A 284,970-nucleotide genomic window follows, 5' to 3' on the forward strand; every position below is an offset into this window, starting at 1 on the left:
TTCTGTGTAAATCAAAATATTAGCCCTCTACAGCTGTTACACATCTTGAATACCTTTTGGGCGTAACACAAAACCAAAGAAGATCGTTTGACTAACTAAAAACGACGTTGAATCTTTGCTCAACATTAATTTCTAAACTATACGTGCTGCTGGTGCAGAGCCCTGCCACTCTGTCAACAAGTGAGCCAGTGCGGTCGGTATTTCTCGGCTATTCGATAACGAAAGCTCACGAGAGAGCACAACTGTTCGCTCATTCTCTCTCTCTCTCGCGCTCTCTGGGTGTTGCATGTGTCTCTCGCATCTGATCTCTCTTTCTCGCCCACCGGAAACTCACTGGAATGTGAAAGTAGCCTCCGAGGAGTGCTTTGGCCGAACCGCTGATAGTGTGCCGGCAGGATGTGGCACGCACCAGTTTTTCCAGGGCTGTCAACCGAGCTGGCTGGTCTGCTGACACGATCCACCAATAGCGCCACACGCTGTGAGTGTTTTTGGTTGCGGTTGGGTGCTTGCTGAACGGATAGTAAGCGAAGAAAATTACTACAGCATCGAAGGGATGGGGCACACTTCCTGGAACGCTCGTCAATATACGTACGTGTCGTGGACGCGCACAGATCGAGGACCTAGCGATAGAGAGCGCTTCTATTGTTCCAGCCGACGCACTAACGGTTGTGCGCAATGAGAGTGTGGGTGCGTGTGTTTGTGTGGCTGTAAATAAGTGCATTTGTTTTTTGGTTTGATAAGGACACAGAAGCGCAAGATTCAGCTCAGTGTGGGTGTTTTGTGGTGGCGGTTTTACACTCTCCCCGCCTGTGCATCGTAGTGCGTGGTGCGTGGTACGCCTTCAACCACACGGGTCCGATCGTATTCGCAGTGACGCGATTAACTGTGACGCTTCGGGGCAATTCTTAACCTCAATCTCATAACCGTGGACCGCCTTTTTTTCTCGCCCGCCTGCGGGTGCCTGCGGCGTGTGCAGGATGTTACAACCACTTCCCGGAAACCGTGCGCTCTGTGTGCGGGAATAAAACGAACTTCCACTCTTGGACGAGGCATATACGCAGCAAAAAGCTTCGTCACGGGCAGTCGTTTTTTTGTTATAAAATGTATTTTAGGACAGCTTTGAAAGACAGCTTTCTGATATAAAAATCTATTTCAGTTTTGTTTTATTTGCACTTTCTGTCGCTCGCATCGTATTTAAAAAGATAGGGATGGCAGACGGTCTGAAAACCTTTTGTGGTAGCCGTAGTGAGTTATTGGCAGAGCATAAATCATTATCTGGTTTGACGAGCGGGTATAGCCTCCCGGCACCTAGTACAAAGGGTACAAACCCGGGGTACGAAAGCCAACATAAAAGGGAAATCCCCAAAATCAATCCATTTTATTGTACCGGTATTGAAGAGCCCGCAAACAAGTCAACCCAGCCACGAGATCAATGTGACAATCTTGGATTGGATCTCACTTTTTTTTGCTGTTGTTTGGCTGCTAAACCCCGTTTTGCAAAAGTTTCTCGCATCTGTCTTGGGACGGGACAAAAAAAAACTGGGAGGATTGAAAAGAAATTAGTTTTTACGCACCAGCACCATTCAGAAGGCGGCGGCTAAGAAAGCCACCGAAGGGTGGCCAAGTGTGTGATAAATGCGAAAGGAAAGTGAATTTTAATAACGTGCGGGTGCGCGAGCTTTGGCGTTTTCCGCCACTTTTTTTGCCTTCTGCAGCTGGCGTTAACAGATGGAGGTGGTGTGTCCCAGCTGCAGGATGAAGGATCGGATGGGATAAGGTTTCGTTTTTCTGCTGTTCGTTTCTTGTTCTTGGCAAGCGTGTTCTTGTTGGTTGGTGGCCATTTTCTTGAAGTCAAACAAATGCTATCTTTAGCTAGCTGGGAAGGGGACAATTTATTTCTGACGAGAAATTACAGCATAATTGTATCCTTTTTCGTTGCGTTCAAGCTTAGGAAGAGTAGCGCCTACAAGTATGCAAAACGGTGATCGTTGCTAGTCGTTTGCATTTGCAGCGCCTACAAGTATGCTAATAGGATGTCTGTTCTTTTCACGGGGTTTCGTTTTAAAAGGTTTCTATTACTTTACTTTTACTGATGGTTTGTTTGCTTCATGTTTTAAAAGTTTTTTTTTACAGACATCCATGTTTTTTTCTTTTTAAATTTGTTTAATAAATCTTAAAAAAAAACTAGAATGAGGGAAGTTGTACGGTCATGTCGTACTTTTTGGTTTGAGCATTAGCTATTGATATCGAAACAATCGAACACACTTGTAAGTACGGCCTGCAGCATGAGGTGCCAAAAGCAGGGGACGAAAATCGTTATTAACTTTCGCTCAAAACCTTCGTCTACAAGCGTTAAGATTTATTCGTTTACTTCTAAAACGTTCGTCTAAAGCACGGAAGTATCAAACACAGCATGTCCTTTTCACACCCGCAAACCAGCCCCGGCGGCAGGGCGATTCGTCATTAACCAGTTGTACAGGTTCTCATAAAGCAAGTGATGGACCGGAGGCACAAAGCCGGACGTTCCGTTTCCACTTGTTTGGAGAGAAGAAAGTTTTCCGCTTCCCCATCCAGCTGACGGCGCGGCATGGAAATGGAAATGTTTCCTATGAGTATGTTTTAAGACGCAATTGTTGGACACTCTCCCGTCCGCCAGTTTGAGGGAGGAGTAGGGAATTGGGAGGGGACCAACTTTGCCGAACAACAAAGTACCGAGTGCCGCGCGGAGACACAAAAAGAGACCGGTTCGTGGGCTGTGTGCCGTGCCTTGGGGGTCATCTGGTGGGTTGCTAGCGACCTCATTTCCTCACGTAATTTCCGCGTCTAAATGTGTGTGTGTGTGTTTGTGTGTATTGGTGTGCATAGTTTGCTGTGATGAATTTCAACCAGTGCTGGTGATTTGTGCGTGATTATCAAAAGTGGGCAAAAGCGGCAAAATCTGAAGCACCGCAGAATCCGAGTACCGGGGAAGGACCAAGTTTTGGTGTGTCCATTGTGCGAGTATATCTTCACGGTTCCCTGCAACCGTTCGTCGGTTGCCGCAAAGAGTGTTGACGAACACTTCCCTCGAGCAACGATCAAGGGCTGAAGACTGTGGTGTTTCATCCGGGTACGATAGCTTGCACGGAAAGGTAAGTTGAACGAAATCCACGTGGAAAGCACTGGGGCAACAGGGATAACGAAGAGTGGAAAATAATTAGTTTTGCGCTTTCGTGCATAGAATTTATAAAGGAAGGTCGGGTGGGCTTCTTTCATTTTCGGTGGACACTTGTAGCGCCAGGCAGGACGCTCTGTTTGATGAGCGTGTTTGAAGGTGAAATTTAGATGACGCTTTCATTGTATAAAATCAATCTCCGTTACGGTGGAGCGGATCGGACGGGGCAGGGAGAATGTTTCCGTGCTAGACATACCGTAATGCTTGTTAAAATGTAATGCATAATGGGGAAGGTGATTTAATCGCGGCGAGAATATGAATTGGGATTGGATTATCAGGCAGAATAGTATGTAGTAGATGTTTAAAAGCTCTACATTTACTGCATGGTAGTTAGATGTTTTATTAATATACGGGTTATCTGGATCTCTAAGAGCTGAAAAAGCCGCCATAGTGCAATAAATAACATTGAGGTGGAAGGAATCCTCCATAAACCATGAACGGTCAAGCCTATTTCTTTACGAGGATTGCATCTGTATAGTAAAATACCTCATATGGATATAATTGCACATTTCACCTATCAAATCTGAAACCTTATTTTACAAAAGGTTCCAAAATAGAAAGTACTGCGTTCAGGATGTCCTAGATCTTAGTAGAAATGAAAAATTGCATGTAGCTTCTAGAAAAGATTTTATTTTCAGTAGATTTCGTTCAAAAAAGCAAGAAATCTAGGCACTTTTAGAACCCAAAACCTTTGTTTTCATTTTAGTATAAAAAGTAATTAGAACGACTAGCTTCTTTTATGCCGTTACTTGATAACTAGCTTGTTTTAACTGGTTATTTTCATTAGTTACTATTACCTTTTAAGTCGGATTTCCGCGTAAGTCGAATACAGTCGAATGCCGATCATACAGACTCCTTTTATCCAGTTGATTCTCAGAACAAATATCGTAACGAAGAGCGATACGGCGCTCCACTGTAATACGGTTTTCAGCCAAAATACATTGTATAAATAGGATTTTTTGATGAAATTAAGTACTTTGCCACAACTCGTTATTTATTTAATACGTTTTGTGCAGCAAATAAGTTTATTTCACACTGTTAAGCGATTTCAGTTTTTCGGGAAAGCAAAGCAATTTATTTTGCATTTGACAATTCTAGGAGCAACTTGTACCGATTTGACACAGGGACTTTCAGTAAACCGTGCATCTATGAATCCGTTTAAGACTGAGAACCGCGTAACCTGGGAACAGGTTCTAGTTACATATAATTCAAAAATGATAGAAATGTAGCTCATTACATCAAACCATTAACTCCAAATCAATATATTGTACGGAATACATTGTACTGTACTGGATCACGAAAAGAGCTATTGTATGAGAGAGTGCAAACAGTAATAATGGAGCCCTTTCTGTTTTAAGTTCGTAGGCTGAAATTTCAGCCTGTCAGCTGTTTTCATTGTACAGGCGTCCCCCGAGTTACGACCCCCTCGAGTTAAGACGATTCGCAGATACGACGATTTTGATTTTGACAGTTAATAGTTATTATTGAGACGAAATTGATATATATTTTTTTAAATATCTGTGCAGTTAACCGTTACAAACATATTTCCTCAGATTCCACAACTCTCCGTTCTTGAATATTTATATCGTGTAAACGGCTTTTGGAGGAAAATGTATACATTATCGTACATTATTTTAAATAAAATGCACGCTTTCATAGATTCCGTCTCTTCAATATCAGCTATTTACTTAATATTCACAGATATTCGACGTACAACTATTTCGACTTACGCCTTCCTTTGGGACATTTTTTCGGTCCCAAATACAGTCGTATCTCGGGGGACACCTGTATAGCAGTTTTCGAGCAGCTGTCAAGGAGGGTATAGTATACAGGTGGGCTTATCCCAAGGTGTATGAATTTAGAAGGCTGTTTTTTATCGCTTCTGCTTCTGAATGAAGATTTTAAGAGTGTTTTGAGTATTCGTAAAGCGTTCAGATAGCTTGTTTGAACAAAAGTTTTAACCCATCCTGTCAAAAAGTGATATTCAAATTTAATTATAAAAACAAGCTATGAGACCCGATCTGTTTAATGCACCTTGAGATAAATATAAACATCACCTCGTTTTGCCATTTTTCGAGCAGGTACTCGAATCTAATTCTAGCTTTGAGGATAGAAAAATTTAGACTGAAAATTGCAGGCTAGTTTTTTGTGTCGTTTGGTATGGTGTGTTTACATGATTTCAGCCTCCAACTGTCAAACTCTATACAAAAAACTGACTAGAATCGCGAAGGGTCCCAATATCAGTAAAGTCAAGAACTACAACATCAGTAATTTCCACGATAGGCGTCTTAATGTCTGAACACTTTTTTAACTTAATTTAAAAAAGAAGGGACGACCCAGTGATTCATTCTATACCTAGACCGATACTTTAAAGTTCAAACAAGATCACTTCCAGTCTGGTTGGTTCATCCGTAACAAGACTTGAATATCTGATTGCGTGGTAGAATAAGTACAGGAAATGAAGAAAATAATTTTTTTTCTACAATTTATTTTCATATTTTGAGATGTTTGTTCCTACACATGTCCGTTGAAAATGAATTCATTTGCAAACAGCAAACCAATCCAATAACTGTCTAGGATTTTGTAGATCTAAAAAGTTGATAAATGGTGTAAATTATCCTTAGAAGCCCAACTTTTAAGCTCTGGTGTTACCTTTACTTCCGTAACCTCCTCGTAATTGCATTATCATGCTGTATTAAATTGCGAAATTATGTTATGTGCAAATATTATATCTAGTCAAGGTGAACATATTAATATCTAAAATAGCTAATTTATAATATAAATTCCTATCATCAGCGAATATCCACTACGTGAGATTTACCATAATTCCATAGACCTTGACCACGACAATGCAACGTCATTTGTGAGTAGCTTTCTGAACCACACCCATCTTCCCAGCCCGGGGAAAACGGAGTTAGACATTAAGCTGCCAATAAGTTAAAGTCTCATAACCTAATCCAATGTTGCGACCCGCAAAATGGAAACTAGCGTCCGGGCGTTGGAAGCTGGAGCAATGGAAGTATGCTCCATTTGTGAGGAGTGAGCATTTCTCGGAATGATAACGAGGAAACAAACAAGTCAAAGACCGTTTAATCATCGCAACCTACGAGAAACGGTACGCAAGCGTCCGATAATAATCCTTGCGAGCTTCTAGGAATTCAATGCGATGCATTTGACCAGTCCGCTGGACACTGGCTAACGACGTTGCTTGTCAGCAACATGGATAGAGCTTCGAGCATACCTATGCAAGTGGTGTGTGTGTGTGTGTGTTTGTGACGAATGCAGGTTCTATTCTGAGACTATTACTCGGTTGCTCTATTCATATTGTGCAATTCTCAGAAAATTGAAAAAGAGTTTATTGTAATATGGAGCGTTGCAGCTCAGATCAAAAGCCTTCGGACGGGAGCATTAGCATTTAAATTTGTTTCTAACACACACACACACACACACACACACACACACACACACACACACACACACACACACACACACACACACACACACACACACACACACACACACACACACACACACACACACACACACACACACACACACACAATCACACACACACACACACACAATCACACACACACACACACACACACACACACACACACACACACACACACACACACAATCACACACACACACACACACACACACACACACACACACACACACACACACACACACACACACAAAACACTTGCTGCTAGTTCCAGTTCAATATGCGTAGTAAACGAAATGTTTTAAAATTTCCCACAGACAATTTTATGTTGATGATGCGTGAAAGAAGAGTTACATTCGCTCGGCCCTGGCAGATAAAGCGTACGCTACACGCGAACGTGCAGTACACACCGTGGACAAGGACGATAATCAGCACACTACACTGTGCACCGTAAGCACATATAAGCTTCGCGGTACCATACAGCCCGGCATCGCCGGCAACGGCAACTGCCAGGCGACGCGATCTTAATGCGAAAAGAACTAATTCCGCGCAAGCATACATCGTCATCGTTGTTGTGGCGCCGTTGTTACTGCTTGCTACATGCCGGGTGCTGCTGGTGCCCACCGTATTTCCCGCCGGGCTGTTGCTGCAGGCGCTAACAGTGAGTAATAGACCGGATGCAGTCCCGTGTTTGCTGCGCACAAGTGTGTTTGTTTGCCGCAGCCCGCAACCCGAGTACATAAAACATAATCATCGCAAAGAAAAGCCAAATTTAATGCTTCCGACCTAGCCAGTGGAGGAGTGAGTGTGGGCAGGAGGATCATAAAACTGAAATGCCTGAAAGGTGGACCAGGTGGACAGATAGGTGTTTGGGGGGGGGGGGGGCAACGGTGGCAGCATTGGGCGCACGGTAGCCCGCATAACGGGCGGGCGTGTTCTCTTTCTGCTTTCTACTTTTCGCAACCCTCGCGGCAACACCACCATTTTCTTTCACCACAATGCTGCTCTATTTGCATTCACCGCATTGTTGCATTCATCAAGTGTGTGTGTTTGTGGGTGTCGGAAACGGAGAGCGTGCACTTTTGTGGTTAGCCGTAGCTGAAAGTGTTCTTTCTCGCCAGCCAGCAACGCCCAGAACGGGGAAAACAAGCAACAAGCGCGCCACACGATATGGTCAACGCTCGGTTCGCTCTGGTATGCAATTCACTATTAGATAGGAATATCTTGCTCTCTCTCTCCTGCTTTCCCATCATCCAACTTGGCTTGGAAAGGGAGGTACTGGTGCAAGTGACACGTTGACTGGTAAGAAAGCATGACATTTATTTATTATGAACTTCGGGGGCTGCCGGGCTTCTTGGCCATTGCGTGCCGCGTACCGAGCCATTGTTCATTCATTTCCGTCCGTTTGTCAAATGCAGCAGCAACTGTGGTATGGTGCCACTCCTACTCGCCTCCCCCCCCCCATTCTTAAACCCCCTGAAGGCAATGCGCATCGTTTGTTCCTACTCACGGTAAGAGAGCCGGCACTTGTTCTGTGGCATAGTCCCGCTGTTGCAAGAGTTTTCAATGTTTGAGGATTTTTGTTTTTGTTGCTTCCTTTCTATCATTCTATAATGTACCGCAGCCATCGTTTGTCTGTATTCGGCCGACCTTTGCCATCCCATCTAGCCCACTCACTGCTCCACACCCTCTCCCTCCGCTTGCCCTTCCCCTCCGGAGGGACTTTGCATTGCTGAATGTGTTACGGTCGGATGGCTTAAAATGCAATCAACAAGGAAGAAAATAAGATGTTCCGAAGCGACTTTTCGACAGTGAGTCATTGAGGCTGTCAGAAAGTGAGAAATGCTAAATGATATTGGCTATCGTATAGAAACAAAAAGCGGGAAACACTTCTAGCGAAGGCACATTTCGGTGATGGTTGTTACAAGATGCTAAGCGTCGATCATCGTGGGTAAAATGGTGCTAAGCAATTGTGAACCTCATATTGCATCTTGTTCACCAAAATGATGTTTGTTTGATGAAAGAGTTGAAGTTGAATTTCAAGACGATAACTGTCCACAATAATTTATTTCATATTTTAGCTTTTCTCAACGAGTTTAGTAAAGCTGTCATGTTTTTTTTTTCAAAAACAACCCTAAATTTGGTAACATTTTTTGCTTTTTCTTTCTGTCATTGGAGCAATATTCTTCATCCGGGTTGTATCCATTTGGCAATTACCTTCCCCCAAATTGACTTTCATGAGCTAACCTGATCGCGGCTGCATCGAATCGGCAGTTGTTTACTTAGATTTTATGCTGAAATAATCTAAGCTGAAAATTATGGTGCTGATTTTCACACGATTTCTGTCGCTAAGTGTCAAACACCTTAGAAAACATCTGGTTCGTATCGTAGAATCCCTCAAAAATAGTAAAATATTAAGCTATGATATTGCACATTTTAACACGGAACAAATCGCAAAGCTCAAACAAAATTTGCATACAATTAGGCACTCCTCATCCCCTACTTTCTGGCACACTCTAAACTGGCCTCAGTATACCAAACTGTTAGTTTTTTTTATCAAAACCCAAAGCTATGAATGTAAAAAGAGCTCGATGTTATTGCCCATGGATAGAAAAAAGTCTAATTTACAAAAACACCGAATCTTGGCGCTTTTAACACACCCCAAGTGACATTTGTTCCAAATTTTTAACCATGATCTGCTCGAATGGTTCTCGAATAATAAAAAAAATGTGGATTTGTGTATGATAAACCATGTAGAAAGTGTCAAAATTTCGTTTGAGCGTGCGAATGACCTTTTTCTATTGAATGAAGATGGTGTCCAATTCGTTTTAGATTAATTTGATTTAATATTTGGCGATAAAAGAAGGTGCATTTCGTTCAACGTTATTTGGTGAAAATTCGATGGTTTGTTTAATAAAATGAGTATACGACTAGTAATAAGTATTGGAAACGTTATTTCCCAAAGGATAGAGAAGAAAACAGCGAAAAATACACTTCACAGTCGATTTTCAAGGGCTTGTTCTAAAAGTCCCTTAAACTGGTGCAGTTTAAGGGAAATTTAAGGTGCCAGTTTAAGGGAAATCGCACGAAAGCCCGAATATGTCAATTGGGACTTGAACACACACAAATCCACAATTTTAGGTGTATCGAGTACTAATCGAGTAGGGAAGCACTATTTCGTGAAAATGTCACTTGGGTTGGGTAGTAAATATTATAAAACATCATTGCATACATTTAGGCGCTTGTGAATGGGTAATTATTTAATTTGCCAAAAATTAAAACAAGTTTTTATTCTGCACTAGAAGATAAGTTAGTATATTCAAGTATTTCGTAGACCAGTCTTAAAGTAATGTTTATTAGAACCGAAAATCGATCAACAATAATAGATAGGTAAATATAAATATAAAATAAATTTTACTCTTGAAAAGTCAATCCAAATACAAAACAATCCTTGTGTTCATTGAACATAGCGAACAAGGATGTATATGAATAATGATTGATCATGGTATTTTTACAACTATCATTATAACTTATATCACATGCAGAAAATGCTCCCAAAACAAAACAAGTAAATGTAAAATGTGTTGAAAATATGGTCGAAGTCGAATTCTGCTTAATATAAGAAAATATACAAATGATTAAAAAACAGTGATATCTTTTCCGCCAACTGATTTCGTTCAGAAAATAGAAAGCGTAAAATCAACAAGGGTATGATTAAACTAGAAAAATAAAACATTGAGATCGTTTTTATTTCCCAGATGATGAAAATCAAAACACTGCGGTATGAATATTTTCTCCTCGCAATCGTACCACGATTCATCTTTCCTCCAGATGATTAATGAAAGAATGATTTATGATGAATTTGGCATCGCAGAAATATGATACTGCTTTCTCTCGCATGCTAGCGCAGCAACAACAGCAAAAAATACATCTTCCGGCGCAAGGATCTCCATTTATTTATCTCTTTCTGTGTATACATCGATTCCGACACAGGCGCTGAGTCACAGGGGGGAAAGCGTGAAGGTGATTCAGTTCCGGTGATTCGTTTTGCACCTTTCTTTCCCCCGGATTGGCTCAATCATTTTGCGATACAAAAGAAAGCGTACGCAATCATTGATGAATTAATTTCATTAATCATTGCCAAAGTACGCACGCTAGATTCGCCAGAAGGCGGACAAATGGTAGCAATTGTATGGCAATGAGATGGGAGAGAACGAGTGAGAGAGCAGGAGCAATTGAATGGCGGGACGAAGGCAGGAAACCGATCCAGCACTGGAGGTGGAAAATGAAGTGATCGTTTACCAATTATCGTCGTCGTCACGTTTCGTGCACCATCAAAGAAAAGCTCACCTTTGTGTTGCGCGGTCGGTAGGCGTGCGTTCATCCCGCATCCTGGCGCGAACGGAACGGAGAGGCATGCTTATGTGTTTTTTCCCCTCTTGTTGACATAGGACAAGTATTAATTACCGGCTGTGGCGGAAAAGCGATGCCTTGCGCTGCGTGCCTGCGTAGGACGACATGTTGTTGCTGCGTTACTCCGTCAGACAACGCTCTTTGCGGACTGTGAGGGCTGTTTCGTGCGTGGGCCCACCGAATGTGTTTGGCAATGATGCTTCTTAATGAAGTGTTATCTTACGCGAGCACGAAGTACGCCACAACGGAAGGTAAAGTTGTGGGCCAGTTTTGAAAGGTTTGCAACATAGAATTCGGTTTGCTGCTGCCGCTTATCACTTTGGAGTGTGTTTTGTTTTAATCGAAAGTTTGATAAAGTAACAATTGTCTTGCGCAGTAATGGAAAAAGTTTTCTGTTCACGTCGTGTAGTCTAAATTTAAACAGAAACACGAGAAACGATACAGCTTTTGTAGATGCAGTGGAGGTATTGTTTATTCTGACGAGCTTTAGCACGTATTTGAGTGTAAATTACAGTCGATGCCTTTATACGTTGCCTCTAAGCTCAAAGGTTCAAATTTTTGACAGTGAGTCCCAATATTAGCATCGTTATCAAGTTTGTCAAATCATCAAGAGTGTATATAACGAGTACTAGCTTTCGTTGAATGTTTGATGGTTTGGTGATCATTAGACTAATGATTGAATTATTTTTGTTTTTAATTTATCATTTTATGTTAAATTTAAACTTGAAAGTTGTTGTATTTATGTGTTTCAAAGAGAACATTGCATCATATTAGCAAAAACTACTACTAAAAGGTCTCTGTTTGTTTTGTTGAGCTGGGAAAAAACAATGTGGATGACATGAATTACCCAACTATACAGGATTTTTCCCAGGAGTTCTCATAGCTGTTAGACACTTTATTGAGTCTTTCTTACAAGAAATGAACTTAAGGTAATTGGACTCTAGTATCCTTGTTGGACAAATCCAATAGGATTTTCCAAGGCGGCTGTCCAACAAGGGTGCCATAGAGTCCAATTTCCAGCATTTGAAGTTCACTTTCCATAAGAAAGAGTCAAGCAAGTGTCCCACACCTATTAGAAACTCTGGAAAACCCTGTAATTCTGCAAATTCTCCCGAATTATGAACATTTTAGTAAATAGAAAAATATTTAAACACGAATGCACTTCAAACGGAACTGGAGCAGTGAGCTTTTAGCTTCAAATTGAAGTCAATCTGTTATTTAAAATGGACTACTGAGCAATAAAAAAAAACAAATATGTCCATTTCACATTACACAGCATTTGGTAGGAGTGCGCAAGAGATTCCAGAGAAAATTGTGAAAATTGATTTATTTAGATTCCATCTTGCTGCGATTTTTCGGCGCTATTTTCTTTCACGAGCGATATGCAAATGGTGAGGACCCTTTACCAGGAAAGGCCCCGAATCGCTCCAACAGCTTAATGGTGTGGAAAGTTTATCTGTGATAAAGTAAACCTACGCCCGGTTTGCATCTGGCGGTATGTTTGTGTTAGCAGCAAAAGCTTTCTACACTGATAAAACTGCTGTGTTTCTAAAAAAAATGTTTTATTATACCGGGTGATACTATTTTCTTTATAAAGTACATCCTCTCTTTTCGGCGAAATGAAAAATAAAGGCCAAGTAAATGATTTGGCATTTCAGAACGGGTTTGGTGCATTAACCTGTGGTGCTCCTGCTTGCATCCTACTCATGCTGCTAGCTGCAAAGGACACCAATCCTTTTCGAACCACGAACCGACGAGCGGCAAACGGGGCTAATATCATACATGTATGCACTTTTTGCCGGTTGCCAGAATTGCTAAAGGTCAGAGTATTTCCGCCTGACTGGGTACACTGTTTGCCGGGCTAACGGAAAGCATTTCCAATAAGCGGCGGTTGTTTATCCTGAGACGGTAAGAACTTACGCGTAGCGGTGTGTGTGTGTGTGTGTGTGTGTGTGTGTGGTGGGGGAGAAGAATCAATGACCTAATGCCATTCCATGTCAGTTGTTCGGTGACAACTTTCGCCGTAATGCGGAATGCTATTGGCATTTTCATAACATTTTGTGACAGTTTTTTACCCCTCTCCTGTGCTGTGTCCACATCTCCTTTCGGTCGTTATTTTTGTGGATCAAACGGTGAGTAGAGAGAGAGAGACAACAACCGAAGGGGTTAGAAGCATTTGTTCACGGCGGGATAAAGTAAGTAGCTTTACTGTAAGAGGATCCCCCGCTGGACAAAGCTGACGGGTGGTCAGCGGGAGCCAATTATTTTGTGATTCTTTTTGCCCACCTTTACGTTTCCCCGCGTTAGTATAATGATGTAGTATGCGTTATGTAGTTAAATGATATGAAAAAATGGAACACATTTATTAAACACTGTTTGTTTATTTGTGTTGTATCGTATTGCCCATGGCATTGCCAGTTCCAATCCAATTTGGCCGCTGTTGTTTTTGTTTGCTGTTTTTGGTGGACGGTCACTTTCTACCCGTGTCGTTGACACCCGTGCGTTGACAGCTGGATGAAGCTCACTGTCGGTGTCCATTCGTTACGGAACACTGGCCATACACAGGGCCATGTGCACACTGTCCACTGCTAATGCATGCTGGAAAATTGGGCAAAGAGAGATAGAGAGAGAGCAGTGGAGAACAAAAGCAAAAAACAACAGAGCAACAAAGCGAGCGAACTTTCAAGCATCCTTGACCAGGCCCAGAAAAACTAACCCTCCCCATCTTGCCCGCCCATCCCATATACACTTTCGATGGGCAGCCGTGTGTCGAGCTCGGTGGCCAACCCGTCGAAACCCGAACTAGTGCGACAACTGATGTCAAATGAAATTTTGCTCCGATCAGCCTCTGTAATCTTCTCGCTGATTGGGGCGTCACTGCTCGTTTTCGCACATACACATTTTCCACACGCACACGCACACACATGTACACACTTTTCGTTTACCATTTTGAGGCACCATCAGAACGCAACGGATCGCGCACGGTTCGAGTGTTGTTTTTGCCAAGCACTCACGCGCTTCTTTGCCATAAAACCGTGGCCGTGGCCGACCCGTTTTGGTAGACCTGTTGCGTAAACTTGGCCCAGCGCCGACGGACTCGCTGTATTAACGCCTGCTGGCGAGCTCTGCTGCAGGTTATAAATCCAGACGCACACACACACACACACACACACAGTGGTGTCGATGGAGGGTAGAAAGCTGACTGGCGGAACAGTAAAACCATTTCTGCTTGATAACCGGATTTGGGGCTGGCATCCTTTGCGGTGGTCGACCAAATCGACGGCGACAGACAGACACAGACGGACCGGGCTGACGCATGATCGGCACTAATCGGTCCGGTGCCTTGCGTGATGCAGCGTGTACGTGTGAATTATTTATTTTGTGATGAGCTTTTCACGAGAATACCAGGAAATTTGTACATAGTTTTGCGCAACAAGCAAAGGGATGGAGGAGATTTTCATAGAAAAACGTAGTTGGAAGTTTTATGGTAGTAATAAATTGCGAAAATAATCAAAGATTTTTGTGACTTAGAAAATGATCATAGCTTTAAAAACACTTTGAAAACACAAGTTTTTTTTTAAATCGTCTGAAAAAAAAAACAAAAAAACATGCTTTAGAAAAGTTACACAGAAATAATTTTGTTGGAGAATTTTAATGTTTTTTTTCATGCCTTTTTTAAAGGTTTTATTAACTGTTTTATTAACAAAAGCGACTCAAAAACCTCAACAACGAATGTTGGATTTTGAGATAGGCAGAACACACCCGTAAGTTAGGCAATGAAATAACAACGCCCATGCATAGGCAACACGCATTACATGTATTTTCCCATTAGACAGAAATCCCATTTAAATTAGTTCAAACAGAATCCAGTGGGAATATTGCCAACTTAACAAGAATTAAACAAGAAAAAGTATGTATCGCTAACGGAGCACGTAGACTCCTGATAAGAACACTCCAGAAATCACAAATAAATTGAGTTCGAATGCCAGTGCTAATACTTAGTTCTTTCTCCTAGTTTTTAGTATACATTGCTCTTCTTGGGAAATTCGATTCTAATTAGGAGTGGCAAGACCTCTTTGGCAAAACCTGTTGTTAGATAGACGGAAGTTTGCATCAGGGTGCAAGCCTTTTTTAAGGCTTTGACTTGGGAGTACTGCTCCCCACTTCATACAGTCCACAAGACGGAGTAGGCCGTAGAAACCTACAACGAATTTTTAGCAAAACCCAAACGTTTGTTATTAATACACACATAGGGTAAACGTACCTAGAGTGATGCTATTGCACCACCAAAAGTGGTGGTATTGCACTAAAATGTCTTATGAGACACAAATTAACAGTGGTTAAGTTATTTGTGTGAAATGTTCTATGGCCTTTTTATAAAGGGTTTAAAAGTTAAATGGGGTCATTCCGTTACATAGTGTCCGAAAAATCCATTATTTTGTAAAATGTGCCAACATTTAAAAAAAATCCTTAGGATTTCATAACGACATTCATATATTTGTTAACATTGTAAATGACCACATAACAACGCAATTATTAGTTTTTTTTTAACATTATTGTGATCAAATGATATTGCTTTATTAAAATTTATTGGCTTTTGGCCATATTTACGTATTTTTTAAGCGTTTTTACGATAGTGCCATTCTAGGTACACAAAATAGGCATGTTCCTTTAGTGGTCTTAGTTATAAAATGAATAAAAATATGACATTTTAGATTTTTTCGACGATATTTTTGACACGTCATACAGTTTTTATTAAAATAAGCAACATAAATGAGTTTTCTGTAAGTAATTTACCAAACAAAGGCGAAAATTTGCTTATCTGGCTGAGTGAAAAATCGACTTCAAATCAAGCTTTCTCTTCCGGGTGTGGGTTGACGATAGGTTCGTTGTACTTTAGTCAATATTTTCATCAACGAAATTAATACATTTTTTACGATCAAATTATGTAAGAAATCGAAATTATGGCAGTAATCCTTGCTATTCATACAAAAACAGCTTCAAAGCTATGTTCCATTGATATTATACACTGATTTTGAGGCATCTTTACCACCACTATAGGAACACAATATGTTGGCTATAGGAACCATACCACCATTATAGGTACAACGAAGCAGTCATAACAATATGTATTTTTTCGTAACATTGATGTGTTTTATGGTAAAAATGGTTGTGATTGCAAAGATGAAACATATTCCAATTGCTATGTGTTAAATTATTCATGAATTTACCTTTCTGACACTTGAAATCAATTAAAACACATCTGTACCGCTACAAATTGCACCACTATTAGTACATTTATCCTAGTTAGGGAATTTAATCATAGCCTGACTTTTTTCCTAAAACCACCCACTTCATCATCGATGTTCTTTTAGACCACTGCAAAGGCTAAGCTAGGAATTTAAATAAGGGCATCGAAGGATAAGTCCTTGCATTTGTCTTTATGTACATCAACATTTTATAATATTTTTTTATTTTTATATATTTCAATGAATTGTCAAATGAAATGTATTTACATCAACATTTTATTATAATTTCATATGTATTTCAATGAAGTGTCGAAATCATTTTTCTATGTTGAAAATTGCTTGTTTTACAGTCTGTACTGAGTGTGATCAGAATCTTTCTAATAGGAATAGGTCTTTACTAACGTGATTGAAGATGCAAAACAAACCAAATCTATGCAGGCAATTTATGCACGACTACGATTGAATGAGTTTTAATATTCTTTTGAAATAAATTATTTTAGGAACTAATTGGCTTTTTTCCAAATTCTAAATCTAATGTGAGCTTTTTATGGTGATTCCTTCCTTCCTTTTTGGCTCAACAACCGATGTCGGTCAAGGCCTGCCTGTACCCACTTGGGGGCTTGGCTTTCAGTGACTATTTGATTTCCCCCCATAGCAGGATAGTCAGTCCTACGTATGGCGGCGCGGTCTATTTGGGGATTGAACCCATGACGGGCATGTTGTTAAGTCGTACGAGTTGACGACTGTACTACGAGACCGGCCAAATTTAGGGTGATTATTTAGGGAAAATCCATTTTTTGTGCTATTTTTAATGGCATGATTGCACACAACTTTAAACACAACTCAACCACTTCGCCACTGTACATGATAGTGGCATGATTTATTTTCACGGACTGACTTCACCGCACCCTGCACGGAGTGATCATAATCGCTCAACAATAGGCAAAATCACGACTCACGGGCCACAGAAGCGTGATACATTGGTGGTGGTTGACATACGCAGATAGAAATAGAGAGAAAAAAAGGACGAAAAGGAAAGGGGAAGAAAACAACACCGTCGACAATGATGACGTGCAGCCGGCGTAATCTGCACCCTGGGACGGGATGGTGAATTGTGTTGATAGGGCGCCCGGGTGTTGATTACGTGCCGATGTTGTATTTTTCTAGCGTCGTGTGATTGCGTCGGTTCGGGGTACAACGTACGCATAAATTCTGCTGTTTCTCACAGCTGGTGCACCGAAGACGGTTAGGCGAGCACCGTAAAAGCACGAGCACGATGAATAGAAGGATTAGAGTAGTGGCGGTGTGGTGCAAAGGTGAAGGCCGAGGAAGGCGAAATCGGGCAGAAATCCCATTTTTTCACGGCACGGGAATGGCTGATACATTCGCAACCGAGAGGATTATCTACATTCGTTTCGGAGAGCGATCGAGCTGGGGACTTTGGGGGGTGAGATGGGTTTTTTTTGTTCATTTCTGCTTCTTCTGTGCGCTCGTATAGCTCTGTCTCGCCTTTGTTCCGTTTTGCCGTGGCAGCGCACGTACAAAAGCATGATGATTAGTTCCATTAAATGTCAATGGATAATCTTACCGCTGCCGAGTGTTGTTGATCCGGAATGAAGGATGCCTTCTTTTGATATTGTTCAAATCAGTGTGAAGCTTTAGAAAGTGGGGACATGCTTTGTAACTGCATGGTTGAGTAATTATGATGATTTTTCACGTACAAACTAGCTTATAGCTAATATGTAAACATGCAGTGCGTTCTACTGTACTGCAGCATATAAATCTGCAACTTTTGGACCAGCTGGTTTCGCTTCATAAAACTTCCTAATCGGTGTTTGAAACTGTTGAAACTTTTGCCAAAATTGAGGAAAGAATAGCTCAAGCATACTTTGGAAACAATCGTTTCCAGCCATGCCTGGGGATGAAAGTTTCGTCCCCACTGTTTCGTGCCCGCTGTGTGTGTGCTTTTTCCTTTTTTCACTCGCTCAAACTCAAAGCTCAAAGCGACTTTTCGCTTCCCCTTCTCGGCTGATAGCCATCAAAAGAAACGGGTGTTTTGAATTGCCACTTAAACAACGTGAAGTGTTATTTGCAAACACTCCGCCTGCCCGGATCGCTTCGATGGTAGCCCATTTTTGTCTGTCCTTGTTGCCACAAACATCGGAAAGAATGTAACCAAAAAACAAAAATGAGAAAAGAAAAAAAAAAGACTTCTTGAACGACTGTATGAACGCTGGATCATACAAAAAAAGGTAAATGTAAATGACCCTCGACTGTGGCAGCGTGAAGTTGATATGACACAGACACGTTTGAGCTTTGTGTGTTTCCCCCTGGCTTCTCGCTTGCCATCGGCAGGGCGGACAAATTTGCCACAGATATTGGGAATGCTCTTGGACGTCTGTCCCTGTGCTTGACAGCAAGAGCATTTCCCTTAAACGGCAAATTAACAAACAACGGCCTGCGATGCGCGGTGACTTTGAACTTTTACGCGACAGCGTAATTTGTACAATGGTGATGAAAGCATTATCAACACGCTTGAAGTGAAGTGCAGGATGAAGACGATGCAAACGATGCAGACACACAAAGACGTGGCAAACCTAGCGTCGCTGCTGACTTGCGCCCTTGGTACTCTTCCTGTGCTGCAAAGTGCGATGGAGAAGCCTGGTGCTCCACGTGCCTGGCCTGGTGGAGGAGGCGCATGGTGCTTTGTGCGAAGGTGCTGTGCATAATTTGCACATCACCGTGTGCACACCCATCGAGCGTGGGAATTTTGCCGGGCCTGTTTTTGTTCACCCAGCGCGCAGGCATAAGGCAAAACAAAAAGGCCTGGAAAACGGTGTATGTGTGTGTGTGTGCCTGGCTTTGTAGAGTGTGATTGAGAAAAACGACCGACCGACCGAAGGCTGAGTGCACACACCTGTTTGTTGAGTGAGTGCTGTGGCGTCTGGCGTCGATAGATGCCGTAGAGCGAAGCAGCACATTTGAATACACCAAAACATCGATTGTTTTTCATACCAGTAATAGCATGGGGAATTGCATATGCTTGTTTCCCTTGCTGCAATAGAAAAGACAATCTTCCGATAGGAGGGGGGGGGGGGGTTGTTTGATATGTGGCGGAGAGTGTTAGTGATATTGGCGTGGGTGTGCGTCTGTGTTCCCTTTGCAAACACAGGCAAGGAAGAATTTATTCATGAAAATAAAGCTATCGTACATTCACAGCTTTGCATATCGGTTTATTGACACGGTCGGGCTGTGGCATTCATTGTGCATTCATGTGCATACATTCTATGGTGTTCCATTTGCTTTTTTTAATGTTTGAACAGCGAAGTTATTCTTTCTTGGCGTACACGCTGTACCTGTACGCTGTACCTGTACGCTGTACCACTGTGTATGTTTATTTTTGTACCGAGATGCAAAATAAATCATATGAATGTACGTAGTTTGCAATGCAGAGGATAGTTTGTATTTCATTCTGACAAAATATTCTCGAAAAACATTCTACTTGGGTGAAAAAGGTACATGTGCGAATTGTTAGTTGCGAGAAAGCTCTTGCGCCAAACTATAGAAGTGAAATGATCATTAAACCACAAACGCTTCATGCTGCTTCTCAGCCACATAGCACAGGGTTGGGAGCTTTCCAGCAACCATTTCTTCTTAAATCCTGCTAAATTAATGTGGTTTTGGAGGAATTGGATTACTTTTACAAACACAACCGCTTCAACAACAGTGCTCGCAAGCGGCACACTAACAGCACTAACCGCATACCCAGCCCACGTATCGAGTTCTAATGCTTGTCGACCTCCTTTGGTCAAGTGGCAATAAATTCACTATTATTCGTGTTGAATAAATCTTCATAATAAAGCGAGAAAGGTTGTGTGCGTGTGTGTGAGAGTGAGAGAGAAAGAGCAGGCATATGAAAGGGATCATGGATAAGGGGTAAGGGGATGTTTTGCACAGTGTGCGTGGGCACACTATAGCTAAATAGAGCGGTTTTAAGAGAGCTCCCCCGTTCTATCTACAGGCAGACGCACGCACACCGAAACATTGCTTGCAAGCTTTTACCATCCACGCACTTTTGCGTACGGTGGTTTGTGGCATCGCCGTGGGAAGTGAGCGAATCATCGAGCGTAACCCGACCCAGAGGCAGGCCCACGCCTCGATCGAAAGTGAACCAATCCTCTTCTGCTGCTGCTGCTGCTGCTGCTCCTTGACGCTTGTTCTCCACAATACACCTACGTGTCTGCCAACCTTACCACCAATCGGCCAGGTCACCGATCGCACGGTGAGCCGTTCAGAAAACGGATATCGTTTACATCGGGGTAAGCTTCATGAGCTTCCACTGCTCGGGGCGCTGGAAAATGTGAAAAGTGCAAGCGTTTAGGTGTTTTCCAGCACGGTTTTTGCAGGTGTAGGCGTCACGTTACACGACGGGGTTCGAACGAGAGGGCAAGCAAAATGGGGGAAAAAAATATGGGTAAAGAAAACACCAAGGCACCAAGGTCACAACGGCGCCACTCCCAGCACACACACACACACAAAATCAAGCCACAAAAGGAACAGCAGAAGAGCGAAAACGAAAGAAAGGATTTGCGGTGCCGCCTGAGTAATATCAAGGGGCAACACAATCGAGCCCAATGTTTATCCTATTTGAACCGGAATCGACTTTCCCACCACACCTTACGATTTGGTACGATTTTTATCATCTGCTTACGAATGCCGAGGTACTGCCAGTGGTGAGGAAGGAGCCGGGTGTGAGTGCCTCTAGGGGGAACATTGAGAAGGAGCGAGCGAGTAGGAGAGTGATTGCCTGTAACTCGCCGTGTCCCAAAGTAAGGGGGTGGCCTGACTCGCCCGCAGCAATATGGCAAAACGGGTTGGCATTAACTGAGCTCAGGGTAGTGGTGGGTGTGTGTGTTTTTTGTTGCTTGCACCACTTCCATGTCCGATTACAATGTGCGCCGGGTTAGGATGGAAGCGTACCCGAAGCCTTACTCCTTTTTTTTGTGTTTGCTGTTGCTGTTTCTCATCAATGCGAAACATTGTACGATGCAGCGTTCCAGCCCGGAGCAAACAGTACAGAGTACGGATGAAAGTTTGCTTTTCTGTTGTTCTCGCTTTGGAGCTCATTTTTCTGTCGTTGTAATGTAAAACACATTCACAACTTACAATCATCTCCCAATTGATGGGCAAAGAGCTGGGGCTTTCCGCAATTGAATGCATTGATTTTCACTTTGTCTGGGTGCTGGTACTAGCGGAAGGTGGATTAGAGTTTGGATTGAAACGGCAAGGCGAGTGATTGGTGTTTATGTTGAGAATTTCGGCAGCAAGGGAGTATGCAAGCTGGGAAAAAGATGGGAAGGTGCCGCTATGCTGAGCAGTGAACGTTTATGGCAATTGATTGGGTATCGCTTAATCACCGATCGTAGGTAAATGATAGGGTTGAAAGGTAAGTGTTTGAAATGACTGTTACGAAGCTGTTACTGGCAGATTGAATAAAGTGTTATGGAAGTGGTTTGCTGTATAACTTGATTGCTCATTCGCTAATAACCACAGAGGGCGGAGGACTTTAGCAACAAAGGCTTTTAGCATTTGACTAATGATTTTCAAACTCGATTTTTGTTTTGCTTACGTGGATGTTGGTGGAATGTCACGGCCAAATGAAGACGGCATGTTGATATTCGATGACATAAAAGCTTTTCGTTAAGCTACCATTAATCCAGCTTTTAAAGAGACGCAGCTATGCATCAGGGTTTAAATCAAATTGTTAAAGCCATATGATAGGAAGTTTGAATGGTTCAACGACCTATCGACATCAACGTTCGGAATACGTGAGGGATGCAAAGAGATGGGGAAAAGAGCGAAAAGTTGCAAGGAAATTGGATTAAAAAACTCGTAAGACGAACCGAAAAGTTTATGCACAAACAAACTGGCGGAATAAAAAGACGAAAATCGCTACCAAAGTACAACAAAATACTCTTAACGTTGTTATTTTTATTACGTACTTTTCTTCATGTTGCGCCACAAATATAAAATGGATGCTTTACATATTTTAGTACATTACACGGATGTCTAGAAACTAATTACATTTTGTACAATTGCAATCGTACTGATTCCTATTTAATGCAGCAGCTTTTACCAATTATCTATTGACTTGACTTGAGGCTGACTATCAGTTTTTTTGATAACCCGAACCAGTCAGTCCTACGTAGTACGAAAGGGGCCCTACAGAGGGCATGAAACTAGGGTTGGGTTTCATGAATTTTTCGTTGAGATTCATACACATGAATCTTCAGTAATGGGTGCTTCGAATCTTGAATCGACTCTTTGAAGATCCTTGAATCTCAAAAAACTCATGAATCTTCAAGGATTCATGAATCTCGAAAGATTAATGAATCCATTTAAATTCACATATCGCCAGGGATTCATGATTCCTTAGAGTTTGAATATTGAGTTTGCGCGATCCCACCTAACATGCCAGTCGTGGGTTCAAGCCTCGCATGAACCGTCTCCCCGTAGCAAAACTAACTATACGGCTGCGTGTTACTCCCCAAGAAGGCTCGAAAACATGTGCAGGCTGGCATGATCACGTAGGTTGTTACGTCAAGAAAAATAATAATAAGAAGCTCAAGCTCGATGAATATTTGGAGATTTATGAATCCCTTGACATTCGTCTATCTATTGAGATTCATGATTCTTTCGAGATTCATGATTTTTTGTAGATTCATGAATCTTACCAACAGAGATTCAGATTCATTGAATCTTTTCAAAGGTTCATTCAAATTAATGAATCTGAATCAGATTCACTCAACTCTACAATGAATCATTAAGGAAAAAACAAATTAAAAACATCAACAGAATAAATAAATAGTCTTGAGAGAATTTTTACAAGACACAACTCAGTCACATTGTATGCCATTAGATAAACTGAACTTAAGTTAGATCATTGTAACTTGCTGCATAATACTCATTCCTCAGTATGAAGTAAAGCTTCCTCGTTTCTTCTTGTCGTGTATGGCATGTTAAGTCAATGTTCTCTATCGAATAAACCGTCAAGTTTATAAATCTATTTCTGTTTCATCAGCTTCATTTTCTGAAACTGCGTGGAATGAATATCATTTGAAGTCAGTAACTATACAATTGATCAAAATTATTTCTTTATTTAGAAGAAACTTAAGGCAGCTGCTCAAAAGCTGCTTCTAAGATAAATAAAAATAATATTTACCACTAGCGATTTTTAAAAACTTTGGATATGCCTAGAAACACCCGCTTCCGAAGGCATACGTTCCGTTTTGATTTAAATAAATTCCCCGAATTTTCCCAAAAGTAAATACCAACTCGCAACAAAACAGACCAGCCTTGAGCCTGTAAATTGAGTTGTCAAGTGCTTCTTCAATCCTGTAGATAAACACCATCCCATCGGTCGTCTGCCCTTGTCGTCTGCCCAACTGTCCCAATCGTTGAGTGTTCCAGAAAGGTAGGGACAGAAATCGGTTATCAAATCTTCACGGGTCAAAAAGGAAACATGCTGTTTGGGAAAAATGAATTGTTTGTCAAACAACCCAGAAGCTGCGCAAAAAAAACAAGAACAAAAAAATGACGATGAGAAATGAGGGAAAACTAGATAGAAAGTAGATAAAACATGTGAATAAAAAAAGGGACGACCAGCTATCAAAATCAGCCATTTCAAGCAACTGCGGAACCAACTTTTTCCGAATACGGTTGATGGCCGGTTCGGGACCGAGTTTTGGGGACCTTTGCACGCTTTATCCTCTTGCCGTGTGAGGGCTTTGAAGTAGTGATCTTACTCAAAAGCAAGAATTCATACGGTGTACCTTTAGTGTAACCTTTAAGCAGCATTTTATTTGGTGGAAATGTTTCAAAATAGAAGTTGTGTGGGGAGAAAAAACCTCCCAGCCAAACCAAAAGGACACCGCCATGGCAATGGAAAGCTTCAACCAAATCGTTGGTTAGAGGTGAGTATGTTCCGGTTGGTTACAATTAAATTTAGCCTTTCCAGCAGAACCATCGGTCACGATTGAGCTCCAATAAAATGGCGAATAAAAAGCGAAATAGCATGTCGAAACAAATTCTCTATCTCTAGCGTCCAGCAAAAGGTGAACGATGACCACCAGCGTGGAATGTTTTACACTCCCACGCACTGGCTGGCTGGGTTCGCGTGCTCTCATTGATAAGTGTGGTAGCGGTGGGATTAAATGGACGGGACGGGAGGCATATGGTACGGTTTACATTATCCTGGGCAGCTTATTCGAATTGCAAAACGTACGTGCGTGGGCACTGTTGAATGAAGCAACTAGAGCGCGGTCGGTTGACTGAATCATTCAGACGTGTGTGGTAAAACTCGGTATTTGTTCAGCTGGAAAAACATATAAACCACCTATTATTCAAATATGTACACGTACCTGCATGCGTGTATATGGGCGAAGGTTTCTCGAGTAAAAAGTTGTCCCCATCATGTAAAACAATAAAACCAAACAAACTAGATCAAATTACAGCGAGCGTTTGGCTCGGGGGATGCACGGCAAAAGTATGTCATACCATTATCAACGTACAGCCTGTGAACGCCCACCTTGGGCACGAGGCAGGAAAAGAGTGGGAGCAAAACTAAAAAAAGTTAAAAATCGAATTACAACAAAAAATCTCATCTACCACATCCAGCGTCCTGCATGCATGTACGTACGCTTGGTACGAAAGACAGGAGGAAATGAGAAACTTTTCCTCCTCACATGTTTTCCTGTCCTGATTTTTATCGACGCCGGCCAGCGCCAGTGATATGCACGTGTACTGGGCACTGAGCAGTGGGCCGTACTGTCCGCCTCGATGGATGGGAACGGGCGGAGGAACAATTTATTAACTGCTGATAAGGTAAAATCATCGACATTTACGACGAACCCTTGTTCGGGTTCGGGGCAAAGTTGGTGTGTCCGTACGGGCGAGCTTTAGTAACAGGATAATTGAATGATATTACCCCCGCTGTGGCAGCTGCGTGACAGCTGCGTGTGTGGAGAGCGCGATGGACGAAGGTTAAAATAATTTACATTATAAGCCAATTCCGTTTTTAAATTCGTTTTATTTCGTCAAAGGGAAACCCCAGGCTGCAAGCGGAACGTGATGGCATAAAGGGAAACATGTTAACATTACTTTTCAGCAAGATGAGATTTTACAGTAATTGCCCTTTAGGAAAAAGCTAAAGTTTATTCATTGCAGAGAATTTCAATTGACTGATGCCAATATATACAAGATTTTTTTGACACATAAGTAAACGTAACACCTTGATGGCCTCAGTATTCGCCTAAAGGTATGCAAGCTGATAACATTGCAATATCTTTTTAAGCTTGTTATGATACAAAGCAAATTGGATGTTTGAAAATTACATTTCATTTCTCAAATGTGAAACTTTTGTTTAACGTTTGGTTATTGCAAACAGGTATTTGTACAAATAATAAAATAACTATTGCTCTTCTGTAAGATATTGTTTTCTTTTTCATTTATCTAAAAGAACAAGTCAGTAGAATATTTAAATAAATATCAGTTATGAAATCTTAAATATGTTGCTGTTTTCAGAATAAAAAAAGAGTATTGATAGGTGACTGTATCGCCTGAATTACAAATGGATAAAAAATGTATACATTTAGGCGTTTTGGTGTTTATCCCTACTGCCACATGGACCGAACTTCTCATACTAATATGGGCATATCATTCAGTCATAGATAGCCAAATACTTTAGTGGCTGAGACAGGCATATGAAAAGAACGATTGTTGTGCAAATTAAGAAGATGTTTTAACTATCACTTTCACGAGTGTCTTTGTTCTGCGATCTGGGAGAAACTTATCTTTTGCAGTTGCCATGGTGAGCACGTTAGATAGTATGAGTTGTAAACTGATTATTAAGTACATCGCGTTAGCGAGCACAGAATTAGTTAAAAGGAAAGTAAGGAAAATTAATGGATAAGATAAGCAACATAACCGGTTTCCGACAAACAGTTTTATACTCCTGCTTACTTGAGCACAAAAGCGTAACCTTCAGTGCGTTGTTTGGAGGAGCTTCATTTCTCCCAGCATAACCAAACCACCAGCTGCGATATGTGCATATAGTTTAGTCGTTTGTGGTAAACTGCAGAAGGTTGCTGCAGGCAAAAATGAAATGACGTGTGGTTTCTGCACACACACACACCCATACACACGCGCAACCGTATACTCTCCCCCTTTTCAAACGTATGAAAGCATGAAGTTGGCCGTCACTTGGGCGCTCGCTTTGCCGCTCCTTTTGGCACAAGATCTTAGATCAGCACCGATAGGAAACGTGAAACGCTCCATTAGGAGCGCACAGCCCAGTAATGCTCACAGGTTGTCGACATTTATTATGCTCGCCAAGAGCTAAACTTACCTCGAAGGCTCGTCATCGTGTGTGTGTGATAAGTTTTATGGTATCAGGTACGGTGGAGCTGGTACAGGGAATACTTTTATGAGCTGCTAAAAACTAATCTTTATCCGAACGAAGGACGGCACCGATTCGAAGAGGAAGCAAGGGTACGAACGACGATGCGGTTTATTAAATTATTCGCCATGTACCGGGTAAATGGAGTAGGCGAATGGTTTCCCCTTGAACGGTTTGACGGAGTGTAAACTTGTTAGAAAAGTTATTTTTAGCATGGATTAAGCCAAGACGTCGAACGCTGCTCAATGAGAAGCCAATGTATGAAGCAGCAGGTCCGGCAGGTTTAAAAAGACGGTTTAAACATATCTGTAAGTTAAATAGTTAAACTTTGAATTTCGGACAGTTTGTTGGAATAATATTACCATATTATACGAGCAAACGTACACCAAACGTATCTCGTAACAAAACACTGGACTAGAGGTTACGTTCTACAGAGAAATATAAAGTATTCGACAAATAGGAGCAGACAGTTTCAACCAAATACTAGGAATGCTGGATGTTGATGATAAACGATGAAAAGCTTGACCTGTACAAAATTCCACAACACACTTCATGACAGGAAATTTCTTCAGAAAGATGGCCTTTTCCTTCAAAAAAAAAAAAAAAAAAAAATCCCAATGTTTCCCAATGCATTGCTGCCTGCGCTACTACATACCTTTTTGATGGATGTTCTGTATCTCAACAGGAAAAGCACCTTCCAATCCTGCACACACGCGCACACGTTGCTGTTCAGAAAATGATAAAACATTTCAGCTTTCTCAGAATAGTAGTCTTTAAATACATCATCACTTACGAGTCGCCAGTAAACGAGTATTCCTGAGAAAGCTCTCCATCCAGTTCTACCGGTGCGGATGATGTTGTCTTATCGTTTTATCGTGAAAAACTGTACATTACACTATTTTTATGTTCACTTTTACGGACCTGTTTTACGGGCGATAGTGTATTAAAAGCTAACGTCTTGCATGTTTAACTAGCTACAGTGGTAAAAGTTCTCGCCGAGGGGAGCTCCAGAACGTCGAAACGCGGCAAGTTTGATGAGCAACGCTTTCGCCAGAAACCCATTAGCGCTAATGGTGCCATCTTGGCATTCCGGCAATTGCACACATGCGATTGGATAATTGTCGCAGTGGAATAAAAGAAGGAAGCACATAAAAGTTTTTGCAGGGCAGCTTTAGCTTCAGCGGATCCAGCGAAAGGGTAGAAGTTTTTAGTTCACATCTCATAAAGCTAAATAGGAACTGGCGTGTAATGTCAATCGCTGTACGAAAATCTGTCACGTTTTGGTGATCTTTTATGAAGGCCAAAAGTAGTTTATTTGGAAATCGTTATGATACCTAATCTGGAATTGATATTAGTATTAGTGATTTTTTAAAGGTTAAAGCACACCTCATGGTTGATACTCATCGTTTGAGTAGTTCGTTTATAGTATGATTAATAGTTTGTTTAATAGGTAATTAAATAAGCTTAATAAGCTTAAAGTATACTTTTAGGCGCTTAAAGGAGTCTAGATAGGTATATATGTTAGCTTAAAAACCTCAAAGTATACCTTTAGGCGCTTAAGCGAGCTGATACCCTGATTATAAGGCAACACATGTTGGCACATCTAAAACAAAACAAAAATCTTTATCTTAAACTTTAGCAATGGTCTATACTTTGACCAATATTCAGAATACATTATGATAAATCACTGTTAGCCTGTAATGCTTACGTTTGTTGGACGAAATTTACTTCTTCGGTCCTTCTATGCAGTTATTTTGTTTAATTCTGAATGCTTTTAAATCAATTTATGCGTCTGAATCTTTGAATCATGTGTAATATGTTCTATATTTTCATTTCACAATGTAATCAAACAGTCCCAACTGTGGCTGTCTAATTTTTTTTGCTTAAGGGTCGGTCGGCGAGAGCCAAGTTCATTAGTTTCTCTGGTAGGCTTATAACAACAATGGTTGTAGAACCGATTAAGATGATAATTATTTTGATTATTGAGCTTTTTTATCATTCTGTTATTCTTGCTGTGTGATTATAAACTCAATTTATAGCATAAAATAGTTTCTTCAAGGAAAGCATTCAAACGGATTGTGCACCTTTACAATTTAAGTACTTGTGGTGCTTTTCCACGATTTTTTAGGATTAGTGATTATCAAGACTTCAAGAACCAAACTTCTAAAATGCCTTTATTTTAAAGAGTTAAATTGCAAGGTTCTTAAACACTTCCATTAAATGCTTCACTTATTGCACATCGTTGCGAAAGCTCATCTAAAGGCAAAGATCGAATCAGGTTTGATGATATTCGGGTTTACTTTACGCCAGCATAACGGCCACTGTTATGACAGCGGAAACCTGTTGAAACATTTTTGCAGAAAAAAAAAGAATGATGCTAGATCCCGCAGCGCACCGAAGCGATCGCCGAGGCACCGTATTAATATGCATGAGCATGATTCCCTTTACACGGGATGAAACAAACACACGCCCCACACGTATGTGTGTACCCTTCTGGTTCCCTAAAATGCGCGCGCTCGTACGTGTGTGTGTTGTGTGGCTCTTTGAAACCACTCCGGTATCATCTATCCCCTATGGCGAGGGTCTAACTACATGCTACTGCTGCTGCTGCTGCTGCTTCTTAAGCTCCAATTCGTATGCGATGCAAAACAAAATGAAAAACAGAAGAACCCTTTTCCTAAACTCAGCCAGGGAAAGACAGCGCTCCTAGCGTTACGAAGGTACACCGTGCGTGTACAGAACGTTAAATGCAGCTGGTTGTGGAGGTGGTTGGTTGGTTGGTTGTTGTTGTTTTTGTTGTTGGGAGGAATATCAAACTCACAAATTACCAGCTTTTTAACTTGGCACTATCACGAAGGCAAGGGCAACCGACCGCATTCGGTTCAGTTTCGGTGGCAGTGCAGTAAAAAAGTATAGCCTGCACGCTGGATCGCTATAATTGAGCGGGTATCTCCTCCGCAGCAAACGACTTTCGGGGTGGGTTGGCACTGGAAAACAGCAGCAAAACAAAACCTCCCTACCATTGAGGTTAATGGGGAAGCTCCGAGCGTAAGTTGTAAGTAGTGGGGCGTTAGGAAGGCCTGAGGAAGTTACCGTTGTTGCGGGGGTTGAAAAACTCCGCTGAGGATGGAAGTTTTCGCTCGACAACTGGAGTGTTGTTTAGTTCACCCACGGCACATCCCGGGTGTTGTGACATCGCGCTGCCGGGTGCACGGTTTTACGAGAAAAGCACTTCGAGACGTGTGGAAATAGTTTAAATAGGTATGCTCACGTTACGCTCTGATGAGAATTGGGATCGAAATGCATGTGCATGTCTGTCTGTTTGTGTGTACATCTGGGTTGGCGTCAACTTGATCCCCTGCTCAGTCCTGGAGAATGGGAAGCCATCGAAAGTCGAAGTACGCTTCGGATGCAAATGGGAATTGTGATGGCAGTTTGTGTATGACTGTTTATTTTTTAGGTTGGTTCGTGCTATTTTGCCCAAATAATAACTACAACCAACTACCGTTGACAATTTCCCTACGCCCGTGAGCCCGGTGTGCATTTCGGGTGACACACTGCTCAAAAGGGATTGCTGTGTGAAAAATAAAACCAGCCCAAGGTCACCACCGGCATGGAGCGCACCGAAGCTGGAAACTGATAAATGGCAACCCATTGCGCGTTGCAAGTTCCAGTTTTGCTTAACGCAGAAGAGTGATTGTAACGTATTTTTCATGTCAACCCATCGCTGACATGGTTGCCGGCCGCGCGAGGGAAGTGAGGGTTTGGTGGAAATAGCATTAGCTATGGAGAAGCGAAAAAAAAAACTGGCAGCAGAGGCAGATTCTTGGAGAATGGAGTTTGGAGGAAAAAAACGCTTTAGAAAACCCGAGGAAAATGGGATTCCGCATATTCCGGGTAAAGTTTAACTCATCATCCATCTGGTGTCTAGCGAGAGCCAGCATCGTTATACGCATCTGGTTCGGAATTGAAATGACAAAAATCTCATACACATACACACAAACACACATTTGTTACGCACGTTACACACGCTACGCTTTGGAACAATATGGCACTTTAGGATCCCAAAAAAAAGCTAAAGCAGGACCATTCTCTATGACCGTTGTCGTACGTGCGTATTACGAGCTTTTCTCTCCAGCTCTTTTCGAATCGTATGTGATGACGATAGCTTTCCGGTGGCCGTAATGGTGTCAGTTAGCGGGCAGGATATATGGGATATATGGACCCATGGACTGAAACCACATTTAAAATGGCACGGTTTGAACTTTAATGTCGTTTGGCGTATAAGTAAAGCGATCTGACTTACTGCGGGGATGCTGGGCCACGAAGAAGAAATGGGCGCCGCGTAGCAAACGATCCGAACACCCCCCCGGGTTGCGTATTTGGAGGAAGTTGCGATTGGAGCAGGGATCGTGTTTCGGTTTGTAATTTATGGATACCCCGGTGTCCGGTGCGGTCTGGTCGGGTGGTTTTTTTTTTGCATTGCGCGACAGATTTTCCGAACCGGAATGTAAAGAACATGGGAAGAAAAGAATGAAGGAATGTATTCATTTTTCATGTTTTAACGTCGCTGTGTATGTTGTTCGAAAAAATAACCGGTTTCAATGTGGTAGGATAGTAAATCCAATAAATCTTTTTATTAAAAATAATATGTTTGATAATATTTTTATATTTAAAGTTTTCATTTTAAAAGATTTACAATCTTAAACATACTGCAAAAATATTACTGTTCTAAATGTATTAAAATCTGCATTGGAGTGTTAAAGAAAATGAAAGATTCAACAGCTGGGTACACTTTTAGATACCTCCGGTATTAATATTGGGGCCCTTCACGATTGTAGTCAGTTTTTTGTATGGAGTTTGACAGTTGGAGGCTGAAATCATGTAAACACTCCATACAAAACCACACACAAAACTAGCCTGCAAATTTCAGTCTAGATTATTCTAGCCTTAAAGTTAGAATTAGATTCGAGTACCTGCTCGAAAAAAATGGCTAAACACGGTGTTGTTTACATCCCGCTGCGCAAATTCGAGCAGTTTCCAGCGCAGAAAATGTACCAAATTCTGCGCTGGCCAGCGCAGATTTTGGCTGGTCTCCCGCGCTGTTCTTCAGCGATTCCTGCGCTGGGTCGCGCAGTTCGGGCAGTTCGGACAGTTCGGACAGTTCGGGCGGCGGCGGAGCAAAAAAAAAAACGGTCAAAAAATTTAAAAAAATAATGGCGCTCATTTTTTCGTCCGCTTCTTCCTCTCCTCTCCCTCCTTCACCCTGGCTTGCCTTACTTGAGCTTCAGCCCGTGCCTTCCGCCGCCAGCTGATTGGGTGTTGTGGTGGTGTATGCGTTGATACTTATATGTGCATTGCGGTTATGTATTGTTATTGGTGGGTGTTAGCATTTATTAATTTGTGTGTGACCTTGAGACGCTGTGGGAGAAGCTGGATTGGGATTCAAAGTGTTATCGGTGTATTGATGGTTTATTGAATTGAATTGAATCGTTCCCTCGTTCCCTCGTTCCCTCGTTCCCTCGTTCCCTCGTTCCCTCGTTCCCTCGTTCCCTCGTTCCCTCGTTCCCTCGTTCCCTCGTTCCCTCGTTCCCTCGTTCCCTCGTTCCCTCGTTCCCTCGTTCCCTCGTTCCCTCGTTCCCTCGTTCCCTCGTTCCCTCGTTCCCTCGTTCCCTCGTTCCCTCGTTCCCTCGTTCCCTCGTTCCCTCGTTCCCTCTTTCCCTCGATCCCTCGTTCCCTCTTTCCCTCTTTCCCTCGTTCCCTCGTTCCCTCGTTCCCTCGTTCCCTCGTTCCCTCGTTCCCTCTTTCCCTCGATCCCTCGTTCCCTCTTTCCCTCGTTCCCTCGTTCCCTCGTTCCCTCGTTCCTCGTTCCTCTTTCACTCGTTCCCTCGTTCCCTCGTTCCCTCGTTCCCTCTTTCGCTCGTTTCCCTCGTTCCCTCGTTCCCTCGTTCCCTCTTTCCCTCGTTCCCTCGTTCCTCGTTCCTCGTTCCTCGTTCCTCGTTCCTCGTTCCTCGTTCCCTCGTTCCCTCGTTCCCTCGTTCCCTCTTTCACTCGTTCCCTCTTTCCCTCGTTCCCTCGTTCCCTCCTTCCCTCGTTCCCTCCTTCCCACCATTCCCTCGCTAATCCTTGTAGACATACGGCATATCAAAGACTAGAGATCATCGGTGACCGCCTAGTCCGCCTACCGTTAGATCCACCGCTGGTTCATGACGGTGTTTTTTTATGGTGGAGGTGCATCCCCTGCCTGCTGCGTATGCACCGGGCAGGGGACAGTGTGGCAGTATGCAAGTTGCACACTGGATAGGAGCGGGCCCGCGGCACCGCCATCATTCCGCACATCTGCATGCCCGTCGTGGGTCGCGTATGAACCATCCGCCGTAGCAAGGGGTTAGTCACCGGCTCCGGCTACGTGGTACCCAAGTCCTGAAAAGGCCGGCATGATCGCGTTGGCTATTACGCCAATAATAATAACAAGAACTTAGCATAGCAGTCCACACCCGGGTAAGAGTTTGTCTTGACTTTGTTGCTGCCGGGCTACCGCTGTAACGCGACAAATGCACGGAATGCACTCGACCAAAACATGAACCTACCGATCCGAACCCATTCCAAGGCAGTGCCGGTCGCACGGCGTCATGATACCGACTCAAAACCAACAAGCCACCAGATTCTGGACGGACAGGTGCAGTATCATACGCGCACCGTAATAAACCAAACCAGAATTCTCTTTTGTATGAATTCAATTCAAGTTTTGTTTCCACTTGCGTCCGCTAGCGGAATTGGAAAGAAATGTGTAACATATCACATGCACGTTTGCTTCGATCGTGTGTCTTTTTAATACCCCCAACAGCAGAACTGGTCGCAAAGATGGTGGTGCCAATTAAATGGTTGTATTGTCTCCTAGGTAGCGAGATCGAAAATGCATGGACTTTGTAGCCGCAGTGGATGAAAATGTACGCATCAGAATCAAATAGTTTTGGGGTTTAAAAACGCACGCACACATACAAACACGCGCGCAAACTCTCACACACACACACACACACACACGCGCGCGCGCGCTAAGGCACCTACGAACGCGCGCACGCGAGAACGCACCTACGAAAGCGCGCATGCAAGCACGCACCCCCCACCAAACCCCCCTCCGCTTCCGCTATCATCAGCTATCATATAGCGCATCATCATCCAAAGCGCCGGGCGGGGTGGGGGATCGCGGCATGATAGAGTGAATGGTCACTTTCCCCGCGCTGTGTGCGTGTGTGTCGAGACACAAAAACTCGAGAAAGATTTCGGCACATTAAAAAAAAAAAATTATATAGTCAATATACACTGTGCTTCATTATGCTTAGAAGGTCGTTGAAGCATGAAACATGTTTAAATTAAAAAATATTAGATTAGTGTTAGACGTTCTCCTACGCTTGTTTTAAATAGGCTTCTTCACCCTCAATTGGCAGGGGCATCGAATGGTCTCATCAGCAGCGGCACGAAATAAAATAAACCATCAATACACCGATAACACTTTGAATCCCAATCCAGCTTCTCCCACAGCGTCTCAAGGTCACACACAAATTAATAAATGCTAACACCCACCAATAACAATACATAACCGCAATGCACATATAAGTATCAACGCATACACCACCACAACACCCAATCAGCTGGCGGCGGAAGGCACGGGCTGAAGCTCAAGTAAGGCAAGCCAGGGTGAAGGAGGGAGAGGAGAGGAAGAAGCGGACGAAAAAATGAGCGCCATTATTTTTTTAAATTTTTTGACCGTTTTTTTTTGCTCCGCCGCCGCCCGAACTGTCCGAACTGTCCGAACTGCCCGAACTGCGCGACCCAGCGCAGGAATCGCTGAAGAACAGCGCGGGAGACCAGCCAAAATCTGCGCTGGCCAGCGCAGAATTTGGTACATTTTCTGCGCTGGAAACTGCTCGAATTTGCGCAGCGGGATTTATCCCAAGGTGCATTAAAGAGATCAGGTGATCGAATCTGGAATCAAAGTGTATGTAGTCCAGGTGGTCTCATAGCATTTTCTTATAACCAAATTTGAATATCACTTTTTGACAGGATGGTTGAAAACTTTTGTTCAAACAAGCTTTCTGGAGGCTTGACGAATACTCAAACCACTCTTAAAATCTTCATTCAGACACATAAGCGATAAAAATCAGCCTTCTAAATTCTGCTTATCCCAAGGTGATATGATCAGTCATATCACCTTGGGATAAGCCCACCTGTATATTATACCAACATAGATAGCTGCTCGAAACGGAAAGGACCCTATTATAGCTATAAGCAGTGAAAACATATAATTAGTCAAAAGTTAACAAGACCATAAGCTGGTCAAATATAAGCAAACAATGCGTTATAGTTTGAAGAACATTTCAAATTACGAACGTTCTTGTTAATAAACAAACGTTCTCCAACCATTAATATTGAGTCATTAACCATTAATAATGACCTGTTACCAAGAGAAGATACTGGCATTTATATTTTTAAAGAAAATTTTGTTGGGGAGTTATACAGTATTTTATTATTGCTTATTGTTACATAGTAGCTCAATTCAAAGGTAAACTTGTACTGTATTTCAAAAGCTGGAGCTTTACAATAGGAGTGCTCTATAGGATTCCTGTTATTTCTCATCTTAGAACTTCTACTAGTAGCACGCCCAATACTGCCTATAGAAGCTAATTCTGAGCTAAAAGCTGAGTAATTCCAGAATGCTTCATATTGCGAGACATTCGTTGTGGACAGACGATGCTATGAAACAATTCCTGGTCAAGAGATGTTTTTTTTTTATTTTCCAGTGAAAATAAGTTGCAAAGTACAAAGGCCATCGCCCAGTTTCCATGAAATAGTATCCTTGATCGTGCTGGCAAGGTTCAACATCACGAGAATCATACCTTGCTAACTACGCGTCCATGGTTGACTGTTTCTTCGCAATAAGCTCCCACGTGACTGCTTGTGGCGTATTTACTACGAGTTGTGCGGAACGAGATCGAGCGAGCTGCAGTTTGCCCCACAATTCCAAGAAACCCCACTAAACCAACGGTATTGATTACAGCACACCCACTGCACTCTACCGATGATTTATGGTTACCGTTTGATAAAGATGATGTTGCAGTTGCGCCCGATTGCGTTGCTTGTTCCGTCAGTGACCGGTAGTAGTTGCACCCGATGCCATTCTACTCGATCGGTTGTATCGATCAGCTTAGCGTCAGAATAGTTCGGATACAGTTGGTAGGCAAGTGTTGGTTGTTTTTGATGGATCACAACACGGGATGGATGAATTGTGGTACAGTTTTTGCTCCTCTCTCTCTCTCTCTCTCTCGTTCACATCGTTCACACAACCAACCATCGATTTGTGGTGCACACAAGACGAATGGTAGCACACAAATGGGTACAGACGGGTCGCTTCACGCCAAAGCCCGGGGGCTTGGGGGCTGGCTTGGTCGATGCAGTAGTGGTAGCCACCGCTAATGGTTGTAAATGACTTTGGCTATCATATTTTATTGCTGATATCGGGTTTCCGACACCTTGATTCAGCGCTATCGGTTATTGCTGCGCCACCATTATTAATACCTCCCATCATTTATGTTGCATTTTTTTCCCAGGAATAGCAACCGACAGCTGGTGAAAACGTTTCTGAAAAGAAAAAACCTAGAAGGTAAGCGCTAAATAAAGGCTAAAATTTGAATCGCAAGGCTTAAATAGACAAAATTGTATAATAATTTGAATTGTAAGCAATAGGAAAAGGAACGTTCACATAATGTTAGCAGATTCAAATTTCCATTATCATTTTTAAAATGCTTCGACTTATAGCTTATTGTCAAATAATTTAGTAAAATTTATATCCTAAATCAATCATTAATTAGCTCTGAAACGCACTTCTAGATTGTGCAATTTTTGCACCGAAATATCCAACCAACGCGTCCTGGTCAATGGTATGCCGGAACTAATAACCATCGCTTAGTTCCAATAATGCTCCATCGGGTATTAATTATGACATTCATTACTCATCAACTAGCTTCCCACTAATTGGAGAATTCTAGTCCATACTAAAGCACACCGAATCAGCTAATGTATCCATTCGGAATCATAACTCATGTACACGAACCGTGACTGAGATTGTACGGATATGAATGGGGGTTTTGTTGATTATCTTCGTCCCTGGTCGATCGAGAGGGTAGTGGGGGGGGGCAACTCATCCCTTTCATTCAGCAGCATATTTGTCGAGATTTGTTCGCAACGAGAAATTCCACCGAGGATTGCTTCATTTGGATCGGGCTTGATTTTGATGAGAAATATCTTCGCAGCAGCTTTTGTTGTTTGTGCAGAAGAAGCTGTTTGTGACGAAATGATCCATTGGGTATAAATATTTCATGTCCATTCTTATCGAAGTGGCTTTCTGTGAAGAGGGAATTCTGTGGATTACTTAAAGCAGCATCTGAGCGTTTTTGACGAGCAGTACGCATTGAAAATTATATGTTTTTAGCTTTTAGGTATGGGGCATAGTATATGGGAGCGCATAAATTTATGCAAGAAGTACACAAATGGACGTGGAACGAAAAGCAAACAGAACACGCTTAATTCTAACTAGAAATGCTAGAAATAGAACTTTCAAGACGTTTCTCAATGGCTCTACTTACTCTAAGAAATAATTTCTTCTAAAGTGGTTCTTCATTAAAGAATAGAAGGAAAACATGTTGAAAGCAGCCTTTTTTTTTAAATTCCTATGCAGGAAATTTAAAAAATTAAGTTCATCGCATTCTAGTACAAATTACTAACCATTAAAGGGCTAAGCAAAGAGTGGCCGCTGCCCCGGATGCAAGCAGAAGCCGGCGTTTGTCTTTTTTGTGTGTAAGATATTACAAAACTTTGCGAATTATCCCGCACACAACAAACGCTTGGTTAATGACCGGGAAACCAACATCCTTCGGCTGGCGTGAAACTTTACCTATTTTCCAAACCAAGTGCACCTCCGGTACTGGTCCCCTGCCCACGAAATCTTCGCCTACTGCAACAACTGTTTAGACTAAGGGCGCTAATTAATGCTGTAACTCTTGCGCCAGCTACCAGCTGCTTTAGCAGGTCGTGTGAAGCTTGTAGTGGTAGCTTGCGTACCATTTGCCAGCAAGCACCGAGAGCTTTACGATCGTGAATGGAAGAGAGAGAGGCTGAGAGGAATGAAAATGAACAACAGAGAGCGTGGTAGATTATTGGGGAAATAAATGTTGCTTCTTTTTTGGAATAGCACTCCCGCAAGATGATGATATCATCAGTACCTCCCAAGCTCACCATGAGGATGCTAACTTAAATTCGTTAAAGTCATTCCTTATCCTTCAGCTGAAAGTGTGTAATATATACCTCTCCACCTTCACCGCCTCCGTGTGTTTCACCCTGTTTTCTAAGACGCCGTTGTAAAAAAAAAGAATGTGTTCTGATAAGCCCGATACGCTACCACTAGTGATAACGATTTACTACGACCGCCGGCATGTGGCGTGTGCAGAAAAAACAGGCGATTTATTATGGCTACATTTTTGATTGCGCTTTGCCGTGCTATCCTCCTTCTGGCGGTGATGCCGCTGCCGACATCAAGGCGCGCATACGCGAGTGCCGATGATTGGTGAAAGTGTTCGTGTCACGATATTAAAACGGGCTGCCGAAGGGGTGCTGAATCATAAGCGGAAAATAAATAACGTTTTCCGCTGCGATGAAATGTATATTGCAAGGGAAGTAGCATGGAAAGGAATACAAGGAGAGTGGACTGGGGAACAACATTTCAAACCATCTGTCTGCCGGAGGGAAGTGTGATATCGTAGAAAATCATATTGCACCAGCATTGATTGGCCCATAAATTTGGCCCCGGGAACAGGGATTATTCGCTAGCAGAGAGAGCAGGGTTTTGAGTCGAGTCATCAAAATGATGGACTTTTGTTTCCCTCTTGGCAGGATGCGTGTACGTGTAGAGAGCGTTGTTTGCAAGGGAGCGAAAATAGGAAATCAATAAAGATAGTTTATTAATCATTAGGTTTTGATGAGCCAGTCGTCTTTCCTGAGTGGACACGTTTTAATGCGGTGCGTTTTTGCTGCGATGATTAAATGAAATGTGATGATCCTATAAGCTTTAGACGGGAATATAAAGAGTGGATGAATTCTAGTTGGAAAATGTCATGAAATAAACTATGACGATTACTTTATACAAAGTGGAGCAATATTTTTGAAATTATTCATCTATAAACAGACCATAAACAGCCTGTTGACATTAGTGCGTCCTTTATCGGTCGCTTTTCAATATAATGTTTTGTTTGCATATAATTACAATAATTGTAAGAATATACAGCTTCATTTTTTACTCGTTTTATGGAGACAATTTTTAACAGAATAATAGTATTTTACAGATTTTCAAGTGTTCATCATCATCATTATCATCAATTTTCCCATAGTAATGTTTACCCATACTTTACCTAAAATGAGCGTTCTCTTGTAAGTATTGAAAAAAACCTACAATTATTTAAAAGTTACTCATTACCAATTTGTTTAAATTCTTTCACATATTTTACTGCAAGCATAACAAACCATCTCCAAGCAAAGTGAAATTTTTCTTGTCATATAAATGCATATGTGACTGTTCTATGTTTCAAATCACTAGAGACATCACGCTTTAAATTAGAAATTTTACTTGATATACTTGGTCTGGGTCTAATTCATTTAGTCTCGAATGAATCAGAGCCAGATTTAGTTATTTGGTTTACGCATGCCAATAGGTTCAGCACAACGATTCCAACAGTGGGTTCAGTCCACTCGAGATTTGGAACCATGGTGGACAAGTTTTTAAGTCGTACGGTTGAACGATTGTATCAAGGGACCAATTCTCGAAACTAAATTAATCTTCGAAGACTGAATATTAAACCAACGACATTATGAATGGATTAATAACATCAAGGTCAGACTTATCGAGTTCATGTCATGAAAAGGTATCTCAAAGACTTAGGGGTGTCTTAAGAACACTCCTACGGGGCTATGAACAAAAAAGAAAAAGTATTTTTTACTGGAGCATATTCTTCTTCTTCTTTGGCTCAACAACCGATGTCGGTCAAGGCCTGCCTGTACCCACTAGTGGCCTTGGCTTTCAATGACTAATTGATTCCCCCCCATAGCAGGATAGTCAGTCCTACGTATGGCGGCGCGGTCTATTTGGGGATTGAACCCATGACGGGCATGTTGTTAAGTCGTACGAGTTGACGACTGTACTACGAGACCGGCTACTGGAGCATATTAGCAAAATGATATTAGTTATGCGAGTTATATGTAATTTTCCTACTTTTAATGATCATGCAAATCAATTCCTACGATACATTGATAGCAAATTATGAATATTCGCATTTTCGCAAACCTAACCCCTGCCTAATCAAACTGTTCGCTTTTGTTTACGACGCTTATCCAATAGCAACGTCCTGTAGCAAAGTGCTCTCCCCCCCCCCTCAAGATTTATCATAAAACGCTAAATTATGCTTCTTATCGTAATTATCGCTACGGCTGGAGCATCCCTAATGAAATCCCCGCTCACAATAGTACAGCTGATAGCGCAATTAGCGTTTTAATGATCTACGACCGGATCTGACCATCCTGTCAGGAGTGGCTGGCGGGAGGTGAATAATTTTCGGCACCCGCACATCACCTCCGTTTGCAACTGTTCGTAAACAGTTTCAGCACAGATCGGTGAAGATTACCGAGACAATTAATATAAAGTACCGTGTGCGTCTTACCGGTCGGCACGGCGTCCTGCCCCCGTGAAAACCCCGTTTGGCGTGATGTTACGTGTACAATTATCTACCTTTAGCTCGGGTGTTTCGCTTTCCTGTGGTACCGCGTCTACCGTACCCAGAACGAACGTTTACGATCGCATCCGCTACCGGTCCGAAGTCCCGTCCGGTGGTAGAATCGGGTTGGGAATAATTTATGAATCTGCTCTCGGGTGGCTATCGGGTTTTTGGGGAATGGCTGAGTCCTCCAAATTGACTGGCGCTATTTGTTTGCCTGGAAATGGAAAGGAGCAACACTGCGCGAGCGTTCCGAGAGGGAGATGGAGTGGTTGCCTGTACACTTAATTTCCATTGAAGGATGAGAATAACGTGGTACTGTCAATCGGTTCGTTTATTGTAGCGGTTGATGTGGCGTTTGAAAGAAGAACATTACCTGTTATTACAAGAAATTACCTTTTTTGTTACAATTTTACCAACTCACAATGAGCATTTTAGAAGAAATGCTGTGACAAAATCTTCGTTCTTATATACTTAGGGTTTTCTTGTGAATTGTTGTACTAATTTTGCTGGTGTAGATTATTGAACAAATAATTATTATTAGTAATTCTGAGTAATATGGGATCCCATCTAGACTTCGTGTATTTGATTAGGTTTTAATTAGCTGGTTATTTGCTAGATATTTCAACAATGGAGCCGCCCAGTACATCATAGTAAAACAATATAAATATTTTTTTTTATTTTTGTAGAATTAATTTTTAAACAAAATATATCAAATGTCCTTTTCATATGTACATCCTTATTCAAAATATCTACAGTACTTTAAATGAAAAATGTAATAAGAATGCACGTTTTTTAATTTCAAATTTTAATTCTGATAGTTTTGTCCCGCGTTCTATCCATTGTGCAATGATTATACTGAAGTGTAATCATTTCACTTGTCACTTGGTTCACAGTGAACATGTTGCAACAGGAGATGCAACAGTCGCACCGGTAAGTGGGCCAGGAAAAGGAAAAACTATTTTCAACCCAGTTTGTTCACCCAGTCCAATAATCTGCTTACGATCGATCGGTTTTGTTTGTCTTGGATGTTCAGTAACAACAGCGTACCGACCTTTCCATACAATGAAACGAAGGTAGCAATAGGGTTCGTGTTTATCCGTGTAGTGGTTTTCATCCACGCCGCTCGTCCGTCCGTGCAGCAGCCTGGAAGAGAAAAGTATCTGGTTCAGCGTAATAGCAGCCAGCAAAGAAAGTGCACACCGTACCGGGAAGGATTACTTGCACTCAGAAACCCCGAACACACCACCATTCGGGTAGGTCACACAGTAAAGGGTAGGCGGCAGACCAAAACGAAGCGCGACTATGTATTGACGGATCCTTCACGCGCGGTCGGTGAAGTTTTACGGTTATCTTGCAGCGCTTGATTAAAATTCAAACTATGAGCTCGATATTTAATCAACGCTCAAGTGCAGCCCGCACTGCAAGCAGCGTGGCTGGCAAAAGAGCACTGGTGTGAACCGTGCCCGAAGGATGGTACCGGTGGTAAATCCTTCAAGATTGGGTGGCGTGGAAGTTTGGCGTAATTTAATTTGAAACTTACCACCCCAACCGACGGCGGTTTCGCTAGTTGCGGACTCATCTCACTTTTTGTGTGTTTTGCTTAAGCAAACGGTGAAGGGGAGGGGGAGGTAAAAAGTTTTAAATACACAAATTAATACGAAAGATAAGCGTAAAGATTGTGAAGGCGTTTATAGGAAAAGAAGACTTAGCACATAACTAATAGCATTTGTGGATTATGAAAATTACATAAGCGTCTTTTTGACGAAAGAGTCAAGGTGTTTTTTCAGATTTCAAGCTTACCTATGTACATGCCCGTCACGAGTTTATGCTCCATGCTCCGGACATAATATCTCAAACACTAACTGATTAAGTGTAGCAATCAAATGGCCAGGAAAAACTATCAAATAAGAGGCCAGAACCAATTTATTTTGTTGTAGTAAACTAAAAGTAAGATGATGAACAGGACTTGAAAAGTATTTACTATAACGACACCTGTGTAAAATTGTTTAAAAAAAGAGTCAGCTATGTGATATTTGTTCTACATTTTTATTAAATGTATGGATTAGTATTGCTCAAAACACTAGAACTTGTGTATGGGTGTGTTATTATGTGAGTCGAAACGATTTTTAAAGGATTTTTTTCTCAAAATCCCTTAACATGAAGCACTATAAGGCATGTTCAAGGTTCCACTTAAATGGAATTAGACCGAAAGTCCGATTTTTGAGCTTAAAAATTGTCAAGTGAGTTGTTAACAATGGATACCGCCTAAATGTATGCAAATGATTATGAAGGTGAGTTTTAATTGCGTGCTTAAGATAAGGCAAAAAAAGATATTATTTTTCTTGCTAAATCCGAGTGAAAATGGGGCCCAAAAGAAAAAAAAAGTCAACTTAAAAAATATATTTTTAGAAATTTATTAAATATATCGTCTGCAAAAAAAATAAAATATTGCATAGCTCTAGGCGCCCCACTCTATCGATTGCACGATGTTTAGTTTAAAGTTGACTAATCTTTTCGAACAATTTTACCTCATTTAAAAAAACGTTATTCAAGCTTTATGGAGTCAGAATTGCTCGATACTTTCACATCGCGACATTCCTCTGCATCCGCTCAATTCGTTTTATGAATCTCCAGTAAAGTTTCGCTGTGTACCTTAACCGAGTAATTCCATCGCTGCTATTTTCATTACGCCTTTGTCAGTCAATTTGAAATGTCGCATCCGTCGCACATGCAGGTAACAGTTTCATCTGACATGTCTTCCTCTCGGGCTTCGTCGTAAAACGTGTGTGTGTGTTTTTTTTTTGTGTAACGACAGCAGCAAGCAATATTCATATTTTCCACTCCGTGCTGCATACCGCCTGCGTAGGCGGAACACACCGGCAACGATTCTGGCCTCGTTTGAGTGACATTGTACCGACGCCGATGACAGCTGCCTCCGAAGAACGTTACACGCATGCACTCACGCAAGATCAAAGGCTGCGGAGGGGGACGGATTATGGTCGAGCCTGCCCGTACGATATAACGTCTGCTGCCCACCATTTACAGACAAGCTGACTGTGTATAGACGTACAGTTATTTTCATTACCGTTCTAATTCATTCGCTACTTTGCAAGCACACACACACAGAAACACTCACACAGTGGTGAGTTGATTGCGGCTGCTGCTGGCAGTCGTCGTGCTGCTGCTAACGTACAGCCAGGTGCAGGTGGCATGGAACAAAACCGGAGAACCATCAAGAGCATCGTACCACCGGGAAACCACTGCCGGCGGTGACGAGCCGTCCCGTGTTTTCCGATACACCTGGGGCCTGTTTCGGGATTGAAGTGTTCTTTCCTCCCGTGAGATGGCTGCGCTCATACGCCAAAAAGGGAAGAGAACAAGAGAGTGTGTGTGTGTGTATGGCGATGTGATTGAATAAGTCAGTCCGTACAGTTTGTTCTGCGTGTTCTGGCACTTACGTACAGCAAACACCTGGATTAAAAGCAACCGTAGTTTGTGAGAGGCAGCGAGGCACATTAGTTCCTAGACAGCTTTCTAGTGACAGGATGGCGCATGGATGGCGTGCGAGCTCGTCCTCATACGTGCGGGAATGTGTAGGATGCTGACGCTGTTGTGCTTACCTTCAGCACGATTTGTACACGAAACGTACGGCTGAGCGCGTTTAATTATAGTTAGCATCATTTCAGAAAGTCAAAGGACAGCTCAATGTCAGAGGGGTATTCTCAATTGAGCGAGCCATAACGTGCGCTGGTGTTCACAATAACAGCTTATAAGTGTTTGTATGGTATTTGTTTATAAGCGTCAATATTTACCTAACGGCTGCTTCTCACTTGCTTTAAATAAGTACCATTTGTTTAAAATACACTGCATCAAAAATACAATAATGTAACATGTCTGGTTTTTGGCTCTTCTATTGCACTTTTGTAAGACAAATTGCATACTTTAAGGCGTTTATTTTGAATTATTTGCAACATTGGGTTTGTTACTTTAAAACGCCAAAAGTTATGCAATTCAATATTCCTGTTTTATTTGTATACAACAGCAAGCTGCTGATCTGAAGGTTTCCCTTAGAAGAAACTTTTCATTGCACTATCTTATTACAGAACTTTGGAATTAAAATACAACACAAATCGTTGCAGCTTTCCAAACATGCTGGTCACATCGTTTGGAAGCTAAAGAGGAAAGCAAAATCTGACCTTAAAACTGATGCTAATACGATCAAAAACCTGATTCATTGAGGCACTACGCTTTAGGATGCCTTTCATGCATTGTGTTAGTTTTAGCCCATCTTCAATCAAACTCTCAAAAAGCCGAACCCTTTACCCTCTACCTCACTAATAGTAAAATAGTTTTCCAGCAGTTTGGCATTGTTCCGGGATCCGCCTGGGCAATGGAGCTAGCATTTACAATTAGCATCATACGGCGGCAAGGGCTCGAGCCAAAAGCACACTGGCGAAATACCGAAGCAGCAGCGTGCCGCTGGTCATCCACAGCGGGGCGACAGCTGCAAAAGCAAGGCAGCAAAAGCAAGGAATGCTTGCTTATGCACGGCACGGTTGCGGAACCTGAAGATTCCGCACTGTTTAGAAAGCGCAAGGAAAACAATGCCTTCTCTTTCTCCCTCTTGCTCGCCCGCTCTTTCTGTTTGTGTTGCTGCATCCTGATGACCCGTAAGTGCACTTGTGTAATTTGCATGATTGCATTATGGTTTGTAATTGCAATGGGCTGCTAATGGGCTTCGGGCGTCTTTGTTGTTTTGTTGCGGGAGGTTGAGTTTTGGTGTGGGTTGCGGGGTAAGGTTTGGCTTAGGGATGGTTCACCTCGGAAGGATGCGCAGTAGATGTTCACTTTTTGTTTGTTTTCATGTTATGCGAGGAAGCCTTTAAGCAATAACGCTCAAGATATGAATATGCAAGTGAATGTTTGAAGAAACCCCAACTTGAGTAATACAAAATGTTACCAAAAATTGTTTCTTCACAGTTACTTGTGCATTAGATTGCAATTTTTTTTTTCACAGGTAAAATTATAATTTCACTATACAGTATATTCCAAAGTTTTGCGGTTCTCAATTCGGAGACTAACCGCATGTAGCAATTCGGTACAATTGTGCTCCTACGATGAGTATTAGATCACTAAGAAAATGATTTAATGGAAAGAGGTATTTCATTTTATCAATAATATGTATTTATCACATGTATTTAGGACTCAAAAGTCTAATATTTGAGTCATGGTGATGTTTTCGGAACGTATCAACAGAATACTTTGGAAATGAACTGTAACATCTAAATAAACTAAAATGTTGTATTGAGGGGAAATTGAGACGGAAATGTTGTAAAAAGTGTAGAAGCACACATCAATCATACGTATTAGGCAATTTATAACGTCAAAAAAGTCTGGATGTTTCTGCGCGGATGTTACGGAATAAAAGATTAATCAAAGTCACTTTTTTAATGGCGATTTTACGTACATTAAATTACGTATTTTTAAAAGCTTTGTGGTCCTGCGCTGTCTTGTTTTACATGGTTACAATCACAAAATATAGACTTAGATACTGCTGACTGTAAGAATTCACATGACATATAGGGATGTACCAATCATGTACATGACAAGTTTCCAAATGCCAGCATCATCAATCGATGATTTCCACTTTGGCACCCTGAAGCAAAACAAATGTACTAAGAAATGCAAAGGCTATCATCAATTACACATAATTAGGCTCTTTAAAACGAGGTTTCTACAGATTAATTTGTTTTATCTTAAAACAAAAAAAAACCTTCAAACAAATAGTGATGAATGGGTTCAATGTATTTAAGGAAAAATAAATAATCTCGTGAAACAACATGAACTTAAACAATAATTTAAACTGCGCGCTAGACAGCTGCAATCAAGGCAAATACCATTCTCAACCAACACCACCGCACAGCTCCCCTCCCCCCTGTGCTGTGTGAAAATGTAATTAATTCTGCAGTAGCAAAAATCGGCCGGTATGCCCGTTGCGTCGGATGAGCATCGCAAATGAAATGCTAATTTATTACTATTATTAGGATGAAATATTTAGCACCGGGACCTCAGGAATGAATGCGAAGCGGAAATCATTTCGCTATCGGTTGGGGCTAAAACGAACCAGGCTACCATTGTTTGATTTATTGCATTTAATTAGTAAAGAATGTTTATTTAAAAAGAGCAGCTTATTTTTGCTTCTCGTGCGGGGGGTTTGTGAAGTGTGATTTTTTGCTTTATTTTTCTAGCACAGGTGTAAAAACCATAAAGCTGCAACCAGCAACGGCATGCGCTTCGTAGAAGTAGGTCATGAATTATAAAACCCATCTGCCGGGAAATGTGCTTCAAACGCTCCCAACCCACACCTTCCCAACTTACACCCGAGCAAAAAGAAGCTTTCTTACACCGCCACTGCTGCTGATCGTTTTCAATAATACACGATAATTCAATTTGTATCAAGGTAATGAGAGAGTATTCACCAAACAAAACAAAAAAAGTGAGTATACGGGCGGGTCCCAGCGCACAAAATTCGGCGAAAGTCGGCACCAGCACCTTGGTTGCTTGGTTGGTGTGGTCGCCTCGTTGACAGCAACATCCCTATTCACCACAAGGGAGCGTAAGGCAAGCAGCCAGAAGCACGGAAAGCACGAACCTCCAGCGGTACCACCACAGGTTTGTCTAATAGATTAAATTAAGCCACTCGGCGACTGCCAACTTCCCAAAACAGCGCCACGACAATGTCGCCCCATGACACGACGAACTTGATGATCGTGAGCCACGGTGGGATGGAGGTGCAACGAGGGTCGGGCAAAACAAAACATCAGCGTGGTGCTTGCTCCCAGGAGAAGAGAACACAAAAAAGCACAGCTACATTCGACCACAACTCAACACGACCGTATAAATTGGAAGCACCTACACACATATATACGGCAACCATACGAACGAGCTTCCCGGAGTAAGGAGTGAAAAGAAAAACAGATTTCTCCAAAAACTGAAAAAGCAATCTTACCGGTTACACCTTGCTCTGGCACACTCTGGTATGGGATTACGGGACAGAAGTGTTTCTTGGAGTTTGCTCACTTTTTGGTCGGGTTGGAAAATTTGGCACCATTTCGGGAGAAAGGGTGTTTCGTTTTGTGCTTCTTTGTCGAAGGGAGGCACCATGATCCGGGAAATGTTTATTTTTCCGGATCCTTCTACCCAAACACGCCAACGCGTAATGATGAGATTAAAGGGCGGCACCATGTACGGTGCTGATCATGGCGGTGCTGTCAACAGTAGCCGGTTGGAGATGAAGTGTTTTTAACGAACAGCAGGTACACCTTTGAAGTGGTTACTGTATGGGTGCGTGAGCGTCATTGCTTACTGCATCGAAATTTATCATCGGTGTTGATTGATGGCCTTTTGTTAGGTGAGGTTATTCAATTAAATTAAATATTTTGTGTTTTTTCCTTTATTCCATAAAAGTTAGAATGATGTTTAGTGTGAAAATGAATTACTTTAATAACCTGTTAGAGTGAAAGGGATTTACTAAAAATCCTACATGAAAAGTAAAATAAAATATTACAATTTCCTGGGATTAGATCTCATTTTCAGCGTAGCTGTCGTTGGCTTTGGTGGCCCATGTGGTTTTATCCCGGAAACGCATTGAAACGGCGCAATAGAATGCTTTAAAAACTCACCCTCTATTCTGCCCTCTACCACATCACCAAAAAGCTGCTTTTTGAGCGGCTTTCAAAACAAATATTTGTGCTGGTTAGTCTCCTCTCCCCCCCCCCCAAATGTATGGCCCTAACTTCTTCCAACCACCTTCTATGCCAGCCATTGTTAAAGCAAACATCGTTGCTTATGGAGATTGGTGTAAAGTTTTCCCTTTTAAGATAATGTTATTTACTTGGCCCAAACGGCCGACGTACGCGTTTTCCCGAATCAAACAAGCTTTCCTGCAGTAAACGATGGCAGCATCCACATTCGGGTTTGAGGTTCGAAGGAATAAGAAGGGGGGGGGGGGCATAAGGAGCTAGGAAAGGAAAATATTACCTGTTGAAAACAGTTTTTTAATCAGTTTGAGCCTTATTGCACGTAATTTCATTTGATCCGATTGTTGGCTCTAAAATTAGAAGGTTATACATTTACTGCTGCTTACAGTTCGCTTAAAAAGTTTGCGCATTAAGCTATTTGATCTGCCTTTATCTGTGGGATAAAGTATTCCACTCATTGGATTTTAAGCACGCGATGAAAAAGAAAATTATCTTCTTCACATTGTTTCATATCGTTTTTATTCTTCTCAGGAGTGAGTTAAAACTGTTAAACATCGTGAAATTACGCACATCTGAGCTGGTTGTTTCATTTTATTTCAAAATTGCTTTGTGTCTGTGTTTGAAGATCACATAAATGAAGTATGATGTTGGTTTTGGAAGAATTTCAAGAACTCCATTTGTACGCTAATGTGCATAGATTGATTGATTGATTAGCTTAGAACTTAGCTCTATAGCTAATGCGGAGTTTACTGACCTGCACGAACTGAACTTCAAGCTACTCTGGATTGGAAACAGACGCTGAGTGAATGCCAGTGTTTGAGTTTATACCGATAACTGATTCAAGAATTGAATCCACATTCACACAAGTCTTCCAACTATTTGAACAACATTTTTAGTTCCAAAAGTCACACCCAATACTAAGTCCTATTCAGAAATTACTCAAACAGGTATATCGGCAAAGAAACTAATTCCATACCAATACTGGAACATATTTTGTACCTTTAAAGGTCCAACAACTGAGACCAATCACAGAAAAGGAGAGTGAACAAAGCTGTGATTCCAAACCGAGCCACACAGCGCCCAGAGTGTTAAACTGCTGATAACCGTTTTCTTGAAACTAATTCCGAACATTAGATAAGTCCTATGTCTACCTATGTCCAAACATTAACTCCATCACAGTTCGTAGAACTGTTGATGAGCTTATTCCGATGTGAAAATTGAATTTTATATCATAACTGGCTGCAGCATTTTTGGCAGTAAATAAATAGAAGCGTAGATAATCCGATCTGGAGATATCCACAATGAAAAGTATGGCAAATTTACTTAGAAAAAGAAGTGACATTCTGTACAAACATTTCCTAAGAATCGGTATGACGCAGTAGCTGCAACCTTAGCAAACTGTTGTAAAATATTCTCCATTTTTAATGCTACGTCTTTCGATATCCAAGCCTGTGGTAGTTTTGTTCAATCTTCCTAAACAGACGTAGAGTGGAATGGTGAGATGGTTTTTATTCGTTATTTTTTTGGAGAAAAAAAAAACTTTCGACAACCTCATTACACCAAACACAAGACTTCAGAAATTATTAGAGATAATGCAAGTGTTGAAGGCGATGTACCGATGAGTTGGATTAATAATTTTGTTCATCTTGGAACGCTAATGGCGAATTTCATTCGTTTTTTTAAGGAATCCTAGAAATTGCTGCGCTAATCGAATGAAACTTCTATGCAGACACATACTATCAAGATTTTTCCTTATTGTATTCTAGTTATCTCGAAAGTGTCAACCGGGCATAGTCACATTCACCTATACCAACCTCTAGCAGCTAAGAATAGGAAAAAAATTGAAACAGAAGATGTACTTTAGATTAATAAGGTGCTACACTAAGTTGCTTCGATACAATCATGAATTTTACTCTATTTTGGATAATTTGAATTGAAGTTTGAACAATGAACAAAACAATGATATTACTGAAGGTCTGAAGGTTTGCTCAAGATTGGAGCTATGGTTTTGTTTTCAAAATCTTGACAGGTGAAAACAATAAATTAATGCATTCACTGTTGTTATCACTCAAAACATTCTTCTTGGAGAGAGTATCTCCCCCATTCGAGATAAACATCAATGAACTTTGAATGGCTACTAAAATGCGGATTTAGCTTTGCTATTCTTGCTGTTCTTGCTATTGACTATTCACTAACCAACTCGCCTGTTGCATATCAATACATCTTTTTCTAGACGGTATTATCTGACATTAAAATTAAATTGCCAAAACCTTGTCCAACCGATTACAGTTTATTTCGTTTAATTTCATGACGTCAGCATGGCCATGCTGTTAATCTGAGCAGCCGTAAGGCAGCCGCGAATGGAATGATAACGTGAACACGTTTTAGACAACGCACTGCGCCTTTTCCTAACAATTGGTTTGGCGATAAATTCGCGTGTCTTTCAGCAGGCGACAAAAAAAAACCAAACAAACAAACCTTCAACTCACACCCGTAGGATGACCAGCAGGAACGTGTTCAGGGATAGATTGGTTCGTGATCAGTGATTATCAGAGCCAATCAGGTAGCTGTGTATGTGTATGTAAGCTGAATAGGGGTAATATAACAGGAATGTCTAAAATTGCCTGGACCACCAGTCGACTGCAGGCCGTCGAGTATAGTACCGGAGTAGTGCGGAATCATACGCGCCCCAAAATGCGTACAGCAGTGCGAAGTCTTTGCGTTATTCTATTGCTTAATTTCGTAGCGTCAGCCTCGCTGAACGATGGTAAGGAAGACTGTCCAGAGAGTTGAACGTTTAACACTTTTGCATCAAAATAACTGTAATGCATAATTACAAAATCTCAATCCTAAAGATTATGACAGTGATAAACGATATCACCCAAGGCTGCTGGACGAAGCGGAACCGATCAAGGCGGCAAGAAACGTCGAACAGGAGCAAACGATCGAGTACTGGCGCAATCAGGCAAAGGCAACCGTGGAGAAGCATGTAAAGCGAAAGGAAAACACCAACATCGCCAAGAACGTCATCATGTTTTTGGGCGATGGAATGTCGATCGCCACTGTTGCGCTGGCCCGAATCCATGCGGGCGGTGAGGAGAAGCCACTGTACTTCGAAGAGTTCCCGTACGTTGGCATGGCGAAGACGTACTGCGTAGACTACCAGGTACCGGACTCGGCCTGTACGGCTACCGCCTATTTGACTGGTGTGAAGGGCAATATGGATACGATTGGCGTGAATGCGCACGTGCAGGTCGCTGACTGTGTGGCTGGCTTGAATCGATCCACGCACACATCCTCGATCGGCCAGTGGGCCATTGACGCTGGAAAGGACGCGGGTATAGTGACGACGGCACGTGTTACACACGCATCACCGGCCGGTATGTATGCGCATACGGCGTTCCGCGATTGGGAGAATGACAAGTACGTAAAGGATGATGGATGTGATCCGGCCCTCGTGGACGACATCGCGGAGCAGCTGGTGTACGGTGAGACGGCACCGAAATTGAGAGTGATTCTGGGCGGTGGGCGTCGCGAGTTTATGGATCAAAATCTGGACCAAGATTACGAGACGGGCAAGGGAGGATATCGCTCGGACGGTAGGAACTTGATCAATGAGTGGCTTCGGAATGGACCTGTTGGAGAGAACCGTACATTCGTTTGGAAACGGTCGGACCTGATGGCGGTGGATCCGCACCGAACGGACCGGTTGCTTGGCATGTTCGAGCCCGGACATTGTGCCTACAACTTGGACAAGGTGGAGAAACAATTGGACGAAGAACCAACGCTCGCGGAGATGGTGGATAAGGCGACGGACATTCTTAGCACAAATCCAGATGGGTTCTTCCTGTTTGTGGAGGGAGGTCGCATCGATCACGCTCACCACGACAACCGTGCAAAGTATGCGCTGGACGAAACGGTAGAGTTTGCGAAGGCGATCGAGCTGGCGCGGAAGAAGTTCAGCGAAGAAGATACGCTGATTGTGGTGACATCGGACCATTCGCACAGTGTCAGCTTTGCAGGATATGCGGTAAGATAGCAAAGGATTTTAAGTGTGATAGAAGCATGTGTTTAATGTACTATCCTCTTTTTGTGACCTGTCAATAGAGCCGCGGTAAGGACGTCTACAGTACGGCCGGCACGGGCAAAGATGGTCTCCCTTACATGACGATCAGCTACGCCAATGGACCGGGCTACAAGAAGCATGTGGATACCGATGCCGGTGTTAGGCTGGATGTGCGGCAGATGGACACTTCCAAGTCGAACTTTGTCTTCCCGGCCATGCTGCCGAAGGACTCGGAGACGCACGGTGGCGAAGATGTGGCCGTGTACGCGTCCGGTCCGTGGTCTCATCTGTTCACGGGATCTTACGAGCAGAACGTTCTACCGCACATGATGGCGTACGCATCGTGCATCGGTCGTGGCATGAAGGCATGCGATTGAGCGGCAGAGTGTGCTGAGTTGTGAAATGTATATAGTTTACTTGCTACAGCTAATGTTCGAATAGTTTCGCCAGGAAACAATGCAAGAAATACTCTTAATGTAATGAGTATTATTATCGTTTGCTGCACGTGCGAAGGCTTCGTTTGCGGAAGCGTTGCAACCCAGCAGCACGTGTTGAAGTGTTCCACGCGGTCGCTTTATTCTACCGACCCAGTACAATAGTGATTGTTTGTGCTGGAATATCACCAAAAAAGCAAAAAGTAGAATAATCTCTAACCAAATTTTTTATCATCCCTTGTTACAAGCAATAAAAATCAAAATGTTTATCAATACCAGTGTCTGGGGCGAGATGCGTCAGGGCGAGAAGGTAGATGAGATAATGTCAGCTTGTTCATGTGATTGCAAGCTGGGGCGCGCACGGTTCCTATTATCACGCCATCACGGGTACATCACGATCAGCTGAACGGCTCCATTATCTTAAAACCATCCAATAGCGCTGTTCAAGTACACTCAAGAGCGGCTCAAGTCGCTGGGTAACGTTTGGTTGACGAATATAGCTCGCGCCAGTTGCTCGCGAACAGTCAGACAGTGTTCAAGATGTACCGAACCGTGGGAATTGTGCTGATAGTAACCCTTGCGCTCAGCGTTGCGCACCCATCGTTAAGTGATGGTAATAAATTAGTTTTATCGAATAAATTTGATCATTGCAAGTGATCTTAGACGAATCTTTTGATATTATTATTATTGGTGATCTATTCTTTTTTCGTTTAGAAAACGACAACGACAAAGTACAGCATCCTCGATTGCCAGATGGTAATAGTTGCAGAATTTTTAATTATGTTTGTTCATTAATATAATAATTCTTTTGTGTGGTGATCTTGCTTAGACTACGACAGTGACAAACGGCATCATCCTCGATTGCCGGATGAAAACAAACCGGGCCTTCCGAAGAGCAAAAATGCCGAACAGGAGCAAACGATCGAATACTGGCGCAATCAGGCAAAGGCAACAGTCGAAAAGTTGCTAGCAAAGAAGGAAAACACCAACGTTGCGAAGAATGTGATCATGTTCCTTGGGGACGGGATGTCCATCTCCACCGTGGCGATGGCGCGAGTCTATGCGGGCGGTGAAGAGAAACCACTCTCCTTCGAAGAGTTCCCGTACGTTGGCATGTCGAAGACGTACTGCGTGAACTATCAGGTGGCCGATTCGGCCTGCACAGCCACCGCCTATCTGACCGGTGTGAAGGGCAATTACGAAACGATCGGTGTGAATGCGCACGTGCCGGTGCGTGACTGTAATGCGGCCCGGAACCGTACCACGCACACGTCCTCGATTGGGCAGTGGGCGATGGATGCGGGCAAGGATGCGGGCATCGTGACGACGACCCGTGTCACGCATGCATCCCCGTCCGGCATGTACGCACACATTGCGTTCCGCGACTGGGAGGACGACTATTGGGTCCAGATGGACGGCTGCAGCCCGAACGAGGTGGACGACATTGCGGAGCAGCTGGTGTACGGTGAGACGGCACCACGGTTGAGGGTTATTTTGGGCGGTGGACGTCGCGAGTTTATGGACCGCGAGATACACCAGGACTACGAGACGGGTCGGGGCGGGTATCGCTCGGACGGTAGACATTTGATCAACGAGTGGTTGAAGAATGGACCCGTTGGACAGAACCGTACGTTTGTGTGGAAACGATCGGACCTGATGGCGGTGGATCCGCACCGAACGGACCGATTGCTGGGAATGTTTGAGCCTAGCCATTGTGTGTACAATCTGGACCGCGTGCATAAGAACCTTGACGAGGAGCCGACGCTGTCCGAGATGGTGGATAAGGCGACGGACATTCTTAGCACAAATCCGGAAGGTTTCTTCCTGTTTGTCGAGGGAGGACGTATAGATCATGGACATCATGACAATCAGGCCCGGTATGCGATCGACGAAACGGTGGAGTTTGCGAAAGCGATCGAGCTGGCGCGGAAGAAGTTCAGCGAAGAAGATACGCTGATTGTGGTGACATCGGACCATTCGCACAGTGTCAGCTTTTCGGGTTATCCGGTAAGAAGATGGACAGCAACAAATGGAAAGGGTATGATTTTCTCATCGTAATGTTTTATCTTGTTAACAGAGCCGAGGACAGGATATTTTCGGCCCAGCAGGCACCGGAAAGGATGGCATACCGTACATGACGATCAGCTACGCCAATGGGCTTGGGTTCTACAAACACGTGGACGAAGCGAAGGGAACCCGTGCAAATGTGCGGGAAATGGAAGATGCCGGCGCGGATAACTTCCCCTTTCCGGCCATGCTGCCGGTTGAGCTGGAAACGCACGGTGGCGAAGATGTGGCTGTCTATGCTTCGGGACCTTGGGCGCATCTATTTACCGGGTCGTACGAGCAGAACGTCATACCGCACATGATGGCGTACGCCGCCTGCATCGGCAACGGATTAAAAGCATGTCCAGAGAATTAGGATCGTTACTTAATAAAGTATTGTAGTATGTAAATTGGACTTCATTTCGGTGCTTTACAATGACGCAGGAAAGTAAATCCATTGCAGAGTGTACCTCAACTCGGCAGGAGGTCGTTCGCCATTAATCGATCACTTAAAGCTGACAGCGGGCATGCGCGGCGTATTGATTTATGTATTCTGTTTTCGTGAATGACGAAAGTACGACGTAGTATCGTAAAAATGTCAGCAAGATTTACCCGAGATCGGTAGATTGCACTAAAATCGCTGTAAACAACAAGCGATAAGTGAACAATGAATACTCCACGACGGAGTGATGCCGTACTTTGTTTGGGTTTTGGGATTTGGATTGTTAAAAAAGGTGGTAAGGTGTGAGAAGCCGGATTTACTCATTGCGGGGTAAACAGGGTACTAATGCAACAACCCAATCGAACAAGCAAACGATCTGATAACACCTGGTAAGACATTCGCTACGATTAAGGGTATCAATAACTGATATATATTTATTCACTTCATCAAGAGCCTTGAGGCACGCGGTACACCTACGCCTAGACAACTATTTACAATTAAAAACCCCAACACTTCTGATAAGCCGGTGGTCCCCCTTATCGGGCGTAATCTAAAAGAATTCCCCCAATGGTCGAACGCTTCTGTGCGGGCGCTACGTTACGTCGTTGTATTACATCGATCAAATGGTAGCTCCCCCTCGTTGACAGATGGCCGATCATTGTTACCAATAGGACAGGAGGATTAATTATCGCCTCATTAGCGCGGCAATGGAACAGCCTAGAAGGAGTGACAGGCACACGGCTAATGGTTGGCCGGCGCCAGAGTCGAACTCTTCGTAATAGTCACCGATCTGGGCGATGTACGAGATCAGGTACGGGATGGTGTTCTGTTCGTAAACGCCCCGGAATAGGTGAGACATTGGGCCCGACGCCCAGACCCCAACATCATCGCCACCGTGCGTTTCCGCGTCCATTGGTACCATTGCCATGTAGCGCATATCCGTCTGCTTGTAATCGTAGTTTGAAGGATCCGCTCGGATGGCATGATTTTCCTCGGTGTAGGTCGTGTAGTACGACAGCCCATTGGCGTAGCTGAGGGTGGTGTAGGGGAGCAAGTCCTCATCACTGATGTCACCAAGTCCGAGGATGTCATTACCACGTTTCTAAAGGAGTAAAAAAGAGGGCGATTATTACTGATTGATCCTTGTGTCTTATGCAAACTGTTCGACCTACCGGATATCCATTGTACGTCATCGTGTGGGAATGATCCGAGCTAACGACGATCAACGTATCCTGCTCGCTGGTCATTTTGCGCGCCGTATCGATAGCCTTCGCCATTTCGGCCGTTTCGTCCAGCGCCAACCGAGCCCAGGTTTCGTGATGAGCCACATCGATCAGTCCTCCTTCCACGAACAGCACGTACCCATTCTTGTTCCGCTGCAGCAGCTCGATCGCCTTCCGCGTCATATCCTCCAGGGTCGGTTCCATTCGGCTCGCCTCACTATTATCCTTCAGCTCGAGATTGTACTTCATGTGACCGCTCTCGAACAGCCCGAGCAAATAGTCCGTGTTGGCTGTGTCGACCGACATCAGCTGCTCCCGGTTCCACACGTACTGGGAGCGTCCCATCGTCTCGTGCGTTTGTTTCCACTGTTCGATCAAGTTCTTACCATCTTCGCGGTACCCAGGCTTACCTTCCTCATCCATCGTTTCCTTCGGAAGAAGATTACCTCGACCACCTCCCAGCACCACGTTGAACCGCTGTGCAACCTCCTTATCCACCAGCTGCTCGGCAATGTCGTCCACACGGGACGGATCACAATCGGACGATGCTACCTCGACGTCATTCTCCCAGTACCTGTTGGCACTGCTCGCGTACGCTCCGGCCGGTGTTGCGTGTGTAATCTTCGTGGTCGTGACGATGCCCGTACTCTTGCCCGCATCCTGTGCCCACTTGAGCAGTCCCTCGAAATCGGACGCATTGCGATCGTACTCGCAGGCGTACCGGTCCACGGAGGCCGCAATATTTACCATGCCGTAGTTGATCTTCACCCCGGATAGGTAGGCGGTCGCAGTACAGGACGAATCTGACACCTGTCGATTTACGCAATACGTGCGAACCGAGCCGAGGTCCTTGAAGTTCTCGAACGATAGGAAGTTGGCCTCGTTGCCAAGGTACATGCGCGTGGCGGCCACCGTTTGCGAAGACATACCGTCGCCGATGAAGAAGATCACGTTCTTGGCGTGGTCTGTGTTGTGCGGGGTGGCCAATTTCTGGGCGAGCGTTTGTTGAGCCTGCTCGAGCCAATAGTCGGTTTCAAGTTCACGTTCCTGGAAACCTTGCACCTGGGGGGTTTGCGAGCGGGAAGAAGCCGCACCGGACTTGAACGAACCATCCTTTCCGCGTCTAGAGTGACCATCAGGCTCACGAGCTTCAAAGATGTAAAATAAAAGCGAAAAAAGTTTGTCACCGGTGCAGATTTAAGCAACCGATTGAAGCCACTTACCTCCAGGAACAGTTAAAAGTTCACCAGCGGTGAGCGCCAATGCCAGAAAACATACAAAGTACCGCGCAAAGTCCCGCATCGTGTGTGAATCTCTGGTCTACGACCCTACTCTCTGCACAATCAACCGTCAACTGAATGAAACACACAAGCACTAAATATTCGTTTAGCTGTCCTCTCATAAAGCGATTGGTTTATTTCAAAAGAACGCAAGCGTTATCAAGCTCAAACTGTCAGAGATAAATGCCACACTCGGGCAGAGGATCAGATACAGTCTATGGTGTAGGCGATTACATTCTCGATGGGCCTCATCGGAATAGAGAATCGCGCAGAATTAAAAAAAACACACAAACCCTAAATTGTTTGATAATACAATAAGCGACCCTGGGCCTGCGAGCAATAAACACACCAGGAAGACTGCCGTCAAGATCCGATTTCATTGTTAGTACGACCTTTGGAGTGCACCGCCCGTCAGGTGGTGCGGAATAATGATAAACCCAGCTACTCCAGCACCACCCGGTACAGCTGCCGAGCGAATGCACAAACCACCGCCAGACACATGGGCAGAAGCTGAGACATCGACTGCAGGCTGGCAGCATTGTCATCGTCCGGTACGGTGCTCGTCACCCACCCGAACTCATCGCCAATGTTGGCGACGTACGCTATCAGCAGCGGTATCACGTTTTGTTCCGTGCTGCCACCGAACAGATGGGCACCGGGGCCGCTAGCATACACCCCGACGTCTTCGCCACCGTGCGTCTCCGATGATAGTGGCACGGTGGCCAGATAGCGCTGTCGATAGTCGCTAAAGTCGTACCCGGTTACGTCGAGCCGTTTGGACGGGTTGCCATCGGCGTACGTCTGGTAGAACCCTTCACCGTTGGCGTAGCTGAGCGTGGTGTACGGTAGACCATCCTTATCGCTGATGTCCCCAATGCCCAGTATGTCGTTGCCACGGGTCTGCAGAATGGAAATGGTTAGAACATGTGGGAGATTTGTATTAGTACACGATCACGTATCAGGTTGCTAGGTAATACGAGTGGGGAATTGTTTTCTGCAGTCGCATTCCAGTTATTGAACTATGCGAAAGATCATAAAACAGACTGCATTGGTTATAAAACACTTATCGGTGCACTTTACAATGTTGCCTGGGTACTGATACACCCAGCAATCGTCCCAATCGATAGGCTAATAAATCATCACCCCCAGGCTGATGTATCTGCCCTTGGAGATATTGTTGTCAACAAACCGGTTCCCACAAGGTCATTGTACCCACCCCGTGCGCTCTCAAAAATTCCCACACAATACCTACCGGATATCCATTGTACATCAGCGTGTGGCTATGGTCCGACGACACCACGATCAGCGTATCCTCCTCGCTCGTTCGAGTGCGGGCCAGTTCGATCGCTTTGTGAAACTCTATCGTTTCCTCCAGCGAAAGACGCGGTCGGTTCGAGTGATGCGCCGTATCGATCAGTCCACCTTCCACAAACAGTACGTAGCCTTGCTCGCTGTCCTCCAGCATGGACAGTGCCGCGTCTACCATATCCGTCAGCTTCGGTTTCACATCACCCAGCTTCTGATCGTCGATCTCCAGATTGTACAAACAGTGGCTGCTGTCGAACAGTCCGAGCAGATAGTCCAGCTTCTTGCTCTTGACCGCCTCCAGCAGACTCTTTTTGTCCGACACGTACTGTGCTTCACCCATGTCGGCATGCACCTCCTTCCACGCCTCGATCAGGTTCACACCATCGGAGCGCTTGCCCGCCTTACCGTCCTCATCCTTCACGTCGGCAGGAATAAAATGCCGACGTCCACAACCGAGCGCCACTTTGAGGTTCTTTCCGACGCTACCATACACGAGCTGGGTAGCAATATCGACCGGTTTGTCCTCCTGCCGTGTCGTCGGACAATCGTTATTCACCTCGGTATCATCTTCCCAGTCACGATCAGCGCTGCTAGCGTACGTACCGCCCGGGGTGGCATGCGTTATGCGGGTTGTCGTTACGATTCCCGTCGCTTTGCCCGCCTGCTGTGCCCACTCGAGCAGACCCTTAAACTCGGTCGCATTGCGATCGTACTCGCAGCTGGACCGTTTCACGCTGGCCGCCACATTCAGCATACCGTAGTTGATCTTCACCCCCGAAAGGTAGGCGGTGGCGGTACAGGCCGAATCGGCCACCTGGCGATTGACGCAGTACGTCTTGGCGAGTCCAAAGTACGGGAACTTTTCGAACGAAAGGTACATGTTTTCGTTGCCCAGATACATCCTGGCGGCGGCGACCGTCGACAGCCCCATGCCGTCACCGATGAAGTACACCACATTCTTTGCTTTGCGTTCGCTCCTCGGATGTGCTGCCTGATGCTGCAACGAACGCTGTGCTACGGTGCGCCAGTATTCCGATTCCTCCTCTTGCTTATCGTATATTGGGACGCTCTGGAAGACTCGCCGATCGGAACGGGGATGCTGTTGGCCTGGCTCCCTTGGAGTGCTCTCTCCCCTTGCGGAGAGGCTGGTTGCACTCAGCGCTATTAACAAAAACACTGCACATCTCTCCGAGCTGACCATTTTTACGACTGAAAATGTGATTAAAGACAGCAGCTATAAAACAGTGCCGCGATTTACGCCACCGATATGAACTCTAGGGCGTGCGGTGGTGCACTGGGTTCAGTTTTCAAAACGGTCACTCCTATCAATAACCTCAATCGGCTGCAGCTGAACAAGCTTATCAAAGGGTTATCGATCGGTAATTGTTCAAAGGTTATCCACTTACAATTAAATGTAAGGGTTTTAAAAGAATATACCCATTGTTAACTAGCTAACCATGGAGTACTTCCATTGCCCCCCTTACATACCTATTTACCCGCTCCATTCTACAATGTGCAACATCAATCAAATGGCAGCAATTTTGCTAATCTTGATTTCACCCGTGCAGCTGTCCTTTTGACTGCTTCTTGTGCTCAAATTTGCTCGACCATCGACTATTGCACATCCATCGACGTGATTACCACGTGTGGGTTTTTGCTACGCAAAACGTGCTGCCTATCGGTGTGTACATAGGCTTGTGTGTCTAGCTTCCGCGACTCGTCCAAGATACCGGCAGACGATCACACAAAACGCACCATGTGCAGGCATCCGAACGGTGATTAGGTTCACGTGAGAATCGTTCAAGTGGCGTTTAGTGGAACCAAACGCCACAGTTCGATTAGAAGTTTGTCACGCTCTGCAGTGTGATTGTGCACGGAAGTGACAAGCTCATGCTGACTACTGGCGATACGTGTCGATTAATTATCTTTTATCGCCAAAATCGAAGCTATTCCACTGGGAATCCTAATTGTCTCGGCACAATGGCGCCAGGATATTGCTGAAATAGACATGTGTGTACAGAAGAATGTGGTGCTTGTCTTATCTATTTGTAGCTCCAGTTTTCTGTGATTAGGTGCGTGTGTAGGGAAATAAAAATAAAAATCAGACCAATGCATTAGGAAAAAAAGCAATGCTCTACTCCGATCACATCACAGCAGCACAACGTTCGTTCAAAGTTTAGAACCCTTCGCATGATGTCAGCTGACAATGATTTCCGGTGGATTTCCGAAAGTCGAAAAGCTCCCATTCAGGGCCGATAACACCATCAACAACCGTTCATTAATCGCACAGACCGTTACTGACAGCTAGTTGAAAAATGGTAGGATCGTGTTCCTGCTGAAAACCCTTTCATGGAAAACCACCACCACAGCCAACAGCAGCTCCAGTCCTTTGGTCACATCTAACGTTCCGTTCTAACGCCCAGCGACAGCGAAGGGTATCTTAGGGATAAACTTTCAAAAAGCGACCCCCCTCCGGCGCCCTTTGCTCCTGCCTTACCTTTACCCCAATCTTCTCGCTTGCAAACACCACCAAAACCACAATGGCACTGTAGATATCTTAATCATCTTCCATCGGGTGAAAGTTTTCTATTTTTCCCCGGTACCACGGGCACGACGGTTGGAACCATTGTTGCCTTTTGTTGGGCCGAATGGGAAGGAAAAATGAGATGCTTCCCCCTTCCCCAAAGCCTAAGCTTGACTTCTTGCGGTTAGTTTGCGGGCTGCAGCGTGCAGCCCGACCGATTGACTGGTCCGGACGGTCGGAGGGTGCTTAACCCCATTCTATGTTGGGAGTGCTGCAGCTACTGCTGCTGCTATTGGTGGATCCTTTGTTAAGATGGCGGAAGCCTTACGCTTAGTATGATAATTTGGTTGGTCGGTATCGGTTAAGATTTTACGAACACGGTTTACAATGATCGGAACCGAAGGAACTGTGCCTGGAAGGGTGATGAGACTAATTTCTATCTTCAGCGTACTATCCGCACATCTGGGTTAGGAGGGACAGTTTGGAAGTATGAAGATGCTAATTAAAGAACGGAAGTGAACAAATTACTTACAACGCAATCAACAAAGCGCTTAATTACGCTACTTAATGCTGGAATGATTAAATATATTTGGTGTGAATATTGTTTGTAATCTTCTGTTCAAGAAATCTTTTTAAGTAGAATTTTGTTGCTCTAATGTTGTGGTAAATGTACGCATCTGCTGTCTATTCTGCTATCCGAGAAATTGCTCCTGACTGAAGCACAACTACATTCAATGTCGAGAACCATATAAATTATACAGATTGTTATTCTAAGAGAACGATATTCCAAGAGTATGGGAATATAGGATCAAAAACTACTACGAATGTATTTGTTGGCTCATGGACCATTTATATTTATGGTATTTGTATGATTTTAATCTGAACACACCGTTTTATCTAGCTCAATACATCACTGATCGATTCCAAACAACAACATTGCATGATGTATGCGTGGCGTGTGTGAGTCCTCTAGTCCCTCATCACAGGATCGGAACAACGAAGATGTGTACATATGAGCAATAAAATTGTAACTACGTGGGCTGAGGTGGAATGAAAAACTTTAAACGATTGCCATATCTTAACTAAAAGAGATAGTTAAAACATTACGGCTTCACGTTCAGTGTTCGTTACCTTTTAATTAATACCGTTTAATGTTGTTGAATATGTTCCTTGTTATTTCATGATCTTGGGCTTGGCGATTGGTGACTCCGTTTTAGTCTTTGCGTTATTGGAGCAGTATCCAAGATATAACGTGAAGTGTGTCTTGCCCACTATGGTCATAACATCTAATGACAAGCGTTGAAAAGGTTTTTTAGTGATTTGTTAACTATTACTATGAATGAACCTAAAGTGATTTTGAAACAATAATTTAATTTTGACCCGTTAAAAAGTGAAAGTGTTAACGTTCAATCGGGATTAAAAGACCTGATCATTATTCGATTCCAAACTCCGTTTGTTGCGCCTGGGTGTCGGTAATACTTGGAGTCTGTATTTGGAGCGTGATGGACCGTTTAACAGGATTAATTATCCTCTAAATTCCTGAGAGAAAGCTGTGCTCAGACTTGTAGACCATACTTGTAATGTACCCTTGAAGTTTGGTTTTAACTTCCGACTTACTTATTTATCGGGCACTACAAACTGCTTTTCAGCCTTGATCTAGTAGAGGTGTGTCCGAATCCACTGACGCTTTTGTGCCTTCGCCTGCCAATTCATGAACCGAGCCTTAATGGTGAACACCTTGGGCCAGTCACCTCCTCTATCTGTTCTTGTAGGCAGTGTACCTAAGAAAAGTAGGATATAACCCCAACTTCATCTGACGCGACATGTTCTTTGAGCTGATCTACTTCCTCAGGCTATAAAATGATCAGTCCTTGCGCGCAACTCAGTTTCCGTGCTCTTGTCGGTGCTGACCTTTGACCCGAGATTTTGTTCTTACTATTCTAAACAGTTGGACCAAGATGCTAGGATGGGTATTGTATTACAATGTTCACGATGGATAATTTAACAGGAACAACAATTTTAGCAATTTAGTTTTAAAGTCAATAACAATTCAATTGCGTCTAATTGCTTTATTGACATTGTTTGTTTAAAATCTGTCCATTTGAATAAATAACCTTTTCTTCTACTTTCCAAAAATAGTCGATCGTTTCATCCTTTACTGAATCTCGTTCGAACAACAATGCAACTCAAACTGAAACAATTTAAAACACGCAAACAACCTTGCTAAACTGTCATTGAGTTTTCTGGTTATAAATAGCGTTCACGATAATAAGTGAAATGCCTCCGCCTTTATTTACCGTGTGCTACTGTGTCCGCCTTATTAGCGTGGTCCGTGCAGTCTGGGAAGAGACGCGCTCCACCCGCACCACCTGATCCACCACTAACCGGTGGAATCAAACGACAGCATCATAAATTAATTATTACGAAATTCCTTCAACTGTCCGTTCGATTCTGATTCGTGAAGCCCGTCCAGCCGTCCATTGCCAAGCGAGCCGATACGGGTCCCCCTCTCGTTGTCATCCGCTGACGGCGGTAGTGGCGAAAAATTCCCAACCCCAACTCATCATCAGTCGGCCCTTTTGACGGTGCTGCTAATTAAAATTCAGCAAATAATTCATTTCTTGCCTCCGGCACCACATCGCCGCCCCATTACCTTAGCGAACGGGCGTGTTTTTTTTTTGTTCTCTCGCTGTATCTTCTCGTGAATCGTCTGTTTGAGAAGATGTCCTTTATGGCGCGCAGTTGAAAGGTCACCCGTCTGTAGGTAGGTTGGCTGGTGGTTTTCGATTTTCTTTCCAAACCAGTTGGTTTTTTTTTTGCTACTCAGCAATAGAATGATGGCGAAAGATCCAGGAAGAAAAAAATCAATTATCGACAGGAAATTGATATTCGGGGTGCGGCAGGTTTCTTCATTTTTTTTTTTGCGATGCCCTTGCGGTGGAAATTGCTTCGCGGGCCCGTTCATCACAGGATTGTTATCGTCTCGATAGAATCGATCGTCTCGGTAGAAGGGTGTGCAATTGTACGATTTGATTGCGGTTTGCAAGAAAACCCCCGACCCGTGTCACTGAGGGTTTCGGAAACCATACGGCAGCAAATGGGATGTCGGCTTTCATGTTCAAGACCACGGGGGCCACGTTGTCATGCTAGCGTGTCTAGGAATGTAAATGGAATGGTAAATTCTGCAGCTGAAACGAGACGAAAAAGAATACTCATTGTGCAATGCACTTACAACGCGCTGCTGCTGTAATCTGTGTGACATTTGCTACATACCAGCATGATGTTTCGCAAATGCTTTATGCATGCGTGGTACCGTGATGGATGCGCAAGACGCGCTGCTTTGCACGGATGCGCGTGTGACGGTATCGGGTGGAATGCTAATTTGAAAATGAGCGCACATCCACCGGAATGCGGAATGCCAGTGATGAGAATTTAATAGCGTGCATAATTGAAAGCCAGAGAAAGTGTCCTGTCCTGAGTCGGGAGTATTTCTTTTTTTCTACATCTCCATCCTGACATCCTTTGAGCAAATGGTACGATACCACGCACAACCCAGCCCAGGACGGTAGCGATCGAAGTTGTAATGAAATTTCCCCACCCATCCACCCACTCCAGCGGGCCTGCATGCAACGCACAACACCATGGAATGAGCAATATTACTTACAATTAATGTACGACAGCTTGATGAACTCGATTAGCGTGGAGGTGGGTGAAGGAAAGGGCTGGGGAGGCTGGAGCATCGTTTCGTACAAATTGAGGCTCACGCGCAACAAATCACTTTCTGATTGGATGGCAGTGGGTGGATGCAGGGGTACCGTGGATGTTTGTTGCAGGAATGTTTTGTCTAACCGCGGTACACGAATGCATTTCACGCAATTGCATGTAAGCGTTGGACTGGTGTGAGGGCTTATCACACTTTGCATGTAATCTCGCTGCAGCACGTTGTTATGCGTTTAGTTATGCAACAGGAGTGGTTGCATTGCAAACAGTGCACGAGCTACATTTGTGGATACATTTCAAGAATAATTGTTTGTTCGTAGTAATTAATTTTGCAACACTTACTTTGTATTATGTGAACAGGAAAGACTATTACATAAGAGAGAGATAGAAAGAGAGGGAGAGAGAGAGAGGAACTAGCTTCATTAATTTCAATTAAACAATTATTATAATTATGAGAAGAAAATATTAACAAACAGTAGGAGTTACACCAAATGGAATGCTTCAATGTATAAATGCAACCGTTCATTCGGTCCCTTAAAAGCTCCGCTACAATGTTGCACCCAATCTAGGCAATTACAGAAAGGATGTGCTACAATGGCCCTCCACCGTATTAGGCTAGCTAAGCCAGTAATTGTTCGTAGTAAATTAAATTCACTAAATGATCTCCATGTTCGTTCCAAACAGTTGCATTGAACGTCAATCAAGCACTCAAGAATTTAAACGTGAAGAGTGCGTTTATTGGGCACATTGGGTAGGTGTTAAAGTTAATGGAGATAATTGGGCAACAGGCATACAATGGATCCATGGAACAGTATAATTATAATTACATCAAACTGTTTCTAGTATTAAAATAATTGACCTAAAAGAGCATTTTACAATACGTTGTAGCATATCTGCTATACATAACGATCATACAAAATACATCTGATTGCCATATAATGTAAACACATCGTTGGGGATCATGTTGCTGTTGCTCGAAAACTATAAGAAGCGTAAGAAATTAACATAAAATCAACGATACATACAAATCATGATAAATAAAACAGCCTTTTTAGGATCCTCGAATTAAAGTAAATATTAAAAGAATCGTACCATGTACCGGATATGTAATACGTACTAACAATCGCCTCGCGTTCTTGGCCTGCTGCATCCAGGATCATTCATCTGACTATCCTGGTCCAAAGCAACAAAAGAACTTGAATTGAAAAGTTAATTTTATTTAATCCGAACCTTCTGTACATAAATATAAGAATAGAAAAATTGAATGACTCCACTCAATAAAATAAGGCAAATGTATTGGCACCTTTATTTAATTATTGATTTTAGTGATAGAATACTGGTATTCCAAAAAGATCATCTTTATTCCCCATGTAAAAACGATCCAGCTCAACGGTTAAGCTAGGCAAAGAACCTAACCTTTCGTAACCTTTGCGTATCCTTATTCGCCACTACACTAATCAACCAACGCCTGAACTTTAAGCTACGAACACTTTAATTTCTATCGCATTAATCACATTAAATCGTTCTACATTCTTAAGCGTACCGATTCCAACGCTGTTTCCCAAACGACGGTGCGGCAGATTAGTAATTAGTTTCCCATCAACTTTCGCACTCCAGTGGTCGAAACAGACTGAACTGACCCCGCACCATGACCTGCCGAAGCTCGGAAGAAGTCATTTGATAAACATTATTCCGCGGTGCGAACCCCAAGACGTAGACGTGCAATGAATATTAACGTTTTCGCTAGCGTACGATGGGCAGAACGTAAAGGTCGTTGGTATTTTATTCTAGCAACTTGTGTCTTAAGTCTTATTGCATTAGTTAGTTTTTAGTTTACTTTTTACAGACGCTCTAGATAAATTCTCTGTTTCTTAATCCTGCTTCTATGTTTCCTATGACATTTCAGGTTATTTCAGGACAAGTTATCAAGTTAGAAGCTGCAAAGCGGCGGGGTGTAGAATATCCATCGGCATCTGGTTTGACTAAAGCCCACCATGAAAGGTAGACATCTTCGGCGGCGGTTCAGCCTACAGCCGTCGTTTATGAAGGATGACTCGACTGAAGAGCGACCAAAGAGAGAAAAGTAAGTACAAGAATCTTTTGTCACGCTACTGCACTGTACCGTTTCCCGTCTTTCAGCCAGCCCGCACTTGACTCGGGCAATCAATGTAAATCGTTGGAGCTGTAGTTCTAGTTTGCAATAAATCAGGGTCAAGTCATCTTTCCTTTCAGTACTTATCCCTGTCGGTCCTAAAGAGACAAATTTTGGAAATGTGGAAACAGAGGGAATATGAATCTTTCCAAAAACAAGAACCAATCCCCGAAAGCTTTGTGCGGAAAGGGATAAAAATGATCTAGATGGATGGCCTGTGCTAGCAAAATGTCTATGCTTGAATACAAGGAGCGAAAAAACACGCAACCCAAAGAATCCAAAATTACCAACCAACTCTAGACACGAAGCATAATGATTGCAGAGTAGGAAGGAAGGAAGGATAAAAAAACATTCCAAACATGAATCATTGCCTAGATTATCGTCGGAAAAGTTTCACAATTTATAGCACTTTTTCAATGTTTCAATGCTGGGAATATAATGAGGATGAGGGCGACTGGGTGGTGAGACTTATCAGATCACTGACATTTAATGCGACATCTAGCAGAGAGACAGAGAGAAAGAGAGAGAGAGAGAGATAGAGAGAGAAAGAGAGAAAGAAGGATTTAGCCATCAGGTCGAAAGTTTGTATGGGTTCGGCATTCTTCTCCTGCCGATCTGCGGTGATCTGGTGGCGCTGCAAAGATTAACAGATGGGGGAGGGACGAGTTACAGCAGAAGATTAAACTGAGTCGTTGGTACATTTGTCCTTAAAGAGCGTGAGGCCATATGGATGAGTTCGGATGCTGGCTTTGGAGGTATTAAAATTACCCAAAGTAATAAATCTTCTTTGCCGACCGTACCTCTCTCGTGTTGGGTGCTAGCTTAAAAAATGGACCCCAATTAAAGGTCATAATGCTGAACAGAAATTGAAGCAAAGGCATGCTAATTTTGTTGCTCTTTTTTCTTACTGTAAGGGACTGTTGCCATCATTTCTCGGCATTTATGAGTCCTACACCGACCGCTTCTTGTAGGCACAATTCAACCTTAACAAATCAAAGGAATTGCTTTAAATAACCTCAGCAGTTGAAGTCGCACAAGCTTCATTAGAGCTCTTTTAATATCCGCTCTTGCGTACTCGTGCAACTTGAAGTGGATTTTCGAAACTGAAGTGTAAATATCATAGGACTCAAACATTGTTGCCTTTAAACAGACACAGTAGATATTGCTTTATTTGAAGCACTCACTAATACGTATCTATTACCTATTATCCTGATTGTCTTCTAACGATCTCTTGCGGTAACGCCTACCTTCTCAGGTATCTCGATTGTTTATAGTGGCGATGTTTACCGTCCTTGCTGTCATCGGACGGTAGTGGTTAAAGTGATGTTGGTTGAAAATTGTTCTCCATGAGAATGATCTTCTTTACTCATTAGTTTTCCTTTTTTACAAACACCATGGAGGAATGGTTGGAGGTGCCATCATGTCATAAGTAGGCAACTGCTAGACGACCCGATAATGATGGACCTTGTTATGGATTCACCAATTAGTCACAGATAAGTGTCTTAGATGTGCTTTGATGAGCTATAGTCATTCCGCTAAATGAGAAGAGTATGAAAAAAGAATCTGCACGCACTTTTATAAACGCTGATCACAAGAAGAGCTTCTTATTTTGATGCTTCCAAAGATCATTTTTGAAGATTATGATTCTCCAATCAATTCTAAAATAACACTAGGGAATGGTTTTTATTACTTTTCTCCATTACACCCTTGAACCTTAACAGATCTTTATTTAAAAATAAAACTCTTTCAATATGCTTTCCTTCAATCCACCGACCAACCAAATAATTTAAACAATTTCTAACCAAAAGAACCCACTTCTTCTCCAGTCATTTTGTTCCTTTTCTGCTTCCGATTCCAGATCAATATGATTGCGTCCGAAAAAAAAAAACCATAGCCGTGTGTATGCGTCTCCCGCAAGCAATTTATGAAAGAATTTGGTTTCCACTTTGCTTTGATTGCCATTAGAGTGATTTTTATTACCGCACAATGACAAACTGGAGCAGCGCCAGGAATGCTACTGCCCTGGGGATGATTGCGTACAGCCGCGTGCTGCAATGTTGCTGCTGCCTTGGGAAGAAAAGCGAGCCGGGAGATATAGATACGCTAAATGCGAAGAAAGCACTTCGTATCCGCTCTCCCCACCCGCGATTCCGTGGCCTTTCGAGGAATTTCTGTTGGGAAGAGAGATGAAAAATCGCTTCGTCATTCGCGCTGCCCTTGGACGCTGGTGGACGTTCGAAACATTCGCGCGAAACTTGCGCTGGTTGCCGCAGGGTTTAGGAAGGATGCCGTAGAGGGAACGTGTTTTCGTGGGCAACAACTGCGAACAAAAAAGCGAACCTCGAGGCACTTGATGCAGTCATCCGGAGCAGTTTCATCTCTCTCGCTCTCTCTCTCCCTGTCTCTCGCTCTCTCCAGAGAAAGCAGCCAATGGCCAGGTGATGGGAAGGTATTTCTTATTGACATTTTCCTTCCCCAATGGGCCGTTTCTTGTCCAGGGATTCATTTACTCTTCGTAAATTAATCTTCCCATCCGCACGGGCGCAAGATGCTCTGGTACCGGTACCGGAGTGCTTTCCACCCCCCCTCATCCCTCAAAAATACCATCATCCGTGCGAAGCGAATCGAAATTTATTTATTCTTCCTTAGAAAACGATTCGATTTTTTTACGTTTTCTTTGCGTGTGCGTGTGTTTTTGGGAACGGTTTTTATTATGGTGTTTGGTGCGGTGGCATACCAACACCGCAAATGGTGTCGAACCGGAGGAAAGAAGTAAGAATATCACTCAAGCTTTTATTTATGCTAATCGGTCGAGCGGAACGTATGGCGTTAACGGTGATTCGCTTTTTTTGCTTGTTTTGACACTCGTTTGATGGGGATGTGTTTGAAGGTTGTTTTTCAAGGTTATTTTTATGAGCTTTTTTGTCACACTGCGAAACTCTGGCAGAGCTTGCTGAAACACACAATAAGATTTATTAGCTAAAGCTGCGCTCCGTATGGCAAAACGCCTAGAAGGTATGCAGTATTCATGACAAATTGACTATTTTTGCCACGCTTAAAAACTATGTTGAACCTATAAGTTGACATGAAACATTCATCTCAGCCAAGTACTTGATTCCAGCATGTACAAAATGAAACTGTTGCGCAAAACACTTGTCGTGAGATGAAACATGTGCAACACAGTGCATGTTCCGCATAACAACGTACTTTTGTGCAGCATAAGTGGAAACATACATAATTGACTCCCACGCTACCATGCTGGTAAACACTTCAAACGCACCACTTTATCCTAGCATCACGTGTTACATGGGCATACTTCAAAGTCAAAGTTCTTTAGAAAATTAATCGAAATTACTATGACTCTAAACAATAACGATCTCTTGATTGGCAGTTAATAAATTATTCATCATACCAAACGAATTGATTAAATACATTGTTTGCTATTTTTCCGAAGCAGTAGTTGCCTCCGAGTTCAATGAGGTGAAGCTTTTGTATGCGGCTGATGAAATACTCAGTACTGTTTACATACGCAGCACAACTGCTTTAGCTTCTGTTCTTAACGAGCATTCACAGCAGTTCAAGAAAAGTTAACACTTCTTAAATCTTCATAGCCTTCTACCTAGCAGTTCAAGAGATATCAACCTGCTTTCTTTACTTTGCTTTATCAATGAGTCCCTGTTTTCTATCAATTGTCAGCTAACATATATAGATTGTATTTACACCAACTTCTGTGCAGACTTTGCATCTGTGAATTATTTAAAGTTGCATATTCAATTCTTCTAACTGTCATGAGATGAAGCAACCTCTATACCAGCTACAGATCTTATTGACTATTTAACTCTTCTAAACTGCTTTTAATAATTCAAATAATGATTCAAATAACGAACTGTATGTTTATCAATATTATAGATTGTCCAAAACACGTGTTGTGAGTAAAATTATTATAATTATGTTTTTATCATTTCCCTCCATCCAATTTGAACATTTGCAGAGATTTATTGAAATTTTTGATAACTTTCTTAAGATCTACTATTAAAACCTATTTGCTCAAAAATTTTCCACCCTTTCAGGCCACTCAAAAACGATGAAAACTCTATAAACTCCAACGTTCGGCACAAGATCGTCATGATGGGCGCGGCCAAGGTGGGCAAAAGCTCACTCATCACGCAGTTCCTGTACAGCAGCTTTTCGCCCAAGTACAAACGCACGGTTGAGGAGATGCACCATGGACACTTCTCGGTCGGTGGCGTAAATCTGACGCTCGACATACTGGACACTTCTGGATCGTACGAGGTAGGTGCGCTGCATGCTCAAGAGCACACCCAAGTGTTATGCAAATATGTAAAGCTTAACACACACACACACACACACACATACATACACAAACTCACTCAATCACACTTCCTGGACATCGCACGAACGGCAATCAGTGCTTTCCTCGGTCCGGATCAACCATTCGTTGAACGGATGGATTTCCCTCGAGTGCGTGTCCCTTTTAGATGCTTTTGATGTTTGACTAATGCCAACATTGATAGCATACGGAGCCATTTTTTTTGCTATCAAGTTGTCGAGACTGATACTAGGGAAGCCATCGAAACGGTAAACGAAATTGAGAGTCACGGTTTATGAAGCTTCATTAAAATAAATTCCCGAGACAAGGGCCCCGAAGGAAATAATTATTTTCTGCTACGCTCCACTTTGTGCTTGAAATGATGCTTCGCAATTAAAATATTGATTAGTTGTACTTCACTCTTGAATTTAGTAAAATGTTGTTTTATTAGTCTAAGTAATGAAGTAGCTATTTCTAAATTGCAGACATAATAAAGAACGCACAGTGAACGGAAGGCAGTAAATAATAAAATTTGTTTATCCTTATCTCTACTCACTCGTATCCACATGGTCAAGCGCCTGACATTTGACCCAGCCGCTAAAATCAAACGCCTTTCGGTGGTTGAACGAAAAATGCCTACTCAAGGGCCCACCTACATACTCCATATATTAATTACATTATACTGACTTCGACAACCAGAATAGACCATTAAGGACACATCAGCTTAACAAACTATGGGATGTTTCAAATGAATCAAAAATGCTCAAACTGCGGCCCAAAAATGACACTTAGGAGTATATAATGAGATCTACGAGATTGGTGGCTAGCTTGTTGATGAAAGAGACCGTTTATTCTTTTTCGCCTCGTAACTTAATTCTAAATTCTAATTTTAACTTCTTAATTGGTTCCAATTTTCATTAGCTTTAGATAAGTCACGCATTTGATAGGCTTTTCTCGCTGGTTCATTTGTGGTCTCATCTGAGTATCTACAACTTTAAAAAAATATTATTTAAAAATCGGTAATGAAATACAGCAATCTCAAAATTTACTAGTCAAACTTTCCTTTTAGTACCTTTCTGACAAGAATTTCAATGTTGACACCGTGTAAACTGATGACTCCCTAAAAAAAGGTATAACTAAGTTTTTTGGAAAAGCAGCTGTAAGCAACATGTCAAATGTTCACACGTCCAGAAAAAAAAACCAAACCCCTTGTGGAAAGACGAAAACACACAAACTAAGTAAATTTCGCAAGCATGAGTGATTGTCGTACACGTCAAAAGGTCCTAACCATGGGTCCAGCGATACAGTGTGCTCCAGTATGCTAACGAACAACGGTGCACTGTCCTTCCATCGAGCTAACGAACCTACCAAACCTACGATCAGCAAAGGAAGAGCAGCAGTAACAGCGCAAAAAAGCGTCCGTTGCCAGAAAACTCGCCCAGAATAGCAACAAACCAATATTTGTACATCCAACTCTCTCGGGTGCGACCTTGGGTGGGTGGGTTTATGTGTGCCTGGTCCTGGTCCGACAAGAGGTGACGGTTCGCGATGGAGTGATGAACTTTCCTTTTCCGGTTTGATGCCTTTGCCAGTTTTGATGTCCTGCCGACTGACCCTGCAGTGTTTGACCAACTTACACAGTGTCTCACGCTTTTCATGTTTTATGTACAGCTTTACCTCTTTTTTTAGCATAGCACGTCAAAACGTGTTCCTAGACATAGTGAAGTTATCAGCGCTGTTCCGCGGCTTTCTTGTCAACGAACTCGAAAGCATAGATACATAACCCCATGCCTTTAAAGCTCAACTTGTGATCCCTGTTAGGTTTGTCTTTGTGTGTGCGTTTGTGTGAGTGGCAAAGCACCAAAAAGCACCAAAGCCAAGCTCGGTCTAATCAAACGCCATGCCCAAAGCCCCATCTGCCTGCAAACAAAGCAAAAAAGGAGAATAAAAAAACACAGAGAAAGACTAAAGACGCCTGCAGCTAAGGGAACGAGCAGCTAAATGAGTCGTTCACTATCCCTACGATCCTTTCATAACAAATCGCTCACAGAATAGCTAATAAGGGTGGCAAAAAGGTGTGATGTAATTTGCGAAACCCAAATTATGTCTCCAAACAAAGGACGTATCGTTTGGGACGCACCGTGTGACGCCAAACACTGCCCAGCCTGGCCTGGGCGGTTGTTTAGGACATCATCATCCAAGACCATTTGTGCTCGTTTTGCTGGTTTTTGGGAAAGCCATTAAAAATTTAACTTTAATCTAACCCACCTTAATCGTTTGTTGATCGTGTTTCGTATACACGTGCGTCTATCATGTGTTGGGGAAGAAATTAAGGGACGTCTCATCCTGCCGAAGCTGGAAGCCACGTAGGTCCACCTGTTGGACCGGAAAGTGACTGTGTGTCCTGTTTCATCCAGTTAGTATGTTTGCTTCACTGCCATATCGGATGCAGCCGTCTAGTTTGTTCGCCATGAAGAAGGCTAAGAGTTGGACATGGACAGACATACATTTAAGCTTAGAGAGATGTTTCAGCTTTATTTTAACAAAGAATAATGAAAGTAGATTAAAATCCCAACCCTTCTTAACACAATACTTTAACACGCTTAGCAAAGAAGAGTATCGTAATGTTCACGTTTGTTATATAGTAAATTGCATAAATTTAGGCGTCAAATAACTGGGCACTCTTACAACCACATACAAACGATGATTGCATAAATTTAGGCGTCAAATAACTGAACTCTTTCAATCACATACAAATGATGATAAAACAGTCTCCAAACTTTTTAGCTCAGGTTTTCTATACAGTGTTCGAATTTGCTGTATTTGGAGTACTTAAATACTACAAAAAATCTATGCTCGGAGGATTATTCAAGTGTTACATTCAGCGTTGTAAAAACTATGAACCTGTCAATTATGATTTGACACGGCAGGATATATAAAACAACAGGAAAATGCTAATTAATTCAAACTACACACATGATTAAATTTAGAATGTTAACTCAGTCCTGCCACAACCTCCCTTCATTGCTTTTTTTGTCGCTGTAATTTATGAAAGTGCAGTTTGCTCAACAATCCAGCGCATCTAACTCCATTACACTGCAAGTGACGCACGCAAAGGGAAGATTAATCAATCCATATGCGCCAAAGTTGAAATCCAATTACGCGTGAAACTTTCCCACTCTCTGTCTGCTCACCGATGCAACTGCTGCAAAAGCTGCTGCCGCGCGTAACCTCGTTAGCTATTTTTGTCCTTAGTTAGTGCCTGCGAGCCTTTTCAGAATCCTTCCCGTGCGAGTGCTCGTGTGTCTATGCGCAATCGTTAACATATCGGACCAGATGCATTGGAAGTACACTTCCGCTTTTTCTCATATTTTTTTTGTTCCTCTTCATTTTTTCGTAGTTCCCAGCAATGCGGGCCCTTTCCATCTCGTCGGCGGATGCATTCATCCTGGTGTACGACGTCACGGACAGTATCACGTTCGAGGAAGTGAAAGCGATACGCGAGCAAATCCACGAGATTAAATCTACGACCGCGGTACCGATTGTGGTCGTCGGCAACAAGACGGACCTGAGCGATGAGGACGAAGATCTGCGGCAGGTACGTGTACCGGTCCTATTGACATCGATGTCTATTTATAGCTCCGGGCGCTTGAAATGATTGAATGAAGCTGGTGTAAAATAAGGCTGCAAAACGTTAATTTTACGGGGATTTACAGCTACAGAGCCATCTACAACGGGTGAATGGGTTAAAAATAGAGGAAAATAGAGCCCAGTCCTATACTGGCTATCAGTGTGACCAAATTTGCTTTTCCCTTGCAATGGATATGTTCACTTCGCGCTTGACGCGGAATCGCGCGGTTCACTTTTCGACTTGTGGAATGCAGAAGGAATTTCGAGGAAAACAATATTGAACCATTTCTGTTCCTCCAAACCGTCTTATCGTACGCGCCGATAGTTTACATCTCACTATCATGCTATGAACGAATTGAGCGCGTAGGACAAGCCGCGGCGTTCGCACGATGATTCGCCAAAACAATGGCAATGGAATGCGAAAACAAACGAGGAAGACTTACCGCATAAAGGAATCGGGTATGCAGCGCTTTGATTAAGTGCCATGAATGCACACGATTACGATTACGAATGAGCGGCGTTTTGCATAAAGTGGCTGTAAGCGAAATCTCTCTTCTTCTTCTCTTGTGCTTCTGTAAGCGAAATACTCAATTAAATTCACCAGTGGATGTGAAGTATCGTATAGAGGCTTAGTGAACATAACAGATAGCGAGACGATGTTGAGATTAGTCGTCATGTTTGGGTGCTTGTGTACTGATGTTGAGGATATTTTTATGAAAAATGAATGATAAAAAAACAATGATTACTCAAATCTACAAATGAATAACCAGTCTGGTGGTACAGTCGTCAACTCGTAAGACTTAAGAACATGCCCGTCATGGGTTCAAGCCCCAAATAGACCGTGCCCCCATACGTAGGACTGACTATCCTGCTATGGTAATAAATAAGTCACTGAAAGCCAAGCTCATTTCACTAAGTGGGTACAGGCAGGCCTTGACCAACAGCGGTTGTTGTGCCAAAGAAGAAGAAGACAAATGAATAATCCCAAAAACAAAGAGCATGTACACTAACAGCTGCGGAAACGGATTGACACTCTGTGAAATTGTAATAAATCACACACTTTGTGCTTCACCTTCACATACTTTCCGCAACACTATTAAAAGTCACTCAATTATGATGCGTAAATTTAGTCACGCAAACGATTTGTACTACAATCTAGCGCTATTATGTGGCTAATGCTGCTCCCATTACCCAACTGCTTAGCAAACTTGAACATGACTCGCATTAATACCGTATGAGCATGTGCACCTTCGTGCTATGCGTCACCTTCTTTCCCGCCTCACGATGGACATGACTTTTATCCTGCACACAGTGAGTGTAAGTGTCCGTTCACAGGCGGGCTGTTTCCGAGCTTCCTGTCTCTTTACAGCGGACACATCCGTCGTGTATGATAGAAAAGTTTTAAGCGAAAAACTTTCCACAAGCTGTCTGTGTGTGTATGTGTGTGTGGGAGTACATGGTTGTAGAAGATTTTCATTTTCCTAACAACGTTCATTCTAGCTCATCCAGTGGTACATTATTGAAAGATAAAGAATTTATTTGCTAACCAAGTTCTCATTTACTTTACTGCACGGGGCATAGTGCTATAGTGATTTTGTAATAAAGCTGCATGTTAAATAACATTTTCGATCGTTTTAGACACTTTTTTATGTTCGGTGCTGATCTATGGTTGAATGTTTGCGGATAACAACTTAATTCAGATTCATACTATCCAAACATGTCTTCAACATCACATTTGCTATGAGGGAGACATGATAAGCTCTTATTTTGGGACAAATAACATTACACAGCTTAACAGCCAGTCATGCGTAAGAGAGTGATAGCGTAAGCAGAGTACTTGCGCCAACAGATATTTTGTTGTGATAATATGTTTTCTAAGGATAAGAGTGTTGCAAAAAAAGTGTAAGGGAAGTAAAAGACATGAAATACATAAAGCAGAATTAAAATCAATTTAGTTTATTACAAACAATTTGTTACAAGCTTTGTCACAATACAAGATAAAAAATGAAACATAAAATAGTGAAATATATATTTGTTGCTTTTTGTGTAGGACGCAGGTGCTTTGAAAATGTTTTTAAAATATTGAACAAAAACATTAAAAAAACGATACAGGGTTTTCCAGGAGTTCTCATAGCTATGGGACATTTTATTGAGTCCTTCTTACGTGAAATGAATTTAATATAATGGGAATTGGACCTCATAGCATCCTTGGTCCAAATCCAATAGGAATTGCCAAGGCGCCTGTCTAAAAGGGGTGCAACAGAGTCCAATTTCCAACATATTAAATTCACTTCCCATAAGACAGAGTCAACGAAGTGTCCCACAACTATGAGAACCCCTGGAGATGGAAACGACTTCCATTATCTGGTTAGCGTTACGGAGGCGTTACGTTCCCGCAACGAAACCAAAATAAACCGTTGCAACATTTCAGCGTGAAATATTTCATCGTTCAAATGTTTGCTTTCTTCCATTCAACAGGTAGCACGTGACACAACCGAATCGATGGTAACGGTAGATTGGGAGAATGGTTTCGTCGAAGCATCAGCCAAGCTGAACCGCAATGTTACACAGGTATTAAACAAACTAATCATATTCGCTTGGTCAATTACTATTTTCAGTTATTTTCCTTCCTCCATTTGCAGATATTTAAAGAGCTTCTAGTGCAGGCCAAAATAACCTACAACCTTAGCCCGGCCCTGCGACGGCGAAGGCGCCAGTCGTTGCCGCAGCAGGCCAGCACGGGCAGTACCGGTGCACCAGCCACCCCGCAAGCATCGCCCAGCGTTCACGTTCCATCCGTTGCGCAGCTGCAGCACCTACAGCAGATACAGGACAAAAGTCTCGGCGGCAAACGCAACTCGTGCATTCTTTCCTAATGCGGTATTACGCCAGCCTTGCCATCACGTTTTCTCTACTCCATGTCTGCTACATCATCTACCCTACCTGTGACCGTGCTATGGGCACATTAATGGACATTTATATATATTCTTCGTTACCCGTACGGCTTGATGGAAAATTATGGAATGGCGGGGGTTTTGTAGCGATCTATTAAACGGTAAGGAATCGAGACCCCGCTAAAGAGCATTGTTCTCGAAACGTTGGATGTGTATTGGCGTGTAAAATATGAATATTTAAACGTGTTTCAAACATACCCCCTTACTCGATCGTCAGTGAAATATTTTCACCAATCAATGCCCCATTTCAATTCACTCTTCATGACCAGGCTCGACCCAGGCACACTCTATCAAATCAGTGTACTTACTTAGTAAAGGATTTTGTGATGTTAATAAGTTTAAACCGGTGTCGGTTTCGTTCGTAAATAAAAAGACAACACTGTGTAAAGTATCGAAGTGGAAAAATACGGGTAATAAAAAGGAAACGGTTGATGAAGGGTTTTCAGTAGTAGAGCGCGGTACGAGCAAGCAAGGCATCTCACATGCGGTAGAACGAAACAATACGTTGGCGCCCATATGCATACATTGCACGGAGTAACACTTAAAAGTGACAGGATGCTTCAGCACACAAATGCTGCAAGACATTAGATAAGTTACGCAGGTGTAGGTTACACCGTTGTTTTGGTTTGTAGATCATTAAATTCCACATACTGGAATGTAGAACCATTTTCATACCGTTCGATACCCACCAAGTAACAGTAACAAGATTGGCAAGGTGGCGCTCATACCGATTATCGTACCAAAACTCATCGAGTCCATTTCATGTGCGTGAGTGTTAATGTGTACGTATGTATGTATGTGTGTGTGTATTAGTGTTTTGATAATAAATACGAAAGAAAACCAATCTACTCACTTCGCGGAAACTTCTTCACCGCTCGCAATCTGGCCAATGCTTCAAGTATCACTCCCTCAGTCTATCACGAACGATTTCATCGCCTTCACGATCTCACTAATAGAATAATTCAAATATATTCAATGATTCACTCTCTGGCAGTCACACTATCCCTTTGTTTTATTTACCCTAAATTTGAAACAAAACCAAATACCAAAATTGACGTTACTGTTACATTTACCCTAGAACACGCTACACATAAATCGCCAAAATAATTTGCTAACAGGTGTATAAAACTTGAAGATGACATAATCTGTATGTAATTGCAAAGGAAAAGCATAAGAAACAAACAGTGGAAGGAATAAGAGTCCTGGAGACGAATAGATTAGCTTACCGCAAACAAACAGAGGAGAACAAGAAACAGCAAACAAAGTAGTATTACAGTGTGTAGTTATACGAAAACAAATCAAACCATTGATACACTGGAAGCAGCTGAACTTTGAAGCGAAGATCGCCTGTGTGCAGGAATATATTGCTAGAATTATTCAAGTTGAAAGTAAATAAATTTAACCCTGGTAACTGGTAAAGTGTAACAAGCTGGGTCAATGTAATTCTTAATAATGCTTGAGAAAAAATTGAGACTTTTTATTGCATTGCAAAACATATTTAGAAATCTGGAACTAATAGCTTGTAAAAACAATATAATTTATAATAAATCGTTCCCATTTGATTCGCCTCCCACCACCATTTCGCCATCGAAAAAGTAACAGAGCATGTCGCAAACGTGCTCCGGTCGCGTTACCGCACTAACCAGGTATGTAAATATTGTTTGATCAACTATAATGGGAATTATTGAATTCGCTTCGTTACTTCGCTACTTACTGTGGTGTTGAAAGACTTTTCTCTTTTTAGACCGTACAACCCTTCAGTGCCTAGATATCACATAGAACCATAGAAGTATATTTATCAAACATAATTAGCTTTACAATATTAATTACAAATAATTACACATATGCTGATTCATTTACTGAAAAGTCGGAACTGCTTGTCCAACAAAAAGCCACTGATATTAAACGTCAAGGGTTAATTGTACTAACCTAAATCCTTCATTTGCTGCTGATGATAGGGTACGAAGAAAGTTAGCAAAAATGCCTTACGGTCGGCAAACCGACCGGCAATAGTTGTGCTGTGTCTATTCCCCTATGAACACATCCACACTTCATGATTGGGAGCAAGTGGTTTGTTTATGTTTACGCGTTGCCAGGTACGTTTGCACGCCACGCGGTGTAATGTGGTGCGTGGCCGGTCGTCCTAGCAACGGTCGCTAGCGTGCTTCATTCTGTGTGTGACCGCTGTCAGCGACACGGCAGGACGAACGTGTGCTCGCTCCAGTGACGGTCGGGTGTGATTTTGGTGAAAAAAAGTGATTTTTTGTACATTTATAGGGTTTTGTTCCATAGAATGAGCATTTTTTGTGTGTTTTAAACATATTAAAACGTATTCTTATGCAATAAATTGTAGTGTAAGTGTGGGGAAAAGCCTATAAATTGAGCTTCAATGACATCTTCAAGTGACACGTGTCCTCTTGTGATGAGTGATTTCTTAGCCAAGGCTGAGTGACAGTCCCAATAATCTACTTTACCTGCTAGAAATATAAATAGAAGTGCAATCAACATGGCTTCAGCGATGCCGGGAAAAAAGGTTAGTTCAATATTCTCTTCAAACAGTTCGGTGTGAAGTGTGCAGTCACTGGCCGAAGGGCGGCTGAAGGCCACTGCTAGGAAGAAACCTCCCTTATCATCATCGTAGCCTCCTTCAATCCCTGAAGGTCGTCCCGGAAGCCGAACCAGTTCATTGTCGCATTGTGCGGATCGGACCGGCGATAGAGCCCGTTCAGATTACTAAAACGAAGGTGTGTCCGTGTTAAAAAAGAAACACAAAAACTGGTTCCACTTTGATGAACTTTGATGAAGCATACTTACGCGTTCATACAGTTCCGATACCACCAGCCACTAGCGTAGTACGACGCGCAGCACCCCGGATGTTCATCATTATCCCGATCCGGTGTCGAAAACTTCATCCCCGCGCTAGCCCGCAGCGAATCTTTGGCCGCACCTTCCACAAACGGCCCAAGATGCAACCGATACCCGGTACTTTCGTTACCGATCTCGAACTCATCGTACAGCGCCGTCTTGACCGTGCCGTCGTAGTCCTTCAGATGTACCAGCAGCTGGAAGTAGTCCGAGCTGGTGATGCGATGCATCTTCTCGAGCCCCAGCCAGTACTCGCCCTCGGGCGATCCGAACCCATCCCGGTAGTCGATCCAGTCACGGGTGAAGTTGAGCGAACCGTCAAACCGGCGGCTGAGCACTATCCAGCCACCCTTGCGGTAGCCCTGCTCGCAGTACACACGAAACGGTGCTACGCTCGAGGCGGGTGGTTTGATCGTGTACACGTCGCTTAGCATGGCCGGTGCTTCGTGGCAGGAACCGTAGTAGGTGCCGACTGCAAAACCAAAGGGAAATGATTTAGCTAGTGAGCAGTGGCGTGTGGCAAGATTTACCATTTTGACGTATTGTTTTGTTGATGCGCTCGAGCTTATCTGTAAAGTAAAGCACACGCACGGGTAAGTCAGTGGAACTGTACGACCTCGAACTGGGTTAGGAGTTGGGCGGGGGATTTTTTTGTTCTTTACCACTGATTCCTTCGAGTTTGTCCGTGATGATTGCGGTGGCGACGTGATGATTGCTCTGTATCCTTGTTTTTTTGGAGGAATTAAAACCGATAAATAAACGCGGCGTGTTTGTTGTAATGGCGAGTTTCACCTACCTTCGCTCCAGATGGCTTATGCGCTGATCAATCTCGTCCAACCGTTTCAGCACCCTTGTACGAATGGGAATAAATTATTGGCCATAATTTATGTTGGCGTGTTGGGGTTCGGCGTTCGCAGGACCTTCTACTTACTGGAACATGAGGTTTGTTTTCAACCCCTGGAAGGGTTCTGTTTCGCTTGCCGTGTCGTTCGCACGGACGGGCGAACAGCACAGCACAAGGTGACAGCATATGAGGGTTAGCACTGCTCCGATCATCGTTACACAAGCGTCTGGCTTGGTTTGGCACACGATCGTGTGGCGCTAGCAGTGATGATTACGACCGGACTGTGTAGACAAGAGGGAGTAGGCGCCGCTTGCACACATACCAAGGAAGCCTTTTCATTTTGCGACTGTGTGTTTATAAGCTCTGACGGGATCAACGTCTACAACGCACGAGTTCTTCTTGCATACCACTGACTTTTAATCTGTACATCAATTTAGGCGCTAACATTATGAGATGGCATTTGAAGTGTACTGATGTTATTCAAATTATTTGCATAGGTGCATTTAATAATTTATTGATTAGCATGTAACTGTTGTTTAAGTTCTTCATATAGGCTAGTGATGTGCAGAAATATTAAATGTGTTCGTAAGCTATTGAGGAAATGTTGTTGTACTGCTCTGCTTATTCCGTCTGATATTCCATTTCCACGAGTACATGTATTACCAGGAATTGAGCAGAAGGTGACTTGGGGTGAATTTGTTATATTGCTAAGCAGGTGAATGTTCGGGTCACGGATGGTTCCAAGATTCAAGTACCTCAAGGATACATTGAAGATCACGTCGAATGTCCGGTGTAGACCTTTGTCGATTGCGATAACCAAAGCTATTGCTCATACGGGGATGATTTAGGTGTGGTTTGTTAGTCTAATGGAACTCCTATCGATACTAGAGTAGATTCCATAGCAAAAAGGTACCACTTTTTGTACTGATCCGTCGGTGTAGATCAGACTGAGGTTTTGATATTTTTGCTGAACAAGTGGAAACAGCAAAACGACCGTTACCGATAAGACTATTACAACCAGCTCGAAGCTAATTTTTTATGCTCCAATTTATTTGTGGTGAGTGACACTACCAGAGCTTTAGTTCTTGGTGATGATGATTAGTCTTACCTCTTTCCCCAACATAGGTTTTTTTTTTTGGTGGCATCGCAAAACTCTCAGAGGAACTGTCCGAGTCATACATACACCCAAGATGACCAACATAGTTTCATCAAGAAAAATAGGGTCATACTCCATCGAATACATTGATATTCCCTAGCATCCTTTACGTAGCCGGCCAAGAACCAATAAATGGATCTAGCGCAGCACTTATCAGGACAGAACTGCGACATGCATATGGCCAGTTCCACTAGTGCCAACCGCTGACTCCAGGGTCTCTGGCACCAATGGCAGGCTCCAGGGCACTACCTTTCGAAGCAGGAGAATTTAATGTATCCCTTACGTAGCTCGCCAAGAACCAACTAGTGGATCCGGCGCACTACTTATCAGAACACAACTGCAACATGCATATGTCCAGTTCCACTAGTGTCAATCGTTGGCTCTAGGGCACTACCTTCCGAAGCAGGTGAACCTAATGTATCTTTATTTAATGTATGAATTAGCCACTTACAATCATCAATGAGTAAATCCTGTTGTGACCTCCCAGACCGTGTGCCCTAAATTCCCCCAAATAGATCCCGAATTTCGACTTGTACGCGCACGTGTCTGAAACCTATGTTGACTCTTTCATATATATTTTTTTCTAATTTTTATTACCATATATAAAGAAAAATCTTATCATCATCATGAGGATCAAGATGACAACTGCAGTTACACATTTAATAATGACATGGGACATCTACACATATTTCACAGCATACAGTTTGTTTGACATATATGGCAACAGGTCCTTTAACATTTTAAATATATTAGTCATGGTCTGGTACACAATCAGCTGCTCTACCGACATCCATTGAAGAATATCTAGCATAACCGCAGACGGCGTACGTCAACCGCACTCCAGAATTAACCTCATAATACGGTTTTGCAACCTTTGAAGTCTTTTAATTTGACCTTTGTTGCCAAGAAACAAAATGGATGAGCAGAAGGCAAAGTGCGGCGAGATCAATGATTTGTAGAGATGAACTTTCGCAAAAAAATCGAGATCCTTCGCCAATCTACTTATCACTCCACAGTTCTTTGCCACTTTAGCGATGACCCAATCAATTAGAGCGTGGAAGTTCAACCTGTCGTCTAAGATAATTTCCAGCTCTAGCTCTTTCGATTAATTCCGAATTTAGTACGATAGATGGAGGTTCTTCCAATACACCCGCAGACATCACCGTGGTGGAAAATCTATAGGTCTTCTTCTGTGTAATAATACGATTCATTAATATGGTTTATGTTTGTCGTAATTTCAAATTTAAAATTTTCATGCAATTTGTCCTTGAGCACCATCTATCGTCCAGTAGCACAAGTTGTACACTACCACATATTGCCAGCGAAACAGCGCATCCGCAAGTGATGCAGGGTATTTGGGATTATGTTTTGACGGAATAATATATTGTCAAATTGAAAGACTTTTTAAAATTTGTAGCACCCAGTTCAGAATGCGAGGTTAGTAATGGCATTAGTACGAATTCACCAAAGCTTGATTGCAAAACATGAATGTCAGTTAATTCTGAAATGCCTCGCGTTGTGTTATCGCAACATGGTACCAAAATATGGCCAGGAAATCCCTGCAAGGAAAAGCAAATGTTCGATTGTACATAACAAAAGTGTCTCTCAGCAGGAGTTTTCTCAGCAACTCACTCTGTCCATTACGCTTTGGATATGTAAGGAACAGTAGGAGCCTCCAAAGGTTCACGCTCTCTTTCTCTCTCTCTTTTCCTGTATCATTATATATCTCTTGTGGGAGGAGTGCGGATCAAAACATTACTACGTGCGAACAACCAGAGCCTGAGTTACATCAGTCTCCAGTATGAGTCGGACCGCACGAGCAACTGGCAGGCAGTCGCTGTCTATTAGCGCACACGTTTCCAGTGGAAAAGCTTGTTAGTGTGTAGCTTTTTCCCTTTCCTGCACACTGTGCAAGTGTACTATTCTTCCCCTTCCCAGCTCTGGATAAGGTACAGGAGGGGATATTAATTCAACCGTGAATGAAAAAGGTGTATTGCGTTGTAATGTGTCCGGGGAAAGATTAAATTCCTCTTCCAAGTCCTGTAGATGTTTGCATGAGTGTGTATGTGGTTTTGGTGTGCTGAAATTTGAGCAAAGTGCATTCCGAATAACAGGTGCTTGTGAGATGCTCTTTATGGTCGTGTTGGTGCTGCAGGCGTAGAATAGAGCGCAGTTCATTATCTACCGTAATGACCATTCCACCATTTTCGCGATCGCTTTCGTCCTCTGGGACAATTAATTCAATTAGCTGTTAATCCACGAGCTGTTTATGGATTGAGAAGACCTACAGAGAGAGAGAGAGAGAGAGAGAGAGAGAGAGAGAGAGAGAGAGAGAGAGAGAGAGAGAGAGAGAAAGAGGGCACGTGTGAGAGTGAGTGAGAAAGTGTGCTTGTGATTGAATGTAAAGCAAAGCTCCAAGCTACTGGAACTACAGGTGGTATGGTGGCCCTTTGGAGCAATAATTAGCTCGTACAAAGACAGCCAGCTTAGTGTTCGCGTTTGTCTGTGCGTCGGGAGATGACTCAGATGTACTGAAATGTCACACGCCCCCACGCCAGCTGGCCAGATGCACATTGTTGAACTTCACTCCATCCCATCAGAACACGGCCGCAGGCGCAAACGCAGCGAACTAGACGACTGAAACCAAACCAAATTATTAGTTCACCAGCAGTTCGTTTGCATCGCAAAATGAACATTGCTCGAATCGTTGTGGCTGTGCTGTGCTGACCGAGAAGCGAGCTTCATCTATCATTGCACCACAAGCTCCATTCGCGCGTGCAAGAGAGTAGTTCCTGGGCAGCGACATCGCCAATGCATGGTTGCGCTTTTCGTTCTACCGAGAGGGCATCAGTGTAGCAGGATTCAACGAACATCAGTGCGACTGGCAGCAACGGGAGTTTATGCTACGCAATGTAAGTGATGTGTGGGTGGGTGGGGGAGCAGGGGAAGGAGAAAGTAAGGTCAAACCCATTATTATGATTGATTGTTGTTGTCCAGGTCCGGGTCATTTGCCCACCGGAACATGCGGAAAGCTTTCCCGACCCGACGGGGTTGGAAATGCAAACGAAGCAATTTGATGTCGTGTTGAATGCGTTGTACCAACATGACAGTAAACATGGGTCCACGTCGTTGTTTGTCGATGAAATTGTAACAGCATGCATTGATTAAGATTTGTTGATTTTTTACCTATTTGACCATAAAAAAAAAACATTATTTTATATCATGTTCAAATCACTTCAAACAACATTTTTTCACTTGGAATTTGAAAATTCCTTGTAAGTGGTTCACAGCTTAATACATTATTTTTACCAATTAGTTGATGTTTGATCAGCTCAATGAAGTTATCTTTTTGATGACGTTTGAAACAAAACTCGTCATAGTAGCAGAAAAAAAATAAAAAAGTTTAAAATTCCTTTCAAAATCAAGCAAAATATATGCTGAATAAGATACACCTAAAGCCCAATCGGAACTTTATTATAGAATAATTTAAGCATGATCTCTAAATGATACACAAATAATTTAAAATCTTCGAATTTTCCGTGCTGAATGCATTCACAAGGATTTAATTGAAAACTAATATTTATCTCGATCGGCTCTCGCCAGCTGAAATCACAAACCCGTAATGGTTTGACACGTAGCAATGATTAATCAATGCTGATAGTTGCGATAACACACTATGCGCATTGAATTTTCCACTGCCTCGCTGCCAGTGTCCCATTAACATCGGGTTTTCACTAGACGGAACAAGCTTATTCTACATTCGTCGTAAGTACAACGGCCACGGACGGGCACGTTCCGCATCCGGTGTGTTAGTAGCCCTATGTTGCACTTTCTCCCCACCCCGTGAGAGGTCGTTATTTATAGCTTGATTGAAAGCGACCGTGCCACCACGACCGTACCTGCTGGCCCCATCCTCCTAAGTGCTTGTCGTGGAACCGTTTCCTTCACGGCGTTCCACTCCACCGATGCTTTGTTACTATTTTCGTTCTGTTCCATCCGTCTGTGACTTTGAAGCGAAACATATACGCAGTTGGTCGACACACACACACATCCACTCATACACGTGTGTCGAGAAGCGTCGACAGTCTGCGGGGAATTATATCTTAAGCCCGGTGCTGTCTTTGCACCAGTGCCCCGTGGCTGACCTTTGCCACATCGTTGAACGATGAAACGGTGCAACGTTGCCTTATTGATCTTTGGTCGAAGGAATTGCATCCCGGCTGATTGTGGTCAAAGAGGAAGTGGGTGATAAGCGCTCGCTCGGTGTGCGAATGGGGAAGCTTTTAATTTGTGGTTGTTTGGAGCATGCGTGTGTGTGTGTGTGTGTGTGTGTGTGTGTGTGTGTGTGTGTGTGGGTGAATGATACTGAGAGCTCTAGGTGTAGTGTCAAGGTTACACGCAATTTTCTGGATTATTGATTCAAGCAAAGAGCATTTCTTTCAAAGGCGAGGATATTTCATAGATAAATTTCATTTGTAATATTTTTTACTCTGACACATTTTTTACCGCCCAGTGACGCTCCGCAACGACGATAGGCTTTGAATTAATCATGAGTTTTTTTTTTGTTGCTGTTTGAGGCAGCTTCTTATGTTTTGATTGACACATTTAGAATCTTTCGGAATGGTTTAGCTGGCTGTGCAGTTCACCGTTCAAATCTGTTTACCATAACCTATTGTTTACATAGCATTTGCATTACAAATCTTTCTTTACGCCAATCCGTTTCTGTTTTTTTCGTAACAAATCCGTTTGTTTGACAAAAAAACGTAAATTCAGCGAGTATTACTTACAAGGAATTATGTTCTCCTTAAATGTTGAAATTAACATTATTTGTTCATGATGCAATAAGCAATTCTATTTTTGCTACATTTTTTTAATAGAATCGTCTTTGCATCCCATTAATGACAGCTTCAAATAGTTTTTGTTGATTTATGGCAATTTATGGCAGTATTGGAAAAAGTTGCAAAACATGTACACGTTTGGTATGTTCAACAACACGAATTGCCTTGACATAAACAACAAAAATATAAAGAAAAGTCTTTAAAAAAAATACCTAAAAAGAAAGTGTTTCGAAACGATAGCCAAGGTGAGGCTTTCCATCAAAATCCGGCACAAATAAAATTGAATTAAATTAAATTTAAATATAAATTCAATAACAAATCTTGGAATTTCATAGCCTCAGGGAAGGTTTAACTAAAACGACCACATACTCAGATGAATTGTCAGTAAATTTGTCTCTCTAAGCAATACCATTTCATGTAGGTTTGGGCAGTACATATGCCACAGCTCATTCACACTATTTCCACAAAGTTATTAGGACTCGCTTGAAGTTTGAGGTGATTCCAATTAGGTTTGGTTTGGTGGAGTTTACTTCGGACTAAACATTGCTACGAAGTTGTTCCAACGTCGCCTGCAAAACAGACACTTTTAAAGCATGTGATTATCTTATGTTAATAAATTACATAAGTTTTGTACAATTATGGGTCTAGTCGTATCTACGGAATAAAAAATATGTACTATACGTTGAGTTACAGTTTCTAGAGTAAGAAAACTATACTTATGTTTTAACTAACAGCATCTTACAGTTTCTTTCGTACAAGTAAAAGAGCAATAAATTAATGAGACTTCTGACTTTTGGTATAGCTATTTAGTAGCAGGAATCATAGAGCTGCCGACTCTCGTGGGAGCTGCACATAAAGCACTTACCAAACTTGCCAAATATTTAATGAACGACGTGCATAGTTTGTGTATGTGTCGCTAAGAGTATGTGTGTATGTGAAAAAGGGTCTGAAGCGCTGCAGCAACGGTTTGATGGTAGCACGATAACTTATTCATCCCTTTCAGCACCATCTTTTGTTTAAGCATATGAAGAAGATGTTGCCGACTGCTGTTTGACTTTCGTTTGATGGCAGTTTTCGGGATAGATTCGACAGGTTTGAACAGCTCTGTGCTAATGGGCTCCGTGTCAGTTGATTCCATTAAATTGGTTGTGCAAATTTTATTTGAAATGTTATCAGCATACTATTCAGATTATTATAATTATAAGGTACATTTTAATAATGACATTTCTTAAAATACATCATGACATTTATATTGACCCACCAGTTAACAGGAATGGTTGTATTCAATGGCAATTCTTGCAATAATGAATCAACAAATGGGCTATAGGTTCTCATGAACACAATCATCAATCAATATTTTCTGCCTAAACGAGTAAATTTTCGATCGATGGGATGCTGCACAGAAACATATTGAAGACTCATACCGTGGAGGGAGTATGACATCAGCTCTCTATTTCCATTAAAAATATTTCAATTCTAACCAAACATTTCTAAGCACTCCTTCACATGAGTTATACAGTGAGCTTTTCCATCCCATCCGGACACATACACAATGAGCCGAGTTGTCGTTGCCCCAGCCAGATACTACTCTGCATCAAATCAAGAGCCCTCTCGACCGCAACCCAACGAAGTCTTTCGCCTAGTAATTATGTAAGAAAATCAGTTTGCAACGGGGCATACTTGACAACGTGGCTAAATCATCATTTCTCTGGAACTTATTGCGTTTCCACCAAATGTGGTCGTTTTAATTGAAGCAGCAACGACTTGTGTGCGTTGCCAGTCGGTCTTCTGCCAAACAAAAGTGGAATACTTCTACAAGAGAGCGGTTGGAGCAACAAAATACAACAAAAAAAAGCCTTACGTTCCCCGGCAAAGTTGTTGATGGGGCAAACAGCTCCAGTGCAGAATAGAGATATGAGCTCGTTCATTCATATCGGTGCACGGTTCGGGTTGGTTTTGCTGTGCGTTTTTTTTTTTGTTGCCTTTCTGTCCAACCACATTCATACCGCGAAATCCAAAGTTGGAACATTGCCCAGCGTAGGATTCTCAGTCTGTTGAAAGAAAACAAATCCGTGCTCTATGGCCCGTACGGTTTATTCTGCAAATGGAGAAACTTTGTTTTCATGTTGTATATAATCCGACGCGGATCATCACACACGGCGCCGGATGGATGATGAACGCAACTTCTGTTTAAGGTATTTGTATGTATTTGCAAAAGTGTCAAAACAAGTTTAAGAATTACAGCGTTATAGGAGACATCTTAACGTATTCCAAGGTTATTTTTTTCGTGTGCTATTAATATACTGCAAAGCTTTTATCGATTTGCTTTATTGGCAGTCAATGCTAACGGGCATTAACACGCGAACAAACTGTCCTCATAAATATCCGTAACAAAACCCAAGCCATGCGTATAGATCTGCTGCAGTTCGCATAAAGCACAACACGTCACGGATTCTCTCATCTTCGTAAAACTGTGCATTATAGCTTTACTGCGTCTGTATTCTTCAGTGTAAAAAGTAGCATAAAATCACACTCACTATTACTACCACTACACACACAGATGGATGGATCATTTATTGTGAAAAATCCTTGCTCACAAAGTACACTAGTTTTATTGGGTTAAGGACTCCACCATGAGAAGCAATTATAGCGAAGGATGCTCGTGTGGAACCTCGAAAGTTTTGCGCTCCGTTCAAACCAAGTGGGGCGTATGGAAAAAAAAACCACCCAGGGGGGAAATACCAGTTTGCTAAAAGGTAAGCCCACAGGAAGCAGCAATGTTATTAGATGGATGATTAAAAGTTCCCAACCCCGGAACCAAGCCCGGTGTAAAATCATCATATCACATCGTTGGTTGTGTATATTGTGGGACCTTCAAAACTATGCACAAAATGTAGCGACCCCGCGACCTTTACCCGCCAATAATTATTGCACACAAAACTTGCACACTTTCAATACGACCACGCAGCAATCGAAACCCGGTGAAACTTTATCCATTATTTAAATGAGTCTTTTCCACGGCGAGAAACGTGTTACGGTCATTGGTTTGAATGTGGAAATGGTGAATCTCTTTCGTGCTGAACTTACCACCCACCGCTAACGACGTGTGCTGGGCAATTGCATTGTAAACGAAACTAATTGGACGAAGCGTTACTGGCCGTGTGAAAAAAAGGTTATTTTAAATAAAACCTTACACACAAAGCACTGAACTTTGCAATTCCCTTTTCGGTATCTATAGTGACGGAGTTACACCGCAGTCGACAGGATACACGAATCGAAATGGTAATGTTGGTGGTCTCTGTTAGGGAATCCGTAGGAATATGTACAAAAAAAATCCTACTGAGCACCTTGTATCGCCGCTTTGACGCTTTTGTATCGAACACACAGCGCATTACAGGATTGTGCAGTGTAGAGCTTTTAAACCAATTTTGTCGCTAAGCGATGTGGTGTATCGTTTGCGAAGGCGAACCGGAATGTGCGAGTCTTGCGCAGTAGAACAAACATTCAATGAATGGCTGAACCATTTCATGTTTTTCGCACATGGACATGGGTGCCTTTATAACAGACGCCATAAATTACCATTCGCAGACGGTGGTAGCAAATGATCTTCGCTTTTGCTCGTTACGTTGCTACAGCGGTGATTTGTTCATCGCAAGTGGAAAGATTTCACAATTTGTTGTCGTATTGGCATTTATTTAACATTTAGGACCTTGCAAAATCTATTTTGTTTAGTGCAAAATATTTTACAATTTTATCAGCTGTTGCAATAACTGTTGTTGAGGAATTAAAACCGCAAAGTGATACTAAGTCATATCAAACTAAACCTTCTGCATATTTAGGAAATAGCTCAATATCTTGGAAGGAAAATTATTTTAGCGATTATTCATAATATTTGGTACACTTTTATGGAGCTCTTCAGGTATATCTGGAAACAATTAAAGAAATACAATGTTCAGTATTCATATATTGCTCAGATACTACAACTAGAGAAATGCTACAGATGATTCAGGAATGTAAATAATGAGCATGACTAAACTGTTGAGCACTGCAGATTGTCAGACTATTTGATGAACCTACTCTCTATACTGACTCCAGTTTTTTCGTCCAAACTACTGAATGAGAAGTCAAAGTCACAAAATCGAGTCATATTAATAGCTTAAAGGAATATTGCATCACAAAGGTATTTGGAATTTCACATGATGGACTATTGATTGTCTATCACAGGTTTGAAGAGGTCAGGAAATGTAAGATAATGTGTCAAATTTGGTGTCAAGGTTATTTAAGTTTGGAATTTCTTTTCTTCGTCCCAGCTGGTGATTGTCAGTGGTAGAGCTATAAGTTACAAAACTCTTTTTATAATTGAAGTTGTGTTAAGCTATAAGAACTAAGACGCACACCAATTGCTAAAGGCATTGTATGTATCTTACATTGCATGGGAGTCATCAACACTTTTTCACGCGATAAAGATTTTAATTTAGTCAGCAAACATAAGCAGACTTAGGACTGGGATTTCATCTATTTGCAAGGCGTATCTGCGGTAATAATGAAATAGTTCTAGCCACTGTATAACTTCCACTTTAATATCAACCTATATGTCAACGGCTAAGAGCATTAGGTAACTAACAGAATCACACGATGCTTTCAGATCCACCTGGATGATAACCCTATACATTCATCTCAATCAAACAGAAATTTTACAACATTTATCGCCAAATTGCGCTTCAGCATGAATCCATACTGTATTACGGATATACAGATCTTACTCCAAGACAGAAGTGTGTCATAAAGAATCATTTCTTAATGTATTGCATCAAAGACCAGATCTGAATTCTGGTTTTCATCTATTTTGGAACATTGTTCTGTAAGTACGTCATGACGACATGCAACTCTTGGAACTGTAACTTGCCGCAATTCTTTTGAAACAAGTTGAGCACAGGACACAATGCTCTTTCTTATATTCACAGAATATCTAACAGATACTTTCTTGTAACTGCAAACAGAACGCTTAATGTAGTCCTAACTAACCTCCAAGGCCGTGTACCGTAAGAAGATTGTAAAATATGAATTCCTCAGTTTGAGCTGATGATAAGGGAAATCTATTGGAACAATTGCCATGCATTAATATATTCTCAAGCAGCAGCCAATTTGGTCAGTTTATCTACTTCTTATCGTTCATCGTTTATTTTTCAATTATCCGACTAATACCGCCTCATCCTCTGGAGTCTACATTTCACTACCTTTCGCAAGTGACACTGCAAGAGCCTAGCAGATCTTTAACATCCATTATGCCACTCTCATTAATGCGCCTTTTATGCTTCTCTTTTTTCCTCACCCCCTCCCACCACAGCATTCATCAGTGCGGCCGTCATGAATAAATCATTGCAACGACTTACCTGCCCCCTGCGAGCGACATCCGAGCGCCCAGATGGAGCGTACCGGCCGCCAACAGTATGGCCGGGTCGCGTACTGCCCGTACAGTGATTCCAGCTCGTCGGAGCTACAGTCCTACGTCCGTCCGTTCGACACGGTACGGGCGCTGCACGAAACGGTCGTCTCGCTGCGTACCGCGCTCGAGGAATCACGCCGCGAAGTGGATCAGCTGCGGCAGCAGATAAGCGTTCGGGAAACGGTAGAGCAGGGCAGAACCGTCAGTGCCGGTGGGTTGAAGGGTGCTGAGGTTGCGGACGGCCCACGGAAGCAGCAAACGAGCGGAAGCACCGAAGTCCCGTCCACATCGGGCTACCAGGCCAGGCATCTGCCGGCACGTGAATCATGCGAAGACGTCCCGAGTACGTTGGAGGATAAAAAGTGCAAAAAGCTAAAGAAACGAAAAGTAAAAACCCAACCGACGGAGCACGAGAGCTGCTCCAGTCCGGTGACGGTGGGTCGGGAGGAGAGCAAGGCGGAAGTAGAAGACTCCATTAGGACGAAAAAGACGCCTATTAAAGATGGTACCAGTTCGGCACATCAGAAAGTGTCCGTAGTGCCCGACATACAGATAGTTTCACATCCAGGGGTTGGCCCACACTCCGCTATGGCATCACGGATTGACGTAAAGATTAAGGTATCTTCCAACATCAATATGGACGGGAGCAGTTCTGAGGCGGAGAGTTCCGAATGTCCGAAGGAAGAACCACAGACTCCCGAGGACCCAGCAGCACCAGAATCTGCACCAGTGGAGGAGGAAGATGAAGAGGAGAAAACGATTGGCGAACCGGAAGAGCGTGGAGTGGACGATGAGATGACGGTACGCGAGCAAGTCCTCAAGTCGGACGGTGTGGAGAGCTTGCGCGTCAGTGTGGTGAACGAGGAGAAGCTGAGCGTGAGCAAGAGCTCGGAGGCGATCAGCATAAAGCAGGTCTCGTCGGAGAACTTGCACGTCGACGCGGATCGACAATCGAACGCTTCCATCTCGGAGGGAGACAACTCAGTGTTTGCGGAGGATACGCCCGGCCAGGCGGAGGGCGAACTGCACGGCACGGGACCGATTACCGGCAGCTACACCCTGTCCGGTGATCCCCGCCGGCGGATGAAGAAGAGCGAGTCGGAAACGCAGGAAGAGGTGGACGACATCGAGCTGATCTTTTCGTCCGACGACAATGCGAAGGATATTACGCAGGAGGATCTGGTGTCGATATCGGACTACGAGCCGTGGCACGAGACGGGGCAGTCCGGCACGCCCGTGCTGGTGAGCTTCACCAATTTGGCGTCGGATCAGGAAAAGCTGAGCTCGCTGGAGCGCAGTGACAGCGAGGTGGCGGACGGGTACGAGCTGGAGAAGGGCAAGAGCCTCGAGAGCCAGGACTCGCTGAGCCTGGACAACATGAAGAAAAGCCTGGACTTTAGCACAAAGTCGTCCAGCCTGGAGAAGGAGTCGAGCGTGGAGTACGGTGCGTCCGGCAATTCCCTAGTCGCGTGCGGGGTGGCCCGTACCGCCCGCAGCCAGGGCGACGAGGAGGGCAAGCAGCAGGGCGACAGTTTCGATGTGGCCGGCACGAATCCGCTGGCGGCGGCCGGTGCACTCGGGCGCCGCTGGACCAACTACAACGTGCTGATCGAGACGGACATCTCCAAGTGTGGCATCACGGAGGAGAACATTCTGGAGATGGGACGGCGCAATACCTGCCCCAACCCTCCCGCCTACCGGTAAGACCGCGCCCCATCGCCGGGGATGCGCGATGCTGATTAATCCCTTTTTGAACTGAAATTAAGTTTATCCCTTTTTGCTTTGCCCGTTTCTTTGTGCCCAAGACCCATCATTCACCCGGGCAGCCGTATGGCGGCGGGAGCTGGCGGCACCAATCGGAGCCCGCTGGCGGTGAAGTTTTCCCGCTCGCCGCGCACCTACTCACCGCACCAGTATCTGCCGCCGGGGAAAACGCTGCGCACCGTGATAGCGGCGGAAAGCGGCGTCCGGGGCGCGACCGGCGACGAGGTAAAGCGTTCCCGGGCGGCACAGACCGACATCTCCGCTCTGGCCCAGCAGTGGCGCTCCGAGACGCATCTGACCGGGGCGGAGTACGTGCCGGGGCTGTACACACTGCCCTCGAAGTTCGTACCACCGCCAACCGGTGGGAAAGGTAAATTCCCACTCAGGTAAGCGAAACACCAGGCGAGAGAGCCGCATTGCTTATTAGATTTGATGCCTTTGAAAACACACGGAACAACACGACACAAACAACTAACAAACACCCGAACACATTCCCATACGCATAAAACTCTATTGGAAATATTGCTATTTGATACCATTCCGCCGTATGTAGCAACGATTGCCTATCTCACAGGCGCCTAAACCCGTAGCGTCTTGTAAATTAGTAGTAGGCCATATTCAAGCTTTTACCGTCATTAGGCGGACGCCTGTCGCTCTCCCGGGCTGTGGCTTCGTGCCTGTCATTACCGTCAAAACCATTTACCATCTCCCTGGTCGTATGGAGGGGATATTCACGTTGATGCTGACTTATCGATACGTATTATTTCGTCCGTATCGAATCGATCCACGGCCGTAGTGGCACGGGTGGGTTTGCAAGGGTGGGCGACAGCCGCTGTGACCTCCGCCTTCGCTGCGGTCTTGGCGCGGAAGCGTGGGAAGCGGAAATTGCCTGCTGCTTATTAACGAACGGAGCAAAAGGGCTGGGAGATGGCTGTTTTTTCGCTGTCGCTTTTTTTTGCTTGCCTATCTCGCCCGAGTGTGCATCGGGAAAACCAATCCATCCCTGCTTTCCAAGCGACTTACGTAAGCTGCCACGTGCAGGCGATGCGTTGGGAGGATGCTGCTTGAAATCGATCGATTGTGGAAGGATGGTGGGTTTTACAAGAAACATGAACATCTACGCCTGGCAAATGGGCGATGCTTTGATGGTAAATGTTATTCTGTTGTGCGTCAGCAAAACTTTAAAATATTGTTTAGTGGTGAGTTTGAAGAACTGTTTTCCCATATTTAATGATTTCTATACAAATCTCCAGTCTTTTTATTAAAGTTCAGTTCAATTTGTTTAGCAAATGTACGGTTGGCCAAGAAATCATGTGGCCTTGATTATCATTCAATTAATATTCTACTGATAATTCTACTATCATCCAGAAGTTCCACTATCAGAAAAATTGAATGTATTTAATTACTATAATGGAGGTTTCAAATATCCTTCTGCACTCTCCTCCTCCCACTTTTAACAAATCGGAATGCTGGAAGCAACTCTTGCCCAGTAAGTGAGCGTTACGTAATATATGAATGACCCTTTATGTGTATCTATAAGAAAAACTACACACTGACTGCCAGATTTCTAACAGGCGAAAACATACGCCCCATTGAGCGTGGAAGAATTCAAATATATCAATCCATTTTGACGACACTAAACGACAACAGTGTAATCTGTTGATACTTCGAAGAAGGATACTTACAGTCAGTGGCCATGCTTTAATTGCAGCTCACTTTCAAGATCGAAGAAAGCTCACTGCCGTTCTAGAAATTGGATACATTTTTCCTCCTTCTTGCAATTTTGTTTGCATGCACTGATTCGTAAGGTTGTTTGTGTGTCTCTCATGTTGGAAAGCAAGAGGGGCAAAGCAAACTTTTCAGCTCTGACAGGAAATTGATATCGCTTTATCTGCTGCCCACGATGCCCGCTGTCGGGGAGTATTGATCGCTGGCAAACGTTATCCACATCTAGCCGTCGTACACGATCGCGTGGCGAAAACAGTGACAAATAATAGAGATCAGTCTATCAGGAAGCTGTTTTTTTATTCCATATACTGAAAAAAGACAAGAGTAGTAGAAACGCACGTACGAGCGGATAATATATTTAAATGATGTCGAACATCGCTACAAAATCCGACTATACACTGTAGCACTTTCGCTCGTGTCTTCGTAGAAACGAAGGTTTTTTTTGCTCCCCGTTGTTGAATTTCTTCATCAAACGAAATTGCAAGGATTGAGATATTGGAATTGCTAGGTTTCCGAACAGCATATTTTCCCCTATCTCCTCTCCTCTCTTTCACTTACCGCTTCTGCAAAGCTCACGGTTAGCAATTTTCGAAGATTTGGATGGAGCAGATGCGAAGATTTGGATGGAGCGCTATGGAGCGTGCAAGTTGTTCATGAAAATTGATATGATTCGAAGAAAAGGATACATTTTCATCACGGTGCGGCAGGATTTGTAGTGTGTAAATATCGCTGCGAAAAGAAAATGTGATACGTGCTGAGGGGGGGGGGGGGAGGGGGTGGTTTTCGCATGCAAGAATGCTGGCACGGGAAAGCTCTTTTTTTTGCAGGCGTGTGGATAAATCGTTCCACCGTTTCCAATTTTATGAATGATATTTTATTGCTAATATAAAGCGTTTGTAGTTTTTGTTTAAAAAGCTATATTCTTCTAGTTGCCAACAGATGATGCTTAAAGCATTCTTTTAATTAGATGAAAAAGTTTTTATTCCATCAGGCACAGTCAACATTGAGCCGTACGGCTAACTGCATTAGGTTTTTTATTTAATAGACCATCCTACCCAATAATTTCTTGAGAGCCTTGGGCAGCTTCCAATCTGCTCTACCGTTACTAATTATCATTTTCTTCGTCGATTCGATTAGGACCCACCTCAAAACAGGATAAGCAGTAATCGGATAATAGAGACTCTCGATGTTCGTCTCTATTCGAAGATTTTGGGTTTCTTTTTTGTGTATTTTTTCTTCATACTGAATCGATTGAATGATTTCTTCATGGTTTACCAGTTGATAACGTTATCGATTACTTTAAGTATGAACGTTATTATAATAAGGTTGGTTCATAGATTTTAGCATGCATTTCATTATGTATTTTAGATTTTAATATTTAATTGTTTAAATCATTTCCCCTAAGGTATTCTATTTATAATATCAAAATTATTGCCGAAGATAGTTTCATTTCCTTTTTCAAAAATAATAAAACTTTGATCGATAAACATGGATATCAACTTGACCCAGCGCCATGCCGCCACCTGTTGCTCCTGTTGCAGCGCCCCAAAAGCTTCAGAAGGTCAGAAAGGCTTGATAATGTTAAGTACGGTTCACGTTTTTAATACGACACTCCAATCAAGCTGGGTAATCGAATGGATAACGAGCATTTTTCCTACCTAGGATGAAATTTCAATGTCCTATTTGCCCTTCCATGTAATAGAATTTGCTACTCGCAAATGTTGCCATGCCGCAAAGGTTTTGTTGCTGTGCTGTGTGTGTAAACGGTTACCGATACCAACTTCAACAGAAGTATCAGAAAGAGTTGTTTCATGCGTGGGTTTTAGAGAACGTTTTGTAGCTCCAACATCCCTGGAACCACTTAGTTTTCTGAGGAACAAACAAAACCCACTAGGATTAGTGGAATATGGGGTTCTTTTTTTTCGGGGGATAATTGAGTTTGGTTCAAAAGGATAGAAAAGAACAACAAACAGTGTGGGTAAACGATTAAGACGAAGCCCACTGCTTCCGAATAATCATTTTCCAGTGCGCCTAGTGTTCCCTGTCCAACTCAAATCCGTATGTTTGATTCATGTGAAAAGTTCCTTCCTACCACTTAACAGATGCGCCGACCATGCGACATGGCTGATTAAAATCCCCTTCAAAACGACAAGAAAATCCCACGACTACAGTCGACCGACACAGACACACATTTAACGTTCACCTTCCCCACAAGGCCACAAGGTCATGGTGGCTGTAGCTGAATGCCTTTGGGGGGGCAAACCCCCGCGTAAACCGTTCAGCCGGTTGTTGACTGGCCGGGGGGATGCTGTTTGTTTGATGGAAAAGCAAGGACCTCATTGTATACCTTCAAGTCCGCCCGGCAGTCGGATGGACAAAGGGGATAGTGGTAACACTGTGTGCCAAATTTTATTTATTACGTCCGCCACACAACTCACACAAAGCGCGACGAGCGTCCCTTTGCTGTCTGTCGGCCAGCGTTTTGCAGTTGAATCGCCCGCAGCTTTGTTTGCCCGACGAAATAGTTGTTTTGCTAGCGTGCAGAGCGAGGTGACGCGATCCGAATACGAAAGTGGTTTATTTGATGCGTTTACATTGTGTGGGAAAAACTGTACAATTGGTTTTCGGTTCGCCGAACGCGGCGACGGGAAATTGTATCGGGAAACGAGTAAGTTCGCTTAAAAAACAGACTAGAAAGACACCATCATGTAAGCCAAAGTGGTTCACAGAACGTTTTTGGTAGCTTTTTGGCTTTAAAGGTTGTTTTTTTATCACTATGTCATGGCTTGAGGATGTCGTGAAGAAGCATTATGCGAAGCATCCGAAATGAATTAAACATACATACCAGAAGGATGTATAATCCATCACATTAAGTCTATATGAAACATTAAGCCCTTTTTTCTAAAGCATATTGCAAAGGTTTTCTTCGTTGAAATTCTGCCGTTCTATCATTGAACGGTCACGGTTGGATATGAAAATACACAGTTTAGGATCTTAATTAAATGGCAATACCAAGTTAGTGCATCACTAGAATCAAGTGGATCGGCACCCTGAATATTATAAATATTTCTATTCATTTCTCAGTAGCACTGAGGCTACATAGATGAAAATATTCTAACTTGCATATCTTTAGGCGCCAATGGAAACGCCAGGGAGCAATTGTACATGACGAAAATTATAAGTTTTGATACGACAATGTACAACTCGAGCGTCATTGCATACCTTTAGGCGCTCGATAAAAAAAAACAAAAATAAGATATGTTTTTTTTTATCATACTTAATTTAAACTCCCACAAATAAATTATAAAGAATCTGATGTATTGATGATTCTAATCAATCAATTTATATCCAAACAATTTAAACAACTTAAGAAATATTTTTTGATGATGGTGGTATTTTGTAGTATGAGATTATGTCTTCAAATATGTTGAAATGCAATGAAATACAAATGAAATTAGCAAAACTGTTACAAATTTTTGAAAATAATGGTTGTTTACCCTATAGATTGAACATACACAGATAACCCATACAAACAAATTGCAGACAAATACACTGAAGCGTGCGAAGCGAAGGATGTAGAGCAAGCGAGCTATTTCTAAAAGAATCCTATTGGAACAGCCCGACCATTATTGCATTGCGCATTGCTCAGGCAAAACTATGAAAACCCGTTCCCCTTGCACGAGCACTGCTCAGACAACACTGGGAAGGGGTTAAAGCTTTTGAAAAGAATGTTTACCTCAAATGCACACTTTCGTTGCAGTAAGTTTACTGAGCTTCTGGAGATGTTTCTGTTTTATTTTAGAGACTAGTCCTTTTAAAGAGAGAAAAAAAATCAGGAGGAATGACCGTATTGCTTGAAACTAGTGTAGAAAATCGTTATTTTATAACGCATAAAATAATCAATCATATGCATGATCAAATTTATAAGACTGTGGTGGATTGCTTATAGCAATGTCTTAGTTGTAATCAAGTAGCCATTGGTTACAGCAACCGTGGTTACACTGAATATCGAATAAATGTAGTTAGTCTTAGTTCACTCTTAGAACGGTTTACATCGTCTTTTAATCGCTCCCACATTGGTGACCCCGACGTGATCTCCGGATTGTTATTAGTTCTCCTAATTTGAAAATTTGTGAACGAACATGTCTACCGAAAACGTTTCTAACGAAGAAACTTCCCCTGCTACTGCAGCCGTTTCGGTTAAACTTCCGGAATTCTGGAAGAACGATCCATCGTTGTGGTTTTCGCAAGCTGAAATTCAGTTTTTGTTGGCCGGCGTTCATAAGGATGAAACAAAATTTTATCATATTGTCGCCAAACTCGAACAATCCGTGCTTTGTCATATCGCCGATTATGTAAAACAGCCTCCTGCGACAGGAAAATATGAAGCCGTTAAGCAGCGCCTCATATCTCGATTCGAGCTCACGGAACAAGCCAAAATGGATCAGCTACTTGGATCGTACGATTTTGGAGACCTTCGTCCTACGCATCTTTTAACGAAGATGCAGGAACTTGCTGCCGGATTGAATGTGAATGATTCGTTGTTAAAAAGACTATTCCTGCAAAAACTTCCAGCTAATATACGTGCAATACTTAGCATCCACGATGGAAGTCTTTCGAAGCTAGCGGAGATGGCAGATAAAATGATAGAAATGGCTCCTCAAACATCAGTTATCCATGCTTCTGTGCAAAAAGAAACGACGGAAAATTTAGCAGAAGAAGTTGCTGCCATGAAAGTAGAGCTACGCCAAATGAAAGCACGGCAACCTGAGCGCGGTCGATTGCGTTCCACTTCTCAAAATCGTTCCAATGAAAACATCTGTTGGTATCATCGGAAGTATGGAAATCGAGCTACGCGATGTCGAAGCCCTTGCCAGTATCATCAGTCAAAAAACTAGATTTCCGCCCATCCGAAATCGGCGAGGTGGGCGGATTAAGAATCAGTCGCCGTCTGCAAATCTTCGACAAATCTTCTGGTATTCGGTTCTTAATCGACACGGGATCGGATGTATCGCTCCCACAAGACCAAAAACTCGTTAAAATGCATACCTTTAGGCGCAAAGCTTTGTTCTCACAATCCAACCCAGACTGGAAGAAAAAAGCTCAATAATTCAATATAAACCAACAAAGCTTTTTAGAAATGAGATTAACATTCTTAGAAATGTATTTACATTATTCGATACCACAGCTGTACGATACATTATTATTATCGATAATTTTATTCTAAAATCTTCTCAACATCTTTTTGTATGGCTCATTTCTCCGTAAATATGCCGTTTTCTGCTTCATAACGTAAGGAGCGACACAGCCAGACCAGACGCTTCCACACATGAATTTACAGCCTCTACCAAAGTGGCTAACAGGTCCTTCTGCTCTTGTTATGGCATGTTTTGCTCCCGCCAGCCCCACCACAATGCACCATGCCCTTGCCCTGCCAGCCAAACAACGGGAAGCTGACGGAACAGCCACACTTTCCGAGCACTTTTAGCGTTCTATTCCGGTGAAAGGATTATCACCGACATCAGCACTTTTCAATTGTCATTCCATGCAATGGTGCTTGGTTCGCCCCGCTCGTTGGTGGCTTTCGTGCAGACGAACAACGAGTGTATGAGTATGTTGCTCTTTCTGTCGGCATTCCTGCTGCGTTGGCTGTACTGGTACGAGCGTCTTTGGTCGACTGGGCTGTATGCTACCGTTAGAGAGGAGGCTCGACGACTTGGCGTGACTTTAGCACATTTCGCAAACACCATCTTCCACCCCGGGATGTCGAAAATATCCGCTCCCGCTTTGCAGCCCGACAATCGAGCGTGTACGAAACGTCCTGGCTGGCACCGTTCACTATCTTGCATTTGACTTTAAAATCTTAATTGTTTGCTGTGAAACGCTCCTAGCGCCTTCTTACGCTCTCTCCCAAGGACACCGGCCGCACAACAGCAAATGTGCGGTAGAAAACTCTATCAAAACCTCCACCACCCTGGACTTCACCCTGGGTGGCCGCATAATGTCTTTATCTCGTTCGTGGTAAATACAATAAACGTGTGTGTGTTTGCTCTTATGTTTACGGGGCTTTTTTTCCTTTTAAGGGTGATGTTTCTTTTCACGCCAGTTAGTAGCTTCCTGCCAATTAAAGTGTCGCCCGTTGGCACACACAAAGGCACACAAGCACACGCTAACGCCGAAAGCGTCATGCGGAAGGATGAAGTTAACGTAGGGAAACTATCCTTCCCAGCAAACACGCTGACGGGGCTGACAAACAAAAGCCACATAATCAGTCTAAACCACACGTTCCATCCTCTAACGCGGGCCCACAGACACGTCGGGTGTGCACACGTTACAAATGGCGCAGCAGCTTCCTCTACGCCATGCGTTACGTTCTGATGGGCCCGGTACAATTCATGGGGCAGGGTTTTAATGGTTCATTTTTCAGCAAGCTTTTTAGGGATTAAATTTTTTTTGTATCATCAAAAAAGTAACATTTCTTATTACTAATTAAACCTATTTTTGAGAAAAATTTGTCGTATCAATCAAGAAATTAACATTTTCGTGAATATCGTTCATACTTTCGCGCCTAGATGTATGCAATTGTGAGTTTGCGTAGAAATATGCAAAATCAAAAGGTTTTATTTTATTTAAATGAAATTTTAAGAATAATATTCACTATAGATAAATCGAGATTAGCATACAAGGCACAATTTACACAGCACAAACGAAATTCAATACTCAACACATAGCTCTACCACAAAAACATACCTCCATTTTCCTAATTACACTCTCACAAATAAACACAAACAATTAGATTAAAATTCAACAAAAGCTTTAATCCCTTTCCTCGGTTGAATTAATCACCAGAAAGCCCCTGCCGAACCATTTCAGCATCACGAGACGAGTAGCAAGAAGGTAATCGTGATGTATCTTTTGATCTTTCGTTCGTTTTTTTCCCACCTTCCCGCTGCACGCACGCCCGATGCTCGTGGAAATTGGCGTCGTCTACCCCATGGTACCAGACCGTCGGATAAGACGCAGGAAGCCCGCCGGGTGCTGCTGAGCGATATTAACTTTACCAGCATGGTCCCGGAGCTGTCCCGTTCGGCCGATCACCTCTGCCAGCATCAGCAGGACGAGAACGGCGACCCGAACCGGTCGCCCAACTACTGCAAGGGAAACCTGCTAAGAACACCGGAAGCCACCAAAGGGTACGGAAAAGCGCACAGCAAGAGGAGCTACCTCTTCTGCTTTGTTGGTTAATCTCATAGAGTGTAGTAAAGCCGTTGGTCAAACCCTGGCCCCGTACTGGCGACGACAAAAACAAGCCTCCCCGTCTTCACAGCTTATCCCCAGCAGCGACCGAAGCATCTTGTTGAGCGGTTGCACTAGTTGAGTCGAGATTGAATACGCACTAAAAAAAAAACTGTCTCCTGGCTGGCTGGCTAGACACGCGCTGGTAATGGAGCCGCACCAGTCGCGATTGTTTTAAGGCGCAGAATGTTGTTTTGTTTTATTGTTGTTTGCTTCGTCTGGCGTTATGTTATGATGCAGTTGAGCTTTTAATAGCATGTTCGATAAATCTGGCTTTTATTCTCTTTGTTCATTTGTTTTTTATCTTTCTGGTTGGTGTCTGGGTGAACGAATTCGTCTGAAAGTCAGTTAAAAGTCATCACCAAGCTTTTTTTTTTCTCGATGATTATCATTTTATTATCTGCTTCTATAATTCAAAGCGTTTGAATGTGTCTACGAAACTTTTGGCATAATTTGTACATTTTTATTAATATCATAATTATCATCGACAATTGATTGCAAAATGTTTTAAGAAATGTTGTGATGATCGTTAAGTTAAACTTATAAGAATTCATTGTTTTTTTTCATTTATTTGCATTTTAGTTTAAATTGCTTTCCAAACGTAAAATGCACTTTAGACGATAGCACTTTAAATAGCAATACAAAACGTAACGCCGAATTGTAACCCCTAAATTTATGTAATTTTGATAACGCTCCTTCTCCGATCCAATCAATAGCAGTGCATTGATAGCAGAAAGAATGTTTTGTGTAAACACACAAAACACAAACAAAAACACTCTTTTTAATTGTTAAATTAAAAATGCGTTCTGATCGGTTGCGTTGCTATTGATGGAACACAAATCGGAGAAGCGTTATCAAATTACATAAATTTAGGAGTTACAATTCGGCGTTACTTATTGCATTGCTGATTGCGTTGATTCAGTCTTAAGGGCCCTTAAGAATAAGTTGGTAGCTAACAAATCGGAGCAAAATATTGTCACTTTATTTGAATAATTTTCGTCAAAACTCAGGCTTGCTTTGAAACAGAAAACCTTTGTTAAGTGTAAGAAAAAAATAAGATGTATCTGTCACTTTGATGCCCTTTTGTCTTATTTACTATTTTGCTGAGTATTGTCGTGAAGATGTATACAGTGCCTCAATCGGAAAACCGGACAAAACTTCATTGAACTGAAGCTAGATTTGTCCAGATTTCCGATTGAGGCATTTTATGTCATTTTTGTTGTTTTGGTTATTGTTTAAGTGTTTAATTGTTTAGTACAAAAAGTATCTTAGTTACCCGTTACTATCTTTTCATCTGTTAGTTACTAAGATAGCACCATCTACTGGAAACGCTCGGAACTAATCGAATTATTTAGGATGAGCATTTGTCTTCACTCTAGCAATAAGGTCATTTTTTAAGTTTTTATACACATTATTGCATGTTTGAATTTTATGATATTTTGATTGGTTATTATGGATATGTTAATATGTTAATAGTATCATTTTCGCTTTCATACAGCTTTGCTATGAAATATCAGACACAAATATCTGCCCGTTAAAAATAGCGATCGATATTTCCATACCAAGCCAGTAGTAATACATCTAAATGACCACAAAATGACTACTAAAAAGAGATCTACAAAAAACGATATTTCCGAGGTTGCTTGAAAAGCTAAGTCACGTGTGCAGTTACATTGGCTATGATGTTTTCGTCAACGTCCTTTCACTCCTTTGAACTCTTCGGCAATCGTCGTCCATGCGTCCAGTTTGAACTTTGCGCAACGAAAATTAATTAGCTATGCGAAGCGTGTACTTTCTACAGCTCGATTTCCACGCGACGCCCAAACCAGAACAAACTTTGCAGCGTGCGATAGTAGAGAAACTCATTCCAACCGACCTCACCTTATTTCTCGAACCACCTCCCCGGTCCAGAGTTCCGGGCATGATTTATTGTTGTCCCGGGTGTACCATCCCACGGACAGTCGGCCCTTCCGTTCTATAATCCCACGGCTGCTAGCTAATTAGTAATGTGAGCTTTTTCTTCTATTCTGTTTTCCACGGCTCCCTCCTCGTGACATCCCCGCGAAACAAACCCACACCAATGAACCAATGGCAGCATCCCGCCGAGCTTTAGCATGACCTCGCCCGGCGTTTCCCAGTGGACGGTCAACGAGAGCAGCATCGCCACGCAAACCACCCAAACGGACGCGCTCTGGACGAACCGGGGCGATTCGTTCGACTCGTCGAAAAGCTACTCGGCCGGGTCGCGCTACTCCACGCTCAGCAAGCACCACCGTTCGCGCAGCGTGCCCTCGATGCGCTGTGCCATCTGCCGGCAGACGCACCAGAACACGGCGCTCAGACCGTCGGAAAGCATGCACTACACGCCGCGCGTCACCTTCCAGGAGCAGCCGGTGCACAAGATTCGCGGTTCGCTGCCCGACCTGCGGCACGATTGCAACTGTCCGCGGCGGTACGGTGGCCCATCGCTCTACCGCATCCATGGCGATTCGGGCGGCTCCACCGACAGCTTGCTCGAGGAGGCGGAAGAGTTTCTGCGCCGCTCGCTCGAGGGAGGCAACATGCTCGGGATGGAGGATTCGCTCGGACAGCTTGACGTCGGTGTGCCACCGCCGGCCACCGCTGGTCTGGTGCCGCACGTGACCTTTCACGGACATGTTGGTGGTGGGCACGCTGGTGCCCATCCGCCGGTGCATCATCCCACGGCCAAGCACCGCCGCTGCTCGGAGAATGACATTCAGCGAGGTAAGTTGAACGAACGAGCGAAGCAATAGGGATAAGGGCTACCAATTATAGCTTACTTGTGCATAAAGCAAGTTGCCGTGCATGTCAAGTGGATGTGTATTGGGAGGATTTGTGTTCGGTAATGAGATCGTCTTTAATATTTATGATACCACTTGCAGTACATTCGCTCGGAAAGTTTTTCATTGCGAATCATTGGAATAATCTCTATCTTGAATCTAATTAGTTTTTGGACATGGATATTAAAAAGATGGATATGTCATCCATCGAAGCCTAGCGAAAGCCAAGCCTAGTTTCACCAATATTTTTTTTGAATAGGAATAGGACAATTGCTATTCCACAAACATGAGCCAGTATTCTGAAAGAAGCTGTGCTTTGTTTTTTTATGTAACGACAATTCGTGGAGAACAGGGCTCCAAACTTTTCAGCTCGCGGGCCGCATTGCTTCAAAAATAATTATGTTGAGGGCCATTTGACGCTACCGCTAAGAAAAGTAAAAAAAAAAAAATTAATTTTAAAAATTCATAATCACGTAATATTTATATTAACACTGGCAAAGACATCGTGGGCCGCATTATAAGCTCTTGAGGGCCGCATGCGGCCCGCGGGCCGTAGTTTGGAGACCCCTGGTGTAGAATATTGGGACTTTATTTAATAAATCAGATGGTAGTGCTGATATAACTCTTAGGACCTCATGGCACTGCTGGTATTGATTGGAGTTATATTAAGAAACCAAATTTCCAAATTTCAAACCAGCAATTAACTGTAGCATTTTTTAACGTAATAATTTTTAATTTCAACTTCTGGATGCAGTTGCATCTCATATAACGGAAACTTAGTACCGATGGAAACGTAAGCTTCACGTTGGATACATGTAAATTAGGCAGATTTATTTCCTTGCACTAGACCATAATGGGAGTACCGGAAACTATAAAATGCACAGGAAATTTAGTTTTGCGAGACAAAACAAACAGTTATCCCTAATAGAACGTAAACCGTTTCATTCGAGTTTCATCGAAATCGATCTGGCTTCCTGGAGTTGGGTCACGGTCATTCTGTCGTCAAAACAAAAGCGAAAAGTATCGCAAGTATGGCAAGCAAACAGGCCAGCAGGTAAAGGATCCACCAAACCATTAAATGAGCTAATAACTGCGTGCCTTTCATACCGGTGCGAGAATGAAGGAGCATTTCTCATGAGACACGGTTGTTAATATGAATAAAGGATTGTACGACACCTCCTTTCTCCGTTGCGGAGAAGCTTTCAAGTTAATAAAAGCGAAGCTGTGCCGAAGCCATTAAACATCCAGCAGCACCTTTGAAGCTCGCAATGATCCTCTGCCCAAAATATAATTTATCATCCTTATCGTTGCTTCACTTTCACTCCTTTAACTGTCACCAAAAGGCTATGCCACACTGAGTCCTAAACGATTCTTTCCTACTCTCTCTTTGTGTCTCCATTCCAGACTACATTCCCTCCAAGCAGGCGCTGCCATTTTTGCCAAAAACCCCCAAATGTCTTAAGCCGGGCCACCTGGCAAAGGTCATCTCGCCGAACGGGCGCGTCATCGTTGGCCGGGTGCGGTACATTGGACCGGTGGCCGGCACGGAAGCTGCCGAGGACACTACCTTCGTCGGGCTGCAGTTGCCGAACAATTTGGGCGACTGTGACGGTACCATCGATGGGAAGCGATTCTTCGACTGGTATGTGTACCGGGTGGGGTGGGTGGGGGGTGGCGGGCACTGGAAACCAATTTAAATTTTTGCTCTCTTCTCTCCCGGCGCGAACAAACACAGCGAACCACTGCACGGCGTCTTCGTGCCGTTCAAGAAGGTCGTCATGGCATGGAACTCATAAAAAAACGGTCGCCGGCAGGTTGAGGGATGAGTGATCTGCAAGGTCAAGGAAAGCTAGCTACGAGAGGCACAAGCACGGAGATGAAGCTTCAACTGGATGAAATTGTGCAAAGACGAATCAAACAGCGCCAGGGCAGTGGGCAAACGGAGCCAAGGTAAAGCTTAGCCCGTTGTGATACAGGGAAAACGAGTGATTGATTATTACACACGCGAACGACGGGTCGATGACGACAAATCAGTGTAATGGCGGGTGTCATGGTGGAAAATGTGCTTCAGAAAGGATTGCTGTTTAGCCGATGGAAAAAGGGGGAGAGTCCGATAAGGAAGACAAATGAAACGGTGAGATGAGAAAACGAAACTCAACTAATATAAGCAACACCGGTCACACGCAGCAAGAGCAACCACGTTGCAGAAGAATTGAAACGCCTCTAGAACCGACTGTATTTCCGCAAAACCGATGCGAAAAAAACACAAATAATTGTTGTAGTGTAGTGTGTATTACATTTTGTGTGTAATTCCTTCAAATCCTCCAAAACAAAAAACAAAAACACTCTAGTCACCTTGTTGAACGTACTAGAAACGTCTGCTAGAAACTCCACTGGTCATGGACGGAGACTCTATCGTCTGCACTGTGTTTTCGATTAGAACCGTACAACAGCCGTGTCCTATTTTTGATATCGATGTTTGCAGTAAGCCCTTTTATCCCATTCAACCCCGCACACGAGCACACGAGTGCGCGTGCCGACTGTCTCTGCGAAGCCTCCCCTCCACCAACCAAGAGCATTGTTGTTGATCCCCGTTTTTAGGTGTACGTTTCATGTGTGTTGCGCGCGCAATGTTTGAAATCGGAACCGGAGGAGCGCATAAGTAGGCATAAGGAAAGAAGGTAAAAATCGAATCGGTTTCGATCAGAGGTCAGGGTCAGTTCTAATCACCCTTGTTGGTTGGGAGGAGAGTTTTGGGAGGGGGGAAAAAGTGTTTGAATATTTACAAAGGGGCTTAGAACGAGCAGAGCTAGTCCGAGGTACTGCTGCTTATCACTCATATAAAGAATATATAGATGTGAATCAGTGTACATGTTACTATGTTACAGAGTTTTCCAGGTCATTTTCGAATTCGAAAACATTGTTTTTAACCGCGTGCAATATGTTGTTCCTCATCACTCTGATATTGCATTTCCATCATAATATTTTTTTTTAATTCTTCAGCATGATTTTCAACACTTCAACGGGTGATGATATCATGCTTGAAACCCCGGTGAAAAAACGATGGAAATATACCCATGAAATGTTGAAAATCATGCTGAAGGAAATAAAAAAAAATATTACAGGGTTTGCCCAATTAGTTTCGAATGTGAACTTCATTATTCACCGCCTTCAAGAAGTTTCTCAACAGCTGTCAAAAGTTGTATTTGCATCACAATAAAGTTTCAGTTCGTCCACATGATCGTCTCAAACTAGATTGAGTTTGACAGTTCTTTGTTATGTGTTGAAACTGAAATTTCATTTTGAAACAAATAAATCATTTGACAGCTGTTGAAAAACATCTTGGATGCGGTGAATAATAATGTTTACATTCGAAACTGGCTTGGAACATTCTGTAAAATACAGGGTTTTCCAAGTCACTTTCGAATGTGAACTTCATTATTCACCACCTCCAAGAATTTTTACAACGGCTGTCAAATGTTGCATTTGCATCACAATAAAGTCTCAGTTCTTCCACATGATTTTCAACACGTCTCAAGTTGGATTGATAGTTTGACAGTTCTTTGTGATGTGTTGAAAATCATATGTAAGAACTTAAATTTTATTGTAATGCCAAAACAATAAGTGATGGCTGTTGATGTTTATCTTGCAGGCGGGGAATAATGATGCCCACATTTGAATGTGAATTGGAAAACCCTGTATTACATGGTTTCCAAGTCAGTTTCGAATGTAAACATTGTTATTCACCGCATGCAAAATGTTGTTCCACATCGATCTGACATTTCATTTCCTTCATCATAATTTTTAAAATCTACCGCGTTTTTTTCAAAACGTCTCAAACTGGATTGAGTTTGAAAGCTCTTTGTTATGTGTTGAAAATCATGTGTTAAAACTGAAATTTCATTTTGAAACAAATAAACCATTTTACAGCTGTTGAAAAACATATTGGAGGCGGTGAATAATTATGTGCACATTCGAAACTGACTTGGAAAACCCTTTATTATGATGGAAATGAAATATCAGAGTGATGTGAAATATTTTTTTGCACGGTGTTGAAAAACAATGTTTACATTCAAAAGTGACTTGCAAAACCCTGTATAACCAGTTATCAAAGATTTGAAGATTAATTGAGCATTATGTTTTTTTTTAAACGCAACCAGTATTTTACGCTTATAAAAGGGTTTTTCTGCTTATATTCCAACCACAAACGATAGAAATAATTTGTAGAAATATTTGACGAGAAAAGAATGGCGATTTGATGAGTATTGTTTTTTTTTTTGACAAAACTGGAATTAAATTTTTGACAACTATTTCATTATTTTTATAAATGAAAATAAAGTTACAAGGATACACAAAAACTTTATACAATAACACCTGTGCAAACTATATATAAACCATTCGTGTGCAATCCATGCCATCACGGGGGCCGATAAGCGATAACCAAAAGGCGCTCTCTAGTCAGCTCTGTTCAACTGTTGTTCTAAAATAAAGGAAAACTAGTCTAATAAAGGAAAGGTGTCTGGGAAGGAAAATCCTTCACATATTCTAAATAACTAAGACAAGAGAGAGGAAACCCCATTGTAACAATGCTTTTGTTGGACAAAAATGTAACAGAACAATATAAAAATTCAATGCAAACTACAAAACAACACACACACGTACGCTGTACTGCAGAGTTTCGAGATAATAGGGAGATAATGGGTTAGTGAAAACCCGTTTTAAAAAGAAACCTACTTAAACGCACTGAAACGGTATTGTGTAGTATGATTGTTGAATGTGTTACTTCCCCCAAACCGGGGCAAAAAAAAAGAGATACAAACATATAAAAATGGCCGTGTTACAGCAGCGCTACTACTAGCATTGTTCCCTAACGCCTTGTTTGGTAGAAATACAGCAGCAGAGCGCGTAACAGAAAAATACAGAAAATATAGAAAAAAACGTATTATATATTTACGTGTGCGAAAGCAAAACTCTCAAACTCACCATTACAGACACAGCGCCTTCAAATGCAGACTTATAGGAAAGCAACCCCGGGCTCCACCACTTCCTTCCCAACTATTTAAAAAGCTGTACCCTCCCCTCGTATATTGTGTAATAACAAACTACAAAAAAGATAGTGCAACCAATAAAGAACAAATGCAACAAGTTATTTACAGCATTGTACGCGCGCGTTGTACAATATTATTTTCGTTTTTCTTTCCGCAACGAGCATATCCAGCTGCAATGGCCGAACGTGTCTCCATTATACTATTGTAACAAAATATGTCATCATCTTTATTTACGTTTCTTGTGTTTCTTTTTGTCCATAGTCATAAGAGTAGGGAAGAAGGCGGCCGCTGTTTAGCGCTTTTTAAAAAATACCGCCCCGTTTCTCCTTTTTTACCATCGCTCACTACTTTAGTCACATCATTAGCCGCTAAGTATACTCTACTAATTTGACAATCATTATTTCACCTAATGCGTAAAGCAACATAATTGTGTGTGCATGTCCTTTTTCCTTTTCTCACTTCATAGTCACGACAATCAACGCTATCCTTAAAACACTGTTATTACTTTTTCTTTTTTGTTGCGTATAATGGTTCAAGAAACGCTTGCCTTTGCCTCTCCTTACTTAAGCTTAAGTACGGAAACCTTGCTTAAACATTAATACTTCCACATTGATTCTGTGTCACGGTGACTGTCCATGTTATTTGTTGTACTAAAAGCACAAACGTCATAGGTGTGACGCATTTTGTTCCCCCCTACACACCCTGACAACTAAATTGAAATAAAAAGTTGGTGATAGAAAGTTCATCTTCTACGACCATTTCTGCTTTTGTTTTTTTACAGGACAATGGTAGCTCTGTGCAGTTGTAAAAGCTATAGAAATAAATATCTCTTAAGGAACCCCTGTACTCCTGGATAGCTCAGTGAAGCAGTGTACGATCGTGCCGTTTCCACCTTGTCACGATTGTAGCTTCTACTTCTACAAAACAAAACATGATAGATACCTTCTTACACATGAAATGAACGAAAAATTAGCTACATATAGAGAGAGACAGGGAAGATGTGTTGTTGTGGTAATGAAAATTGTCAAAAAAACATAAAATAATCTAAACTCAAAATAAACAAATTAACTAAGCATAACAAAAATCAATCCCGCCCTCGTAACGCGCACTTACTAGCAAGCGTCGCTATGAAGCTTCCTCTACCGGCTTGTCATTATATCTTCATGCCCGTGTCGAGCTTAAGCGCTTGCTTCAGAACCTCGTAGGTCGAGAAGGACACGGCCACCATCGGTATGGCGCGCAGATAGTTGATCGACATCCCCCGGTAAAGGCCCCGCATGATGCCGTTTTCGTTGTAGATAATCGATAGCGTTTTCCACATGCCCATGCTAAAGGTAAAAAAGAGGGTGAATGGGGAAAAGGGGGGGAAGAAGGGAGGAAAATATTAGAAATTGGTCAGAATTTTTGAGACGCACATTACACACAAAAGAAATCACAAACTAAACGGTTCACTAAATGCTCTACATATCCATTGATAAACATTAGTGTTACGAGCTCGTAATGAACTAAATACATTATCTAAAATTATGGTTTTAATTTTCAAAAATTAATGATTCATATAATTTGTTTTCAAATAAAACTAAATTTAACTTAAACCGCTTCAACGATTAATTTTCATACAAATGCATGCGGACCCTCACGACGTTCCACTATATTGTGAAATGATGGGCATTAGCATTAGTCTTAATTTACTTCGCGCGCTTAATTTATGGAAGCTATCACTGAAAAGCGTCTGAATTGAATCGTTTTACATCATCAGCATCGCCCTCTCATCATTTGGGGTCGATCGAATTCCAGCAAGACGAATGACCTCAATGGGAATGACCACCAGAGCTTTATCAAGCCGGTTTTACTGCCCTCTAAAGTTCAACCGCATTACCTTTGATCTGGCACAGATAGGCGGACCGCAAGCCGAACCCCCCCCCCCCTGCTAGGCAGATGATCTTTCGGTGTTGGGTATTTTCTTTAATATTGTTATCAATGTATTTGAGGTAGAGATGTTATAAGTTTAGATAAGAAATAAATTGGTTTATATTTTAAATTAAACGAGCTTCTACTCATTATCACATGATCAATCGATAGAAAATGGAAATTGAACGCGGAACAAATAAATGTAAAGCACAGAATTATCATAAGATCAATTGAAAATCACACACACACATACACATTATAAGCTACACACAGGATGGGAAAAGGTCTAAAAGCCCTTGAACAATTGGCAACAAGACTACAGGTTTTATTTGATATTAAAAATTAAAATTCTTTTAATGTAACATTAAGCTACAAGGCCGAATTTGATGTAAAGCGAATCAATATTCCTGTCGTTTCTACAGCTCGTGCAAAAATACTACATATATACACGTTGCTACAAACAAAATATTACTTAATAATGCGACATCCATCGCTTCACTAGCCGTATCTACAGCTTAAGAACCCATCAGCGTCAACTGTTGGGAACATGATCGCATGATCACTAGACAGCACACAGCAAAGACGGAAACGGACAAACGCGGAAGACGAACACAAACAAACAAACACATGCAAAGCGGGAAAACGGTTGCAGCACGCAAGTATATATACCCACCTCCTGTGTTATGTTGCCGTACCGCAGAGCGTTTGTGTCGACGCGTTGTTGTTAGTAGACGCATTGGTTTGGACGATCGGTTTGTTAATCGATCCACAGTTGCACCCAAGTCAGAACGCGGTGAGAAACGGAGAGGAGGGCGGCACAATTGAGTTATTAAACAGAGTTTGCCACCGCGCACCGAACCCATGAACATCGTACCGGGCGGGCGGAGGGCGTAATGTAATTCAATTAGAAATAACCCCCATAAAAAACGATAAGCCAGGTACCAGGTAGTTTTATCGCTCACGAGGAAAAGTTATGCAGCGGACGACGATCCCAAAAAAAGACCCCATAAATCGAGGTAACAAACGGCAGTAGCCAATCGCATATCGCACGTGGAATGCCGCGGGAGAAAGTAGTACCGAATGCGCGCGTGCGGTAATTAACGTTGCACAGCCACAGTTAGTGCAGTCGACGTTGTTAAACGACGGACAGGAGGAGGTTTTTTTGTTTTCGCATTTTTTCCATCGATACAGCATCGTGCCGTTATTGTACAATCGACCAAATAAGTGTCAGTGTGAGATGAAGAAGCGCAACAGTAACAGAATCGTACGAAGAGAAGTAATCGTGTCCATCACCAGAGCGTGTCATCGGTAGCGCGAGTAAGGAAAAATAGATAAAGTAGAATTAGTAAGTAGATCGAAAGTGAATTGTGTATGGTGACGAAACGTGGAGCAAACAGAAATGAAATCCAAAAGAAAGAAAAACCCCCCACAATGACCATTGCATAAGCAGCACTTTTCGCTCTGTAAGGGAGGATGATGGAAACCGAACACTAATGAGCGTTTTGCTTTTTGTGCTGGCCCATTGGGCCCAAGCTTTAATTATTGTACAACGATTAAGAAACAGATTAGTGCTGAAAAGCTGTGGCTGATGTTGTTGGATGAACCTTCCGCGCAGGGATGTTTCGCTGTGTGATGGATGATGCGATGAGCAGCGCAAAGGAAAATCACCCGAAGCGAATTGCGTCATTAGTCTCGTTCTATACCTTGCGAGACAGTTTTGTTCCTCCCACTATCCATCGGTTGTGGAATGACGTGCAGGTTTGCGTAAATTAAGCCTGGGAAAATTCAATTCCAAATCAACAAGTCCCCCGCGAGTTAACTCGAAATGTTCGGCATGATTTAAAAGACATGCGTAAGAAGTTTTTTTTCAATGAAGCTAGAATAAGCTGCCTGCGCTATCAGCAATAACTAATCGATAGCATCAACCAATTAACACGCTTCTTTTAATTATACGAAACGATCGTGAATTAGTAAAGCTCAGAACGATCATAAAAATCAAGTTAATTGCCCCTAAAAGTGCTAACGTTCGTTTAATCCTCACCTTTTCTGTAAAAGTTACTTCATCAGCATCGTTTATGTACAAAAAAAATATATATATCAACCACCTGCACACTCCACCGCGGTGTGAAGTAAGAGAGAAAGATAATACACCATCCAACCTGTTTGGCTGTACTCATTCCTTCGTCTGCGTCTACCCTTCATTCTTCAATTTAAAGCAACCGGCAGCAAATAATGCCAGGCCGAAATTCCTTCCGTCTTTTGCGTCGTTTTGCACCAAAAAAAAAAACCCAAAAACCCCAAACAAGTTATCAACGGAGCGGCTAAAACGATCGGCCAGTAAACCCCCGCTGCCGATCGACGGCTTTTGGAAGGGTAAAGAGTCGTAAATGGAGAAATAATGATATCTACACATCCGGACGGGCATACTGTTTTAGCCATGTGTACACCTCGGCACCGAAATCGATCGTTTGCAAAAGCTCCAAACATCCATTAGCTGCCGCGTTTTGGGTTCGGGAAAGAGCTGTACTATTTCGTACACACCTGGGCTGCTGCGGCACCGTAGTGAATGGAAGGGGGGGGATTCTCCTCTTTGTGGAATTCGTAAAATCTGCCTTTTAAAATTGGCATTGCGTAATCGTCTGCCTAAAGCTGCCTTCGTATAACGCTCCCCGAATGCCTTTCGAATGAATGTCACGATGGGTGACACATCCGCATCGTCCACAACACGGCCGATCGGATGGACCTCGGCTGCGTGTCTGCAGGTGAACTAATATGGGTCAGGGATGTCGGCGGCGTTTAGCAAAAATTTAATATATTTTTAAATTAATAATAATGAATGTGTAAAAAGCAAACCAAAATTAATAAATGAAATCGTTATTATACGTTCTTCTATAGTTATGGGAGCGATTCTGCCAATAGTGAATTAAAACAAGACATCCCATTTATATACAAATGAACAGAACTGATTGCAAAAGAAAAGTTAATGCTCAAAGCCCTTTGGAGTTTGACAACACTGTCTTAAATGAATGCTCACACGATTGGAAACCGGTACAGGAGGTTGGACACACGGGGCCAGCAGCCTGCTCCAATCACACCCGCTGCTATATTGTCAAACGACAGCGCTTCCCTTTTGCCTGAGACCGCGTGGCACTTGTTGGCATGATTGGTGAGAAAGTTGTGTCCGCCAGCAGTGTGTGTGTGAGTGTGTCATCGCACGTGTCACCGCAAAACGAGAAACAAAACCCGTTTCACGATACCGGCTCACCTCGCAACACCCGAAGTGTGAAGCGTTATACATTTTCGGTCTCAATTCCTCCTTTAGAAGTCAGCGATAATCGATAAGTGATACAAAAACCTCCAAGCAACTTTCCTTGAAGAGGAAGATCCTCTTCTTGGGGAGATTTGTGGTCAACGGCAAGCATCATTTGTTATGCAATTGCAAATATGCAAATATGCGGCACGGTGCGCGCTCTCTCTCCCTCTATACACGCTGCCACAACGGAAAGGAACGATTGTTCGACGCTATCGCACACCCTGGACGACCCATCATCCACCAAAGCTGGTCCCTTTAGAGGTCAACACTTCGACACCGATGTACAAAGTACCACCACCACACACCATTAGCTAACAGCGTGCAACATGAATGAAGCAATGGTAAGCGATGGAAGGCGATGGAAGGCGATGGAATGCAGAAGATATCGCTCATTGTCAACTGCAGCATTATTACAATCTACGCGTACAGGATGGTGGTGCGAGATTTCTTACCCAAATTTAGCCGTTTCCGGGTTCATCATTGCCAGCTGCATCCGCCTTCGGGTGACGTCCAGCGGGTAGGAGAACGATTGTGCGACCGCACCAGCAAATCCACCGCACAGTAACTTTGCCGGCACGCAAAGTACTAGCCCGCCTGGAGAGACAACGAGAGTTAGGCAAACAAAGCAGTACAAAAGCGTTAGTTGTGTTGTTATCCTCCATTTATTTATGAATAAGCCTGTCGCCCGCTTACCGGTGTTTCTGTCGCACTTTTTACACGTAATGCCCGGTGCGTACTTCATGCAGACAAACTTAAGCATCTCGAAGCAGTAGAACGAAAAGCCAGCGTACGGTACCATGCCCATCAGTGTCGGCACGAAACCACGGTAAAGGGCGCGCAGTCCTCCTTCCTGGGTTTGCGGAAATGTTGAAAAAACAAAAAAATTGAAACATACTTGCATTAATCATTTATAATAAATAAGAATTAATAATTTAGTGATGATAAAATGATTTTAATTTCGTATTATGAATCATCATCTAGTTCAAGCGCTCTATATGCAATTGTAAGGCTGAATCAATGTTAAGCTTGTTAATGATTCTTTTCTTACCAGTTACTTTATGTTTTACGTTAAATTTATGTATGTTTGGTGATTTTTCAAATCATTTTCTCATTCTTTTTAATTCGAATTATTTCATTTTTAATTTTTCATTTCGACTGTCATTTTGTAGTCAATGCTAATATTGTATTTCTTTTTTTGTCAAATTTAATGTCAAATTTTACCTCATTAATGCTATTTTTATAGTTCAGTTATAACCTTCTAAAGGGATTTACTTTATTTTTTTTATATTATTTATTTTATTTTATATTCAGGGGTTCTCATAACTGCGGGATACTAGTTTGACTTTTTCTTATTTGAAATGAACTTTGTAAGAAGGGAATTGGATTCGATAATACCCTGTTTAGATAGGCTCCTTAGAATTTCCTATTAGATTTGTCCAAAAACGGTGCCATAAAGTCCAATTCCTTTCGGATAAAGTTAATTTGGTGTAAAAAAGAATCATAAATGTATGCCACAAGTATTTGCACCTCTGAAAAAACCCTGTAAGAGGTACCGCGGATCTCGGGGAACACGGTAGATATATTAAATGGTTGTTAAATAATACTTTTGGTTGATTTTTTTTTATCATTTTCTCATTCTTTTTCAAATTTCATTTTTTCATTTCGATTGTTACTTTTTCATCTTGCTTTTTAATGCTACTATTGTTGTTCCTTTATACTATCAAATTCAATGTTTAATTTTGACTTAAACATTGATTGATATTATGTTTAGAGTTCAGTTATTATAACATTCGAAAAGGATTTATTTAATGTTTGTGTTTATTTTTCAATCATTTTTTTTATTTTTCTAGGTTTGAAGTAGCTTCACACGTAGCTTTTCAAGATTTCTAAGCTTTTTTTTAAATATTTTTTATTAAATATTCGTCTAATATTCGTTTTTTAAATGACTTCTGTGAGTGCATTTTACCATACTTACCGTCCGAAAGATGCTCACGGCCGTATGCACAATACCGTTGTACCGATGCTCGCCGGTAACCTGGAAGGCAAGCCGCGCTCTGATCGTGTCCAGTGGATACGTCAAGGTGACTGCCGTCACGCCTGCGGCCGCACCGGCAATGAATTTGTCCGCGTGCTTGATCGGCAGGTTCGTGCCTAACGCTTTGCCCAGATACTGTTTGCAATAAGGGAAGTGTAATATGCGATTACAACAAATGAAGTGTGCGCGTTCATCCCCCGGTGTTTCATCTCGACTCACCTTTTTGTACACCTCGAATGCGGTGAACTGGGTGGCGGCGTACGGAAATATCCGTACCATCTGGGCCCCGTTGCCCTTGTACAGGGCGAAGAACGACTCCTTCTTGACGATGTGCTTCAGCCCGCTAAACACGCCGAGATGCTTGTAGTGGATCGAGTGGGCCTGCAGCAGGATCTTGATGCGATCGAGTGGCGCGACGGCCGTCTTCGAGCACATGCCGGCCACACCTGAAACGGCCGAGAAGCGGGGAGGGTGGACATGTTTGCATGATTAGACTTTAAACGACTGTCTGGTTTCGCTGGTGGATGAAGATGCTACGGAATGCTAATCATGCTGTGTGACACATAGCTAAACATAACACAGCCATTTTACACCTTCAAAGTTTGATAAATTCCAATGGTGTAGTAACGAAATAAATGAATCTCATTCCACTAGTTGGTAAATCTCATTCAAGCATTTTAAAATGAATTTCAAAATTGAGCTACAATTGAGGAGTGAAATCCACAGCATCGCACGCTTAAGCAGACTGACCAAGACCGGGGCACACACTTCGCGGCACGGCCGAACAATTACAGCGTGCAAAGTACACGCAGCGATTTGGTCAAGAAAACCCGTTTACAGCCAATAAAACACAGATGAGTAAACAGCAGCAGCCACAGCCAAATCCCGACAAAACGACAAATTAAAACGTCGAAATGGAAAGTGACAAGGTTGTAAATGCATGCAACAGTACAAACGTTCCTTCGTGTGAAGGAAAAGGTAAGAGGAGGAAGGGAACAAAATAGCTAAGAAAAAAAAAAACAAAGATTCGTGTACAAAGTAAGGTCACGCTGGAAGAAGATGTGTGAAAAGATGAAATCAAAGTTGGCTGTGTTGTTTGGCAATGGTGGGTTTAGTAGTAGGGACACACAAACACACACATCGGGAAAGAAACGATTGTTAATATGACGGCCCTACTCCTCCCCTCCCTTCCTTTCTTTGGCGTTATTATTACCTGCTGGCGCGTTGTTGCAAGCAGGCTTAAGCGCTTTGCTGCAGCTACACCCCAAAAATCGCACCGACGAGGTCAAGCAAAATTACTATAAACTTTTGTGCGTTTCCAAATTTCATATTAATAGAATTCAACGTTTAAAGCCATTTTATGGACAAATCATTTACTATTACATGAGACAATGGTTAAATGGCAGTCAATTTTTCAAAGTGAATCTTGTATCCAATTTTTAATTCATTTTTTGTTTCATCTGCGATAGATAGCTGTAATAATTTTCATTACAGGGTGTCCAGGAGTTCTCGTAACTGTGGGACATTTTATTGACTCTTCTTCGGTAAAATGAACTTGATGTAATGGGAAAATTCCTATTGGATAGCAACGTTCATGAATAAATCCAATAGGAATAGTGCCGAAGTCCATTTCCCCACAAGAAAGAGTCAAGGAAGGGTCCCACAACTCTGAAAACCCCTGGAAAATCCCTTCTTCTTTTTCTTCTTTTTCTTCTTCTTTTTGGCGTAACGTCCTACGCGGACCTGCCGGCCCATACATGCTTTCGAGACCTGGAAAACCCTGTGTTTGATAAATATGGTTATCATAAACCATTTGTTAGGTTGTATTTTTATTTTATTATTCTTTAATCTTCTTTATCCTCTGTTTGCTATGGGCCAAAGTTTTAATTTTTCATAAATTAATGACAGAAGAAAACAAAGATATTACATTAATATATTATGACTTTTATCAGAGGTTGTAAATAAAAACAATTAAAACAACAAACAAATAAAAGCAAATGTCAAAATGCTTAAAAAAAAGGCTAAAAAAGACTAATAAAAATGAAATATTAAATTAAGTTTACAACCCGAAACTAGATTGTATTACCGTTTTTAGTACCGGCAAAATAAGGAGCAATTTTTGCAATGAAAACTTTGCATAAAATTGTAAGCGTTTATTGTTCTTTTCTCGTAAATTTGAAACAGCATTTTTTAATTTGTTCCAATTGATGTCCGGGATTGAAATATTATTTGTTTTAAAATATTGAAATAAATGTTGTTATGTTAATTGGCTTTGAATTATTGTAATATATTATATAACTGTACCGAATGTCAAAATCGAAAATAATTTAAAAAAAAGACTAAGGGTATAAGACCTATAAAACACAACGGTCTCCTCGGACTAGAATATGGTGTAACAGAGATACCCAAAAGCGATTAAATTGTTTACAAGCAATCAAAAATGTTATTGAACAACTGACAAAACCAATATCTAAAACCATTGCATGCATTTCAAGCTGTAATTTTGTTATTTCTTACTGTTTAGATTTCCTCTTTTGTGCAAATATTTCCAAAAACTTTAACAATTGTTTTATTTGCTTTACTTTGTTAAGTTTTACTTCCACAGAACAATTTAATAAATTTGTTTTAATAAATGTTTGTTTATCATGAATGTAACTAAAATTTTAGCAATCTGATATTGATTATCATTTATAAGTCTGCTCTCTAATTTCTGATGATTATTTTGATTTTTTTATAAAACAATATTTTATATTATTAATTATTACTATCTTTAAAAAAACTGGCGTACAAAATTAACCAAATTATCATCAGAAAAATCCACAAAAAAACGAAAAATATATTAAATTATAATGTAGTGAAATGTTAAACTAGAATAGGTAAGCAATTATACAATTGATGAAACAAAAACGTGCTTAAAAATGTATAAATGATAAATAAGTACATTTAAGAGTGTTGTATAAAGGAAACGAGCTTAGATTCAAAGATAAAATAGGAAATAATATAAAAAAAAAACAAAAAAAAACAAAAAAAACATGAGCCGCACTTAAAAGCTCTTACTTACCTCCAGCTAGAAGATTTTTGAAGATAAACTCAACATTCTTCCTGGACTGCTCGGTCGCTGTTACTGAGGCCATGATGGTGGTGGTTGATGCTGAAAGCTGTGTGTGTGTTTTTTTTCACTTTTTTCTATAAAAATCACTTTTCAATTTTCCACTCCCCACAAAAGGCACACTTTTTCTCGGCTGGAAACTGCGCTAAGAAGGGGGAGAAAAACACACACACAAGCAAACACATTGAAAACACACAAATTAATGCATCTTCACACACCCACACATAGATGCACACAAACAACACGCCTCTCTGTTTATGATTGTTTGCTAACACCGTGTCGGTGTCGTGTGCAGATATATGGGGAGAGAAGGCTTAGCGGAACTGCACCGGAACAAAACATAAGCCACGATATCGCACACGATTGTACTCGTACAGGCACACAAACACACGAACCACGGGTGAAAAGAGGGAAACAACAAATTGATGTAGCGCGTATTTATGCGTAGCCCCACGGCACCAGTAGGCTACGGAATGTTTTTTCTACCGTTTTGCACGAAACGAAATAAGAAAGAAGCACACCGAATGCGCTTCTTCATCGGATACTTTCTCTTATCAATGCATGCATTCACACGCCCGCAGGTTCCTAACTGTACGAACGAATCGCTGAAACAAATAACGGTCAAATGATGAGCAAATTGCCAAAGCAGGGCAAAGCGGGAAACTGGCAAACTGGCACACAAATCAGGACAAACGCGCGCACGATCGATCGATCAATCGAACTGTAGCAGAACTCGTGGTGCTGCTGCTGCTGCTGGTGGAGATGGTGCGGAGGTTGTACATTGAACCCCGGCGGCTACGACCACCACCGCCGTGATTACACCACGGGGAGCGAAACAATACCACGACGACGCACCACTTATCACGCACGCGGGCAGTCTGCCGTAACCTCCCCAGCGCATCTGCGTCACCAAAATGACCCGGCCGTCGGGTCGAGAGCGCGCGGACACGTCGCAAAAATACGCAAAAGCACACCCGTCGGAGCCGGTTTTTCGGAATTTTTGTCCAACAAAGCTTCTTCCCCAGCGAAAACAGGGGATGAACAACGAATTTCATCCCCACCGAAACCAAAAAAGGGGGGAGGGGGTGAAAAATAAATGATCAATGAAACTCACTGAATGTTGCACCACAACAGATTATTCATACACACACACTAGCGCGCCCACGAGAGATTTTCACACAGAGAGGAGAAAGTTTGTTTAAACCGCGCACCACCCGGACACACACACACCCCACCCCTCCCCAACCTTGATTCCGATCTCTGTGTGTGGCTGGATTCTTTCACCTTGACGCACACACGACTGCGGCCCGCTTTCGACGATTCCCCTGGTGTGCCACTGGAGCCCGGCTGCAGTGGATGGTAGAAAGGCGGCGGCGGCGGCGGGGGGTCGATTGGTTCGAATTCCAATGTAGGTAGGCCGCGTCACACGCACTACGAAGGGGGGTAGGATCGAATCGCACAACTGACCGCAACCGGGCGCGTGTCACTACTCGGCGAGCTGCTGGCAACAAATAGTGGCCGATTGGGATTGGACCGTCCACGTTCCGGTCGTAAACAGGTCTTTTTTTCTGCGGGCGCAAGCGGTGGGAGTAGAATGTAAACAACGGCCGCTGAGGGAATGACAGCTGGTACTGTCAGGTACGCGGATACAGTTCCGGCCAAAAAAGTAGCAGAAGGTGGTGTTATTTTGGATGATATTTGGACTAATTTTGAAACCAAGGTCGGATTTGGTGTTGATGAGAAAAGGCTCTAAAATATTATTTGTAGAACCGATACTGAACATATCCAATTTTAAATCCTTATACAAGCATTTTCTGGGGGAGATCTGGTGGACTATCTAACATAGTGATGGGTCATACGATTCCACCAATGGATGGATCTGGAGTCGGGTGCAGCTAGGATGGAATCGATTCCGGCGAGTTTAGTAGGTTCAGCAAAGCATATACAATTTCGACCCGTGGGTGCAACTAGTTCAATTGATTCATACGAGTTCAGTAGGTTCATAGCAGTTCAACAGGTTCATGCGAGTTCATTAGGCTCATACAAGTTCAATAGGTTCATACAAGTTCAATAGGTTCACACGAGTTTTTTAGGTGTGTACGAGTTCAATAGGTTCAGTAGGTTCAGTGGATGCATACGTATTTAGTAGCCTTAACCGTAGAATTGACAATCAAATTTACACAAGTAAGTTGGCAAATTACACAAGTAAGCGCCACAGATTAAGCTTAAACGACTGGAAAATTGAATATCCATAGAAAAAAAATGAAAGCTCCACAGCTTCATTGGTTTGATCAATAGATGGCGTATTAAAACTGATTATTATATTGCTATCCTTTTCTTGCAATGTGTTTCGACAAGTTTTATCTTATCATGACCTATATAGTCGTCTAACTTTCTGAGCAAAAATCTATATGAATGGTCGTGTGGTCAGATACGTGGGTATCAACACCAGCGACCATTGCTCAAATCTCACTTGCTTCAGTGCTGGTGGTTTCCATTGGAGTTTAGTATTTAAACAATCGTATCACCGTTCTAGTTCTAGCGATGCATAACTTCAATGCGGAACCATACAACAGTACAGAGGAAATGAGAAAGCTCTCCTCCAAGCGATGAAGCTCAACTGGTTGGGATATCCCACCAACAGAGAGCGCCACCAACTTTTTCGCTATTTTTAGAATGCATGAGTCGTTTGCCGTCTGCTAAACGAAGTCTTTCTATATTCCGTTTAGGTAGAGTGCTTGAGTCGTTTAGAAGCCGTTTAGTGTTATACGTTTCGCATGCGATTTTATCGGACGCCCTGTCAAATTTTTGTATGGGATTTGACAGATAACGTCGGACGACGAAATCGCACGTCCGACGTTATCTGTCAAATCCCATACAAATCACGTCCGATAAAATCGCATCCGATGAGCGTTGCCACCGCCCTTAGTGGATTTGTGGTGTTGTGGACAGACCGCTGCCTCATCCTGAGGGCTCACTGTTGACAGCAAGGCTGTCATCCTGTGACGTCCTCAGTGAGGATCGCGGCGCGAGCAGGACCAGTCGTCCTCTCCCCGCATTGCGTGTGTGTGTGCGTTTTATTTATATACGTGTTTATTTATTACCATACCAAAGAGTAGAATAAATCACATATTCTGTTTGTGCCGTACAACCATCTACGTCTCATTTGTGCGGACACAACAGTGGCGACAAGGATGGGATCATCCTCGCGTAGGGGGGGATCTCAGCAAAAAGAACCCACGGCCGCCATCGCGATTGGAAACTGTGTCCTGCTGCATCATCCAAGGGAGACGCCGTCGCGATCGCAATTGCAAAAACAATGCTGTGGAATTTCGGGCCGGTGCCGCCCCAACAACCGACGTTCCGACTGCCGTCCCATCACGGGGACCGTTTCGGAAGCAGTTACACACACACTCTCCACGCAGGCTGTAGCTTCCAGTCCGGCGCGATCACTTTCCGCCGCTACTGCAGCCCCGTGTAAGCGACGTCAAAGTCGCCCGCTGCAGCTTCCAGTCCAGCGCGATCACATTCGGCCGCTACTGGAACCTCGTGTAAGCGACGTCAAAGTCGCCCGTTGCAGCCTCCAGTCAGGCGTGATCTCATTCCGCCGCTACTGCAACCCCGTGTAAGCGACGTCAAAGTCGTCCGTTGCAGCCTCTAGTCAGGCGCGATCACATACCGCCGCTGCTGCAGCCCCACATCAGCGTCGTCAAAGACGCCCACTGCAGCCTCGTATTCAGCCTGCTGCAGTTTCCTATCCAGCAGAATCGAGTTCTGCCGCTGCTTCAAACCCGGGTACAGCGACATCATGGTCGCCGACTGCAGCTCCCCCTCGACACGGACGCAATTAGTTCACCGCTGCAGTTCTTCTATCAGGGGCAGCTGCAATCTGCATTTCGCTAACGCTGCAGCTTACATTTGGACAGCTACGTTTCGCCATCGCTGCAGATCCCATCAAGCGAATCATATGCCGCCTAGAGTACCAGTTTCGTCAGGCGATGTTACGCGCCACCACCTTCCACCGCACCGTATCATCGATGGAAGCCGATGGGACCATCAAGCACCATCGCCACCCACACATCTCTGGACACCCCGCAACGCACGTAAATTTGGTCGGAGGGTGTCGCCACGCCGATATTCCCCAATGGAATATCCCGCGTTGGCAGGACCCCTCCGGATAAATTAAAAAGGGGAGATGTTGTGGATGATAGGCGACCCCTGTTCTCACCGCGACAGTCGTCCTGTCGATGGTGGAGTCCCAGGGAGGATGCCAGTGTGCGCACGCACACTCCGGCGCATCCATAAGCACCGCACGATCAGAGTGTGTGGAACAGCCGATAGAGCAGGAGCTCTCGGCAGGGTACGCGGCCCGTTTTACTGTGATTTGTATATTGTTTTATCTGTAGATATAAAACGTTCTGTTTGTGCCGTGTAATACTTCAATACTGTGTATTATCTCATTTGCTCGGACACAACATGTGGCACTTGGGATACTCAGGTATATCTTGTTTTTTCCCCCTTGTCAAATCGTTTTTTACCACTGAAAGCCAAGCGCACATCATTAGTGAGTAAAGATAGGCTTTGAAAGACAACGGTTGTTGAGCCGAAGAAGAAGCAGAAGAAGAAGAAGAAGAAGAAGAAGAAGAAGAAGAAGAAGAAGAAGAAGAAGAAGAAGAAGAAGAAGAAGAAGAAGAAGAGGAAGAAGAAGATTCTCTTTCGCTATCTGTAAAACAACTCAACGTATTGAACTTCTATGCACCTACCGAACTCGTATGCACCCTACTGGAACCTACTAGAACCAAAATTACTGAGCGCTACATGAGCGCTCCGAGTCGCGTTTGGATGGCTCCGACCAGGTAGGTTCGGATCGACCCGTCCATCACTAACCTGACACCTACAAGGCCAAACATCAATGGATTTCAATCGGAGTCTCGCTCTATATGAACGAGTAGTTTTTTTTAAAGCTTTCAATCAAAAAAAAACCACAAAAATGCCGTTTTGTTAAATTTAATTATCTCTAGCGCGCTTGGTTTGGCAACTACTGTATGCCATGCTGAAACGTCAAACAATTACAAAACGTGACGTCTGTCAAGCCGAGCCGATCCGTCATCGTATTTGTACGACGAGCCGCGTGTTGCGGTGTCTGTTTTTATTTGCGTCGTGTAAATTACCAACTTTTCGTCGCGGTTTTTTCGGCACCGTAGTGGTTTTCCCTCCCCTCAGTTTTTCACACAGACCCGAAAAACTGTGAGCCAACATGCCGAAAGTGAGCTCCCGGCCGGGGCCGCCCCGGAAGATGTCGATGAACAAGTCGACCCACTCGATGAACCCGGACCGGTCGACCGAGGGCCTGAAGGGGGTTGCCAAGCCGCGCACGAAGGCCACCATAAAGCGGCTGCAGATGTACCGGAACTTTAAGGCGAAGCGGGACCGCCGGGGTAAGATCGTCACGCCCGCCCCGTTCCAGGGGTGGGTCAGCAGCGGTACGGTGGCGCGTGTCGAACCGTCCCCCAAGTGGTTCGCCAACTCGCGCGTCATCTCGCAAAAGTCGCTGCAAAAGTTCCAGGAAGAGATGGGCAAGGCGGTGAAGGACCCGTACAAGGTGATCATGAAGCCGACCAACCTGCCGATCACGCTGCTGAACGAGTCGGCCCGCTACCAGCGGGTCCATCTGCTCGACACGGAAAGCTACGACACGACGTTCGGCAAGAAGAAGCTGCGCAAGCGGCCGACGCTGAAGGTGCGCGATCTGGAGGACCTGACGCGCACGGCGGAAGAGTCGGCGGAGCAGTACGACGAGTCGAAGGATCACGACATCGAGCGGGACGACGGCGGGGTGAAGGATGCGGTGCGGGAGTACATTTTCGCCGCCGGCGGCAGCAAGCGCATCTGGAACGAGCTGCACAAGGTGGTGGACTCGGCGGACGTGCTGCTGCAGGTGCTGGATGCGCGCGACCCGATGGGCACGCGCTCGAAGTACATCGAGACGTTCCTGCGCAAGGAAAAGCCGCACAAGCATCTGTTCTTCGTGCTGAACAAGGTCGACCTGGTGCCGATCTGGGTGACGCAGCGCTGGGTCGCGATACTGAGCAAGGAGTATCCGACGATCGCGTTCCACGCCTCGCTCACGCACCCGTTCGGCAAGGGTGCGCTGATCAATCTGCTGCGCCAGATCGGCAAGCTGCACGTGGACAAGAAGCAAATCAGCGTCGGCTTCATCGGCTACCCGAACGTGGGCAAGTCGTCCGTCATCAACGCGCTGCGCAGCAAGAAGGTGTGCAAGGTGGCCCCGATCGCGGGCGAAACGAAGGTGTGGCAGTACATCACGCTGATGAAGCGCATCTTCCTGATCGACTGCCCGGGCGTCGTCTACCCGACCGCGGAAACCGACACGGAGAAGGTGCTGAAGGCGGTGGTGCGGGTCGAGCTGGTCAACAATCCGGAGGACTACATCGAGGAGGTGCTGAAGCGCATCCGCAAGGAGTACGTGGTGAAGACGTACGGCGTGACCGAGTGGGCGGACCATATCGATTTCCTCGAGCAGATTGCGCGCAAGACGGGCAAGCTGCTGAAGAAGGGCGAGCCGGACGTGCAGACGGTGGCGAAGATGATACTGAACGACTGGCAGCGCGGCCGGCTCCCGTTCTACGTGGCACCGGAAGGGTTCGAGGTGCCGAAATCGTTCCACGAGCAGCAGCAGCAGCAGGAAGCCGTTGTCGACGAGGAGGCGGACGCGCTGAACCGCACGCTTCAGCCGGACGAGGACCAGAAGAGCACGTACTCGGGCGTGACGGCAACGCCGACCATCCCGGACACGGTCAAGAAGGGTCGCGAGCTGTTCCAGATACAGGACTTCCGCAAGATCAAGGTCAACCTGGAGTTTGAAAGCGAGGATGTGCGCGAAATCGACAAAATCGATCTGGAGCTGCTGGAGAAGCTGAAGGAGGAGAAGAAGGCGGAGGCGAAGGCCAAGCGAGCGAACCGCAAGAAGGCGGCGAAGGAGGCCGGCGAGGAGGATGAAGATTCGTCCGGCATTAGCGATTTCTACTCGGAGGATGAGTACGACGAGCAGCAGGGCAGGGTGGTGCATCGCAGCGCCAAGGAGAAGGGTGAGCTTACGAAGAGGAAACAGAAGCCGGCGGAAGATGCCGCGCCAGCCAAGCAGCAGACGGAGGAGCAGCCGGAAACGAGCGGCAAGAAGGCGGCCAAGCTTACCTCCAAGCAGAAGCGGGCGATCGAGCGGGCCGGCAAGCGGAAAAAGATTGGCAGCAACTTCTACGAAACACACAACGTCAAGAACCGCAACCGGAACAAGAAGGCAAAGATGGACGATTGAGGTGGTTCTTACTGTTAATTTTCTTCCCAAACTCAACCCGCGCGATTGATAATAAAAGTTTAGTTTAAAGTGAACACATGTACACACATATTTTACATTTTATATAAATTCAGAAGAAAAACGCGCTTCTATCTGCTCTTATCATCTACCTCTTCGATGGTACAACGTTCGACTGACCTGGGACAGGCTGAGGTCACTAACCGCCGGTATCGGATCTTTGCTTCGCAGCGTCGGCAAGTACTCCGGATCTTTCCGCAGCAAACACTGACCCTCGTACGGGCAGTCGCAAAAGTTGGCCACACGCACCGTGCGCTGCGTTTCCACCGCTCCCTGCCGCGTGCTGTGCTTTGCGCAGTGCCGCCTCACGTTCCACCCCCGTTCGAGCGGTGTTTCCACCCGCTGCTGGCAGCACAACCCGTCCGGAAAGCGGAACTCGCAGCGCACGATACTGTTGCCGTCCGCTACGGTCGTCCGCTCGTCCACGTCCGGCATCATGGCGAGCCCGAGCGAAGGGTAGACGAGAAACGCAAACAGCGTCACGGCGACCAGGGCAAGGATCGGCACGAAGAGCGCAAAGTATTTGTCCGGCAGGTAGGTCAGCCCAAGCCGGTCGAACCAGACGGTCGGCACGAACGCCCACAGCACGTACAGCAGGAAGAGCGTCTGGAAGAGCAGATAGAGCGCGAAGCCGTAGATCGCCCGGCCCGGCGTCGGTGCGGGCGTGTGTTCCGGCATGGTCCGGTCTCTAGTAATGTTCGTACCGGTCCGACTTGGGCGGACCGAACTGGTCGAGCGTTTCGCAGCACAGGAGCAGCAGCTCGCAGAAGGAGGTGACGCCGACGCGCACGTTTTTCGCCTGCTCGCCACCCAGCCGCAGCAGCAGATGGTTCTCCTCCAGGGTTATCGTTTTGTGGACGAAACTACGCTTCGGCTCGCTGTCTACCCGCAGCACATCGTACGCGATTTCCGCCTCGCGCTTCGTGGGAAAAGGAATCTTGATGGAGCTGAAATCGCACACTTGGGTGAGTGATTATGATTATTTGAATTTTGATGAAATAAATCCTTACACTTCAATATTTGCAGCAGCACACATGTTTCGAGGGGGGACTTTTTCGCTTCGGAGCCGTGATCGTGATAACCGTGCAGGAACACATGAACCGGGGTGCAGTTTGTTTACATTCTGTCAAGCACACATCAGCCAAACGAAGAATCCGCCCTTTTGCTGAATGGTGGCAGGAATTTTAAGTTTGTTTGTGAAGCTATTTGAAGGGAATTATTATTTTGTTCATTTCACGTGATTTAAGTGTGTTTTTGAGGGGTTTTTAGTGTGTATTTTACCTCGCAACTATTGTTTATCCTAAGTATATCTTGCACACTGTGCTTGTATCGTGCTTCATGTCCGCGTGCGCAAAACTCCAGCTGTTTACATCCGTTATTTCGAAGTTTGTAAAAGGAATGATAGTAAAAAATACAATTTTTGTACGAAATGAATAAATTTTAAACTTATTAAAATTAGCAAAAAACAGGTTAAAATTAGAACCAAATATGTTCCCCATAAAATGTCATTGCACATGACCTTGCGGGTTCGCCCACTGTGATTCATCACTCAACATCGTCGTGCAACTTGCTGCGGGCTCTCGCCTGTGTCTGTTCTGCAAACGCTTGTGGGTTGGTCGTGGAAGCGGAATAAAATCGGCAGCTTTTTCCTCGGGAAAGGGCCCGCTGTGTGTGTTTGTTTGTGTGTTTCCCGGCGTACCCCATTGAAGCGGTGAATCAGCCGTGTGAAGGAATTTTAAAAGTAATTGTTAAGCTACATCGATCCAAACAGTTGTGCGAAGTGAAGCTGGAACAACAAGAGAAGAACGTCACCATCTCGGTGTGATGATGGTGATGATGATGATGGTGATGCGCCCAAGAATTACCCCTGCCCCGCTGTCTGCTGTGTGTACGTGTGTGCAAGTCGTGCAGTAAGACGCGATGTTTAGACAAGTTTTTTCACGGCAAAGAAAGCAATCGAAAGTCGAAGAAAGAAGTGCGGGAAGAAGAAGCAGTAGCTGGCTCTTTGTTGCGTTCTATGCGCTCTAATCAAGTCCATAGTGCATCATCGCTCCTTCCTTGTGTGTGTGTGTGTTCAGCAACTGAGCATCGTCATCAACATCATCAACGGGGGAAGAATGACAGCATCCTTCCCTTGCGGGTAAAGTCGAAGTGTGTGTGTTGTGTCTATTCTCTTACCTGCACCGATGATTGCACCTTCGCCCTACACCTCGTTCTTGGTGCATTTCCCTACAGGGCAGCTTACACACGCACACAACCACACACACACACAACCACTGATGCTCATTGTGTGTGTCTGTTCCTGGTCGCGCACTGAAAGAAAAGAAGAAAGCAGCGGAGGAAGACGGGGTTCGGGCCAAGAGTTCATGGCTGATATTGGGTGTTGTGTGCGGTAATCGGATCATCGCCATCATCACCATCATCAATCGTCAGTCTTCGCGACCTTCACACACAGAGAAAGGAGAAAAAAGAAGGGTGCGAGCGAGCGAGCGAGCTATAGAAAAAGAACGAAAGAGCGTGCGAGAAGTGTGAAAAACACAACGTGTAAAATCTCCCTCTGTGTGTGTGTGTGTGTTTGTGTGTGTCGGTGTTAGACAGTATTCTTGGAGGAGGAAGAAAACACACTGCTCAAACACACCACACACACGGGTTTGGCACACGGGACAGCTGCTGCGCTGGACAGGGAGTTGCTGAAGGGTAGCTTTTTTCTTTTGCTTCATCCCACTAATAGAGTCACCGTGACGTGTGACACACACGCGAAAGTTTAGTTGATCCCTGGCATCACAGTGTCTGTTCGCGTGAGGAGCACTTTACCGTAAAACCATCTGCCAGGATAAATACATAAAAGTGAAGCTACGAACCGCCGATCGATTGCTGGCGAGAAGAACACTGGGATTACTCAACACACGCCACTGAAGTTTGACGGGATCAAAGTAACCAAGTAAACGCCCAAGCCTTTAACCGTCCGCAACGACAATCCGCTGGTGTGCTTGGTGGGTGGTGGAGCTGCTGCTCTCGGGGCGACGGTAGGGCTTTCCCCCCCGGTTTTTTTTCGTGACACGGTAAAAACGGGCGGTGGCTGTGTGGCACTCCACACAGTCTCCATCCGTACAGCGCACGGCGGCACACTGGGCACCCGGGTACGGCTCTGTCGGCAAACGATGGCGGAGGTGGGCACCAGCTCGAGCGGCGACGGCGAGTCGGCCGCACCGGACAAACCGAAGGGTTCGGTCAAGTTCACCGAGGCCGACCTGGCCGCCATCAAGCAGACGAGCGATACGCTGAAGGTGAGTTGACAGGGGTGGTTGAGTAAAAGGGACACGGGGTAGCACTTCCTCAGGGAAGCGGAAAGATTGAAATTTTGATAAATCGCTTTAATTTCTTGCTGTAACACATGTGGTCCATCCGGCGCATGCAAGAACCATGTAAGAAAAGATTCGAATATGCGCGGTTTTCCAAATTTTGATAATTTGTGGAGCATACTGGTAGTTCATCGTATTATATAATTAATTTCGTGCCCCAAAACAACACACATGTACATTAGAAGTATTTTGTTTGAAAGCCGCGACATACGCGTACTCTCCGCGGTCCCTTGCACGAATAGTGTCGTCGCTCAGGGAAAACAGCCTGTACTGGAAAAATCAATATTTGCGCCCCATCGCCTTTACGCCTCGCTCCACACCATCATCCAAGAGTGCGTGGTGTGGTACGCGCGCTAGAAAGAGAGGCCAGCACAAACGGAGAAATGGTTGAAGTTTGCCAAAGTGTGCCCAGCGAGCGTGCAACTGTCCTCGTCCTGCACACACACGCACTTACACACCCGGAATATGGGGTGGGAGAGAAGGCACCACAGACATGCTGAGCGAAAATCATCATCATCATCATTCCCTTTGCCCCGAAAGGGAAGGGAAGGTGATGGCGTGCGGGCGGTGCTAGAACAAGAATGACATGCGATATGTGCCCGTGTTGCTTGCCGAGGACGAAGTGCAGGCGCATGGGGGAGAGGGTGGAATCGACGGACGGATGTTTGCCGACCGACACGATGGTGTGATTGACCCGTTGCCCTTTTTGGTGGTTTTTCCAGTTACCGGTGGAGCTTTTTTTTGTCTCATGAAATGCTCAAAATATCCGTTTTATTGGATTTTATTGGAGAGAAGGCTGCCAAGAACAGATGAAGATGATTGTCCAACAGAAAAATCAAGACATTCTGCAAACTAACGAAACGTCCAGGTGACGACCTCTCTTTACTTTTGTCCTCCATTATCGTCCTTTATGCCTTACTTATTCTATTTTTCTCGTTGTTTTCCATTTGTGTTTGTTTTTTTTAGCGCAACCCGAAGATGGACTTTAGCAAAGCGGACCTGCTGAAGCTGCTCAGCTATCTCGAGGGCGAGCTGCAGGCACGCGACGTCGTGATTGCCGTGCTCAAGACGGAAAAGATCAAACAGCTGCTAACGGCGCCGCGGTACAGCAAGCCGCCGAACCTGAACGATCCGCACGCGGCACTGTTTCGCGATCAGCTTGCGGCAAGCGGCAACATCGCAAGCCGCCAGTCCTCATTTCAGGCGGCCCATTCCGAGCACGAGATGCGGCTGATGAGCGACCAGCGGACGGGGGTGCGCGAGCAGATGGATTCGCTGGCCGCGCTCGTGATGCAGCAGCGCCAGGCGCAGGCCAAGATGATCGAGGCGCTGAAGGACGCGGAGGAGCGACACAAGCGCGTCGTGCAGGAGCTGTACGACGAGCGGCGCAAGCACGAGCACACGACCGCCCAGGGCGACGACATTACGTACGGGCTGGAGATCGAGCGGTCGCGCCTCAAGCAGGAGCTGGACCACGAGAAGGACCAGCACAAGGTGCTGGAGATCGAGCTGAAGAAGGTGCAGGAGCAGTTCGAGGCGGAGAAGAACCGGCAGAAGCAGATCGTGCTGCTGCTGCTGGCGGAGCGCAAGAAGATCATCATCAAGTACATCGAGGAGCGGAAGCGGAGCGAAGACCTGGCGCAAATACTGTCCGAGGAGAAGCAGCGAGTCGATACGATCGCGGAGGGGCTGGAGGAGGAGAGCAAAAAGTCGCTCCGGATGGAGGCGGAGCTGGAGAAGCAGGCGCAGCAGTTCGAGCTGGAGCGGAAGCTGCTGCACCAAAGCCTGGCCAAGGAGGAGAAACGGTATGTGGGCAAAGGTTTCTTTTTTTGTTTTTGTTTTCCTGGTGAAGGGTTCATCCTCATATGTTGCGGCGAGCGGCTTGAGCACACATTGTGCGCACATTGGGCATCATGTTTTGCGAACACAGATAGAATCCAGTGTGGAAGCTGTCAAGAACGTTTGTCCATGATCGCCTGTGCGTGTTCTGATCGTTGCATACAAGAGGGCGCCAGGGTGCAGCTTGTCATTTAGCAAGGGACGCCTCTCCGTTTCCCGCGTGTAGCTGTCATTGACATTCCTCGCAGTTCCTTCGATACAGTGCTGTTGTGCCGTGGTGGTTGTTCTTTCGTCAATTTACTTAAATAATGTTGCTGCATCGCTGGTGATAATGTTCAGTTCTCTGCATGCTTATCAGGAACACGCGGAACGTGTGTGTCTGTGATAAGAGTTTGTGTAGAGATAAAAGAGATTCTACTGACCTTGCTGGAGATGATGGCTTGGAGGGGCGTCCGCACTGTTCGCACGTGCACACCTCTTATCGAGGGTTTTAAACGCTTCAAACAAACTCTTAACTATAGGTTAACAATTGTGTTATTGTATTGTAGTTCCATTTTCAATTCTATATCGTGCTTTTCCGCTCTTCTCTTCTCGCAGGGTAAAGGAACAGGAGGTAGAAATACAGCAGCTAAAGGCGGAAATTGAATTGCTCCGCAAGCAAACCGGTATACGGCATCCGCTTGTAGCACCGCAGCTACCTACCAAACCGGGCGGGCTCGTACCATCGCGGCCATCGATCGCTGGCGCTGGACCGGGTGGCGTACCCTCCGTCGGTGCTGCGGGAAGTCCATCCTCGCTGGGAGCGACTGGTAAGTTTCTTGAAGAGGGGATTCTTACTAGTGATGGGAAAAATGAAGTATTCGTCGGAATCGATTACGGGCAGTTCCGAAGTTTTCTGGAATCGATTCCGGATAGTAGGTCCAGAATCAGTTTCCGAAATCGGATTTTGCTCCGGAATTGGAATCGGTTCCGGAATTGGAATCGGTTCCGGAATTGGAATCGGTTCCGGAATTGGAATCGGTTCCGGAATTGGAATCGGTTCCGGAATCGGAATCGGTTACGTAATCGGAATCGGATCCGGAATCGGAATCGTTTCCAAAGTCAGAATTGGCTTTGAAATTAGAATTGAATTCGAAATCAAAGTCGGTATTGGCATCTCCATAAGAATAGGCGTTTGGGTCCACTGTTACAATGCATAGATAGCCGCATAGAATTCTAATGTACTCCTTTCGCTTCTAAAAGTTCTTATTTAATCTCAAGAACTGATTGTCATTTGCGGAGCTCATTTGAATTCTGGGGTCAATTCTGATTGCGTTTCCGGAGTCGATTCCGATTCCGGAGTCGATTCCGATTCCGGAGCCAATTCCGATTCCTGAATCGATTCCGGATTCGGAGTCGACTCCGATTCTGATCAACTTTCGGAATCGGTTCCGGATTCGGTACCGGATTCGGGTCTGGTATTAGTTCCGGAATCGGCTCCGAATTTGATTCCGAGCACCCACCACTTATTCTTACAACTATTCTTGAGTAGGAGGCATTTGTCTTTTTGAATTTTTAGAAATAAAAAATGCGATACTGTTGCTCATATTCTTCGAATCGTTTTAAGTGTTTTTGGAAATATTGTAATTTAAAAAAAAAACTATCCGGTCCTGTTCTATGCTCTTTCACAGTCACTTCAGGATCGATAGGTATACCAGGGCAAATGATTAGTAGCATGGCGACGAAAGTTGTCCAGCCGACCGCAACCGTATCGAGCGTTCCGGTTACCGCACCAAGTAAAGTGTTTTCACTACTGCCAATGTTTTTCTGTTTGTTAGTTTGTCTGTGTGTGTGTTTTTTTTTAATGGCGAAGCTTAATTTTGTGGCTTATTTGCGGAGATTGTATTTTCTGAATTAATATCATTTTATTTTGTATTTTTGCTTGTGTGTGTTTCTTCCATATGTCTTGCCAAATGTTTTAGCTTGTTTAACTTAGTATAGTTGCGAATTGTGACGCATGCGGTATGCTGACGACTACAACATTACTGACAATCTTTTTTTTTTGCCCTTCGCTTTCTTTTTAGCAACCGGAATCGCTCGCTCGGTCTCGCCGGGGCAACTAATCCGACAGACGGCCATTTCGCAACTTTCCGTCACCTCGCCCCCCTTGGTCGGTGCAGCTGCTCCGGCAGCTGGTGGAGCCGGTGCAGCGGCAGGAGCAATTGGCACCACGCCTCCCGTGCCAGCCGGCGCGTCACCGGACACCTACGCCAACACACCGGCCGGAAAGGTAAGTCATCGTACTGCCTGCGCGAAGTAGCTCGCACGCACAACGCTGCGTTTTCATACCGCCACACAGTGTATATGTAACCTTATTCCCCGATCAAAACAATCAATCATGTTCTCACCGTACAATTTGTGCCTGTATTAGATATGAGTTTTTTCCCCTGTTTTGTTTTGTTTTGTTTTTGTGTGTTTGTTTTCTTTTTTCTGGTTTGGTTTTGGGTTTTCATTGTTTTTCATCATTGCATCGCGAAAATAAAGGAGGGGAAAATGATTTGTTGAGTGATTCCGTTTTGCCAAACGCATGTGAGCTAAGTTGATGCAATCAATAGGTATTTTCCCTCTTTTTGCTTTGCGCTCGCCGCTTCATGTTTATGCTTTGTTTGATCGAACTTAGTTTGTTGTGTTTTGGTTTTCACATTGGCTTCAAAGACACTAATCTTATTTATCCCTTTCGTTGGCTTATTGAATTACCAATAGCATTTTAAAGAAGAATCATAGGTTTTTATTGCTTATAGGTTTTTGTTTTATAATTTAACTATTTTTTTTCATGCGCCATCATTTCATAGTTTGAACAGTACAGTTTTTATTTTTTTATACACCTCTGATTTAGTTTCTCTCCTCATGTAGCTACTAAGTATACGATCATTATTACTGATAGCGAAACGCACAAAACAGGCGTTTAACCCCTTTTCTAATTAGCTAATTTTATTTTTCTCATTTTGTTTTCCTTCCTATATATTAAACAAAATTCAACTCCACTCCAATGCAAAATCAAACGTTAATTGTTAATTGTGTCAAAAAAAAAACAAACAATTCGCGGAGTGAAAATTCCTGTTTGCTGCAACAAATGCGTTCCAAATGCAAATAATGCTTTTACCTGCTTTGCGCGCGGCCAATACTAATCGCTGCAGTGAATTGAACGGGGGAATTTGTTATTGTTTGCAATTTGAGTTTTCATGTTAGTTTTTTTTTTTCAACACAAAATGTTTAATAAATGATATGCTACAGATTGTATTTAATTTTACTGTAAAAAAAAACAAATTTCCTTCACCATTTTGTGCTGTTTGTACAGTGTAAAAATGTTCTTCTAAAATCAGTTAAATGTTTTCACAACAAAAAAAATACCCACGGTGAAAGTGTACATAGAAAGACTAACGAAAGGAATGTCGTGCCTACCATGCGCGTAATAGAGTAATAAATATTGGATGATGTGTGTTAATTAGAAGTGACGATATAAATTGCGATAAAACAAGGGAACACGTTGCTTTAGTTGATATTGATCTTACACTAGAATTTTATAGTTTTGTTGGGGTTCCCCCTCTTATTGTACATGTTTAGTTTAGCGCGTTGTACCGCACTGTAGGTGGTTGTTTTTGGGGTAGCGTTTATTGTTTTATGTTCAAATGAAAAGCAATAGCCATTTAGCTAACATTAGGGAGGATTGTTTTTACATGGGTACCAAACTGTTCCCGCTGTAACGGGCAGCAAACGACACACAGGCGATGTGTAATGCGACCGACTAACCTTGCCGAATGTAATTTCAAGCAAACAACAACACACTTACACCATCCACCCTCCCTTTTTTAACACACGAAACGAAACAAAACCAAACCGGAATTGAAAAAAAAAGTAAAAATTTCACCAACGAACTTGTTTTCTGCACATCCACCTTTATAACGTTCGAACCAAACTCTTCTGCCCATCCATGGAACCATCCCCGGCTCCGGCAACAGATGGCGGCGTGTGCGGCGGGCGTGCGTAAGGCGGCCACAACGGCGATCGGCGGTGGATCAGCAGCAACAGCAGCGGCAGGAAGTCCAATGTCCGGCTCGACGGCAACCATCAAGAAGACAATAATACTGCCGGTCGGGGGGCGCGGCGTACCGCCACCGATCCCGCCCAACAAGCCGCAGATACCGCCGAAGCTGTCCGGCGTGTCGGCGGTCGCTGCCGTGGCAGCCGGTGCCGTCTCATCCCGCATACCCTTTCTCAGCAATAGTGGCGGCAGCAGCAGCAGTAGCAGCAGCAGCAGTGGTAGTAGCACCGGTTCGATCAACAGCAGCACCACTACCCCTGTTAGTCCCGTCAGCAGTAGTATCGGCGGCAGTAACGCACTCAGTAGCAGCACCGCCTGTAACAGCAGCAGCAGCAGCAGCAGCAGCAACAGCTCGTCCGCCACCAGTAGTAGTAACAGTGTAGCAAGCAGCAGCGGCAGCATTATTAACAGCAACACTAGTGCGCAACAGCCATGTCCACCATCCCACAACACCACCACTGGCACAGCTATCACTACCGCCATGAACATAAACACTACCAACACCACCACCACCCCTCCCAGCAGCACCAATAATAGTAATAATGCCGCCAGTGCGCCAAACGCCTTACTGCAGCAGCAACAGCAACATCATACTCATCCCGTACCGCCGCTCTACACGCATCATCCGCATCACGTTTCCCATCTTGCTCATGGTTCGTTCGGTGTTTTGCACACCAGCACGGGACGGCGGCAGTAGCAGCTGCTGCCTCGTCTCGCGCAGGGGAGGGAAGGGAAGCACACCAATCACTAATGCTTGTTCGCTTTTTCCTCCTCCTCCCCACCTACAGTTGCCGGTACCGGTGGGGCCTCCACCAACGCCCCAGCAGCGGCCACAGCCGCCACCGCCACAGCAACCGGTGGCGGCGCTACCCAACAGCAGCAAGGTTTTGCGACGGCAGCCGCATCTGCCCCATCCGTACCATCAGCCGCCACCGGTGGGCCATCCGAAGTATTGACCACCACCAACCTCGGTTGCGAGGGTGGGATAGTGTAAGACGGCCAATCGGGGTGGTGTGGCCGTCCTGTTCAACGACTACATTGATCCGCCTACAGCCGTGGGACACACAGCAACGGTAAAGATATTGTATCGTGCCATATACATACACACGCGCTGGTACGTAGGATGTTGCTCTAGCTATTGTTAAGGAGTAACGTGCAAGCGCACGTCTTGTACGCGGCCACATCACACATACTACTAACCCACAAAACCCATGCATCTAGCGAATGTTTGTGATGTGATTTTTATTCTATTTGCCTTTTAAAAGTGGTGCTTTTGATTTGTAATGTTAGTCCCTTACACTGTACCTTCTACCAGTACCGTGCGTTTTTATCAGTAGCACATCTATTTTGACAATGTTTTTGTTTTATAACAAAAAAGGATTCTATTAGTAGCATCACTTCGTTTTTATCTTTGGACATTGTAACATGGCTGTATAGTGTGTGGCTATTCTTATTTATTGATTATTTAATTATATTTTTTAATTGCTATTACATCACACGATAATTTTGATTTAACACATTCGCTGGTGCATTTGACCAATAATCAAACAATACACAACTCAAAGTCATAAATAAGTATATAAGATTCCTATCCAAGAACACAGTACTACTATGTGTACTGTTTTACCTACATTCACTCTAAAGGACCAGTTAAAATGCGTTGACCCAGTTGAGTATTTATTGTTACGAGCTACTACTATTTACTTACTTATCTTTCGGGTGCTACAACCGGTTTGCTTCGTATCATCGTATCGTATCAATTTCACAGTTATTACTGTGGTTGCACAGTAATACTGAACAATGATTGCACGGGTATGGAACCCGTTTTATCCATTATCTAAAAAGGGGGAAACTGGTAAAGGTTTCGTCCTGCAGACTTGAGCAATCTTCCAGAAAGTATTGGAGCGTGATTCAAGTTTTTCCAGATGATCTTCGAAGACTATATCTTATTTATCTGATCTGCTGGAACTGCTGTGTGCAGACGACGGCATTCTAGAAAGTGGTGGTACAATGTCTTTGGCTTTACCAGTAGACGGGTTATTTTTGCGGTTTTGTTGATTTGCAAGTATGCGTATTTGCTGATATTTGTTGCGTTTGAGGGTAGGACATATCACGCGCAGGATGCTTTTCACCACTGAGTAAGGCTACCGATCCCTCCGCTGTGCAGTTATATCCCCTAGAATGACATCTGGTCTCTTCCTGGGGGTATCTTCTTTTTGGGCTACCGCTGCCGCACAAAATTGAAATTTCAATGGGACGAAAACTTTGTTGGAAGTGATATTTACATCGCGCTGAATCACATAGACAACTTTCATTATTAATAATCATAATTCATAATTCCTAACTTTCTTAACGAGCATAGGGTTATGAACTGTTTAACTATGAATATGCGTAATATAAATGTGAGGATTGAGAATGATGTAAACACGGAAGATGTTAAACACTGAGTGCTATACTCTACTGCACTTTGTTATATCAGCCAGATTAAGGATGAAAATGCGGTTAATCGTGTAGAAAATTCTGCTCGAAGGCGCTGTATTCTTTTCTACTATCGGATTACGTTTCTAAAACAGGCAGAGTGCACAATCCTTCTAGTACTTCTCTTCCTTAAATTTTAAATTAAATAGGACTTTATGCATGGCGCTCCAGTTAGTTGTGACGTCTTGTTATAATCGTTTCTATTTCAAGGGGTCAGTTTGTCACACACATCATAAACCCTCTAAAATCTTGTGATTCTTCGATGATTGTTTCATCGAGAACTTTACGCATGACGCCACAGTTAGTTGTGACGTCTTGCTACTGTTCGACATGTAGTCGTATCATCGGATTTCGTATCACCACTGTGGACAGAGCTAACAAAAGAGACGTCGCCACAGGAGTACTATGCAGTAGTACATGTACTGGGACTCTGGGACTCTCCTCTTGAAGGTAGTGTCCTTTTTGATAGCTGCAGCGTGAGACGCTGTCGGAAGTTGGATAAATTCGGAATAGTTATTCCTTAAACGGTTCCATCGCTTCCTTCGGCCCAGATTCTACGACCTCGGTGCCCGAATAGGATTAAAACGATTATTATAAGTCCCAGTGACTGTTTCATCGAGAACTTTATGCATGACGCCACAGTTAGTTGTGACGTCTTGCTCCTGTTCGACATTTAGTTGTAGATAGATTTCGTATCATCACCATCGACAGAGCTAACAAAAGAGACGTCGTCACAGGAGTACTATGCAGTAGTACATGTACTGGGACTCTGAGACACTCCTCTCGAAGGTAGTGTCCTTTTTGATAGCTGCATCGTAAGACGCTGTCGGAAGTTGGATAAATTCGGAATAGTTAGTTGTCACGTCTTGGTACGATCGTCCCTATTACTAGGTGACATTTATTCTTGCTGTGTGGAAAATTGTAAACCAATGTTTCGTACCATACTCGTTGTAACTCGATTGTATGAATCATTTATGTGCGAATCAATCATGTGGAGCTTCTTAATCATGCCTATCAATCCGTAACTGTTTTGATCTCTTTAGGTTCCGTTGATTAATGCCTAGTAATACGATAGAAATGTTGAGCGAATTCAATAAATCATGACCTTTAATAATTGGACATGCAATTTTGGGTAATATAATAAAAGAATGTCGAATGGAATGATTGTTCAACCGGATAACGCAATCAATTGTTCTCCGAGAATAAAGTGGTCCTCGGACCATCATACAATATTCAGAAACAGACAGAGGTCTTAACAGCTTGGCTGATAGGACTTCAGTATTGCTTACAGGGCTTACTGTATCAAGAAGAGAACGGTCGCGAGGGAGGGTGGTACGCTTAGCAGAAGGGTGTGAAAACGTCTAACTTTACATATTTGTCTGAGAGACGAGTCACCTAATAGAATCTGCACATTCTTTCTTCATCGGGGTTATGTTGAATAACGCCTCCACGATGGATTTAACGATAAGGTACACTTAACTTAACTTAACTTAACTTAACTTAACTTAACACTGAACTGTTCGCGATGTGTGCTTTGAGTCGTTATCATGCTGAAAAATGTAATGCTTTCGCTTCCGAATGTTTCTCGAGAGTATGGCAACATCTTACGACGAAGTATTTTTCTGTACCCTTCCGAGTTCAGTGTCCCGTTGATACGGAACAAAGGACCCGTGCACTTTATTCCAGCAGCCGCTATCCTTTGAATAATCAGGCTCTGATACTCGGTACAATGTTTACCTCGACCCATTGTTTCACGTAGCGACTAACGCGCACATCCTGGTTTACCAAATAACACTTATCTGTTCGCGATGTGTGCTTTGAGTCGTTATCATGCTGAAAGATGTAATGCTCTTCGCTTCCGAATATTTCTCGAGCTTATGGTAACATCTTACGACTAAGTATTTTTCTGTACCCTTCCGGGTTCAGTGTCCCGTAGATACGGAACAAAGGATTATTATTAATAAGGTTACTGATACATGATTTTTGTTCTAAACGAAATTTTGCTCGATCGATCCATGACAAATTGGATCGTCTTTCGCATTCGTTTGGATAATCACGCTCTGATACTCGGTACAATGTTTACCTCGACCTATTGTTTCACGTAGCGACTAAGGAAGTGAGAAGCTCACGGTGCATGAGATCAAGCTCCTTGATGCCATGCTTAACTTCATCAAGCGTTGTGAGTAGTGGAGCCTCAGGGTAGTTGCGTTCCATTGAGTGAGAAGCAGTAAGTGAGTCGATGATATCTTTCACGGAACGAATTGACGATGCTGATTTCTGTTTCATCAAAGCTATCTCGTTTCTAAAACAATCCAGTGAAGAGGAACAGTGACAGAACGACAGTCACAGAACGTGAGGTATCGCGGAAATCGGACTGCAACGATTCCAACAGGTAGGCAGCGTCACTAGAAAGGTCCAATGCACTTATCGTGGTAGTAGTGTTCACATAGACCGAAGCACGGAATTGGATCGTTGCTAATAGCACCTTCACATTTCTTACAGATCACAGTCGCCATCGCAAAATAGCCCAAAGTTCAACTGCACAGTGAGGGGTCACAACAACCGCAGGCGGAGTACAATGTTTATATGTTGATGCTATGAGTGACAAGTGACATGTGGGGTGTGGGGTTAGATGTGATATGCACTTTTAATTGTCCGAACACTGTATATGTTTGTAAGATGTTGTTAATTTACAAGTTTATTTCACTTTGGAACTGATTGGTCAGAACGCGACTTTTTGTGTCAGAGGTCAAAACGCGACTTGTTGGTTTGGGGATCAGAACGCTACTGTTCGGATCAGAGTTCAGAACGCGACTGTTTGGTATGGGGATCAGAACGCTACTGATCGGGTCAGAGTTCAGAACGCGACTGATTAAGCTGATAAGAATTCTCTCGGTCAGAGAATACAATCAGAGCTGATAAGAATTCTTCATACAATCATCGCTAGACGTCGTTACGTTCGCACCCTCCGCGTCACACACTTTCCTGACTTTGTACCGCCCATTTCGATTCACCTGAACTACCTCATAAGGTCCGATATATTCACTCGCAAGTTTCCGTCCCGCCACAAATTGAGTCCTACGGATAGCTACTAAGTCCCCTACACTATAACCCCTTTCCGGTTTGCGCTTTTTATCATATTGTCTTTTGTACTGTTGTTGAGCTTTCGCGTTTTTGGCCTCGAGTCTCTTTTTTTCCTATCTTCATCAAATTCCTCATATAACTCATCATTTAACAATTCTATTAATTGATCACTCGCCTTACTCCTCATTTGTATCCCAAACATCAGCTGAAATGGTGATCGTCCCGTTGACGCGTGACTATGTGCGTTAATAGCCTGTTGAACTTTATTTATATTTTTAAACCATTTCGCGGGATCGTCAGATGAAAGCTTTGACAAAATCGTTAGTACAATTCGGTTAACCCTCTCCGCTTGCCCGTTGCCTCTTGGCACCCCAGTAGTACTCACGACATGATCGATACCATTTTTCTTCAGATGCTCGCTGAATATCTGCGATGTAAATGCCGAACCCCGATCACTGATGACGCGCGCCGGGTTGCCGAAGATCGATGACCATACCTCCAGCTTCCGCAACGTTTCCTCTCCGCTGGTCGTCTTTGTAGGGAAGAGCCAAACGAATTTCGAAAATCCGTCCACTACCGTTAGCACGTACTTATACTGCTTCGCTGTCGCGTCCATTGGTCCGACGTAATTCATATGCAGGGTATGCAGTGGTGTATCTCCTTTGTCGATGCAGTTCAGAAAGCCCTCTTTGTGACCAAGCTTCTTGTTGAACATAATGCACTTCACACAACTATTCACTACTTGCGCCACCTTTCGTTCGAGATGAAGTATCCAATACTTCTGTTTGATGGCATGTGTCGTACCTTTCACGGAGAAATGACCATCATTATGCGCGTCGTGAATAATCTCTTTCTCCATACTTCGTGGAACTACAAGTAGTTCATTTCCATCACACACTTTGTAAAGCACTCCACTTTTCAATATAAAATCATCGTATGGTCCTTTAGAAAGCATTTCCACGATGGCTCTAAGCCCACAATCGCGCTGTTGAGCAGTTTTAATACGATAGATCGCTTCACTCACAATATGTAACACTTCATTCGGGTATCTGCTCAAACAATCTACGTGTTGCAGATTACGCCCTGGACGATGCTCGGCTACGTAAGAAAAGTCCTGCAGAAACATGACCCAAGCCGACACTTCACGAGGGACATCCCTTTTCTGCAATGTTTGCTTAAAAGCAATACAATCTGTTACCAACTTAAATTGTATTCCCAAAAGATAATGCCTAAACTTTTTCACTGCCAGATACACTGCTTTTGCTTCCAATATATAACTGTGAAGCTTCGATTCTCCCTCCGTGGTCTTCTTGCTCCAAAAGAAAACTGGATGCATTTTTCCACTAAATTGCTGAAGTAGCACAGCTCCGAACCCGTTCTTGGACGCATCCGTATGCAGCTCTGTATAAGCTTCCCTATTGTACAACACTAGGATCGGTTCCTTCACCAACACTTCCTTCAACGCTCTAAATGCACTAACTTCAGACTCACCCGTTTCAAATTTCACATCTTTACGTAACAAGTCGGTCAACGGTCTCGCTACCACAGAATATTGTTTAATAAACTTTCGAAAAAATCCTGTCAACCCTAGAAATGATTGCACCGCCTTGACATCAGAAGGTTCTTTAAATTTCGTTATCGCTGCCACTTTCTCTTGCCCGGGTGATATGGTTCCATTTTCCACAAAATGACCAAGAAACGAGATGGAAGTTTGTACAAACTGACACTTCTTCCATTTAATGTGTAATCCATACTCCACCACTTTTTCAAACACTTTCTTCATTTTCTCAAGGCATTCTTCGGCTGTAACACCATGCACTATAATATCATCCATATAGAGGTTCATCACATCACTATTCAAAAGCGGTTGAAACACATAGTTCACATAACGTATGAAAACAGCTGGCGAATTGCAAAAACCAAACGGTGCACGTAAAAATTCATACAGCCCTGTTTTCGTGACAAACGCTGTGAATTTACGGCTACTGGGCTCGATAGGAACATGAAAGAGCAGCTTCTTATAAAGAGTGCTTAAATAAAGAGTGCTTCTTTTAGCATAGCAATGTTTTGAGATGCATAAAACAATGCACGCTGATTTTCATCTTCCGTGAACCCATCCGCAATGTACTCGATCAAACTTGCTTCGTCCAACTTTATTTGGTTTGCCAATTCCTGCATCGAGTAAACAAACTCTAAAGCAGACTCTTCTTTTTTCTTACGTCGTGTTGACAACAACCGATGGACATCACTCGCCCGCATTTTACGTCCAAACTCGTTGATCAGTGCTTGGCGCAGCTTTTGGAACGTCGTCATACCCACAAGAGTTCCTAGGAAACTACGAGCCACACCCGTAAGCTTCTTGCGACACATTATAAGTTTTTGTTCAGCACTCCAGCCTGCCATCGTACTAATTTCCTGCACTGAACACCTCAATCCCTTCTTCGATGTCCCTGAAGGAATATGGCTGTGCTGCCGGCTGTTCCCTTTCTGGTATTGTTTCCGCATCGGCATAAGCTGCGGCATCAGTTCGATTAAGTGTTTCATCTTGTGTTTGTTCATCGTATTCGACAATACGAGTGGCCAGTTCTTTTTTGTTTCCACCTTTAGCTATTCCCCGTTCCTCACACTGTTTCACCAACCCCAGTTGGGTGTATTCCTCGACCAAAGCCGCAACGGCTGCCTCAGTGTCGTTTTCCGTCGACATTTTCGCGGTATTTCGCTCAACGCAAGAAACCTTTGTTTGCACTGCACCGACCACACACGTTTTGTTTCGGCTATTGTTCGCTCTTCTCCACCCACAAACACACTTGTTATTTCGTCGGTTGCGCTCCCGTCTGAACCCGTCGCACACACACAATCACGCGTTTTCAAATTTGGTTGATCTGCGCTTGTTCTAACGCACAACACACGCACACACGCACACACGCAAACACACGTCTTTAAGTTTTCGGTTGCGCCCGTTTCATCCTTTAACACAGACACATACCCAAACGCGCGACTTTCTTGTTTGCCGATTGCGCGACCGTCTCAACGAGTACACACAAGCGAACACACGACTTCAAATTGGCCCGATGCGCACACACAAGCAAACACACGTCTTCGCGTATACCGGTTGCGCATCCGCCCCAGAACGCAGCACACAAGCAAAAACACGTCTTCCTGATTTTGGTTGCGCGCTCGTCTCAACACTCACGCACACACACACACACACACACACACACACACACACACACACACACACACACACACACACACACGTCGTCAAGTTTTACGCTCTTCACACAGCATAGCACACAACACACGTCTTCCAGTCGTATACACCTTTTTTATTTTCTTATCCGCGCTCATCCGTGCACATCCGTGCTCATCCCACTTCTGACACCAAATGTAAAGTTCTCTTTATTTACGTGAAATCTATTGTTAATGATGAAGAGGAAGTTTGGTAATGATGAAGACACGATGTTGTTGCTTTGAACTCTGGAACTTGACTAAATTTATTCAGGAAAAACACTTGCATAAGCATATATAAATACTGCAGAATTCGGGAATTCGAGCTGCACTTGCGGGAATTCGAGCTGCACGATACGAATCTACAGCAGTTTGCACTGCGTAATATATTTATGATTAAGTAAAATTTACACGTAGGTAAATTTCTTGAAAGCGCCCTCTACCTTACGCTAGGCGTACCAAGGGTGACGCGTTACCATTACGCTTGCCGTAACATACTCCCCCGCGTTGAATTATCTAATTCAACTAGGATGAACTGGATGGCTCGTTGGTGGGAAGAACGCAGATTTTAGAGATGGCACGCTTGAAGTCTCCATCTTTTGTTTTTGACGATGACCACTCGGATGTTGTCGTCAGCTCCCTTGATGATCTGCGTGACGCGGCCAAGACACCATTTCGATGGAGGTAGACCGTCCTCCTTCAGCAGCACCATGGTATTCAGCTTCACGTTGTCCTTCTGCTTGGTCCACTTAGTTCTCTGCTGTAGTCCGGACAAGTAGTCTATTGACCAATGTTTCCATAGCCGACGGACAAACTCCTGCACCTTTTGCCAGCGATCGAGACGGTTGAACGGCAGCTTTTCCAGCGATGGTTCGGCCAGGGATACGATGGGGCGATGAATGAGGAAGTGACCTGGGGTCAGCACTTCCAGATCAGATGGGTCATTGGAGAGTGGTGTAAGTGGTCTAGAGTTGAGGCATCCTTCAATCTGGATCAGTAGCGTGTTGAGTTCGTCGCTCGTGAGGATGGCGTTCCCAACGGTTGGCTTGAAGTGTGTTTTGAAAGACTTCACTGCCGCCTCCCAAAGACCTCCAAAGTTGGGTGAGCGAGGTGGGATGAACTTGAACTGGATGCCATCGTCGATGCAGGAATCACTGATGTTTGCCACTGATGGTTGAATTGCTTGGACAAGGAGGCAATTTTTCGGGAGGCGCCCAAGAAATTCCTAGCGATGTCGCATTCGATGAGAGCCGGTTTCCCGCGTCGTCCGATGAATCGTCGAAGTGCCGCAAGGAATGCGTTGGTAGACAGGTCCGCGACCAATTCGATGTGGACAGCCTTCACTGCCATACAAACGAAAATCGCTACGTAGCCCTTGATGAGTTGCGCCTTCCGAGATGTGTGTCGATAGTGTATCGGTCCACACAAGTCGACTCCGGTGTGTAGAAAAGTTGTTGTTGGGGTAACTTTCTCTGCTGGAAGGTCACACATGAGTTGCTGCGCAGGTGTGGGGCGGCAACGATAGCATTTGTAGCAAGAGTGGACGATTCTTCTGGCCAGGTTTTTTGCTCGCAGTGGCCAAAATCGTTCTCGCATGCTCGCTATCAGTAGTTGGGGATTCGCATGTTGATAGGTCCGATGATACAGGGTTGCAATCTGATTCGTCAGCGGATGGTTGGCGGGTAAGTTGTACGGATGCTTTCGGTCGAACGGGATTGGTGCATGTCGCAATCTTCCGCCCACTCGTAGCAGGCCATCTTGTAGAAACGGTGCTAGTAGTTTTAAAGGTGAGTTGTTGCCGACCGAATCGCCTTTCGATAGATGTTTGATGTCTTCTGGGAATGATTCAGCTTGAGCGAGGCGAACTAGACACAGTGTAGATTCGGCAAGTTCCTCCAAGCTGAGATGGTGATCCAATCTCCGTTGTTGATGATTAGCAGGATTCGTGTTGTGTCGGAATCTTCTTAGCCACGCAACCAGACGTTGCAGTCCGGTGAACGTTGATCAGAGGCCAAAAAGTTCGTTCGGAGCCACGGATTGGGTTGCCATGCAGATTGGTCGCTCCTCCAATTCGTCCGTGGTAAATTCTTCCGGTCTAGGTTGATGAGTGGTTGGCCATCCAGCTGGTCCGCATCCATTCCTCGGGAGATGATGTCCGCAGAATTGTCCGTTCCGGGTACGTGTCTCCACTCCTTGCCGTGAGTGATGTGTTGGATCTCGGACACCCGGTTAGCGATGAAGGTTTTCCAGCGTGACGGAGTTGCAGACAACCAATGCAGGACGATGGTTGAGTCAGACCAAAAGATGGTCTCGACCTGTAGCTTCAAGGCGTCTGACACCTTCTCGTACGAGTGTGCCAGTAGCAGTGCTGCAGAAAGCTCCAGACGGGGTAAGCAAACACGCTTTTGCTTACGGGAATCTGCTAGTGGTGCCACCTTGGATTTTGCAGTGATGAGGTTGGTTGTCACACTTCCATCGGTGTTGATCGAACGCAAGTAAATCGCCGCTCCGTACGCCTTCTCGGATGCATCACAAAAGCAATGCATTTGTAGCTTCGTTGCTCGTTGGTCGGTTAAGAGCCAGCGTGGAATGTGGATCGTTTGCAGCATGGCCAACTTCTCGCGAAAAAGGAGCCATCGGTGTTGTAGTGCTGATGTTAACGGCTCGTCCCAGGCGATCTGACATTTCCACAGCTCTTGAAGGAACAGCTTGGCTTGGATGACAACTGGTCCAACCAGTCCGATTGGGTCGAACAGTTTCGCGACATCCGAAAGCGCGTTTCGTTTGGTTATGATGTTGTCTGCGTTCCAACGCGGGATGTTGAACACAAAAGCGTCGGTGGAAACGTTCCACTTCAGTCCGAGTGTCTTGATGATCGGTGACTTCGCATCCAAGTTGAGAATCGTCCTTTCATCTTGCAGATGCTGGGGCAGATGTTCGAAGATCTGCCTGTTGTTGGTGGCCCATTTTCGCAAGCAGAATCCACCAGACGCCAGGAGATCGATGAGTTGCTGACATACTCGTTGACCCTCGGGAATGCTGTTTACGCCAGTCAGCATGTCGTCCATGTAGAAGTCTCGTCCGAGGATGGTTGCCGCTTCGGGATGGGTGCTAGCTCCGACCTGAGATAGCACTTGCAGGGTTTTGGTGGCCAAATACGGTGCACATGATGTGCCGTAGGTGACGGTGTTGAGCTGGAACGTTCGTTTCGGCTCGGTTGGAGAATTTCGCCACAGGATTCGTTGCAGCGGACGATCGATGGAAGCTATGTTGATTTGCCGGTACATCTTCTCGATGTCTGCTACCAGGGCAAATTTCGACATTCTAAACCGCAATAGAATGGACATCAGGTCGTCTTGGATAGTGGGTCCGATCATCAGTGCATCGTTTAAAGATGTTCCGCTGTCTGATGCACACGAAGCGTCGAACACCACTCGGAGTTTAGTGGTGGTACTATCTGGTCGCACGATGCAGTGATGTGGAAGATAGTGTAATAACTCGGACCTTTGTGATATTATGCTCAACACTGAACAGAACCTTCTTGTTTGTTTCTTAGTTCATCACTGTCCTAGTTCCGGACACGATGCGTTCTATTTATTAATTTCATTAGTTTCACGTCAGGCGAGATACCTGAAGCCGTTTTGCCAAAGTTGCATTTTGTTGTGGGAATCGAAATTGTCATCGGTTCCCTGTTATTTTGTAAGGTGGCAAAATGTGGGAACCATCCGATAAAGTCGCGGACACGCGTCTCTTATTGCATACTGCAGCCGCAGTCCGTTTTGGCGTTAGCTATTCCGGTACTGGGCAGTGCGTGCGCGTATCGAAATTAGACCTGTCTAGACGGTGTGGAATGTTCGTCACACCTCACCCCTTTTTAAAGACGAATTTTTGATTTTTGAAAATTTGGCTTCAGATACCTTTCCTTGTTTCTGGAATTTATACTTAAGTATATGTGTACATTATATTGTTATGTTTATTTTATAGTTTTCTTATCTCTTAACTAGTCTAGATATGTGTACTACTTGTTCTTTGCTATTTTTATCTTTTATAGTGGCGTTAGCTTGATTTATTTTTGTTACTATGTAGGGTCCACTATAGACTGGTTCTAATTTATGTCTATTTTCTATCTTAAGATATACTATATCGTTTATCTCTACGCTTATGTTCCTTTCATCTAGTAGGCTGTTTAATAGTATTGTTCTTTTTATTTTTTCTTGTTCTAAAGTTTTTCTTACTGTATCATGGGCAATTTGAAGGCGATATTTCAACTCTTTTTCATATGCATCTATGTTGTATAATGGTTCCGTTTTGTTAATATTGCAGAATTCAAATGCATTCAGCTTTTTCCCGAAAACAAGTTCAAATGGCGTATAATCGTGTAGGTTATTTGGTGTGGTATTATAGCAAAAACAGTAAAAAGATAGCCACTCATCCCAATCGTTACTACGCTCGTTTCCAAAATTTCTTAAATACTCATTAAGGCACTTGTGGTTTCGCTCTAAGGCTCCCATCGTTTGGGGGTGGTAAGCTGTTGAACATTTGCGATCAATTTTAAGCAATTTACAAACCTCGTCAAAAACACCTTTATATTCTGTTCCTTGATCAGTTTTAATACATTTCATGGGTCCGTATATAAGTATGCATTTATTCACAATTTCTTTAGCGATTGTAGAAGCTGATTTGTCTGGTACTGGAAAAGCCATAACATATTTTGAAAGATCGCATTGCAGGGTAATAGCGTAGCGATTTCCTGATTCTGTTATAGGAAAAGGTCCTATAGTGTCTATAGATACTACATCGAATGGTTTATTTGGCGTTGTTGTAACGATTGCAGGGGTTCTCAATGGTATGGCATGTTTGTTTATTTTGCAGCTTAAACATTGTTTAACATAGTCTGTAATTGTTTTTTTCATGTTCGGCCATGAATAAATCGATTTTATTTTTTTATATAGTTTGTTGATTCCGACGTGACCTCCCATAGGCATGTCGTGGTATCTTTTAATCAACATGTCAATATCAGTTTTCTTATAAACCTCGACGGGTTTGTCATAGATTATTACGGCAGTGTTCTTAAGAACAGCGTTGCCAATGTTTTTAAAATCTTCTTTACTAACGTATTTAAAAATGTCATCATTAGCTTGTATTGCGGCATATGTTTTACCTCTCGAAGGGTTATCTTTTTCATTATTCTTGCATCTTTCAGCAATTTTATTTTTTTGGGCAGGCCTGCCATCAATGATTTTTAATACCCTTTCTAATTCTTCGTTCATGTTCGTATTTATTGCGAGTACTTCCTCTTCGGCAAGTCTCTTACGAAATCTTTTATCGTAGATATTCAAAAATAGGGTTTTTCTATTTTTGTCCAGGTGAAACGTTAGTTTAGGTAGATCGAATGCTTCTAAACTATTTGTTGCATCATATACATGGAGTTGATCAGGCTCCTTGATGTGAATTAACTCAGTTTCTTGTTTCTTTTGTTTCATAGCATTGGTAACTTTGTGCATAGCGTTCAATCTTTCCGATGTGACCGGAATTCTTGATAAAGCATCTGATACAACGTTTGATTTACCCGGGACGTATTCAACTTCGTAATCGTACTCCTCTAGACCCCATCTCATTCGTGTCAGTTTTGTTGGTTTGGGGCTTCAACTGGCCTTGATTCTTGTAGGTAAGCGTTGAACTGTGGTCTGTTATTCAGACTCGTACCTCTATAGCCCTGATTTCTTTGGAATCTCTGGCTTTGATACTGGCCGTTGTTTTGGTATTGGTTTCTTTGGGAATTTCCTCGAAAATTTCCGCGATAATTTCCTCGAAAATTTCCTCTATTATTGTTTCCTCTTCCGTTGTATCGGCTGTTATACCTGCCTCTCTGCTGAAAGTTTTGGTTGAAGTATTGTGGCTTTGCGTAGAGCACCTGCGCTGGTGTGTAATTAATCTCATTTTCCTGAAATTTTGTTACTGCTTCGCTTAGCTTCGAGAAGGATCCTGCTTTTAGGATTATTTTTGTTTCATTGTTTCTTGATTTATTTATTAAAGTTTCTATCCCTGCTTTTGTGGCCATTCGATTTGCAGTCTCTACAGGAATGTTTTCGGTGATATATAGGGATCGTAGTTGGTTTGTTATTTTGCTAATATTGTCGCAAAGTTCGGCTACGTTCCCTTTTGACTGTATTGATTTAAGGTTGGAAATTAATTGGTCAGTTGTGACCGTAGATACGCAATGTTGCTTGAGTGTTGTTATAATTTCTGAGAGATTTTGGTTATCGTTTACTATTTGTCTAACCGTACCCGAGAGTCGTGTCTTGACTAAACGCGAAATTATATTTTCTGCCATATTTTTTTGTTCCTGGGTAGCTGATGCAAATTCATCGTTAGTGATAGAATTGAATAGTTCAATTGCGTCGATGAAGGAATGCAGTGTTTCTGGGGACCCATCATACATCGGTATGAGGGTTGTTCCTAATTTAATGTCTACTTTAGCCATTTTGGTATTGATTTTCGCCTTTAATTTTGATGTAAATTTTAATGCATACACAATAGCTGGTAAACTAATTTTATGTGCATATGCTTGTTCTAATTTTGTTGCTATGATTGTATGGATCTCTCCAAAAATATTCCTTGAGCAGTTTAGGAAGAATTTTATTTCCTCGCTTGAAATTGTATGCTCCAAACTAGCCAAATTATCTGTTATATTTTTATACATTGATTTAGTCTGCTCTAATTTGTTAAGCAGTGTATCCTTTTTATATCTCCTATTTGGGGCCTTTTTTAAATTTCTTAAGACATTATTAAGGTTCTTGATATATAATTCTATTTCTTCTCTTATTACTGATGCTGACATTTCCCAGTCATTTTTTTTGATGACGGTTGAGTACGTTTGCGACTCATTTTAGTATTACTTATTATTGATATGTCATTATTACTAACAATATATTGTTATATTGTCATTAACCTGTATATATTACTCTACTGTTTTTATACATTTGTTGTTATACTGTATATTAGTGTATATTTGTATTTATATATTTTATAGTAAATATTGTTCACTTACAGTACCTTTATTATGCATCGATGTATTCAGCAATGCTTCTTAGTCAGGAAAAAAAAATTTTTGCACTTCCGTTGCAGTCAGGAATGGTTTAGAACTTCCGTTGCAGTCAGGAATGGTTTAAAACTTCCGTTGCAGTCGGGAATGGTTTAAAATTTCCGTTGCAGTCGGGAATGGTTTGAAACTTCCGTTGCAGTCGGGAATTGTTTCATCATATTTGTCACTCATTACAACTTTGACACTTTTCATCACATCACTTTTCGCTTTAAATGTTTAAATGTTTTGCGTACTTGTTCTTAGGTTCACTGCACGTATTGCTTGCCTTCTCATTGCTGTCTTGTACTCTTTCCAGAGTATTATTACGAGCTTAACAACAACGAGTGCAAGTATTAGCCAGAGCTTCCAATCATGCTCTTCGTGATCATGGCTATGTTTTTCAAGCGTGTTAATTACGTTAACTTGGGCTTCACCTGTAACGGCGGTGTGCCTGTTATATGACCGACACATTTTAAACGTCAGGGAACCGTTTTCTGACACGATCACTGTTTTTGATTTCATCCCCTTCACAGATAACTATTTTTCACGGTTTTCAACATTGTTTTTTAAGATAACTATTTTTCACAAATTTTCCACATCGAAATAAAAGTTTATCGTCATACTTATTTCTTGGATGACGTCCGTAGTGGCTTCTTCTATATCAAAGTCTGATAAGTACTGTCGCCACCGCTCTTTTTCACTCGCGTCACTAATTTCTTGGATTCTTACCAATATTTCGTTCAATTGGTTCTCCATTTCTGCGCGCGTCATTTTCATTCACTAAGTTTTTACACGTCTTTTTATTCACATCTATATTGTTTTTTTTTGTTTTTAATTATAATCACTATTCTTCCATTGACATGTTCTTAGCGTTACCATTTATCAATTTCACAACACTTGACCACAGTAAATGTGCTCGCACTAGCTGGTGTTGCACTTCTTCTAGTGGCAAGTTATTATCCATGCAGCTTACCAATATTGAAATTGCGGTTTCGTGGAGCTCATCTTTAACCTCCTCTTCGAGCTCAGATTTATCGATTCTATTCTTTACTATGTGAAGTAACCAATTGATACTTTTGACTAAATCTGACTCGATAGAGTCACTCATTATGTATGGGTTTTTTTTTGCACTTTTCCCCTATACTCAGATTTAAATCTGCGAATAACATATATTCAACTCAGCTATGCTATAAAATTTTCGATTATTGAGGAGAGCACATTGCGTACTGTTTCACTGTGTTTCAAACGTAACACTTTTCACTGTAATCACTGTCACGGTCGCCATGTAATAACTCGGACCTTTGTGATATTATGCTCAACACTGAACAGAACCTTCTTGTTTGTTTCTTAGTTCATCACTGTCCTACTTCCGGACACGATGCGTTCTATTTATTAATTTCATTAGTTTCACGTCAGGCGAGATACCTGAAGCCGTTTTGCCAAAGTTGCATTTTGTTGTGGGAACCGAAATTGTCATCGGTTCCCTGTTATTTTGTAAGGTGGCAAAATGTGGGAACCATCCGATAAAGTCGCGGACACGCGTCTCTTATTGCATACTGCAGCCGCAGTCCGTTTTGGCGTTAGCTATTCCGGTACTGGGCAGTGCGTGTGCGTATCGAAATTAGACCTGTCTAGACGGTGTGGAATGTTCGTCACAATAGTATGATGGTGATGAAGTTGTAGCATTGCTCTCGGGTACTTCTGTCATGTGCTGAAGCTCTGCGTACTCCTCGATGAATTGTGTGTAAGCTGTCTTCAATGAGGCATTCGAGGATAGCCGACGTTCCAAGGCAAGGAACCGGCGTGTGGCTATCCCTTTCGAATCCCCAAGAAGAGCCAGCTTCTCCTCTCGCTTTGGTAGCTGCACGATGAATCGACCGTCGGTGTCTCTGGTGGTGGTGGCTGCGAACTGTTTCTCACAGTTGCTCTCCTCGACGGATAATGTGCTGGTAGCTCGGCATGACTCCAGCTCCCAGAATTTGCTCAGCTGCTCTTCGATGCTCGTACTGCAGACGTGTCCAACGATGGATGAAGGTGGTGGTGGTGCATGAACATTAACTCTGCCTGCTATCACCCAACCAAAAGCAGTGTTTTGGAGTGTCACTCTTTCGTGGGATAGCTTGACGAGTCCTTCCTTAACGACGTCGTAGTACAGCTCTGCTCCGATGATGAGGTCGATCGGGCCAGGACTGTGAAACGAAGGATCGACCAGCTGAACTTGACGAGGTATCTGCCAGCTGCTTGTGTTGATACGGCTTGATGGGAGCTCACGAGTGAGCTTGCTGAGTACGTGGAACTTTCCGGACGCTGCGTATTCGCTGTCTAAAGAATGGATCCTTAACACAGCCGAATGTTGTGACGTCACGGAAACTTCTCCGATTCCTCCGATGCGATGATTCTCACGCCGTTTCGCCACACCCAGCCGTTGAGTAAGGCGCTCGGTAACGATGTTGAGTTGTGCTCCGGAATCCAGCAAGGCACGTGCTAGATGACATCGTCCGTGATTGTCCTCTACCTGGACCAGCACGGTTTGCAGCAACACAACACTGTTTTCGATCTGGATGGAACAGTGGGTAAGGGACTGAGGAGGACAGGTAGAACTCGTGGATGGAGCATCCGACGCCTCAGTTGCTGGCGCTGCTTCGTGCAGCTAGGTATGATGCCGTTGTTGGCAGATCTTGCATCCGCTTGATGTACACTGTCGTAACCGATGAGCTGGAGAGTCGTAACCGAAGAGCGAGTCGTACCATTGTTTGTAGTCCAAAGCAAGCACCTTCACTCGGTCTGATATGGTTTTCAGCGAGTGAACGTCGGTGCTGTGTTTGACGAACATCTGTTCTAGACGGTCAAGCTGCCACTCCAGGTGAGTGCGTTGACGGTTCAATTTGGTGACGTCTGGAACGGAGCCAAATTCTCTGACGGTGGAACTTTGGCTTTCCTCCATGTCGTTGGCCGCTGGAACCACTTCTTTGACGGGAGAATGGTCAACGGGCATAGTTTCACTTTCTAACACAAACTTTACTTTTCACAAACTTCCCTAAACGCGAACTAACGATCCACAACTTGCACACTAATCCGGTTTCCGAAGGACCAAATGTTAATGATGAAGAGGAAGTTTGGTAATGATGAAGACACGATGTTGTTGCTTTGAACTCTGGAACTTGACTAAATTTATTCAGGAAAAACACTTGCATAAGCATATATAAATACTGCAGAATTCGGGAATTCGAGCTGCACTTGCGGGAATTCGAGCTGCACGATACGAATCTACAGCAGTTTGCACTGCGTAATAGATTTATGATTAAGTAAAATTTACACGTAAGTAAATTTCTTGAAAGCGCCCTCTACCTTACGCTAGGCGTACCAAGGGTGACGCGTTACCATTACGCTTGCCGTAACATCTATTCTACAAAGGTTGTACATCGACTGAGCTTTGCTTCCCGAATTCTCTCGTTTTTATAGTTCATCATACCATCAGGGTTGTCTAACCCATTTTTCAATTCACATGTATGTAAAGTTTTTTATTCGATTTAAGACAAATAACACTTTATTGATCAGTTCAGTTCACAACATGTTACTCGCTTTGCGGTCCGAATACAACTCCCCCAAGCTCCCGATTTTAACGCTACGCGTTCTCTCTCTCGCCACTTTTTTCTTAGTTCGCTCTCGTTCTCCTGATCTCGCTACCGTTATTTCTCTCTCCCTACCACTAGCGCTTTTCCTTTCTTACATGTGTTAAAATTTCATTAGCTTCTCCTCGTTGAAAATTATTCCATTTGGTGTAATCTACGTGGACCTCTTTAATAGTTATTCCACTTCGTGTTGTCAACGTGGTTAGCTACGGATATATTTTAACAGTTAGAAGAACTGTGATCCTCGGATGTATTTTATATTTTGCTGTGTGGAAATCATCCAACTCAAATGCTTGCAATCCGAGAGGCACATTCTTACAATGAATTAAAATGTCATTAGCTTCTCCTCGTTGGAAATTGTTCCATTTGGTATAATCTACGTGGACCTCTTTGAAAGTTATTCCACGTCGTGTAGTCAACGTGGTTAGCTACGGATATATGTGAGAATCAGTTTAACACCAAAAGAAGAAGATGGGTGGCTTTCGTTCAGTTCACTTTATTTTTCTTCAATTCGCACGTCCTTCACCTTCGACATTTCGCGTTCAACTGACCTCCCGACCTAGCAGGGCGCGCCGCTCAAATTCCCTCCTTCGCTCAATCGGCGCTCGCCACGATATCCCTATCTCTTTTCCCTACTTCACACGGCCTTTCCTCGACCGATCCTTTCGCCCCGAAGGATCCCCACCGCACTAAAACCGATAGGGTTTCATATGTGACGAAGCCGTCGACGTCACTTTTGGCATTTTTCTGATCGCTTCTATCATAGGGTCGCTTTTCACAATCATCACCGGTGCCCTGCTCAACGCATCCACATGCTTCATCGATGAACCTGGCCTATGCACCACTTCATATTCATACTCTTCGAGCATCAAAGCCCATCTCGCGATTCTAGCCGACAGTTCTTTCGATTTTAAAGTATGCCCAAACGCTGCACAATCTGTAACGATCTTAAACTTGATGCCTAAGAGATACACACGAAACTTCTCAACAGCGCGAACCACCGCTAGCACTTCCAAATGATACGCACTATAATTCTTCTCCGCGTTTGATGTTTGTTGACTCATGAAGGCAACAGGATGAAACTTGTCGTCATCGCTCTTCCGCATAAGCACAGCACCATAGCCGTACTTCGACGCGTCTGTATGGAGTTCGGTTTCAGCACTTTCGTCGTAGATCTGTAACACCGGATCGGTCACCAAACACCGTTTCAACTCATCAAAACTCGAACGCTGCTCTTCACCAAACACAAACTCAACACCTTTCTGAAGCAAACTTGTCAAAGGCTTCGAAATTGTCGCGTAACCAGCAATACATTTTCGGAAGTAACTCGTAAGTCCCAAAAATCTTTGCAGCTGCTTCACATTTTTCGGTTCCGCAACTTACTCGGCGCTATGCGATAACACCCGCCGCGAATCACATACCCGAGATACTCCACTTCATCCTTTAAAAATTGCGATTTTTTCCAATTGAACTGCACACCGTTCTCACTCGCGACATTCAACAATTCCTTCAACGTTTGAAAATTACTTTCCTCATCTAATGAAGGAATTATTAAATCATCCACATACACCAACACACGCTCACTCTTGATGAATTCCCGAAACACATCCGCTACAAACCGGCTGAAACTCGCTGGACTATTGACCAACCCGAAAGGCGTTCTTAGAAACTCGTACTGGCCTGTGTGGGTAACAAAGCCTGTGTACCGCTGGCTCGACTTTTCCACAGGAACATGAAAAACGAATTTTTCAAGTCAGGCGGGTAAAAACTCTGGCTGACTTCAAGCGATCGATTTGATCTTCTATGTTCCTCATGGGAAAACAATCCTTAACCATTTTTCGATTAAGTTCGCGATAATCAACACAAACGCGTAAGGAACCGTCCTTTTTTCTCGCTAACGTTACCGGACTCGCATAATCACTCTCACTTTCTCGAATTATTCCCGCGGCTAACCACTCGTCGATTGTTTTCTCCAGCACCGCCTTTTCACCCGGAGCAAAACGCCTTGGCGACGAACGCACAGGCGTCTCGTTATGCAAAATAATTTTCGTCTCAACACGACTATTCACGTTTCCTCCGAAATAACCGCCTTTACTCTTTCCGAAAATCGAGGAGACACATCCAAATTGTCTTCATTGTCACACACGATAGAAAACATTTCATCCGTTGAACCATATGGCCTGACTTTGACACCCGCCGTTGTCATCGTAACTTCAAAATAGTTCAATGAATCTCTGCCCAATACTGCATCGTAAGACATGCTTTCATTTGGCACCACAAAAAATCGCACACCACTAAAAACGTTATCATCCACCGTGAACATGCCGATCGCCTTTGTTCTCATGCCACCAAAGCCCTGGAACCACATCGAAGTATCGATCAGCGGTGATCCCTCGATTCTTTTGTAACAACCTATTGTCACCAAGTTTTGGTTGCTTCCACTGTCAAACAATGCCTTGACCGATGTTTTGTTCAACACGACATCAACCATTCCCACCGATTCTTCCGTCACGTTGATTTTCGCAGGAACGACGCTTTTGTTCCGCGCACACTCGCTCGCCTTATGACCGTACTCACGACACGAGAAACATTTCGGACCACCCTGTTTCTGCGCGCACGCGCGAGCTTGGTGTCCTTTGTTTCCGCAATTGTAGCATCGCTGCTCCGCCCGTTTGTCGACGCGGCTACTGGATGACAAAACTCGTTTGTTTTCTTCTTTATCTGTCGTTTTCTTCTTTCGAGCCATGCGCACATTTTCAAAGTTGAGCAACTTTTCTTTTAACACTCGAATTGTTTGCGCCTCGTACAGCAATGATTTGAAAAAATCATCGTCGGTCACACCGTTCACGATGTACTCACACAAGCTTGGTTCGTCCAAATCGATTTGGGCAGCAATGCGTTGCATTTCGTAAACGTACTCTCGCATCGTCTCGGCCGTTTCCTTCTTCCGATTTGCGAGAATCCGATGCACATCACTCGACCTCACAAATGGAGCAAATTCCGCGATCAGCTCTTTTTTCAATCTCGCATAAGTTTGCACATTACGCAAAGACGACACGAACTTTCTTGCGATTCCCGTCATCTTTTTACGTAACATGATTAGCTTCACAAACCTCACTGATTCGCACGGATTGCTACGAAAGCCTCACTGATCCGCACGCGTTGCTACATAAGCCTCACTGTTCTTTTCTTTCACAAAACGTCTCACCATTTGCCTTGATAAAAAAGCCGCTCAGTTTTTGCTATTTAATCACAAAATAGCCTCACGAAACATCATCGAAACACAATTTCGCACCGATTGCTTTCATCGCAAAAGCCTCACTCGTTTGGGAAAAAAGAATCCCGGTTGAGCCCCCATGTGAGAATCAGTTTAACACCAAAAGAAGAAGATGGGTGGCTTTCGTTCAGTTCACTTTATTTTTCTCCAATTCGCACGTCCTTCACCTTCGACATTTCGCGTTCAACTGACCTCCCGACCTAGCAGCGCGCGCCGCTTAAATTCCCTCCTTCGCTCAATCGGCGCTCGCCACGATATCGCTATCTCTTTTCCCTACTTCACATATATTTTAACAGTTGGAAGAACTGTGATCCTCGGATGTATTTTATATTTTGCTGTTTGTAAGTCATCCAACTCAAATGCTTGCAATCCGAGAGGCACATTCTTACAATGAATTAAAATGTCATTAGCTTCTCCTCGTTGGAAATTGTTCCATTTGGTATAATCTACATGGAACTCTTTTAAAGTTATTCCACTTCGTGTAGTCAACATGGTTAGCTACGGATAATATGCCTGATCTGATTGTGCCAGACTTTCTTCCAGTAGCCTTAATGCGGAAACATTTGCATGACGCGTTTGAGTATGCACAGTCTTGGATGGCATGCAAGTGGTCTCGTTCGAGGAAGACGTAAAGCAGCCTAATGTCTCGATTCGCTTTTTCGAGGCAACCAAAAAGTTCTTCAGGTCTTGCCATAGTATCAAATCTCCAAACACCGGCATGGTAATACCGATATTTGGAATCAAATCTTGTAGAAATGATTTCAAGTGCTCCTTTGAGGTGGACGGACTCTCCCGAAAGCTCATCTCGGATGTTATCATCCCCACTATTATCCAGTGATGTTGAAGGTTCTCTGGAACTTACACTATCGAACTCAGCTTTGGAGTTGAACTCACTATCTCCAGATCCTCCGATTCCTGATCCTCCTGCGATGTCTGACCGAACGCGATAAAATAATGTTACAAAAAGAGAGGGATCGCAACCGATCATTGATATTTTATCATTTTTTAACTCAGATAACTGAGAACGCGCTTCTTCCGTGCCACGTGCCGAACGTTAATGTAGAGATACGCTATTGGTCGGGCGGAATCGTGGGAGTTACGCTGTTTCGAAGGTCGCGCTAATCCGAAGATCGACTCGTCGATTCGGCCAGGCTATCTTCGAATAGACGGTTGTGTTGACAACCAGCCTCTTTTGAGCACTAGCAACATGTCGCCATTTTGAGTCCTGCGCACCTTGTCAACTTGATCGACGACTGCTTTGAGAGATTAATCATGAGTTAACTTCTTGAGTACTTTTGCTAGATCAATTTGTTTTCCTGCTTTCGAGCTTCCTTCGGAGCCCGACCCTTCCGTGTTTGAGGCACAAACCAGAGCCTCTTCTGCTGGCTCAAATTTGTGTGCCGTTTGAACTTTAAAATCTCGGGTTTTTCGCTGTTTGAATTGATTTTTCAGCTCACACCCATCTCCTTTTACATGGCTTCCATAAACTCCACCATTTGAGCAATCACTCCCCCATGCAAGACTTTAATCGCCAGATTATTTGCATAGTGTTTGAAACGCTCGAGTTGGGTTTTGTGCGTCGCTTTTGGAGGTTCTCCATCCTCCTGCGCTTTTGAGCTCTTTTTGAAGTTTTTTTTTGAGCTTGGCGATGCACTCATCTATGAGTCGCTCATGTTCTTCGTCTTCCTTGTTCTTCTTGGACTTTGGTTTGATTCTGTCTTCCATTTCTATTGGGTCCAAACACCAATCCATTATCCACGCTTGCCACCATAGTCCCCTTGTTAATGCCCCATGGTTGACTTTGAATCAGGGAGTTCTACGCGAGGGTTGGCTTACTACCCTTATGTGGTAATGAGCTCAGAGCCAGGCAGGGCTAAGCAGGGCCGAAGCTCACCTGCACCTATAGTTGTCGGTTGGATAGTCGGTTGGATAGAACATCAGCCTGAATCAAGAAGAGAGCTAAGACGAAAAACAAGAAGGGTACTCCTGTTCTTCGTTTTTTCTCCCTCACTTTGCAACAGGCGGAGATTTCGTTCGAATTCGTTGATAATACTGTTGAGCGTTTCGACACACTCCTTTTTTGAGGCGGGAATCTCGAACAGCGCATCGCAATATGCTTTAATAAGCAGGTATTTGTTTTAATATCGTTCGGTAAGAAGTTTCCAGGCAATGGCGTAGTTCGCGGGTGTGATAGGAATGTTTTCCATTGTACGCTTGGCTTCTTTTGTTACGGTGGTCTGCAAATATGTTAGTTTGTCGCTATCGGATAACTGGTCTGATGTATCGATCATGGAACAAAATGCGTCACGAAAAGTTGGCCAATCTTGAATGGTTCTTTGGCTATCAGAATAAACGGTAGACCATTTTTTATTTGATTGCCAAGATTTATTTTAACTTTGTCGATGGTTTACAAAATGTGATACGTCTTTGAGAAGAGAATAAAGTGAAAGAGATCGCGTGTAGTGTTCGCAGGGTTTTTGGGTTTCTGGCCGAGATGGAAGTGTCTTGCGCTGCCTTGTGGTTTATGTCAAGTTGACATATTCGCTTAACCCGTGCGCGGTGTATGTCACACTGACGTTTTATGGTTAATCCGTGTGCGGTCTATACAATCGGAGGTCAGCTCCGAACAGTGGTACGACACCGTGGTCGCCACAGTTCCATCAAAACAGGGCAATTTTAGTTCAGGAAGTTTTACACGGTTGGGTTTCACGCATGGATATCGGGTTTTTCTCGATCGGGATCACTTTTTGTTATTAGAAGATTAGGAGTAAGAGCCAACATACCTTGTTCTATGTTTACATTCAGCTCAAAAATCCTGTCATCGAAACTGCTATAGCGCTCTTTTGCCAGCTTGTACTTAGTTTCATTAGTTTCTTCAAATAACACAGAAAACACGGCTGCTGCTTCGGAAGAAAGTTCGTTTAATCTTAACGCAATCAGCTTGAGTGCTGCAACGTCCGTTTTCCTCTGATTATAGTTGGCCTTCATGCGATCCAATTGTCGATATAGGGGGATCAATTGGCGATCAGCCCTTGCGATGTCATTGAGGATAGGGAACACATCTGAAACGATGTCCTCGTTCTGGTTCGCTCCGTTCGCGTCGTGTGCTCGCATTGGGTGCTCGAATTAGAGTGCTCGAATAAGGGTGCTCGAGGGATTTCAATTGGCGGTTGATGTGAGCTCCGACCTGTGGTAAGGCCATGACGTGATCGCCACACACTTTTTGTTCCGTGTGACTTTTGTGTACCGGAATGGCGAAGCGTTCTTGTTGTTTGTACCAATACCCGGTCGGTTTGTTCTTGTATGAAGCACACCTTGTGTAACACGGCCTTTTTTCGTCCGGACCATGAATGACTTCTTGATTATCGCAGGTCTGCATCCTCTACCAAAGTTCTGCTCGAGACGCACTTTCACTTGTTACGTGTCGTCTCATACATGCCCTGCATGAAGATTACATGCAATCTCTTTGGTTTATGATAAGTTATACCCTGCAAATTGGTTGTAGCACCCAAATCAGTAAGTAAGTAAGTGAGTTAGTAAGTAAGTAAGTAAATGAAATCAAAACTAAAGGAAAACACGCAAAACTGTAATACAACAAAACCGGTGTACACACGAACTCCATATGAAACATTGCTTCTTCTTCGCCGTGGCACATGCGCGCGTGCGGCTAGAATACTCCGCCTATATAACGCAATGAGCAATGTAACATGTAGTAGTTAATTGTACTAAGCGCATTACTGTAGTGTAGCGAATGCGGGGTAGCGTTTTGCGATGCGACAGAAACGAACATTGTGCAATAGGATTTGAGAAGGAAGAGGGTAGGTGGTGGCCTCCCCCGAGGCCTGGTACACAAGTATTACTTACAGAACAGTTTAACAGTAGTGGCAGTATATCAATGCGTGTGCATCATTAAAAAACCCCCCATATTATCCATAACAAAGCTAGTGTCCTGGTAAAAAAATATCTAAAAGCAATACTAAAATCGTTATATAAATATGTGACATAGCGAAATGAACTAACAACAGGTCCATGCATCATACAAAAAGAAAAAGGAACAGTAACAATTCGAATCCCAAGCGCAGTGAATAATGCAATGCAAATAGCGATCTCATGGCATGATATGAGGTATGAGAATGGCAATTATAAATCAAAGAGTTTTGTAGGATGAATGAGGCAGCTGCTGTACACGATAAAGGAGGGCAGCGTTAGGGAGATGTGTCAGGCACACGGAAAAATGGTGGACGCGCTTCCATTTAGTATAGATGCGTTATGGGGATAATCCTATCCATGAATAGATTGAAACGAATGTTCTGCAGGAAACAATAGGAAAAGAAGAAAACGATGCAACAAATACAAATCTTCTTCATAATACACAAAAGTGAGTGTGTACGGTATAGAGAAATGTATTCTATCGCCTTGTAGACGGGGTGTAGAAATCATAATAACAAACTCTCTTCTCCCCCCCTTTTACGCTTAACTCACCTGGATTGACTCACCACGAAAGTTTCTGTGCTCTGACGATGTTAAAATTTGAGAGAACAATAGTGAATTGCTGTGATTATTGAAAATTTGTAAAAATATTCTTTTTTTTTTTAAACAAACAAAACCTTACCCCTTACATGAATCAAAGCTTAAGTTAATGAATTTCGCTGACTGTGTATAAATGCTCCCAGTGTATGTAAAAGTAAAGGCTTTATACTAGTATGCGTACTCTCTAAATCTTGTCATTATCCTGCGCCAACTTGTCAACATCACGAATCGATTATTACCAAATCGGGTTTAGCTTATTTAATAATGTATTATAGTTGAGTTTCTTGCTACATTTTCTCTAGCAACGATAACAACTACACAACCGCCATAACACAGGTAGTACGCTCATCGAGAGCAGGGAGAGAGAGCAATTACTTAAACGGGTCAGAATTGATTAGGACGGCAACTTATGTGCGAATAAAACGTGTAAAGACTTAATTTCACAACAAAAAATAAGGATTTCGTCGTGAAATATAAAGAATTAATTATGAATTGTGTATGAATCTGCATGAGCATCCCAACGGTTACGGGTAGTGGATGAACATAGGATGGTTTCTTATGCACCTGCAAAAGATAAAATGGATAAAATCAAGGTGCATAACAAGTAATAAATAGCAGCACGAAATGGAATTTAGTCTTACAAAAAACAGTTAATTCAAACACAACACCCAATCTGCAGTCCACGTTAAGTGTATCTTATCCATCGTGCACACACGGCCGCTAAAACACTGGTTACTCACTGATCCCGTACTAATGAGACATGTTAAATGTTAGCTGAAGCAGGTGAAGAGACATCCAAACGGTTGCCTGATATTTTGTAAATTGTGTTTTTTCCCTTTTTAATTTTGCAAAGTATGGTTGCATGTAGAAGGAGAGGCATATTCTCAATCCCTTAGGGCAAGTGTGTAAAGTAAACAGTAAAACCGAGACATCACTGATCATTAATCAATAACTTACGTAGAGAAGCAACCCCCAAAACTCTCTGCAAAGCGATGTGTAATAGACTACCAACTTAAACTACCGCAAAATAAAACTTATATATTCTATAAAGTTCATACCTTTTTTTCTTCTAAACTTATCAAACTTCGTCTTTTACTTCGTTGCTGGCGTTTAAACAAGCGCTTGGTTCATCATCCTACTCCAACGATGGTATGGTAACGATGGTTTGGTGAATATCCACTGGAGGTTTAGGCGTGGTGTTCAAAAAGGAGCATCAGGCTTATTTTTGTGTACGATATATCACATATTTCAGGGAATGCTCATATGTCCCATGCAGCAGACGTCGGTACTTCTTGACCCCTTCTTTTAGATTTCATTTCATTTCATCAGTTCAATTCGTGGTCCTAATCTTCTCCATAATCCCAGTAATGATACTGATGCTCATCCCACCAACCAATAAACTGGAGTTTTCGTCACGATATCGTTTCTCAGATGATTGTTGAAGTCCGCGCAACGTTCAAACACATTCCAGGGTGATATTGCATCAGGTCGTCAACCAATCTTAGATAGCAGCAGCCAGTTTCAGGCTTCCCACTCAACATTCAAGAAAAGCGGTTCTTCTGGTTCCTCTGATTGGTTGACACCCTACTGATGCTCAATCTCTCCTGTTCCGGTTTCCTGCTTCCAGGATATCTCATGCTGGGGATCCTCTTAAAGTAGACTGGAAAAAAGAAGTCGCGTCTAGTTCGACCAGAGACACAATTAAAACTGATTTATGCTCACTCCATCACCAGACTGCTATGATGAACATTGAGCTGCTTCGATCTGTTATCAGACATCTCCACTGCAAGAGAGGGCAACAAATTGAACCGAATTGAGATTTGGGCTGGTATTATTGAATCCGTTCGTAGCGGGAACGTACGGCGCTCACATGAAATTCTAGGGATGGCAACACATTTCTTGAACCCATCTAGTACGTAGCAACCATCTAGTACGTTAGGAAAATGAGTGTCGGGACGTACGCCGCCGCTACATACGAATTCAATAATACCAGCCTTGGTTTCCCATTTCAACGGAGTTTCAACGTGGTACGGCTTGCTGTCTATCCTCAGTACCTCATCCATACAGGGACACTTCGTCGTCTGGGGCTGTCACTACTGCAGTCCTTCGTTTCTGCTTGAAGCTACAGCTGTCTTTCTATGTAGCGTTTCCTACTGTTTTTGACCTTTTGCTCTTTCTGTTAGAAGGGTTTCTGTTTTTGCATCCAAGCTTCTCCGATATTATCCTCTAGTAGCTGTTCTTCCTTCTTTAAACCCCCTTTTCGGCCTTTTTTGTCCTGAAGGTCGGTAGTACAGTAGTACTGTAGTAATGGAGCTGTATCCTAGTCGTATTCTTCAGTAGTTTTTCCATATTCTAGCGAGTCTCTTGTACTTGTACTATGCGAGCACGTATTCAAGAGCTGGGTTCAGCATCAATCCCGAAACCGGTATGGGTACAGTAATAGTTCCATGAGCAGGTTCAACGATCGGTGTTGCGACGATCGCTTTTGCAAAGGGGTTTATTTAATAATATAATCACGAAAACCAAGCTTTTTGTAGCGAGACTTGTTTATTTGTGTTAAGCTTAAAAAACGTCTTGGCTTCTCCTTTGCGAATGAACTCGTTAAGTGTTTTTAGCGCGCTTAAATCGGTTTGACCTCTCTGACCTTAGCCGCGATTTTGTCCCTTTTTTGGAGAGCTGGTTGGTTTCTTCTAACTGATTTCCCTCTCTTTTCCACGATCTATTCCCTTTTCCACGATCTATTCTATACGCCATCTAGTGGGCATTGATGGCACCTATCATTATTCGAAATTATTGATCAATATTCGAAATCATTCGAACATCAACAATCCGCTGTCAGTTTAAAGCCGTCCCAACAACAATATCCGTTCCAACATTCCCCACCGCGTGAACACATCTGCCTGCACGTTGTTGCTGTTCACTCATATCCTACCAGCTTTCAGTGGTATTTTCGGCTTATTTTGCTCGTCTATGTTTTCCCCATCTTTCACTTCAACATCGATCAACGCTAGTTTTACTGCTGGACGTTTTAGTTCCTTCCCCGTAGTTGTACGTACCAGTGCTTGCCTTACTGTGCCATCCGTGCCCGGGTATGTTTCCAGTACGATTGCTCTCGGCCATTCCTTCCTTGCACCCTCTGTGATGAAAACCAGGTCTCCTGGTTTTAGTGTTTTACATGGCTCTAACCATTTACTGCGGCGGTTTAGGGTCGGTATATATTCTTTCAGCCATCGATCCCACATGGCCTCTGCTAGGACAATCGCTCGTTGGTAGCTACTTCTTAGCGCGTTCGCTAGTTCTGGTGTTGTGCGAAGTGTTTGTTTTCTTCCTGCCGAGTTGCCTAGAAGGAAATGGTTAGGGGTTAGTGCTTCCCTATCCGATGAAGTTTGTGGCATATAAGTTAGTGGCCGAGAATTGATCAGGTATTCCACGTCTGTCAACACGGTAACGAGTATTTCGTCATTCAACTTTCTGCCATCATTCAACCCGTTTAATCCTTCTTTAACGCTTCGGACCAGTCGTTCCCAAACTCCACCCATGTGTGGCGCGGAAGGGGGGTTGAAGATCCACTTCGTGTGAGTGTCTGTAAAGGTGGCTGCACAGGTAAGGTTCAGTTCTTTCATCTGTCTTTTCAGTTCGTTGCTGGCGCCTTGAAAATTGGTTCCATTGTCGGAGTAAATCTCCGCCGGTGGCCCTCTGCGACAGACAAATCTTTTGATGGCCATTATGCAGGACTCGGTAGAGAGGCTGTAAGCGACCTCGAGATGGACTGCTCGTGTCACGAGGCAAGTGAAAACGGCCACATATCGTTTCTCGTGCCGTCGCGCATTTATGATGTCTATTGGCCCCAAATAGTCAATTCCTACGTTTGTGAATGGGCGCAAGAAGGGGGTAAGTCGTTGCTCCGGTAGCGGAGCCATTCGAGGATTTTGTGACTTACACTTTTTTATTTTGCAGTATTGGCATGTTTTCCTCACTCTATCAACCACTGCTCTTAAGGATGGAATATAGTACCGCTGTCGGACTTCATTCACCACGGTTTCCCGATTCGCATGCCCATATTGCCCGTGGTAGTGTCGCAGGAGCAGTTCTGTCGTGCGGTGCGAGGAGGGTAAAATGATTGGGAACCTTGTGTCGTAGGGAATATTGCTTGCATTCGCGGTTCGCCCATCTACACGTAGAATCCCGTTTTCGTCTACAAACGAGTCAATGCTGTACAGAGGGCTTGATTTTTCGACCATTTGTTTGTTTTCGGCCCCTGCTTCTTTCTGGAGGACTTCGAGCTCTTTTCTAAAGCAATCGTTCTGTGCTAGCTGTATCAGAAGCTTTTCAGCGCGTTGAAGTTCTTCGGATTGTAGTGGTTCTAACTCATGTTGCATTTTGCATTTAATGATCTGAGCCTGTTTCTCGGTAGCTTCGAGCGTCTTTATGGGTTTACCAATCAGTTTCAGTTTACAATTTGTTATAAACCTGCAGACTTTAGCTACAGTGCGTAATAGTACATTCCATTTCGAGATTCGGCTGATATCAATGAGCGGTAGATCCGAAGGCGTAATGGAATGTGAAAGTAGGGGGACCCTTCTTTCTATTGTTGTTGTGCGAATTGGTTTTTGTTCAGGCCAACACTCTTTAGGATGGTAGAGGAATGAAGGACCGTTGAGCCATCGCCCTTCCGCTCCTATTTCCGTGTCTTTATTCCATTTCGTCAGACAATCTGCTGGATTCTCTTTAGAGGGGACGTATCTCCAGTTAGCTGTGTCTGTCAAGGTTCGAATCTCTCCGACTCGGTGTGCTATGTATTGTTTATATTCCCTAGGGGGTGATCGAATCCAGGCAAGAACGACTTCAGAGTCAGTATGTATATACTTTTCTGTTATATTTATGTCATGATTTTCACTGACAGTTTTCATTAGTCTTGATCCTAGAAGGGCTGCTTGCAGTTCAAGCCTGGGTACGGAAAAATGTTTAAGGGGTGCCACTTTGCTTCTGGACATCACCAATGCACAGCGAATAGACTTGCTTTCTGCCAATCTAAGATACGCCACGCATCCGTTAGCCTGCTCGCTTGCATCCGTAAATACATGCAATTGCACTGCTTCTTGTGTAGTCGGGCATGCACCTTTGAAGTACCAACGCGGTATTTTTACTTTGTAAATACTGGGAAGTATGGCTATCCAGTTTCTCTATTTAGTCAGTTCTTCGTCGCCCACTTGCTCGTCCCAGTCGATTCGGCTTCGCCACAGATCTTGCATCAGCAAGCGTCCGTGAATCAGAGTGGGGGCTAGTACTCCAAGAGGGTCGAAAATGCTCATTATCGCTCTCAACGCAATTCGTTTCGTGGGTCTTTTTTCTTCAACCACATAAGGAATTAGTTCTTTATGCCAGGATGAGGAAAATTGGAAAACATCACTGATTGGATCCCAAACCATTCCAAGTACTCTTGTTTCGCTATCGTTATCAGCGGGTTTGAAGGTTATTAGAGTTTGGCTGTTTTGGTTTTCTTGCAAGTGCTCTACAAGAGTGTGGTCGTTGCTCACCCAGTTTCGCATATTCAGTCCTGCTTGGGCGTGAATGTACTTTACTTGTTCAGCGCGCTCGATTGCTTCTTCTTTCGTATCGCAGCTGTCGAAGTAATCGTCCATGTAGGTGGAACGTTTTATGGCAGCTGCCGCAATCGGGTATTCCTTCGCATGTTCATCGGCATTACGGTGCATGATATATTGGGCCGAGCATGGAGAGCACGTTGCCCCAAATGTAGCTACGTCCATGAGATAGACGTCTGGGTCTTGGTTTTTCTCGAATCGGAATAAGAATCTTTGACTTTGTGTGTCTTCTATCCGTATTCGAATTTGATGGAACATTTTTTCGATGTATCCACCAAAGGCAATTCGTCGTTGCCTAAATATGCTCAATACTCCTGGCAATTCGACTAGTAGATCTGGGCCTTTTAGTAGTTGCGAATTCAAAGACACTCCTTCTACTTCTGCGGCGGCGTCCCAAATCAGTCGTTTTTTAGTGGGTTTCTTGGGATGGGACACGACATTCAAGGGGAGATACCACACTCTGTCTTGATTTGCTAGTCCCAATTCCTGGGGTGTGGCAACATGAGCAAATCCCTTTTTTACGTAGTCTCGGATTTGATTATGGACTTCTATTTTGAATTCGGGATCTTTATCCAGTTTCCTTTCCAAGGCGAGCAGTCGCTTGAAGGCCATGGGCTTACTATCTGGAAACCGAAATTCATCGCTCTTCCATAGTAGTCGAGTAGTGAATCTACCGTTTGTTTTGAATGACGTGTTTTGCAAGATGGTTTTCGCTCTTGCCACGTCAGTGGGTTCTGGAATCGGTCCGGCATAAGTCCCTACATCATCTAGCACAAATAACTGTCGCAGTAGCTCGTTGAGCTCCCTATCTGCAATCGCTCTATAATTTCCCTCTTCGCGAGGTTTAACGCGGGAAAAGTTATCTACTGCTAATTGTAGTGCTATTTGATTATGTGGTTCGCTCACCGATTGTTGTGGTACGGCAACGTCCTCCAGCACGCCCTCACGCGCTCCCTCATCGCGGTGGGTTTCGCGGGAGTTCGAGTGGGGCTTTTCAGTTGGTGTGTCGTTGCTCGTTCCTTCATCGCGAATGTCTTTGCAGAAGCTCTCCTCCTGCTGTCGAGGTGTTTGGTGTACTCCTAGGATCATCTTTTCAGCACACGCGTCGGTTGGTCCGTAGATAGCCCAGCCGAGGGCACTCCTTACTGCGACGGGCTCATGGGGTAGGCCAAACCGTGTTTCGAGCGGTCGCATCAACTGCATGTCTCGTAGTCCGATCAGAATGGTCGGCTTCGCGTTAGCCAGGGACGTCATCGGAAGGTGCTGTAAGTGTGTAAAGGAACTTATCAGTGCGTCGTATTTAATGTTGTTAGACGGCAAACTTAGCTCTTTGACGGTGCGGGCGGCCGCTATGTCGTAGCGCCGCCCCTCTCCTCTCGCAGATATCTGGAAACTGACGCGGCGGGACTCTTCTTCCTTCCGGGTTACGTTGGCTGTCCAGCAGAGCTCTAGTGGTTCTACCTCTCCGTCAAGTCCCAAATTCGAGGCCAATTCGGCTTCCACCAGGGTGATGGCTGATCCCTCATCAAGAAAGGCGACGGTGTCGATGGCGCGCCGGCCGTGGTACACCGTAACTGGCACGATGCGGAAAATCGCCGGCTGCTTGATGTAGTGATGTGCTTGGTAGTGCACACCCTTAGGTGGTTCTCTGTCTCGGTGTAGCAGAGTGTGGTGTCTTTCGCCGCATCCTGGCACCCGACATGTGAATCGTGATCGACACGGTTTCGTACCATGTCTGTTCAGGCACGTCGAGCAAAGTTGTAATTGCGTTACACTTTCCAACCGTTCGTCCACGGTCATTCTCCTGAGCGTTTCGCAATGCTTGGCGGCATGTCCCGGCGTAGCGCATACCAGGCATTTTATAATGACTTGTCGCGAAGTGTGTGACGTATGTGCAGGCGGTTCTGGGTCGGAGTGTTGCACGTGCAAGTGGGAGTGGAAGCTTCTTGATCTCGTTTGATCTGCTCTAGGAGGAACGTAAGTGGTGACGTCGCATGCATCGTCTACCAGCGTCTCTATGAATTCGCCGAACTCCTTTAGCGTTGGTTCGGAATATTTGTTTTTGTACCTAGACCACTCAAGTTTCCTTGTTGCAGGTAATTTATCCACCAAATCCGCCAAAAGTTCCGGGTTGTTAAAATAGCCAGTCAGGTTGCTCAGAGTCAGGTGATCGCACAAGTTAATGACTTCCAAGCCGAACGTAATAAGGTTGTTCAACTGCTCTGGCTTGGGGGGGGGTCCAATCTGCGAACACGTTCCGTGAGTTGTCGCACGAGCTGGGCTGGTTTTCCGAACAGCTTTTCCAACCGTTTAATTATGAGCGGAGCGGCATTTGGCAACCTTAGTTTGGACTGCACGGCATCTCGAGCGGGGCCCCTTAAACACTCAGTTAATCTGATGGTATTTTCGCCATCAGTATACCCGCAGGTTTTGGTCGACTCTTGGTAGCAGTTGAGAAAGATGGACCATTCATTTGCACACCCTGAAAATATGGGTAGTTTTTTGGGGTACATTTCGCGTGCGATACTTAATTCGGCCGTTCGTGAGTGTGTCGCGACTGGGGTGGACATTATTGCTGGCAAAATGGGTTGCGATGGAGGCTCGGTTCTTCGGCTCTGTTCGGGGGTGGCTTCTATGACTTGCCGATTTTGGTGCTTGACCCACTCGGCTGTCCTATTTGTTTTGGAGTCTTCCGAGTAGGTCGACAGATTCTCTATCTCGTCTTTCAATGCATTAAGTTGCGTTTCGTGTTGTAGCTCCATTTCGGCCATCTTCGCACGAATTCCCGCTTCCATTTTTTCCTTTTCAGCCAGCAAGATCTGTTTCTGCAGCTCCTGCTCCTTCTCTAAGCGTTTCAGCGCCAACTGTGCCGATAGTCGGGAGGAAGCGACACTTCCTTGCCTGGTTGGAGTGGGGTTTTCCGGATGGCTCTTTGCAGTGTTCGGGCTAGGAAGAGGCTTAGCGGGCAGTTCCTTGCTAATACCAGGCGTCGCTTCCGATTGTTGCTTCCCCTCCGGGAGATCGGGCTGCTGGCTTGCCTTTGCAACCGCCATCGCTTTTTCGCTCTTAGGGCGCCGTGTCTTCATTGACGTTTTTGGCCCTTGTTCCGCGCACTTGTCGCACACCCAGAAAGCTTCTGAGACGCTTTCTCCCACTCCAGCACAATTGAAGTGACACCATTTCTTACACTCCTGGCACTGCACCATATCATCGATATCGTTGGGTAAACTGCACTTCACACAATCACTCTTAGTCGCGGGCATCTTGTCACTTAACTTAACTTAACTCGTGGGCACTTTACGCGTAGACTTTGAACTTTCAAGAAGTTTTTTAAGAATGTTGCGACGATCGCTTTTGCAAAGGGGTTTATTTAATAATATAATCACGAAAACCAAGCTTTTTGTAGCGAGACTTGTTTATTTGTGTTAAGCTTAAAAAACGTCTTGGCTTCTCCTTTGCGAATGAACTCGTTAAGTGTTTTTAGCGCGCTTAAATCGGTTTGACCTCTCTGACCTTAGCCGCGATTTTGTCCCTTTTTTGGAGAGCTGGTTGGTTTCTTCTAACTGATTTCCCTCTCTTTTCCACGATCTATTCCCTTTTCCACGATCTATTCTATACGCCATCTAGTGGGCATTGATGGCACCTATCATTATTCGAAATTATTGATCAATATTCGAAATCATTCGAACATCAACAATCCGCTGTCAGTTTAAAGCCGTCCCAACAACAATATCCGTTCCAACAATCGGTATGGGTTCAGTATTAGTTCCCGGACCGATATGGGTGCTTGAGATCTTAAAGCCGGCGTGCATTGTCCGTACTCGCTAGTGTAATTTCGATTTTCACTAGCGCATCTGACGGCGGCTGGTGGAAGCTTGTTTTGGTTTACATGGTTTACAATGGTCGTGCCGGATCTCAAATTTAAGTAGTATTTCCATCGTTTTTGGATGCAAAATTTGATGAAATACTTGCAAAACATATTAATACATCAATTACAAAACTTTTCCAGTCTTGTCAACGTAAAAAAACATCAGAAAAAACATATTTTCTGAAGCGGCTGCAAACTGTTTGGTAAAAAGCTTCGGTCAGACGCCGCCAGATGCGCTTACGAAAATCGAAATTACACTGCACGAGTACGGTCGATGTACCCCGGCCTTTACATCGGCATGGCTTTAGTACCAGCTCCAGGACCGGTATGGGTGCAGTATCAGTTCCGTATGGGTTCTCGACCGTTTTCAGTACCGAACTCGGTTAGTTCAAGGACCGACATGAGCTCGTGATTCAGTGATTGGTACCAGAGTAAGGGTCCGGATTCGGTTACAGGTCAACTCATGATTCGTCATAAGTTCTTAACTTGTATTGGGTTAAGAAGCTGTGTAATTTTATGTACATCTCAGAGTAAAAAGACTCTCTAAAATTTTGTTATATTTATCCATATAGTGATGGTAATTGCGCCGGTCTCGTAGTACAGTCGTCAACTCGTACGACTTAACAACATGCCCGTCATGGGTTCAATCCCCAAATAGACTGCGCCGCCATACGTAGGACTGACTATCCTGCTATGGGGGGGGGGGGGGGAATCAATTAGTCACTGAAAACCAAGCCCACAAGTGGGTACAGGCAGGCCTTGACCGACATCGGTTGTTGAGCCAAAGAAGAAGAAGAAGTGATGGTAAAAATGAAGATTTTGTTGGAATCGATACCGGCTAGTTCCGAAGTTTTCTGGAATCGATTCCGGATAGAAGGTCCAGAATCGGCTTCGGAATTGGTTCCGGAATCGGCTCCGGAAAAGGCTTCGGAATTGGTTACGGAATCGGCTCCGGAATCGGCTCCGAAGTCGGCTCCAGAATCGGTATCGGCTCCAGAATCGAAATCGGCTCCAGCATCGGAATCGGCTCCGGAATCAAAATCAGCTCCGTAATCGGAATTGGTACCGGAATAGGCTCTGAAATTGGTTCCGGAATCGGCTTCGGAATTGGTTCCGGAATTGATTCCGGAATCAGATTCGGAATAGGTTCCGGAATCGGCTTTGGAATTGGTTGCGGAATAGACTTCGGAATTGGTGCCGGAATCGGCTCCGGAATTAGAATCGGCTCCGGAATTGGAATCGGCTGCAGAATCAGAATCGGCTCCGGAATTGGCTCCGGAATCAAAATCGGCTCCGACATCGGAGTTGACTTTGAAATCAGAATTGGCTTCGAAACGGAGTCGGTTTCGGTATCTTTATAGGAATAGACTTCCCACAATTCTTATTTCAATTCAAAAATTAATTCTCATTCCGGAGCTAACTTCATTTCTGGAATCAAGCCTGATTCCGTTACCGGAGCAAATTTTGATTTCCAGGCCGATTTCGATTCCGGAGTCGATTCTGATTCCGGAGCCGATTCCGATTCTGGAATCGATTCTGGAGTCGACTCTGGAATCGGATCCTGATTCAAATCCGGAATCGGCTCTGGAATCAACTCCGGAATTGACTCCGAAATCGACTTCCAGCATCGGAATCGGCTCCGGGATTGATTCCGAACACGGAATCGGATTCTGGTAGGTCCGATTTCGAGCTCTCATCACTAGTTCCATAATCAGGTTTAATTAACATTAAATAATTATTTTTTAAAGTATTTAATTTAAAATCTCCGCTGCTCCATCAGGGTTAAATTGCAATCAAGTTGCAACTTGTCTACAAGCAAGCGCACACCCCACATTGCACACAAACCACAGCTTGTATGCGAGGCGAGCGCCGATGCGAGAAACAACACCACGCGCGCGTTTGTTCACCCATTTTTGCAGCCGCGTTACCATGGTGAGGATGGAAAACCAAAACTAAATATTTTCACACACCACTAAGGAGCTACAAGACAAAAGGAGGGGAAGAAGGTGTGTAAAAGTATGCGCACCACTCCGCGCCCCGTCATGGCCTGCTGTGTTTATTTGTTATCGTTCGCGTATCGCATCAGGGTGTGCAGGTGTGCGCGTGTAGAAGCCGTAGTACGGTCGGTCCCCGGTGTGGTGTAGTCCATCTGTGCCCTGCTGTGTGTTCTGCTGTAGGATTAAGGATTGTAAAGTGCAGAAAAAAGGAGTCTTGTGTGCACCTTCTGCTGCACAGCTGTGCGATTTTTTTGGGTATAGATATATAAATAAACCAACGAAGCGTGTTGTTCGCTTAAGACACGGAAAAGAAGACCCTTTGGCACAAACCAAAGACAGGGCGTGTGATTGTGTGTGTGTGTGTTTGTATTTCGCGTGTGTCCTTGCGCGTGGCTTTAAATAACCACCTCGGTACGGCCAACAAGCAACAAAACAAAAAAACGAAAAACCCAAAATCAGAATGGCAAAATCTGCATCCTTCCTGTTTGAGGTCCGGCCGCTGTCGGGCTCGGTTAAGGCGAAACCCGTCCGCAGTGTCAAGAGTGCCTCGGCTGCAATGCGACCCGTTCCGGCATTTTCGATCGAATCGCTCCAGAAGAACACCTACGTAATGGGGCCACCGAAGGCACAGAAGCGTAAGTCGCAGCGTGCTTTCCCCTTCTGTCGTGATGGTGCTAATTTTCTCTCTCTCTTTCTCTCTCTTTTTGTTCTTTTTTTTTAACGCCCCACCCAGAACGGTACATGATACAGCCGAAGGCGACATCGTTTCGGATGTACTACGAGCGGGGCGATCTGCCGATCAAGATGGAGTATCTGACCGGTGGCGATAAGATCGCCTGGACGGTCGACATCGACAAGCTGGACTACGGCCTGTATCTGCCCCTGTTCTTTGACGGGCTGTCGGAAACGCGCCACCCGTACAAAACGTACGCCCGGCAGGGTGTGCAGGATCTGCTGTCGCACGGCGGCGACAAGATCTATCCCGTCATTCCGCAGCTAATTATACCGATTAAGAGTGAGTGCTGAGGCGCTGCCTCGTGTCGGCGATGATTAGTTTAATTGCAATCGATCTTTCTCCAATTGGAAAATGTATGGTGGTCCCATCATCCCTCTTCATCCAATTGCAAACAGCTCCAATTAGTATTCTGGGGGGCATATTCATACCGTGCTGGTGTGCTGGTTTTTTTTTAATTGCTTCCCCTTTCTCTTCCTGCCATTCTCCCCCATCACAGATGCGCTCAACACGCGCAACGTGGAGGTGATGTGTGTTACGCTGAAAATTATTCAACAGCTCGTCATGTCGTCCGATCTCATAGGGCCCGCGCTCGTGCCGTTCTACCGCCAGCTGCTGCCAATGTTTAACGCCTACAAGGTGAAAAACAGTAAGTAGACTTCGTTTTCATGGCTTATCCATGGGTGTTTTTGGTAGCGGTGGTAATGGTGGTGGTCTGACCAAACGACATCCAATGGGTGTCACTGTGTGCGTGTGTGTGTGTTTGTGAGTGCTATCGGAGCTAATTTATCGCACAAATTCATATTGATGTGACATTAATGGATTTCCATCGTGTTTGCCACTAACGCGAGAGGATGAATTTTCCATCAGAATAAGCTGAAAACGAAACACAAACGAGCAAGACGCAATGTTCGGCTTTAAAAGTCATGTTGATCCGGGGGCTTTGGCCATCATGATGGAACCTTGAAGCTGACGCGGTTCAAGGTGTTTGCTGTAAATGAGTGATAGAGAAAGAGAGGGAGGAAAATGGTGGGAAAGATAATTTCTTTCACTTACATTTTTCAACCATTTACACGACATTCTCTTCTCTAGCCTCTGTCGGTGTCGATGGATAGAATTCCCCGTTTTTTTTGTTCGTGCAATCGTTTTGTCCTTGTTTTTGCCGGTCACTTAATGCACTAATGCGCACCTGACGTGTTGATTGCTTTGGTGTGGGAGTGCGAGAGCCTGACCCCCGTACTGACCTATCTATCCTTTATTCGTCTTCATTCTTTTCGTTTCGTGTCTGTTCACGTTGGTCGTTGTGGAAAAGAACGTTTATTTTATTTGTTTCTTTTTTTTACAAAAAAAGGAAATAAAATAAAATAAAATGCATTCAATTTAGCATTCCAAGGCCAAGGTTGTACTGTTTTTATGCCGCTGGAATCCGATTATAACTTCCGCACTTTATCGATTTGCTGGTGTGTGCAATGGAGGTGCCCAGTACTTTGTAAATAAATAATTAAATTCTCATTTTTTTTTATGGAATTCAAGACGATTGTTAGCAACATGGCTGTTTTATTGCCCCGGGAATATATAATAAAACTAGTCTTAGTGATGTTGTCAGAAGATAATTAAAATTGCATAGAATTGAATACTTTTTGTTTTAAATTTAATAGCGTTTTTTGTGGTTTAAAGAATAAATTCCAATAAGTTTTTTGAAACAAATATTTTAGTACTTTTATTATCATTATTATTATTTTCGTTATTTTTATTTATATTAATTTCACTAATATTTCTAATCTTGTTTTTTTCTATTTTTTTATTAATATTTTATTAATATTTTATTATTATTGTTATTGTTCTTATTGTTAGGTTTATTATTGTTATGTTGAATATTATTGTTAGTTTTATTACTGTCATTATTGATGTTAGTTTTATTATTATTAGTTTTGTTATTATTATTATTATTATTATTATTATTATTATTATTATTATTATTTTTATTATTATTATTTTTATTACTATAAGCATCATATATTTATATTCTTATAGGTAATTTTAATAGCTATTTCGAAAGGCGTCTAGCTTGGACTAAAGACAAGCGTTGATAGACATTTGGCAAAGATTAATGTTCTATTTTTGAAAATGTTAACAGTTTTGATCCACTTCCACTCATATTTTGCATTTTTATGCTTCTTTGTTCTTTGGTAAAGATGTCTTTTTGGAGGACCTAATACCATACCTTGAGGGGATGGATCAATAAATCACCCCCGTTTTACGAATCAAACACATTCGGGGCGGTTCCGTGGTACAGTGGTCCACTCGTACGACTTAAATACATGCCCATTATGGGTTCAAACCTTATATGATCCCAGTAGCAAGGACTGAGCATCCGTCTGCGTGGTTCTACTACTGCAAATTAGGTCTCAAAAGGCCGGCATGACTTCATAGGTCGTTACGCCCAATAGAAGAAGTGTACGACCAGGTTTTGATATAGTAGCCTTATAGTCTAGTGACTTATTATCCAAAGATAGTGAAACGTATGCCGTTGAAAGATACGGTTCAGGTTCAGAAATATAGGGTCGGCATTCTATGGAACTTGAATGACATTGTCCGAAAAGTGGAATGACTTTGTGTTGTTCATGTTTATCATAATAACTTCATAATCATAATAACAACTCATTAAGTTGGATTGGTCTGACGTGTACGGGTATAATGATAGATGTTATTGTGCAAAGAATGATGATTTAAAGGAGTACCTTTTATTATTATTAGCAGTCGATTGTATGATCTTTTTCGAAAGATGCCGTGTTTAACAATGGACTACTACCCTTTTACTCCGCAATTAAAACATTCACTCAATTTGCCTAATGCAAGCAGTAAACAATGGCATTAAACACGATATTGATACTGGACAGTTAATTATACAACCGACTTAAAAGCCAGTCCTGAATGCATCACATTACGGTTCAGTTTAATTTCCCGCTAACCAAACCCATTGGCAGCAATCCTCCTTCATCCTTCTCACGGAGTTCCTGTAAAACTTATCAACTATTAATGACAGCCATTTTGTATCATTAATTCTACCGATTTCTGTCTTTCTCTCTCTCGCGGCTCCTTTCAGTCAACTCGGGCGATGCCATCGACTACGGGCAAAAGAACAACATGAACGTGGGCGATCTAATTGACGAGACGCTGCAGGTGCTGGAGCGGCACGGCGGCGAGGACGCGTTCATCAACATTAAGTACATGGTACCGACGTACGAGTCATGCTATCTGAATTAACCACACACCACCTTGACCACCACCACCACCCATCGATCGATCGGGGTGGTATCGCGGAGAGAAAAAGAGGCGAGAGTGACCGATTTATAGTTGAATTCGCTGCCTGTCTGCCTGTTTGCCTGTCCACTATTAATGGTAGTGGATCGATTCGTAGAGAAATAGCAGCATGGCGTAGTGGAGTGCGGGTGTGAGTGTGTGTGTGTGTGTTTGTGTGGTAAGATGGATGGAACAGTGTTGTGTGTGTGGCTTAATGACTTCGATTTCGATATTGCAGGACATTCTCACGAAAGGCGATCAGCGGAGTCGTTTGTCAAGTGTCAACCTGTTTACGCTGAATGATGGTGGAGGCGCGTGCTAGGTGGTTTGGAGTTGAGGTGTGCTCACACACACAGACACACATACGTACAGAACGTAGCATATTGTGCCAAAATTAGAGTAATGAAAATATCGATTCCCGTTGGACGCCGTAAGTCTTATAAGTACACACAGGACGCAGCGACGACCTGCGGCATTTTCTTACTGCACAGGGAAATTCGAAGAGAAAGAGAGAAAGAGAAAAAAGAGAATGATTTGTAGGGGAAACTAATGACCCGGAAATCGTCACCGGATAGGATGGCGGTGTAGCCAGTAGGTAATACAATGTGTTCTTTTAGGTTAAACAAAGTTAGCGACTGGAGAGTTAATACTGTTTTCGAAGCTACACAATTACTATCACACACTAGCAATGATTACACTACATTACCACTATTGAAGATTACAAGTTACCACATTGCACAACAGGCAACGAAGCAGCTCACACATCTTTTCATGCAGAAGTAAGAGAAAGGTTGTCTGATGGGATCACCAAGGTCGCTAGAGATAGAGGGGTACATGGGTTTGATTATGGTCGCCATGATGGATTTCTATGAAGACGGACGGACCGATCTGTAGTAATTTATAAACCTTGGGGTGAATAGTAAAATGGTGTAATGTTTACAGTCTCGTAATCCTTTTAGTTTTATCGGAAATGCAAAGCCACCCTAATTCTATTCCAATTTGATTACGTTTAACAATCCTCACAAGGTATTTTACATGTATTGTTTCTATAATTTACCTTACTCAATGTTTTGGAAGGTTTCCATTTATTTGGTTGATTGTAAGGTTGCTAGATAGACTACAGGAGGGTCGTTAGTAGTGATGTGCTTTCTGGAGCGCACACCGGTCCGACTCCAACCACAAAATGGAACCACTAGATCCGCCCGGAGTAGGAGTCGCCCGGAATCGTCGGGAGTCGTTTGGAGTCGTCCGGAGTCGTTCGGAGTCGTTCGTAGTCGGAGTCGTCTGGAGTGGTTTGAAGGCGTCTGGAGTTGTCGGAGTCGTTCGGAGTTGGAGTCGTTCGGAGCCCAATGACTCTTGAAGGTCCGGACGACTCCGAAAGACTCTGGACGATTCCGAATGACTCTGGACGACTCCAAACGACTCCAGACGACTCCGACTTGATGCCATGATGACTGGAGAATTCTATGGAGATTAGCAGATAGGGAGTTATGGTTGCTAAGGACTTTGTATGAGTTGTTAAGTAACTTTGGACTCCCTAGAATGAAGATTTGTCAAAATACACTGTAGGCGGACCGACCTGTAGTAATTTATGAACCTACAGGTATGTTGGTATAAACCCAAATGAGCTTGAAAGTGCATCTAAATGACAGAAAGATAATGTAAAAAGATACAAATGTCTACTTTTTGTTATGCTTACAATAACGTTATTTTCTTCTAAATAAAACAAAAACTCGGCTGCTTATAGCAGGGCTTCAATCTCTGTTACTAGTCACAGATCCATGACAAAATTGATCCATACGAGCATACAACCCATGAGCGGTATGTTGTTAGGTCCTGCAGGGCCTTACGAATAGAACAACGAACGGATAGATAAATCAATCTATATTAACAAGTTAGTTTAATACTCTGTTGTCGATCCTCTCATGTTCAATACCCGAGAGAGCTTTAAGACATGTGTTTGATACTTTATTAATTTACTTTAAATAAAAAAAAAATGACAACGAATGCATTGCTTTTTAAAAATTAGTTTAAATTACAACAGAATAAAAAAATCTAAAAAATATAAAGTTAATGTAGAACGCAGAAAACAAATTTACAAAACATTGTGGCTTTTTCCTTTGATAAAATCCTGCCTACGGTAACAGACGGAATTACTTTGTAACGGAAACCTTCTGGTAAATATGTAATAAAAGCAGTCGTTGCAGTTTGTTTGAGTCGATTTTATCTGAAATGAAAAACCCCCATTTGTACGAAAAGAGAATTTCTCATTATCTCTCTTAACTCATTGCTAAATACAATTTTTACTTTGAAAATAGACATCTCGCTGGATCGATTTTATTAGTAGTGTATTACATTATCCTATACATTTATCCTTTGTTTTCAACCTTCCCCATTCTCTTTCCCACTAAAAAAAGGACAAAAAACGGGGTAAAAATAAAGAACATTTTCATTCCTCACGGGACAACAAATAGCGTCAACTACTCGCACACATACATATACATATACATTTTTTCGCAAATACTTGCATTTTTTAATATTAACATGGCTAAAAAGGATAACAAGTCAGTACCTTTTTTGTAGCGTGTGTGTGTATGAGTGCCTGTTTCACTTTAAGGAGGATATGCGTACAAAAATAATGGCTTTTTTCATTTCTTTGTTCTTGTGTTTACCCTTTTCCATTGTTAACAGTTAAGAGCGATGTTGAAATGAACACATTTTACATTGATTATAACATATTGTTCTAAATAAATAACATCCTGTGCTATACCCCCAGTTGCTGCATCTGTTCTAGGTCCAGTGGCGACACGTTCTACTCCTGTTTGACAACAAAACACGGAATCTTCTGCCTCTACTTTATCACCTTTATCAAGGAGCTTCTCTGCTTGAATCTGCTTTCTTCAAGAAAATTGTTTAGAAAATGAAAATTATTTAGCAAACGAAAGGCCAAGGAAACGAAGCTGCACCTATTGAGTTAATTTCGTGCCACTAAAAATGTCGTTTTGTGGTTTATAAATATTCTTCTCTAAACAGCATCTCTACATGGTGGTGCTCGCGTGACTCGCGTGGGTGCATTTACATTTTGCTACACAATTTCTGTTCTAGTTTAACAACGGCTTTTTTTTGACTGGGGGTGCACTTTGTGCTAAAACCTCTATCTGATCGGTGAAGTGATTAATGCGTCGTGTACTAAAACGTCTCTGCTATTTGTGTTTTGCTCTCTCCTTTTTTGGAAAGATTTTTGCTTGTGTTTGCTGTTGCTTGTGATGTATTTTGTGTGTGTGCAGTGTAGCAATGGTTCTATCACAATGTCGTCATAACACGCCTTTTCTCCCCCTTCTTTCCATCATCATCTAACCCTGAAAGCAGTGCAGATGCTTTGGATTGTGGTCGGGCATCTGCTGGAAGTACTGCTGGCACAGTTCGTTGAACGGTTTCGGACCGCACAGACAGCAGTAGCTGGCGTACAGCGGTGAATCCTTTGTCGTCAGCTGACGGATGATGTCCGGCGTCACTCGCCCGTGGACAAGGGTTGAACGGTTTCCCTCACTGTCAGTAGCAGCAGCAGCAGCAGCAGCAGCAGGTGCGGTTGGTTCCGGTAGTTCCACTTCCGATAAGTAATGCTTCAGGGTGAATCTGGAGAAGATAGAGAGGAACGGTGGTGTGAAAACGATTTTATTAAGTTATATCAGATTGGATTCGGTTGACAGAGAGAAAAAGAATTTGTAGGGGAAGAAGGGGAAAGGTTTTTGTTTTCCATTCAACGCTGCTAAACGTTCCTATTTGAAGAGCGTTTTTAGTTTGAAAAATGTTTTTTTTTTTGCTTAGATTCAAACCTGCAGACAGCAATAACCTTTTGACTGATATGGAGGTGTGTGGGGAAGAAATTTCCCATTTCAGTGCTTCTTAGTACGGTTTAGCAGATGCCGCTGGAACAGTAGATTTTTTTTAAAAATAATTTGCGCAGATATTTCAAGTGTTTTTTTTCTGATGTTTTCGGGCAGGATTTTCATCTAGACAGCAATTCTCTTATAAATTCATTTCTAAAATTTTCGTCGCTCTCTGGGCTTCTAACTCATAATAACTACTTTGAAATCAGGCAATGACCATTTCCATTACAAGGTTTCGAATCATATAAGGCAGGGGTCTCCAAACTTTTTAGTTCGCGGGCCGCATTGCTTCATAATCAACCTTGTTATGGGCCATTTTGACGCTACTTTTAGAATGAGTGGAAGTTCAAATCTCGTTTTAATAAGAAAATACTATTGAAATATATCAAATTTCTTCAGCTTTCTTTAATGGAATCTTGATAATTTAATCTTTCAGAAGTAAAAAAAATAATCTGTTAGAAAAGATAGCTATTTAATTTAACCTTAACTCACCCCTCGCGGGCCGCATTAAAGGCGCTTGAGGGCCGCATGCGGCCCGCGGGCCGTAGTTTGGAGACCCCTGATATAAGGGAATAGTTCATTCACTTAGGGGAATGTTGCAAATCAGTAGTGGAATATTGCATGCAAGCTGTGGATGTTTGCAATCACTTAGGGGAGTGTTGCAATCGATTAGGGGAATTTTGCAAGCGTACTGTGGAGCTGTCATCAGACTGTGGGTGCCGCTGTAAATACCTCAACACATTTTCGTTGATTTAACTACCTCATCATGTTTAATTATGGCTCCACAGCAGGATTTATTTAGCTTATCATGTGTACAGTTGAATGCCACACGAAAACAACTCCAAATGATGTTTTTTAGAAAACATCATCGGTATCAATTCGATGCTTTTTACACCGGCACACACCGTCTGATGACAGCTAAACAGGATGCTTGTAAAATTCCCCTAATGGATTGCAACACTCTCCTATATGATTACAAACTTCCACAGCTTGCATGCAACATTCCCCTACCGATTTGCAACATTCCCCTAACCGATTGAACTAATACTTATATGATTCTTATACGATTCGAAACCCTGTATGTTTAGTTTGTTAAAGACAAACAAGAACACGATATAAATTATCTATCTTAGGGTTAAGGTAGGTAACTGCCTTGTCATAGCTAGGAACGGTTCGCTGTATCCAGCGCCTGATCTCATCAATATGTCAGTTGCGATAGCGAAGAAGTATCGAAGGCGTGTAGATGTTGATCCTTTCTAATGAACTAGGAACGAAACGAATTCGTTTTTTGTGTTTTTTAGCAACAAATACACATTGATTTATCCTTAGAACTATGTTCCCAAGTCATCGGTCAGTCCCAAAGCCTAGTCTGTAGGCCAAGTAGAAGGCAACGCGAGCGATAATTTGGCAGTCCTCTAAATTGATCGCATTTTAAAGTAAAGGCTCTTAAGCTTTCGTTTTTTCGTTGCCTCTATCTTGTTTATTATTTATCTTAGTAGGAATAGTTCGGGAATCGTAATACCGAGCAGTACACTCCACGCATGAGCGCACAAGACAAGTAAGTAACGACTAAAGACATTAGACATCACCTGCATTCACGGAATTGTTTAAAGATAAATCCTATAATCTTATAAGCCTTGCCAAGAGTGTTGTTAATATGTAAACGGAAATTCAAACTATAGTCGCGTGTAACGCCTAGATCACAATCTTCCTGACAATGTTCTAACACACTACCTAACAACGGATACCATTTGAGGAAATTAAGTTTGAAAACGGGGATATTTAGTCTTGACCATACTGTTGAATCATTTCCATTGAACAACTACATAAGCTGTAATAGGGTCTTGTGCCTTCTGTTCTTGTGGATGCGTATGCGTTTAACATCGATACCGGAGCCTGGCAACGCTGATACGCTGCACAACAGTGGAATCACCATACAATTCGTATATCTCGTCGTAGCTTAATAGCATAATAAAAAAAACTAATTTAAAAAAAGAGCTCCTCATATATTCTCCATTAAATTCAACTGCAATAAATTTTTTTCTTAATATCATGTAAATTTCATGTTTTAAAAGCGGCCCAAAAACTAAAACAGCTTTTCCTTCTCGACAACACTATTCAGATGCAAATTCCCTTCCAAACCGGAAAAAAGGAAGCAAATTTTATACAGCTCCCAACGAAGCTCTACCTCGACCACCACCACACCAGACAGCAGTAGCCGCATGTTTTAACTCGTTGCTGGAACCATTTCCCAACAGGCTGACAGATAGCAAGACACGGGGACACAGAGGCTGCAGATGATATGTTAATTTAATTTCTAGCACTGACTTAAAATAGAAACTTTCATCCGGCCCTACCCCAGACGACCCATGTCCGGTCCAGATTTCACTCAATTCGATACGCCACCACACACCGAGCCACCCGAGAGCGGTGGCTTTCCACGGGAGTTGCCGGCTCCGAAGGAAGTACGCTCAAGTTAGATTAAACGTACTTGCCTTGCAACGCTGAAGAGCGTCGTAATTGTCCTCGGCTACCCACAAGCTCCGCTTTGCTCTGTAATGGAGTTTGTTACCCAGTCTTCGACTTCGGCCGGGGACCGACCGTGCCACCACCAACCAACGTTGCTTCATCATCTGATCGATCGTTGGGCACCGCGCACAGAGTGCAAGAAACGAGGGATCTCGCTCTTCCTCGCTTGCCGTGAATGCTAGTCACTCGATGATGATGCAGCAAGCGGTATTACTGTACGGTAGTGCAGCGTCATCAGTGCGCTACAGGAACGTAGTGCAGTGGACGGGGTACGTTGGGTGGGCAGGCAAGAGCGGAAAACCCGTTTCGTGGTGGTGGAAGTTTCATAAACAATTTCGTTCCCATAAAGCAAGCAACTAATTAATGCGAGCCAGCAAGTTCAGCATCTCACGGAGTCGCGGAGTAGTGCACGGGGGGAGGAGGGTGGCATTTCCTGTTGGGATGCTCTGCGTCTATGCTGCTATGGAGCAGAAACTGTACAAAAATCGATGGATCGTTCTCACAAAACTGTACATATGCAGCATGTATGCAGGTGGAATAATGAATGAGTAGTCACAAATGACTTTTACATGAAAGTATAATTATCAAAATTCTCTTTTAAACTGATCATTTTCTCTTGGCTGTCAAGCTACAGAATTTTAGCATCAATTCTGCTGCAAAAATACGCAAAATTTCACATTGTTTTTATGAAAGTCTTCTTCCTCTTAATGGCTTTAGTTAATTTTAGTTAATTTTCAACCATTATAACTTCATCGACTGCATTATTGTTTTATGGTTTTAATTTGGGAGAGTAAAAACCATTTAGACAGTTCTTTCTTCATTCTTTCAGGATGTTATTGAAATGACCAACATTTCATTTGCTCTACATTGTTTCCATTTACTACGATAATTTGTTTACACTTGTTTATGAGTTGAGTTTATGTTTGAGCGTATTTAGTACTATAAATATTGGGGTCCTTTCCGTTTTAAGTTCGTAGGCTGAAATTTCAGCCTGTCAGCTGTTTGCATTGTATAGCAGTTTTCGAGCAGCTATCTAAGTGGGTATAACATCCAGGTGGGCTTATCCCAAGGTGTATGAATTTAGAAGGGTGGTTTTTATCGCTTCTGTTTTTGAATGAATATTTTAAGAGTTTTTTTTATGTATTTGTCAAGCTTCCAGAAGGCTTGTTTGAGCAAAAAATTTCACCCATCCTGTCAAAAAGTGATATTCAAATTTGGTTGTAAAAAACATGCTTTGAGACCATCTGGACTACATACACTTTGATTCTGGATTCCATCACCAGATCTCTTTACTGCACCTTGGGATAAATGTAAACATCACCTTGTTTTGCTATTTTTCGAGCAGGTACTCGAATCTAATTCTAGCTTTGAGGCTAGAATAATCTAGACTAAAAATTGCAGGCTAGTTTTGTGTGTGTGGTTTTGTATGCAGTGTTTACATGATTTCAGCCCCCAACTGTCAAACTCCATACAAAAAACTGACTAGAATCGTGAAGGGCTCCAACGGGTTAATTATTGGTATTTCCACCAAATTTCGACCAAGATTTTGTTTAGTTTGAGCGGGTCTGTTGGAATTTTCTCAGTTTAAGATAATTGTTTACGATATTCAATTATGCTATTGTAGCGTCGAAAATACGATTAATACTGAATATTATTTAGGTGCAATTCAATTAGATTTCACAGGATGGGTGTAATATATTTTGGTTGTAAAAAGAAAACAGGTAATTTCCAATATGATCATTTCATGGCAATGGCATGGAAATGAAATTATATTCTGTTTTTTCTGCGATCAAATCAGATGTTGGGGAAACGTATTACATTTTAATCCAATTTGTTTTTAAACAATTTGTTTAAATTTATTCAATATAATTTTTTATTAAGTTTAATCAAAATAATTATTGCTCCATTTGTTTACATATATTGCATGTGTTGTTCAAAATATTCTTTAGCACCTGTTTTGGGAGATAATACGTTAAGTAATTTAATCAAATTACCAGATACAATAAATGTCAATTTTATTTCAATATCACAAATGCTTTTTGGTCAGCCGAATAGATGTTCCATGCGAAAACTGAAAGCAGGACGGGAAAGATACAAAGCACAAGTTACGAGAGACTCATCTGGCCCGGTGGCAGCTTAGTTGATATCTCTGACAGAGTGAGCCAGCAATAAATAATCGTGCAAAGTTGGTAGCAATATTTTAGCTTTTTTATTTACCCTCTTTTAGACACTTTATATCAGTTTTTTGATAAATATTTACTCAGCAAGAACATGAAGTATTACTGTCGGTGTTCAATTGACATTGGCACATTGTCTATAATTGGGCAAGGGATTTGTCGAAAGCAATGGATAGTTCATACATTGATCGCTACTCTCTCGGCAATTATCTTTCCTAAATGCCTCACTACCGGGTTCAGATTATCAAAGTTTATCAAAGTTTATGGAAGCACACGACACACAGCAAAGTTTTTTTTTCCAATTGCCCCCCGGAACGATAATGTTGTTATCGGAGGTAAGTTCCGTTCGTAACTTATGTACATTTATCCGCACTTTAGGGCAAGAGCAGTAGTAACCCTCCCGCCGGGAATTGGCATGTTATGAAATCGGCTGTCAAAACACGAACGCTGCAAAAGCTCTCGGGAGTGCTCGTTGCTTTCCACGCAGTAATGTCGGACGTATTGCACGTATGTGCGGATATGTGTGCCCAAGAGCCCGCAGGGGGAGAGTTTGTGAGGAAAGTTGTTTGATGTTATTATGGGTACGTTCTGAGTGAATTCGGAGTGTAAATACAAACTGGATGGTTATGGGAAGGATATTTGTAGATTGAATAAAGGGAATAAAATGTTATGGGTTACTTGTTTCAATGGATAAGTTTATATAAATAAGTTGGGTAAAGGAATAGTATTGGGTTTAGAATCAGTTCTTGAAACGATGTCGATTTGAAATCGGTTCCAGGATCGTTATGGGTTCTTTATAAGATCTAGAACAATGCAGGATTAGTTCCAGGATCGGTATGAGTTGCAAAACTAGTATTGTTTTAGAATCAGTATAGGACAGGATAGGATATAAGTATGTTTTAAGGATCAGTTCCATGACTTATATAGATTTGGAATCAATGACAGGTCCAATGCATTTCCAGGAGTTCCAAGATTGATATAGGTTAAAGATCAAGTTCAAGATCGTTAAGAAATCAGGAAAAGTTACCGAGCTATTAATAATTGTTAATCAGTTCCAGGGTTCATATGGGACCGGATTAGTACCTGAACTGATAACGGTAGGATATCATTTCCAGGAGCAGCAAGAATTCTAAAACTCTGTTCCCAAAAAGGTATAGATTACCTATTTCATTGATTTGGATTCAGTTACAGGACCAACGCGCGTCTAGTATCAGTTCCAAGACCGCTATTGTTTCAAGATCAGGTTCAAAATCGATATGAGATCATTAGATATCAGATCAGTTACAGAACTACTAATAACTTTGGAATAACTCCAGGGCAATAAAGGACCAGATCAGTATCTGAACCGATATGGGTTCGGTATCAATAACTGAAATTTGGTATCATTTCCAGTAGCATTATGAACTGGGATGCAGTTCCAGGAATGGTATGGATTATGGATCAATTTCATGTCCTACATGGTTATCAGTTAGATTACTATTGCTGCTTCTGGTTTAGTTCCAGAATCGGAATTCTGAGTCCTGGTAAAACCATTAATTTGACTAAAACCAATCTGAGAATGCTGGTTGGAGGGAAACGCATACAATGGTATGCTTTTGACGATAACCATTATTTTACTTATTCAATGTCAATAGTGCTTGATTAGAAGCTGAAATATGCTTCAATTTTTCAAACATAATGTCGAAGAACATCCATAATTAATGGATGAATAAGTAACATATATAAATCTCGCTTTAATGAGCTTTAATATTCTCTCTAAACCAAGTTTCTTTAACATTGTTGATTGAGAGCCTGGTCCTGTTTTTTTGTTGCGTATTATTTCTTATCCAACTCTCCATCAAATGTAAAATTATTCATGCTCGTTTAGTTTCATTGCAAAAACGGTAAACCAAACCCGTGGTTCAGATTTACAGAAAAAGCAAGAATGTCAATTATTCCAAACACTTCCAAAAGTGTTCCGAATTGTATCCACTTTGATTATGCCTATTAGGTATAAGGCGTTATGCGTTATTAGGTAAGGCAAATCAAATCCCTTTTGCAAGTCAATTAGAACTCTCACGGCAAAATGTTTCTGGTATATTCCGAACCATATCGTAACAGAAAAAAACACACACACAACGAAAACTGCCACCAATATTTACCCATTGCATCATTGAGAGTGTTTTGCCTTCGTTATGCGTTCAGTTGAGCAATGATTGGAATAGGTTCCACGTTCGATCGTAGAAACCTTCGCTGTACTGTTTTTTGTGTTCTTTCTCTCCCTTGCAAAAGCGAAATGGTGGTAACAATCATGAATAATTCAGCTCGAAACGTTCACGTGCAACGTGGTGTTACCGGTGCTCGCCAAAACCATGGCGTGGATTGTCGTCCACATCCGGAAAGGGTTTGAAGTGCGTTGTGATAAGAAACCACCCCATCTATAGACAGCAAATGACGCTTGTGTCCATGAATTTGGCAGCGAGTTCATATATTTGTGTCTCCTCTTGCATTCGCTTTAAGTGGATTTGGGTTTTTTTTTGTTTTTGCATCCATGCGTCCAGGAACTGTTACTGTACTGGTAGTGAACCACTCGAACGATCAAGCACACTGAGTACGACGCACATACGGTCAAACATACATACACACACACACACAGCTAAAACGGAAACCGCCCGAACACCGTGTGCTGGTGCTCTTCGGATTGTCAGGATAATAAATTACCTTTTGTCCTTTTTGCATAAATTTTCCAGCATCTCTCGGCACCAGATATCCGCCTCGGTTTTGTTGAAGTACAGCAGACAGATGTGCTCACTGTGAATGGTGATCGAAAGAGGAAAACAAAAATGAAACAAAAATTGAGTTACGTCAATGGTTTCAGGTGGGAACTATACGTTAAGCGTAACAATTGGGCTTTACTCTTTTTTTCTCTCGTTTGCTTTTCAGTTGGGTTCTAGATTTTTTGTTTTTTTTTTTTGTTGTTGAATATATGTGTGTTCAGTACACGGCTGTGTTGTTACAGCCTATGTAAATGGGGTTGAAAATGGAACCATTTATTGGACGCATTTCGCATCCCACATACCATCATTCCCCCCTTCGCTTTGCCTTCCGGGAAAATGGGCAGCAATATTTTTCCACGTACAATGGATTGAGGGAGATTCTAACGTAAGGCAATTGAATTATGGATTTTTTATGTGTTCAACACGCTTCAACACACGGGCTGCGCTTTCGGGGGGTGAAGGATTACGCACGCCAGACTTTTCAGTATTAAACCTCTACTACTACCCCTGGGTGTTAATTTCAATGCAATGCTCAATGTGCAAAATTAAATTCGTTCATATACCCAATTTCCAATTACGCTGTGGAAAGTAAATTTCACAATCACAATCCATTTGCGGTTATACACGGTTTTCGGGTTGGCGTTTGTGGACTCATTTTAATGATGCGCGTGAGCATCATCGTCGTCACTGTCGTCCTTAACCGCTGGACCACAGTTTTGGAGAGCTGGCAAACCAACCGAGCTTATTTTCCAATTAGTTTGCAACCGAGCGGAGCGTGGTTAGAGTCAACGGAAAATTCCACTCCACTCCAATCCCAATCACAGCCGAGCAGTTACCGCGCAAAAAAGGGTTTCGGTACGCTATTTGTCTGGTTGCTGGCGTACCCGAAGCAGAGCAAGCGAAGCGAAGAGTTTAGTTTGGCTTTGTTTGTTGTGGCTTGGTAGATTGGTTCTCGAAAAAGGGAAATGTAAATTGATTGATATAAATCTCAATCCCCACTCTCTGTTGGAGTCGTTGCGGTCCGTTATTAATCAAATTATGTTTTGTGCAAAACTGGTGAACTTTTGGGAAAGAGTTTCAAACTAATTACTTAGGCTAACTGCAACCGTTGCTACCCTTTGCCTGAACCTCCGCGCTAGCGTTTAGCGGACATTTTAGGCACTTGTTGGTGACGAAACCAGTTAACTCCAGGTTCATGAACGTGAATTATTGTTGAAAGTGAATTTTTGAGTGTGCGTCTCTCCAATTATTCATTAATATTCGTTTTTGTTTCAAAGTTTTCAAAGATGTTTGTATCTTTCAAGATGAATAGTTTACAGGGTTCTGTAGGAGTTCTCATAGCTGTGGGACATTTTATTGACTCTTTCTTATGCGACATAAACCTATTGTAATGGGAATTGGACTCTAGCGCACCCTTGTTGAACAAATCTAACTGGAATTTCTAAAGAGACCGTTCGAAACGGGTGCCATAGAGTCCAATTCCCACAATATGAAGTTCACTTCCCATAATAAGAGTCAAAGAAGTGCCACATAACTATGAGAAGCCATGGAAAACCCTGTAATGAATCAGTATCTTAAGATTTGTCCTGCTTTGCCGCTGCAATGTGCACGGTTGAATGAAACGGTTGAAATCGAATTTGTTCTAATTAGTACCACAGTTTGTTTCCGCTGTACGTTTTTTGTGTACTTTATTGAAACTATGATTAAGGCATTAAGGCAGATCAATGCTTGTTGATTTGCCCACACGTCCGAAGATCACATCAAGAAGTGTAATCAATGCTGCAAACGATAACGCTTAAGATATTTATGAATCTTTAGAGATTTAAGCTTGTTTAGAGGTCCATGATTCTGTTAGGTTGTGTTAGGTTCACGACTTTCGAGATTAGAAAGCTCATGGCCAATGAGGCATCCAGCCTAGATAAACCAAACATAATCTCGAGACGCCCCACATACTCACATACGATTGCTGTTCCGTTCGAGCAGATAGTGCAGTAAGGCCAGCATCGGCGTCAGTCCACTGCCGGCGGCCAGCAGTGCAAAGCGATTGTGATGCCGCAGCTTGCTCAGCGCAAAGTTCCCGCTCGGCTGGGACACCTGCAGCGACGTGCCGAGCGGTACCGGGCGGGTCAGATGCTTCGACAGGCACCCGTCCTGGTACGATTTCACCAGCAGCGGTATGAAAGTGCCCGGACAGTCCGTACTGACGCAGCTGGCCGGCACGGGTGTGTAGCTCCGGGACACGTACTCGCCGTCGATCGAAGCCGACACCGACACGTGATGCCCGACGGGTGTCACCTGCAGCAGGCTGTTGTTTTTCGGCCGCAACAGCAGCGCACAGGAATCGTGCGTAATTTCAACGCGCGTTGCCACGTCGTACTCGTGCAGCTGTAGCTCACAGTTTTCCCGCCGCTCGTACGTCATCTGCCCGTAGCTGGTCCACAGGGCGGGGCAGAGCTTGTTAAACATTAGCTCGATTTTGCCCGATTCGAGCGACGTACGGACGGTACACGGCCACCGGACGTTGTTGGCGAGATGGAACCGGTACCGGTGCTGGACGCTCGACTCGAGCAGTATGTTTACCGTCACCTCGAGATGGTCGACGCACTCCACCATCACGCCCGGGTTGGCAAGCGAGCGGGTGTAGAAGATGAGCGTCAGTTCGGCAGTCTTCTGGATCCAGTCAAACCGTGGCACGATCGGTATGGACAGCTTCAGCGAATCGTCACTGGCCGAGCTGACGATCGATGGCGGTGGGGGCGTGGTGGACGCCGTATCAGTCGTATCCTTGGTGGGCGTTGGTGGCGACGTTGGTGTGGCAGTGACGCTCAGCTTGGACGCTTGGGCAAACGAGGGCGGTGGCGGTGGTAGCTTACTGTTCGGGTTGGTGCTGCTGTCCGCCAGATTGATGGTAATCGTGTTGCGCAGTGGACCGATGTAGCACTTTGCCAGCAGGGATTCGTAGTTCACCCAGGCGTGCACCTCCTCGAACAGTCTTGTTGCATCCTTGCCGGCACCACGCATCAGCTCATCGGCTCCTGGAAGGGAAATGAAATAATTAGTAAATCCGGATCAAGCGACATTGGGTCGAGCTTTCAAAAAGATATTCTTGCACTTATGAAGACAGTATAAATAGTGTTTAAAGATTGAAGAGCCCCAAATTCTAATTCTAGTTTACCCGAATATTAGGATGTTTAGTTCGCATCGTTTATTTTTTCCTAAAACAATTAGATGTCATTCATCAATTACGTAATGCTAAATTGCGAATTTCTGATCCCATTACCCCTAGTGTCACTCAAATTGTGACCCCATCCTCATCTATATTTTTGCTTTTTTTTTTAAAAAAAAACCGTGCGACAGTCGCAAAAACATCTGAGAAAATCGCAAAAAATAAGTTGCGTTTGTCACAAAATAACAAAATAACTCAAATATTTTGCAATTGTTCTAAACATATCTGCGATTATTGCAAAACAAAAAAATCTACCATTGTCGCATAAACAATTTGCCATAGTCGCAAAACAATCTGCGAATGATGATGATAAGTCCCACCTCTTTCCCCAACATAGGCTTGAGAATCCAACTAATGATCCAGCGCACTACTTATCAGAACACAACTGCAACATGCATATGGCCAGTTCCACTAGTGCCAATCGTTGGCTCTAGGGCACTACCTTCCAAAGCAGGTGAACCTAATGTATCTGGAATTGGCCACTTACAATCATCAATAAGTGAATCCTGATGTGACCTGGATTGCAAACCGTAAATTCCCCCAAATAGATCCCGAATATCGACTTGTACGCGCGCGTGTCTCAAACCTATGTTGACTCTTTCATACATATATATTTTTAATTTTCATTATGATATATAAAGAAAAATCTTATCATCATCACGAAGATCAAGATGACAACTGCAGTTAAACATTTAATGGGACATCTACACATATTTCACATCATATAGTTTGTTTGACATATATGACGCACTTACGTTTGAAATCCGACAAGCTTCTCGCATTCTTAATTTCACCGGGTAAACTGTTGTACCGTTGAATACCTTTGTAAAACAAAGAGTTTCTGGCACTTAGGGAATGCAAGTTAGGTACCCTGGGCTCATTTGCCCTGCATGTATGGTGCCAATGTACATGCTCTCCCCCAGATACCCAGACAACAGGCCTTTTAACATTTTAAATATAAAAGTCATGGTCTGGTACACAATCCGCTGCTCTACTGACATCCATTCAAGAATATCTAGCATAACCGCAGACGGCGTACGTCGATCGCACCCCATAATTAACCTCATGATACGGTTTTGCAACCTTTGAAGTCTTTTAATTTTACCTTTGTTGCCAAGAAACAAAATGGATGAGCAGAAGGCAAAGTGCGGCGAGATCAATGATTTGTAGAGATGAACTTTCCCAAAAAAATCGAGATCCTTCGCCAATATACTTATCACTCCACAGTTCTTTGCCACTTTAGCGATGACCCAGTGAATGTGAGCGTGGAACTTCAACCTGTCGTCTAGGATAACTCCCAGGTATTTAGCCTGTCTAACTCTTTCGATTAGTTCCGAATTTAGTACGATAGATGGAGGTTCTTCCAATTTTTTGCATTGTCGTTAAAATGTTTTGAACTTGCTGTAAAAATATCTGCGACCGTCGCAAACAAATATTACAATTGCGATATTTTTGCGACAATCGAAACATATTTTTGCGACAGGTGTTTTTTTTTATGCGACAATCGCATAATATTTTTACGACATTCTCAGACTTTTTTGCGACAATAGTTTATACCGTTGTAATGCTACGTAATCGATTCTTATAAAGACATTCGTGTCCCATCATATTTTCCTGAAAACTGCTTTGATATTAAGATCTGAGATCATCCCTTACATCCACTATCAAGCAGACAGATATTTTTATTAAATATAAATACCCGTTAATAACTTTATCCTTGTAATCAAACGAGGGGGCCTTTGCTTTTAAATAATTATGCCAAAGCCAATCCTTAACCCTCCTCTGAAAGGACAGTTTATTAATAGGGTTTCCATCATTCAAACCCATCTAAAACATCGTCATCCAGCATCATCACTCACCGCTCTGGTACCTAATTAACTGTAGCAAATTAAAGAAGAAAACAAAAAAAAACAACGACTTACCTCCGGGATGAAAGTTCATGTATCGCGTCACGTTGTACACCTTCCCCCGTATTGCCATCCAGGCGTCTTCCGCCCGATCGTGCTTGGCAAGCTCCGCATGGCTGACGGGTACGATGCGGCCCCCGGTGCCGGTCAGATCGGTGCCCGAGTTGCCCAGCCGGATCCAGTCCATCAGCGAATGGCCCGGCTTCAGTGCGGTTTTGTTCCGAGGGTTGCCTGCGGAAATTAATCGAAGAAAGCCACAAAGACACACACAGACACACACATTTTATTAACAAAATCCGTTTTCATCGTGTTTCTAATGATAGGTCGGTATAAATTGCTCAACATGCAGAAGAGCAGAACTACAGAAGGAGAAAGCGAAAGATTCTTCAGAGAAAAAAGTAGAGCGAGAGCTTCATCGTCACGCCATCCGGAAGACTCCACTGAAAAACCCTCACCATACCAACGAACACAGCAGAACACAGAACTAACGACAGCAGAGGGTAAACTCGGCAAGCGGTTTGAATCATAAATTATGAATATCCGGGCTCTGTCACGCGAAACGTGCTCCCGTTCATCGTAATGTCCCTCCCAAGGCCTGGGGGCGTTAGCCCTTTGGGCAAGATTTTCGATGGTTTAACACAAACATAAACTGAGAACCCTCTCCCCTCTGCAGTCGCCACCACAAAATGGAGGAATTCTTGGGTGCTAACTGCTCCACCCCCTCCCGTGCGAACGGCACACGATCGAACGCATCCGGTGTGTTTTATTTGAACTCGAATGAATGTGTAATCTATTATTCAGGGCACCGAGAAACCAATCTTCATCGTTCACACGAAACAGCAAGTATAATGTAGAGCTACAACCACAACAAAAAACACACTCTGGTGAGAATAACTGACAAATGATAGGAAGTACGAAAGTAGTCCTGGCCATTGAAAAGGGTGGGTTGTTTGATGGGACCCGGTTAGGATCGCAAAAAAGAGCGGAATAAGCATCCCAGCGATTATAGGTAATGGCCATTGGGTTGCGCTAGCGGCATTCATGGGATCTAAAGCGGATGTGTGGTGGTATAGGTGGAGATTATGGAATGCGAAATGGATGCAAAATATGCTTCACCTATGGACAGCGTGTGGCCGCAAAACGTGATGGACCAGTCATTCCTACCGATGAGTCTGCATCCATCGTTTTCAGGACGTTCGCAGCAAGGGCAAACCGAGTTGACGCATTCCACATTTTGACGTGTTGGCAATATCGAAGCATCGAAGGTGGGAGTTGACGAGTGTTTTTTATGCATACATTTTTACCTCCTTTACGTGTACGTGACATTTTTCCTGTATTGAGTGATGTAAGGTAAATGTGAAAGGTGTCGGTACATCTAAGCGGAGTTTAAGAGAGTTGTGTGCTTAAATTCAGATCCATTTTGCAATACGTAGGTTTTATTTTCAAATATAAAAATAAGTTCCAACTATTGAAGATATAATCTTCCATTTTCGTGGTCACGAGGAAGTAATAGTTCTGAAGTATCCAAATATTAGGATTATCAATAATACGTTAGTAGCGTTTTTGATGTCAGGCAACATGGCAAAATTTTGAAGTATCATCTTTATACTTTCGTTTACACTACTTGTAATTTCGCTACAGTTAATATAACATTGTTTTTGCAAGCTCCAAACATGGCCAGTCATCGTATGTTATTGGAAGTTTATGGTACTCATGATTTATCTGAATCAAGCTATCGGCAATGGTTTTCCAGGTGAAAAATTGTAGTTATGGTGATACTCAGAAAGGTTGATGTGTCCAATACATGCTTGGTAACATATTAGCAATCAACGCTTGGTCAGTCATTTTGTCATGACTTTTTTTTTGCTGTGATCAGTTTTGCAAAATGTCACTGACATAGCCATGACAAATTCCGACAGAAACAAAATCATGTCATCGTGATGATACTATGATGATCATAGGCGAGCCTCAAACAGTTGGTGCGACCATCACATGCTTGGTGTCATTGTGAGCAACCAACTCTTGGTCAGTAGTCACTTGGTCGCGACATTTTCAGTCGGTGATCATCGCGATGGTCACTGGAGATATGCGGTGCGTGCGAGTGATTCCAAGAAACAAAATGAGCATGTTTTCTCGATCTTTTTGAGCCGACTGATAATCAAAACAGATAGAGGGAGAAAGCATGCTCATTTTGTTGCTAGAGCCCACGCGCCAAGTATATTCCAAGAATGTCGCGATTATCGTCGACAATAATGTCGTGACCAAGTGAGTGATCAAAAGTTGGGTGCTAAACTAAATGTCACCAAGCATGTGATTGATTCTCCAACTGTTTGAGTATTGTCACTGATCATCTCAGTTGTGTACGTGATCTGATGTGAGCTTCGTTTCAGTCATGAGTGTTGATGACTGAAACAGTGGCATTTGGCAGCACTGTTCACAGCCAGAAAAAAATCATGATTATGCTTGTGCCGGCATTAAGCTAAGCTTGTCAGTCAGAATATCGCGGGGACTCAAAAATTCACATGTCGTTTTCAGCAGGTCATGACGCACTATTATTATTGACAATCAGCAATGAGCATCAAGCTACCACAGATATGTTCATTGTTTTCGTTTGTGAAAATCTCGTGATACTCATGACATTTTGCAGCACTGACTGCAAGTCATATCCGATTGGATACAAAATTTAACTTAAAGATGTAAAAAAGCTGCAGAAAAGAACGTTCCTTTTCCAGCTTTTGTCCCTTTTATTATATTTAATCCCAGAATCGCTTCATGTTTCGGCCATGTGTCTTAATTTGATGTTGTTGTAAAGGCAGCATTGAAACTGGCAGCCCTTGCTCTCTAGCTGCGGTCTTAATCTTCTCTCACCGTTCTTCTCCTTGATGCTATTTCGCTTTGGGCCAAAACATAGGACTTGTTTTTTGTGTTTTTTTTTTGTTTTGTGTTACAACAGCACATTACAACACAAATGATTTGAGGGAATGACGGAAAATTAAGATAAAACCCCGTCCCATCATAAACCAACACAAAAATCGCAATTTAAATAACTGTTGGGAAATATAGCCACTGTTTATGAACGAAAGCACACAAGGTTTTGTCAGAAGTCTACCATTTTGTATCACTTTCCCATCGAGTCTATCTGCCTTTATAGATACACCAGTGTCTAGATTAAGTTGTACAGGAAACCCTAGTTTTTCTTTTGTTTCTGTTTTGTTTCTCTTCTTTTTTTGTTGTGTGATCGTTTCTCAAACGAACTCTTCATGCAGTGCAGTCTTTTCCTATGTCAAAAAATCATGTGCCCAACTGCCTTTTCCTACTGGATCCCTGGACAGATGTGATAAGACCATTCTCAGAAGCAAGTGAGCAGCAGCAAAAAATCGCCACTCTCTTATTGAGTTCTGGTCCATCTGGTTAGCTTCGTTAGCTCCCAAAGCCCCCTCATCGTTTTGATGCTTGAAGAGGCAATCGAGTGTACACCAACCAGGCACGCAGAAGCACTTTTTCTGGGAACAGGTCAACCAAATAAAAAGGGAAAAGCAAGCTGATGTTTCTATCTGTGACTTGACAAAGATTTGCTTTATTGTGCTTCCAGGTCAAAGCCTTGTTGAAAGATTATAGGAAACCATTTGAAGGCATGCTGTGCGCATACTTTGCCTACCCATGATTGCATTGCTCAACTTAAACTGGGTTCAAAATGTTTTGTGATAAAAACATGTAGACCAGACGAAATAATTTCTCTTCATATGCACCACACATCGTCACAGAGAAGCTAATCCCTGCTCAAATCGATTATTCCAGGCTAATCCGTGTTAAAACAGTTCATCATCAAATATTGATCCACACCGGTTGCCATCTTACGGGCAGCACAACCTCGCATAAAACCCCTCTTTTTAAGTTATGTGTTTGTGTGTTTAATCTCAGCTTTCGTCGCAAAACGCAACACGATGTTTGGATAGGGCTACTTTCACGGTTGTGTTCCTTTGCTGCTTGTTTGTTTCTTTTTTTTTTTGCTCCTTTTGGTTCACTAAATTCCACCATTCAATTCCAATCACGGCTAGCACACGAAAGGAAGGAAAGGAATAAAATGTTGGCCAATAATAATGGATGCTACACAACTACATCCCATTAGGATCAGTTTCACCCGACCGTATCATAGCCACAGTTCGGAGGTTCGAAACAAACCCGAGACGGGATTGGATGGGCGTTGCAAAGGGGGGGGGGGGGGAGATCGAAGTCGAACCCTGGCGGTATCCACCGTGTACACGCCACACAACACGCCAATCGCTGAGCAAGATTGAGTAGACGCGGCAATAGACAGGCCGGGCAAATGGTAACGAACATACTAACGAATGTGTTTTTTTCCCACACGCACACACATGTGGAGCGTTTTTCTTATTTCCATTGAACGGTACCACACAGCAGGTTGTTCTTTTTTGCTTCTTTTTATTCGCATTTGTGGACGTGAACGGGTTTGAAATAGGAAAATATTTCCCGATGGCGGAAAAAATGGCCCAAGAAGCAAAGGCTTACCTTGCACCCTTCGCGTCGTCCCACACTCGAGTAATGGAAAATGAACCCATGCTGACACACACACACACACACAGCACTGGGAAATCTATTATCGTCTGATTTGGGGTGCTTCAGGGCGACAACACACAGCTCAAAAAAAGGAAGGAAAAAAAACAGCTTCCCGATGGCTTCTTAGGCGTGGGAAACTCTCCTTGTACCTTCAATCCACCACAGACGGCACAACGCGTACGTGTGTGTGTATGTTTGTGTCACGAAAGCTGATTTCTGCCCATCGCTTCCCACAGTGGGAGGATACATGCAAGGGCGCACACGTCTGACTTTAACGTTCCTTTACGGGGGTGGCGGCGGGCACGTCTTTCGTTCCGCTTGTTGGAGAAAGAATACTATGGAGCGCGAATGTATGTACGTGTGTGTGTGTCAAGCTATGGGCGAAGAACATAAAAGCGTACAGAAGCTTCCCGCCCTGCACAATACCTTATTACGCGGTGTAATAAACTTCCGCTTGCTCGGCTCGCATAAAGGATCGGCTTGCAAAAAGGGAATCTTAATCATCTTTACCGTCGACACAATTTTCCAATCCAGTAGACACGGGCCACCACAAAGGGGGTACCGTTTTGTGCAGCGATGAGTCGACGGGAACTGCACTGATCGTTTGGTTGCTTTGATTGCGACTTTACTTGCTGCCGGCAGCTTAGCTGTCATTGTCGACCGATTTCGTTGTTTACCCGCGTGCGTTAATGAGCGTGCAGAAGCTTATTTTTATACGACCGAGGGCCTGGGGTGTGTTGGGGGAGCAATAATGATCTCAAAAGCTTAGCACTAACCCTAGACGGGTTGGATGGACGGTTCGGCTTGATTTGTGGCGTGCAGCACCATCGTTCTTGGGTGGTAAATGAGGAGAGCGTTTTTTATGGCTTTATAACGGTCAGCGTAATCGATTGGTTTGCCGCTGGCCCTTGAACGGTTATTGCTGCAGCTGAACGACCACAGCCCCCATTAAACGGACAATTTAAACTCGAAATCAAGCGTACAGTTGCTGATTGGCTGAGAGGTTAATTAACACAGCAATCAGTGAGTGAGTGGTTATGGCTGTGAGCTTGTAGGTGTTTAAAAATATACTCAAAGTGATCAGAAAAGTTTTTTAATCTAATAGGAAAAAAGCCGTTTTTGTAATGCATTATTCTGCTTTTTTACAAATATAAAGTAACAAATTCGAGCTTATCTTTAGAAGAAAAAAAAAACATTGTTTTTTTCTAGCCAAAGAAAACGACTGTTCGTGTCGACATTTTCCGGGAATGAGACACACAATTGAACATGTCAAGCATTGCCCTTACTGAGCCTAACGTTATCTTTCTTCGGAAACCATTATCATTTTCCCCGTAAGCTGTACAATCAGGAATTCTTTGATAGACCTTTGGCATTCACGTGTACCGGATTGCCGTACGAGTGAGTTGTTGATCCGTAAAAATGTGTAAAAACGTGTTTTATTTTACTTACAAATTGAAAGACGCACAAATTTCTGCGAAGCTGGGATTTTCGAGATTTGTATCCGGAAGCAGCAGGTAAACAAGGTTAGTTTAATTTGAGGTTTGCCGTAAAAAGTAAATTGCGCAATAAATTATTACACATTCAATTGTCTGATTAGATCCATGTGGAGTAGTGATGTTTGGCTCGACTTTTCGATATAAATTTGCATTTTTTTCGTTACATTAAACTGAAAGAACCCACTTCAAGAATGTGAAATATAATTTCAGATCTATATCCTCATCCTTTCCTTTGTTTCTTTTCCATTCATGTTCGAAACTGATATGTCGCAGGGAATATATGTTGAGAAAAACACAACAGCTGACAAATAAAAACAGGATTGATAAAAAATGAAAATAAATTATTAGAAAATGTTCAAATCATCATAAAAATAATCGAATCATTATTTCGATTTATATTTTCACTTTTGTTTCACTAAATCATTGCATAAACAAAGGGGCCCTTTCCGTTTTAAGTTCTTAGGCTGAAATTTCAGTCTGTCAGCTGTTTTCATTGTATAGCAGTTTTCGAGCAGCTATCTAATTGGGTATAATATGCAGGTGGACTTTTCCCAAGGTTTATGAATTTAGAAGGTTGATTTTTATCGCTTCTCTTTCTGAATGAAGATTTTAAGAGTGTTTTCACCATCCTGCAAAGGTTTTCACCCATCCTGTCGAAAAGTTATATTCAAATTTTGTTATAAAAAATATGCTATGAGACCACCTGGACTACATACACTTTGATTCTGGATTCAATCACCTTGGGATAAATGTAAACAACACCGTATTTTGCCATTATTTCGAGCAGGTACTCGAATCTAGTTCTAGCTTTGAATCTAATTTTCAGCCTCCAACTGTCAAACTCCATACAAAAAACTGACTAGAATCGTGAAGGGGCCCAAAGTCAGCCAACTATAGTCAAACTTATATATTTGGGACGTTTTGGATGAACCACAGAATTTTGTTATCTTTCACGGTAAGAAATAGGCAAAACCAGTAAAAGCATCAGGCTTAAATTACTATAGGTGAAATCTTGTTCTGAACCCTTCAATTCCTGCAAAAGTTTTCGCTCTACTTGAAGGTTGACAGTAAGAAAATAATAGTGCACCGCCAAAAAAGCATTATTTCAATCCTGCTTGGTAGGGAATTCGTTTCATGATGTGTGACCTCTTACATCATTTAATGGAGACTGCGCTGAGACATGAATGAAGCCAATCCGCACAAAGTCTCTACAAAAGTAAACAATAATAAAACATGAAAAAGATGTTTACTATGAATAATGTACAACAAATACATTAATATCAATGATTGATTAAGCGCCGCATTATCATGGCTGATAAAACATTCAAAAAGCAATCGGTAGGATCAATCTACGACAATAAAGCTTCAGTGTGGAGAAGACACTGGCGAAAAAAAAAGACTCCCCCCGTTGAGCACCATCATCAATCAAGCGCATATACTAGCAGTTCCAGCTATTCGCTGCCTCGCTGCCATCAACTAGACATTGTTTTGACGGATCATAATTGTTCCACTTATCGCCCAAAGTTATGCGGCGAACGGCCGCACGTAGATGAGCCGAACGTGCCAGCAACAATTGAACGGAAAACTTTGCTCAGTGCACATCAACAGTGAGCCTTTTCCATCACCCCCCGCCCGTGAGTAATATTATGCATGCTTTTATGCTTGAGTTTACCTTGGTTAGTTTGTTGCGAGTTGGGGAAAAAAAACTCTCCCAGTACAAATCTCGCTTCGGCTCCAAGCCATACTTCATTTCATAGTACAAATGATGACTGTTTTTGAAACTGTTTCCCGCACTGTCGAGAGCATTATTTACTATTTACCCTGTCGACGCCTCGCAATGTGCTGTACAAACAACTCCATGTGGATTATTATTAGTAGAGCAAATGTACAAAACTCAATTAAAATTCAAAATAAGGGCACAGCGCCTCCAGGCGCTAACGGTGCCACCGCTATATCGACGCCGGGGAGTTGCCATTGCAGCAGCGTTTTCTGTGGATGGATTTTTAAGGCCAAAAGCAAAGTTTAACCTTTTTTCTCCTTTTCTACCACGATTCTTTCGCACAGCTTTGGCTTGGGGAATGTTTTATTGGGTTACAAAGTTGAGGTAAAAGTAACTTTTGCTTAATAATGTTACTAACTGCTCAATGGAGAACGGGCGTTCAAAATGCTAAACGTGAAACCAGCAAAGCTTAAGCCTTAACGCGCTTTGCATTTTGAGTGTTTTTGAGAGAAACGTTAAGTTACATTGGTGCTTACGTATGAAATTTAATTTAGAAACTTTGCGAGCCACAGCGTCTATTGATGAACCTTAAGTTTTAACAAGTTTTAAGAATTTTGTAAAGATTCTTGGAATACATAATTGTACTTGATTTGGAATTAAATCTGACTTCATTTCCTTGTGATCGTGTTTCCTGTTTTCCATTAATTCTCAAAGAAAAAAAAACTTTAGAACGTTTTCCTCAGAATTTCATCCATAAATGTTTCCATTCGCGTGGCATGGCTCAGCAGCATGGCAGGCTTTTAATTATGATTTTAATTACTTCACCACGCGCCGTACCGTACGTACCCGTGTGGTGCTTTAGCAGGTGTCGCGCAACGTTCCTTAGAAAAATATTATAACGAGAGTTTTCACCCATGTATATGGGGCTAGGGCCGATCTGTCTGTTGACTAGGTTTGTGCTATGTGGCTCATTTTTTGCACCCGTTACTATGAAAACATTTCCTTCTAAGGCTGAGGTTATGTAAACTAGGCCTCTCAGTATTGAGAGCATTTGTTAATTAAAATTAAAAAATGTACAATACAAACACGTTTCTCGCGATACTCATCTCGTTACTAATGGTTGCATAACGTTTTATAACACCAAACATCATTAAACCAAACATAATGAATGCTTCTAAGTCTCAGCAATGCTGGCACGTTCGCGTGAATGAATTTTAAAGTAGATGGGCAATTATGCTTTTCTTATTCTTTCACGCACAAACAGCAAGGATTACGAATATAATTGTTGTTGAAAGAATTGTTACAAAGAGAGCCAAAGTTAACCTTGAAACGTCAAACTTTTCGTTCGTTCACGAGCTTCTCATCTGATTACACACACCACCGAAAGGGCATTTGTATGATTTCCTCCTTTGGTGTGTGTTTTCGCAAAGTTTCGCAAAGGAGGCAAAGCAGATTGGAACATTTAATTCAATAATAAGGATTAGGATTGGGGGTGAATGGGCGTACAAGTCGCAAAGTGTTTAAACCAGTATCATTTCAAGTTCCATTTTGAGCTCCACAAACGGAAATTAAACAAGACGATTAAAGCCATTTTAAAACTGGTTAAAATTGATGCTTACAAATGAAATGCGCACAGCATTAGCGCTTGCGTCACGAAATGCTAGGTTAAAGAATGCCAACAACAGCATGGAAGCTTTTACTTCAGCGGATGGCGGCTGGTGCTTCCTTGTTTCGCAAGCGCAAAAATTGCAAAGCGATAAACAACTTGGCAACTTTTCTTGCACCAGTTGACCTTCCGAGCCGGAGCCCATTATCCTGTCAACTGGAGGCGTTGATGCACATGGAAGTATCCACAACTGTTCGCTTGCACACGCAAGCAAAAACAGTCCATTGGTACGGATGGGCAAGGAAAAATCTGCTGCTTCATCACGCGCCTTTCATTGCTGTTGCTGTCCCACCGTCGAATGGTGCATAATTCATGCTATTGTGTTGATGCTTTTCGTTTCTAGTTTACTGCTTTCCATTCATCCTTATTTAGCTGTGCTGTTTCAAAGTTTGCTATCGCTGGCTGCAGTACTTTCCTCCATCTCGTTCATTCTCTTTCTGTCTCTTTGACGAAAAGAAAACCAAAGTAATTGCTTGAAAAAACGCAGCACCCGTCACATCCTTAAAGCCACTAACTACGTGAGGCAATTACGGCGAATGCTTTGCGAAACCTCTGAAACGAGTGCATCTTCATTTGTCCATGCTTTTCCCCCCAACTGCAATGTAGCAGCGAGCATCGGAAATGGAAAGGTTATTCGCAGTAAAACAACGCAAATAAGCTCTCACTGTCTTCCTCGAACAAAAAATAAAAGAGCCAACGGTTGGTTCGTTGCCATTTTCTTCCTCCATTTTCAATACCAACACGGCTACTGTTGGGGTGGCCTTCACAGGAATAAAAGATGCAATACTGAATCCTTTACCAAGAGTTCTCTCGTTTTACGTAATCGTACGGTAGAAACGGACCGGACTAAAATGGTAATAGTACCGGTTATAACCGACCGGTTAGTTTTGCACATTGAATTTACATACGATCCACCTGGAATCGTTGTGTTTACGTGAGCAAAGGGATTGCTTCTAATTCTTTATGTCCTTCGTTTTCTGTCCCAAAGCACCATCGTTAGCCATTACCATTTCTGTTACGGGATCTGGTTTTTCGGAAGCAAAGGTAGAGCGCAGCCGAGCGGGTTAATGTATGCTGAATTTGGTTGTAAATTGAAATTATCAATTTATGTAAATAACTTTGTTTTAGATGAGGAAGAAAACGTTGTTTGGATGATAGTGTAGAGCAAATATCATGTTGTGGACTTAAAGTCATATAAGTCCTCTCTTTATAGTTTTGAATTGTTTTTTTAAGTTCATTTCTTTGATTAAATGGATCACAACATACTACAGAGAGTTTGAAGAGAAAAAAAATGCAACTTTGAATATGTCATTAGAAATTAGTCACACAAACTTTATACACAGTATGACAGTATAGAATACAATAAACCTTAACTCTCGTTGAAATTGGAATTCTTTAAACAAAAACCTAATGCATTTTGATACTACAAATTCATTCTTAAGTGCACAAAACAAGCGTTAGCTTATCTAAATAATTTTTTGCAAAATGTGTGCTCAATTAATAATAATTTTCTACTTTAAAATGACATTGTGAAGGATGTCATTTTATTATAAGATCTAACAACACGCCCGTCATCGATTCAAATCTCCAAAATACCGGACATTCCACACGTAGAATCGACTATGCTGTAAAATAATTAACACGTAAACGGTCGCACAATACGAATACTATTCAGCGATTCGGTGCGCGACATGTCAGGTTGATGACGATCACAAATGACATTAAACTCACGGCACATACGAATAACCATCCGAGAAGCCAATAGCGATCTAGCTCGAAGCGATCTCGGCGGGACATACATGTTGAGCTTCGAAAGAAGCGCGGACGAGTCGATCCGATTGTCAAGAAGTCCCGCGACAAACAGCCTCTGAGCGTTGCAGTTCCGTTGCTTCAATGTCTCGCGTCCCTCATAGTCCAGTTGGGCACTCCAGGAGCGCAAAGCGAACCGCGTGAATTTGCGCTGGATCGACTCTAAACGAGCTAGGGGGGCGAGCAGCTGTTAGCCACCATACTACCCAAGCGTATTCTAGCACTGGCCGCACCAAAGCGCAGTATAGCGTCTTGATGCAGACCGGGTCAGTGATGTCTCGTGCTATTTGTTTTAGTAAGCCGATCAATTGGTTACCCTTAGTGACAACGTGCTTTAGCTGGTCGTGGAAGCTCAACTTTTCGTCAAGGAGCACTCCTAGATCCGTGACACAGCTTTTGCCCCCAATGGTAGATCCATTTAACGCATAGTTATACACTAAGGGGCATCGCTTTCTCGCAAACGTAACACAAAACACACTTCTCGACGCACAATTCAAGACCATTCAAAGAGCACCATGACTGGAAGGCACTTAGAGTGGCTTGAAGGCGGAGTTGGTCAGACCGGTCACGGATAGGCAGGAACAGCTTCGCGTCGGGATTCAGGAAAATGACAAACAGCAGCCGTCCAAGGTTACTCCCCTGCGGCACCCCCGAAGAAGCATCGATATGGCGCGACGTATGGGGTCCTTCATTAGATGTTATCCTAGACAACTTGTTTAAGCACTAGTCATTAAAACAAAAACCTTAAATGTGACGAACTCCAAAGTTCTTAAAGCGCCATTGATATTACAGCAATAGACATCTGCTAGTTACTGCAACCTGCTGAGACTTCCGGAACTACCTTTAGAAAACAAATTTGGAAACATTTCATATGGAGTCGAGACTCCTCTGCCTGCTTTATTCTCCAGTAGTTTCAGATATTTGCCACATTTCGATACACTCATTGCAGGATAAATTTGTTACGTATGGGAAGCACTTATACCTTACATACACTTCACCAATGAACTAATGCTAATAGAGCTGTTATTGTCACTTAACCCTCAAGTCACACTAATTCTTCAGTCATCTGTGCACGCCCTGTGTTTGGCGGGTTAAACCCCTTTGCGTAAGAATTTATTTATTTTTAGGAATCCACAGTTCCGCAAACGAAACCCAGGCTTTAAGAACGTCACTGGCCCAATGGACCAAACGCGACCGGGGTCACACAAAACGAAGAGCGGGTAGTACGCAAACAACAAACAGAACCTTTTTTCTTTCCGCCTCACGAAATGGCGTTTACTTTGCAGCGGGATATTAGTGAAATCCTTTCAAAGTCCAACCTTTTCCCCATTTTCCCTGGCTGCCAGGCGACAAAGAAAGGCACTAAAATGTTTTCATACATTCAACTTTACGGACGAGAAAGCACTTGGATTGTACCGTTCTTTACGTGTTTCGTGTTTTTTGTTGTTGTTCGTTAAAAAGTCCCAACGATCCTTGCTCCACCAGCAAACAGAGTGGTCAGCTTAAGTCGGGGTGTGAGTGTGCATACGGCAGGCAGAGTCTGCCGTAGTGGATTTATCGTTCCTATCGGCGCGCTCGGGATCCGATGAAAACGCTGGCTGTGGGTATTAGACGAAGAAACACATTAACAAAGCGAGTTGAATGCACATTACTCATTCATCCGTGAAAGAGAGTAAGAGAGAGAGAGAGAAAGCAAGAAGGTCCCAGAGCCGACGGTGACGATTTGAGCGCAACCCTAAACAGCTTAAAGGGGACGACGACGCTAAGGATTACGTAGTTTCTTGGGATAGGGTTTCGAGAGACCAGCAGTTCTGGGGAGGGCCGATATGGTTCGATTCCACCGCTCCCAGGTAAGAGATGTTTGTTTTCTAAAATACATTCCCGGGCTCACACGTCGGCGTAGGTGTAAGGGTAGGTGGCAAGGTGCCGTTTTACGTAACCTTCCCAGAACGGCAAGGCTGCGCTGTGCAAGCGGTTGTTCGGATCGGTGGAGATGAGGTGAGTGTTTACCGTGTTCTTGCCAAACCTCTCGATCCCATTTTTCCCAGGCTTTATCGTAACGGCAGCGTTTCTTTTGAAAAGCTAAAGAGAGACGGCAAACATAACACCCCCTAGGGGTATAAACGTTGGCACAAACGGACCTGTCACTTGTAGCTGATGTGTCGTAAATTGAGTTTTTGATTGGGAAATTCTAGATTGATTTTACAGCTTACGGGTATTGTGTTATTTGTGGTTTACCGTTGGATTTGAGCTTTCCATCGATGGAGCAAGTCATCGATGATTATAATTTTTAAAAGATATTGTACAGATAGCACAATATTTTAGTTTTTATCAATTTCAATGAGGTCATTTTCTTAGAAATATCCAGGACAAAACATAGCCCAACGCTCTAGAACGAGAGCTCTAATTAAATGCCAGCCTATTTAGTCCGAAAGTTCTCCGTAATATAAACAACTACCTTCCTTCCTCGTCAGTTGGGTTTGCGAAAAACAATAGCACACCAGCAGTTTTCCCCAAAATTTCTGAAACGGGATACAGATTCGCTCGAGGGCCTCGAAAAGTAATGCAAACACACAAGCTTGTAGGCTGGAAACTTTCGAGCCCAATTGTGTTCGTACGGCCCGAAGTTGGTAAAGATAAGTATAAAATACGCATTCTAGACAAATATAACCTGACACAGAGTGGGGGGAGCCATTCGCGAATGGTTCTTTTGGTGCCCGTATGCCTGACATGGCAGGGTGCTTACAGCATTCACTGCAAACGTTATGACAGGGCTCACATATCCCCGACACATTCGGATGAGTAGTAGACGCTTGTGCCCTGCAGCAGCCAACAAACACAAAGCCGCAGCATCAAGCACAACACAATGAATATTATGTACGGAGCGATGAGTTGATAAGCGGATGATGTGGCAGGAGATGGATCATGTTTGACTTAATGAAAACAAACATGAAGCGTAAGTTTGCATGGACTTGGTCGTATACTAAGAAAGAGACCAATATATAAGTAAGACACAGCTGCCTTTGTTTTAATCCATACTTTTTAGCCACGGACTAGCTTGGTTTTGAGGTTCAGCTTCCCAGGACAACTGAAAACCTAAACGAACAAAGTTTATCGTACTAACGTTGATATCTTGCAGGAGTGGAAGAAAGACGTTGATAATGGACATAGAGTCACAACACAATCGGACGATAAATCATACTTCCCGATCAGTTTTCTGCTGGTGCAAAAATTGCCACTGCCAGCAGAGGTTAGCCGTGCGGGAAAACAGGAGAAAATTCGCATTAAATTGCCATCGGCAAGTCAGCGAAATCAGCGAAACAGTCAAACGAAGAACGAGGATTTTCTTACAAAAAAAAAAACAAAAGCTCACAGAAGAATTTTCTACGTTACTGCCTCTTCGTGTTCTTTCCTGGTGACCATCTTGAAGCAGACATTGATTAGTATGCTAGTCAACCGCACACCAATCGATGAGCTGTCAAACGAGGCGACATTATGCCAAGACACTATATGCCGAGCAAATCGAAGTGTATCGAACGATAGCTGGAAAACCCGTGGTGATCCAAAGATCTTTGCACGATATGGCTTGCAGGGTGTGCCGAATGGCGAACAGCAGCAAGCAACGAAAGATTATTCCGATCAAGCGATAACGTCGGGCGTTAATCGCTGGATTTGGTTCGGGCCGGAGAGCCTAAGCGAACCGTTTGATGAGCGAAAAAACGCATGGTGAATATTTGATGGACACAGTGCCAAGTTGACCTATTGTTTCGTAGCTTAAATGCTCTTGTGACAGTGACAGTCAATGTGCAGAAACATGACCAGACCAGCCAGGACCTTGAACTCATGAGATATTGAAGACATGAGACATTGAAGATATAATTTGAATTAATAAATAGATGCATCCTGAGATACGATTTTTTAGTTTACAGCTATGATTCTGGCTACATATTATCTATTGGAGTTTAACGACGTTTTAGCTAGATTTCATTCAAAATCCAAATCCATTGGAACAAAAGGTACTAATATACAGGCATTTAAAAGTGCTATAATTTCAACAATCCCAACTTTACAAAAGTAGTTACTAAAACACTAGCAAACGCAAAATTTTAAGCTTTCAAACTTCCTGACATGTATCTGTAGTGTAGCTATTAAGCAATCGAAAGAATCCAATCATCTTTCCAAGCATACAACGTAAAATTAAGTACCATTTCTAGAACAGCACTCTGTATTAGTTCCTTACCTTAACGGGACTTTATCAGGCGTTAGTGAATTATGTATTGAAAGCAGCGCCCACCGCATGCTTGATCTAATTAAACGGAAGGCAATCCTTCATTCTGTTCACACAGGATATTCCTTCGTTCGTTCTTTTCTCGAGCTTGCTTGAAAGCACTCGTGTAAGCACTATTCTCTCCTTTCAAATAGACACAAAGAATTCGAACGATGAATGAGCGTGTGAAGAACCGCTGGGTAACCTTGGGTGCGAGGACCTTGTCATAAGCTTTTAATCCTTTTCCCCAACCTAGCCAGGGGCGGATGATGCGAAACTTTTATATCGCTCACGTTCCCACACCTGTCTGCGGGGACCGGGGTGCACTAATTAATTGCCCGCCAGCACAGTACGCAACCTGGCGTGTGCGAATTAGCGTCACCATTAGCGTAAGACGCAAGACACCAAAAAAACCCCATCCAAACGTGACGGTAAATTACGAACATCGCTGCCGGAACTACGTGTGAAGCGCTTCTTGTCGGGAGCAAATGCGAATGATGCGATTATACTTCGCCCAAGTGATACTTGACGAATTGTGCGCGTGCGGTGGGGGGGGGCTTATTCAGGTGTGCAACATGCTGTCTGAATATGGGCGGCAAGAAAGGGATTAATTGGAGCGTCAATTTGGTTGGTTCCTGGTAGAAAAGGTGTACGCAACACCCCACAGAGCTCGCCCATCTAATTGCGTTGGGAAGGAAGTATGAAGAGGCTTAATTGTGGGCTCTTTGCGATTCGTGGCCCGTTTCGTGGAAGGTTTCGTGGGACCCTGCATTTGAAAAGGCTTAACTCACACGCTGGAATACGCTGAAGATACAAAAAAACAGGCCAAAATTATGTGACGACGACATCTTTTCTGCTTAGTTTTAGGATTAAATGGGCTTGTCAGTGTTTTGTGAGCCGTTTTAAAACTTTCAATTGCTATAACGATGTTACATAAAACAGAATATTGGCCTGTTGTTGTTGTTTATTCCTTAGAAAACATTCCTGGAACAAGACGATGCAAATTTTATTAATCTTTCTTTCATTTGTGCGCTTCATTCAACCCAACGCAAAGCGGGCGCGGATACAGTAGCCGTGCATGTTGGCGGAAAAATGAGCTGTGTGCGAGGACACAATTTCAGCGATGCTTCAGATTGAATTACGTAGACGCACAAATTGATCCTCCTTGCTTTGTTATTTGCTCATTTTTTTCTTCCTCCTTTCTTAGCTTCATAGAAAAAAGACACCACTTCACAGGGTGCTACTCGAAAATAGAGAAATGAGTAAGTCGTAGCTCGGCTGTACGGGATCGCGGCAATGTTGGGGCAAAGAAACGTGAGCTTCCTTCGTTCGCACGGTTTACACCGGTATCTATTTTCTCTGGAAATAAGAATAATACAACAAAAAACGAGCGCCACCACGCCACTGGGCGAAACCCTCGAGTGGGCACGAAAGACGCAAAGCTGCTTTCATTGAGCAAATATTTCGCCTCCCTGGTACGGCTGGCAACCGGCTAGCGTCTTTCATCATCTTGATGCTTGCCAGCCGCGCTTCAATGTACTACCGCGCTGTGCCGAGAGTAGGTGGCAGCGTAAAAAAGAATAAAAAGAAAAACACAAAAGAGCGAAAGTAAAATTTCCGAATCCGAAATGGATAGCTGCCAGTGTAACAGAAGACATTTTTCCGTTTCGTTCCAGTGAATGTTAAGATCGCGACTAGTCACGAAAATTGAATTCAAAGACGAAGAAGCTTCACCACCGGCAACGGTGCGCGATGTAGAGTATTGCCATGGTTCAAGCGAATCATTCTGCCTTTGATGGCGGTTAGCATTGTTTTGCAAGCGGAGGGATAAGGTGCAGCTTTACCAGGGGTGGACCAGGGATAGGACAAGCTTACACAGCAGCCAGATAAATGGATGCACATTTTCTGTTGTGAACGGTAATAAGGGTGTACCGGGGGGGAAAAAACGGGCGTAGCGCGTGCCTTTCTGGTGAATGTTCTCATGTGTATCTCCCTCGAAGTGAAACGTGTATTCAAAATGAAGCCAATGAAGGTGCACCACCTTGCGTTGGAACCTTTTTTGCAGATGGTACATTTTAACAATTGCCTCAACTAATAATGGAAGATGAAGGTTGTGGGAGCTACGGAGATGTACATGGAGATGTTGGCTCTATGTTTCTAGCATACTAGAATGATGTAAAGATATAGTCAACACTCGAGAGAAAACATTTGTTCTTATTAACAATACGTTGAACTGTACAAAATAAAAACTCTACAGATAATGTTGTGGTAATCGGTTGGATATAACTGATGTGAAAATGGCTGGAAAGCTCTCTTTCTTTGATCTGAATGGAAATCTTTGATAAACCAAGTAATTCTACCTAGTGAGTCAAATATTGTACTATTCGTCAATTAATGAACTCTTAGTATCACACGCTAATGATTTTGAATTTGTAATGTTTACATTCCGACTAGAGCCTCCAATTAAAAATTAGACAAAGAGAAGAATCTTCGTCATTATTGTGCATTGTTTGCTTTAGAGTACTTTGACATCAACATTATATTTTTTGGGGATACTTCAAAAAGGCAGCCCAAGGTTTTCACTTTACTTACTTATCGGAGTCGGCGGGGCGGTCCAGTGGTACAGTCGTAAACTCGAACGACTCAATAACATGCCCGTCATTTGTTCAAGCCCAGAATAGACCGTCCCCCCCCGTAGCAAGGATAGACTATCCGGCTACGTGGTGTAAACATTGAATTTAGCTCGCTAGTTATATAAACCTCAGAAGTGGGATATCGAACGAGAAAACAATGGAGCCATCTATTTCGAAGGATAAAATGATGGGTGTTCTTAAAGAAGTCGGCAAGATAGGACTTGTGCGGTATGCAGTAGCTTTGTGCAGAAAATAAAATATAATGTCTTACAGTGGTAATGAATTAAGTCTCGAAAGCCTGTAAAGGCCGGCATGTCCGCGTAGGACGTTACGCCAAATAGAAGAAGAACTTGTCGGAGTGACGAGCATTACGAGTTATGCGATGGACTCTGTGATGTAGAATCAAATCCGCCAGATTCCAATTGTTAGCCGTTTCATACGCTTGACAACGAACGTACCGACCCGTTAAGTCGTTATAGACTGTTTATAATGACAGCGAAGGGTTTGTGTGTGATAGCCCCAAATTGAAATGGCAAGATGGTATGGATGCGGTCCATCATTAATTATGGGATTGACAGTCGATAGTACGATGTCCTGAGCAATTTTGGACACTCCTAAGACATCAGACTAACAAGAAGAAAAGGGTAACTAAATGACTTAACAATTCAAATACCACAGTTGGGGTGGTTCCTGAAATCTCTGTGAAATTAGGTCATAAGGACATGTCTTCCCTTTGTTCTGACATCACATGTCAAATAAGCAGTCATGTAACCAGATAAGGAGATAAATCCTATACAGGGTTTCCCACAATTTATTGGTTGATTCCGATCAATTGAGGGTGGTTTCCCATATTTTGTTGGTGCGTTCCTACGATTTTTTGGTCGTTTCCCATAATTGTTTGGTCCAATTGTATTGATATCCAATCGGAAAATACCAATACATTATGGGAACGAACCAAAAGTCTATGGGATACAATCAAAAAATCGTGGGAACGCACCAAAAAATCATGGGAACTGACCAATAAATCGTGGTATCAAAAGTTTAATTCTGCATTAGTCAGTCTTGTAGCAAACACTATAAACAATGAAAAGCTTGAAATAAAAAAGTAATGAATACATGTTTTACGAAGGTAAAGCGATCCTTTTTTCCTATATTTGTTTTAACATTTTCCCACAATAATTCAAACAAAACACAGTAGTTTGACGACACACAGGACACTTTAAGGTCAAAAGCTCGCTCGAGAAGGCATCGGAATGGCTAATATCAACATATCACAAAAATATTAAATTCCTTACTATTCCATCACAGTTCCATCAGTACCGAAAGGAGAGCTCACGTACAGTAGAGCTCACAGCATGGCACTTTTCACAAGGGTGCCCCCTAGTTTGGCACACAACACAGACCGTAGCTAGGAAATACGTCATTCGAAATCCTCACATTTATCATTTTGCTTGGGCAGACCGTTCAGTCCTTAGCCACGATGGCTCTAAGTTGTTCACAAAGCATAAACACACCTACCGAAACCACTCTCCTCGCCCTCTGTACTTTCGATGAAATGTGTGTGTATGTGTGTGTGTGTGTGTGAGAGAGAGAGAGAGAGAGAGAGAGAGAGAGAGAGAGAGAGAGAGAGAGAGAGAGAGAGAAAAGGACACCCCAATGATACACAATAGCAAACACCATAGAATATACAGATGATTTTGTTTTCGCAGCTACAACACCAAACACAACCCGGCCAGTCGATGGCGGGACAAACATTTGGGCTGGGCTGGCGCCGCGGCATATGATACGGCAAATTATACCAGCGCAAGGAAATGACTGCTCCATGCGTTTGATCCTCGCGTATCGTCTCGTCCTGGTAAGTTTTTTTTGTTGTTGCTGTTGTATCCCTCATGGAGTCCAGTGCCGAGGATGGCGGACTGCGATGTTTTCATTGCGAATAAAGAATGGTAATAAAATCGCAATAAATGAGTTGCGATTTATGTTTCTGCTTGATACCGGCGTATGCTTATGTTTTTCCCCTTTAGTGCACAAAGTACTGAGTGAGCAAAAGAGTTTTCGATTCACAGCTATTCGATATTCGGAGCAGTCAGTAGAGCGAAGGGAATTTTATTTGCATGAGGTTGAATGTGTAACTTTTGCTGGGTGTAGAACAAGTTTAAAGATTATAAAATATTTCAATAAATGACCTGTTATTTTGCTGCCTAAAGATACATGCTCTTACTGTAACAGTATGATATATGTGTACCAGTAAGCAAATATTCTGTTTATAATACCGATGTAACGAAGCATTGATCATAAATTTGAATGAAAACAAGAAATTATTCATTCCGATTTCCTCGGTGCGGAATGGTCGTTATTAATCAATGCAATTAAAACAGCTTACCATCTCACAATGTGTCACCCGAGCCGAATGCAACATTTTCATCCAATCAGTGCCGCTCGCTGCATATTAATGACTGCGAAATGGGTTCGCAGAATCAACGCGCTGTTGATTTATGCGCAACCAAGCACCGCTGCCTGCCACTCGGTATGTGACAACATAGTTTGTCGTACGTGCCCCGTCGATGATGCCATACTACGCGCGCTTGGCAAGCTAAATTTCCCCTTTTAATCGATTCTCGACTTCATCGGAGCCGTAGCTGGTGGGTTTAAATGTTGCGATCGATCGAAACACACAGCGTCGATTAAAAATAAAGGCAAGCTGTATAAATAACCCAATCAAACGTAATTTGATTCGATCCGCAAATGAAATAAACGATTTTCGATTGAGCTTTTCCGACGCTGGCTGGGCCTGGGGCTAAAAGCATTCTACCGCAGCAACATTGAGCAACAACCCACCTCGCTTTCTGGACGGTTAAGACCAGTCACGTGAGTCCAAAAATAAAAACCACTTTATCATCGCACCCGTCGTCCGGCTTTATGTTCTGCTACACATAATGTGAGGCTCATCTCTTCCTCTTGGAAATACCACTTGGAAATCCCTCCAGGTTAGAGTTTATGGGCTCGAGCTGGTTAGTGTGTCATCTCGTCCCAGCTAACGTCTCTCTTTTGTCGGTGCATAATTTTCGCAACACGTCCAGTCGTCCGAAGCGTACGTGGTTGTAAAACGAATTTGCTTGTTAATGCCACACAGCCCTCCGATGGTAAAATCGATAAGCATAATGTACACACACACCCACACACACATACATCCAGCACAGTTTCCGCTTGTGGGGTTTTAAAAAAAAAAAAAAGAACTCACCCAAACTCCCCAGAAGCAGTGGATTTCTCCTGACGTAAGACGATCAACATAAACCGGCAGATTTATGATAATGGCATGCGGTTGCCGGTCCGGGAGAGCAATTACAATTTTAGCCTCTTTCAGCGGGCCACCCCACACCGACAGCACAGAAATGACCCCCCAGGCCTACCGTTGTCTTCCATTGACTTCCACCCCACTGGAAAATGGCGCGGTGGAAGTGGGAAATTGACAGGGCAAAAGGATTATTTTCTCTCGTTTTACGCCCGTGAAAACGCGATAAGAAGGTTACTCACTCAACCAGTCCCCGCAGTGGCACCCACGCAGGCTGTCGGTGTTGTGCTAGGTTAGGATTCGGTTCTTTTCCTGCACTGTTGTTACGAGTTGCGTAACACAAGCGGCACACAAGCAGCATAAGCAGGGGACGGCAAGTGATTTCAGACGGTTGCGGTGGTTCCGAAACTGACTATCAGCCAAAAGCACATTGCGTTTTAATTATTAATTGGATGGTTTAATCGTGTGCTTTAAATACACTTTTCGCTTCACTGGATCGTTAAGGAAACAGGGAGAGCTTCAGGTGGCGGTAGAGCCAATGCCATTAAATTGATTCATTTGAGAGACACAGCCATTTAAGGAAAGGGTAATATTGTAATGGCACTGTTAATACATTTTGTGGTAAAATCATCCTTTTCTTAAGTAATAGATACAATCAGTGATGGGAAAAATGAAGTTTTTGTCGGAATCGAATCCGGGAAAGCTCCACAGTTTTCTGGGAATCGATTCCGGATAGTAGGTCCGGAATCAGTTTCCGGAATCGATTCCGGAATCGGCTCCGGAATCGTAATCGACTCCGGAATCGGAATCGACTTCGGAATCGGAATCCACTCCGGAATTGGTTCCGGAATCGGCTCCAGAAATGATTCCGGAATCGGCTTTGGAATCAGCTCCGGAATCGACTCCGGAATCGGCTTTGGAATTGGAATCGGTTCCGGAATTGACTCCGGATTTGACTCCGGAATCGGAATCGGCTCCGATATCGAATCCGGAATCGGTTCCGGAATCTAAATCGGCTTTCGAATCGGAATTGGCTCCTAAATTATAATCAGTTTCCAAACGGAGTCAGGTTCGGCATCGCCACAAAAATTGGGTCCAATCATCATACTACGTACTGATTAACCGCAAAAAATCAAAATTTACTTGTAAAAGATCCATTTTTATGGAGATTCCCGGACTGATTTCGCTTCGGAGTCAACTCTGGAATCGGCACTGGTGTCAACTCTGGAATCGGCTCCGGAGTCAACTCCGAAATCGGCTCTGGAATCAGATCCGGAGGCAACTCCGAAATCGGCTCCAGAATCGGCTGCGGAATCGGCTCCGGAATCGCCTCCGGAATCGGAATCGATTCGAGCATCCGAATCGACTCCGGAATTGATTCCGAACACGGAATTGGAATCGGGTAGGTCCGATTCCGAGCTCCCACCACTAGAAACAATTTATTTTTACTGTGTAATGAAATATCCCTGCGCATAATGTGTACTACTTTCATTATGTTACCTTGCTCAAAAGAGTGAGCTACCTCGTTTACTATTTAAATTAATTTTCTAACTATGACCCGAGTAGAACATTATTCATCATCCGGGTTTAATGTTCTATACAGTTTTTTCCCAGGTTACGCGAATATTGCGTTCCGGAGACATCCGTCTGAAGTCCAATATCAGGTTTTTTAGCCAAAATATAAGGAAGAACTTTTCACGATACTAGCCAGCTTTTTTATATGGAGTTTGATAGTTGGCGACTGAAATCATGTCAACACTCCGTACAAAACTACAAACAAAACTAGCCAGCGATTTACAGCCTAGATTATTTCAGCCACCAGGTTAGAATTCGATTCGAGTACCTGCTCGAAAAAATGTCAAAACAAGGTCGTGTTTTCATTTATCCCAAAGATGCATTAAAAAGAATTTTGATATTAGATTTAATACATTTTAAAACATCGTTCCAAACTAGTTATAGCCTTGATAAACTGGTCAATTAATCAGTTTAGCGAGTTGTTTGACATGAATTCTGCCGCCAACTGTCAAACATCTGTCAAAAAAAAAACGTGTAAAAAAGATGGCTAGTATTGTGAAACTATCCAAAATTTTTGAAACATACTGATTTGTAACATTATTTTGGTTATTTTTCTTATATTTTTACGGCTGCTACTGATGTAGAAGTTAGTTTCTGTGGAATTAAACCACACTCATATTATTGTCAATCATTTCTGAATTTTCATTTAGAATTCTGCTGTTAGTCATTTAAATAATTATTTCCGTGGCTCCTGTAACAAACATCAAAACCGACAGTGACATGAGACAGGTAGGATTATTCATAGCGACCGTGCAATATGTCTGGATTCGTTGGCATACGAGATTCGTCCCCCCACCAAAAAAGAATCATAAGAGCAGTGACACAGCGTGAGCAGAATAACGCATCTGTAGAACAATGTTGCATTAATATTCAAAGCATAGCAAACTCGCACAACTCGTACTCGGCTGCTTTGCGTGAGATTCATGCTAAAAATACACGGCGCCGCACACAGATGGCGCTCTTTGCAGCAACTGATCCACCCGGTGGCGGGAAGGGGACACACACTTTGCAGAGCGACGGGAGGGGCTCGCCAGCCACGTGGAGAATGTTTGAAGATTACAAAATAGCAATATCCGGCAACCGGAGCTTCGATTGCGAGCGAGACAACGGAAAGCGTAACGCGCTGTGACGGAACACCACAGCCGCGGGAAGGAAGTGATATCTGATTGCGGAAAGCGCAACACGTGCGGGAAGAAGCAAATCACCGCACAGGAATTGAATCACCAAAGAAATCAGCACCACCATCTTTTGTGCTGTGTTTACGATCAGCAAATTTGGGCGAGAAAAATTGAAATGTGGTTTTCAGCGCTTCATTTTATTCATTTTCTGTTGCGTATGCTTGTACTGTATGCTTCAGCGCGCGATTAAAAGATCTTTACACATCGTTGGCCTGTGTACACTGCTGAAGCTTTATTCTGAATTTTGTGGCGCTCCAAGATGCTCTCATGATTAATGGTAAGCTACCACAAATGTGACGACAGTGTGTCAAGAACACAAACACACGCACTACACCACACCGCAAAGAAGGTTCGCAAGGAAGGCTTAGGAGGCGTGCGGTGCGCCGCCAGCCAAGGAGTGTTGGAAAGCAATGCTTGCAGGTGTGTGTTCCGGGAAAGTAGACGCGAGTGCGCTCGTTTGCTAGAAGGTCGATAGACCTGCCTGCCTGCCTGCCGTCACCAACAACCCATTCCCCGTCCGACCGACAGAGGTTCAGATTTCTTCCGCAAAGGGGTTCGACCGTGGGGCGAAGGGGGATAAACGTACGTTTATCTGGCAACACCTTCTCAACCGTTAAAGGTTGACTTTTGTCGGCACAACTGATATGTTTGTTTTTGTGCAGCACCCTTTAATGCACGATCTAGCGGCGCGATTGGAAGGGTCCCGTGTTGTAAATATTATCTTTCCATTAACCTTGTTTAGTGCTGGAGCATTCGGTTGGATGCCTGCTGCGGTTGGGATTGGTAGCGCTGGTACGATGGTGTAAACAATGTTTCAAAGAAATGAAGAAACAACCCTGCTGGAAAAAACGCGTACTTTTAAAGTCGGATTGTGTGGGGTTTTTTTCTCTACATTCCATAATTATGCTCTCATAAAACATCGTTTAGTGGGAAACTTGCCACAAGAAACTTATTCTTCTGCACATATTTTTCTGCACAGCGTTGCGCGGCCAAACAGCAGTGCCCTGTGTCGGGCAACACACCACAGCGCCCTGAAGAACTTTATAATATTCTCTTCTCACTAGCTCATCTCAACCCAGCCACAGCACAGGCATGCAAAATAATCAATACACCAACAACCGAGCAGACTCTCATAAAGCTCGCCAGGCGGCACTATCTTCTACTATTATGCCCCCATATCTTCCCCTCGTCCGTCCGTCATGCAAGGCTCGCCCAAGGGGATGGTGTTACGCCGTGCGAGCAGGCACGAGCATTGGCGTTCTTTGCCAATCATATGGGGCGCACCCTGCTTAACCTTCCGTGGTGAATGGGAATGCGCTGCACAAGGTTCGTTATTAGCCTGCCGTTACAGCGCAACGCACCATGACCCATTAGGCTGGTGGAAATGATGGTGGCTATGCTGGTGGATGCAATACTTTGACGGTGCTTTTGTGAAGACACACGACGGGACCCGGTTATTGATAGGAGGTATATTAGACACTTTTGGATGGTGATGGTGATGCTGATGATGCCACTGCACGAGTTCATTTCAACAGTGCACATTAAAAGGGAACACAACGTGAGCCCAGCCAAGGGTACAACCATACACTCACACCCACACACATGTACTCAAACGCGAATGTGTTGGAGAGGGAGAGCTGAGTACACGCTGGAAGCTGTGCAGGATGGTGTGTTGTGTGTGTGTGTGTTGGCTTGGGTAAGGTTAGTTGTTTGCTTAGGTCAATGTTAGGACAGCAGCGAAAGGTTTAAGTTATTCATCACGTTTCCGGTCGAAAGGTTAACGCATGTTGTGTGCACGAGAGGCGCTTTCGAGCGTGCTTCGGTGCGGATGTAAACAGCACCACATCGTAGGTGTAGAAGCTGTAGTTGATAAAGCTGGGACGAGTCAATATGCAGCGTAATATATTTGTTCGTCGTGTATCATCAGGTGTGCCAGGAAAATTTAAAGTCTTTTTTTTAACAATAAACAAGCGCACAAATAAAATGAATATATGTAACAGTCATTATAAATAGTTTGAATAAAGTTTCAATATTCAAATAGATCAAATAGAATAGAGAGATTCGTTATAGTTTCATTTTTCATTTTTTTGGCGGTTCCGTGGCTACATCGTAGTTAATGCATCACGAAAGCCTTAGGAAAATAAGCCGGCATTATCACGTAGATCGATACAACTAATAGTGAAAGATTTTCATGTCTGATTCCATTTACTGGTAAGCACTCGGTATGATCACAAAATATGATTTATTTATTCCACTTCGTATAATTTCACCACTTCGTATAATTTTCAATAAGAAAATCCAAATGGTGGAGACGCCTGGTAGCTGATGAAAACTTCAGCATGTTTTACGTTTTCAGTTTGAAAAGTGTAATTTCGAACCTCCATCAACGCAACATGTGTTTTCTAAAATGTGTACGTAAGTGAACAGTTATTTTTTTACAGTTATAAGAATCATGATAATTTTACAAATAAATTAAGGAGAATTTTGATAATGGTAATATTACATCATATAAGCACTAGATAAAACCAAGCAGTTTGATAGTTTTTTGTGTGAAAAACTAATGAAATGAAATCAATTTTCAAGACATTGTAAACATCTCAAAATGCATGCCAACTTTTTACACTGCATTAAAATGTCCAAATTTGACTTAACAATTTCAATATTTTATAATTCGTTTAATTATATTTCTAAAATGCTTAAAATCGAATAATTTTGGAACACATTGTTTCAGATATTAGGTTAAATTTAGTAAACAAAACATTTGACTTACTGTCAAAACTTAGAGCCAAAAATTGATAGGCACTGTCAAAAATTAATGCCTTGTAGGCGAACATTGATGTCTTAGAGACAATAATTGGACAGTTAGAGCCCAAATTAAAGCGGCAACAAAATTCAGCAATATTCACAGAAACAGTGAATCACTTTGGCTATTTCTTAAATGAGCAAACAAAAAACGTATTCCAACCAGTGGCCATATGCAATGTACCTTGTGGAGGTCATGTGTGCTCAAGATATCAACAGTAACGAGCTTTACGAAGGCCTTCAAAACAATCTTCATAAATGATTAATTATTATTATTATTTATGCCAACTTACAGCAAGTCTATTCACACTCAAATACGATCAAAGATCGTATGGCGTAACTTATGTAAAAAACAAGCAACAATCTTCGTTTGTATTTCTTAGGATCTATAATGCATGCTCCTTTGTATTATTTTTTTAAATTTCAACATAAAATCCTAAAAGAGTAGTGAGAGGTAAATTACATAATCGAAATAATTCCACCACTTCAAACGCAGCTAGTAGGACCCATCACTCATCAGGATCACGAATATTAGGAGAAGAAAATACGCCCCAATCATGCACACTCCAGCAGACCTTCGCCTCTCGTTTCGAGCTCTCTACGATATCCAAACAAATCACCATTCACCTACCTTCATCGTCACATTCGACAGTGCCATCATCGCCGGCGGGTTCATTTTCGTCCAAATTCGCATCCTTTCCCTTCGGCGCAGCTTCCTCCCGCCGCTCACCAGTCACCAGCTTGGTGACATTTTTAATTTTCCGACCCCAACCCCCACCACTTCGTTTGCCATTCGTTGGCCCCGGTTCGTCAGCTTCGCCAGCTTCTTCGCGCATTTCGTCCACATCACACCCCGTCCTTCCACCAGCGTCCTCATCGGCACCGACAGCATTTTTCCCCTTGCGCTTGAAGGTTTTCAGCCAGCCGCACAAACTCATCATCTGATTCGCGTCCGCCCGATTGCACACGGCTTGGGGGATATAGCGCCGGACGAGGGTGTGTAGGAAACGAAATTTTCACGCCACCACAACCGAAGGATGACAAAGTGTCAGCGATACGCGAGCGTTTTACCCGTCGTTACTGACACGGTGCCGATCATCGTTGGTGCGCGTCCGGTATGCTGATGATGCTGACGGCGGACTACTAGGCAAAGCGGTTAACGGTTCGATCGATGTTCAAACGCGACGGACGTTTCAGATTCGTTACACATTTCCGGCCCGGCGCTGCACAGCTACCCCGTGGTGTACGATTCGATTCTCGCTCAGTGGGCACGTCGTGTGGCACCGGTGAAAGCTACGCTTTGTTCGCCGTACCATAACATTGCACACCCAAATCAACGTTCCCCACTTCGCGAAAGGATTTGATTTGTATTTTTATCACTTGACACTACCACCACTTGTCAGCCGCAGACAGTGTTCAAGGCCACTATGGTTATAGTACTACAGGTAGCTACATTCAGCAAATGTAAGCAAAGAATGTAAGGGATTTGTAAACATATTCATTCAAAAAATCGAGCAGATTTCGAGTAGTTTTAAAGCAGTTTACGAGCAGTACTAAAACAATACTAATCTACTAAACTCAAATAAGTGTTGTACTAAAAATACGAAGTAAGGACTGGAATATACGAAGCGAAACGTATTACTGTGATTTAACGCAGAGCAATGTACAAACATTGTAATTTTTTTATAAGTGTTTTGTCAATTAGAGTATCTTTACAGAGTTTTCAATTTCACTTTTGAATGTGCAAATTAATGTTCACTACCTCCAAGATGTTTTTCAACAGCTGTCAAATGTTGTATTTGCATCAGAATCATATTTCAGTGCACATGATTTTCAACACATCGCAAAGAACTGTTAGACTAAATCCTGCTTGAGATGTGTTGAAAATCATGTTGAAGAAATTAAATATTATTATGATGGAAATGCTATATCAGAGTTACAGGGTTTTCCAAGTCAGTTTCAAATGTAACCATTGCTATTCACCGCCAGCAAAATGTTATTCCACATCGAGCTGACATTTCTTTTCCATCATAATAGCTTTTAATTTCTTCAGCATGATTTTCAACACTTTAAGGAGCTGCTGCCATGGTTTTTCACCGGGTCATTTTTGAATGTTAACTTCATTATTTATCGCCTCCAAGATGATTTTCAACAGCCGTCCAATGTTGTATTTACAACACACATGGCCTCAAGACACCCATGTTCAAAGTACAATAACTGTTGAGAATATCAGTGAAATCCTCAGAAAATTGAAATATATACTATACAACTATCCTAGTTTAAGTTGAAATTATGAAGGTAAGACGAAATCAAAATATAAAATTAACCTCAAGGTTCGCCTGTAGACCACTGTGCGTCTATGGAAAAAGAACTAAATTTAGATTGGTCAAAAAACACTATTTACACTTTCTCTTTATAATCTCACATTCTGAACAAATGTTCTTTTTTCAATTCATCCATTAGATATGATAAAAGGCCATGGATTCCTCATCCTTAGTCATCTTTCTACCGCTTTGTCCCGCTTGATCAGTTATAAATTTAGACACTAATCAAACTAACGGAATCGAACGGAAATGGTGCCAGCATTTCCTGTAGCATTTTCATGGCCTGTTTGTCCATACCGAGCGCCGACACACGGAAACGAGATTTCATGCCGTTTTGCAATTCAATTCCAACCCAATCAATCATCCGGCCGGCTGAGATTTGAATTCCCTCAGTCGGTTTGCCGCGTCCGTCCCAGCTGTCCGGAGCAGTGAAAAAACCCTTTAGCACTCTCGGTGGGATTTGAGAGCGTGATTTCGTCTGGGGCTGTGCGGCGTGCACGAAATGCGAATTTCGGGATATGGTTCGGTGCGGTGGAATGGCCGACTGTGTAGCGGACGGACCCATTTTGCCCGAGGACATGTTTGATGACCATGAGTCGCCAGAGTTTTGTGAAGCACACGGAGCACACGACCAATGTTGACATAGACACTCACGAAACACACACTTATGGAAAACTGACCCCGGCGTGGTGCTAAGGCTGTCCTGAACGGTGCCTGAATTTGGACAGACACGAACTCGATGAACTAATTTCCAATCGTCGTTGAGCGGAAAATTGATCGCTTTTGGGTTGCAATTAAATGCATTGAGAGAAGAACGAGTACATTGATTTCATTGGTCCTTGTTACAAGTTACTGTTGAAAGCATTTGCAGCGTTTTTTAAGCAATAGAAGGTCAAACAATACTGCAAACGTTTCATTGGAATTAAAATTGTAGTATCCTATTTGATTATTATAACGTTTTCCAATAGCATCAAACCATTATTCTAATAATAAATTATATTTTTTTGTAATAATTTGAAATTTAGTTATGACGAAATTTGTCACATTCATTTTCATGTCAGAATTAACTGCAAATAAGGACCAAAAGTTTATACACAAACTTTCTGGTTGAATCGTTTTGCCAACACTACCAAAAAACTCATTCAAAGTTCCGAAACACGATACTTATCCCTCATAAAACGAGAGACTTACAAAACGGTAAAGTGCACTAGAAAACGCGCCACCGAAAAAACACGGATACGCGATGCAAGCTCGATGCACAAACGACGTTTGGCGCTGTTAAACGTAACCCGACCCAGAGAGTACGTAGAAATTCAATTATCCCAACACTTGACATTGCTTGATGTTGGCGCTTCCCCTTGCGCCGGTAAGTGCTTCCCGGTACAACACTTCAACCCGCTCTCTGGCCGCTTGGGAAATTCGAGCAGTGTTCCGTTTTTCTACGTAATTTTACCCTGGTTTGACGACCAGAAAAGCGCAAACCAAAAAAGGCACCGACTAACCGACACCGATAAAACAAACCGCAACGGCACACTAAAACGCGGATCGAAGTTACGTTCGCGTGTCGCGTACGGGCCGCCTGGCAGCGTTTTTCGGTGCTTTTTGGGGACGTAAACAACACAACTCACTCACACACTGCCGTACAACGTTTCGGCGGGGTTTTTTTTTCTCTCCCCCCGACAGGAAGAGACGCATACAAACACTGCAAACGAGCGAGCGGACGTGAATTTTACACAACACGTATCGCGGACAAGCACTGCCTTTGAAGCGCTTTTACATCGCTGGAGTTTTGGAGGATTGAGTTGCTACACAATGGAACGAGTGCGAGGTTTGTTGTAAGTACGGCAAGTGAACAAACGCCACCATTACCATCACCACACCACCGAACACCGAATATTCGATCGAACCGAGTTTCCAAACACCGACGGGCTGATGCTTCTTCCCGAGCTGTGATGCATCATGTCGACCGTCCGTCGTGAGAAAAACTGAAAACGCTGGTGGCAAAATTTTCCTCCACAGCACTGTTAGCGCGGCGTGTTACAGCTGCTGAGAGAGAGAATAAGCTTGACTGCTTGCGCTTATCGACTTCTGCGTGAAGCTTTCTCTCGCTCTCTCTGTCTCTCGCGCTTTTTCTCTCTCTCTCTATTTGTCGGAAAAGCGTTCTCTCCATGCTCGTGCTCTCAATACCCCAGTCACGTTTTGAAGGTTTTATCAATGAAAAGCTTTCCCGTGCGTCATGCGAGTGCGAGAGTGGCCACTCGGACGAGGACCGGAGGGATGGATGGGAAAGTTTCGATTTTCACTGCCCGGTCTGATGAAATATTCATTCCCGTTTCCCACCCATTCCCACCTCAAGGGGGGAGGGAAATGTTTCCGTCTCCTTACGTAGGCCGCAAGAAGTGAATGCATCACACACAAAACAAGCATCATCAATGGGGTTGTTTTTTGTACGGTTGCACCTTTTGTCCAACGTGGGATCAGGAGGCGAATGATAAGATCAAAGCTAGATTTGTGTGAGAGGGTTTGTTTTGCACTTTTTTTCAAGTATTCGCTTTGTAAGTTATTTGAAGTACGTAAAGAACAGTAGGTTTTGTTAGAAGATACAAAAACCACCTCCTAATTGCGGTGGGTTACTAGAGCGGCACTCATCGGGGCAGCTCGTGGTGGATGGGATTTCGTTTGCTTATTGACACAGTTTTGTTTGTGCAATCAGTTGCTGCACCTACCTGTAGCTGATCCGGACGACTGTTTGGGTAGCAGCAACGATTGGTTGACTGGTGACCGCATCGGTGATGTTGTTACATTCTTAACTTCTTTGTTAAGATTGGGAAGCTGCAGCTTGTCAGCGTTTTCCATGGTGTTTACTGCAAACAAAAACGAGAAAGAAATATTTTATTTAACATATTCTAACTCTAGTTTATTTTTAAGCAGGAATATAGTTTTTCTGTCGTTTTTTTTTATACAAAAAAGTTTCGATGAGCAACGTTCAATGCGTTGGACGCATATTTTATATTTGGACGGATATAAGTATAATTTGATTCATAACCACAAATATAGTGAAGTCTCGTTAAACAAAAAGCTTGTGAAAATACTTTTGTTTTGGAGAGATTTTATTATGAATATAAATACCCAGGCACTAAAAAAAATTAATTTTGCAAAAATCGTACATTCTAGTCAGCAGTAGAAGCTTCCCTACATTTGTGTTTCTACGTGCTCAGAAGAAATTACTTTCGTATTGTTCGCAACTTTTTAATACTGCAATAATTTGTAGCTAACTCACCAATAGTTCGCATTTTCTGAGCATTTATTTGGCTACAATGGTTGTTTTGAATTGAGCAATCAACTAAATAACTGATTTTAATATTTAAAAACACTCGTTCCATACAATTCTTGCACGCAAGTTTTGACCATGTGCGGCCCACTGTGAATTGTTTTTATTTTGGTTTTGACAATTTCAAGCCGGTTTTACAGGGCTCGCTGCTAGTAAATGCTAGCGACACTTACTTTAAGCTGAAATTATACTTCTAAGACTATTTTTTAACGATTTTATTATTGATCAAAGATATCGGTTTTGCTAAACATAAAAATTTTCTGAATTTCTTTACCTTTAATTTTTTACTATATCTGTTTTTCTTAACATTACAATTTTGTTAAGGCATGTTGTTCCAAATGATGTAACATTATCATTGCATGTTGTTCCAAATGATGTAACATTAGCATTAATTATCTGTCAATAAACGATGTATTGAAAATACGACTAAAACCGTTAAAACACTAAATGAAATTTTTTAAAAATCGAGCATGAAAATGACACAGTTATCAAGAGATTTGACACATAGCGAACGATGGCCAGTCTTTTTTGTTGAAGATTTTAAATGTATAGCTAATGGATTGATTTTAGCAAAACATACACAAGCGCCACAGATTAAACTTAAACGACTGGAAAATAAAATATCCTTAGAATAAAACGAAAGTTCCATAGCTTCAATGGTTAGCTCAATATATGGCGTATTACATCTCATCATTATATTACTGTCCTTTTCTTGCAATGTATTTCGATATGTTTCATCTAATTATGACCTATATAGTCTTCCAACTTTCCGAGCAAAAATCCATATTAATTGTCGTGTGGTCAGATACGTGGGTATCAACACCAACGTCAATTACTCTAATCTCACTTGCTTCAATGCTGGTGGTTTCCATTGGAATTTAGTATTTGAACAACCGTATCGCCGTTCTAGTTCTAGCGATGCATAACCTCAATATATTCCGTTTAGGTTGAGAGCTTGAGTCGTTTAGAACCCGTTTAGTGGTCGTTTAGTGGATTTGTGGCACTTGGGAATGGATTCATTCTAGCTCGAAAAGCTAGAAGGCTATATAGGTCATGATTAGATTAGCATTGCTTGAAAGGGACAGCAATATAATGATGAGTTATAATACGCCATCTATTGAGCAAGACAGTGCCATATTACTATGGAGCTTTCGTTTGAAGTTATGGAGCACATACTAAACGATTGTTTATTATGGGAAAAATAATCTATAAAAAAATAGTCAAAAAAGTAAAATAATAAAACTAAGAAAAATAAATTGCATCAATCCAAACGCGTAATTTAAGCCGCACGAACCCTGCACTCTGTACCATTCTCGCGCGATTGCTGTCAGCCACGGTCCTCCGTGCACACGGCCATTTGACAGCCGTCGTTCGGCTCGCAAACAAAAGGCAAACGCAACTTGGCGCGGACGGTCGATCGTCACAAACAACCCGTACACAGCGAGCCCTAACCAGTGTTGCTTGAAACTCGCACCAGGTCCGGCCTGATAACGGCAAACAACAATAGTAGCCGTTTTGGGGTGAAGGTTAGTGTAGTGAACCAGCAGTGACTAACAAAACGGTGACTAAATAGGGCGTTAAGTGCGACCGAATGCGTCAGAGCGGCATATAATGTGGTTATCATCATCATCATCATCACCTTCATCATCATCATCATCATCATAATTCGCTGAAGGTTTGCGTCTCTGGTGCGGTTTTATAAATAGTTTATTGTTTTTGTTTTGGATGCGATTAAGCGATGGCCACGCACAAATTGTGTATTACAACAAAACGCTCGATAACATTCCAGAATTGATGGCAAGAAAGTTAGTGGTCGATCGATTGCTCAAGAGCGCGCGCGGGCGTTAAATGTTTTGTGTGTGTGTGTGAAACGATTTCATAACTAAAACAAGGGGACACGGTGGGCACTGGTGTAACGACGACGAAGCCAGCTGGATGGACTCAAGCACTTGTCAGGTCCGCGTGTCGTCGGTGAACAGAACAGGCACACAGTACAGACCGACAAGCAGCATACAGACACACACACACACGGCTGGTTAGTCATTACCCGGTCGATGTCGTCACTGCACACATAATCGGGGTAGAGGCACCACAATTCGTCGTCAGCAAATTTCTGCCCGTAACAACCGGCACCGTGTTACGGTTGTGCGAAAAACCGGTTAAAACAATCATTCGACCGACCGGTGGGGTACACAGACACCACCCCTCCGTCACACACGGCCAGCGGCGCCAGCGACATCACCGAGACGCTTGAGTGGAGAGCGGCAGCATGCTATGAAAGAGCGAATCAGCTGCCTACACAACGACCGTGCGCGTTCCGCGGGGAGCTACTTGTTGCTTCTTCTTCTGACCCTCATACATAATTCGCACCCCCTTCCGCCTCCTCCCTCGTCGTGTGTCATGTGTGTTCGTGGACGAGATATTGCGAGCGACGCGTGGAACACCGGCCAGATTCAAAACCGCACAAACGAGCGCGACGAAGCTCTCGCCCCAAAGAGGGCGCAAAAAAGGCGGATCCACCGAAACGCCGACAATGATGACCTTGAGGTGCAGAAACCTTGAACCGGACTTGATAATTTATGCGAGCTGCTGCTGCTGCTAGTGCTGCTGTTGCTTTGATGAGATAGCCGCGTCGTGCCCCGTGGTGTCGACGTTTGAGAAGCATTAAAGCACACCTCTCCCCACCACGGGCGGGCGACAAGAGAAACCCTTGATAAAGGGTAGGGGGAGAGAATGTAGGCAAAGGTTCAAGGTTTCGCACGCTGGTTTAGTGAGCGAGTTTTCGATAGCATTCGATAAAAGCTCCTCCAGAACCGTTGGTGATGTAACCGGTCGCCGTTACGAACTGGAGAAGAGGACCGACACGACCGAGAGACAGTGGGTAAAAGCTGTGAGAGCTGTGGAAGCGAAGGAAAATGTATGAAACGGTAGAAGGCAACCGGGGGAGAGATTAGCTGCTGCCAATGTCCGAGTCGCCATGCGCCCTCGAGGTTATGGAATTAGATAAACAGGAAGTAGGAAGTCACGCAGCGTTTCAAACACAAACACAACGCGCGGTCGTCGGGTTGGAATGGGCGAAGACACTGGCCCAGTTACTCTCTTATTAATACACAATCAATCGAACCGAGTGGTCGAACCGGTTTCGTACGAGGGTTCATATTTTCTTTGCATAATTCATTCATGCCACAAACCATTTGGGTTGATGAAAGGGTTGCTGCTACTAGCCTCCCACCCAACCCGCTAGAAAATATTGTCCCACATTGCTTTGTTCACGGCAGTCGATCGATGGAAGTGTAAGTGTACCCCCCTTTGATACAGAGATAAACATGGCGTGTGCAAGCACCACGCCGCCACCCACCGAGCAACGGCATATGAGCGATGGGCTGACTTGTTCTGCTTCCTAAACCGAGCGGGCGATAAGCGGGAAATAGTCGCCTGGTGCTATCTGCTATCTAATAAAAACCTGCGAGTCTCGGTTTACTTATCGCGCGCTGCCATACGAATGCAACAACCGTGGCCGGCATTAGATGATGTGGACGTACTCTGATACATAGCGCGGTTTAGCGCTGTGTTAGAATATCGCACACTGGTGTGTGTCTTCTTACGCCGTCGAACAGTACGTAGGGGGAACCAGAAGCTTCTTCCAGCTGGCCGTGCAATTGAGCACGACAAGCTAAATGATTGCTCGTACAGGGAAACAAGTGGTTAATTATAGCGTCTTGCAGTTTTTTATTGAGCGATGATAGATTATGAATAGGTTGCGAGCCAGAAATGGGTAACAGAATTTCATAACGCTTCTTTGGGTAGCAGCAGCTACAACTGATACATAAAGCTCTTTCCCATCGTATTACTGATAAGTGGACTCAGTATCATTTTATTTGCAATATTTATCATTCGGTCGTCGCTCACGACGACAATCGCACCGCACCACATGGTGAAAGTGGTTGTTTGCATGGGGATGCGGGGATAAGGGATCCCATTGCGCAATGTAGCGAAGTAGAGAAGAAGATGGATGGAATAAACCGCAAAAGTGCTGCGCCCTATTTTCTGCCCCTCACCCCTGTGAGATACACGAGTTGTTTGTTGCCGGCTTTGCAAAGTAAACGCACCTTTCTTCCACGTTGCTGAAACGAACGCGGTGACATCATTCGCGATAAATGCTGCTAAAGGGTGTTTCGTTTGAACTTTGGCCGGCGTAGGATGAACGTATTTGTTGTTTTTTTTGTTATTGTTACAATTAGAAGTGCGTTGTAATATCTGGATTTAACGAGATGATTGTTTGTATGCATGGAGAGAGTATCTACAACATGTTTTGTAAATATTGCTTACAGAGGTTTTCTGGGGTTCTTAGCAGTTGTGGGACACATGGCAACCTTTTTGGATAAATCCAATAGGAATTTCCAATGATCCTGGAATTTCCAATGACCCTGAAATTTCCAGGAATTTCCAAAAAATGTGCCATAGAGTTCAATTCACCTCGCTTAAAAAAGAGTAAATAAAGAGTCCCACAACAATGAGAACCTCTCAAAATCCCTGTAATTCCATGATCCACAAACAAGCGTCTGAAGATCACTTGGAACCATACTCAGTTGATTATATAGATGCATTGATTTAATTTAACATTTAGATGTGACTTCCTTGTGTTTCTCGAAAAGTTTTAAATGTAATCCAAAATTTATTTTTCGTGAGTGCAGTCAACCCTCGTTAATAGTCGTATAAGAATCAAATAATTTTGATAGCCAAACAGTTAAAATGTTAAACATATATGAAAGTTATGGTTAAGACATGGTCGTTGGATTGTTCAAAGATCTTGCTTTAAAGACATTTTTGCCTCTAAATGTGGGTAGAATTTTCGTTAGCTTTTGCCTTTGTGTCCTTGTTTTCGTGTGACTCTTATTCTTGTAAGTGTAAAAGAGCATTAAACACAGTCTTTAATATTCCTATTTCCTTGATGTTGTAGTTGTTTCAATGTTTAAATAGGGTTTGAACCTATTTCGCCTCGGTCCCTTTCGCCTCTGATAAGTTGTTTTAGGTAACTTAAACCTTGCTACCACAGGTGCATCAGACTTGATCTGGTTAGCCAAATCTATCCTGAAGTTTTCTTGATGTATATGCAATATGTAAAGGTCGTTGACCCGTCATGTGGTGTATACATTTGGACAAACAATAAGGTAACATTGGGTACACCATTAGCCTTTTTGATCAAAAATGAACCATCAATGTTCCTAAAGTAATTACCGGTAATAGCAATTACGCAAATGGTGGCTGATGAGCCAATTAATAAATCATTATAATTAACGATGTCATCCGATAGAACTGTATCAGCAATCACTTGAGCTACTTTGTTTTGATGAGCAACAAGCAAAAGGACTAGAATTAATTGCAATATTTTACAAAATAATTAACGGTGCACGTTTATAAAACAAATCCTCCAAATTTGCACACTCAATTTGAAAGTATTCAGTATTCAGTATTCAAAATTCAAGAATTATTTGTGAAGCAACTTTTGGAATTGATAGCTAGCATAAATGAAGAATTCTGGACGGAAACAATATTCAGAAACACCCTGTTTACGAAGGAGCAATGTAGAAGATCATATGTTTCAAGTTGAAAGTGAATGGTTAAAAAGCAACCAGTGTAGTTCCACATTATGCACAGACATCGCCAAATGTGGAGATCATCAAAAAACTTGCATACATTCCCGTTAAATTGAATGCATATCGAAACGCACCACGCCGAAAGGGATGGTAGCATGAGCAACACACTTTTCCACGCACACGGATGGAAGACAGATTGTGCTCGTGTTGGTAGGACAGCCAGACAAAGGCAAAACTGGCATTCACTCGCTAGCGACTGGGCGACTTTAGGGTCGAGACTCTTTATATTTACACTTTTCTTCCCCATTTTACCCAACCACCGACACCAAGAAGTAGTATGTGTGTGATGGTGTATGGGAAGTTGATGTTCCGCTTTGACGATGCACGAACAGAGCGACGGTGGTATCGGTTTTGTGCCACTTTTCCAGTGGACAATCCGGGCGGTGGTACACACACACTCTCTTTCCTGTTGCAGTTCGCAAACTGCCGATGCCGGCGGTTAATTGTGTCGTTGCAATCCCTTGGCTGCTATTATTAGCCCCCGCAAGAGACAGAGAGAGAGCAAGTGAATGTGACCGAAAGACATTCGGTCACAGTGTGGAAGGGCCAATCGGCTGCTTGAAGTGATTGTTTCGCTTCGGCTTGCGTTGGAAGACGTGCAGAGGGCAACTTGTTGCCTAAGAAATTATTCTTTTCGATATATCTTTTCGTGAGTAAGAGATTCGTGAAGGTTTCACTACATTTAATCCATCGAGCGTTCCCATACCCTATTAAAGAGTTATTAAAATGCTCAACACTTTACGTGCTTAACGTAATTTTGCTTCGTCTTTTTGACCCCCTTTTCAGCAACCCACGTCGACGACCGACCCACCTATGAGAGGGGAGGCCGACAAGCTAAAGCACAAGGCCAAGAACTTCCTTCGCACGCTGGGCGCATGCGGAGCCGGTAGTGCAACGCCGAGCCACGCCAAAAGGATGGACGCGCAGACGAAGCAGAACCTGCTGGAGCGGCGCAAGGCACGCTCGCTGCTGAAAACGGTCATCAACGTGGGGCACAAGTTTCTCGTCCTGCTCGTCCGATGGTTGTCGCGCACGATCTACGGCGAGCACGGCAAGCGGATGCCACCGATCACCAACCTCATACTGATGGAGTCGGCCACCTCGCTCGCGACCAAAATTCGCACACGCAAGGTAAAGGGTGTTAAGCGAAGCTTCGCCACAAAGTGTCTTATGAGCCTAATTACCTTTTAACCTCCCCACCACAGCTTACAAGCGTGGAAGTAACGCAAGCCTTCATTGACCGGTGCCGGGAGGTGAACCCGCTGCTCAACTGTGTCGTGGACGAGCGGTTCGAGGCGGCCCTGAAGGATGCCGAGCGGGCCGACAAGCTGATCGCTTCCGGCACGATGACCGTCGAGCAGCTGGAGCGCGAAAAACCGTTCCTCGGCGTACCGATCTCGACCAAGGACTGCATACGGGTGGAAGGTACGGGAAGGCACCACACAGGAGTGGGTCGTAGTGTCGCAGGGAAATTAACTCTCTCAACCCCCATTTTGCCACAGGTCTGCTGCACACGTCCGGCATCTGGAACCGGCGGAACATACGCGGCGACAAGGACGCCCGGGCAATGGAGCTGATGCGGCGTGCCGGTGCCATACCCTTTGCCCTCACGAACGTGTCCGAGTGTTGCATGTGGTGCGTAGTGGCTTTCTCAAACATTATGACTTCTTTAACTTCGACTTTGTTGTATTTTTGCGACAGGTGGGAAAGCGTCAACACCATTCACGGCCGCTCGCGAAACCCTTACGATGCGAATCGTATCGTAGGTGGATCGAGCGGTGGCGAGGGATGCATACAGGCGGCGGCCGCTTCTCCGTTCGGGCTCGGGTCCGACATCGGTGGTTCGATACGCATGCCCGCCTTCTTCAACGGCATCTTTGGCCATAAGCCGACCAAGTTTGTCGTCTCGAACGAGGGCCAGTACCCGGTGGCGCTGTCAGAGGAGCAAAACTCATTCCTAGGTACGATAAGATATATTACATTGCCCGTTTTTTTTATTAGCCGACCCCAAAGCATCAAAGGTCGTTTACAGCCCGCTGCGTTGGTGCTGAAGTGCACTCAGCTGTAGGTTTAACGACACTATATCGGTGTAAAGATAAGGAGGGGCGATTCAATCACGATGGAATGACGATGCGTAAATTGACAATTTCCCTTCCCTTTCTTTCCCAGGCATCGGTCCAATGTGTCGCTACGCAACCGATTTGAAACCGATGCTGCGCATCATTGCGGACGAGAACGCACCGAAGCTGCGCCTGGACGAGCCGGTTGATCTGAAGCAGGTTAAGTTCTTCTACCAAATCAACGACGGTGGCGCCCACCTGGTCTCGCCCGTCGATCTGGACATACGGGACGCGATGGAGAAGGTGATGGCACACTTCCGCGCGACGGTCAAGGCGGAGGTGAAGAAGGTGTACCTGGACAAGCTGCGCAAGTCGGCCCCGATGTGGCTGGCGAACATGAAAACCCCGTCCAAGGTGGGCTTCGACTCGCAGCTCGCCAATCTCGAGGGCGCCATCAATCCCTGGCTCGAGCTGGCCAAGTGGCCGCTGCGCATGTCGAACCACACGCTGATCGGCATACTGACCGCGCTGACCGAGCGGGGAGGGGTCAAGTACGGCTCGGCCGAGTACCACCACTACGTGCAGCAGAAGCAGGAGCTGGTGAGCGAGTTCCGCGACATGCTCGGCGAGAATGGGGTGTTTATCTATCCGACCCACCCGACGGTAGCGCCGTACCACAACGAGCCGCTGATCCGGGCGCTTAACTTTAGCTACACCGCCATCATTAACGTGCTGGGGCTGCCGGCCACGGCCGTACCGCTCGGGCTGGGCCGCGAGGGGCTGCCGGTGGGGCTGCAGGTGGTGGCGGGCGTCAACCAGGACCGGCTGTGTTTGGCGGTCGCCTGCGAACTGGAACGTGCCTTCGGCGGGTGGGTTGCGCCGGAGGTGAAAGCGTAGACTGTGTATTTCTTTACATACTTAAGGAAATCTATTGCAATTTAAACATACAAAACAAAAACAAAACAACACGGGACTGGATGTGCAAAGCCCGCAAGCACGACGACACGGCACACGTGCGCGCGGGTGCTGCCGACCTGGTTTTGCTTGCTCGAGCAAACAAAACACGTTGGTTGTTCCAATTAAAACGAACAAGAGTATAAGAAGGGTACAGAGACAGTGCGTTATTTTCGGGCAGAGGGACGTGATTTTGTCTGTTTTTTGGATTGATCTATACCGCAAGGAAATGTTTTATCGTATGGGATGAAAATAAATTCTACAAATTGAAAAAAAAAGCATTCGCCTATTGGGTGCACCATGGTGTGGTTGTATATTTTGCAAAGAAAATTATAATATTTATATTATTTTTTAGAGTGTAGAAACTCGAAAGCATGCATAATAAAGCAGCATGTTTCATGAAACGGTTTACAAAACAGAGAGCATATTGGAAAAATATTTGGATTTTTTAATATATTTCTTTATTGTAGAAAACTATACGGGCGCTATAGTAAACGCTTTGCGCCACGCTATGCAGCAGATCAGTGGTTGAAATAAATAGTAAAAATACTAACACGCTACGCTTGAATAGGGAACCGAATTTTTAAAATCAAAATGTGCTATTCAAACACGCTTCCCCTTTACTGGTTGTTAAGGTTGAAGACAGAACAAAATCGCATCGTGCAAGATCGTGCACATAAAAATACCCCTAACACGCTACAGCCAAACGTTGTGCAATGGAAAACGAAACGGGCGCTCGGGAACGACCAACCAATCGCGCTATAAATCTCTTTCAGCCCTCAACACGAGAAGAAACAACCATTTTACTGCACCGGTAACATCATGTGACCGATTGGCGGAAATGCCGACTTTCGGTTACTTAATTCTACCGCCCAGCGCTAAAATGATGCCGAGCAGCTCCTCCCGCTTCGACCGTATCACATCGTACCGGGCACTGCGGACGCCCTCGATCCGGCCGCTCTTGCGTATCTGCTGCGCGACCGCATCGACCGTGCACAGCACGTGCACGCCGCAGTCGTACCCGTTGCTCTGCTGCAAACAGTCGCCGGTGCGTAGCAGCGCGTCCGGGCAGTGCAGGGCGCGCTTCAGCACCGCCACCAGCTGGCGCGCGTACTCCGCGTTCGCGTTGCGCGACGAGTCAAAGTGGTAGAACGCTTGCTCCGGGCGGGAAAACACCAGCAAACTCCAGTGGGAACCGCCGGCCCGGTCCGCCGCCTGGTTGTCGTTCAGCGCGAAAAACACAAACGTTCGCTGGTGGGCCCGCAGCGGCTCGAGAAATATGCCCACCTCGTCCTGCGCCACCATCCGGATGCACTGGGTCACCTCCGGGCTGACGAACAGCAGGTCGTGCTCGTTCTCAAAGATGTGCTTCTCCAGGTACTCGAAGTAGAAGGAGATGATCTGATCGTTCAGCCAGTACGGACCCTTGAGCAGATCGACGTCCGACAGGCGCAGGCAGGACTCGTGGTAGCTGAGCGCCACTTCGTCGTGCCGGTGGTGGGAAGACATCTCTGTGTCGGCGTCGGGGTAAATAGAGAAGGAGCGAGCGAGTATCTGTCTCTATTCCACAGCCTACAGGCACAGGTCACGGTAGCAGGTCCCGGCAGGAAGCAGAAGCCCGTTTGGCCACACAATTTGTTACGAATATGGTGCGAAATTTTTCTTCACCTCCTGACACTTGGCGGTGTTCCAAAACAGATCAAAACAAACACCCCACGACGACGATGTCATAACAATCACGGCACAGTGCGTGTGACAGTTCGCGTCGGCAGGGAGGAAAAATATTTTTACGTAAAATTGTGCAAAACACTTACCCCGTTTTTTCTGAGGCAAACTTTCGATAATTGATAGCACTAAACACTAGGTTGTACACACACGAATATTTCACTGCCGACACACGCTAGCAAACGCACGCAATGCACATGAGTACGCGAAAAGAGCGCGTAGAAAACGGATAAGAATTGCGAATGTGTTTTCATCAAATCAATGCCCGTGCTGTTTTGAACAGTGTGCACCGCGAGGGACACACGAAATGACAGGTAAGGCGGGTTTGTTTTTAACGAATGTTTGAATAGTGTATTTTTAACGAAAGAATTTTAAATTAATACTAAACCACTGAATAAAAAAAGAGTGGTGCAAACAACACACTCATAAGCCCCTATTTTAATATATTTGTGGTAAAAGCTATTCGTTAAATATTTGAAATTATTTGAATTTTCTAAAACGGTTGAATGGCACGTAGAAGATTATTTGATGTAACTGCGTTTTTCTGATATCTCCATCCAATTTTCATGTACTATAATTTGTTTGTGTGACATTCAATTTGAGTATTAATACGGCTAGCTAATGAAGTTACTTATATTAATGTAAATTCACAGGGATTTTCTCGTAGACAATATTATCCTTTATTTTATTTATTTATGTTTCAAAATAATCTGTACCTAAATACAGCGCTAACGCTATGTCTGATTAACAAATTTCTTTTTTTACTAAGTATTATTCTAGAAATATGTTTTCATTTTTAACACTAGGTATTCTGCAAATAGTCTGAACATTTTTATAAATGAATGTGCCTTTTCGGATATCAAACATCCTCGTTCTGAAATAATAATAGACTTGAAGATTCACTGTAGCAAAGGAAAATAAAACATCTTCCTAATCATACGTTCTCTTACGAATCCTTCTTGGCCATGTTCGAGAGGAGAATTTTCATAATGAATTTTTGCGCTATATGCGTTGGAAGACAATGGAGGAGCCGATACAACGACGAGCTGTGCTACGATCTTATAGCTCGTTTGTACTATACCAATGACCCTCTGTGCTATTAAGCTATTAAATTACAAATATGTTTAATAGCTGTTTTAGAATCCATGACATGACATTTAGATCCATTACGTTACCAGAATAAATCGCAACTCTGAGAAACGTCTTTCACAGCATAGCATAGTTTCATGTATAAGAATAACTATTGAATATATGCCATTGAAATCAGATACAATAGAAAGAACAAATATTTAGATTTAAAAAAAAATACAAGGACAAATATGGCAGGTTCTTGTTTGTCTTGTTATATGATATCTTCATGCTTTAACGTAGAGTCTACTACTCACAATACTTTCCCATCTGTTAGTATTACCCGAAGTAGAGCATTAGTTGCGTAAGCATTTGCAACACTTGCGTTTCACTAGCAGTGAGTGAAAGAGGTCATCGCTATTTCAATCAGTAAACCACTTCCGATAGGTAGCGTCCTCCAGATGGCTGCACCTAGTATTGTTTAAATTTACGCACAAATCAAATCGGCTTTCCATCTATGCGATTAGCAGCACCTCTATCTCTCGCTCTCCTAGTACACGCATGATCCTTAACCTAAATCTATCAGATGGCGATCGGCGAAGTAGCTTATGTGCGCTTTTTTTTTTAAATCATCCCATATTTTGATGTTTGTCTTATGATCAGTTGTTTTGGGACTTCATTCTAGACCGGTTATAACCGGTACACGAGCAGAAAGGGAATCAAGCCACTATCGTGCTGGTAGTGCAGTTTTTGCTTGATGTTTGCAAACCGCTCTAGACGAAAGGTTATCACGGCCACTCTGAAAGGGCGATGCGAACCATGAATTACGCGATGAACAGAAAGCATTACTATACGTGGCTAACCGTTCCATTATGGTGTGTGAAGAGTTCTAAGCATAAAATTATAGTGCGACAGTAGTGCAATCGATGATAAGATTGCACGCACGCGCTTTATCACAAAACTAATGTTGTTGATCGACACGTTTGCGAGTGGGGAGCATTTTTTATTGCATTTATGTGTTATTTTGCAGGGTTTTTTCGAATTGTTTTCGCTAACCTGACCTCGGGGCTGCTCGTGCCGCCCATTGCACACGATTTGCACTAAATTAAAACCAGTGCGGACGTGAGAGTTCAGTGCGTGACCCTTTTGCCTCCATTTGCATTGTACTATGGAATCAACAAAACCTTTTTGCTTCTTCCTCCTGGTGTTCTGGAAGATGTTACGTCTAATGGCAATAGGGATGGAAGCCGATCCGACGAATGAGCAAACATTGCACAAATACACTGCTCCCGCTCGAAACTGATAACAGCCCTATTGTATGTATGTATGTAATGTATTGTGATCTGTCCAGGGCGCGGATCCTCCGATCCATCCCTGTCTCGATCCATTCTGCACCCGGCAGGGGCTTCTTTCGATGATAACCTCCGCCCGTCCGACTACGGAACTTGGGAACCATCCGCATTGATAAGGGTGTCGGGTATTGCGCGTGTCGGTGTGTGTGCCCGGTGGCCCCCGATCTGTTTTGCTGTGGCTGTGTGCATCATCCGGATTCGATCATAAAAGCCGACCCGGACCAACAGAAACTTTCCAGTCGTTGCTCGTTCATCGATCGTTACGACCAGAGTCACATTTTGCCTCAGCGCATATGAAATCCGCTCCGATTCCGTGCAAGTAATTGCCTGTCTGCGTGTGTGTGTGTGTTTGAGTAGTCGTGCGCAAAGACATTGATGTCAATGTGTTGTGAACGCCAGTGTGTAGATGCCAGTGTGTGACTTCCCGTGACCCGAAAGACCTGCAGGGCTGCTTTCGACGCATCGTATCTGTGATTTAGGAGGCGGAAAAACAAGTGTCCATTCTGGGACCACGTGGTTTTGCGCTCGGTAGTTGGGGTTTCCACATTTTCCGGACCTCTCAATAAGTGAACTGCTCCTGCTTGTGATTTTTACTCTACAGTGATAAAGAGTGCCCCGTACTTCGTTCATCGTTTCCGAGCCCTGAACTCGTCCACCCGTGGCCTCCGGGAACTGAATGGTTAGAGAGCAACGGTGTAGCGGAGGCAGTGTGAATTATTTCCAGCTTTTCAGCTCGTTCAGTTTGGTGACCACATTGTTCGACCTTTACGAAGGTACGTGATATCAAACCTGCGTGCGATCGTGAGCGATCCTCGAAGCTTGATTACGATGGCGATTTAATGGTGCCCATGTACGACTCTCCTTCTCCTTAGATTGCAGCAGTATGGCCTGTCTTCCTCAGTCAGCGTTCGCCGTGCACAAGATCAGGCAGGCACAGAACGAGAAAGATCTCACCGTTGCACGCATGACAGGTGACAAGCAAGGTCCGAGATATTTGAACAAGAATAGTAAGTCCCATCTCCTCCGAGATGACTCACTGCCCACTGTGATCTAGCATGATCGTAGCGCACAAATCGCTTTACCTCTCCGCTTTCGCTCCACTCCGCAGCTCTCGATCTGACGCCGGTCAAGTATAATGGCAAGCTGATGAACAGCATCTGGGGTCTGTACAATCGCTACTCGCCCCATAACTTCAAGAAGAACAATGGATCGTTCGGTGGTTTCTTTGGCATGCAACAGCCGTGAGTATTCTTGCGATGCGTTTGTGTTGGCCTGGTTTACTAAAATGATTTTTGCATGCCTGTTTCCTTTCCGGTAGATTTGCTGTTGCATGCTCTCCGATGGAGAAAGAACTACCGGTACCCAATCCAGCCGACCAGAATTAGATTGGATTATGATATGTAGCCGATTCTCGCTGTTTTCTAGACTAATAGTGTGTAGAATCCTAAATGTGATTTAGATTGGAAATAATAAAAGATTTATTCTTTATTTTTTAAACCTGAAGTCTTGACTGTTGCTGTCGGAGTATTTGTTTGAAATGGCCTGTACCATCGCCAAACATGATTGAACACTTGAGACTTGTGGTCTGATCGGCTCAAAACAACAATTCGCAAGTATTTTGATTACAGATTTCGAGCTAAAATAAGAAAAGAACGGTTGATCTTCGACCTCGACGTTCAAGGACATCGGAGCATAAGTAAAGCTAGCTCTACTGATAATGAGAGTATGAAGAGTGACACAACAATAGAGGTAATGCAAATAAAATGTTTTGCAGCTGGAAGACTCATGCTCGGATACGTTGCATTTTTTGTTGGAGGTCGTTAGCGTATCTTTTGGACTTTGGATTTTGCATGACATGTATAAAATGCATAAATGTTCCAAAAAGTTTTTGGAATTATTTGGAACATTTCTAACATGTTGTAGTAACGCATTTTATTTTTTATTCTTTAAATGATTTAAATACTAACGCAAAATAATATGGAAATCATTCTTCAAATGAATGTGAAACATATTTCCCTCAATTGAAATGGTAAAGTGTTACTTTGAAAGCATAGGCAGAATGTTTTGGAACGCCTAAATACAGGCAAAATCTGACTTGAAAGAAACGGAATGCTTTGAATAGAGCATAGCCAAGATATTCTTTTTTTCTATTTTGTGAGAAACGGTGTTTTCTCCTCTATTTGCTCAAACTTATGGTTGAAGGTCCTAACTCAACTAACCATTTTACAGTCTTTCCCCGAGGTACCCGAATTATGCGTTCTCATTTCCAGGAAATTCCAGTTCGTCGAATATCATATTTTTTAAGCCAAAAAACTAACTCACAAATAGTTATTTTTGATTTAATTTTCAACTATATGCTCTAAATCAAATATCTAATGCAATTTGTGTAGAAAATATGGTTGGCTCTGCCTTTTCAGTGATTTCAAAATATAAGCAAAAACACCAATTTATTTTGCATTCGACAATTGTTGGAGAAAATTGTCCCGTTTTGACAAATATACTGTCAACATTAAAAACTTGCCTAACTTGAATAACTTGAGTAACTTAAGAGTCACGTAACTCAGGGAAAGCCTATATAGCAATATTAAATTTATTCATGTACAAAATCACAAACAATTTTTTGTAACACTAAAATAACTCAAAATAAAGTATCAAAAAATCAAAGTTTACCTAGAATTTGAACATTGAATTCGAAGAAGGAATAGAAAAGAATATCATAAACCGGGTTTTTGCTCCATTTCTCTGCACAGCGCCATCTTGTAGACAATAGCATTAGTAAGAGTCAGTTTATCGCAATATACTAGCAATTTATGCTATAAACCAAAAAACCACACGTCAAAATTAGTGAAGAAATCGTTAACATTAGCTGAACATGTTCGCAATCGCCTTTTGATTTTGGTACTTTTAAATTCATTTTCATTTAGAATATTTACCTACATTTTCAACTATAATTGCAAACAACGTTTTGATTGTATTTGTGGGATGTCGTTTACATCCGCCCGTCGCAAGTGAGTTCTGCTTGATTGATCTTCTCACTGCTGAGGGTGAAAACCAAACTCACTATCCTCTCACTGCGAGCGATACGCCAATAAGGGTGAGGGTGGAAAATTATCATAACGCACCACACACACACACACACACACACCCACCCTCCTACACGCCAATAGAGAGGGAGAGAGAATGAATTAGCATTTATAGTGTTCGCAGGCGCGCGCTCGCGTGTGTGTGTGCGTGGTGTGTAGCGGGTGGAAAGAGATACAACGATGCAATAGGGGTTGGAAAACGTCGCTAACACACCAACACCCGCGAGCGTGCAGGGAGAACACTTGCGCTGAGAACAGCCGTGGTTGAATCTCCCGGGAGGGTGTGTGCGAGAGCACACAGCTACGGATATGGTAGAAAATTCTGAGCAGGAGCACCGTGGGTAACCGTTTTTTCCAAACTCCCGTCCCGATGTAGGGGGTGGATTTGCCAGTTTCGATTTGCTTCTAGGTGAACGAACACCAGCGCAGTATAGTCGGTGCGAGTGTTACGCGTGGTTTCTGCTCTGGCTCTGTTTGGTGGTGTGATAAAGTAAGATTAGTAAACGGCACACTCGCACGGTTTGTGGCATTGTTTGATTGCAAATTGCCTGCAGCGGTGTGACACGTTTGTTGTGCTGATAGTGCCGTGTGTGGGGGTTGGTGCGCTCGTGCTAGTGCAGTGAAGTGTGCAAATTAGAGCTCTAGTTTACACCACAGAAACGACCCAAACGAAGCAAATCGTTCCAAGATGGATATCGGAGGAGCATATGGTGGTGGTAAAGCCGGAGGTGCATTCGATCCGATTGCATTCGTACAGCGCCCGACGGTTATATTGCGTGCCGTTTGCTGGGTTAGTATTCTTGCAGGCGAACAGTGGAATTGTATTCCGTTTCCGACCAAGAAGGACACCCTCTTCAAGAAGTATCTCCAGTGTGTGCTTGTGTGTGCGTGTGTGTATTGATGAAAAATTCGTTCCATTCTTTTTTGTTCCCCTCCTCGGTCCTCGATGTAGGACATTAGCAACCTTTTCCCTACGGTTGGGTTATGGGACGAAAATCGATTTTCCTGGTAGTGGCTTTCGGTGGCTCCGTGCTGGTTTCTCTCACGCGTGTTTTGCGTTCACGCCTGCTCATTCTCAGACGGTTGGCCGTCTCTCACCGCGGAGCCCGACTCTCCCACGAAATCGGGATCGACACGAATTTCTTGTGTGTGTGTGTACGTTTACCATCAAACTGCAGCGATGGAGAATGGCATTTTCCCAGTTTCCCAGCATAATACGCATCGGGGAGGAATCACGTTTTGGAAGGGAAATGAAAAGACATAAGATTAATTATAACCTCCACTCAATCGATCGCCGATGGTGAACTTCTTTTCAATCAGAATTATTATAATATTCAGTTATTTGCTTCACTCCATGCTGTGCTGTTGCTGTTGTAGAGCGCACTGACATCATGCTGTCCTTTAGGCAGGCCGGAGTTGTCGTGATTAATTACCATTAATCGAGCATTAAACTCTCATCCTTGCAGTGTGTTTTTCGCTCGTGCCCACGTTTACATAACATTTCATTTCACAGGCCCACCACACCAAAACCTGTCCTATTTCCATACACATCGGCACATCCGAACATCCAGCGCTTGCACGAATGGTTCTCTGCTGCGGCTGACAGTAATGCTGTCGCTCTTTGAAAGCCGTTCCTTTTGTTGTTGTTGTTGTTGTTGTTATCGCGGGGGAAGCCTTGAGCGCTGTGACATAATAATGTGGCCAAGCACGGGTGTCAATGGCGCGAGTCTCACAGCTCACCGCAGAGCATTTCAACTGGTGTGAAGAGGAGAAAACAACGTTACACACGCACACATGAAAATAGAGCAAAAAGAAGAAGTAAAAAAAGCGTAATCATTCGCGTGGAAAGCTCTTCTTGGAATGTTTGAAGAATTTCCCGAAGTTGTTCGCACTTCCTTCACTCCCTTGCCTTTCGCAGAGTTCGCCTCCCGCGTCATGTGATTGTGCTGATGCCCTTCTTCAATGCTCTGGGATGAGGTGGGTGATGGTGGGGATGGGAAAGCGAAACGGTTAGAATTCGATTCGAGGTCTGCTGTGTGGTCTATGTAGACAGGGCATACCAGCGTTGCCTCGCGTACCCCAGCCCAGCGCGTTGATGAGAGGATGCGTGAGATGCTAGTATTACTGCCAACTGCTGCATGCACGAGCCACATTCATCTTGGCTCCATTGGCATTCGACTGTCCTCTTCACCACCCTACGCCACCGGCATGGAGGTTGATGGGAGTTTTATTGATTTGGGATGAGGGTTTTTTTGTTTTTGCGTGGTTTGGTTCCTGTGTGTATTGGGGCCGAGACACCAATTCGTGGTACGAGAAGATCGTGCTAAAAGTGACGGGTCCATTATTAACATTCAGCATCTTGTCACGTCACCCAGCAGCATGTGACTGGCTGTAAGGTAATACAAATTTTGGAGTGGATTTAAGATGGAATGCTTGTATATAAGAGAGCTTAATAATAGTGTTACACTCCTTCATTTTAATGTGCTTTGAGTTATGAAAATATAATAGAGGTAAACTCATGTATTTTTTACATACGAAGCAATCAATTCCACTGGTTTCAAACCTCGATTCACTGTAGGAAGCGGTCAGCAGCGAGAATAATCTAAGTTTAATTATTCAACCAAAGGCTCAGAAGCTTATCTCAAGCACCCCAACACCCTTCAAATGGGGATCGAATGGTGATAAAATAACTTTAAAAGCTTCGAACACTTCCCAGTTTCCATGTCTCTGTCCCATCCATCCATCCACTGCCATCAAAAAAGGGTCGAACTTCGTCTCGTCGAACCTACGGAGCAGAGCTAACGAGCGGATAGAGAAAATATCGATTCGAAAGTGTCATCAGGATTCATCTCCCACTTAGCTTAAGTGCTGGTTCGGTTCACCTGACCCGCAAAAAAAAAGCTCACCACTTAAGACCGTGCACGCTGTTTCCACATTTTGATGTTTTTGTTCACTCAACAAATATTCCATTTCCTTCATTACACCGAACGCTCTCATTAACACACTTGATGCATTTTTTCGGTACGGCGACAACGACGACCGACCGACCGACGGGTCTCCCTCTTCCAGCTGTTTGCCATCATCGTGTTCGGCTGCATATCGTCCGAGGGATGGCGGGAGGAGGCGAACGGCAAGGAGTATTGCATAATTAATCGCGACGGCAACGCTTGCAACTATGCGGTCGGTATCGGTGTGATCGCTTTCCTTGCCGCGATGGGCTTCATCGCGGGCGAGTACCTGTTCGAGCAGATGTCGTCGGTCAAGACGAGAAAGCACTACGTGCTGGCCGATCTGGGCTTTTCCGGTAAGCAAAATTGGATTTTTTAATTTTTTTTTTAGTAACTTTGACGATATAATAAAGCAGCTATAGATCTGCATTGATTGTACGCTTTGATGATGTCATCGTGATAGATCATATTACAGTATTAGTGCACGTCAGTGCGGATGAGTAAATAGAGCAATCGGGAAGACGCATGTCATTAGAGACAAGGTCGTTGACAGTTCGAATCTCAGCTGAAACGAGCGAGCGTGTGTGTGTATAGCAGCTTTTATTTCAATTTTCAATAATCATCTTTTCCCATCGGCAGCGTTCTGGTCATTCCTGTTCTTTATCGGTTTCTGCTACCTCACCAACCAGTGGGGCAAGGCGGACGATCCACCGAACGGCGAGGGTGTGAACAATGTGCAGGCTTCCATCGTGTTCTCGTTCTTCTCCATCTTCACCTGGGCCGGGTGTGCGTACTTTGCGTTTCTCCGCTTCAAGGCCGGCGTTGATCCGTCGTTCTCCTCGACGTACGAGTCTGATCCGAGCGCTGCCCAGCAGTACGCCGCCTATCCGGCCTCGAACGAGAACGATCAGTTCCAGGAGGCACCGTTCTCCGGCCAACAGCAGCAGCAGCAGCAACAACAGCGAGGTATGTACACAGGTTGGTGTTATGGTCGGGCTACACATTTTACCACTTTATGTACCACTCATCCACAAAACTCTGTTGGTGTGTATCTTTTCAGCAGACTACTCGCAGCCCACGTACTAAGTAAGCTGATTTTGATGTTATTCCCTACGTAACCAGATGGCTTTACAGTGAAGAAAAAATCCTATGGTTCGATTTGATTACTTTCGCAAAGAACAACTGTTGCTCCTTGTGGTGGATGGAGCTGACATTAAATTGTACCTAAGTTTAACGATTCGATCGCTAGAATCACATATTTCCATGGATCATTCCCGATTGGAAAGAGTAACTATGTTTTAGTTTGTTTTAAATTGGTTTCCCAAAAAAATACTTCAAACTAGTCACATTGCAAATGCCACTTAACGAAACTAAGAACCAAAAGTTAATACTAATATACAAAGACATACTACAAATAGGATAGAGCACCTCTGAATCTAACGCGTTAATTTGGACATTTGGGAATGCCTGCCCCGATGGCTTAATAGTGGCAAACCGAAACCTTAGGCCACCTTCCAATGAAAGGTGCGGAATGGAATAAGGTGTAGAACAACTCAAAGTATATGTTACCAAAGAGTATTGGCATCACTGCAAAACACATACACATACACTGCACACACATACAGTCATGTGGCGTGATTTTGTTAATAGAACAAAATCTGGATCTAGATCATGTTTGTAGCTATTGTAGTCTGGATGTATTTATCTCTTTGGCATTTCAACGTCGCTAGCGTCGCGTCAAACGTCTAGCATTGCCAATCGTGTGAGATCCGACATGACGACATGTTGATAACAGTTGGAACTAGTTGACTGCTGGAAGAATTTAAACAAACCAAAATGATTATTGTAGAACAAGAAAAACAAAAGACGATGTCTTTTCAACCTACTCGTTTCATAATCGCAACCACAAAGGAGATCGATAAGCCTTCCGAATGGAGCAAATACAGAAAGCCGATATGGCGACCTAACTTTCGAGCGGCATTTAAGTAGTGAAAAGAAGATGTTCAACATTCGATTAGTGATTATGTACGCAACCAAGGATATAGATAATGCTTACCATCAAAGCAAATTTCGTTTAGCGGGCTACAGTTGGCAAATAACAATATTTATGGAAGTATATTTTTAATCAAATTATTTATTTACCTATTTTATAGCTGTTGACGATCAATCGCAGAGGATCGCTGTCGTTCGATCTTTACACTCGTAGGATTCTATTTGGTGCGAAGAGGCGTACTATTTTTAGTTCGCCTGCCATTGCTAAAGATGTCAAGTCCTGCACAGGCAAATACTCCCCATGTCGTATGATAATGAGATAAAACGAAGCATCAAAGGATCAAAGCTTGGCAAATAGAATCAGTCATATCGAATCTCAATCTCTTGCCCACCTTCATTGATTCGGTCAAGTACAATCGACAGTGCTTCGTAATGTTTGGTTACGATAGTTCAAACTGATACTGAATTCAGATACCAAGAAAGCTTAAATCAGGTTTTGAGAACAGGAAAACTGAAACGTAAAATGGAAACCTTTGTCGAGAGAATATTTAATACAAGCTGCAACGAGTGCGAAAAGTACCACAAAAACCATTAAATCCAACCATAATTTTTAAATGCTTAAAGTACCGAATGTGGTTAAATCTTATGAATGCTGTTTCATTACATAACACACAAAATACACACACACTCACACGATCAAAAAATACACTCACATAGTTGTAACGCAACAATCATAAATATTCAAACATAAAGCAAACCAAGTATGAAAACGATTGCAGGAGAAGAGCGACTTTGCGACTGGATTCGCAAAAACAACGTTTGAAAACAAAAACATTTGTAATTTTGGAATGGTATCAAGGCGCTTCCTCTCCAGCAGCAGGGACCCATACCTGAACAGACAAAACACACCCTTACACGTACACGCGTTTTTGGGAGAGAAGGTGGAACAATATCGATGCTCATTGGTCAAAAAGAAAGTAAATACACATTCACACATTCGTTGCTAAAGGAAATAATTATCGATAATAACAAAGCAAAACAAAAAAATCTATACAAATGAAAACATAAATCGGATGTACACATAATAAAATACGAATGAAGTATGAAGAAAGACATGTGAAGAAAGAAAGAAAGAAAGAAACTGTGTGTGTTCTGTAGCTGATATCTAAAGAAAACGTTACGAGGATATGATTAGAACAAATCGAAAACATAAGAAGAAGAGAAGGAAAAACAACGGAAACTAATACTTAGATCAACCAACAAGCAAACCAGTTTGAATGTAATAAGGAAATTACCATCACACACGATTAAACGCCCAAACTTATTTATTCCATCCTATTTTAATTAGCAGAACCTACTGACAGAGGCTGGAAAAGGGAAGTGGCAACGTTGGCTTATGTGCGGCTACATCGCCTACCTTAAGTTCTTTATTAACACGCAACCAAAGTAACGAATAAAATAAAAGAGAGGACAAAAAAAAACAAAACAATGTTATAAATATACATCGTGCACTATTTATATATGAATACAAGTTTCACGAAAGCTGAAAGCTATAAGAGAAAATTTAGAGAAGAATGGTACTGTTAAATGAAACAAAAAAAGAATAAAGGGAGAAAATAGTAACACTACTTTGAACACCTAAACAGAAACATTGACAAATACACGTACGTTACCGTTGAACAGAGAGAAATGACGAGAAAGGGGAGGGAAAGATGGTATAGTGAATGGAAAATATCCGATACACAAAACGTAAGAAAGAAAACAAATCGATATATTTACTTGCTGGTTGCATTGTAGTGAGCATTATTCGTTTACGTTGTTATAAAAGTGTGCGAAACCTATTGTAAATAGAAACAATAAGGAGAAGACGAAAAAAAACAGTACAGCTAGTACGGGCTAGTACAGGTAATTGGAACACAGCAAAGTACTGTATGCTAATGGCAAAAACAGCAAACAGAGTATAAACGATATATTAACGCTGCAAACAATATTTCCTTTCTGCAGGCATAGATTGTGATAGTTTCCTTAATATAATAATTTTCAAGCTATAACTTAATTTAATTGTTTGTTCAGAAAAGGAGCTTTTTAATACATAGTACCTAAACCTACTCTGTACGATGTTTTTTGTTTTTTTATGCTTTATAAATAACCAATCAAACTAAAATAATTTAAATTACAAGCGCTTCTTCTAGCGATTAAGATGACTAACGCGTTTGTGTAATAACAGCAAACGAAGCATTAGTTACACTTACCCGAACAACTAGATTCGTTTAATTTTCCAACTTCAATAGCAAAAGCAAAATAAAGGAAAGTATTGATGGAAATGTAAAGGATGTGGAATTTACGTTAATAAAAGTACTACGAAAAATAATACACATGTCCGGGTGCGAGAATGATTTGTCTCAGTGTATTGTGCCGTGTCTTGTGTGCGACATTTTATGCTTATATTGATGTATATTTATTTTTACTCTTCTTTTTGGCTGCAGTCGAGGAAGTAAGACAATGCGGTGACATACATTAACTCCTACATTGATTATTGGGTTTTGTTTCATCACACAAGTTGGGCCGTTGACGGATTGGATTTGGATATATTCAAGTAGAAAGTGATCAAATTTGTCAAATTGTTGTCTCTGACTTTTGTCGCTTGCTTAATGGTGTCAATTAACAATTTCATTTAGTATTCGAATGACAAAACAGCACTGCTCCGCAAAATTCAGCGATGATGATGGTAAGCCCAACCTCTTACTCCGACACAGCTTTGAGAAGGACGATAGTATCTTTCTAATAAGATTCTTCAAAATGCTACCATTGTTTTGAAAAATTAGTGCGAGTATCTTATAATTAAAAAGTAGTAATGGCAACATTTAAAATAATTCACCAGGCCATACTCACCCACAAGACGACCAATAAACCGCATTTTAACGTTTAAATACACCGTATTTTGAATATAGCATCCAGGGGATCGTAATATACGCAGAAATACGTTAGTTTTACCAACAAAAACCATTTCCCTAGTATCCATTACGTAGCTCGTCAAGAACCAAATACCTGTTCCATCGTATGCGCATCAACAGGTGGTTCCCTGGATCTACATAACGAAACTATTAAAATGATGCAAATAAGTTTCGTTTGGTTTTCCTGAAAAGAGTAATAGATAAAATTAATGATATTAAATTAAATAATAAAAGAAACTCTCTTCGAAATAAGCAAACTACAAGGCATCTGTTCCATTCAACGATGATTAAAAATTCGTAAGCAAACATACTGATCGTTTCACTTTGAACATTTAGCTTTGTATGGCTTGTATGGCATAATTTTTATATGCAAAACATCGAGAAAGAAACAGACAAAAACTTTAGCTGCAAGTTTGTTTTTAAAAAAAATCTGCTGTTTCAGTGTTATCTGAATGCTAATTTATATCAAAAACTAGCAGCAATTCGATTCTCTCATCGAAAACAACAAGCTATTTGAATTATAATTTTGACATTTTTTTGCTTTAGAAATTTGGCAGTATTACAAGGTAAGCTTTTTTATAGGGTTATAATTAACACTGTTCATTTATTTTTGTTTGATCTTGTTTCCATTTGGCGTGAAACGATTGCATCACCCTGCAAACGATGCCCCCCCTTCCGCGAGGTACTGTACTCTTCCTCTTGAGTCTCGTTGCACGTACTTAGCACATAAACGTGCGGTACAATCTGCGATGCGTCCATAATCTATTTTAAACGTTTCCCGGAACGCCGACGCTTCTCGGCCGAGAGTGCTTATGATAATCAATCGGGCCGGGATTTCCACTCAACGGGTAAGTTTGCACTGCGCGAAACACAACCTTCATGCCGTGCGGACGCGACGGGCAGAAGGGAAGTAACCGCAATTCGGTCTACATGCACATGTCAACAAAGCAATATTTGCCCGTCAATTTCTATTCGACGATTTATTTATTTGTGCCGGAGTGTATTTTGTTTCCCTCTTTTTTGTATTTTCTATTTGCTGTTGCTGTTGTTATTTGCCCAGCGTTTTATGCGTCGCGGCAAAAGGGCGGTTTGTTTGGTAGCTTTCAGCTGAATGGTTGGCGTTGTTGATGAAGTCGTCAGGTTCGCCGTGATCGTATAGCTTTGTGCCAAGGCAGCCTGACCAACTGAAGCCTGGTTGTGTCATGAGAAAAAAGGGGTTGGCAGCTTCTTTGCGGCTTATCTTTTCACGCCCAGCTGTGAATTGAACCCTCTTCGAAGAATTGTTTTGATGTTCCTTGCAGGGCATTGCATTAAGATCAATAAAGATTTTTTTTAAATATGATGACTCACCTCTTGTGTTAATAATGAAAAAGGTCGTTTATTGAATTAGTAGTATTGGAGTATTAATGAAAATAGGCATGAGAAAAAGTATTGTAAATAAGAATAGCTAACTAAAACAACGATCAACTCATTACGATCATCTTACCCAACAAAGTGTACATGGTCTGTAATGTAATCAACAGCATTATTACCATCGCGAATCATTCAAACTGATCATTCTACAAACGATCGCGCACACCTAGAATGATATATGTCGGAGAGTGCAGGAAACCGGCCAAACAGGCAAACCACACGCAAAGTGTGCATAAAAACCTGAAATAACAACTAAAGCCTCCAGCACAATCCATTAGCATGCAGCGAGTGACGACAAACATCAAACCCGTGTTGAGTGTTTTAGTGATGCCGCTGCTCTAGACTCGAACGCGGCATAAAGCACACCGGCCTCACGGTTGCCATAGCAATGCGAATGATCCGGCGAATGTCAACCTGAACGCAATGTAAATGCGAAAAAAAAGAATACATGGGGAAAACCACTTCCCCCTAAAGGGCGGTATCGTTTTCGCTCGTGCTTTGCGATCGATCTGAAACCGGCCGAACGCCGCGAATGGCACATACATCTGGATGACGTACGGTGTTGTTTGGGTTTGGTGTGCTCCGTCATCAGCATCAGCAACATCATCATCCCCAGACCGACGGTCAACCAATAAGAGTGCCGATTGTTGACGATCGTTAAAATGGGCGATCGCTAAAAGGGGGGACTGATCGGGTTGAGGGTAATAGGAGGAAGCGGATGGCACCAGAAACTGTCGATGTTGATAAAGTATTTAAATAAACCGTTGCGCCCGGTACAGCGAATCAGTTGACGAGCCGCTGTGCAAAAGTGAAGATCTCCATCAAACGAGCGGCGTAAAAGTGCGCGCTACCAGGTACACCCCAAGATCGAACGATCGTACTGGTGTGTGAAACGTTGCTAACGTGTTCGTGTACTTGTGTGTGAGAGAGAGAGTGTTTGCGTGTGTGATATGGTTGGTATTGGTACCGTTCGGCGATAGTGTGAGCCATCCATCCATCCGCGTAACGTGCTGATAGCATCGGTAGTCGCCATAGCCACACCAAAAGTTCGGTTTCCTCGGCCTCGGCAAGAGTGTGCAAGTGATCATCGCGCGCGTGCGAGCGGTATCTCGACAAGATTTTGTAAAAGCAGAACAGAACTCAACCGACCGTTGAGCGTGTGTGAGGTACTGCTGCCAAATTGATTACGGATAGAAGACGCCGGCCTGTGGTGCGCGTGTTGAGAGAGTATAGTGCTGCTGCGCTTGTTTTAGCAGATCGTGTTTTTGCTGCAAAGAGTAACCCAATACCTGTTTGTTGTTAAGTGCATTATTATTCAAAACCGGGCGGCACCATCATGAAGATTCTAATGCTGATTGTGGCAACGTGTGTAGTAGGAGGTAAGAATGATGCGTAGATGATATAGTTTATTTTACATCTACGACGCTGCAAGCAACAATTTATTCAGCTTAACAAGCAGATACAATGTTGCATTAGTTGAATAATTTCACAACGAGTGATGAATAATGAAGTATGTCTATGGTCTGATATTGTTTATTATTTCTTTCTTCTTCTTTGGCTCAACAACCGTTGTCGGTCAAGGCCTGCCTGTACCACTTGTGGGCTTGGCTTTCAGTGACTAATTGATTTCCCCCCATAGCAGGATAGTCAATCCTACGTATGGCGGCACGGTCTATTTGGGGATTGAACCCATGACGGGCATGTTGTTAAGTCGTACGAGTTGACGACTGTACTACGAGACCGGCTCATGTTTATTATTTATGTATTTATTATTCCGGGTTTGGTGAGAAAGCTCAGTCGTCTTGATTATTTATTACTAATGCTGTGCGCTACCGGTTACTCTATGGGACTAATTCAGACTGGGACGTTCAATTGTGTTATAAAACCAGCTATCATTAACATTAATTCTATTGGGCCTACATCCCGGTTGAGTCTAGCCGTTCCAAAGTCCATGCGTCAAATTTCAATTGATTTACTTCGATTGACTTTTGGAAGGGAAAAGTTGCAATATCGTTTAGGATGTTTATTATTATTTTCTTTTATTCAACGGAATCTTAACATCGCCATCATAGTGGACTATGCTACTTCAACACATATTTCAAACCTATGCAGTACCTAACATTCTATCATAAATGGGCGTACAGCAATACCGATCGAGCAATCGATATTGAAGCTTCCAGCTGATCTATATTATTGTGGAATATATAGTGTATAACTAGTGTGCCATTTGGAATTGTTGGAATTGTTTCAACTACTAATTGCCATTACTCTTAAAGACGTACGATGTGTCCGGAAGCCATGGGTAGGCAGACACACTCACAAACTCATCCCGAATCCCGAAAAAAAAATCACCCAATCGTGATTACAGTAAACCATGGTAAATCGGTCACTTGCTAAGGATGACGCCATCGTCGCAATGTCTGAGATGAGATTCCACTTCCATCCCTAACCGCTTCCGATCAGCAGCACACGCGCCTTCCGATCGCTCCCCATCTCCCTAGTCTGCTCCGTTTTTTTTCTTTTGTTGTTTTGTATATGCCTGCGTATTCCAGTTGAAATTTTGCGCCACGATTCACCCTCACCCAACCGGCCGGGTGCTCCGGGGAGTACGTATCAGTGCTACCTTGAACTACACGGAACCACAACCCCACGGGCACGACTATCTCGTGCCCAATTGCGTTTCTGTGTATAGCCAGCTCCGGCGACAACGACGACGCATTGGGCCACGGTGCCACGGTGCTCCGGCACTGGTCACTGGCTGGTGGCAATGGTCGGGGTCGCATTGTTGGCGGGCGCGATAAGACACAGCAGCAACACCAGGACCGAGTCTCAAATCCACTGCACAGCGTCCGCGGCCGAAGATCTCTTATGTAAATCATTCATGCACATCGCCGATGCTATAGGACTGCGCGATCTTTCCGTGGACGTCGAAATGTCTTCTAAACGTGAAGAAACCTTGAACTTTTGATACCCTGTGTCGTTGGGAGCATGCACCCGAATTTGTCTAAGCATTGTGTCCTTCGAAAGAGGTACATTGTGTGGTTGAGCGGATAAGATTGATGGGTGGATGGAAAGATCATCCCGTAATGGTTTACTACGCTGCTACGTAATGCTAAATCAATTTGGATTATCTTGTGGATGTTCTTAGTTAAGATGTAACATTTTCTAGTGATAAAAGAATAACATAAGACCTAAAACTTATGCCTGAAATAATTCTGCAAGTTTGAAAAGCTCCATCTTGGAATTCAAGTTGTTTTAAAATTAGATGATCGATTATTGCCGCACTAAGAGATGATTAGTGACATTAAAAAAATGGAAGCAATTCTGCGAACATTCAACAACATTCTTCGTTAATACTTAAAATCTCAATTCATGTCAAATACAATGTAATGATTTGAAACAATCAGCAAGCTTAAACAGTGCAAGAAACATACTCAATTTTGACCTTTAATACTGTACACCAACAGTTATTTTGCTCCATTTTCGTAAACAGTTTGCACGTTTTCTGTTACGTTATTTACCATCACATCGATGCGGCCAGGCAGTTTAGTCACCGTGAACGGTTCGCCAAAGGTCAATTCAATTTCAAAACCCCCGTTCAATTGGCGATCCAAACAATCGCGAACGATCGAAATCGCACACGAACGATGGTAGATGCGATGGTTCCAGCAACGTGATCTATCAATTGTGTTTGGAATCGATCGCCATCTGTCCCTTGGTTGCATCGAGTAGCCACACTGGAAGCAAGTCGGTCGTTGGTGATTGTGGGCTGAGCTATTCCTACTATCTGGCAATGGCTTATCAGCAGCCACTTTCTCCGCTTCCACGATGACGTTGCTTCCAGCCACGGGTACGCTTCCCAGCATGTATGGAGAAAAGTCAAACAAAACTGTTGAAGCTGGTAACATTCCTCTCCTCTCCATTTTTGGGCTTTAACGCGATAAGCAATAGGCGGGATTAGCGGGAATGTGGAAGATTGTTTCATGCTCTAACTTTCGTTTCGTTTCTGTTCTCCCATTTTTCTCTCGCGTAACAGCACTGTGTGAGGAGAAATGTGAACCGGGCACGACGTTCATGGAAGATTGCAACAAGTGCCGCTGCGGTCCGGACGGCCAGAAGGCTTGTACGCGCAAGATGTGCCCACCGAACGAGCTGTCCGATGACAGCCAGGTGCGGCTCGATGTCCAGAACGGTGAGTCGCTGTCGTCCGCGGACGAGAAGGACGAGATTCATGTGCAGACAAACGGACAGGTTTGCTCACCGAACGAGATCAAGATGAAGGTAGGATTGGGTCATTAAATTGAATGTCTATTCCATTTACATTAACTAAACATGTTTTTTTTTATTTCTTTTTGGACGCCCTACGTAGGATTGCAACCGTTGCCGGTGTGCCAACAACGGTATCGGATGGTTCTGTACGCGGAGAGCCTGCCCACAGCGTGCAAAGCGTTCCGAGCCCGCTCCGGAAAAGAAGTGTACTCCCGGTACGACGTTCAGAAGTGACGACGGTTGCAATACCTGCTTCTGTACCGAGACGGGCCATGCCGCCTGTACGCTGAAGGCTTGCCTTCCGTCGGACTTTTTCGATCAGCAGAAACCGAAACAGAAGCGATCAGTACCGGCCGATGATCTGCCCCAGTCCGCGATTGCTCCCGGTGCGCCCGGATTCAGCTGTACGCCCAAGTCCTCGTTCAAGTATGAGTGCAACACCTGTCTCTGTTCGGACGATGGCAAGATGGCAGGATGTACCTTCAAGTACTGTGTTCCCGGTGAATGGTAAAAGAAGCATGCTAGTTCGTAGTGCCGAAAGCCTTTAACAAGCTGTACAACTAAGTTGCTGTATCTAAGTGTCAGTCGAACTATCAGTAGAAAGTTGCCTTTGATTGTTTTCGCCCGGTGCTTGAACGATACGAGCATACACGTAAGTCATTTTTGTCAAACAAACTTCAGAGGATACACGGAAATAAAGTTATTATTTTTACCATCAAGACCAAACGCCGTTGTTTAAAGATCACTCCAAATACTGTTCCACCCTGCGTTTTTTTTTTCTTTTCTTCGTTCCACTAATTGAACCAGCCCTGTCGCTATGCCGTATCCGTTGTCCAGTCTGGGTTGAATGAGGAAATACGGTCAAAGTGGCTAATAAATTTATAAGACCAACACAATGTTCCTTCCAATGTGAGTGGTCGGGGGAATGACTAGATACGGGTACGTTTTCAGGGTAGAAACAATAAGTTTTCCTTTGTGGATGGGAAAGGGCAAAACTTTTGCACCATACTCTAGGCACCAAGTGGACGCCATAAGGAAGCGATTGTTAGGAAAAGTTCCAAGTTCAAGATGAAAACTATCTATCAGTACGGATGATTGGGCTGAGTGTGTTGGAGTGGTGGACAGTGCAAAAACAAAACTTGCGATGAGTAGGAGAAAAAACAAACCATAAGCATGGCAGTACATTAACCAAGAGGTCAGGAATGTGGGTTTGTTTGAAGGGCCTACCAGTTCGAGGCATATCTAAGGGTAGTTTTGAACGGGATGTAACAAAAATGCTCGAATAAAAATATTTGCCTAAGTGGAATGAAATTTATTGATGCATTCCTAAATGAGAAAAAACAAATAAGTTTTGTGGGAAATGCTAAAATATGCTAAATTGTGCTAAACAAATAAGTTTTGTGGGAAATGCTAAATACTATAAGCTAAAACTATTTTTTAGGAAATATATTATATCTGTGTCTTAATTCGTGTCTTAAGAAAAATGAAAAGATAGTTATAAAACAAGAAAAAATAAACCTAAATAATCATCCATAAATGACGTATCGCACGGAGAGTCATGGGTTCAAGCCTCACATGGACCGTCCCTCCGTAGCAAGGATTGACTATCTGGCTGTGTGGTATTAATTAAATCTTGAAAGCCTGTAAAGGCCTTGGTCGTTTCGCCAAATAGAATAATAATATTCAAACATCCAGTATTTTCGTGCGATACAGGGTTTACCTAGCCAATCGGGCGTCGTCAAAACGTTATCGGTCGCCGTAAATACTTTTTCGGGCGTCGTAAACCCTCAATTGGGCACTGTCATTTCTATTCGGGCCTTGTGAAGTATGAATCGGGCATAGTACAGTAAACGTAACATTACACGTTTTATACAACAAAATGTTGACATGCATGACTTTTTGTACATAAAACGGTGGAACACAACTATCAATTAGGAATGAAATATACAACACAGCTGATTTATATTGTCTCTGAAGTTTCACCTTTCTAATTTCATCATCAAAAGCGCAACAAGTTGTTTTTCTATCCAGTTATAAACCATAAGCAAACATTTCGATCCTGTAACAAAAAACTTCAATAGTATAGAAAGTACATGCAAATGCAAAGACAGGTAAAAGAGTAGTACATTACCTTCCTGTGGGACTACGTATTAAAGTTACCTTCTATCATCACATTTACTTCAACTAGGCAGGAATGCTTGGGAATGTAAATTTAAATTTATACTATTACGTAGTTTATGGATGAGCCCTTGCCCTGACAACTTTATTGCTACAATTGAGCAACTTGTATCAAATTCAATGTTTTTAGGTTCTGTAAATCATTCACTAACTCTATTGCAGGTAAGCACATTGACAACAAGCACAGTGATACCATGGATAACAATGCATTCAATTTCCTACAAAAAGCGTTTTCACCGCACGCGATGTTATTTCCATAGTGGTATTAAAATCACGTGGTTACTCGAACGTGAGAGCAATAGGGAGAGAATGCCGCCCTCAAGCGAGAGCGTAAGTAAGCACGAATGGTTTGCGCGGGAAAATGTTCCACCAATCGCGGAAAAGATTACTCTCAGTTTTCCTATCTCTCTTCGAGCACGAACGCATTGCTTTCCCGAAACGATTTCACAAACAGCAGCCACAAGCTCTGGCCCTTCACGAACTACTACGCGAAGAAAGTGGACGATATCGGATGCATGTTAACCAGTGTATTAACCCGCTGTAGCCTCAGTCATACGCAGGTTCCCGAGCTCGTTGGATGCTGCCGTGAGTGTCGTTCACCAACGGACGGTGTTGGACACAAGACAGTACGCTCAAAAGCAGTTGCTCACGGGTAAGGAACTGGCTAAAGCTAGCTAGTGCTGTGCAAACCTCGCACCGGTAACCGGTGTGACTGATGGTAGTCGGTCCTGTCGCTGATTGTACCGTACAAAGCGGATGGGCCCCATGCCCCATAAGCGACGATGGCTAATGTGTGGAAAATCACTCCAACCAACGCGGGTGGTTCGTTGAGCAGTTTGCGCGCGTGACAGATGATGCCTTGCTGTGTCGGTTGCGGAAGCCAGCAAGCCAGCGTATGCGGTCCGTGTGCGGTCCAGTGTAACCAAGTTTGGGCGTTCTGTTTCCGCGTGTAGCTCTCTGGCGAAGGAAAATGTGTCTTGCAAGATATTTGCTACCCATCGTACGTACGTGCAGTGAAAAACGACGCTCCCGGTGCGTAAGTGCGTGGTGGTAAACGGCAGGGAGGCTTTTTCGGCGAAGGTGACATAATTCGTTGGTTGAGCACAACTGTGAGTGGAAAGTGTGTAAGTGGGTGTGTGTGTGAGTGTGTTTCGTGGTGAATGTGGTTCTTTTTTCTATGGCGCTTAAAGTTGTGTAAAATGTGCGCTACATTTAATACCAGCTGGTTCTACTTAGCTTAAAAAGAGACATTAAACAATCGCACAAAAAAGTGTCCTAGTGTGAATTTTCCCAGCGTTCTAAGTGATGTTGATTGTCCGTGCAGCTAAGGAAGGATGCTGTGTTGAAGGAAGTGAACGTGTAAAGAAAGAAAATAGCCACTAAACGGTTTCGGGTAGGAAAGTTGTTGCACTCGAAGCAATCAGCAGTGCACACAAGAACAACTCAGACAACGGGCGGGATAAAGCAAGTAAGTACCCGCCACGGTCGACCGTGCTCCATCCAGACAGGCACTCACGATTACACCACGATTGCGGCATTTATCTGTATTTATGATTGGCGTTTAGCCCGCACCGTTCTCTCGCTGTGTGCTACCATTACTTCCCTTTGCGAATGGGCGGTGATGTTTCATTCTTTTCCGCTTCAAATCCCACACTGCGTGCTGCTGCTGCAGTCAGTTTGCTTGCATGTTATCCTGCTCCGCTTGCGGACGATGCTCATCTTTTGATTAATGAAAGCAGCTTAAGTGAATTGATTTCAAGCATGCTGGTTGCATTTCTGCTGCTGCATTTGACCCGCAAGCTTGCGGAATGTATCCGGCAGGAGGGAGAGTTGTTTTTTTTTGTATCCCTCGCTCGTCTCTGAGGTCAGGCAAGCAATGAGTAATGTTTTCGTCGATGTTTGCTTGGCATCGGTCCCACATGGATGGGTGATGGGTGCGCCTGGTGGTGGTTGAAGCGTGTGCGTTAGCTTAGGGAGTGTGGATGAATGTGAATCAACGTAATCTAGCTGGAGCGATGTTAAATTGCTAACGATAAGATAAAAATGTTTTTGCATAACTCATGCTGTACAGTGATTTTGCACTGAGGCACAAGTTAGCTCAAGTTTGCTAATCATCTTTAAAACATTCTTAATTTCAAAGTGTGCTTTCTTGAAAATGTATTTGCTTAGTATGCTTTGAAACTAGATATGCTGTTAAATACTTATGCTATTACATTTGGACTTACACCATGAAACTAGATTATTTATCAACCGTTAGATAAAGGCTAGTTTTACAATTCTCATTTGAATCCGAAAAAATATCACTGTGAGGTACTGTGAGATCAACAAGGATTGGGTCAAGCAACTGATGAATGCAGTTCATTAATTCCAGTGAAATACAGGCAGTTGCGAAGGATGCTGAAGGTCGTTTGTGAACAAAATGATTCTGATTAAATCAATTTGGTAGGTTTATCATCAACAACATGTACTGTTTGTAACAGAAGAGCTTCGTCTCTTAATCAAGAGCACTATTGTATAGTGAAAAACAGAAAAATGCCATGCAAACGAACTTGCTTTGAAAATTGCAATGATATGTTTTTTCGGCATTTTCGTTCCAAGCGATGTTCAAAAAAACAACTTTTTAAATTTTCCAAGGCGATTCTTTATTGTTTTGAGCGGGGAAGGTGTCATTTTTTTAATCGAATATTTTTTCCTGCTCTCTACTTATTGCAAAATGAATGTAACTTTATATTTGCTATAATCAAGTGTATTATAATTTATTTATTTATTATTCAGGAGGAACGGTCCAAAAAGGCCGTATTGCTTATAACTAGATAACTGCATTATAATAATTACTTATAATTTTATTGCTCGTTTTTTTTTGTTCTCATTCTCATTTTGATATAAAACTCCATGTTACAAAACTTGTTTTTATTATAGTAAAACAACATTACAACTGAATTGCATGTACAGTCTGTTCCCGAGTTACATGGATCTCGACTTAAGCGGCATCGGAGATACGCGGTTTTTTAAATTTGACAGATGAAATGTCAAATTAGTACAATTTGCTTCAAGTTCGGTATAACATAGATTTTTGCTAACAAATTGCAACCGCTTAAAAGGCAGAAATGGGGCCTTTCACGTTTCTAGTCAGTTACATCCATACAAAAGTATGGAGTTTGACAGTTGGAGGCTGAAATCATGAAAACGCTCCATACAAAACCACACACAAAAGTAGCCTGCAATTTCCAGTCTGGATTATTCTAGCCTCAAAGCTAGAATTAGATTCGAGTACCTGCTCGAAAAAATGGCAAAACAAGATGGTGTTAACATTTATCCCAAGGTGCATTAAAGAGATCAGGTGATGGAATCCAGAATCAAAGTGTATGTAGTCCAGGTGGTCTCATAGCATGTTTTATATAACCAAATTTGACCGTCACTTTTTGACAGGATGGATTAAAAATGTTGCTCAAACAAGCTTTCTGGAGGCTTGACCAATACACAAAACACTCCTTAATTCTTCATTCAGAAACAGAAGCGATACAAATCAGCCTTCTAAATTCATACACCTTGGGATAGGCCCACCTGTGTATTATACCGACTTAGATAGCTGCTCGAAAACTGCTATACAATTCAAACAGCTGACAGGCTGAAATTTCAGCCTTCGAACTTAAAACGGAAAGTGCCCAAATATTAGAATTTTCTGCACGACTCCTATCAAATAAATGATAAAGTGTATGAAAGTACTAAATTAACTCAAAAACTCCGAGTAATCAATAATATTTTTGTCAAAAAATGTGAAATTTGACTTTTCCGGATTCGTCTGGAACGCAAAAACCGCGTAACTCGGATACAAACTGTATCACATGGATTCGGTGATACGCAGTTACATTTATGTGTCTGTTCTTTTTTTAGAAAATTTTATTGGTTTGGTATATAAATTGTGAAATACAAAATTAGTGGTTTGTTTTTTTTCAAAAACGTAAAAAAATTATATTTACTAAGTTCTGTCAATGGTTAAAACGATGCACCTCAAGCAAAACCACAAAAAATAGACATGTTTTGGTTGAAAAAGGGCAACATTTCAGTGCTTTTATATAAGTAATAATGCATTTTTTTCTTGGTTGGAAGCAAATATATCAAACCATGCTAGAACCGATGCAACGATGTCAAACCATGCTACAACTATTACCTTCACCTTAAAGAATATTTTATGATGTCTCTTACTCAGGCAACTAAAATCAATCATACAAAGATATAGCCATTCTTATTATTAATAACATTTATAAAGTTTTTTTTACAAAAATCGTGAGCAAAAACCGTGGCAAACTAATTGCTCTTTAGATGTTGTTTTCTGCTGTATCTGCTAGAAATTACTATGAATATAGTTTTGCTGCACGTTCTTCTCCAACAATTTGCTCTAATGACTGCAGTTGAGCTACCATTCTGTGTGTCCTATCCTTAACCATAATACTTAACGAATCCACCCGTGTTTGCCTCTCAGCATTAAACATATACAGCCACACACTGCTCTCTCTCTCACACACACAGAAAATAGCGATCAAATTTGACCACTTAAGATGGGATTGCACTCAATTAGGATTATGCTTGTAATAATTGTAGCCATGTTACGCCGTCATTTATTTTTGCGTTGCTTCGCCCACGCGCTACGCCCACCTCGTTCGGGGCAAGGATGGCCAAAACGGGGATCCGGCCGAACAGTTGAAGTGGTTGAAAAGGAGCACGAAAAACTTCCGACCCATCGAGCTCACTCACTGCAGGGAGCTTTCCCTGTGACGAACAATCGATACACTCTGCTGGTTTCGGGGTACCGGTCGAGAAGAATTAAAAAAAACCGGCCGGATGGTATCCGGAACATTGGCAAAAAGTTATGCACTTATCTTCACAGCCAACGTTTTCACGGGGCCGCTGCGCAAGCCGGCCTGCCGCCCGTTCACGTACCGTCCCCTCATCATCATAAAAGTCGTGCATGATCGTTTCACGACCGTCATTATTATAATCACTTCGATTGCCTCTCGACACGTCTGCATCGCCAGGGCGGTTCGTCCGAGTGGATGTTTACGCAACTGAACAGCAAAAAGGGAGGTGGGGGGGGGGAGTTGAGCCCACCTCACCTTAGCTCCGCAAGCTTTAGCCAGCGGGACACAGCGGGCATTACAATACAGAGCAATCAATGGTTGTAGCAGCGAATTGTCCTGGAAACGGGTAGAAGTTTTTTCCCCCTCCTGCTGTTTTTCTTGGCCAAAATTTGCTGGGCAAGAAATAATTAAGCCCTCGTCCTAAAGCCCAGCAACCAGCGAGCCGCACACTACGGAGCGGAAACGACACACCCTTCAGCGCAGAAGGTGAAAAGTTAGGCGTATTATCTTTACTGCTTTTTGATACGTGTAACAGCCGCTCGCAGGTTGTTTGTTGTTATTGTTTTCTTTGGCGGTTTTTCTTTAGCTGAGGTTGGGGGAGAAATCCGCGTGCGATACGATACGTCTAGCAGCTAGAAGCAGCAGGATCTGCAATCACCAGAATGAAGCCAAGTTTGAAGCTAAGTTGTGCTGTCAGCCCTCCGGGCCGTTCCGACCTACGCTAAGTTGCTCCGAGTCAAGAGAAGGCTCTCCGATACACAGTTAAAATACGAGATGGCATATGATGTGGGAGGGAGTGTAACAGAAGCGAAGGATGGAAAAAACATCGCAACAAGCGTAAAACTGCACTGCAGGATATGGGACCGTACCCATAAAGTTGTCTTAATTATGTTTGCTCAAAACGATCACCGTTAGTAGAGCTATTTGCCATGGCGAAGGAAAAATGCACCCTTGCGTGAGAAAAGGGGGAAAAAACACCGCTCGAGAAGGAAATGTTACCACCTGGAAAATATAGTTGCAATGATAATGAGAAAAGTGTTGTCAACCCCAGTAATGGTTACGTATTAAGTGGTTTGTTTGAGTATTTTCACGGGAAAATTGTACGGAAGGGAAGTTGTGTGGCAAATCTATGTAGAAAAAAATGATGTGTTTGGAAACTATATAGAGCATTATTTCTTCATTGGTCAACTCAGCTCAACAGAGAGACTCATGTTATTTAAGTGTTTTCAGAGGTATCATAAGTCCTTAAGTCCCCTTTTCTATATAATTCAGTATACATAATCAAAGGTTTGACACTTTATTGCAAATCATATTTAACCTTTACTTTCTTAGAGCCTTAAATTCAGCGTTTATTAATAATAGATTCAAGTGCCAAGCATTTTACTTAAATTTGGTTAACATTGATTTGTTAGTAATCGACTCTTTAACATAATTGATGATTTCAACACAATCTTAAAAGAAATTATAATAATAATTGGCATTTTATTTCAGTAAATAGTTTAAAGTAATGTAAAAACTTTTAATTGCAATTCAGGTTAAACGAAACACGAAAAAAATTAAAACAAAAACACACTCACACAGCTAAATCTGTTAAAAACGTAAAATTTTTAAGTGTTTAAAATCATAGATACAGGGTTTTCCACGATTTATTGGTCAGTTCCCATGATTTTTTGGTGCGTTCCCATAATTTATTGGTATTTTCCGATTGGATATCAATACAATTGGACCAAAAAAAATCTGAGAAATGGCCAAAAAATCATGGGAACGCACCAAAAAAAAAAAGAGAACCCACCAAAAATTGATAGGAACCAACCAATCAATCGTGAGAAACCCTGTAATACGAAAGAGATGCAAAACATGCAAAGCTAAAGCCGTAAAATGTTTCCTTTACAATTTTTCTACATTCAAATTCATCATTAATATAGAAGAAACAAATCAAATTTCTCCACCCAACAACAAGTCATTGCACCCAATGAAGTATCTATTTTATGCCAAGAAAAGGCATGCTAAGGTTCTTGTTTTTTGTAGCTACCGAGAACTACAGCTATCAAGTGTACTTAGACGCGGTAAGCTAGAGCATTCCGCATTGTACCATCCTTGGAGTGGTCGGGTTTGCAATTTTCATCATATCTCATGCCATTTTTCGCGCTACATGGCTTGGAAATATTTAATTAGTGATGTACTGCCCCGTGCACCGTGGATGGCCGTTTCACTATTCTGCAACGCTCATTATTTTAATGACACACAACACAACTTGAACGAATGTACTCCGCCCGTCCCCGTGGGGAAGGTTTTTAGCTTAATTTCATAAATCTGTTATCCGCAAGCTGGCCGCCACCGAGCTCCACTTAAAAAGCTTTTCGGAAGGGCCATGAGGGTCATTGAAATAAAATAAATGTCACTCCGTATAACAGTGACACAGTGGTGTGCAGTCGGTTGGTTCTTTCTTTTCGCTTGGCGTTTTGGAAGCGCCCGTACAAGAGCCACACCATGCATTGCGGGTATGCTGCTCCCCCGGTAAAGGATGCTGAAACATTCCCGTGATGCTGCTGCTTCCTCGTAGTCGATTCCCACGGCTTTAATCTCGATGCAGTGTCAAGGGACAATGTGTAAAAGCATTTTACCTCCACGCGGAAAGGGAAGACCCCCAACCAGACCGAAGCTTTAAGGCTTGGAACGGCAATCACGGCTCAGTGCTGACTGGGTGTCTTGCACTCTCCCTCGCTGCGAGTAATTTCTACCCTCGCGAGGTATGGAAGAAGCGGAGGCAGAAGATTGCCCACCACTCCCACCGTGGCGGTGGTACGCCTTTATTGCATTACGTTCGAATCTCGGCTTAAATACAGCGATATCTTTGCCGGTGGAGCCTTTCGACTTGCTTAGCTTCTCTCTTTTACAGCTCTTCCTACGCGGGTGAGGGATGAGTGAAGTGGTTTTTGGTTTATCGGAGCGGTATTTTTTTTTCTTTTGCTTCTTCTGGTAGCTGCACTATAGCGAAAGTTGTACGCTACAGGGTAGGAAAATGTATACAAAATTCTACAGGAAAAGATTGTTTCATAGTTTTGCTACACAGGCACTACAGCAGGAATGGTGGGAAGCGGATGGATGAGGCGAACATAACAATTTCAGTCATTTTTCAATCACGATAGCAGTGTGCTGAGCGCACTGTGGTCTGGTGCAGAGTGGTTTCAGTGTTACAGTTGTACTAAGAACAATTGACAGCTTTGAAAAAGGGAAATAGACTTTTATTTTATTTTTAAACTGATTTATTATCGGCGATTTGGAAGGTTTGTTAATTTGTATGCTTTTGAGTAGAATGTTGGGACAGTTTACTCGCATTTTTGTAATTTAGTAGTGTATATTAAACGTGTTCCGGATAGAAATTAGACTATTTCTGTGCATGAAGAAGTTGTGCCTAGTTTAAGATATTTATATAATAAAAAAATAATCATTTAAAAACTCATATTGATTAATATAAAAAAATTAACCGAGTTTATTAAAATTTAAAAAAAGAAATGTGCTAAAACAGTTTTTTTATAAACGTAGAGCATATTTAAGTATTAATTTGTTTCCTTTCTCGTTCTAAAATTATTCATAAAATGTATGAAAATTGTCTCAAAACAAGCATTTGAAGTACACTATTTTTCCAAAAAATGCCCAAAGATGTGAAATTTTTTTCCGTCCATTAGATCTTTTGCTCTTAACCGGATGTGAGAAAGTTCACCAGCTTCCTGAACTAAGAAAAAGCTCGTAGTAGCCCCAAACCCGTCTCAGCACACAACAACAAGAAAAAACAAACTAATAACAAAAAAAAAACTGCGGATCAAGAAGATCTAGAACGGCCGAGCTGTGGCCGTGGTTTGGCCGCAGTTTCTCAAGCAGTGTTCGCTTCCCCGCTGCAAAAACATACCCCTGGATATACCCTCCGTACTTCCGTTGCTATCCGATGCGATGCAGCGGTGCAAAAAAGTGGTGAAAAATAGAGCGCAAAAAGACCCCCGTCCCTTGGCGCTCCCTTGGCGTAAAAACCGAAAAACCCATAAGATAAGATATAGTGTACTTCGCGTGTACTTGCTACGGATGTTTTCATCCACTTTTCCACCGAGTTACTCGAGGTCGAGGAGAATAGGAGAGGCCGGGTTTTTCCTCGTCGGCTGTCTAATTTACAGGATGTTGCCAAAATGTCTACTGTAGGTTTTGTTGCTGTTTTTTTTGCTTCTTTTCCTCCATTTGGTTGTTTCACGCTTTTTGCCGAGCTCAATTTCTCTTCCTTCCTGCTTCAATCCTTTACTTTGAGTTCGTTTGTCTTGTTCTTGTGGGGTACACGTTTGCCGGGGCAATTGTAGCGAGTTTTTTTTTGTTTTGTTCAATGGACTTTTTTTTGGGTTTCTTTTTGCCCTTTACCTCAAATGCCCACGACGGTGCCTTTTAAACGAATGGATGCCCTTGTCCCTTGGCTGGCAGACAAGCTGTTTTCTGCGCTTCACTCTCCAGTGTCGTTCGTGCTCGAACGTTAGCTTTCCACTTTTCATAATAAAAGTCGTGCGGGTGGTGGGCAGGGCCCCGTGGCCAAAGCCCCACAACACTCGCCTCCATTAGGCACCACCATCTGGGTGTAAAACACGAGCGTGGTCGTGAGGTGTTCAATTGCAAAGATTTGCAATAGGCGAAGAAGTGAGCCCGGTGATTTCACTTACATTGTACCGGAAAAGCAATGGACACGAGGAAGGGCGTACTTTACCGTTGTGCGAACTCGATCCCGCCACTATTCATTTCCTTTTTTTTGTTTCTGCCAATTTGATTTCCATACCATTGTGTTCTTATTGTGAAGTTGCGCGAGGAAAGCGGTTGAACTTTTTTTTTGTGTCTTATGTGTGCCTTTAGAGGAAGATGATATTTGTTTTGTTTGCACAGGAAAATGGTGCCCCTGATGGGGCCCTTCACTTGCTTCCGAAGGGTATTGTTTGCTCAATGTAGCCGGATGCATTCACACCGAGCATTGTAATGCCAAATAATTGAATCAATACTATTGAAACGGTGAATTAAAAACCAAACCGAAGAGGGCTTGTGTTCAATTGTTTAAATCTGAATCGATAAGCTCAGTGGAGCCTCTTAAAGGGCTTTGCTTTGATAGCGTCAATGGTTGTAAGGATTGTAGAGCTTAGCTTTTGGGCGGGGATCAAAAATACAAAGTTTAATATGTCATACTCAAAGCATCTTTATCGTTGGTTTGGCTCCGATCCAGACCATACGTTTGTTATTTATTGCAGCTGTTTCGTACCTCATTCGGCAATATGACAGCAGGTTTTTTTCATGTTTGGTTGTAAAGAGAATGTCTTTTTTTATGTGGTTTTATTGTTATGGCCAGCAGCAGTCATGTATGAAACGAAAGTATATTTTTAAAATAATTTAGGTCAATTTATTTGTCTAGATGTTCAGATACCGTGAGAATCAGTGTAAGTCTGACATTTTTGGCAAACTTTAGCGCTGTATTAATTCTGCAGTAAATTGTTACAAGTCGATAATCTTAAAAAGTTCTGCTGTTCATCATAACCCGTACATACGCACAGGCACACAGTTTCCTTCACTCCCGGAGTTAACCAAAGTGTTCCCTGTCGGGACGAAACTACAGCTCGGTGTATCCGGGGCTCAATCATCCCTGCTTCGTTGATGCGTGCAATGTGCGGTAAATCAAGTTTGATACTTTCCGCCCCGAATAACCGGAACCAGAAATCCGTTACGGGGCAGCATATGGGGCGGAAGCACGTCCGGATGAGTTTTTAGTTGAAGCTACGGTTAATTTATGGCCGCACGCGATTCGTGTCTGCTGGTGCGCGCGGAAAAACACAGGTTACTGTTGAAATCGTGCCCACATCTTCTTTCCGCAATGCTGTGCGCAATGGGTTGGTGTGCGACTTATTATAATGGCTGGCTTTAAAACTTAGTTTCACACCGCTTGATCGTAGTGGTGGAAAGCAATTACTGCAATTATTGAATGGATCGAGATAAATTTAAGTCAAGCATCGATTTCATATCTGGGTTTCACTCCTGGTTGACATATAAATTACTACTAGTTTTAAATTACTACTAGTTTACCAGATCGTAATGCTTAAGTAGAGATTTAATTTAAAGATTTAAGACTTTTTGGAAGTAAAGTTATTTTTTTGAAGAATTGAACAATACAAGTTATTTATCTTAATGTTGTCAACTAAACTTTGTACGCAATACGTCCCTTATGAAACCATCATCTTCATCATATTCTTCTTCTTCTTCTTCTTCTTCTTCTTCTTCTTCTTCTTCTTCTTCTTCTTCTTCTTCTTCTTCTTCTTCTTCTTCTTCTTCTTCTTCTTCGTCTTCTTTTTCTTCTTTTTCTTCTTGATAATTCCCTACTTCTTGATAATTCACGGAATAATAATAATCAACATTATAACGCTTATTATTTGTGAGAAAAACTATTTCAAGACTATTTTTTACGGCATGATAAATGTTTCAAATTATATCCACTTTTAGTAAACTATGAAATGTTTTACAATAACATCAACAAATGAAAATAGCAATGGGCCATCATGTTCATAAAGATGGATTGCAGCGGGATTAGATAATAACGACTAGAATGATCATATCATTTGTACAACCTAAATCGTGTGAAATAGCATACATTTTATAAATAATTATGTAAAGTAATAACTCTTAACGGGAAGCGTTCCTGACTTTCTTATTAGTGATGGGAAAAATGAAGATTTCGTCGGAATCGATTCCGGCTAGTAGGTCCAGAAACAGTTTCCGGAATTGATTCCGGAATCGGCCTCTGGATTGGTTCCGGAATCGGCTCCAGAATCGGCTCCAGAATCGGCTCCGGAATCGGAATCGGTTCCGGAATTGGCTCCGAAATCAAAATCGGCTCCGACACTGGAATTGACTCCGAAATCAGAATTAACTTCGAAATGGAGTCGGTTTGTTTCGGCATCTCCATAGGAATATAGGCGTTTGGGTCCAATAATGCTACGTGTTGATAGCGGCAAAGAATCAAAATTTACTTGTGAAAGATCCAATCACATGGAGATTCCCGGACTTATTTCGATTTCCACGCTTCTTACTTCAATTCAAAAACTAATTCTCATTCCGGAGCTAACTCCATTTCCACAAGCAAATTGCGATACCCAGGTCGATTCCGATTCCGGAGACGATTCTGATTCCGGAGCAGATTCCCATCCTGGAATGGATTCCGGAGCCGATTTCAGAATCGATTCCGGAGTCGAATCCGAAATCGACTCCGGATTCAACTCAAAAATCACCTCCGGAACCAACTCCGGAATCGGTTTCGGAATCGACCCCGGAATCGGAATCGACACCGGAATCGGAATCGACACCGGAATCGGAATCGATTCCAGCATCGAAATCGGCCCCGGAATTCATTCCAAACACGGAATCGGAATCGGATAGGTCCGATTCCGAGCTCCCATTACTATTTCTTATAACAATCTGAATGGAATATATTTGTCAAGTCTTAATAAGCGTATGGTTAGATCAGTGGAGCACAATGTTTAAGTTATTAATAGAAAGCAGTAACGTTCGTACAAGAGAATACATTTACAGGTTTGCTAAAACGGATAATTTAGAAGTTAATCTTATCATCGTCTTGAGAATGTTTTAAACAATTTCAGATTTTTAGGTCTATGTAGCATCTCGAAAAGTCACATTAAAATGAAGTTGCAGTGCACACACTTATAAAGTAAAATTATAATAAATTCTACATAAAACATTATTAAGGCATATCAAAGTCTGAAAGGTAGTAATAGTATTTATTACAACTGTTTCATAAATCAATTGATTTCAACACACTCTGTAACGAATGAATAAACCTATCATTAATTGATAAGGTGCAAAAAGATTCAGAAGAGAAGGAGTAACAAAATAAAGCGCAAAGTGAGCGCATTCTAACGTATTTTTTATTATTTTTTCCATCTCATAAATTTGATTCCATCGGCAAACAAACAAACACAGCGCAGCGCATCCTGTGCTTTAATCGAAATCTATTCTAACAGGCTAATTTGTTCATCGTAACGCACACAAACATTGCACCTTCAACAGAGCTATGAAATATGGACCCACTCGCCGGGGCGCTCCTACTCTCTATCGTCTGTGATGGCAAATCTATTCGCAGCACTAATTTATTCACTGTTACGTGTTTTTCGTTCCCGACATGTTTACTGACCACCAAACACTCTGCACCGGGGTGGTGGGCCCGGACGCAGAAGGACAGGAAGGTAACAAATAAATATCCACTCGAGCACAGCCCCTAGTTGCCTATCTCGCATTCGTTCTGTGCACGGCTATTAGAGTATTCAAATTTTACCCAAAAATTATTCCCATTCGAGCTCCCCGGTGAAATGTTCCGATTTTCCACCCGCTCAAATGGCCGATGTTATATTGCAACGGCCACAAAATAGGCAAACAAGAGCTATAGCTGCATGTGTGTTTGTGGATTTGCATTCGCAACATGGTATCCAAGTGAGCGGGATTTGTGAAATAAAGTACGTGTTAGCCGAGCGGTGCTGACAAAAACCTAATCGATTCGGCATGATTCTCGGTACGCAGCGTATGGCGTGATTGTTAGCGTGCAGGAAGCATGGGAAGATACAAAAAAAGAGAGAAAGCGGCAGACACGGATGGAACAGCAATTTAATCGATTTTGCCCCTGTGTACATATACTGTGAGAGTGGGAGCTACGGGATGATGATTCACGAGACGCTGTTTGGGATGGAAAGAAATCTAACACGCGTTGAAAATTGATGCTGGTGTCACATAATTGATGAAAATGCTGCGACAACAAACGCGCCGGACTGGTGGGTATCCCCGTGGGTGATGTTTTGTGTGGGTCCTTCGATGTACCCAACTCTAAGGCTTGCATGATAGGAAAAATACTTGACCGTATAGGTACTCTCGGGCATACTTTAAGCATCAACTCTGCTGCAGACGGTTGTTTGTTGCCCGTATTTTGCGGCAGCTTCTGCCATGCTCGGAGGAGCCGGTACCGATGTTTGCTCCGATGGGATTTATTTTGCTCCATTCTAGCCTAGCCAACTATCTCGTTTAAGAGGAAGCAAAACAAAACTATTACGAAAACTGAGTAAGAAACCGAAAACGGACCGAAAGCGACGCATCGAACTGTTTAGATATTCAGGAAACGGACGTAGAATGAACCACGGCTCATCATAGTTTTCCGCCGTTGGCTTGCAAATGACGAAGCAAACGAAGCCTGCCAACACTCTCGCATGCCTTTGGAATGTACTACCTCGACCCGGCGGCATCTGAAGTCATTTCCGGCCTCTAAGTACAGCGTGCAAAAATATTTTCCCTTCTTCCCGTTAGGGACCGTCCCTTTTGATGCAGGGTGGCGTACGCCGTCGAGCTTCCGTTGCGATGGGACAAATTGCTGGTGTGCTGCTTCGTGCCTGGCTGTGGTCATTCCGTCGCGTTGTGGGTTGGGGTTTGATAATTTTTGAGTTCCGGTTGCGTAGTGCGAGGTTTTTGGGAAGGAGTGCTGACTAGTGGCTTTGTACTTTTTGCTCTTTATGTGTGTGTATAAGAGGGAGAGAGTGACGTGTCTTTGGTTTATCGATTCTTGCTCTAGTCGTTCAATTTGCATCTCAATTTGCTGTTGGTTAAATAATGGACACGGCAGAAGAAATGTAATGTATTAAAGAATGTTTTTCAAGCAGATTTGCATAGAGTAAAGATGAATATCATAACATACTATATACTTTAATTACAAAATGTTTTTGTTTGACGTGTGACGTGTTTATGACTCAGTGGGATATTTTGAGCGGTTTCCGATGCCATTGTGTCCTTCTCAAACTTGTTTAAACGTAAGAAGTGAGACTAATCGTGATTTTATTGGTTTAAAGTCGTTAGTAGTAATGCTAAAGCATAAAAATGCTTATTGTTTGGAGCAATATACGATCGCGAGCTGCATGTGGCTGCTTGCTGCCTATATGGCGACTCTTTCCTCTTCACATATTTCGTATAACTTTCTTACATCTTTATGCGCGGTTTATTGGTTCTTCACGTATCACTTCACGAACTTTGTTTATAGAATTTGGACCTTAAGTATTCTGACCACTGGACTAAGCCTTGTTCGGTAGTGTGTTACTAAAGGAAAGTATCTACGACTTGTTGGTTTATATAGTAATCAGTTATGTGAATGAAGGAGTAAATCCTTATGCAGTTTATTGCCTGGAGCATATATTCAATAAAACTTTAAAAAAGTCAGGTTATTCATAAATGTAACTTGGGAACCTACTATAAACTCTGCTTTATCGTGATTTTGTTTTATTATTCTAGCGATCTTACTTTTACATACTTCACTGCACTTGGGTACTAAATACTCTTAATTGGTTTGATATTCACATCGAAACTAAAATAAATCGTTTCAAACACTTCTGCCAATGTTTATTTACAACGTTGAAACGAATTTTGGTAAAATCGAAGTATATTTGCTTCGTTTTTGATTCTATGAAAAATTGAAAAATGGTTTAACAGTCATTGAACTTTTAGATTATTCGAAACTAAGTATAGGATTTTTACGCTTTCGAGCTCTGCGACGTGTTCGATCTAAGCGGAAATTAAAATTATATTGATGAATGTATCAATCTCGTAACTCAGAAGTAGACAATCTCACAAAAAGTCGGCTAAAGGGGGAAGGTAGGTAAAGACGGACACGTTAGGGGAAATGGTAAAAATCTGGGGATGTATAAGTGCTACGACCATAAAAAAGGTCATACATTATCTTACAATCATGTTTTATCAGAAAATGTGTTGAAACTTTTAAGTTTCCATCGATTTTTGCGTTTTCTTCATGAATGAAAAACACGTTTTTTTTGTGCAGTTTTGAAATGTTCGGGTAAGACGGACACCTGATATGGGAAAGATGGACACCATGAAAGGAAAGATAGAAACCTATAAAAAAACGGTGGAAATTGAAGAGGTTTATAGTATTTTAACATATCCTATTGCTTTGCACATCCTGGTACGTACATAAACTAATTCTAGACCAATTGCAACGACGGTTCATTCAGCCATGAATTTAGGAATTGTAAGCGGCACTTGTAATATATCGTAGAATGCAGCATCTAAAGCATTGTTCAAATATCGCGCACTAACAGCTGACGTTGCTCCAGCTTACAGAACAACAGTCTAGAACTTCCTTTTAAGAAATTACTCCGCAAAAAGTCCACGACTCCAGTATTTTTTGAGGGACTTGTTAATAGTTTAATCCATTTTCCACCATGTCATAATTCAACATTTGATATTTGTAATCCCATAGCATTTCTCATCTATTCCTGAACGATGTCGCATCAATGCATCAACTTTTTATTGCTTTAAGTTGTCCAAATCGTGACAAGATATTGGACTTCGTGAAGCGTTTTATCAGCGTCGAGCGAGTAATAGCATAACGAATGGCTACTATTTTGACCGATGTCGGAATACCCTTATTTAAGGTATTTGAAGAAATCTATTCATCACCAATTGATACAAGAAGTCAAATAAATCAATAAATTCGGTGTCCATCATTCCCTACGACAAAGTGTCCGTCTTTCCCGCTTTGGTGTCAGGATGTTTAAAACACCAGAAACAATACTTTTTAATTCTTTCATTCTCATTCTTTCGCCAGTTTTTTTCATGAATGATTACGACAACTCATTAACTAAATAAAACTTCTGGAAATATAAACAATACAAGTTGAAGAGCTTAAGATCCGCAGTATTCAAATTGGATCCAAAAGTGTGTACACGATTGAAAATTTATTTTGTTCCTGGATTTAACCTATTTTTCATGTATTATGCCAAAAATGTTCTCAAATGTGTTGTTTTACTTTAAGTTAGCATTGTTGATTTTTTCAAAAATTACCTTTTTCATGCATTTATGAGAAGTGTCCATCTTACCTGCAGTGTCCGTCTTTACCTACCTTCCCCTACGTATGTCAATCGGTAGTTAATTGTAAGGTGCTCAAAAATGAATGTACTCAAGTGTATCACCTAGAGAATTATTCCTTAAACACTACATTCCCTTTTTCACCCTGGCCGCCACTCCCCGTTAATGCTAAATTAGCGCACACAGGTCTGACACACGCTTAACCTAGTGGAAATTTAGAATCGCACCAAAAAAAAAAAAAGGTTCCGCACACACGTTCTGCCACTGGGGAACAGTTTAAAAGAAGTAATTATCCAACACTTTATCCCGGCTCGGGAATCTCATCTACCGACAGGGTAATGGGTCTCCGTTCGACGCCGTGCGCGTGCCGCCATCTCCTTCGCGCCACGCATTGCATCTTCTGCTTCCGCCATGCATCACTAACGTTTGCGCCCGCCTACTGCCTGCGTTTGGGCGACAGTGGAAGCGTGATGAAACGCATCCAGCGACACGGAAAGGATTTTCCTTGCGCAAGAGATTCTAGTAATTTTGTGCGGTCTTGGGTGATTTCTTTTCTTTTTTCACTTACTTGCTTCCCACGGTCGGAGCGTTTTGCTCCGTGGACGTGTCGAGTGAGTTAATCGGATTGGCCCGGAACCGAGGAATGAGCTCGGTGGAGTAATTGAAAAAGTTTAACAAGATTATTTGTAGCTTCTTTGGCAGTACGTTCTGCCCGCTCACGTGAGGCAGGCAGGGTATCAACCAAAGTCATAACAAACATTAGGCGTGGTATCATGTGGGAGCATGCACACCGGGATGGAAATAGGATGAAGGGACATTCACGATGAAAATGAATCGCGTAGGAAGAGTGCGGTTTTTTTTAGGCATTTTTATACTAAACGATTGAAATTAAAAAAGTGCATGGAATGCATATTATGCGGTCTTTTGATGTTGATTATGAAGTCAGCTTTAGCGTAGATAAGACCCTGAATCGACATTGGATTATGATGCGATTTGGTACTGTGCATTTTATATCTCGTTTCGAACCTACGATCAATGATTTCACATTTTTCGTCGCTTTGTTGACTGTATAGAATATAAAAAAACTTAAAATAAAACTTTACCCTATGCCAAAGATGTTGAACATGTTGAAGATGTATTGGAAACAATTGTACTCTCTTACCTAAACATTTGATACCAATTTATTCACACAGACCCATCATCACATTGGAAAAAAAAACATCCAACCGATTCCAATTCGATGTAGGCTCATTCATCTTTCATTCGATTCTTTTCCAATCTCCGTCAATATGTTGCACTGCGCCGTACGTCCCGTACGGTTGCATGTAGCGTATGGATTTATCATAAATAATCATATTTCATTCGCATCCATCCAACCCACGTAGATGATCTTTTGAGTTTTCGCTTCCACTCACCTCAACGGAAGGAAGAGGGATCGAAAACGTACGGATCAATCTCACGTTCAAACCGTTCGCGGGTGCTTTTTGCCGTGCGCACTTTCTTGCCGGAGTCGTTTTGCCGGAGTAAAAATGAAAGCTTTCGCATTTTTCCCTCCCTCCTGCCCGGTGCCGTATGCTCTTTCACGACTCAACGTACCATTTTCTCGTTAGCACGTGGTGTCATTTTGCATAAATTTTGTTCCTTCCCATTCACTGTGCTTCTTATCAATCTACACTGCCGTGCTTATCTTGCCGCGGGAGCAGCAGCTGATTTCCGATCGCGCCCTCGATGTGGAATGGATTAATGCGCTTCCTTCACTTCACCTCGTATGCTGTGAGTAAAATAAAAAGCTCTTGCGTTTGCACATATCAAACGGCGAGGGCTCGGTAGGCTTGAGGGATTAGGATTTTTCACTCTCCCTATACAACACCTCTCGCACACTTTGCTTCTACAATGCTAAAGCTAATTCAGTTCGCACGCTAGCGCTCGACCGGCCGACCTTGCCTGGTATTTGGAGTTATCGTACGTGGAACTACCTCTTTGCAGTGGAGAGAAAGAGATTATTGCACCGTAAAGCTAGTTCGTCCGGCGTTCGGTACACTTTATTGCATATTCCGAGAAGATTTATGCCATTTTTGAAATTACTCTCTGCCACTCTGCCAGCTGTCTCGGTAGCTAACAGGTTGAAATGGGCTTCTTTAGCGGTTTGTAAAGAGCGGATGCGGCTGCGGGTGGAAATAAAAATAACATGAATGGAAATGGGAAGGTGTGAAGATCTATAGAAAAACGGAATGCGAAACATGGAAATAAGAAATATTCCGACAGTTTTAAATATAAATAAGAATATGATGTATTTCGGTTGAAAAATAAAATAGCTGCAATTTAAAATTTACATTATATAACTGTAATTTTATCCACATTTAAGCCATGAATTTTTTTTAACAATTACAGTACATGCTCGATAGTTAGCATCAATTAGAATGTTTTAAATCATATCACATTGCCAAATAAAACGTAAACAAGTGAACATGCAATGTAATAGTCCGCTTTCGCTTTTATGTGTGTAACCACACTTTCAATGACATTTTTTGCATTTTTTTATGCCTAACATATTATCTGTTACTTAATTTTCTTACTTTTTTACTATTTTGTAAAATTATCCAAGAATCGTTATTGTACATATCATTTCTACAGTATGATATTAGTTTGATAGAAATGAATAGTCCGGGATAGATTGTTCGTACTCGCTAGTGTAATTTCGATTTTTACTAGCATATCTGGCAGCGGCTGGTGGAAGCTTTTTTTTTCGTCGAAGGAATGGTCGTGCCGGATCTCAAATTCAAGCAGTTTTTTATCTTTTTTTGATACGAAAATGGCTTTAATACTTGCACAACATATTTATCAGTCAATTACAAAGCTTTTCCAGTCCAGTTTGAGTAAAGAAAAACGGAAAAACAACATTTTTTCTGAAGCGGCTCCAAATTGTTTGGCAAAATGCTTCGGTCAGCCGCCACCAGATGCGCTAGTGAAAATCGAAATCACACTAGCGAGTACGGACAATCTATCCCGGCCTTAAAATATGATACAGGGTTGTCCAGGGGTTCTCATAGTCGTGGAGCACTTTCTCGATTCTTTCCTATTAGAAGTGAACTTCATATGATGGAAATTGGACTCTATGGCACCCTTTTTAGACAGGCTCCTTAGAAAATCCAACTGGATTTGTCCAACAATTGTGCTATAGAGTCTAATTCCCATTACATTAAGTTCATTTCACTTAAGAAGGAGTCAATAAAGTGTCTCACTGTTATGAGAACTCCTGGAAAACCCTGTAAGACCAGCGAGTTTTTCCGTTCAACCCTTTACCCGGGTTCATCGATCTGACGACGCCTTTTATAGATGCGGAAAATGTGAATGTGATCAAAAGAATTCAATTCAAAACTCGCGCTATCCATCGTTGTTTCTGTGCCTTCCTTTCTTTCGCATGTACAAAAAAAAGCTTTTAATGGTCCCCTACCCTAATATACCATCATAAAAGCTAGGGGAAAAATCAAACTATAGAACTAAAAGCATCTTGAGCTGGCATGAAATGCCTTTCCTCGCTCACCCGCAAGATTCGCAATTTATTGTCAAGGAAAAAGCATTCCACCAAGATGCAGTGCAGCTGACAGATGCACAGTCGAGCAGTGAACTGCACTGTGTTGCATTATTGTTGCCCATTAATGCGAGCAGCCGAGCAAATGGTACAGTTGAAAGACATTGCTACATTTTTCCCCTTCAGTTCATTTCTCTTTCAACCAAGCGATAGCACACCTATAAAGTACGGTCGACGAGACAATGCCGTGCGAAAGGTGACTGGTTTTTAATCGTTAACCAGTCTACAGTACTGAAAGCGACTAAAATTGCAGTCTATGCCTGACACAAAGCAACACAAAAAAAACGATCTAATTCAAATCTTTTATCGACCGTAAAAAAAGACCCGTTAACTTTAAGCACAACTTTGTGTGGCTGGTGCGGGGAAAGGCTAGAATGAAAGAAAATATTCAACAAAATGTGAGAAAAAAAACATCCACTGTCATAGTGCAGTGAGGGGGAAAATTTTCCATTATTATACGCTTTCGTCCCGTTGTCTTAAGCCACGACCCGTGTCGGATAAATGAATCTGTTAGCTGTTCGGTTTGTCCCCCAAAAAAGGGGTACTTTTCTTTCAATTTCAAAGCTCCCTTTTGGAGCGGGTGTCGGAGTTTTCTTTTCACGGAATCCACGCGATGAATACTGCAGTGGAGAGAGTCAGCAAAGCAAGCAAAAGGAAAGTATGTTGACAGATAAATATTGTACATTTTTTTGTTGTTGTATCGCGATCCTCTGTCGTTGGCAAACAAAACCGCACAGTTTTAATTTGAAATTTTTAATAAGTACAAATAATCAATATTCTATCCCAAGGGAGGGCCGTGAAGGGTAAAAAATGGGAATACTTTGCATAGACAATTTTTATCCTTTTTTTGCAAAGTACAGGAATAAACACGTTCCATTTAATAAAAAAATGCTATAATCTGTTCTATAACATGTTAATTTAACATAAGCCGCGCTGTCTTGAGCATTTGTTCTAAGTAAACTCTTATTTTATATGCAGCGCTCAATCCCTTCTTATTTTAAAAAGTTTGCAAAGTCATTCCTTTTTACTCAAATTCATGAATTTACAACGAACGTCTTTAGCTACCATCTTGACCCTTTTATTGCCCGCACAATGTCCCGCAGTGACAGAGCGGAAGTATAAAGCATTCCTTTCGTTATAATTAATACCACTTTATTTAAAGCTATTTTTGGTGCTGCTGACAAACGCGCCCGGAATTGTGTCACCATCCCGGTGTGGAAAATCTTTAGTGTCACACTAAAAGTAACACTAAAGCATCGCCACCATTGTACCACCATGGACGCTGGAGAGAGAGAGCAAGAAATCAACTCAATACAACAGCGAACAGGGCCCCCGTTGGAACCGAAAGACGAGAGAATTATGAGCAAAGTTTTCCACATCTCTTATTCCAACTCATAACCGGTTACGGTGAATAGACAAACGGGCTTTTGCTTGCGTAGCTGTAAGTGGTCTGACTTACGGGCAGGGAACTTCGGTAACGTAGTGTGGCGCTGGGCGTGTGAAGTATGTGTGAAAAGTATCGCACTACGCGAAAGGAAATTCCGGACCGTCTCGCACCGGACCGTGTCGTTGTCGTCGTCGTCGGTGGTTTTTGCGGAATGATGAATGTACAAAACTGGGACCCTCTTTCCACGGCCCGGCAGTGCCGGGGATATTCT

The 284,970-nt window shown here is 43.0% G+C and overlaps 22 protein-coding genes across 55 annotated transcripts in view; 12 read left to right on the top strand and 10 right to left on the bottom strand.

Annotated features, from left to right (window-relative positions):
* The first annotated feature begins 389 nt into the window (after positions 1–389).
* LOC120900722 (ras-related protein Rap1) lies at positions 390–79,505 on the top strand. 4 transcript variants are annotated; one of them, XM_040308107.1, is made up of 8 exons: positions 390–478; positions 2,866–3,131; positions 36,392–36,444; positions 67,313–67,489; positions 71,629–71,851; positions 75,289–75,486; positions 77,997–78,089; positions 78,161–79,505. In XM_040308107.1, the coding sequence occupies exons 4-8, from the start codon at positions 67,401–67,403 to the stop codon at positions 78,392–78,394; spliced, it is 837 nt and encodes a 278-aa protein (XP_040164041.1). In that variant the 5' UTR covers positions 390–478; positions 2,866–3,131; positions 36,392–36,444; positions 67,313–67,400; the 3' UTR covers positions 78,395–79,505. The 4 variants fall into 4 exon arrangements, with proteins under 4 accessions (XP_040164041.1, XP_040164043.1, XP_040164042.1 ...); XM_040308108.1 differs by having other exon boundaries at positions 409–520; XM_040308110.1 differs by lacking the exon at positions 390–478 and adding an exon at positions 564–687.
* LOC120900721 (membrane-bound alkaline phosphatase-like) lies at positions 51,221–53,235 on the top strand. Its single transcript, XM_040308106.1, has 2 exons — positions 51,221–52,393; positions 52,471–53,235. Exons 1-2 carry the CDS (start codon positions 51,395–51,397, stop codon positions 52,804–52,806), a joined length of 1,335 nt encoding a protein of 444 aa, XP_040164040.1. The 5' UTR covers positions 51,221–51,394; the 3' UTR covers positions 52,807–53,235.
* LOC120900719 (alkaline phosphatase-like) lies at positions 53,344–55,324 on the top strand. The gene is made up of 4 exons (XM_040308103.1): positions 53,344–53,476; positions 53,578–53,619; positions 53,693–54,870; positions 54,941–55,324. The coding sequence occupies exons 1-4, from the start codon at positions 53,404–53,406 to the stop codon at positions 55,283–55,285; spliced, it is 1,638 nt and encodes a 545-aa protein (XP_040164037.1). The 5' UTR covers positions 53,344–53,403; the 3' UTR covers positions 55,286–55,324.
* Positions 55,749–60,466, bottom strand: LOC120901182. Its single transcript, XM_040308891.1, has 5 exons — positions 59,107–60,466; positions 58,297–58,754; positions 58,204–58,211; positions 56,524–57,722; positions 55,749–56,453 (listed from the first exon to the last, which is right to left on the bottom strand). The coding sequence occupies exons 1-5, from the start codon at positions 60,361–60,363 to the stop codon at positions 56,037–56,039; spliced, it is 3,339 nt and encodes a 1,112-aa protein (XP_040164825.1). The 5' UTR covers positions 60,364–60,466; the 3' UTR covers positions 55,749–56,036.
* A 730-nt stretch (positions 79,506–80,235) lies between the features above and the next one.
* Positions 80,236–82,427, bottom strand: LOC120900720 (ryncolin-1-like). The gene is made up of 6 exons (XM_040308104.1): positions 82,269–82,427; positions 82,134–82,187; positions 82,000–82,061; positions 81,868–81,906; positions 81,287–81,809; positions 80,236–81,205 (listed from the first exon to the last, which is right to left on the bottom strand). Exons 1-6 carry the CDS (start codon positions 82,391–82,393, stop codon positions 81,082–81,084), a joined length of 927 nt encoding a protein of 308 aa, XP_040164038.1. The 5' UTR covers positions 82,394–82,427; the 3' UTR covers positions 80,236–81,081.
* A 2,719-nt stretch (positions 82,428–85,146) lies between these two features.
* On the top strand, positions 85,147–110,535 carry LOC120902354. Its single transcript, XM_040311042.1, has 7 exons — positions 85,147–86,249; positions 93,523–95,321; positions 95,427–95,771; positions 104,118–104,306; positions 106,505–107,154; positions 108,615–108,852; positions 108,946–110,535. Exons 2-7 carry the CDS (start codon positions 93,601–93,603, stop codon positions 109,004–109,006), a joined length of 3,204 nt encoding a protein of 1,067 aa, XP_040166976.1. The 5' UTR covers positions 85,147–86,249; positions 93,523–93,600; the 3' UTR covers positions 109,007–110,535.
* A 1,923-nt stretch (positions 110,536–112,458) lies between these two features.
* Positions 112,459–124,239, bottom strand: LOC120902028 (graves disease carrier protein homolog). Of its 12 annotated transcripts, XR_005739363.1 has the most exons (8): positions 123,873–124,239; positions 122,579–122,771; positions 119,737–119,963; positions 119,458–119,652; positions 118,176–118,332; positions 117,935–118,076; positions 114,843–115,944; positions 113,475–113,586 (listed from the first exon to the last, which is right to left on the bottom strand). XR_005739363.1 is itself a non-coding variant. In XM_040310487.1 (7 exons), the coding sequence occupies exons 2-7, from the start codon at positions 122,649–122,651 to the stop codon at positions 113,412–113,414; spliced, it is 972 nt and encodes a 323-aa protein (XP_040166421.1). In that variant the 5' UTR covers positions 122,652–122,766; positions 124,094–124,238; the 3' UTR covers positions 112,459–113,411. The 12 variants fall into 12 exon arrangements, 11 of the variants coding, with proteins under 11 accessions (XP_040166421.1, XP_040166420.1, XP_040166416.1 ...); XM_040310487.1 differs by lacking the exon at positions 114,843–115,944 and having other exon boundaries at positions 112,459–113,588; positions 117,934–118,076; positions 122,579–122,766; positions 124,094–124,238; XM_040310486.1 differs by lacking the exon at positions 114,843–115,944 and having other exon boundaries at positions 112,459–113,588; positions 117,934–118,076; positions 124,094–124,238.
* A 3,480-nt stretch (positions 124,240–127,719) lies between these two features.
* Positions 127,720–130,044, top strand: LOC120902323 (nucleolar GTP-binding protein 2). The gene has a single exon (XM_040310999.1). The coding sequence runs from the start codon at positions 127,884–127,886 to the stop codon at positions 129,960–129,962; it is 2,079 nt and encodes a 692-aa protein (XP_040166933.1). The 5' UTR covers positions 127,720–127,883; the 3' UTR covers positions 129,963–130,044.
* Positions 130,021–130,721, bottom strand: LOC120902324. The gene has a single exon (XM_040311000.1). The coding sequence runs from the start codon at positions 130,695–130,697 to the stop codon at positions 130,104–130,106; it is 594 nt and encodes a 197-aa protein (XP_040166934.1). The 5' UTR covers positions 130,698–130,721; the 3' UTR covers positions 130,021–130,103.
* LOC120902325 (EKC/KEOPS complex subunit LAGE3) lies at positions 130,686–131,426 on the bottom strand. The gene is made up of 3 exons (XM_040311001.1): positions 131,301–131,426; positions 131,030–131,221; positions 130,686–130,966 (listed from the first exon to the last, which is right to left on the bottom strand). The coding sequence occupies exons 2-3, from the start codon at positions 131,053–131,055 to the stop codon at positions 130,708–130,710; spliced, it is 285 nt and encodes a 94-aa protein (XP_040166935.1). The 5' UTR covers positions 131,056–131,221; positions 131,301–131,426; the 3' UTR covers positions 130,686–130,707.
* A 155-nt stretch (positions 131,427–131,581) lies between these two features.
* LOC120902322 (CTTNBP2 N-terminal-like protein) lies at positions 131,582–145,096 on the top strand. Of its 8 annotated transcripts, XR_005739404.1 has the most exons (9): positions 131,582–131,760; positions 132,751–133,306; positions 134,348–135,186; positions 135,818–136,029; positions 136,891–136,995; positions 137,284–137,489; positions 139,219–139,954; positions 140,090–144,171; positions 144,282–145,096. XR_005739404.1 is itself a non-coding variant. In XM_040310991.1 (8 exons), exons 2-8 carry the CDS (start codon positions 133,181–133,183, stop codon positions 140,293–140,295), a joined length of 2,430 nt encoding a protein of 809 aa, XP_040166925.1. In that variant the 5' UTR covers positions 131,582–131,760; positions 132,751–133,180; the 3' UTR covers positions 140,296–145,096. The 8 variants fall into 8 exon arrangements, 7 of the variants coding, with proteins under 7 accessions (XP_040166925.1, XP_040166931.1, XP_040166930.1 ...); XM_040310991.1 differs by having other exon boundaries at positions 140,090–145,096; XM_040310996.1 differs by having other exon boundaries at positions 131,584–131,626; positions 140,090–145,096.
* LOC120901183 lies at positions 142,183–147,233 on the bottom strand. The gene is made up of 3 exons (XM_040308892.1): positions 147,083–147,233; positions 145,249–145,667; positions 142,183–142,263 (listed from the first exon to the last, which is right to left on the bottom strand). The coding sequence occupies exons 1-3, from the start codon at positions 147,231–147,233 to the stop codon at positions 142,183–142,185; spliced, it is 651 nt and encodes a 216-aa protein (XP_040164826.1).
* Positions 147,234–148,659: 1,426 nt separating this feature from the next.
* Positions 148,660–149,848, bottom strand: LOC120901184. Its single transcript, XM_040308893.1, has 2 exons — positions 149,785–149,848; positions 148,660–149,273 (listed from the first exon to the last, which is right to left on the bottom strand). The coding sequence occupies exons 1-2, from the start codon at positions 149,846–149,848 to the stop codon at positions 148,660–148,662; spliced, it is 678 nt and encodes a 225-aa protein (XP_040164827.1).
* A 207-nt stretch (positions 149,849–150,055) lies between these two features.
* On the bottom strand, positions 150,056–151,414 carry LOC120901185. Its single transcript, XM_040308894.1, has one exon. It carries the CDS (start codon positions 151,412–151,414, stop codon positions 150,056–150,058), a length of 1,359 nt encoding a protein of 452 aa, XP_040164828.1.
* Positions 151,415–177,887: 26,473 nt separating this feature from the next.
* On the top strand, positions 177,888–184,324 carry LOC120900107 (parkin coregulated gene protein homolog). Its single transcript, XM_040306709.1, has 5 exons — positions 177,888–178,717; positions 178,816–179,097; positions 179,315–179,464; positions 181,922–182,296; positions 182,357–184,324. The coding sequence occupies exons 1-4, from the start codon at positions 178,543–178,545 to the stop codon at positions 182,080–182,082; spliced, it is 768 nt and encodes a 255-aa protein (XP_040162643.1). The 5' UTR covers positions 177,888–178,542; the 3' UTR covers positions 182,083–182,296; positions 182,357–184,324.
* Positions 184,325–184,431: 107 nt separating this feature from the next.
* Positions 184,432–241,946, bottom strand: LOC120900105 (cytochrome b5 reductase 4). 3 transcript variants are annotated; one of them, XM_040306699.1, is made up of 6 exons: positions 229,813–229,938; positions 226,251–227,068; positions 198,619–198,834; positions 195,428–196,505; positions 193,415–193,504; positions 184,432–185,754 (listed from the first exon to the last, which is right to left on the bottom strand). In XM_040306699.1, the coding sequence occupies exons 2-6, from the start codon at positions 226,558–226,560 to the stop codon at positions 185,472–185,474; spliced, it is 1,977 nt and encodes a 658-aa protein (XP_040162633.1). In that variant the 5' UTR covers positions 226,561–227,068; positions 229,813–229,938; the 3' UTR covers positions 184,432–185,471. The 3 variants fall into 3 exon arrangements, with proteins under 3 accessions (XP_040162633.1, XP_040162634.1, XP_040162635.1); XM_040306700.1 differs by having other exon boundaries at positions 229,576–229,931; XM_040306701.1 differs by lacking the exons at positions 226,251–227,068; positions 229,813–229,938 and adding exons at positions 230,670–230,807; positions 241,760–241,946 and having other exon boundaries at positions 184,433–185,754.
* Positions 232,626–240,226, top strand: LOC120900106 (fatty-acid amide hydrolase 2-A). Of its 6 annotated transcripts, none has more exons than XM_040306703.1 (6): positions 232,626–232,835; positions 237,718–238,062; positions 238,137–238,356; positions 238,434–238,566; positions 238,633–238,892; positions 239,101–240,226. In XM_040306703.1, exons 2-6 carry the CDS (start codon positions 237,745–237,747, stop codon positions 239,886–239,888), a joined length of 1,719 nt encoding a protein of 572 aa, XP_040162637.1. In that variant the 5' UTR covers positions 232,626–232,835; positions 237,718–237,744; the 3' UTR covers positions 239,889–240,226. The 6 variants fall into 6 exon arrangements, with proteins under 6 accessions (XP_040162637.1, XP_040162636.1, XP_040162638.1 ...); XM_040306702.1 differs by having other exon boundaries at positions 232,627–232,800; XM_040306704.1 differs by lacking the exon at positions 232,626–232,835 and adding an exon at positions 232,842–232,949.
* Positions 240,384–241,680, bottom strand: LOC120900108 (sentrin-specific protease 8). The gene has a single exon (XM_040306710.1). The coding sequence runs from the start codon at positions 241,452–241,454 to the stop codon at positions 240,801–240,803; it is 654 nt and encodes a 217-aa protein (XP_040162644.1). The 5' UTR covers positions 241,455–241,680; the 3' UTR covers positions 240,384–240,800.
* A 2,366-nt stretch (positions 241,947–244,312) lies between the features above and the next one.
* Positions 244,313–245,593, top strand: LOC120903685. Of its 3 annotated transcripts, none has more exons than XM_040313249.1 (5): positions 244,314–244,618; positions 244,692–244,863; positions 244,963–245,097; positions 245,199–245,331; positions 245,409–245,593. In XM_040313249.1, exons 2-5 carry the CDS (start codon positions 244,767–244,769, stop codon positions 245,473–245,475), a joined length of 432 nt encoding a protein of 143 aa, XP_040169183.1. In that variant the 5' UTR covers positions 244,314–244,618; positions 244,692–244,766; the 3' UTR covers positions 245,476–245,593. The 3 variants fall into 3 exon arrangements, with proteins under 3 accessions (XP_040169185.1, XP_040169183.1, XP_040169184.1); XM_040313250.1 differs by having other exon boundaries at positions 244,334–244,409; XM_040313251.1 differs by having other exon boundaries at positions 244,313–244,863; positions 244,963–245,073.
* A 1,913-nt stretch (positions 245,594–247,506) lies between these two features.
* Positions 247,507–254,488, top strand: LOC120901872 (synaptogyrin). Of its 4 annotated transcripts, none has more exons than XM_040310209.1 (4): positions 247,507–247,963; positions 250,243–250,477; positions 250,761–251,099; positions 251,182–254,488. In XM_040310209.1, exons 1-4 carry the CDS (start codon positions 247,862–247,864, stop codon positions 251,205–251,207), a joined length of 702 nt encoding a protein of 233 aa, XP_040166143.1. In that variant the 5' UTR covers positions 247,507–247,861; the 3' UTR covers positions 251,208–254,488. The 4 variants fall into 4 exon arrangements, with proteins under 4 accessions (XP_040166143.1, XP_040166144.1, XP_040166145.1 ...); XM_040310210.1 differs by having other exon boundaries at positions 251,185–254,488; XM_040310211.1 differs by having other exon boundaries at positions 247,509–247,963; positions 250,761–251,087.
* Positions 254,489–257,251: 2,763 nt separating this feature from the next.
* LOC120902434 (pacifastin-like protease inhibitor cvp4) lies at positions 257,252–261,475 on the top strand. Its single transcript, XM_040311159.1, has 3 exons — positions 257,252–257,859; positions 260,517–260,761; positions 260,850–261,475. Exons 1-3 carry the CDS (start codon positions 257,817–257,819, stop codon positions 261,258–261,260), a joined length of 699 nt encoding a protein of 232 aa, XP_040167093.1. The 5' UTR covers positions 257,252–257,816; the 3' UTR covers positions 261,261–261,475.
* A 1,514-nt stretch (positions 261,476–262,989) lies between these two features.
* Positions 262,990–284,970, top strand: part of LOC120902588 (5-hydroxytryptamine receptor 1) — an 80,787-nt gene continuing 58,806 nt past the window's right edge. The window contains exon 1 of the mRNA XM_040311442.1: positions 262,990–264,395. The gene's annotated coding sequence lies outside the window, so the exon portion shown is untranslated. The remainder of the gene's footprint in view (positions 264,396–284,970) is intronic.

The sequence above is a fragment of the Anopheles arabiensis genome, chromosome 3 (genome assembly GCF_016920715.1).
Source record: "Anopheles arabiensis isolate DONGOLA chromosome 3, AaraD3, whole genome shotgun sequence".
In the NCBI taxonomy this organism is placed as follows: Eukaryota; Metazoa; Arthropoda; class Insecta; order Diptera; family Culicidae; genus Anopheles; species Anopheles arabiensis.

Excerpts from the sequence above, each read along its gene's own strand:
- LOC120900722 (XM_040308107.1), top strand. The coding sequence starts at position 67,401 with ATGAAAGGTAGACATCTTCGGCGGCGGTTCAGCCTACAGCCGTCGTTT. Across the intron at positions 71,852-75,288 it reads ACACTTCTGGATCGTACGAG|TTCCCAGCAATGCGGGCCCT; the intron begins GTAGGTGCGCTG and ends ATTTTTTCGTAG. Across the intron at positions 75,487-77,996 it reads AGGACGAAGATCTGCGGCAG|GTAGCACGTGACACAACCGA; the intron begins GTACGTGTACCG and ends TCCATTCAACAG.
- LOC120900106 (XM_040306703.1), top strand. The coding sequence starts at position 237,745 with ATGAGAGGGGAGGCCGACAAGCTAAAGCACAAGGCCAAGAACTTCCTT. Across the intron at positions 238,357-238,433 it reads GGACTGCATACGGGTGGAAG|GTCTGCTGCACACGTCCGGC; the intron begins GTACGGGAAGGC and ends ATTTTGCCACAG. Across the intron at positions 238,567-238,632 it reads GTGTCCGAGTGTTGCATGTG|GTGGGAAAGCGTCAACACCA; the intron begins GTGCGTAGTGGC and ends TTTTTGCGACAG.
- LOC120902434 (XM_040311159.1), top strand. The coding sequence starts at position 257,817 with ATGAAGATTCTAATGCTGATTGTGGCAACGTGTGTAGTAGGAG. Across the intron at positions 257,860-260,516 it reads GGCAACGTGTGTAGTAGGAG|CACTGTGTGAGGAGAAATGT; the intron begins GTAAGAATGATG and ends CTCGCGTAACAG. Across the intron at positions 260,762-260,849 it reads CGAACGAGATCAAGATGAAG|GATTGCAACCGTTGCCGGTG; the intron begins GTAGGATTGGGT and ends CGCCCTACGTAG.
- LOC120902322 (XM_040310991.1), top strand. The coding sequence starts at position 133,181 with ATGGCGGAGGTGGGCACCAGCTCGAGCGGCGACGGCGAGTCGGCCGCA. Across the intron at positions 136,996-137,283 it reads CGTTCCGGTTACCGCACCAA|CAACCGGAATCGCTCGCTCG; the intron begins GTAAAGTGTTTT and ends CTTTCTTTTTAG. Across the intron at positions 137,490-139,218 it reads CCAACACACCGGCCGGAAAG|ATGGCGGCGTGTGCGGCGGG; the intron begins GTAAGTCATCGT and ends CTCCGGCAACAG.
- LOC120900108 (XM_040306710.1), bottom strand. The coding sequence starts at position 241,454 with ATGTCTTCCCACCACCGGCACGACGAAGTGGCGCTCAGCTACCACGAG.
- LOC120901184 (XM_040308893.1), bottom strand. The coding sequence starts at position 149,848 with ATGGCCTGCTACGAGTGGGCGGAAGATTGCGACATGCACCAATCCCGT. Across the intron at positions 149,274-149,784 it reads CCGTTCGACCGAAAGCATCC|CAATTCAACCATCAGTGGCA; the intron begins GTACAACTTACC and ends TCCTTGTCCAAG.
- LOC120902325 (XM_040311001.1), bottom strand. The coding sequence starts at position 131,055 with ATGTGTGCTGCTGCAAATATTGAAGT. Across the intron at positions 130,967-131,029 it reads GCTGCTGCAAATATTGAAGT|CTCCATCAAGATTCCTTTTC; the intron begins GTAAGGATTTAT and ends GTGCGATTTCAG.
- LOC120900720 (XM_040308104.1), bottom strand. The coding sequence starts at position 82,393 with ATGATCGGAGCAGTGCTAACCCTCATATGCTGTCACCTTGTGCTGTGC. Across the intron at positions 81,907-81,999 it reads CAAACTCGAAGGAATCAGTG|ATAAGCTCGAGCGCATCAAC; the intron begins GTAAAGAACAAA and ends TTTACTTTACAG. Across the intron at positions 81,206-81,286 it reads TATCGGAACTGTATGAACGC|TAATCTGAACGGGCTCTATC; the intron begins GTAAGTATGCTT and ends CCTTCGTTTTAG.
- LOC120902323 (XM_040310999.1), top strand. The coding sequence starts at position 127,884 with ATGCCGAAAGTGAGCTCCCGGCCGGGGCCGCCCCGGAAGATGTCGATG.
- LOC120900107 (XM_040306709.1), top strand. The coding sequence starts at position 178,543 with ATGGCAAAATCTGCATCCTTCCTGTTTGAGGTCCGGCCGCTGTCGGGC. Across the intron at positions 178,718-178,815 it reads GCCACCGAAGGCACAGAAGC|AACGGTACATGATACAGCCG; the intron begins GTAAGTCGCAGC and ends CGCCCCACCCAG. Across the intron at positions 179,465-181,921 it reads CGCCTACAAGGTGAAAAACA|TCAACTCGGGCGATGCCATC; the intron begins GTAAGTAGACTT and ends GGCTCCTTTCAG.
- LOC120900719 (XM_040308103.1), top strand. The coding sequence starts at position 53,404 with ATGTACCGAACCGTGGGAATTGTGCTGATAGTAACCCTTGCGCTCAGC. Across the intron at positions 53,620-53,692 it reads GCATCCTCGATTGCCAGATG|ACTACGACAGTGACAAACGG; the intron begins GTAATAGTTGCA and ends GATCTTGCTTAG. Across the intron at positions 54,871-54,940 it reads TCAGCTTTTCGGGTTATCCG|AGCCGAGGACAGGATATTTT; the intron begins GTAAGAAGATGG and ends TCTTGTTAACAG.
- LOC120901872 (XM_040310209.1), top strand. The coding sequence starts at position 247,862 with ATGGATATCGGAGGAGCATATGGTGGTGGTAAAGCCGGAGGTGCATTC. Across the intron at positions 247,964-250,242 it reads TATTGCGTGCCGTTTGCTGG|CTGTTTGCCATCATCGTGTT; the intron begins GTTAGTATTCTT and ends TCCCTCTTCCAG. Across the intron at positions 250,478-250,760 it reads GGCCGATCTGGGCTTTTCCG|CGTTCTGGTCATTCCTGTTC; the intron begins GTAAGCAAAATT and ends TCCCATCGGCAG.
- LOC120902324 (XM_040311000.1), bottom strand. The coding sequence starts at position 130,697 with ATGCCGGAACACACGCCCGCACCGACGCCGGGCCGGGCGATCTACGGC.
- LOC120901183 (XM_040308892.1), bottom strand. The coding sequence starts at position 147,233 with ATGTGTCGCAAGAAGCTTACGGGTGTGGCTCGTAGTTTCCTAGGAACT. Across the intron at positions 145,668-147,082 it reads TCGGTTGTTGTCAACACGAC|GTACGACACATGCCATCAAA; the intron begins GTAAGAAAAAAG and ends TCTCCGTGAAAG. Across the intron at positions 142,264-145,248 it reads AAAATGGTATCGATCATGTC|CGTCTCACGCTGCAGCTATC; the intron begins GTGAGTACTACT and ends AACTTCCGACAG.
- LOC120903685 (XM_040313249.1), top strand. The coding sequence starts at position 244,767 with ATGGTTAGAGAGCAACGGTGTAGCGGAGGCAGTGTGAATTATTTCCAG. Across the intron at positions 245,098-245,198 it reads GAGATATTTGAACAAGAATA|CTCTCGATCTGACGCCGGTC; the intron begins GTAAGTCCCATC and ends TCCACTCCGCAG. Across the intron at positions 245,332-245,408 it reads TTCTTTGGCATGCAACAGCC|ATTTGCTGTTGCATGCTCTC; the intron begins GTGAGTATTCTT and ends CCTTTCCGGTAG.
- LOC120901182 (XM_040308891.1), bottom strand. The coding sequence starts at position 60,363 with ATGGTCAGCTCGGAGAGATGTGCAGTGTTTTTGTTAATAGCGCTGAGT. Across the intron at positions 58,755-59,106 it reads TGATGTACAATGGATATCCG|ACCCGTGGCAACGACATACT; the intron begins GTAGGTATTGTG and ends TCCATTCTGCAG. Across the intron at positions 56,454-56,523 it reads TGACGTACAATGGATATCCG|AAACGTGGTAATGACATCCT; the intron begins GTAGGTCGAACA and ends TTACTCCTTTAG.
- LOC120902354 (XM_040311042.1), top strand. The coding sequence starts at position 93,601 with ATGGAGCGTACCGGCCGCCAACAGTATGGCCGGGTCGCGTACTGCCCG. Across the intron at positions 95,772-104,117 it reads AAAGGTAAATTCCCACTCAG|ACCGTCGGATAAGACGCAGG; the intron begins GTAAGCGAAACA and ends CCATGGTACCAG. Across the intron at positions 104,307-106,504 it reads ACACCGGAAGCCACCAAAGG|CATCCCGCCGAGCTTTAGCA; the intron begins GTACGGAAAAGC and ends AACCAATGGCAG.
- LOC120900721 (XM_040308106.1), top strand. The coding sequence starts at position 51,395 with ATGTTTTTGGGCGATGGAATGTCGATCGCCACTGTTGCGCTGGCCCGA. Across the intron at positions 52,394-52,470 it reads TCAGCTTTGCAGGATATGCG|AGCCGCGGTAAGGACGTCTA; the intron begins GTAAGATAGCAA and ends ACCTGTCAATAG.
- LOC120902028 (XM_040310487.1), bottom strand. The coding sequence starts at position 122,651 with ATGGCCTCAGTAACAGCGACCGAGCAGTCCAGGAAGAATGTTGAGTTT. Across the intron at positions 119,964-122,578 it reads CAAAAATCTTCTAGCTGGAG|GTGTGGCCGGCATGTGCTCG; the intron begins GTAAGTAAGAGC and ends CGGCCGTTTCAG. Across the intron at positions 118,333-119,457 it reads CCGTGAGCATCTTTCGGACG|GAAGGAGGACTGCGCGCCCT; the intron begins GTAAGTATGGTA and ends CCGCAAACCCAG.
- LOC120901185 (XM_040308894.1), bottom strand. The coding sequence starts at position 151,414 with ATGTCGAAATTTGCCCTGGTAGCAGACATCGAGAAGATGTACCGGCAA.
- LOC120900105 (XM_040306699.1), bottom strand. The coding sequence starts at position 226,560 with ATGATGAGTTTGTGCGGCTGGCTGAAAACCTTCAAGCGCAAGGGGAAA. Across the intron at positions 198,835-226,250 it reads TGTCGAATGTGACGATGAAG|GCAACCCTCGGAACAAAACC; the intron begins GTAGGTGAATGG and ends TAATTTCCGCAG. Across the intron at positions 196,506-198,618 it reads CATGAACTTTCATCCCGGAG|GAGCCGATGAGCTGATGCGT; the intron begins GTAAGTCGTTGT and ends TTTCCCTTCCAG.